Source organism: Epithele typhae (genome assembly GCF_022376455.1).
Source record: "Epithele typhae strain CBS 203.58 chromosome Unknown BXZ73scaffold_69, whole genome shotgun sequence".
NCBI lineage: Eukaryota > Fungi > Basidiomycota > Agaricomycetes > Polyporales > Epitheliaceae > Epithele > Epithele typhae.
Window position 1 is genome coordinate 1 of NW_025954260.1, and position 218,802 is coordinate 218,802.

Here is a 218,802-nt window from a genome sequence, read left to right on the forward strand (position 1 = left end):
GCAGAGGGAAGGGTTGGTGTCGCGCGAGCACGACCCTGCGCGGCCGCGCGTGGACGGGCGGAGACCTGGTGACTTGTGCGCGCGAGCTGGAGCCTGGACGCGCTCGGCGATCGGGGTCGATGGCACGGCCCTGGGAACTTGAAGGAGAGGCCGGGGCGCGGAGTCGCGGAGCGCTCGGTCGTCGGGACGTCCGCGGTGTAGCCGAGACCCTCGACGGATGTGGGGGAAGGCACCAGGAGGAGCTAGCGTCCTTCGTCCATCTGAGGGTCTGAAGCTTGTGGGAGCCTCTATTGTGCGTGCCCGATGCAGCGACCGTCGCGCGCGGATCGCAGACGGGTATCAGCATTGAACAAGGAGGGGAGAAAAGCAGGTGGCCCAGACACGGTCAGCAAAAGGATGCTCTGCGCTCGGGGCGGCGTCGTCCCCATTAGACCGGCGTCAATCACTCCAACCCGAAATGAGCGCGCCTGATTGGCGAGCCCAGAGCCGGTATTTGCTTCCCTAAGGGCTTATCCGCCGGATAACTCCCTATCCCGTCAGAGCCAAACACGCTCCTCCTCTCATCCGCGAGGCGTCTGCCGCGCCGTGGCGGCGTACATATACCCCCGCGACTCGTCCCCTCCCCCCGTCCTCCCCGCACACCTCGTGCTCGTCCCTCCCGCCTCCTCTGCGACCCCAGCGGCGCACGCTTCGGCACTCTGCATATAGCACACCTCGCCTCTCGCCTCCTCCACCACACCCCACTCGCCTCAATGACGGAATACGACTACTCTCCGGACGCGGTCGAGCGTTTCCAAGCAAAAATGGCTGGCATCGGCCGCTGGGCAACCGAGCAGAAGTACTACTCCTCATCGTATGCCAACCCATTCCTCCCAAGCGAGGCCTCGTCCTCTTCATCCTCCTCGTCCTCCCAACCTCCCCGCCCGCGGTCCTCCTCCCGCCCCGAACCACACCACCGTCCCCGGGAGCCGCCTACTCGTTCCCGTACCCTGCCCCCCGGAGCCAGTTATGGGCACGGTCAGCGCTCTCGCACTCTCAACTACAGCCCGCAGCCCGACTCATCTGCGCCTTCACGGGGCCACCACCGCTCCGGCTCTACACCCGCAGATCCGCGCCGCGCACACACCCTCCCCACCCCGGTCGTGTACGGGCACCCGCCGTACGGCCCCGGGCCCTCGCCCATGCGCGCCACGCCCGCGCCGAACGTCTACCAAGCGACGAACCCCGCGTACCAGCCGCCGCCGGGCTCGCGGACGATGGACGTCAAGTTCGTCCCCGGCCACCCCATCGTGCTCCCTCCGCCGCGCCGAGGTGAGCAGTACGTCATCATCCCGCCCAAGGGCGGCCGCGTGGACATCGTCACCGACGGCCGGCACGACCGCCACCACGGCGCGAGCGGGAGCGGCGGCGGGCGGAGCAAGGACAGCAGCCCGACGAAGAGGAGCGACCCGTTCTTCAAGCGCTTCATCCCCGGCTGGGGCGGCGACAGCTCGCGCTCGTCGTCGACCCGCCGGCGCTAGTCCTCCCGGTGAGCCGCGGGGCGGTGGACGCGTGTCCGCCGCCAGCCTCCCGAGCCCTGGCGCGCGTCCGTCCTCCGGGACGACGTCCGCGATCCGATCCGCTTCTTCCGACGGACAGCGGGCGCGTCTGCCCCGCGCTGCGACGGCGCCCGCGGCTCGCTGCGCCTCGTGCGCTCCCATGTCTATTTCCTCACCTTATTGGCCCCCGCGCTCGGCCCATGGAATCTAGGAACCTTCGCCGGTCCGTTCGTCTCTTCATCTCCGTCGGACCCCTGCGCTTTGTAGATACACACCCTCTCCTTCCCGCTGGTGCGCTGCGCCAGCTTCCCCAGTATCCGCTCCCGGACTCCGGTTATCGCGGCTACCTCGCCCGAACCCTTCCCGCTCGCTAGCGTAGATAATGATAATGCCTCGCCGTTCACGACCGTCCCACGATACCACCGACACTGTACCCGTCTAGTAGGCTATAGTTGTATCACCACCGCCACGTACTTAGACTCTTTTACATAGACGCAATTTTACGACCCCTTGATGTTTGACGCCCCCATCTTCTCTCTGTCCGAGCTTCACGATGCCGCGAACCTGCGAGACCATCCAGAACACACGGCGACCATCCGTCACCGACGTCCCATCCGCCCATCTGCCGTCCACGCCGCACACATCGCATCCGTCGATATCGGATGGGCGCACCGAGCCTGAAGGCCTGAGGAAGCCAAGCGTGCGCCACCACGAGGGCGGACGTCTGGCCACGCGCGGAGAGAGCACGGCTTCGTCGCCCGCGATCCGTTCATTTCCTCGCCACCCTCGGAGGCTCGGAGGGAGCGAACCCGCGCCTCTCCCTCCGGCAGCCTTTGTCTCGCGCGAAGCGACCCCGCCACCGCGTCCCTCCCACCGCACCCTCGCGCCGAGGGTTCCCCCGCGGGCCTATCGCGTGCGGAGTTCGGAGTCTCTGGCCCTTGGGAGACTGCGTGGCAAGAGAAGACGGGCCTGGCCAGCCCACGGATGCGTGCGTGCGCCCTGGAGAGGAAGCCGCGCGGTGTGACTCGTGAGTCTATACGGAAATCCCTGAGAGTCTGAGTGATCCGCGCGCCCTGGGCCTCGATGTCGATGTCCTTGTCGGTGGGAGCGCACTAGAAGTTTTGCGTCTGCGTTCTGTCTTCGTCGGGGGTGCGTGTCCGCATTGGGGCCGTTCCCATGGCAGGGCCCAGTGTCGCCGGCGCAGCCCGATCGCGCGAAGGCCACCTGAATCCACGACTGAGTGCTGAGTACTGAGTCCGCTTCGGCGGTGCGTGCCAGCGCTGTGTGGGAGTCGCCTGCAGCCGGCCTAGAGCGCCGCGCCGCGCCCGCTGCCCCTGTCCGTCGTTGCCCGCTGCCCCGACGGCGAACTCGTCCGAAGCTGAGTACTGACCTGAGTGAAGCCCGGGCTGTGTGGGTCTGTAGGTCCAGCCCGAGGACGACCTGCGATCGAAGGGAATGAATCTGGATCGTCACCATACTTGCCACGGCCTCTCGTCCGGAGAATGGAGGTGGCACTGCGTCCAGGACTCCATAGCAGCCCGCGACACAATAGCACCCTCATCTCCGTCGCACGCGCCAGCTGCGCGCCGCGCGCCTCGTCCGCTGCAGCCTCCAGCCTCCAGCCTCCAGCCTCCAGCCTCCAGCCTCCAGGGCTCGGCCGTCTCGGCGCGAGCACCCCGCTGGTCGGGGCAGTGACCCCGAGCGGCGAGGCGGATCCAGCGCGCGGCGAGCGGGCAATCTGGCACGGATCAGTGCGCGAGAGCGCGCGCAGCCCGAGCGGCGAGATCGCGCGCGCGATCTCGATCAGCCGGAGCGCAGCGGGGTGAAACTGTGGCTCGGGATCCCGATCAGGCACTTGTCGGGGCGCGGGATCAAAACCGCGATAGCCTCGTGTTCGCGCCTCCCGGCGGTTGTCCGCGGTGAGAACCGGCTGCGGCTCCTGTGAGCTGACTGCGCCGTGGTCTGGCAAAGGGTGGGCAATGGCGGGCCCGTGCTCCGGACGGAGACCGGTCGGGTCTGCCTGCCGAGTCTCGAACATTAACAGCGTGAAGGGACCAGAGAAGAACGAACCCGGAACTTCTTGGCATGGTTGGGAGTTCATGAATTACGGTACCATCGCCATCCTGTGCATGCTCATGAGAGGTCCAGATGGTCTTGATGAACCTTCGGCTCTTCGTGATGCGCAGTGTTGGAGCAGTGGGTCATTTCCCTCAAAAACTTATCCCAATTTCCGCGAGGGAAAATAATACCACCAATTTGCTCGCAGCCGTATGCAGGTGGGCCGCAGTCGGCCGTGTCTCTGATATGCTCCTGCCGTATGCCGAGATGTTCAGCCGAGCTGTGGACCCGGTGCGGCGGAAGTGCTGCAAGCGCAAGAAAGCAAGTCAGGAGGCGGCGCCGCGTGGCAAGGCAATGTGCCATCCGCTCCACGTGCGTCTGCCTAAAGGAGCAAGGCGGGATTTCCCACGGGCGCGTCGTCCTAGGGCGGCTACGCGTCGTCATCCTCTTTTGACTCTTGACCCCATCCTGCGTTGCCCCCCCGCTCCAGGCCCGAGCTCGCCTCAGTGTTCCAGTATATGCGCCCCAATAGTGTTTTAAACACATCTTCAGGTGAGTTTGTTCAGTCTGCCAGTGCTGTCTAAGTTCTGACATTACGCGCAACCCTTCAGGTACAGCCCCGCTAACAGCATGCATGTGCGCCACGAATCGCAGAAGATGGTTCGTTGATGCTGCCGAGCACACATGATACGTGCTGTCATGGGGCTCGTACAAATGTACGTCCTCCTACAATCCCAGGTTAGTAGTCTCGTCTTCACTTCATTTCGACTTCAACGATCTGACCGTATCAGCTCGTGACCAGGAAGTCGTCTCTAAGCAGCTCTGGATAAGTGGCCGAGATCCCCTGTAGCGCATTCTTGCTGCTACTTGCTCGTGGTAAGCTCCTCCGGTCACCGTACGTATTTGGCCGCAGTCTCACTTGCCTTTTACGACGTCGAAGCAATGGAAGAGGCGTGAGGTCTTTCGGACCTCTCATTAAGGCTCTGTGCGCGTGAACGTGCCCCTTCGTGACGCTTTGACTCGCCGTGGGTTGAAACGTCGACGGTTATAGACACCTTCTGGTGAGTTGGTCGCTACATACCGAATCCGGGTATGCACGTACTAACACCGTGCCCTTAGAGACGCCGCCGATTCCTCTGTTCACCACTACTATGGCAAGGCGCACATTCCGACAAGCGGTTCTCTGCAGCCCCGCTCCCAACTTGACTATCTAGTGCACGTCCATTCCGAGCGACATGACGGCATCCACGAGGGCGCTTTCGGTCACTTCGTCTCAAGGTCCGCCAGATATATAGGAACTCTGCCCACCCTCTGCAACATCACATCTCACTGGACCTCCTAATCATCGCCCCTGCTCACGCGATGTCAACGGCGCCCCATCTGGCAGAGGCATGATGTCTCAGACGTCGTCGCTGTCCCACCGTTCGCGAACCTTCCTGCCTCATGTTCGATCTCCTCGACCACAACTGGCGACCTCGTTGTGAGACCTTCACGCAATCAGACGCTCTAACGACACCTTGCTTTATACACCGCTGCTCGCGATCGCCAGCGATACTGTCCCTCCGCCAATCTGCCGTCGTTCACTCTCGCCTCGACCTCCCCCTCGCTCGTTCACCGACGCTTTCATCGGCGCTTTCATCGTCAACGACGGACGGCAGAAGATCGGTCACATCGCACGGGGAGCCTCAGGGCACCAGCATGCTTCGAAGACGCGTTTGCCGATGTGGGTCCACTCGCCTGCCCATCGTCGCTGCACGTGTTGCCGGTCGCCGCGACTCAAATCGGCGTGCCTTGTACTCTGCCGAGTGAATATCAAGTCTCACACCTTCTGCTCAACGGTGAGTCGGTCGTCTCCCCTGCCACTTTGCGTCTATAACATACGAGACTGACCCCTTAAATTGTCTGGACGTCCTCAGGAGCCCGTGCACAAGTGCTTTTCTCATGAAGTGTTAAGATGGAGGAGTGTCGCCGAACATCGAGGGCGTTGCGGAAAAAGACGCTCGGTGTATGCCTCGTGCATGTTTGAGGTGCGCCCACATTCCCTCGAAACTCGACACAATAGTCGCCTCGTTGCAAAAAATGTGTTTGCGCGTAAGGTCTAGAGTGATTGTGCCTCCGTGCGGTCCGCGCCTCGTGGCTCTGAGTAGTTCACCTTTAATCGTCGCTCTCCGATTTCACTCCAGGTTGTCCCTCCCGCCCCCTTCCTTCATGTGAACTCGCTTGCTACCCCCACCCTCGCCCTATCTCCACCACGTCCAGACAACCACGGGTCGGGAGAACAGTGTACGCTCCATTCCGTCCCTTCACTGAATTTTGCCACTTGGGTTGCCGCAAGCGTACAAGAAGCATGACCTTGTCATTCGACGACTTCTTAGAATGGCCTTCACAGTCGTCGACGCCATCGATGACGTCAACGTCGCTGCTATTGGACTCAACGCTTTTCCAAGCTCGTTGACTACGCCCTTGAAGATCCCCGATCGGCACGACTGATCATTGGGTCGACGATCGCGCCGACGGGGGACATGAGGGACACGTCATCGGCTGGTAGACGTTGAAGCGATGAGTAGCACTCCGGTGAGTACGCACCCGTCTGCGCTCGATGACGCCTAACCGAAGAGCGGCAGCCGTATGTTGTAATACGCACGCACCTGTTCTCTTTCGTCGTTCGTCCCCGCGCCGCGGAGCAATCGAGTTGTCATCTGCCCACCCTTCGCCATAACAGGGCCGCTGCAAGCCTTCCCGCGACGTCGACGCGCCCCCCTCCCGGCATCTATCCGATGTATGGAACACGGGGCACGCGTCCGCGGCACACCGTGGGTCGCGTCCCAGAGAAGGAAGGCCTCCCCAGACCCAGCCCCCGCTGCCTGCCTCCCTCCGCCGCCGCCAGTGCCCAGTCCGCCCGCCTCGCCCAAGCGTCCGTACGTCATCTGCCGATCAGAGCACAAGGGCGCGCGTGCACGACGCCCTCATCGATGCACAAGGGCGCGGCGCGGCGCGGCCCCCAAGTCCAAGTCCAAATCCAAATTCGCATCCGAGGTCCAAGTCCCAACCCCGCGCAAGCACACACCCAGGGCCCCTTCCCCTGCGCTCGCACGGGACTGGGCCTTGTATTCCCCCACCCCGCCGGCGCACGCCTGATGGAACGGCGCAGGAAAGCAGACTAAACAGAAAGGCGCGTCGACGCCCCCAGCCCCCACCCTGGCAGCAGCTTCCTCCTGCGCGCCCGCACTGCTGACGTAAATCCCAACCTTAGGACCGTCGACGGCGCAGGCGTGATGCACGCCCGGGCGTGCGGGCCTCCGGAGGGCTTCGCGGCCAATCGCGCGCGGGTACCGCGTGCTCGCGCTCCCAGGGCCCGCCTCACGGGGCCCCTCGGGCGTGAACGTTGGGCCGACGGAGGGGGCACGTGGGCCGGCGTGGGCGGACGGGGCGGGAGGAGAAGGACGAGAAGACCCGCGCGCGAGGGCCCGGACGGGAACAAGGCGGGCTCGGCAGGGAGGTGCGTGCGTGCGTTTATCAGTGCAGAGCTTGAGATCTTGAGGGCTTGCGTCCGTCCTGCGCGCGCGGGGGTTCGAGAGGCTTTTCGATAACGGGGATGCCATTGCTAGTGCAGACGGACATGGGACGAGGCCGAGGCCCGCGCTCCGCGGCGCGGGCGTGGACGATGCGTACTCGACAGGAAGGAGAAGAGACGTGGGTGGACAGATCCAGGGACCGGACACGTACGTGGGGACGCGGGCGACGAAATAACGTAGCGGGGCGAGTGCGCCCGGGCGCGGCGCGGCGGGACGAGGCGCACGCAGCCCGGGCCTGGCTCCCTTACTCGGGAGGGGTGTGTCGTGGGGACGGGCGGGGCGATCCCCCAGGGGCGCGCCCGCCCGCCCCCCGCCACGGCGCGGGTATTGATACAGTGCGGCGACGGGGCGCCGGGAGGATATGATACAGCGGTACAGGGTTCGCGAGGGGGGCGGAGCGGGGAGGACGGTAAGCAAGAAACACGAGGCGGGGCGGGGGAAAGAGGACGACGGGGAGATGGGCCTCACCTGCGGGGGAGTAGGCGCGGCGGCGATAACGGAGGAGAACAGGTGCAACGCAACGAGGAGCGAGGACGGAAGACGAGAGGGAGCGAGATAGCAATAAACAGAAGAAGGAGCGGAGGTGAGTGGCCACCAGAATGCTAAATCCCAAACTGGCCCGCGGACAGGGACGAGATGTAGTCCGCTTGCGCGAACACGTTCTGGCCGTGGTGTTGGTGCTGGTGGTGGCCCTGGTCGGCGTAGAAGGACGAGAAGTCGCCTTTCGGCGGGATGGCCCCGAACGTTTGCGCGGCGGACCCGTACGCGGCGACGAAGTCCGGGGCACAGTACGACCCATACAGCGCCGCGGCGTCCGCGTGTTGGGGTAGGAAGCCGCCGTCCGCGGAGGGATCGAAGACGTCTCCGAGGAAGTCCCCGAGCCCCGGCGCGTGGGCGTCGTGCAGCGCGGGGTACGTCTGTGGGGTGCCCGGCACGCTCGAGAGCGGGGACGAGGACGTCGTCCAGCAGTCCATGAAGGACGTGTCTATGGAAAGGTGCTGGCAGTCGAACTGGGGGACGCATGCGTCGGGCGACTGTTGTTGCTGGGCGTGGGCGTCCGGGGTGTAGGTTTCGAAGACGGGGCTGGCCCGATCGAGCGGATCACAGGCTGAGTAGGAGGGCATTGTGGGGGCCGCGCTGGTGTCCCAAGAGAATGTGCTGAATTCCTGCAGATCGCAGCACCACGGCGTTAGCGGGACCACCAATCCAGGGAAGGTCAAGACTCACAAAGGAGGGATTCGCTGATAACCCGTACGTGGGCGTGACGGGGAAGGGCGACGAAGGTGAGCTGTAGTAGTCGCTCTCGGTATCCGGCTCGGACGGTGGGGGCGAGGACGGCGCGGGGGTGGCGTACGAGTCGAAGGACTCGGTCGACGCGGAGCGCACGATCTCGGGCCGCGAGCTGGAGGAGCGCCCCGAGCTCTTGCGCTTCGCGGGCGACGCGGGCTCGACTTTGAAGAACGGCGCGTCCGAGTTGTGCTCGGTGTCGGGGGCGGGCGCGCTGGACGAGCGTCGGTAGTGGCGCGCGGTGATGGGCGCCTCGAAGCGGGTGACGACCTGGGGGACGTGGTGGCGGTCGAACTCTTGGATGGCGGCGTTGAGCGCGGCGCCCTTCTTGCCCTCGATGAGGAGCTCTGCGATCTTGGCGCAGCGCTTGAGGTCCTTGGGCTCGACCTCTCGCACCTTGCGCTTGGGCTCGGGCGCCTTGCCTTTGGTGTGCAGCGGGCGGAAGGCGTACTGGGGGAACTTGCGGCGGTGCTCCTCGAGGGCGGCCTTGGCCTTGGCGTGCCAGACCTGGCGCTCCTCGTTCGGGAGGTTCTGCCAGGTGAGGCCGATGATCTTGCTGAGCGTGGAGTGGTTCGTCTCGACCTCGGAGGAGACGTGCTGGCTCTTGATGAACGAGGAGCGGAAGAGGATGAACGCGTTCGGGGGGCGGGGGATGTGGTTCTCGGGCTTCTTCTTCGCGTGCGCGGCGCGGCGCTCCTTGGCCCCGCCGTCGGTGGGGTTGGCGGGGAAGAGGAGGGGCTCGGTGACGAACTCGAGCTTCGTCGGCGGGTCGAGGTACGTGCCCGGGGTGAGCGTCTGCGCGAACGCGAAGCCCTGGTCGGGCGTGGCGGCAGCGGCAGCGAGGACTGTGGGTGCGCGCGGGGAGGGGGGATCGCTATCAGCGGGCCGTGCGGGGGCGCGAGAGGACGATCGGCGGGCGTCACCTTTGGGCTGCGCGGCGCGCTTGGAGGGGCGGGCGCGGTCTGCGGGCATCGTGCTGGGCGGGGGTGCGGGACGGTGGGTGCGGGGGCAGGAGGCAGGAGGCAGGGAGGAAGACCGGAAGCAGGAGCGGGCAGACGGGCGTGCGGGCAGAGAGGGGGCGGGCGTGATGGTGGGAGGTGTCGCGGATCGAGCACGGGTGGGGGATTACATACGTCTTATACCGCCGCGCAGGACGAGGGGGCGCACGGGAAACAAGTCCGAATACTCCGGCGTCTGCCCCCGTCGAGACTTGAGCCCGGCCTTCGATAAGCGGTCCGAATCGGGCAGTGCGCGCCCAGAAGCCCGGCACGCTTGCGCTCGGCCTCCTCCCGTCCCTCCGCCTGCCGCCCGTCTCGCTGATTGAAATCTGCAATTACGTCCCGCGCTCGCACGACCCTCCCAGCCCACCCACCGACGGCCCTGTTCGCTGGCCATCGCGCGCCGCGCACCGTCTCTCGCAGAGTGGGCTCGCTGCACGCACCAACAGGCGACGGGCGACGGGCGACGGACGAGGATTACGGGTGGAGGGGAGGAGCTTGATCAAGCAGCTGTTGTTCTGTCGTCTTGCTTCTGAGCCGCCTTCTATTGGCCGGGCGCCCCCCTCTCCGCGCACGCACGCACGTCGCGAGGGCCCCCCCCCGCCGCCGAACGACATTGTACTCTCGCACTCCAGATGAATCCACCCCGTACCTACCAGGTGCGATCGTGCTGCACGGCACGTTTCGCCGTCGATCCCAGATGTGGCGTTAGTGAGCGAGATCGTGCAGCGGTCGGTGGCCTGTGAGACCTCGCTCACCCACCTCCACGCGCGCCTCGGTTATCTCCCTTTCGCAGTCGAGATCACGCCGGAGGCAAAATGGGGGCATTACTTAATTATCGCCCCTCGAATGCCCCGCCGCCCGCCGCCGCCGCCACCGCCGGCCCCCCAGACTCCCCTCAGTGGCGCGCGAGCAGGGGAAGAGGCGTCGTATGATATAGTTGTGGGCGTCGTCTAGAATCCGCCGCGCGAGACGTCAGCGTATGTCACGACCTTACGTCTCCCGCCTTCCTGCCGTACTAATGCGCTCGTATTAAAAAAAAAGTCGACAACCCCCGCATCCGTCCGAACCGGTCCGCACGCTTCCCCGATCCAGAAGCCCGGCGTGATCGCCGGGGGGGCCTTCGCTTCCCCGGCCGGAGTGACCCCGGGTTCCGCCTCCTTGGCGCCTGCCTGTACAGAATGCGTGCGCGCGGATGCTTTTCGGCGATCCCATCGCTGGACGGCCCGGAGGCGCCCGGAAGGCGCCGCGGAGGGACTTACCGCACTACTCGCAGCGTAAACGTAGAATGATGGGTTATAAAGAGACGGAGACGGACGAATTCAAGAGAGGAGCCGTGAAAGCCCACCGGTAAACGGAAGCCTCCGTTTTTCGCTCGATGCGCGCGAGGGACAAGCGAGAGAAGTGGGCTAAACATTCATTTACGCAGGAACAACACTCTGGGAGACACCACCTCGTCCCTTTAGCCAATCTTCAGAATGGAAGGCGTCCCTCGGTGAGCTAGGAGAACGGACGTAAGTGACGGTCCCTCCACATCCACCTCCGAGACCCATCGGCGCGCGTCGAGCTCCTCACGAGCGCAGCGGAACGGCGGCGGGTCTGGCGAGCTGATTGGCGCGACGGTGTGCGCGAGCCTGTGGCCGCTTGGCGCGTCGAAACGGCGCACTCCAGGCAACCACCCACGTTCTGCAGGCACACCCTCCATCAGCGCTGAGCGGACCGCTCCGCGTCCCATCGCGGTGTGGTCTGTGTGTCCACGATCGCCACCGCCGCCGCCACCGCCGTCGCTGAGAGGCCGTCGCCCGGGAGCCCAAGGAAGGTTCGGGCCTGGTGCCGTGGACGGTGGACGAAGACGTCCCTGGGAGAGTGCGCCCACAAAGCCTGAACTTACAACGCTCCGTGACGGACGCGTGATCGCGGCCGTCGCGGCCGCTTGTATACCCGAGAACAAACGGAGAGCGGGGGGATGTTCGGCGGGTGTGTTGTCGGTCGTAGATGCGGTCGCTGGGTCGAGTCGGGAGCCGTGGATATGTGCGGATTGAGGTAGGCTAGAGGTTTTGAAGGTTCACGGTTTACGATTTACGGTTCACGGTTATCGGTGCACGGTGCACGGTTCGCCTGTCCACCGTGCCAGCTTCAAACCTCGGCGGCCGATGACCCACCGTCCGCCGTCCTCGCCCGCACGGATAAACGTTTCTGGCGTGGACGACGACGCACGTCGTCGGTCTCCAGAGCCGTCCAGGCAACGCTTCGCGTTACGCCATCGTCGTCCGCGCGGTTGCCCATCAAGTCGCCGAAGCTTCCCGAGCCGTGCTGTGCTCGACTACGACGTCCGTCGCTGTCGCCGGCGACCTCAGGCCTGTCCGTTACCCTCCAGGCTCCAGGCTCCAGGGCCGGAGGACAAGGCCAGGGAAAGCTTCGGCGGACCTGTGGGCTGTGGCCAAACGCGCGCCACACGGTTCTCCCAGATCCCAGACCCGGTCCCCATTCCGTTCCTGGCGCCGCTGATCTCAGCGGAAGAAGGCCATCGACGGCGACGGCGACGGACCAGGAGGACGCTGGACAGCACTCAGTGGTAACTGCTGGGGAGGGAGGTCCCTGCCGCGCGCGCTTCGGCGTCCAGCTCGTTCGAGCCCGGATCGCCGTCCCCTTCTTCTCCAGAGCCCGGCCAGTGGGCGCGCAGATCGCGGGCTCGCGCGCGCGGCGGGCGCGAGTGCGCCCACGGAGGGCAACGTGCTACGATACGCCATCGTCAACGGGTCGGCGGCGCAAGGACCCTGGGCTCGTCCACCGTCCGCCGCCCGCCGCGCGAGTCCGTGGCGAGCGGATCTCGAAGACGGCGGACGGGCTGCTAGCTCTGGATGGCTGTTGATATTGTACAGTGGCGCTGGCGACGACGACGACAACGAGACGGCGCAGCGACGTCACGACGGCTGGGCGCCGAGGGCGCGGGAGGGCGCGCCGGGCGGGACGGGGCGGGACGGGCTGGAAGGAGGCATCGTTGTCCACGCGGGGGAGCTTCTGGCCGCGGACGGCGTTTGGAGAGGCCCGGAATGGGAGGGCGCCTGGCCTGGAAACCACCACCGGGGAATCGCTCGAGCGTGGCGGGGCTGCGGATGGAGACCTCGAGGCCACGCCCGGCCGTGACACCTCGGGCATAGACATGTGTTCTGGCCAGGTAAATCCGTGGGAATTTGAAGTAAAATGTGTCATTCTGCTAGCATGTCCAATCGCCGTTATATCCGTGTGACAGTTATACTATCTCGGGCATGCCGCATGCATTTCCCGTGCGGAGAAAGGCAACCTTCCCCTTTGCTGCCCGTTCAGGGACATGCCAGGGAAATGCTACCTTTCCCTTGCATTTCAATGGCATTTTTCTCAGCGTTGCACAGCTCACATGCGTATGTCGAGCACTGTGGGGCAGCAGGATGTGCACACCGTCGTTTTTGGTGTGCACCGTTGCTGTGTGCCCGTGTTAGCCTTGGCAACCACCACACCTGAATTTGACATGCAAGGGAAAGGTAGCATTTCCCTGGCATGTCCCTGAACGGGCAGCAAAGGGGAAGGTTGCCTTTCTCCGCACGGGAAATGCATGCGGCATGCCCGAGATAGTATAACTGTCACACGGATATAACGGCGATTGGACATGCTAGCAGAATGACACATTTTACTTCAAATTCCCACGGATTTACCTGGCCAGAACACATGTCTATGCCCGAGGTGTGAGCTGCTCAAGGACGGCCCGCGCGCACGTGTCGCCGACGGTCGGATTGAACGGCAGCTCGGCCGGCCAGATGGAAGACGAGGGGGAATTCGCGACCTTGAGCCGCAGAAGGAGTGGTACGGCGCCTGCGAATTAGAGCTCGTGCTGACCATCCTCGCCAACAGACGGTCTGCGGAAGCACGGCGCGACGGGCAGGCGCTCGTCGCCCGCCCGCCCGGGCACCACACAGTGCGGCCCACCGCATTTGTACCCTAAATGGCAGCACGACGGCGCGAACGGGCCCGCCGCGGCGCGCGCGGACGCAACCACCCGCCCCGACGCGTTCGCGCCCGGCCGAGAGCGCGCACGCGAGTGCCATCTCCGTCGCGCGCCCCGCCGGAGCTGGGAGCCGGGGGGCCTTGAGCCTGGGGCGGCGTGCCGGCATGGGCATTCGTGCGCGGCGCGCTCTTGTTCTTGGGACGCCGTGCGCCATGGGACCGCGGCGCTGGAGCGGGCGCGCGCACGGGGGCGGGCGTGGGTGCATTGCGTGCGCGCAGCTGGGCGTTTGAGCGCCGAGGCGCCGGGCGATTTTTCCGCAGGGAGTGGAGGCCCGAGGGGCTTCGCGGGTTCGCGAGTTCGCTCGCTTGCGGTATCTGTGCGCCGTGCGCGGCGCGTCCGGCCGACGTTGCGTAACGTCCGCGGTTGGCGTTGGGCACCCGCCCGCGCTTCGAGTGCGTAGGCAGCGCGGACGGTGGTCTGCAGAGCGTGCCATTCGGATGGATCGAGCGGCAGCTGGGCGCTCGAGGTCGGTGTGCTATGCATTGACGACTCCGGATAAAAGCGGGAGTACAACGGGCGACGCCGCGCGGAACGTGGCCTGCGCCCTGCACGTGTCCGGAAATGTTGATGCCCGTTAGGTGTCGAGCTGCCTCGAGGCGCGGCGCTGCACACGTACGTCGCCATTGCACGGCGGAGACGGAGACCGTGCACCGACAGGCCGCGTGCGAGCTCCAGAGTCAGGCGCAGTTGAGGAGTTCGAAGCCGGGTTTGCGGCTACGCTAGGAGGCCAAATGAACGGGCGAAGGCCACACCAGTGTACGAGCCTTTGGCATACGAAGTGACGGAGCGACCTAGAGCCTAGGGACGATAAGCACAGCATCATGCATGGGGCCACGGGCGGTGACGCTCACCAGCGAATAGCGGCCAGGCGAGGGCCCCCTCAGATTCAGAGACGCACGGGAGGGGCGTCAGTCCGATCCTTATTGTTTTTCCGACCGCCCAGTGACCTTGAAGTGATGCGACGACCTGCGACCAACAGCAGCAGACGAGGCAGGCATCAGTACTTCCGGCATCGTCCGACATGTCGACAAAACCCATACGTTGAATGGAACCCGATGGCAAGCACTGGGCCGAGCTGGTGAGTCCACCCTCGATCCTAGTGTTGTCGAAATGCAAATGAAGAGCTTCAAGTCACGTAGAAACGTGCGCAACCTTCACCCGGAGAGTACGCGTCCGAGTGAACGAGCTCATTCCGGAAGCGCATCCGAAAGGGATAGACTAGCCTCGCGGCAGGCCAAGGGTCGCAACCATGCGGTGCGAGCGTTGTATTAAATTGGCGACGGCTGCAAGGCCTAAGAATCTGCGACAATCACCTTCTCAGTACTGCCTCGACACGCCACGACTTGAGACTGCGCACCATGGTCGGTCGAATGACAGGTACGAACGGCTGCAACAATGTACCGTGCACCCCAAATGCTAGCGTTGCGGAAATGAACGCCGCCCTCTAGGTGGTGACGAAAAGTCAGCTTTGCGGTGGAAATGAACGGCTGCCGCGCCCGCGGTCTAGACACTGGCCTTGGGGACGCAGTCCTGGCGTCTAGAACAGATTGTCCGTGTGGGTAGCGGTTCCTTGACGGAGCCTTTCTGCCACGTCGGACAGGTGGCCCCGTGCGCCATCATTCGTCTCGGCCGCGGCCTTGAATTTGAAAGCCGTCCGGGCCGGCGTCTCGTCGCCCCTCGTCGCCCCTTCGACCGCGCGCGTCAACGAGCCTTCTCGTCGTCCAGGAGCTGCCGCCAGCGCAGTTTGACAGACAGCGTCTGCTGGACGGGGAGTCCGGGGCCGCAGTGGAGCCGCCCCCGCTCCATCGAGCTTCGAGCGCACGTCGATCTGGCGTTCCCGCCGACACGCCTCGGAGGCCGCGCTGCGACGCCATTCGACACCCCGAGCGGCATCGCCGCTGCGTCCACCACGGCCGCGCTTCGCTACCGCGTAAGCAGCGCGCTCTGCCCCCGCTGCGCCCTTGTGTTGCCGCGCGGGCGCATGCGTCGGCCAGGGTCCTCGGCGCGGGAGATGACTGTGGGAAGATGGCGTACGTGCCCCGCAACGGGGTCCACGCACGGAAGGAGGGGTGGACCAAGGACGGGGGCGATAAGGCGGGCGTGCCGGAGGGGGCGCAATTACGCGGGTGCACGGGAGTGGTTAGTGCTCGGGTGCGATCGAGGGGGCTCGGGCGAGGAGGGCGCAGGTTGGTCTTGATCACCTTGACGCGGTGCGGCAGGGTGGCACCGGGATCCTCCGTGGCGTTCGTGGGTGTCGGTGGCCCGCGTGGGGCGACCCTGCGCGACTACGCACGGGGCATCGCGCGCGCCGGGCGTTGTTCAGGCTTGAGAGGAGGCAACGGCGAACGCGCCTTGTTTGCTGGAAGGCATCGTGCGTTGGACTCTGCTCGAGTCATCACCCGGAAGGACTCTGATGGCTCTTGAGATCAGGGGACGACGCTGCAAGCGCTCTGCGCGCCAGACTTCCGGTCCCCATGTGGTCCACTTTGGGATTTGCCCTATGCTGTTGGACGACGAGGTGGAACTGGGGTGCGCGACCTAACCCCCAAGTGGGGGGCGTAAACGATTGGAAGTTTGGCGAGTCTGATGCAGCGCAGATGCTTCGGCGTTGAGGCACCCGGATGGCGCGATGCGGCGGGGCGGGATCGGATCCACCTGCAGAGCCTGGAAGACGCGCCCGGGCTTGGACAACTGAGCAGCCTTGAGCTCTGTAGGGTGTAGCGTACCACGAACAACGGCGGTGTCCGGCACAACTTCACGTGAGCTGTAGAGATGCTGTGTGATATCATCGACAGGCTGTCCGCCGAGTTGCCCTTTATGTTTCGGGTCCTTCCGGACGCTGGCTGCCGATAGAGACCTACGGAGTACGGTGGCTCCTGACGCGGGTGGAGTGCCACATATCGAGATCTCAGAGCTGGAAGCTGAAAGCGTCTGTCGCTAGAAACGTGCGTGTCGAGATCCGGACAAGGAGGTCCGATAGACCTTGTGCTTCGAAGGAATGACAATAGGCTGCGGAGGATTGTGGGTGTCTTGGTGGGAGTGCCCATATGCGCCCTCTGAGCGAAAGTCGACGGATCCGATTAGTGACATTCAGCGTAGCCTCGGCAGTGTCCTACCTTCGGCATGGCGACACCCCATCACGCACAACCTCAAGGGTAGGCGTTGTGTAAGGCTACAGGGGTATGGTGGCGCATTCATTGAGGTTTCCTAATCGGGCACGCACAGAGCAATTGGTGTTCGGTATGGAGTTGCTGGGTTGATGAGATCGTGAAGAGTTAGGAGCTACCATGTCCCCTGACGAATAGGCCATTGTGTCGAAACTATCAGGTCGAGTGGGCGTGGGTCTATACGGTTCACTGGTCAACAACGAGCAAGTGGCGGAGCGCGCGCATTTAGGCGACAGTTCACCTGCATTTGGAGCGATGAGACCTCAGTTGCATAGAAACAAGGCCTTGGGAACATGCGTCAGAGTTGGGAAGGTGTATGACGCTGAAGGAGTAGACCCTCTGAGAGCTGGTTGTCGCGATCATTGGAGAGGTCGCGGTCTGAATAACGAGGAAGTTCTTCTCCGTGGCTTGCCGCTCTAGAAAGACGACCGGTGTATACGCGCGTCTTAACACTTGCAACAGAAACTTGGGTTATCATAGAAACGAGACCTATGAATGTACAGGTATGGCTCTAAAATCAACGGGGACATGGCGCCCTCTGGTTCAAAATGCACAATGGCGTCGGCTATGGATCGGGGCAAACACATAGAGACAGAAACGCACCCAAAAGGTCATGCTTGTGCTCACTCATACTGGTAGGGGGTAGAGAGCGCGATCACTACGGCGCATTCGCGTTAAAAAGGAAATAGACCACAATAGACGTACCGAGACAACCGCGTCTGCCTCGATCTCCACCAGCATCTCGCAGGAGACAAAACGAGTCCCGACCAGCATCGTCGCGGCCGGCGCCACATCTCCCAAAGCCTCTTTGAAAGCCGTTCCAACCTGGTCTGCATCACCGCTGTTCGTGATAAACATGCGTACGCGGACGACGTTCGTTTTGTCTCCTCCTAAGGCTTTGATGGCTCGAAAAATCTCTTCGAAGATAGTCTGGGCTTGCTTGAAAGCCGAGCTGGGGTGGAGAATCTCGCCGGACTGAGGGTCGATGGAAGTGGTGCCAGATACGAAGATGAACGGTCCTTGTCGGACGGCTCTGGAGTAGCCGAACCGCTTTTCATAAGGGTTTCCTGTGGTATGTTTCTGCATGCTGAGGGCCTCGAGTTAACACCCGGAGAGATTGGGAAAGCAGAAGTGGATTCGCACCCAGGTTGTATACGTATCCATTGTGACTCGATCTTTCCGAGTCAGTCGCCGTCTTGTCGGCGCATGCTTGGCTGCGCTGGGTTTGAAGTGGACTTCAACTCTTGAAGACATTCATGGAGGCAGAAGAAAAGAAACGGGAGTCCGAACGAGGAAGAGATGGTGGGTGCCTCAAGCGAGGGGCATGGTGATCGTCGCGGAGGACGTGTATTGCTTGCTCCAGGCCAACCTCTGGCCGCCCATCTCAGCTGCCTCGCCACTCTCGCCTCCCGGGCCACCGCCTACAACGACAACCACACTCTGGACAAGAATGGCAGCGCTCCCCTTCCCAATTCGCGCGTCCCCAAATGGCCTGCGGTATCGAAGCCAACGCCATCCAGCGCCCGGCCGTGCCCCGCCTCGTGTTCCCTGGAATCGCTCCCTGCGAGCAGCCTGCTCTTGATCCCCGCCCATCTAATCTGCCCTCCTCGTCCGCCTCGTCCCACCCCACCCTAGGACACCTCCCATCCACCCCCACAGGCCACTCCGTGGAATGATGATGAACGGGGCCGGAATGTACGACGGTATGCCGCCACTCGTCCCACAGCCCGACGACAACAACTACCATGCCGGCCACCACCCGTCTTCCTTCGACGCCAGCCACTACTTCCCCATGGCCCCCGCTGGGGGCTACCTAGGTGGCAGCCCGATGCCGTATTACACCAACCCCAACTCGTGGCCCTCACCGGATGCGCAGAATATGGGCTTCCCCCAGCGGCCGGGATGGGCGGGGCACCGGTCTGGGGTACGCCTTCCGTCCCCATGTTCTCTCCGATGGCAGGGGTTGGCTTCGTGCCCATGTACCCCATGGCTGGTGTGGTCGGCTCCGAGGGCTGGCCACGCCCGCTAGCGACACCCGAGCCGCCACCACCAGCGGCGGTCGAGACAAGCCCACCCTGGAAGAACCGTGATGACCGCTCCGCGAACGCGACGAACGCCGCGCCGCCCTGGGCCACCAGGGGCACAGTCCCAACGGCGGCGGGTCCTCGCTCTCCCGCAGCCTGTCGCTCTCGTCCAGCCCAGCGTCGACGCTCGGCGGCGCGTCCCTCCGGCGACAGGTATCCCGACCACATCTCGACGGGCAGGAAGCGGAGGCGCGGAAGCGGGCCCCGCGCGAGTGGCGGACGGACTTCTCGCTCAACTCATCGGGGCTCTTGGGTGGCTGCTGGGCTCGCGCGCGAGATCAAGGTCGTTCGGGGGGATGGAGCCCGGTGCGTCTCGTCTCGTCTCGTCTCGTCCCACTGTCCCCATGCGTCTCCGACGCTGACTCCATGCCCGCTCGCAGTGCCGAAGGTGGAGCTGCACCGGTACCTGCAGTACTCAGCTCGCGGCCGCCGATGCACCTCGACTCCGGTACTCGCCCAACGCGCTCAAGTTCCGCGCGATGGGCGACCGGGTGCTGACGAACTTCGACCTCACCCGGTTCGTGTGCGAGCCGCCGCTGCCGCACATGCGCCTCTTCCACGCGCACTTCCCGTGGTACATCGACGTCGAGGCGCAGAACCCGTCCGGGGTGACGCTCTACGAGCTCTTCTACGCGATCTGCGAGTGCATGGCGCGCCAGATCGAGAACGCGGACTACTACAACGTCGAGATGAACACCGAGTCCCGCGGCCGGGTCTCCGAGTCGTGGGGTGCGCGGTGTCGGACGGAGGAGGAGCGGCAGCAGGGCATCCGGCGCGTCGACTTCCTCATGGGCCGGGTCATCATGGAGGGCATCCAGAAGGCGAAGGACGGCTTGTGGGAGATCAAGACGAAGAAACTCCCGGGGTAGCCAGAGATGATTGCGGACTGTCTTGTTTGCTTCATCGGGACCGTTTGTGCTAGAATGGTGTGTATCTCTGTCGTATTTATCATACCCTTGTGTAGCTGCTCGCGTTGTCTTATTCTGTATGGTTCTTGAAGTATCGCATTGTACCAACGTACTCTTGCATCTGTATTACCTTTACTCGCATGTACAATTCCAATCGCACTCAATCGCAACCCCGTCAACCTCGGACGATTGCCAAACCAACAAACACGCGACAACAAGACAAGACCAAGGATTCCAATCTCAGCACTTCGAACAGGTTATCCACCAGATGTCTGTTCCGCAGAGTCCACAACTTCAAGTATGTAAGGCATCATGCACTGGCAACCGCGGCGACACTGAGCTTGATCACCTCACCCGGACCCCCGGACATCGTCGATGTCTTGTTAGTCCGGAGGTCGTTCACGACCTCTGTGCCATGCGCGAGCACACCTCCGTGCAACAGTGACAACGCTGCCGGGTGGAAGGTGGGTGCCACTTCGTGCTTAACGGACGGACTTCGTCTGAGTTCACGAGGCATGCATATAAAATGCATCGGTATATCACCTGTACACAGCCGATGAATAGTGATGGGAAGCCTACCTTGCAAATCTGCCTCAGCAATCCAATGCCCCCGAGCGAGGTTTGACATTTTGTATTCCCAGTCCTTTACTATCTGTATGGTAGCGCAATGGATGGCGGACATGTCGTGTGACCAAAACTACTCCAATGCCTTCCGAAATCCATCTAGCACCCTCCCTGCTCCCACGAACATCCCTCCGACGAGCTTCCCCATCTTCTTCCCCATCGAATGCCGCGGATGTCCATTGCCCCCGGGCGCCACCCCCGCGCTCAGCCCGTACACCGCGACCGCTACACCGAGCACGATCACCGCACCCGCGACCATCGTGCGCCGCTGGAGCACGATGTCCGTGAGCCGCCGCGGCTTCCGCAGCTTCCGCCGCCTGCGCTCCTTCTCCTTCTCCCTTCCTTCTCCCTCTCCTCCTTGCGCTCATCGAGCACGTCCTCTTCGACGTACGGCAAGACGACGAGCTCCGGGCGCGCGCCCATCGCCTCCGCCTCGTCGTCGTCGGGCAGGTCCGCCGCGCGCTCGGACCACGTCCGCATCGCGCTCTGCGGGCCGAGGATCGTCGGGAGCCGAGTGCAGGCGCGTCGGGGGGAAGCGCGCGTAGAGGGCGTCGGCCTCGGTGAGGAGCGCGGTCAGCGAGACACGTGGGCGGCGCGGGCGCGGGTCGGGCCGTCGTCGTCGGAGACGGTCTTGATGACGGAGGTGTCCTCGGCGTCGGCGTCGGAGAGGGAAGGTGCTCGGGGGATGGGGAGCGTGAGATAAGGGCGGCCTTCTCACCTCCATCGTCCAGGTGGACGGGAGCGAAGATTGGGTCGTCCGGTTGAGGTTCTGCCTTAGGCTGGACGATGCACGCATCGATGATTGTCTCCGCATCAAGTTCGCGATGAGGTTCGCGTTCTGGACCGGTTGTATGCTCCAAATCAACCGGGGCTTCGACCAAAACTGGGGACGATGCTTCTAGCAGCACGACGTCGTCAGGGACCGGGATCGTCGCAGGGCCAGGTTCTTCCCCGGAGAGTCCAGTCTGTTCTGCGACGATGGCACCTTGTTCCTCCGCAAGTTCGGGGGTCGTCGTCTGTGTTGCACCCGAAGATTCGTCGGAAGTGGCGAGCACGTCTATAGGCTGGGAACTCGGAGGAAGATCGTCCGTTCTTCCGAGGCTTCCGCAGATCCTCCCGTCTCGGCCAATGGCAAGCAGTGTCGTCACAGGGAGCTTTTGCCTCTTCTCCCTCGACGGCGTGGATCGATGGGGCTTCGGGGGAGTGCTTCGGGGGAACAGGGTCCTGGTTGGGAAGCTCCGGGGCCTCTTCGCCTTCTTCATAGAGATCCGGAAGAACAGTGAGCAGCGAGTGCATCATCCCCTCTTCGCCCTCGTCTTCAAGAAGCTGCACCTCTTCTCGACGGGTGAGAATGAGCTGCAGTGGGGGTGGCGCTGTCAGACGGGCTGAGATATCGTTTCGGGGTGACGTACTGCGGCAGCCAGGTATACAACCGCTATTGGTGGTCTGGACAGGAGGTAATCGAATATATGCTGGATGAGAGGGAGAGTTGGCACATCATGTGAGAATAATGTTAACAGATTAGATAGGGCATAGTATGGTAATGGTGCAGTCCTGTCGTTTCCGTCAGTTGCTGGAAGCTATCTAGTCGGAAAGGAGACTTACCGTTCCAGAGTCGCAGCGAATTGTGAGTCCGCCAAACGCAACAGGTTCTTCAATATCCTGCGGCGAACGTCAGCCATCGCGTGCTTGTTCAGAGGGATATGGCAAAGAAACGAGACACATGGACGTCATTACTCGAAGTGCGCCCTGGTGAATATACGGGAGTTCCGAAGAGCACACGTCCATCAGGGTGCACAATAGTGCTCAGGCTCATGCTAATGCGGGAGCATGCTCATATCACACGCATATACACCCATCCTCGCCGCATACAGTATACACCATCAAGAATCGTGTGCTGTCCCCATGTGGTGGCTACGACAGGGTCTGCGCAAGGGCGCACAAGATGCTACCCATGTCCATACCCTGAAGTGCATTGACACTCAGACAGCACGGTACAGTGCGTGTACATGCACGAGAAGAGTGTGGTGAAACGCACCGGAGTAGTCCAACAACAGGGTCTAGATTGGGACCCATAGAGTCACGCACCCGGTGCAAGCTCAACTTCTCCACCACAGGAAGGTGCATTTCTTTCGGCAGCGTCAGGAAGACAACCGACACTATGTCGTGGTATCCCTGCGGAGTCGGGTAGGTGAGAGTGCGTTGAAAGCCAAAGAACAGTACGCACTTGGAAATAATGTAGTCGCGGTCGCTTGCGGAAGATGGATACAATAAGTCGGTTAAGGGCATTCTGCCGTCGTTCACGGTCATTGGACTGGTCTAGCACCATCTGGTGAACAAGGGCGCTGAGGACGAGGGACGAATGTATTCACCTACTGGATACAGGACGAAACTGCGGTCCGTGTCGAGCTCGATCTGGTGTTCGTCTGTGTGGGGCGTGCCATCCAACTCGCCCTCAATCTCGGGTATGTCCATACTAACTTCTGACCACGCAGAGGACAAGGACAACTCTCGCCGGTCTTCGTAGTAGTGGTCATTCAGATGGACGAGCTTTGGCCTGAGGTTAAGAATAGTTAGTGGTTGTATGCTTTATGCCATGCGCACATGAACTCACCATATCCTCACGCGTTCTTCGCCGAAGCCGTGAGGTTGAAGGCTCAACGTCCGGTAGACCTGCCACTCGAGTGCGTCGATGGGATGAGACTGAGAGGCGGGAGGAATGTCATCGTTCATTCGGAAAGCTTCCGGTCGATGAAAGGAGGTGTCAAAGGAGAGTGGTGGCTGGTCACAGCAGCGGACAAGGATGAGGACGCAGTGAGTGCGCCGGGTGCGGGGAATGTGGCAGCCCGCGCGTCAGGCCGTCGGGAGTCGACGCCAATAGATGGGCCTCCGCGTGAGATAAGATAACGTCAGAATTTCCGAGTCTCGCTGGTCTCACCGTCAGGCTGCCGAAGGCCAATGACTCCCGCCGTCTCTCACCACCCCCACTCGTCATCCCATCCACCGTCTGAATACCCCCCTCTTTCGCCCTGAGAATGAGCACAACAACTACCGTCCAGCAAGATCAGCAGGAGACGTTGGGCATGGCCGTCCCACCCTTCACCGCCCACGCCATCTCAGTATCCCTTCCCACATGGAGAGACAATGTGGGGTATGAAGAAGGAGAGAAGAGGGTGGTGAACGCCATGGTGAACGGCTATCCGCGGTTCTTCATCCATCTCAGCATCCAAAAAGTGAGTATTATGCGCCTGGCTCTGGACGGGATGTTATTTCGACGGGCATTGCCTTCTCTATCCACATCCCCATACTTCATGCGAGCCACAAACTTTGAAATAGGCGACGCAAGGCCATGCGGTTGCGCAGTCTCATAGAGCGCAGCTCCTTTCGCGCGTTTGCGGCTCCTTGGTCACAGGGCCTGTTCGTTCCGTTAATAGTGAACTGACGCCATCTGCAGTTAGCTGGAATCTGCGAGCAAAAGTTCGGGGTGCAGGAAGAGAAGTGCCTTCTTTGTCCCACTCACCGCACCGCCGAACAGTGCCGCACCTTCATCATCGACCGGACAACAAAAGATGGCTCCCCTGCACCAGTACGGCTGGTCCAATTTGCCATGCTTTCCGACGACGAACAGTCATCAACACCATCCATCGAGCTGCATATCGTCCTCTTCCCCGGAGATTTCTTCCCATACGCGAAACAGTTCTGGCAGCACACTGGTCTCGGCATTTCCTCCCGAGTCGCAGACCGCTGTCTGTCGCTCCTCCATGCAGACTCTTCCTCCCCCAGCTCTCCTGTTCTATCATCACCCACGGTCCGCGCACCAGTCAAGCCGGGGAACAGGCACTACGCTTCCAAAAGCTACGGGAGATCGCCCCCTGCCTCGCCGAGTGTCGCCCAGGCCTCTGTTCTTTCGATTACCGACGCTTCCTCTGAACTGTTCAGCAAAGACCACGACAACTACTTGGAGGAGCGCTATGGCCGCAACATGCCTCTCGAGTCCGCCGCCGCGGCCAAGCGCGCTATGCGTCGACGTATCGCCGGTGTATTGGTGCGCGACGCTCCAAACGACTGGCACACCGCAGGCGGAAACGACGCGGAGCTGGGTCCGAGTACCCGTGGAGTTGAAGGCGTGACGGAGGACGACGTTTTCCTGTACCCTACTGGCATGTCGGCGATCTGGAGTGCCCATCAGCTCGCATTGGCAGTGCGGCCCACGGCAAAGAGCATATGCTTCGGGTACGTGCGGCGATGTTTAACTCGTCTTCATATGCTCATCTCGACACAGCTTCCCGTATACGGACACTCTCAAGATCCTCGAGAAGTGGGGGCCCGGCTGCCACTTCTTTGGGAACGGCCTCGACGAAGACATCGATCCCCTTGAAGCAACGCTGCAGCGTGAGCTTGAGGCAAACCCGTCAAGTCCTCCTGCTCTCGCGCTCTTCACCGAGTTCCCTTCGAATCCGCTCCTGCGCTGTGCGGATCTGGCGCGACTACGCAGACTTGCAGACAAATATGACTTCCTGATCGTCGTGGACGAGACGATCGGAAACTTTGTCAACGTCGAGGTCCTCCCGTACGCCGACATGGTTGTCAGCAGCCTCAGCAAGATCTTCTCCGGGGACGCGAACGTCATGGGCGGCAGGTACGCTGTCCTTCTTTTTGTTACGACTCATCGCTGAACCGCTCCTCAGCTTGGTCCTGAACCCACAAGGACGGCACTACGCCGCGCTGAAGGCGCACATGGACTCCGCCTACGAAGACGCGTACTTCGCCGAGGACGCAATCTACATGGAGCGCAACTCGCGCGACTTCCGCCGGCGCGTCGCCGCGATCGACGCGAACACGCTCGCCGTCTGCGAGTTCCTCCGCGCGCGCTCGCTCGTCGCCCCGGTGCCCCCGCCGAACGCGGCCGTCAAGTTCGTGCACTATCCGAAGTGGGAGTCCGCGGCGAACTACGAGCGGCGGCGGCTCCCCGGCGGCGGCTACGGTGGCCTGTTCTCCCTCACGTTCGCGTCCACCGCGGCATCGCGCGCGTTCTTCGACGCGATGCCGTGCTTGAAGGGCCCGAGCCTGGGCACGAACTTCACGCTCGCGTGCCCGTACACGATCCTCGCGCACTACCTCGAGCTCGACTGGGCCGCGAGCTGGGGCGTCGACGAGGGGCTGGTGCGGGTGAGCGTGGGGCTGGAGGACCGGGGGAGGCTGCTGGAAGGAATGGAGGTAGCGCTGAAGGCGGCAGAAGCGGCGGTCGAGCAGGAGGCGCAATCGTAAAGTGGATGGCTAGACGGCCTGACGGAGAGCAGCAGCCCAACACTGTTGTTGCAAGACGCACACATATACCCCGTTCAACTCGGGGACAAAGGCCGGTCCAACCCGGGATGAAACAGTAGACTACTCCAAACATATTATGTATCATAAGCAAATAAAACTCCATCCAACTGGTATAGGTGAGCGCAACCCCCCTCGCAACCCGGACGATGTCAGGCGGTAGACGCCAATAGATTGGGCTCGGTGCAAGATAAGATAATGTCCCGGCCTGTTGCGCGAACACTTCTCAGCTACACATAACGTACACTAGAATCACTGCTCTGATACCTGCCACCCCACTCTCTTTCTCTTGTCCTAATGGCATCTGACGCCCCTCGGTTTCCTGAACTTGTGTCGCAGATCATTATCGTCTCGACTCTACTCCATCACGCCGTCCTTGTCACCAGCCCCCCCAGGCTCAAAGAGGCTCAAATCTATCTCTCCGACGTATGGAATGCTCTCGCGTTCCTCCTGGGCCTTGGGGGCACCGATGACCGGGCCGCTCACGAGGAGGAGGTGGCTGTCGCAGGAACCGTAGAAGCGGGGGCCATAACTGTGTTTATATCCCGCAACACCGGCTCGCGCGAAGATGGCGCCTCGCCACAAGTGTTCAGTTCTCGTGACCCCGAACGAGGTTGGACCCTTCTAAACCGGTCATACGTTTCGATAAAGAGGTGCGTTTCACTCTCCTCTTCAGACCATTCGCTTAATGCAACAGACAGAGGCGCTTTGAACTTTGAGGCCCACATTCAAGACGTTCTCCATGTCATCCGGTACTTTTCCGCCCCCCCGGAACGTCGCTATGAGGGCTTGGCCATTCGTTGTCTCTTTACGTTCATCGTCGTATTTTCCTACTCCGAGCTCCTTTCTCGCATTGAAGACGGCGACAAGTTGTGGATCCACAAGAGCACGGACGCGGAGAGCCGAGGCGAGGAGTCTACACAGATGGAGTTGGAGAAGAAGGGCAAGCAGCTGGAACGAGGCCAACCGGTTCAAGAGGTCGAGACGAGCAAGAAGGGCACGCCGAAGAAGGGCAAGTCGAAGAAGGGCAAGTCGAAGACGGGCAAGCAGGTTGAACGAGCCCAACCGGTTCAGGAGTGCGAAACGAGAAAGCACGGAACGCAGAGCAGGTCCATACGCAAGGTTGCCCCGGTCGGGCAGGGCAAGCTGGCCGAACAGGCTCAGGGCGAACAGGCTGAGCCGGCTGACCTCAATGCGAACCACCTCACGACCCACATCTACCACGTCCTCCGTTCCACCCCACAAACGCACATCCGACCTCCCGGGAGAAGCGTCTCGTTCCGCAGCTTCATGCGGTCCGACCTGGAGAGAGCGGGTCTCACGCCATCTGACTGCGACCCGTCGGACTCGGAACTCACATACTCTGGTACGAACCAGAACGCGAGCCAGTGGGCGAAGGTGGTGATGGACTCCGTGGGAGACATGAGGGGAACTCTGGACGACCTGCGCAAGGACACTTGGCTCTCTGGCTTCGCCCTGTCGGACAAGTACAACTTTTTGTTCGATGCGACGCACGTCTTGCACGAGATCCTGGCTTGCAGCCACGTCGTCGAGGCCCTCCTTAGTCCCCAAGTTCTGGTCGACCTCCGTACCATGCGCGAGCACGCCTTCTAGCAAGAGCGACAAAAATGCACGGTGGAACGTAAGTGCATATCTTGGAGGTTTCGTGAATGGATTTGTTTGATTTGCGGTCAGAGATCATGAAGGGTCTCACCGAAGACAAAATGAACAGCACGGGAGCCACACCAAACAGTACGTGCCTTCTGCACATTCTGCTTGACCTGTAGTTGACTTACTAAATGACCAGGCGCGGCCGACGCTAGAGCTACTGACGACAAGGGGCGTATGTGCTTTTCATAATTCACGTTCGCTGTCCGAGCTAACGATAGTAAGTTTAGTGCCAGATGCATTTGCCAACCCCGACGAGCCACCGGGGGACCGATTCGTCCGTTATCTTCCTTCCCCTCACCATCTTGGAAATCCTGTCTAGATTTTCCAAACAGAGGCCGCAGACCACGAACGACCCGGTCGAGGTGAACGCGGTCTACGTGAAGGACATCCCTTCGGAGTTCAAGCTGCCCCAGCACCCACACCTTCTCGGCAAACTCGAAGAGTTGTGGAAGAAGGCGTCCGCTACTCGCTCTCGCCTTCTCGGTCATCCTGCGGACCCTCGGGATTTTCTATTTATACTGGAACAGCCGTGGGACGAAGGGTCTATCAAGGCGAAAGTGCATGCAGAGGCCTTGCTTATAACTTCCGCCCTGTTGGTGCACAGGGGGGCCATTGAGGAGCGATGACAGGAAGCTCGTGATCTGATACATTCCGTGTTAACAGTAAGGCTACGACATCGCTCGTCTGTTGCGGTTGTTGACCGGTCTCGTCCATCCAGCACAACGAAATCACGTTCGGTGTCACCAAGAAGAGCTGCTTTTGCTGTTCCCTTCTCGCACAGGTAATCGCTGAAAAGGATTCGTCCTCTCCTTCAGCGGCGTCTGTCAAATTCGTTCTCCCCGGCACGCATTCCACGGTCCTCCCGTGGTACCCTCCATCGGGTCTTCCGGAGGACGTGTTGACGAAGATGGCGAGGCGTCTGATGGATGCACTGAAGGGGTTTTCGGAAGCCGCTGCGCAAGGCAGTGCATCTAATCAATGGACGCCTCTGAAAGCTACCGTTGGCATTGCAAGGGGAAGCTCTGAGGACATCCGAGCCAGGTGGAAGGTCCTCCGTGCCCGCCTCGACACTCCAGCGAGCCCGGAGGAGTCTTGAGAGTTATTATATCGGGTTCTTTGCTTTATGTATAGTAGTAGCACAATGGGATGGCAGCAGCCAACGACAAGTCGTGCGACCAAGATCTCATTAGTCTGTCCAAAACCCTCCCTGCACCCACGAACATCCCTCCGACGGGTTTCCTCATCTTCTTCCCCACCGAGTACCGCGGATGCCCACTGCCCCCTGTGCTCAGCCCGTACACTGCGACCGCAACGCCGGGCACGATCACCTCGTCCGCGATCATCGTGCGCCGCTGGAGCACGATGTCCGTGAGCCGCCGCCTGCACGCCTTGTCCTCCTCCCGCTCGTGCTCGTCGAGCACGTCCTCCTCCTCGACGTACGGCAGGAGAATTCGGAGCTCCACGCGCGCGACCACTGCCTCCGCCTCGTGGTCGTGGTCGTGGTCGGGTAGGCCCGCCGCGGGCTCGGACCACGTCCGCATCGCGTTCTACCGGCCGAGAATCGTCGGGAGCGGGCGCGCGGACGCGCTGCGTGTAGAGTGCATCGGCCCGGCCGAGGAGACCCGCGGTCGGCCAAACGCGCGGGCGGCGGGGGCCGGGCTGGGCCGGGGGAGGGCTCGTCGTCGACAGGGACGGTTTTGATGTCGGGCGTGTCCTCGGCGTCTCGTCGGAAAGGGGGAGGCGCCCGGGTGATGGGTAGCGCGCGGTGTGGACGGGCCTTCTCGTCGCCGTCGTCCAGGTGGACTGGGGCGAGGGCTGGTTCAGGTTCTGCTTTGGGATGGATGATGAACGCATCGACGTCAAGGCCGCGCGTTTAGGTTCGCGTTCTGCGCTGAATGTATAACTGGGAATGATGCTTCTGACGGCACGGTGGTGTGAGGGATCGAGTCTTCGGGACCGTCGCTGCGCCGTGTTGTTGCTCGGGGAGCCGCTGACGAGCTGGAGTTGGTCGGCAAGGAGGAACTCGCCCCAGCCCGTGACTGGTGGAATTCCTGGTGGGCCCGCGTACAAGGGTACACGTTGTTCGTTTTGAAGAAATGTCAAATGTATTCATGCCGATGTTCGACATTCTCGGACCTCGCGCTTCGTTGGAACAATGTGCGACGTGACCCTCATACCTCAAGAAGGTCGAGGCTGCCAACCGTCGGCGACTGCTGGAGCGATATATAATTTCGATTGGCGTAACGAACACTCGATAGGGCTTTGCCATATTAATACAGTTGCTCACCCTCCTCGCGTATCCACACTTGGTATCCGTGCGTAGCCCATTGCGTGTTCGAAGGAAGCACTGAAGAGAGTTGAATCAGTTCCATGCGAGAACAGAGTCACAACTTTCGACGCACCCAAAGTTGCCCGCTAGTCGTCCATCGGAAGACGACGAACGAGGGGCATGTCGCTGATGGCGCGCCAGGACAGCGACTTCCATTTCTCGGGGTTCGTCTTCGCGTCGTGAAAGTACGCGAACGCGAGCGCGGTCTGGCGCGCGCAGACCTTGGCGGAGATGCCGCCGACCCCAGTGCCAAAGCCGGTCATGCCGACCGACCGGATGGGGGCGAGGCTCGCGTCAGCGGCCGCTTGACGGTTGTGCCGGTCAATCTCGACAAGGAGGGACCAGACGCAGTTGTGCACGATCTCCTTGTGCCACGAGACGGAGGCCGGGAGGCGCATCGTCGGACAGAGCGCGACATAGCGGCATCCCACCCGATTCGCAGAGCACGGAGTATCGGCGAGCGGAACGAGGGTGCAAGTTCCTGGGGGTGCGAACCCGACCCAGCGCTCGTAGAGGACGGCCTGCGCGACGCGCGTCAGAGCGGATTGGTCCTCCAGGGGCGCGAGAGTCTCGGTGAGGATTTGGTCGAAGCTGCGGGGGAGTCAAGGCTCAGTGCTAGCCTGGACGGCGCTCGGTCACCTACCCTCCGTCGAACCTGCCAAAAGAGTTGGCCGGCGACACGAGACAGTCGAACGTTGTGGTCATCTCCTTGAAGCTGGCGTGGACGAACGAGGTGTGATCCAGGAGATCAGATGGGACAAGGGCCTGAAAAGAGCCCTTCCACTCATCGACGAGGTCCTCATCGATGGAAAAGAGAGTGAATTCCACGGCTTGCATGGCTCGAGGACAGGTCGCGGTCGGGGGCGGTTGGCGCCAATTCACGAGCAGTGGCGAGCAAGGCCACATTCCCACATTCCCGGCAATCGCCGGACGCACCCTCTTAGATGCCGTCATCCTTTCATTGTTGTCTGCGACCTTCGTTCTACTACAGTGTCCCACGGGTCCTTGAGACGCGAAAAACATTCCGGCCGATATCTCTGCGTTTTCGGGTCGGCTGCCACCACGTTTTGGCATTTACATAGCTCTACATAGTGGCTACCTCGATGAATATTTTAGGGCGGATACGATGTGCGAGAGACGAGTCCAACAGGATATGACATATGGTCCCGAAGTCCGCACCCACCCCTCCTTGAGACGGCCCATTTCGGGAAATAGATCATAGATCTCCCACGGCGCGCGTTGGCGCCTAGTCACTTGATCCACCTGAGTCGCGGTCGTGGTGCTCGATGCCGTCCTCCTCCTCGTCCCCATCACACAGGAGTCCGAGTCTGTGATGTATTTCGCTCATTCAGGGTGAGGTTTCTGTGCAGGACACGGAGAGACCAGTCGACACAGCACAACGCGACACCGTGTGAGAGTGTCACGTGGTAGGTGTATGTCGGCCCAACAGACGCCGTTGACCCCGGAATCCCGGGACATGCCCGGCATCACCAGCCCTGTGGTATAATCGCCTGAAATCTCGCAGAGAGAGGGCTAGAGTTAATGGAAGTCATGCCTCGCATTTCCGGAGCTCAGGATGTTTCCATACTCATGATTATATGCCATTTAAGTTTGCTCACACACTCGGAAATGCGAAAACATATTCTCATGATTTCAACTGGCTCTGGAATCAGCTGGGATCATTACTCTAACTACAAGGTGCATCATTGTGCACTGAAAGACCATTTTTTAAACAATTGTAAGCATGTACAAGAGGAGTCATCGTGGTCTGTCTCAAGGACCCGTGGTGTCTCAAGGACCCGTGGGACACTGTACCTACGTCTTGCTGGAGGTACTTCCTGGCGCCATGCACAAACACGGCTTCGAGACGAAGCGACAGGCGAGCGCTCTTTTTTGTGCTCCTGCGTTGAGGTTGTGTCTGAGGACTAGCGTCAAGGTTTGTGTTGAAGGATTGAACGGTCCGCTGGAGATACCGTACCTACTATGAGGTCGGCGGGGGCTGATCATAAACGAGAGTGAGTTTCCATCTGTGTTTTCTGCAAGTGTTGCAGCTGAGGAACGTAAAAGTATCATGCTCACGGCCTCCGACAAACATCGGCTGCAGCGCAGAACACCGTGGCGGGGCAATAAAGCGTCATCTCAAAACAAACTTGGCTCCCCGACCGCCGCTCGTGCGTCCGGCTGACCGCGCTACTCAGCCGGGCCAACGCCCTCTATGCGTAGCGCGCTCACGCTCGCTCTGCAGACGTGGCGACGACGATGAGGCGGAGGCAACAGTCGCGCGCCCGACTCCAAAGGGCCTCTGTGTGGGGTGATATGTGATTGGCCCGACGAAACGAGTGCCCTCACCTCTTTATTAATCTGTACGAGCAGAACAACACATACCAACCGGGCTCGGGGTCACGAGAACTAAACACATGCGGTGAGGCGCCATCTTCATGCGAGCCGGTGTTGCGGGATATGAACACAGTTATGACCCCCGCTTCCACGGCTCTCGCGACAACCACCTCCTCCTCGTGAGCGGCCCGGTCATCGGTGCCCCCAAGGCCCAGGAGGAACGCGAGAGCATTCCATACGTCGGAGACATAGATTTGAGCCTCTTTGAGCCGGGGGGACCTGGTGGCAAGGACGGCGTGATGCAGCAGAGTCGAGACGATAATGACCCGCGACATAAGTTCAGGAAACGGAGGGGCAGCCGATCCCATCGAGACCAGAGGAGAGCAGTGCTTGCAGTATGAGGAATGGCACGTTATGTCTCGTAAAGAGTCGAGAATGCGTCCGACTCGGAGTCGAGGCAGTGCGTGACGTTATTTTATCTTGCACGGAGACCAATCCATTGGCGTCTATCGCACCGCGTCCTGGCAACATTTATCGTCTGCAGTCACCCCGGCCCCCTCCTCTGAGTCCCTCAATTTGCTCCTCATCCAAACAAGAATTTATCCCGAGGTCCCGCTTCTTCCTCCCGGTCCAACTAGTCGTCGTGATTGAGTGGCAGGTCTACCACATGCTACATAAGTCATCGCACGGCTTTGACGCACATGAGGATATCGTATACTTGTATGTTCGTCACACGAGCTGACCTATACACTGACTTGTTTCTCACAGGTAGAGGCTCGCTTTATGGACAAAGGGGCACAAATATAGGCGGTTCTCGGGACTACTGAGGTACGTTCCGCCGGTCGCTTCTAGCTTTCCCAACCAGGACCCCGTTCCCCCGAAGCACTCCCCCGAAGCCTCGTCGATCCACAGCGTCGAGGGAGAAGAGCCAACAGCGCCCCTTGATGACACTGCCTTGCCATTGGCCGAGACGGGAGGATCTGCGGAAGCCTCGGACAGAGCGGACGATCTTCCTCCGGGTTCCCAGCCTACAGACGTGCTCGTCACTTCCGACGAATCTTCGGGTACAACACATACAACAACCCCCGAACTGGCGGAGGAAGAAGGTGTCATCGTCACAGAACAGACTGGGCTCTTCGGAGAGAGCCCTGGCCCTACGACGATCCCGATCCCTGATGACGTCGTACCGCCAGAAGGATCGTCCTCAGTCTTGGTCGACGCCCCGGTCGAACTGAAGCACGCAACCGGTCCAGACGCGAACCTCAACGCGGAATTGATACGGAGGGAACTGTCTATCGATGCGTGCATCGTCCAGTCTAAGGCCGAACCTCGACCGGACCACCCAATCCTCGCTCCCGTCCACCTGAACTCCGACGGAGGTGAGAAGGCCGCCCTAACCTCACGCTCCCCATCTCTCGTCCACCCCGACACCGAAGGTGAAGACACCTCCGTCGTCAAGACCGTCTCCGACGACGACGAGGCGGAGGCGATGGTCGCGCGCCCGGAGCTCATCGTCCTGCCGTACGTCGAGGTGGAAGCGCTCGACGGGCACGAGCGGAAGGAGAAGGAGAAGGAGAAGGAGAAGGAGAAGGAGAGCAGGCGGTGGTCCACGGACATCATGCTCCAGCGGCGCAGGATGGTCGTGGACGCTGTGTACGGGCTCAGCGCGGGGTGCTGGGGGGCAGCGAGCATGTGCGGTGCTCGGCGAGGAGGAAGATGGGGAAGCTTTGTCGGAGTGATGTTCGTGAATCGTGGGTGGGACGAACTGCGGAATGCATCGGAACCGTCTTGTCGCACGTCGCGGCGCGTGGTGGTGAGATTCGACGACGTACATAGTATACAAAATGGGAAGAACTAGAGACACAGGATTTCGTCTCGAGTATTGCACTGTAGCGGTCGTACACGAACTTAACGGCCGTGTTCAATCTCCGGAGTGCCATTCACTGTTCGATACGTCGTCAGCCAATTTCTCAATACTCTCCAGGCAGCGTCGTCCGCATGCGCGTCATCTGATCCCACTTCATGTCCTCCTCCTCCACGACTCTCTTGTCCTCCGTGAGCGCAAGGATCGTCTTGAGGCCCATGGGCTGACCCTCCTCCGCAGTCACGATGTGCTCGTCGACCGCGTCCAGGAACGCGCGCGCGACCGCCGTCTGCTCCGGTGTCATCCACTCCGTCTTGAGCGCCCAGAACGCGCGGTCCGTCGCGTGCGTCACATAACCTGCCCCCACGCGGCGTCAGCGACGATCCCGAAACGGTCAGAAAAGCCACTCACCGAGCGGGCGGAGCTGCTCTGGCGTCCACCGGATCTCGTAACGCACCACCGGGAACCCGGCCGCGAGCATGTCGCGCGCGAACAGCCGCACCGGGAGGTGCACCTGCCCCTCGCTCAGCACCTCGCCAAACGCCCGCGCGGCCTCTTCCGGGGTCGCGGGCTCGCCCTTCTCTGCGAGGTAGATCTTGAGCATCTTCTTGACGACGTCCGTGTGATAGTACCGCTCGAGGTTGCGCTCGACGTCGGCCAGGGTCGACACTGGGTGGGCGATCGAGTACAGGTACCATTCCTCAGAGAGGTCCCCGATGACGACGCTCCGCACGCCGTGGGCGCGCAGACCGCGCGCGAGTCCCCCGGAGCGCTGCCAGTCCATCGTGTCCTCGGGTCCGAGCCACACGGGCTCCCAGGCCCCGCGGTAGGTGCCGTACTCGGTTCCCACCGCGTCGGTCTCGATGAGGTGGGTGAGCTTGGCGAAGGGGACTGAGGTCGTGTCCCGGAGAGCGTCAAGGGAGGCAGGGGACGTCGGATCGAGGTCGAGCGCCCCGCACAACGCGGCGTACTGGGCACGCAACTCGGATGTGGTCTTCGGAGTCGTTCTACATAGATCGTCAGGGAGGACAGGAAGATCGTCTACAAAACGACATACGCGATTGCGTTCGATTGCAAGATTGCGCGATGGAATGGGGCCGACACGCCTTCTGGAAGACGCGATGTGTGATGCAAGATCTGATGGACGGAGTGTGCTCCTGGGACATGTTCAGTGCGAAGGCGAGCAAGTGACTATATGCGCTCATACCGGCAGACAATCCGGTCAATGTCACATTGTTAGGGTCTCCTACATGAAATCACTGTGAATAGGAAAGCCGGAGATGGTACTCGATACGTACCTCCGAAAGCCTGGATGTTTTTTTGAATCCACTGGAGGCCGAGCCATTGGTCCTTAAAGCCGAAGTTGCCTAGGACCTCGGGCTTGTCGCATGCAAGGAATCCGAAGGCGGAGAGTCTGTACCCAATGTTCACCCAGACTTCGTCGCGTTCCGCAGAGACAGATTGCGCTTGCGCGCTGAGCCCGTGTGGGGAACCGAACTGGAGAAAACTAGTAGCATACGCCGTCAGTCCCCGATTATTAGGACACGCCAAGATGGGTGCTTACCCGCCGTGAATGTATACTTTGACGGGGAAACCCGTCTTCTCAGGGAATGAGGATGGTGCGACGATATTTACGAACAGCCTGCATGTCCAGAGTGAGCGACAAGCGAGCACGAGGCAAGATCGGGACGATCTTACGGATCTTCGCTGGGTTCTCCCAAGCCTACTTTGTCCTCGTAAGGCACACCTGCATGTCGCTTGAAGCTCAGAAGCTTGAAGCTTAACAGGACATGAAGCGCTGCTCACTTGCCGCCTGGCCGTCGTTCTTCGGCTGTGCGCAATCTACGCGATCACCTCTCAGATAAGATGTCAGATGACGCCACAAGTACAAGGTGACCTACGTTTACTCTCAAGGATGTACTCCTTGTTTTCGTACTTGTAGTAGGTTGGCAGCGGAACGGGGTCGGCGAATCTCTTGGGTGGTAGCGCATATGGAACCTCTAGTGGAGCAGATCGCGGGCGTTATCAGGGTCAGATCGACCACGCCCCCTAGGAGAGATAGTGCGCACCAAGAAAGACGGCGGCTCCGTTTGCTGCTCTGCGTCCTCGGATCGTCCCGTGTTGGGTGTTCACACTGATCTTCTCCGATGACTGCGCCAACTCCTCCTGCAAATGTGTGTGCGATGCCATCGCAGAGACTTGAGGGCGTCTTGTTGGGAAGGAGCAACGGATGGCGACGTGAGATAAGGCGTGAGACGAGCCTGTTCCAACACCTGATGGTCATAGGGTATACCCGGTCTTGTGACCTGGTCATCTATATATGCTCTGCTAAATACGGACAGGGTATCAGAGCCCTGTATCATGTTCGGTGGAGATGTCCATACCGTTCGGCGAAAAACGCATATATACACCGGAAAAGCGAACATAAGTGCTTCCACGGGTGCTTCACCCTAGCGATAGAGTGATCGGAGTCCCTCTTTACGAAGACCTACTCAGGTCAGCTCGGAATGAACGAGTGACACTCGCACGCACCCTCTCCCTGATCGCGCTCCGCGGATATATACTCCTGCGCTCGCATCGTGACTCCGCTACCCTTCCCAAACCCCCCTATTACTGCTCAGCAATGACGCGGAAGAGGAACCATCGGTTGATGCGCTGTTTGACCGCGACCGTGGGGATTCGACTTGACGACTTTGAAAGGCCGAAACGTCGAGCGCTGAGCGTGTTAATTTGATTCGTGTCCAGGGTATTAGGAGTGATCACAACGGCCTCTGCGGGTTCTGATCTGCCATGGGAATCGTACCTTTGCTCGTAGCGTCTTCAGCAGGGCCAAACTTGACAACGACCCCGACGGCCAACCTGCGACACACAGAAGGTTCGCGCGTTCTGCGGGAGACGCTTGCGTCAGCCAATGAACGCCATCGAGGGAGCCTAGGCTCGATTGCTAACTGCGCACCTTCGCAGCAACGTGATAAAGGATCCTCTGGACTGGAGAACTACGACCCTTGCGCTCGCTTTGCACCTGGCTTTGTTTGACTCGGTCTCCCCTTCGCTAAGATGCGAAAGCCGATGGTGCGACAAGACGATGGGGGCACTGGTCAAAAACTTGATACCAGCGAGCCTCGGAATCTAGGGAGGGAGCAATCAGTCCACCGTGAAAACCAGCGCTGCAGAGGACTGAATGCCTGGGAGGATTGACACGAAGAGCCAGTAGGAACATTGCCGTACGGGCCCTTCCCGTGAGAGCAGGCTCACCACGAGGTGAGTATATGCTGCTCCGCAGGGTCGTGAGAAGGTTTTTGCAGCCTGCAGGGACGAAGAGCAGGAAGTAACGGGGAAAAGCTCTGCTCCAAGGAACGATCGACAGAGAAGAACGTACCTTCGGACCGCTCTAAACTCATAGTCTAACCCGATCCAACGTCTAGCTATCCCAGCGTGCTCCCAGCTGACTGGATCCTTCTGGGGCTGGCTTGGATACATTGACCTAGAGCGTGCGGCCCTTTGGTCTTGAATATTGTGCATACGCCACCTGGCCCGGGGAACGTTCGATGAGAAGTCGCATGAGGTCTGGTCCTTCGCAGACGGCCCAACAGGCACCTATATGCGGACCGCCAAGGATTAAGCTCGCAGGGCATGGAAAGAGACGCGTGGACGCACTGATTGCGCGGGCTCTGGACGCATTGGCCTTGGGCCTCGACGCCCGGGAAAACGACGGTATCAACTTGAAGGTGTCGGCGAGGCCTGTGATTATGCGGGCGGTGGGAACTCGTGAAAAGCGCAGGAGGAGGGAATGTTTACCCTGCAGCAAAACCATCGGGATCTCGGGTCGGAGAGCGGAGGAAGGCAAGGCGCGAGGCGCGCCAGGGCGGGGGGCAGCACCGCGACAGATCGAGCGCGCTCTCGGCCACGTGGGAGTGATACGAAGCTCGATTTTGGACAATCACATGTCAACGCCCACCTTCATATATGCGCTCCTGGACGCCTTCAGCTTATCACGCTTTCGAACCTTCCTCTCGCTCGACCCCCACCTCGTCGCGTTCTACAGAAATGGCCACGCAAACCCAGGAGGCCCCCGCTCAGACCCCTGAGCTCACCATTTTCACCCGCGTCGGCTCCATCCCCCTCGTCGCCGACTCTCTCAACACCATCAATTCCACCCTCACCAACAGCCCGTACACCCGCTCCCCTTACGCGGCCGTCACGACCATCTCGAAGAACGTCCTCACCTACACCGAGCCCCTTCAAAAGCGCCTTTCCCCCATCCTCACCCGCGCCGACGGGTTTGCCAATAAGGGGCTTGATGTCGTCGAGGCCCGCATCCCCTACCCCTTCCACGCCACCACCGAGGAGGTCATCAAAGATCTCAAGGCGAACAGCGACCACGCCAAGGACGTCGCAACGAAGACCATCGATGAGCGTGTCCGCACGCCCGCGATGAACCTCGCGCAGGGCATCGACCAGGTACGCACCCGCTTCAGCGTGCACATTTATATCGCTAACTTCAACGCATACAGCGCTTCGCGCCTATTGTGGACTACTTCGCCGTTGCCGTGAAGCAACTGCAACCGAACGGCACGGTTGATAAGCCTGCCGAGACGGCTCCGGAGACCAAGTACCAGTACCAGCGCGCCTACCACCTCTCGAAGGAGTTCAGCGACCAGCTCTTGACGTACTCGACGGAGCAGATCAACCAGATCCGCGCCCAGAGCGTCATCCTCCAGCGCGCGCAGGCCACCGCTCAGTCCCTGACTGACGTCGCGTCGTCGAGCTACGTCGCGGCACAAAACCGGGTACAGACGCTCAGCGACAACATGCTCCAGGAGTTGCACAAGGTTCAGGTGAGCATGACCCGTGCCGCGGCCGCGATGCGTTCTCACCCATACATTTAGGCTTCCACGTCGGCGCTTCCCGGAACTCTACAGAGCGCGTTCCAGGACGTCTCGGCCAGCCTCTCGTCGACAATCAACGAGCTCTCCGGGATCCTGACGTCACCCGACCCTCTCCCCGAGAAGGCGAACAAGGTCCGCGAGACGGTGCAGGACCGGGTGCAGCCCATTCTAGACACGGCCACGACGCGCGTTCAGGAGATCCTTGGTGCGTTGAAGGCGCGTGTTTCGGAGGAGAAGAAGGAGGTGTCGAACGGCGCAGCGCAGGCAGCGAACGGCAACGGGCACGCGTAGACGCGTCCTCCGTCTCCCCTTGGCATCCAGGCTAGATTACGATCCCCCTATGACTTGATCCCACGTCGCTTCTTTGTCACGGTTCCCTCAAAATTATAGACAGTCGGATGGTAGCGTAGAGCTTATGTATAAGTAGTCCATGTATTGTCGGCCCCCGAGCCTCGCGTCTGCCTGGCCTTGCGCTGTTTTGTCGTTGAGGACGTGTACGCGGGCCCGGTGGAGCGGGCATGTTAATTGAGCTAGTTGGTACGCGATGATGACCTCATAGTTGGCTCGATCTTATCTTATCTTGCCGGTTCGTTTACGTTGTGGGCAGGATCGTCGCCACCGTTCTGAGCGCGGCCTCGCGCGTCGCCCGCGTCCGTGCTCGCATGTAACCCGCTGCCGCGGACGCCTCTCCCCCAGCCTCCGACGCCCTCCTCTCACGCCCTCTCGGACACCGCGATCTGCACTCGACCCCCAATGTCCCTTCCCCGAAGAAGAGTCTCCGTCTCCAGCACGCGGAGCGACTCTCCGCTCGTGTTCGCCACAGCGCCGAACGCCGACTCCGAGGCCTGGCTCGCGGAGTGGAAAGCCGTGTTGGCCAAAGGTGCGCATATCTCGCTTCATAACCACGTCTTTGTGCTTAGGGGATTGCTGTGGTGCTGCTTGCAGACATTATCGACTCGCCCGTCGTGACTGTCGATGCAGACACCAGCGTGGAAGATGCGTGCGAGGTGCGCTGTTCTCTTCAGCTCATCACCCCCACACTGCCAACGATATTCCGTGCGTAGCTGCTGCTCTCCAAGGATCTGGGATGTCTTGCCGTCAAGATACCACCCAACCGTTCGCCAAAGGCCTCTCCCTTCTACGGCCTCTTCGACGTGCGTCTCCTCCCCCTGCTCATGCTCTCCCCGAGTCCTTCCCGCCGTACCCTATCCATGCGCTGACGCGTATGCCCATCTTATGCATATACCACCGCGATGGGACGCATATAGTTTGCGGACGTCAACGCGTTCCTCACCCTTGCTGCGACCCGACACAAGATATCCGTCGAGGCGTTACGCGAGAAGCCGCGAGTGCAGGAGATCCTAGATGCTGCAGGCACCGGGAAGGTACCCGCCTATCTTGTGTCAAGTGCGTTTCATTTACCGCAATTCTAACCCGGTTCTAACACTGGCATGTCTCGAAGACTTGTCTGAGAAGAATCCACTGGAAGTACTGCCTTCCGATGCGAACTTGGTGGATCTACTGGCCGTCTTCGCACGGGGCGCTCATAGAGGTGCGTCTCGATCTGCTCTGCCGCACTGTGCCGGAGTTCACCGGCACCTTTCGCTTCTCCCGTGCCCGCCCTCTGCAAACATCCCCACTGCTCAGCCATAATCCAAGCGGCACCCGCATCGCCATCCAGCTCCCAACCTTACTCCACCTCCGCATACCTCGGCCTCGTCTCCGACCGCGCCCTCCTCGCCTGGCTCACCTTGCACGCCGAGCGCACCCCTTCTCTCCTGCGCTTCCTCTCGGTGCCGCTCACGTCCCTCGCGCTCCCCTCACTGCACCTATATGCGGCCGTCATCGCGGCCAATGCCAGAGACAGCGTGTTGTCGGCTATGCGGCTCATGTGTGACGAGGGCGTGGGCAGCATCGCGGTCGTCGATGAGGAGAGCGGCGGGCTGCTCAGCGCGGTGAGTGTGACTGACATCGGGAGGGTCATCGTGCCGGCGCAGAGTAATGCCATCCTTGGGACGGCGCTGCGGGAATTGGTGGCCAAGATCAAGGTGAGCCTTTTCTTCGCGGAAATGCGCACATAGTGCTGACGAGGCGCATATAGGAACCGGACGGATCGACAGACGGTGCGGACAAGTTCCCGGTATACAGCGTTACGCCGAACAACACGCTCTTCTATACCATGCAGAAGCTCCTTGCCAGTGAGTAGTCTGCACACGCATATATGTCACCCGTGTGTTCACGTCCCTCCCCGCACAGCGAATGCCCACCGCGTCTTCGTCACCGACTCCGACTCGCCCCCTTCGAGCACCTCCAACTTCACCGCGCCCACGCCCAACAACCTCTGCGGCATAGTGTCTGTCGTCGACGGTGCGTCCTTCTGCTGTCATCTCCCGTCTCACGCCCCTGTTCCTGACCCTCCGACCTCCGCGCAGTGCTCTCCTTGTTCGCGCTCACCGCGAACATCCCCGACGTCGACCCGACGCGCATGCAGCGCCACCGTCGCGCGTCCTCGACCTCGTCCGGAGAGTCCCCGTTCGCGGGGCCTGGAGGCGGTTCTCCAGGCCCGTCCCCGCGGCGGTCGAACTCGCGGTCGAGCTCGAGCGGGCGCACCGCCGGTGCGCGCCACCAGCGGCGCGTCGGCAGCTTCGACGCCGCGGGCGTCCCCGCTGTGCTCAAGTGGGCGGAGCGGGTAACGGAGTGACATGAGGATGGAACAGGATGGATGGTGGACGTATCTACAGTATGTACTATACCGTCGTGTTATGCTGAATTGCTTTGTGAGCTCTCGAGGCTGTGTCCATGTATGACCACTGTTAGCTTTCTAATGTATTGTATGGTTCCCGACGCGCGTCGAGCACACTGGGCTTGTGCAACATGTCTTGTCATTTAGGCCGTGATTAGTACATTGTAGACCAGCTCGTGAAAAGTCGTGATACAGGCGTGTTACATCGCAACGCGAAAACATAAGGATCGTGAGGATCGAAGACGGCACCGCGGTGACCGCAGCGAAAAAGTGCGCGGCGCTCCGCTGACGATGGGAGTGCACACACAACACCCCAAAGTCAGCGCCGCACAGGCATTCGTGCGATCGAGGCGCGGCCCCCCGCACCAAGCCCCACCGGCTACTACAGCTGGCACAAGGACAGCTGCAGCACGCACTCGTCCGACGGGTCCGAGATCTGCAGCAGGCTGTTGAACGTGTGCGGCTCCGGGACGCAGTCGACGCGGCGCATCTCCTCCCAAGAGTGCCCCGAGCCCGCGCGGCGGCGCATCCGCATCGTCACCTCCCCGCGCTGCACGAGCCGGCGCTCGACGCCGTCGTACCGCTCGGCCTCGGTGAGGCGCACGTTCAGGTACCGGTAGAGCTGCTCGAAGACGTCCTTGAGCAGGACCGCGCCGCCCGCGCCGGTGCCGGTCACGACGCACGGCGGCCACGCGGCCGCGCCCGTCCGCCAGTACGCGTGGAGCATCGGGAGCTCGACGCGCACGCGCGGCACGGCGGGCGTCGTCGCGGGCTCGTGGAAGTGCTCCTGAGCGAAGAAGTGCATGCCGTGCGCCGGCTCCGGCGGGAAGCGGATGTCCCAGAGCGTCCGGGAGGCGTAGTCCCACGAGGCCGGGTCCGCCGGGAGGAGGTAGCGGTGGAGCACGTACCTGGCCCCGCGCCGGGACGGCGGCGGCGAGGGTGGTGCGGAGGGGGCGCGCGTCCACGGGGTGTGGCCCGCGCCCCCGGAGATCTGGGGGTACATTTGGAGGGGGAATCCGGGTGCCACCGGTGCCGGTTGCTGGGCTGGGTAGTGTACGGGCATTGGGAAAGCCACGGGTGCTTGCCCCTGGACGACATAGAGCGGTGCCGAAATGGCAGCCAGCCCGGGGTACATGTGCGCTGGAGCTTGTGGGTGGAGGTTTGCCGTCGGCCAGGACGGTGGCACGGGGGCATACGCGGGTGTGTAGACGCCATGTTGGGCGCTGGTGTTGCGAGAAATTGGTTCAGGAATGTGGGCCGGAGGGATGACTGGGACATCGATGACCGGGTCATCGTCTCGGAGGTTGCCCCTAGTCGGCGTGTAAAACGGGCTGCGGTGATCCTTGCACAGAATGATAAGACTTGTGCGTGGACGATCATGCAGCGTAGACACTCACCTGCAGACCATATTTCGGATTCAGCTCCAGATGCATCTGCGATGCGAATGTCAGGACCTGATGCATATTGTGACTAAGAGGTCATCTTACTCGGAGATTCCGTCGCCGCTGCATCTGCCGCTCCTCCTCTTCCTGTTCAGCGCGTCGTTTTTCTTCTTCAGTCTGGGAAGGTGGTTTCGCTCGTCGACGGCGTTCTTTCTCTCGCTCGCGCTCCTCTTCCTCCCGTCGCTCTTCCTCCCGTCGTTGCTCTTCTCGTTGGCGCCGCTGTTCTTCACGCTTTGCCTCGGCATCCCGCTGTGCCGCCGCTTCCTCCACGGCACGACGTTCCTTTTCTTCCCGCCGGATGCGACGTCTTTCCCGCGCCCGGTCTTCCTCTGCCCGGTGAAACTCTTCCTCGCGAAGGGGCGCCTCTTCTTCCTCGCGACGCGACCTTTCTTCCTCGCGACGCGACCTCTCTTCCTCGCGCCGACGCGTCTCCTCCTCGCGACGCGCTTCTCTCCTCTCCCGCCTTTCTCCTCGGCTCCTGTCACGTTGTATAGGCGGAGGAGGTGGCGCCGTCGGCCCGCTGTTCCTCGAGAACGTGGTGGCTGACCTGGTGAACGAGCTGGCAGAGGACAGCTCTCCCTGCGGTGGTGCGTGTCAGTCCTCCCGCGTGCCATCGGCTGCATCTATAGCCATGCCCGTGGCGCACCTGTCCGTAGAGCAGACGGTTTGTCCAGTTCGTGTGATCGTGGTGGGTCGCGCCTCTGATCCGGTCCTGCGGGCCGTTTCTCGACCTTGAAGTCTCGGTGGCGGCGGCCTTGGGTGCCTCGATGGCGGATGCCTGAGGCGCACGAGGGGGCGAAGGAGCCGGCTCTTGCGTCTTAGCGCTGAGATCTCGAGAGCTAGTCGAAAGTGCTTGAGGGGCGGCCCCCTTCGTTACCCGAACCTCGGCGAGACGTGTTGGGGCTCCGTCGTAAACAACCGAGACCTGTCGAGTACGTGGTGAGTGGACTGAAGGGTCGTTACACGGATTCTCGTCGCCAAAGAACAGTAGGATGCAGATAGGAAACATGGCAGACGAAAAACAAGAGAGTGGCGAGGGAGCGCCGTCTTACCTTCAGGTTGAATGGGCGCTTAACACGGTTTCTCTGGTCCTCGGGTGGCGGCGGTGTGTCCTCACGACGGCTCTAAACGGCATATTACTCATGAGACAGGAAATACGAATCGAGACGGGGAACACTCGCCACGCTTCGCGCCGACGGATCCGTGCGGGACCGCATCTCAGGCGTTGCGCTCACGGGCTCTCGGCGCGTACTGTGGACTGTAGGCGCGACGATGGTCAGCATCGGTCCACAACGAAACGGGAAGAGCGGCCCACACGTACGCTCACTGCGGTTCCGAATGTATCCCGCCGCGATCTGGCATTCGGGCCTGTGCACCGAGTCGACGACGCACCATGGGCAGCGCGTTGCCCGCCACTTGGAACTGGACGGCTGCGCCGAAGCCTGCGCCGGGTTCTGCGCGACGAGATCTCTCGTTACGGGGCATTGCGGCTTGTGATACACGGCTATCTCGCACGAGCCGCAGATCCCGCACGCGAGCTCTTCGCCGGGTGTCGTCGCGGTCGGAGGCTGCGGGGCGTCTCGGTGGCGAGCGCGGCGCGACGGCCCGGTGTCCGGCTGAGGGGACGGCGCGCCAGTGTGCGACGGAGGGGGTGTTGGTGGGGGCACGGGGTGAGGCACAGGTGCAGATGTGGGCGCGGGCGCGGGCGGATGGGGTGCAGTAGCTGGCGCGCGCGAGGGTGGCGGAACGTGCGAAGGAACGCGAGGGCGGGGAGACGGGGGGCGACGAGGTGGCGGGGGCCGGGACGGCGAAGGGGGACGTTTGAGTTCCTTGCTCAGTACCAGTGGCTTCTCTGGGGGAATCAAATTTTTTTCAGGTGGAAGGCCGGACAACACTGAGGAGCGCAGCTTGTAAGGGGGTGGAGGTTCTATCCCCGGAGATCCTACAGAGTCGCTAGGGGGTCTGAACCTGTGATGAATGAGTGTTACGCCTGGGGAGAGAGATGCAGGCCACCTACTGATTGACTGCGCGGAGAGGGCGGGGCGGAGGGCGTCTCCTCGGCCTCGCCTCAGGCGGAGGCGCCGTAGGTTCGTGCCCTGCACGAGGCGGCTCCGGTGGTGCCGCTGAGGGAGGCAGAGGGTTGGTAGGGGCAGAGGGAGGCGGTTTCTTTCTGAGAGGAGGCTTTGGTAGAGGATTGCCGTGGGGGAGGCGGACGCTGATGGGCGGCGAAAGGATGTATGGATCGGGCACCACCCGGGGAGGAGACTGTATGCCCTTCAAGACTTTCTCCTCTTCGCTGGACATGAACCGGCGGCGGGTACGACAGAAAAGCGCGCGCCCCAACCCTTCAGACACAGAGCGCAACATGCTCTTGGAGCGCACAGGCGGGGAATAACTGGGTGCGAGATTGATTGGCTCAGCCTATTGTGTGTGCGATGTTGACTACTCACTGATCAGGCGGGCCACCGAGACACTTGTACCCATCGTCGTCGTCGTCGTCGTCGTCGTCGGGCGAGTCGCTGCGACGAAGTTCTGGAGAAACGTTTGTGTAAAACAACGTCTGATGAGAAGGCGGAGAGTGACAACATACCCACACGTCGCTCGACGGCTTCCCTGGGGGGTGCTGCCCACATGTCTGACCCGTCCTGTCGACTGTGTGACGTCGGACCAGAGCAGACAGCGGAGGAATGGTGAGCAGACGCGAGAGAGGAGAGACGGAGGAGAGGCACCTGGTCGGATCGCGATGATACGTGCGTGCCCCCACGGGGATCGGATGGTGTGATGCATGGGGAACGCGTGTCGGATGCTCGGCCGCGTGTTGGGAAGGTTGCCTCGGACGCGGCCCGGAATCGGACTCGGAGGAGAGGGCATCGTCCCGCTCTAGGGCCGCAAACGCTGTCTGTTTGGCGTTCCGCCTTCTGGGAGCGCGGCCTCGGGTTCTGTCGTGTATGCAGCCAGAGTGAGCATGTGACATGATGCGCTTGATATGCACGATGAGAAGATAGGTACGTGACAACGTACCCGAAATGAAGGTGATCTGGATCTTGGCGTTGAGTATCAGGTTTGTTTTTGTGAGCTGTGTCGCCATGTGGGAGCCCCATGCTGTAGCTGGGCAATGGGCTCGGACACTGGTGGCTGGTGGCAGGGCAAACATTTTGTACGGTGATCGAGGCCTCGCGGTGAGCTTCGAGAAGATCACTAGCACGAAAAAAACAAAGGACTCCAGAAGAGAGAACAATAACACCAATCAGCGGAGGTCTTAGCGAGACACAAGACGTAGAAGTTCGGGTTCAAGAACAAATGAGCGCCAGCGGTCGCCAGGAGAAAAGTGGGTACGTAAGCAAAATTATAACATGGCGCCTATCATTACGCAAAGATCATCTACAGGCTAACACTAGTAGGCAGGTAGGTGAGTATCTCCATGAGATTAGGATGAACAGTGCAAAGTACTGCTCGGATGGATCATGAATGTCGTGAACACGAACGCAGAAGTTGCAGGAGGTGACAACTGGGAAGATGATGCGGGCATTCCTCCACCAGGTGGAATGTTGCTATTCCCATCCCATGCTCGTAAATTGTCCCGGAGGTAGGTCCGGCATGAGGCCAAGGTTGAGCCAGGGGGTTACGACGTTGCGCTCGCAGGTGTGCATGACCCACATTCCCCAAAAGGTGTGCCTCTCACCCAGGCAGTCGACGCGACGCATGCCTCCGCTGACCTCCACCTGTGTGATACCAGGGCTTTGGTCGCAGCGCTGATAGAAAGCTTTCTCAGCAGCTGCCCAAGCTTCTGGCACAGAGGACCTGAAGTCCAACATCTCTTCGTGCCTGACTTGTTGATGGAAGAAGTCGTAGATGGCGTCGAGGACATCGCCCATGGTCACCGCCTCCGCGGACGCGGGCTTCTCGACCAGGATGTCGCCCCAGCGGTTGCTGAAGGCGCTCACGATCGTCGCGTTGTACGAGATCTTGACCCACGACAGCCCGGGGACCGTCGCGGGCTGTTTCCGGTACTTCGAGCAAAGCCGCTTGGTCTGCGCGTAATGATTCCTCCGTTGAGCGAGGCGAGAGGGTAGGCGGATGTCCCACTGGAGCCAAGGTAGGTTACCGTTGGCTTCGTTGGGAGTGAGAAACATGTGGAGTGCTGGGCCTTGGCTTGACCACGGTGACACGGGAATATGGAGGACTGGAAACCATCCGTTGCGATCGCTCGGGGAGGGCACGAGGCGGTTGTCCTTCGTAACCCAAGACTCGAGTAACACCATATACGTTACGCCATGGTGAATCATGGTCAGCGGAAAATGTCCCGCGGTAGGATGCCACGGCGTGGGTGCCCAATCCTCGTCAGGGCATGGGAGACCACATCGCGGGAATAGTCGACCCCCCAAGAAACGCGTGGCCACGACCACGTCTAACCAGCTCACGTACACTGGCCCAACGTCCCAGCTGGGTACTTGAGGTGACGAGCCCCAGCTCGGAAAGAGTGCGTGAGGAGTGCTGGGCGGAAACGTCTGAGGTAGTGGCCAAGGCGCAGGGGGTAGTGTCGTCGGTTGCGGCTGTCCTTGCCATCCCTGATGAGGGGGAAAGGGGGGCTCCGGAGGTGGACCAGACGGCTGCCTGGTATCGTTGCGGGCGTTTGCCGGCTCTGGGATAACAGGGATTGAAAATACTGGCGCTGTCATACCCGGCTCCCTCGCCGTGGCAGCAGCCGAAGGAGGGAGTGGGGAACGACGGGGCGCTCGTCCTGTACACTGAATGTTAGATGGAGATGATAGCGGACTGGGGATCGAGAACGTACGTCTCTTCCACCGGGTTGTGGGACAGTGGCGTTTGCAGCTACAGCGGGCCCATGCTGCCTCGCCTCGCCTCGCGAACTCTTCTCGTGGCGGCGAGACCTGCGTCGCTGTACGCAAGATGAATTAAATTGTGGTTTCATGACGGCGCATATCGCATACCTCATATCACTTGGGGGCAACGACAAATTGGGCATATGTATGTGTATGACTTCTACACGAGACCCTTGAGCTGCGGGAAACAATCAGCATCATAACTCCCCCAATCCGACTGAGACACTCACACCACAAGAGTGACGCGAATGGCGCGAGGCATTGGTGTGCCGATGCGGCGTTGAGAGTTCAGGGCAAAAAGGGTAGTGTCGCACTAGCGCATTACATCCCTTGCACCGCGTATAGGTGAGATCCGGGGAAGGCGTTCGAGGACCATCACTGCTCGACTCTCGAGGGCCTGTTGAGCTGGAGCCGGATTCGGACGTCGAGGACCCGGGGGGCGAAAGGGGTGGGGTGGGCGGTGTCCTATCCTGGTACTGCACCGGAGGCGAACCGGCTCGTTGTGATGCTCTAGGTGGATGACCGTGGGGTGCAGGGGTCGGCTGGCGGGGTAAAGGGCGGCTTGCAGATGCAGGGGTCGGATGGTGTCGCCGGTTGCGGCGGCGTCGAGCATGCGCGGTTTCTCGCCTGTTTGACTCATCGTCGGAACTGCACATATGGTCAATGAGTGCTACTTCCTCCCAACAGCGCGGGACAAACTAACTTTTCCGCAGCGGGAGAGTTGTCGTGCGTGACAGGCGAGACCCTCGTCGAGGGTTCTATTTCGATGTTCCAGGCCGGCGGTGAAGGTCCAGAGCCGGGCTGCCAGGTTCCTGGGACGCGCCGCGAGGGCCCAGGAACGGGACCAGCAGCAGCGTAGCCATGCGTGCGGCGAGTATAAACCCCAGCAGGACTGTGTTGCGCTGCGTAAGCAGAAGTAGAAAGTAGTCCGTGGATAAACGTACCCTTGTGGGTGGTCCCGGACAGGATCTATGATGAACATGCGTTCAACAGGATTGAGGTGGACATCGCGAGGAGCGCCGGGATAACGGTTGTAGTCGTAATGAGGCCCATAGTTAGGCATGCCAAACGGGTGAGAATCCATTAGTGCGAGATTAATCGCTCAGGTAGGAGACGAGGAGACGAAACGGGGATGATGATGATAATGATGGTGGAGAGCGGTGGCGTCTTTTGTACTGGTACGACCCTATTCGTAGTTTCGGTGGTGTTCTTAGAGCCCGACGAGAGCCAAATTCCCTGCACCCAGATTCAGGCATCTTGAGGTGCGGCCTTAGCAGATGAACAACAACACCTGGAAGGAGTGGCCGTGGCGAGGGGAAAGACAACAGATGGGCGCCAGTGGAAGCGGCAACATGGCGCCCACAATGGTTACGTGAATGCAACGGATGTCGTCGAAGTTTGAGTGAACAAAGAATGCTAGGTACAGTGCAATAGCCGTGGTTCTCTGTTAAGATGGTCTATTATCAGCTTCTGGAGGTGGCAGAAGAGCGATGTACCCACGGCGAACAAGCGTCACGCGGGGATGGGTGTCCAACTTCTGGGGCGCTTTTACCCATGTACAAGAGCGTGTTCTGCCATCTCTCTCGTGAGCCCCCGGAAGTTGGGATATCCAGAAAGAAAGAAAAAACTTGCATTTGAAGCGTAGGTAAGTCAGGTACATGTCCGATCCGGGCTTCCTCCTACGATGGACGTGCTGATTTCCGCAAAAGCCGATGTGGTACCGTAAGAAGTTTCTCAGAGCGCTGAGTCGACGGTATGAGCAAACCGTTCATGCACAGCACTAGAGCCCTCCTATCAGAAGCAGACGGTGACAATTCTTCAGGTGGTGCTGAAATGACCTGGACAATGCCCTGGGTTTCGACGCTGTGGATCTCGATTGTGCCGTTGGTGAGTAGGGTGGTGATGTACGGGTAATCGAGGGCTACCAATTCCACGTCAGCACGGGGTACAGCAGCTTCTACAAGACCAAGTTCGAATATACGCACTGATAGAGACAGGATGGCTTGGCCATTCCAATGTCCCGCGAACAGGATCTCCATCGCCAGTGATGAATACGCCGAGGGTACTGGCGCCGGTCCAAGAGAGGATGAGAAATTCGTTCTCGCTTATGACGGTGATCGATGGTTTCATGACAACAGAAGGGTCTGGAGCCTGCGAAATTGGGAGGAGAGGAAGTTGTGAGGCCTGTTGAAGGTCGACCATGTTGTAATTTTCTCGGTCGGCGACACATAAGTATTTGCCTGTTCTTCGCGCGTGAACCCCGCCTGACGGAAATGGGATTTCCTAAAATCGGAGGAAATCAATGAAGGTAATTGCTGGGATTGAAACTGCTAGGGTTTACCTTCTGAAAGAAGAGACGTTCTCGAAGGCTGTAAAGGGAGATATTACCACGCTTCACGACGCAGAACTCGATCGGCTCGACGGGAAGGGGGATTTCGTTGGCGAACTGTGGTGGCCGTTTGAGATGCTGCTCATCAACTGCAAAAGCGATGACGTTGCGGACGGGCTTGATGGCAGTGTGGGGGACCATGTCGAGGGATGGAAGGGTATAGAAGTGTATTTGGCGGTCTTGCGCAGTTCTCAGTGAAAATTCTTCAAACCAGGTGAAGATCAAAATACCTGTCAAAACCAATGCCCTTGAAATGCTAGGCGCGAGCACGATGTCGTCAATCGGCTTGTCGTTAAGCACCGTCTGTCGAGACAATAGCGTGTATGAGTCTGGCTGATGCATTCGTAAGCACCACTTCGTCGCCATACGATCGAATTCATACCGCTCCTGCATTTGCTTGTAACGCAAATCTCAGTAGTTCGCCATTAGAACTTCCGACGTAAATCTCTGAACCTGAGAGGGCACGTCAAACACACTGAATGTACCCGAAGGCACCGTCTTACCAATCGCCTGAACGCATCGGATAACAACAGGACGTCCTGAATCTCCTGGAATGTCCGTCAGTGTTGTAGGAAATCTTGTCCCGGAAACCCACACTTACGCACTAGACTGTCAACGACTGCAGAAAGCAATGGTTGCAGCTGGTAGGGAGGAACGTCGATAGGATTTTGGGGGGCCAAAGTCATCGTGCTGGGGAGACACTTATGGCTTCACCTTAGTGTTCTCGAAGCCAGTTCTCTCGAGTTGGAGGCGGAAGTAGACACGTGTAGTGGTGGAAAGCAGTTGGAATAAGGGCGTCTGTGCCTTGCATTATGGCGCGCCTCCGATCAAGCGCGTATTGACACTCCTCCTCATCCTCCTCCACCCAGCTTCCCAGCCCCTCCTTCCGTGCAGTGCTCATGCACAGATAATGGCGACCCCCCAGTACCCAAGCTATCCGCGGGCGAATGTGCTCGTTCTTGGATCAAATGCCGTCCAAGCCCTCCTTCCTTCTACACTCATCTCGCAAGCGGACGCTCTCCTACTCGCTCACCGCCTCGAAGATGTTGCGGACCTCGCCGAGCAGCAGCGCAAGAAGCTTCAGAGTCTGCTGAATGCTGAGCTGCACGACGTAAGCAGCCCGCGCCTCCATTCTGCGTCTGCTGACATCGCTTTCAGGTAGATGAGCTTCGCTATGTCAATCAGAGACTCGGCCTCCAATACTTCATCGAGACCTTGTTTGATGACGCCGGGAAACGAATATACGAAGGCGAGCTCGACCCGCGGGTGCTTGTCAACTACTACCCCGAGCTCCGAGGCAACCTCTTCTCTAAGGACGATACCGTCGACGTCATGGGCGGCATCGCAGAGCACCTACCCACAGAGGACTCGGTCGACGACATCAGTGAGTCCGTCAGTTCCACCCGTTCCTCCTACGATAGCTTTGTATCATACGATTCGTGGTTCTTGCAAGTTTCGCCGACCCTCCCCGTATCCACAAGACTCTACGGAGCAGAGGCACTTGCCGGCGTCCAGCGCATGTTCCCCGCGAGAGCCCGACTCCGTGGCCCCCGTCAACCGCCTTTAGACAAGCACTGGCATGACAAGCCCGGTTCCGTGCCTCGCGTTGAACGAACGCTGTAACAGCCATCGTCGCGTCGAGGGGCGGAAGCCCTCGCGCACGATGGCGGCGCCGGCAAGCCTTTCTCTCTTCTGCGGTGCTACACCATTCCACCCCCTATTGACTTTCTTTCTGTCCCGCGCTACCGCCCCACCCCCACCCCCACGCCCCCGCCTCGCTCCCTGCTGCTTCCAACTACCCCACCCTGTGCCGTTCCCGTCTCTCGTCGGGACTGATGTAGTTGCTCAAAACCTAGTCGCGAACTACTCCCCGCACCTCGCGCCGAACACGCGCGAGGCCCCACCGACTGTTGAGCTCCGCAACATCCTCGGCATGGCCGCACGCGACATGCTTGAGTCGTACCTGCGCAAGTGGCGGAGGAAGCTCGTGGTAGACATCGACGTGCGACACGCGGAGGAGCTGCGCAGGGTGCGTGTCATGCGTCCCTTCTCGACCCCGCTAACGCGTGGCTGTATAGGTGGTGGACACTGTTCTAGCGAAGCTACACGTTGCCACAGGGAAACTGCCGGACTTGACGGCGCTCATCGACCAGCCGAACTCCATATCGCTGCCAGAACTCGAACCGGAGCTTATCAAGTCGCGACACATTGGCGCGCTGTGCAAGCTATACGAGCGGACTGGCGATATGGAGAAGTTGCTGCAGACGTGGTCAAGATTGGCGGATGGCGAGCTTCTGGACCCCAGCGTCGAAGACCCGCTCTCACGAATATTTGACCTCTTGGCGGAGAGGAAAGACAAGGCACTCATCCAGCAATGGACCCCATGGCTCGTGAAGAAGGACTCGGATCGGGCTTTGAAGGTATGTTTTCTCTGGTCGTATGCGCCTACTTCTGACTGAGGTCGTACAGCTTGTCACTGCGTCTATGCCGACCAAGCGGAAAACCGACGACGATAGGCAACTATTGCAACAACTGCGTGATGCTAATCCGGCGGCAGGCGCGCAGTTGCTCGAGCATCTGGTGGTGCAACGACGAAGCACGGTACGCGACCTTGCACCGGAACCCGTGGCTACGCTCAACGACTTCTCAGGACGCGGACTTACACTCTGAGCTCGCGGCTATTTATGCTGACCAGCTAATGTCGTTCTTGGAGGACGAGTCGATATCCAAGTTGTGGCGTGCAAAGGGTGCGGAGCATATATAATGATCCTGATGCCAATACTGACGATTTCGCAGTGTCTTCATACTCATCGAGCCGAAGCGATACTCCCTTCATCGGCTACTTTGTTTCCACCACACCCGATTCAGAGTCGAAACGCGCCCGGATAAAGACCGCACTGTTTCTGCAAGGTTCATCACATTATAACCCGCAAGAGATTCGAGATCGAATATCGGGCCGCGCGAAGATCCTGCAGTTGGAGATGTCCATCTTGGAGGGCAAGGCGCGTCACGTCTCCTACACTCTTTTCATGTCGTCTCATGACCCCCTATCCAGCTTGGGAACCATCGCGTAGCACTTTCAACTCTCGTGCACGACCTCAATGATTCGACCTCTGCGGAAGCGTATTGCACGTTGGGTGGAGAAGTCGTATCGGCGAAGACTGCGCTGCAGATTGGCGAGCGCATGGACCTTCAGCCGTGGGCCGCGCTCGTCACGCCGCTGGCAGCGCCCGGCAAGCAGCAAACAACTGGTCGCAAACAGAAGACGGTCAGTGACGACGTCAAGAAGGATCTCGTGATGGTTCTGCTCGAGGTCTACATGAGCGGCGGGTGAGCAGTTCGACAGGAGTGTCTATGGGCGTCGTCCTCATGCACATATAGCGAGGCAACTGCGGACCGCACCGCGCAGCTGCTTAACTCGCAAGCAATGAACCTTGACGTGCTTGACGTACGTGCTTACGTGCTTCTCGTGGCTTCTCCCTGACCCTCTTCTTGCACAGGTGACTGCGAGGATTCCACCCGAATGGCCATTGCGGTCCTCTCGACCTTCGTCACGCGCTCCCTTCGGCATACCCTCCACGCCCGGCACGAAGGTCAAATTGTGAAGGCGATAAACGGTGGGCAGAACCTTGCCGTCGCGGAGCGAACATGGGCCATCATCCGCGAGCAGGGGGCGATGGTCGAGGAGGCTGCCGACGATGACGACGATGACGGGGAGAAGCTCGGCCTGGAGCTTGGGGAGCCAGTGGAAGGCGAGCCAGCATCGTTCAACGAGAAGGCGGTGCTGCACCAAGTGCACTTTGCGGACGATGTGGAGGATCTCGGGGAGAGCACAGGAGAGAGCGATGACGAGGGGGGACCGTGGACTCGGAGGAGAAGGACATGCGGACACCGACACATACGCACGAGGGTTACGATGTAGTGACATGAGGCGTGGGGTTGTGCATCTACACCGTTATTACACGGATCACTTACTTGAGACTATGGAAGCCAAACTGAAGCTAAGCTGCAAACAATATTGGTTTGCGCATGGCGCACGTGACCGAGTCGCGCGTGCCAAAGAGTACCATCGCTGGCGCAGCGTGGCTGACCCAGGCTGACCTCACTTGTGCACTCCACACTCCCCCTTCTCTCAACACCCACCCCGTCGCTCGTTACCCTTGTACACTACGACCTCCTAGCAAACATTAACTTCAGCCTCGCTCCCTTTCCCTTCACTGCTTCGCCATGGGGCTACTGAGTCGATGGTTTAAAAAGGTAAACCGCCTCCCCTCCCGTCCCCCGCCCCCCGTATCATGCTGAACGCACCCGCAGAGCCCACCCGAAGACTACGAGGAGGCCCTCGCCGAGCTCGCCAAAGACATTAGCAAACGCCAGACGCGGTTGTCCGAGATCCGGCTGCGTGAGCGGCGCGCCACCCTGTTGGTGTCCGTGTATGCCCTGCTCGGATGGATCGCCTACACGAGTCTGTGGTACATGGACTTCCTCCCGAACTTTACCTCGCAGGGCCGCCGGAGCAGCGCGGAGAAGACGGCCAAGGCGGCGCCGGTGTTCATTGGACCCATCATGTACGTTTTTGTCTTTCGTCTTTCATTGTGGCGGTTGGTTTGGTCCTGTGCCCCGGGGAGGGGATTGTGCGCTTCGATGGAGGAGGACTTCCTGTATCCAGAGCGTTGAGGCTGTTTGGCGGAACAAGGCGGGTATGCTGCTGCTGCTGCTAGCATTTCAACCGTTCATATCCATGCGGCTCGAAGTCGGCCGATATACTCTTCCTGTTTTTGGAAGACGCTAATTGTGCTCGTGATTCGTGCAGCATCCTGTTTGTACGGAGGATTGTGCAAATCTGGTATACCCGAATTGGTGATGCCGAGGGTACGTCCAGGACCCACCGTTTCCCCGCTTTCGAGCTCATGATTATCCCTTGCGATCACAGAGAAGATCCTTGTCAGGCGGCGCACGCAACAGCGGGAGAAGATCGAGGAGGTTAAGAAGAAGACGAACTACTACTCCATGCGCAACCTCATTGAGCGGTATGACGAAGGCGAAAGCCCTCGCCCTCGTGGTCCACCCGGCCAGCCGCCCATGGTGGTCAAGAGCCCAGTGGTGGTCCCAATGCAACCCCAAACCCCGCAACGGAACCTGCAGGTGGACCCAAAGACACCTGCCACCGGCTCGTTGACACCGAGTCTGCAGCAACAGCTCTCCCGTAGGTCCTGTGCCGCACCCCTTGTTAATTTGTAACTCAAGTGCGTTCCCAATGCAGCCTCGCCGCAACGCCCCCTGCCACCACCGAGGAAGCAGTGGTACGACCGCGTCGCGGACATGATTCTGGGCGACGAAGATGCGTCCGGACCTGGCGCAGCAACGCGCTATGCCCTCATTTGCCAAAAGTGTTTCGCGCACAACGGACTGGTCAAGGAGAGCATGTGGGAGGATGCACGTACGTTGGATCCCCATCCTTGCTACCCCACCCATCGGATCCTCATTGTTGTTCGACGCTACAGAATATGTGTGCCCCAAGTGCGGCTCCTTCAACCCCTCCGCCCGCGCTCTCCGTGATATGCGGGAAGGGAAGACGCGCGCGCTCCCGCACCACCCGGTGCCGGGGTTGGTTCAAGCAACATCGCCCCACCAGTGCAAGCAATGCCGCGCAAGAGCTTTAGTCCACCGCGGCCCGCGCCTGACCAGGACGAAGGCACGAGCATGGATGTCGACTCGTGATTGACGGTCTTCCGATCGGCCCGACGATGTCGAGGCAGTGGTGTCGGGTCCGGATCCGTATATGGACACCTCTTCTCTCTCCTTCAGGCATCTACGTTCTCGGTCGAATTGTTTTGTATATGCATACGCGCACGCAACATCAGCAAGTAATGGTGTTTTTGTCTTTGTGTTGGACCGAGATACGCAAAAGTCGTGCGACGTGCAATGGCTCACAGCAAGCAGAGCATGAAGCACTGTTGTTCACGACGTCGGCATACGCTCGGTGACTGTCTTCTGGCGTATTGCGTTGCGTGATGATAGTGAGTCGTGACTACTGGTGACCAGTGACTCATGACGGTACCCATTTGATGGAAAACCTGTTGGATGTTCACCATTTCTACCAGTATAAAGGTGTGTTTGCCGAGCCCACGTATGTCGAGTCCGTCTCACTTGTCCTGCGTTCAACGTCTCCATCGTCTGACGGCCGTATGCTGACACAACGTACTAATACATCGCACGGCGCCGGAGGTAACGGCGACGTGACGATCACGCATACGTGACTGGGACTCCGGGGACAGGACGAACAGTTCTCCACGACCACATCACTTGATATCCATGCCACTCGAACCCCCGTCTGAGTTCACTTCCCCTCACACCGTGCGATGTCAAATCGCCTTTCTCACCACCTTTCTCAACTTCGCCCGCCCACCAACGACAAGTCATACAACAGGAAGTACGGCAGGAAAGCCGGCGTATGGCATGCACCTCCTTCATCCTGGCCACCGGAGATGGGAGAAACGATCGGGTGGGAACCGAGGTCGTTGCTGTGACTGGCCGTACAACTCGTCAAGAGATCAGTGCGCTTCTCTACCGTAACGTCTCCCAGCACGCAGATGCTTCCCGCACTTCTCTCGGTCCATTTTCGTCACCCTTTGAGGGCCGTTCGCGTGACGGCCTTGAATTATGCGTCGGATTATGAGCGGAACACAAAAGTACGTCCGTGTTTTGTATGTCACCACATTTCGACGACAACGGGATGAACGCTGTTCTCAGGGATTTCGCTGTCAAGTTCGAGCACACGTACAGGACGTTGTGAACGTGGCCGAGTTCTTCGTCAAGATCTCTCCCGATGCTGTTAAGCCAATATACCGCACGTATCTCTTGGCCTTCATCGCCCATCGCTGTTGCGTCAAGCTAGCCTTCCGTATCGAAACCGGCGAGCGGATGTGGCGCCTCGGACAGCATCCCACAGCTTTCATCCACAGCAAGCTCACCGATCCCGACACTAAGATGCACATCCCGCCTGGCACGGTGGTTCCCATGCCGCGCACCATGCAACCAGATCTCCATAACGGGGGCCTCTTCATGGATCCCTCTCATCCATCGGTCACGAGAGGCTACGACTCCTACCTGGTCACAAGAGAGAACGCTCCCAAGTGGGCCAAGCTACTTTGGCAGTCCGTCGACGCCATGGACGGCGTTCTGAAGAAAGTCAAGGAGGGAAACGCCACGCCACAGCTGTTTTTGGATTTCGATTGTGCAATTTCGCTGCTGAAATTTCTCGTGAGGAGTGGTGTCCTCAAGCATATCGTCGCAGGCGGCATCAAGGATGACTTGAACAAGGCGCGCAGCGTGAAGCGTTCTGACCTGGAGAGTACGTGCGTCGCGATTTCGTTTTGTTCGTGCTAAGTAATCTACTCCCTTTCAGCCATCATCCGCGAGAGTCGCAAAAGTGACAATCGGACATCTGGACAGGGTGTGTTCTCGTTCCATTGATTACTCGATGTATTCCTCATGACCCTTTCAGGCGACGATGCTCTTGCCTCAGGAGCCGAGCCGTCCCGGCTCGAGGAGGACGAGTCGTTCCTCGAATGGGATGAATATGGTGAGACCGTCCGCCAAATCGCACACTGACCGTCAACCTGTTCAGCTGCAGAGGTATCACTCGATGGCGGAGAGAAGGACGACGACCTCGTCCGATACCTCAAGACCCTCTACATCCCCGACGACATCGCAGACGTGTTCATGAAGTTGTCGTCGCCGACCGACCCTCCGCACGTGACGGTTGTACTCGTGGACGCGCTCGCGCCGTTGGATGATCGAGCGTGCGTGAAGGCGGACGACGGGCCCCCCACGGCGTTGGATGACGCATCGGGATCGGGGCCCTTCATTGACGGTCTTCGGAGGACATCGAAGCCGTCTTGAAGAAGAAATTTTCGAACTCGAACCGCACAAGATCCAGGAAGCTTTTGACAAGGCAGCCGAAGACGTCGAGAAGGCAAGTGTACATGCCGAGTCCGCGCTCATGGCGCATGCACTGTTCGTGCACAAGAACATGAGTTCCGTAACACCGTCGAAGGAACAGTCAACAGAGGCGTCGAATCTTGTGACGGAAATTCTCCAGGTGCGACTCGTTCACGCGTCCGTTGGTGGTCGATTCCGGACATTGACCCTCTTGCACTAGGACGACGAGATCGCCATAGGCGTCAGCAAGAGGAGCTGCTTCTGTTGCGACCTCCTCGCCAAACTCATCGCGGAGCGTGAATCCGCGGACCTCCAGTTCGTCCTCCCGGGCACGCATTCGACTATCTACCCTTGGTACCCTCCACCCGGGCTTCCGATCGACATGCTGCAGACTATCAAGGACCGCTTGATTGAGTCGATGAAGAAGGTGCTGGAAACTGCCATCGACATCGAAGCCAGCTCGACTCAAACGACACCGTTGCATTCTAACGTTTTATTGCCCGGGCGGCCTATGGTGATGGAAGATTATCTGTCTGAGATCAGCAGTTAGTCATTCGTTGGTACGATGACGAGACAATTGAGGTGTTTTGAGTTTTTACAGCAGATTAGGTGGTGCTACCAGTCACCTCGCAGGCGCCTAGCGCGTCCACCATGTACTTGTAGTCCCCGCTGTGTCGGCGACGTCCGCGGAGCTTCTATACAACAAAAACCCTCTTTTATATCGTCCGGCACTCTTCTGGCACACCCGTCGAGGCACACCCTATCATCGGCACATCGTGCGCTCTCACTCCCACCAACACCGACCACCGACCACGGAGACAAGATGGGCACACGCCTTCCCCCACGTCCACGGGCTGTCGCTGTCATGAGCCGTCACTCCATCGGGACTGGAAGCCTCACAATAGCTGCTGTGTAACCGCGAAGGTGTTCGACCAAAGTACCAGACATTTCACACCATCGTCCACGGATGTGTACCGGCAGAGCAGATACGTCCGAACGCGCTCGAGGCTCTGCTGCAGCTTCCGCCTGGTCGTATTGGGAGGGCGATGAGGAAGGTGGACCGCCGTGAAGAGATTCGCGGTGCGGGCGGGGATGCTAGGTGAACGGTCGGTCAGGATTCCGGATACGCTCCTTTCGGCAAGTTCGTTTCTCGCAGCCGGCACTGCCCGCCCGCCTACGCATACCCAAAGCCCTGCCACAGTGCCTATCGCGCGCCCTGCGTTCCGGCGAAGACGCGCGGGACTTTGCCGAACTTGAAGTCGCCAGGGGCGGGGTACTTGAATTCAACACCTGCTTGAATGCCCGCCGCTTTGCCCTTGGAAGGTGCAAGCTGGGTGGTGTTGGAGGTGTCACCGTGCCTGCAATTGCCAGGTGTACTAAGACGACGTGGCAAAGCGAGAGAGTGAACTTGGCAGTGAAAATAGCCAGATCAACAGATATAAGCCTCGTGAGAGCCACCGTTCCCTATCTGGACGCCCTTCCGAGGACAATCGCGACTCGGGCTCCGGGAGGCTGTGTCATACCTAGGTGTATGTGGATTTCCAGGGGAGAAAGCGCTTGGTCCCTGTAGTGCCTCGTCCGACAAGCGCGATGAACGACACAGGCTTCCACGATTCATCGCCGGCAGGGTCAGTTGACGGTCGAAGCGCGCGTCGAGGCGATGACGTTGACATGCACGAACCTATATAGACAGATTCGCCGCGCACAGACACTCTCAACACACCCACTCACACACCCCTATAGCCTCATCCCACATACCAGCGTCCCTCGATACCTTAGTCCTCCCTTCCTTATCGCTCGACTTTCTTCCCCTCGTCTCCCACTTTACCCCCTAACAACACCATGTCCAGTGTTGGTGATGCTACCACCATCGTGGAAGGCCCTGCCTCCCGCTCCCCTCACAGCCACCCCCGCAACGGCAAGGCCAAGGGCGCCGACGAATTCCTCAAGGTCCCCCAGGCGAGCCACCTCCCGTCGGTGAACTTCGCGACCAACGTGGACTACATGGAAGAGGAGCGGCCCTTTTTCGTCAAGATCGGCAAGGACGGCCTCATCGGCGCGCTCCAGAAGCTCGACCGCCAGCTGCGCAACGTGAGTGCCTTCCCACCCGCGCGCAGCCTCTTGTCACTGACCCCGCCTCGTGTGCACACAGGAGAGCCGCGTGCACGTTCTGTCGAGGAAGGTGCGCGTTCGAGCACCGTGCCGTGCGCGCTGTTGCGTTGAGCTGACGGTTTCGTGATGGGCAGCGGCCGACGGACTGGATCGGGAAGGAAGTGACCCCTGGCCAGATCGGCCTCATCAACCACGGTGGCTTGCCCAAGGTCATCACGCAGGCGGGGCGCTACCCCGGCTTCCCCCTCCGAAACTGGTGGGCTCGCTCATGGTGCGGGACGTGTGGATGTACGTCCTTGCATGCCACATGCTCTTCTCACATTCGATACTAACATTTTTGTTACCAATAGCTTCGGACTCGGTTATCGAGTTCAACGGTCTCACCGTCGTCCAAGTGTCCCAGAACCAGGCCGCCGTCGTCTCTGACCCGCAGAACCATGTGTTCGTGATTAAGAACTCCGGGTTCGTCGCGTACGCGATCGAGGGCACGTACAACGTGCTCTCCATCGTCGACCAGACGCACCTGCCGACGATGATCAAGGACCCGATCACGAAGGTCGTGCTTGGATGGAGCCACGAAGTAAGGATGAAGAGCAAGACCGGCAAGGGCAGGACGGACGAATATGTCGTTGCGCTCTTGTACGTGCGATTTCGACTACTGTTTGACAACCCGCCGCTGATCGTGCCGCTGCAGCTTGAACATCCCCGCGAACAACTGCGCGATCTTGCAGCAGGGTGACGACCTCGAGCTTTTGTCGGCAGGGCAGCACTTCATCACGTCGCCGAACGTGACCCTCCGCGGCCTCTTCACCCTAGGAGAGAACCAGATCGAGATGCCCACGAAAGACATGTGCGTCTGCCACGCAGTGAATGGGGCTCGTAGCGTTCTCGTGCTCATCCCACATGCAGCTTCACTCGCGATCAAGTGCCCGTCAGCTTGACCATCTACCTCAAGTGGTAAGAGACGCTGTTTGAAATGTTCTTGTTTCCTCTCTGAAACGATACCAGGCAACTGACCGAGCCGCTCAAGCTCACCACGCACGGCTACAACACCCCCTACGACGCCCTCCGGGACAAGACGCAGTCGATCCTGACCCAGATCGTCGCACACCTCGACTACAGCTCGATGGTCAAGCAGCGCTCGCTCGGCCCGGACAACTTGGACGACGGCAGCGACGCGTCCTCGGCGTTCCTCGACGCGCTCCGCACGCGCGCGATGGACGACCTGCACATGGCCGCGCTCGAGTACGGGATCGTCATGAAGGACCTCGGTGCGCCCCCCCCCCCTGCTCCCCTGCCGCGGCCACCCGATGCTGATCCCCCGCGCACGCCCGCAGCGGTGATCGACCGGCAGTTCAAGGGCGACATCGCCCAGACGATGGACAAGCTCACGACGCGCGCGCTGCAGGCGCAGGTCGAGGCCGCGGTGCGTCCCCGCGCTCGCTCGTGCCCGGCGAGCGTCCGAGTGCTGACCGGGGGGCCTAACAGAACGTCGACCGCGAGAACAGCAACAAGATCAAGCAGGAGGAGGGCGCGCTCGCCGTCGCGCGCATCAAGGCGCAGTCGCAGAACGTACGTCCCCGTCCCCGTCCCCGTCCCTCCCCCCCGCTGCCCCCCAACACTGACGCCCCGCCCGCCCGCAGACGTCGGCGGACGCGCAGGCGTACTCGGTCGTCGCCGCCGCCGAGGCCGCGGCGAAGCGCACGCAGATCGAGGCCGAGGCGCAGGCGAAGGCGACGCGGCTCGCGGCGGAGGCGGAGGCGGAGGCGGTGCGCATGCGCGCGGCGGCGGACGCGGCGATCGCGGACGCGTACGCGCGCGAGATGCAGGTGCGCCGGACGGAGGTCGCGCGCGTCGCCGCGTTCGGGAACCGCGCCGTCTTCGTCCCCACGGACGGGCTGCAGGGCGTCGGGGGCGCGCTCGTCACGGGCATGGCGGCGGGGATGGGCGCGGCGGAGGGGAGGAGGTGAGCTGGGAGCGGTCGGGGGTATTTGTCTGGCCTGGGTCGTTGGTGTGGCGATGGTGAAGCGGTGCCGGCTAGGCCCTAGGTGCTCGGCCGGGGAGTGTTTGAAGTTGTCGCCTGCGTTGTTGACTGAACTCTACTATACCTTGTGGGTGGACATGATATTCAGATTGCATGCTCCTACTTGGGTCCGAAAGCTCGGTCTCGTGCACAAGGCTCTCGGAAGGCGGTGGTGCAAGGACGTTTGAACAGACGCTACGTCCATGGGGAACCACCCAGTCGAACAAGCGAGGAGAAGGCCGAACCGCATCTTGAAGGATTGGCGGTGCTTCGAAGCGGTGGTCGCTTCGCTGACGATAGTGCCGCGGTGCGAAGCGTGGTGTGAAGGTCGGTATTAGGTTCATGAAGATGTCTACGGAAGTGTACGTACCACTTCACAATCCGGTGTTTTACTTGCCGGCGTTGTGATCCTCCTACAAAGTGTACAGCTTGCCGAAGAGACGCTCTTGCTACGCACAATGCTGATATCATTCCGGCTGCTGTGAACCAGGCACTTAAGTGGCACATGCGGTGGCGAACTCACAAGCTTGCATCCATACAACTCTCCCCCGTCGGTGACTGGCCAGCATCCATCCTTCATGCCCAACAACAACAGTGTCGATCCCGAAAAAATCTGCGTTGAAGTCCCGTGGAAGAATACCTCGGTAAGAACCTGCCCATCTAGAGTGCGCGCACTCGGTTCGTTCTAACCACTCACCTGCACAGAGCTACGCCGCAAAGCCGAGGCTTACATGGCCCTTGTCTCGTCAACTCCTAGGCGCGGGGAGGGCCAGCCGCCTGGTCCTCCCAAAATATCGGTGAGTCTCGTGTCTTCCCGTGCCTATCCATAAGTAACTCATCCGACCACCCTTTCTACCACCTCCTCAGTGCGAGGGCTGTCACCTCAGCCATAAGAAGTGCGACGGAAGGCGTCCCTGCATGCGCTGCGCTCACATGAACCCCCCGGCGGTATGTTTCGACCATGTACGCCGTGATGCCCACAAGGGGATATCGCAGCCTTGGAGCATGGGGAGCAGCATGGGCAACTGCAGCAGTGGGACGTCGTAGTCGCTGGTGGACAGGTTAACAGTCGGTGTGTGCCGAATGGACGCATCGTCGTTGAGAGCTCGGGGGCTGATCGGCTTTTTCCAACAGGCGGGATGGGAGGCTTCTCGGTGGATAAGTTGCGGTAAGATTCCTGTTACCTGAACGGACAAGTGCTGGACGTCGGACACTGCCAGTTGTGAAAGTATAATTGTTACCATCACACTCAGCGTCCAGCGTGCGGCCTGCCAAATTCTATCAGCACACTATACATCGCAAGAGGTAACGTACCGTGCTTCACTGCGACTCGCTAGATGGACGACCTTGTTCGCGGATCGTAGCGCGCCTTCACGTGATCGCGTTGAGCTCGGCGAACGGCCCGGGAGTGCAACTTTGAGTTTGCCGGGAACCATCGGCCTAGGGACCGGATGCCGTCAGCGGGAGGAACGCCAGCGCCGCGTGCGGTCACTCGTTCGTCCTAGCGCGAGACCGGCGCGTCTGGGCTGGCCTGCGACATCTGAGCCCAAGACACAACGCTCCTTCAACATTTTCAACGTCGCAAGATGACTGTGCCGAAAGCAGACGGGCGTTCTCGCATGAACCGCACACCCGAAGAAGCATCGACGATCCATCCGAGGTCGAACGCGGATCCCAACGTGAGCGAGCAGCGCGATCGACGAGCGACGAGCACCGAGCTCGCCTGTTTCGCTGTTTCTCCGACCTTTTTACGGGCGGAGACACGACACGGGGGGCATCTCGATGCCCATTCTGGCGAGGGCGGCGGGCGGCGCCGGAGGGCGGGTGGTGGATGCGGAAAGCGACGGGCGATGGCTCCGATGGGACACCGCGAGCACCGTGGACGGAGGAACCGGTCGGGAGAAGGGGCGAGTTTGCCCCAAGAGGAGATGCGGAGAACGAGCGCAGGTCAAGCGTACGTAACGGATCGCGCATGTCCTGGACTTCTCTCCGGAATTTGTAGTGGTCGCTATCATGGCGCCATGACTAGAGCCTGAAGAGCGGGGCTCTATATGGCAGTTAATATCTCGGCGTTGAGAGGGCGCGGGAAACGGGACCGTCTACTTTTTGGAGATGCGCCTGACGGCCATGCGTAAAGCTCTGACGCAGCGCATGTCGTCAAACATGGACCATGACGTCTGAACTGCGCAAACAGCTCCTTGGGAGACTCTTGCAAGAGGATTCGACGAGACTCGTCACTGAGCGGATAGTCTCCTGAGGGTCGAGAATATCGATGGTGGAGGAACGTGCGGAACGCGGGCGCGGCGGTGAGTACTAGGCCGCGGTCTAGACAGGAGCACATATTACCATTTCAGGGAGGTGACGCGAATCACGTGATGTATTTACGCGCCCGGATTGGGCAGAGAGCGCAAGAGATGCGGCGCGCGATACCACTCCCTCTGCGATACTTAAGCTTCTCTCCGCGACCCCAGTGCCTTGCCATCCCCCCATCCTCCCCCCAATCCGCCATGGACTCCTTTGCCGAACCGCGTAGGCTTGCCGACGGCGCCATCTCTCTCATCGACGTCCGCACCCAGGTCACGCAGCTCGAGAACGACCTCCGCTCAAAAGACGTCCCGCTTTCCGGACGCATCATCCAGGTCTGCCACTACCTCCCCGTCATCGCCTCCTTTGCCCGCCGCCCCACGCCCTCCGACATCCCAAGCCCTCCAGCGACACCCCCTGCGCATGCGTCCGACATCCCCCCTTCCCCCACCGCCGAGCAAGCGCCCGCCGTTGAGCAACCGGTCGAGCCCTCCTCCCGCTGGGCCTTCCGCTCTCGCTATGGCCACTCGGCCATGGTGAGCGGCATCGACTCGCTTTCCGAGACTCACGACCAAGTCTTCGTCGGCTGGACTGGCGACATCGAATGTGCGACGCCCTCCTCCGCCGACGGCGAGTCGTCGGACGCTCCGACGAACAAGATTCCGGCCTCGTCGGTCTCTGAAGAAGACCGAGCAGAGTTTGACAACGCCCTCCGTCAATACGCCTCGCGCGACGAGAACAAGAGCACCAAGGAGATGCAGCACGTGCCCGTCTGGCTCGACGATAAGGACGCGCACGGCCACTACGACGGCTACTGCAAGCAAAGTGAGTCAATCCGCTCCTTGTCCACTCCTCCGTCCTGTATGCGCCGCATATACCCCGATTCCGTCGCGCCTTGACTTCTGCCGTAACGCCTGGAGCACGATGGCGCGCTTGCATCGGCGCGCTCCTGAGTGGGGTCTCTGCGTCCCGCTTTCACTCCGCCCCCGTTCCGTTCCTTTTGCTTTTTCGCACTCGCGCCGCATGACCCCCGCTGGCGGAGAGGCACGGGCACGGGCACGGATCTTCGTCTCGCACGCGACGTTTTCTCAGCGAGCAACGAGGGTCCGTGTCTGCCTTATCCAAGCGTTGTCGCAAGGGCGCGCACCCTATCTAGCCCGCGGTGTCCATCTCTCTGTCATCTACGACATGAGGCGGGGCGCGTATCCCCCAGCCCGCGCTGAATCTTCGGTCCGGGTTCCACCCGTTCCGAAGTCTGGGTAACCTCGCGGACCGCCGGAGATCCCGCTCGCCGGATTAGACATGCCGTTACCTTCCGTCGGTACCTTTCCACTCAATTCGCCCCGTCTCCTTCGTTCCGGAGCGGTCCTGCTTCCTTTGCAGCAGTGATCCATACGGGTGTCCTGCGGTGATTCCTCGTCGCCAGCGGAACCGAAGGCAGACTCACCTACGTTTTGCGTCTCCCACTCGACTGCGGTGTCCAGCATTTTTTATGTTGTGTAACTATATCCATCACATGTGCTAATGCACGTCCCATGTAGCATTGTGGCCGCTCTTCCACTACCTCCTTTGGCAAGACGTTGCGACCGAGTACGCATCGGCTGACTCGCACTGGGCGCCTTACTCCGCCGTCAACGCCGTGTTTGCCCGTCGCGTAGCCGAGATCTACCAGCCCGGCGACTTGATCTGGATTCACGACTATCACCTGCTCCTCGTCCCGTCGCTCATCCGCCAAACCCTCCCGGATGCCTCTGTCGGTCTTTTTGTTCACACGCCCTTCCCGAGCTCCGAGGTCTTCCGTTGCCTCCCTCGCCGCAATGAGATCCTCGACGGAATGCTCGGTGCCAACCTCATCTGCTTCCAGACTTACTCCTACTCGCGTCACTTCACTTCGTCGTGCATCCGTGTCTGCGGATACGAGGTCACTTCAAGAGGAGGAATCGACGTCCAAGGTCACGTTGCCGCAATCAGCTACTCCCCTGTGGGCGTCGACGCAGACCGCGTCGCGAAGGATATGTACGTCCATGTTATGTGTCATTTTGTCTCTGTCTGACGGTGTATACTAGCCTCCGCCCGGGGATCCAGCCTAAACTTGAGGCTCTCCGTACCCTTTATGAGGGCAAGAAGATCATCGTCGGTCGTGACAAGCTCGACGTCGTCAAGGGCGTCGTTCAGAAGCTTCGTGCCTTCGAGAAGCTGCTCCAAGACTATCCGCAGTGGATCGGGAACGTCGTCCTCATCCAGGTCACCTCACCCGCGCTCTCGGATTCTCCCAAACTCGAGCGCCAGGTGTCCGAGCTGGTCGCGCACATCAACGGAGAGTACGGTTCGCTCGACTTCATTCCCGTCCATCACTAGTATGTACTTCGTCGCCTTCGCTGTCCGATCATCTATTGACGCACGTATAGCCACCAGACCATTAAGAAGGACGAGTTCTACGCTCTGCTCTCGGTAGCAGACCTGGGCGTCATCACCCCCCTCCGTGACGGCATGAACACTACGTCCATGGAGTTCGTCATCTCGCAGGAGCGCACGAAGAAGAGCCCACTCGTCCTCTCCGAGTTCATGGGTATCTCGAGCAACATGACGGATGCGATGCAGATCAACCCGTGGAACTTGAGCGAGGTCGCCGCGGCCATGCACCGTGGACTGTCGATGTCCGAAGAGGAGAAGCTCAGCCGGCACCAGAGCCTGTACAAGATCGTCACCACGCACACCTCGCACACCTGGGCGGCGATGCTCGCGAAGAAGCTCTGGAGCGCCTAGGCTCGTCGAACATGGCCCGTCAGACGCCGTTCATGCCCAAGGCCCACCTCGAGTCGCGCTACATGCAGGCCAAGAAGCGCCTCTTCCTCTTCGACTACGACGGCACGCTCACCCCGATCGTCAAGGTGCCGAGCGCGGCGGTTCCGTCGAAGGACACGCTACTCGCGCTCGAGACGCTCACCGCCGACCCCGCAACGTCGTGTACATCATCTCCGGCCGCGACGGCGCGTTCCTCGAGCAGCACCTCGGGCACATCCGAGGGCTCGGAATGTCAGCGGAACACGGCGGCTTCATCCGGGAGCCCGGGCAGGCGACGTGGAGCAACTTTACGGAGAGCCTCGACATGAGCTGGATGGCCGACGTGCTCGAGATCTTCAAGTACTACACGGAGCGCACGACCGGGTCGGCGATCGAGGTCAAGAAGAGCGCTATCACGTGGCATTACCGCTCGGCGGATCCTGAGTGGGGTCTGTTCCAGTGCCACCAGTGTCAGGACCTGCTGGAGAATAACCTGGCCCGCAAGCGTCCCATCGAAGGTGCGTTTCTCGCCTTGCTGTCGTTTCGGTGAATGTCGCTGACGCGCCTACAGTGCTCGTCGGGAAGAAGAACCTCGAGGTGCGCCCTCTCGCGATCAACAAGGGGGAGATCGTGAAGCGGATCTTGTACTCGCACCCCGACGCGGAGTTCATCTTCTGCGCCGGCGACGACAAGACGGACGAGGACATGTTCCGCTCGCTGCTCCTGTTCCCCGCGGCCCACAGACGCCCGCGAACACGCGCGTGACGCTCGAGCCCCCGCTGTCGGTGACGCTGCTCGCGAAGGACAAGGAGGCGTTCACGCCGGTCGAGCTCGCGATCGAGCGCGACGCGATCTTCACCACCGCCGTCGGACACTCTTCCAAGCGCACGCTCGCGGTTTGGCACGTCACCACGCCGGAGGAGGTCGTCGAGCACATGCTCCACCTCGTGCGCGACGTGATCCCCGAGGACGCGCGCCCGGCGCTCGCGGACGCGCCGGAGCCCGAGCCGTCGAGCAGCCACCTGTGAGCGCGCGGCGGAAGGACGCCGCCGCCGTTGTATTGTACCATAGCATCTCGGGGCTGGAGGCGAGGCCGGACCGCGTAGAGGTGTAGAGGTGTACTCGTAGTTACTAGCCTTATACCGGGGCGCGCTTCATCGATCGTCTCCTTTTCCTGCGCCGCCTACCGGCGCGGGGTGTACCATTAGACACGGATTTGTAGGTAGCTAGACGGTCGTTGTCCGCAGACGATGAATAGAATTGTATACTGAGCGGCGGTTGGACACGTACGGACGAGCAAGATGCGTACACGGTCGAGGCTCTCAGGCAACACGTCCTCTTTGATGTCGAAAATCAGTCGTATTCGATCTCTTGTTCGAGAAACGTCCTTCGTCACATAATGGAAGAAGCAATGCAAGACCCTCACTCGCGCCCAGCTCGAGGAGGAGGCGGGTCAAACATCCGGAGTCCGGACCACGTCGCCGTCTGCCGTGACATATTGCACTGTCCCACCGGCCTTCGTGGATCCGGGTGGACGGAGGGTGGATGTAGGCGGAGAATTCGGTGGTTAGACCACGCGAAACTTGAAATACGTGCCCCGGACGCCTACGCTTTCAGGCTGGTGGTACTCCCACCTGATCTTCTGTAAAACCTCAAAACACCCCAATTGTCTCGTCATCGTACCAACAAATGACTAGCTGAGGTCAGACAGATAGTCTTCCAACGTCGGCTCCAATTCGGACGCTTCAACGGCAGAATGCAACGGTGTCGTTGGGTCGAGCTGGCTTCGACGTCGATGGCAGTCTCCAGCACCTTTTCCATCGACTTGAGCAAGCGGACCTTGATAGCCTGCAGGATGTCGATCGGCAGCCCGGGCGGAGGGTACCAAGGGTATATAGTTGAATGCGTGCCCGGAAGGACAAACTTGAGGTTCGAGGATTCACGCCCCGCAATGAGTTCAGCGAGGAGGTCGCAGCAGAAGCAGCTCCTCTTGCTGACACCTATGGCGATCTCGTCGTCCTGGCGCAAGAGGGTCAATGTCCGGAATGGACCACCAACGGACGCGTGAACGAGTCGCACCTGGAGAATTTCCGTCACAAGATTCGACGCCTCTGTCGACTGTCCCTCCGACGGCGTTACGGAACTCGTGTTCTCATGCATGGACAGTGCATGCGCCATGAGCGCAGACTCGGCATGTACACTTGCCTTCTTGACGCCTTCAACTGCTTTGTTTAAAGCTTCCTGGATTCTGTTAGACTCAACTTTGAAATTCTTCTTCTTCAAGACGGCTTCGATGTCCTTCCGAAGACTGTCAATGAAGGCATCGTCCAACTCATGGAGGGCCCGTCGTCCGCAGGTACAGCCTTCACGCGCGCTCGGTCATCCAACGGCGCGAGGGCGTCCACAAGTACAGCCGTCACGTGTGGAGGGTCGGTCGGTGACGACAACTTCATGAACACGTCTGCAATGTCGTCGGGGATGTAGAGAGTCTTGAGGTATCGGACGAGATCGTCGTCCTTCTCCCCGTCATCGAGTGATACCTCTGCGGCTGAGCGGGTTGACGGTCAGCGTGGGATTTGGCGGACGGTCTCACCATATTCATCCCATTCGAGGAACGACTCGTCTTCCTTGAGCCGTGACGGCTCGACTCCTGAGGCAAGAGCATCGTCGTCTGGGACGGTCATAAGGAATTCGTCGAGTAAATCAATGGAACGAGAACACACCCTGTCCGGATGTCCGATTGTCACCTTTGCGACCTCGCGGATGATGGCTGAAAAGGGAGTAGATAAGTGCGGCTGTACAAAGGAACGAAACGGCAACGCACGTACTCTCCAGGTCAGAACCTTCACGCCAGTGCGCGCCTTTTCCAAGTCATCCTTGGTGCTGCCTGCGACGATATGCTTGAGGACACCACTCCTCACGAGAAACTTCAGCCGCCGCATGATTTTTGCATATCGAGAAACAGTTTGGTGTGGCGTTTGCTTCTTGACTTCCTTCAGAACGCTGTCCATGGTGTCGACGGACTGCTGAAGTAGCTTGGCCCAGCTTGAAGCGTTCTCCCTTGTGACCGGGTACAAGTCGTAGCCTCCGCGACGGCTGCGTGAGAGGGAACCATTCTACCTTTGCGAGTGCCTGCTGCAAAGTGCGTGGCATGGGAACCACCGTGCCAGGCGGGATGTGCAACTCAGTGTCGGGATCGGTAAGCTTACTGAGGATGGAAGCTGTCGGATGCTGTCGGAGGTGCCACATACGCTCGCCGGTTTCGATGCGGGAGGCTAGCTTGACGCAGCAGCGGTGGGCAATGAAGGCCAAGAGATACGTGCGGTATATTGGCTTAACAGCATCGGGAGAGAGCTTGACGAAGAACTCGGCCACGTTCACAACGTCCTGGATGTGGTCCTCGAACTTGACAGCGAAATCCCTGAGAACACGTTCAGCCCGATGTCGTCGAAATGCGGGGAATAAAAAACACGGACGTACTTTTGCGTTCCGCTCATAATCCGACGCATGACTTCAAGGCCGTCACGCGAACGGCGAGAAGAAAACGGACTGAGAGAGGTACGAGAGGCGTCTGGGTGCTGGGGGACATTGCGGTAGAGAAGCGCACTGATCTCTTCACGGGTTCTACGGCCAGTCACAGCAACGACCTTGGCCCCCACCCGATCGGTTTTCTCATGTCCGGTGGCCAGAATGAAGGAGGCACCATGCCATCCGCCGGCTTTCCTGCCAAACTTCTTGTTGTATGGCTTGTCGTTGGTGGGGCGGGCGAAGTTAAGGAAGGTGGTGATGAAGGCGATTTGAGATCGAAGGGTGTGAGGAGAGGGGAACTCGGACGGGGGTTCGGGTGGCATGGATATCAAGTGATGTGTTCGCGGACAACTGTTCGTCCTATGAGCGTTGAAACGACGAGCTCTCCCAGTCCTCGTCCGACGCAACAGTCAGGTATGTATGCGTGACCGTCACGCCGCCGTTACCTCCGGCGCTGTGCGGCCTACTACATAGGAGGTGTCTACCTTGTCCACCTATCCCGATGCCACGCACAGTCTCCGTTCACATCCTCCTTTACAACGGTTACGCTTTGAGCCTCCTCACCGCATGCGACACCCTCTTGCAAGACGATGAGAAGGAGCGCCTCCACGTTCTTTTTGATGAAGCCCCGGAAGCAGCTCAACTCCAGCTGGAGCAATGTCCATACAACCTCCAAGTCTCGGAGGACCATCTCGTGGTGGATATTTTCGAGGTGAGTTGCATCAGATGGCCTCCCGTAGACCCAGATCAACCCTTCTCTCCCACAGACGGTGAAGCCGCTCGTCGCCAATCCAGAGATGACCATCGTGAGCCAATGTAAGGAACTGTGCCAAACCCTCACTGTTGAACGATTGAAGGCCGAGGCACGCTCTCTCTATCCTGCCCAGCGGTCCGCAAGAATCAAAGCTCCGAACAATCTCATAGGTATCGTCAGTACGTGTATACTCTGCTCTCGAACGCACACCCCACCATGATGTACGGTACCAGATGTTGTATGCCCCCTTTCCTGGTGGCTTCGGTCAATCCACATGCGCTTCAGGCACTTCTTCCACCCCCACCACGGCGAAGTGTTCCTCGAGTACACCAAACGCTTGACCAGTGGCTCCCCAGATGAAGTTGTGTTCAGAGCCAACATCATCTCTGCGAAATCTCCAGAGCCCGTCGGCGATGTCGTGGTCAAGTTCGCGCCGGCCTACGGCATCGAAGGCCATAAGCTGCTCGCCGAGCGCGGGCTGGCGCCCGAGGTGTGGTACGGAGAGTGGGAGCCAGTCCTTGGCAACTTCGTTGTCGTCATGGACTTCGTCCCGGGAAACCCGTGCGTCGAGGAGCTCATGTCTAAACAAGCGGCGTCCGTGCACGACGCGGTGGCCCTCCTGCACGAGCACGATCTCGTGTTTGGCGACTTGCGGCCTGGCAACCTCATTGCCGTCGCGGGTGAGGACCGCGTCGTGCTCATCGAATTTGATTGGTGTGGCAAGGTCGGCGAGGCGCGCTACCCCCGCGACATCAACTTCAACGACAGGATCCCGTGGGACCACGGCGTCATCGGCGGGGGTCTCATAGCGAAGCAGCATGATATGCATCTTCTTGCGACCCTGCCGCCCAGGCGCAATGCGCCTACAGCAGGATATACGGCTCGGCCGATGTGAGTACTGCCCGCACTGGCTCTCGGCCACGCTCGGATGCCCCGTCCTGACGTCTCTGCCGTTCTGCAGGCCGGGCCGTTCCGAGCCCGCAGTCCCTGTCCTGCTCTGCTCGTTTGGCAGGCGGGCCCGTGCTTCCAGATCCTCGGGGCCGCTCTCGCCGACACGATCATCGTGGAGCCACTGATGCATCCCATCACGCTCCTTGCGTGCCACTCGGCCAGAGGGGAGTCCGCGCCGGACGGCAAACACGACCTCGCCACGGAGGGCGTCTATGGCACCGTCCTCCGCGTGTTCCGCGCGCTGGACAAGACCGTCGAACGCCTCAACGAGCACTACCAGAACATGGAAGCCGACGTGCTGCAAGAGGAGGCCGTCGCGCAAATCCCGGGCCGGGGGTCTCGAGAAGGATCCCGCACGGCTCCGCCCACGAACAAGTCCGGTCGCCATAGTCCTCGCCCCAGCTCTCGCTCGGACGCCAGCCTGCTGCCGGCGCCGGGCAGCCGCCTCGTGACGTCCTTCGTCCACCCCCATCTGACCACGGTCACCCACGACGGCCAGACGGTCCGGCTCGAGTACACGGAGCGCCTCGCCTACGGCTTCCCAGGCACGGCGGTCTTCAAGGCGAAAGCGAGCGCGCTCACCGCGAACGACGTCGTCGTCAAGTTCGCCCACGAGTACTGCAAGGCCGCGCACGAGGCGCTGCACGCGGGCGGGCATGCGCCCCGGCTGTGGCACTGTCGGTGGGAGGAGGGGGTGCAGATGATCGTCGTCGTCATGGACTTCGTCCCGGGAAAACCGATCCAAGGCGACCTCACGTCCAGGCAGGTCGCCTCCTTGACCGACGCAGTCGCGCTGTTGCACGAGCGCGACTTCGTGTTTGGCGACCTGCGCCGCGGCAACGTGATCGCCCGGGACGATGGGGAAGTCGTGCTCGTCGATTTTGACTGGTGCGGCAAGTGCGGGGACGCGAAGTATCCCCTCGACGTCAACTTGGACCCTCGCATCCCTTGGGCCTTGGCACACAGGGGTGCGGGCAGGCGCCTTGATAGAGAAAGACCACGATTTGTACTTGCTCCAGCGACTACATGAAGAGGTCGAGGTTCTTACTAGCACAAGGCAGCCTGCGTAACGGTCGCAGGGTGAGCACCAAAGTCTATACGCAGCTTTGAAATCCGTATACTAGTCCAACTATTGTGGCACGAGTACTTTTTTGGCCACCAAATGTTACTGTTCGCAGCAATCATATGACATATACGGTACGATACTGACACGACGGAGGAATCAGAAGGGAGATACAGTTACATGTGCGACGCACAATCACGCATAGTCCTAAGGGTAGGACGGGCGGAAGGGTGGAAGCGGAACAGGAGGTCGGGCGTTCACATGGCAACGTCGGTCTGTATGGGCATAGCCTGCCCGCCTTTCGCGGCGCTGGGCGTGAACGTGTGCCAGCGGTCGTTGAAGCGGACGTCTTCATAGATGATATGAGCGACTGCGACGCGAACGATAGGAATGCATGCACTCACCTAACGGCCGTCCACCGTACATGTACTGCTGGAATTTTGCTGCCGGGGAACACGTCAGAGCGCCCTGGATATGACGGGACACGAAAGAGGGACGAACCAATGGCGGTCTCCGCCTCGGGGATCTGGGCGAACTGGACGACGCCGCAGCCCTTCGAGCGGGCACCCTCAAACAGGATTTCGGCGAGTTCGACCGTGCCTGTTGTCTCGAAGAGCTCGACAAGGTCTTCGTTCGCGGTAGACCATGGGAGCTGCATATAAACGTCAGCGCGAGACCGGGGAAGGGGCTGACAGGGAACCCACGTTGCGGACCATGATCTGCTGGCTAGGCTCAGCGTCAAAGCCACCGTACGCTGCGCCACCACCGCCGTAGGCCGCGTCACCGAATCCGCCGCCTATGCCACGCATGTCGCCCTGGTCGGGGCCGGAGTAGTCGGCGTAGATGTCCTGACTAGAGAAGTCGCGCCCGCCGCCAGCCCCACCGGCGTACGCCCCGCCGCGGAAACCCCCTCGGAGACTCCCGCGGAAGCCACCACGCCCGCCGCCACGGACACCGCCGCGAAGGGCGCCACGGTACGAACCGGGGCCGGTGAGACCAGCGTAGCGGTCCTCGCGGACCTCGAGCGCGCGGCCATACCAGTCGAAGCCATTGTACATGCCTGTAGGAAGGACACTCATCAACAGGGGTTCGAGCTTGGAAACCGATGTACGCACTGATGGCCTGCTGAGCATCCTTGGAGGTCTCAAAAATGACGGTACCTGAACCCTTAGGCCGTCCGTCCATCCCGATATTGATGTCGGCGCGGATGATGTTGCCTGCAGACCGGAAGAGGTCCTTGAGGTCCTGCCAGCCCGCTTGATAGGGCAGCTACAAAACCAATACATGAGGTGGCGCATACAGGAGAGCATCAATGGTAACTCACGTTGCCAACGTAGAGCTGGTTGCCCGGGTTTGCGGACTGGTTGAAGTAGTTGTGGGACGGCGGGCGAGGGGGAGGGGCCGCGTTGAGCCCTTGACCGGCCATTGCCATGCCGATTTTACCGGGGACAGGCGTGGCTCCGAAACGCGATTCATGCTCGCGATCCTGACGGAGGTTGAGTAACTGAGATTATGTTGTATGGTACCAACGCTTACCTCACGAATGAATACGGGTCGACCAAGAAGCAATTGCTCCGACAGTTCCCGGATGGAGCGCTGTGCGTCCTCGGAAGAGGCAAACTCCACAATGCTAAAAAGAAAGCTTCATCAGTCATTTAGATGCGCACATAGAGTCGAGCAGACGTACCCGCAACCCTTAGATACCCCAGTCGGAGTCACGAGGACTTCGGCGAAAAGCACTTCCCCAGCTAACCAAACCCAAAAAGAAAGCTCCCATCAATAACCATCCTTGAGCTTGCAACTCCGTCAGCAAATCGAGAAACTCGGCGAACTCCTCGGGAGACGTCGGCGATGGTGATGGCGTTGAGGGACCCCTCTCCAAACTCCATGGTGGCCTTTTCTCTCCATGACCCGGCCCTTCTCGCCTCTGGCTCACAGCTCACCGCAGCTCCGCGCCGGCCTCCCGCGTATCCCAGACCCCCGACCTCGACCAAAATCTCGACCCTCTGCAACTCGGTCCTCTGCCTCAGCCAATTCTCCCATGCCCAGGCCTTTACCAGATCCGACGCCTCCCAGGACAACCTGAACGCGAACGCGGCGACGGCGGTGAAGGCTTCCCCAGCGACCCTCTCGCCCTCCCTCGCCTCTGCCTCTCCCATGAAACGCAACAAACAACCAAGAACCCCTAACCCACCTCCCCGCATAAACTCCATGAGGTCTCGGTACCTGACGTCGTAGCTGAGGTTGCCGACGTAGACGCGGTTCTCGCGCTTGCTCTGCTTCGCGAACTCAGCCGCCTCCTCGTGAGGCGCGTTCATCGGCCCACCGAGCGAGCGAGCGAACGCCTCTGAGGCTCCACCGCGACCACCACGGCTGCGCGAGCGACTGCGGCTACCTGACCGGCGCGAGCGCGAGCGCCGGGCCCGCCGCCGGGGCGAGCCCGAACGGCGACGGGAGCGAGAACGCGAACGCGGGGTGCGGCTAGGCGAGCGACGGGTGCGGCGCTAGAAGGATGTATCGTCAGCGAGGGATGGGGGTGACTGTGGACGTTACGCGAGAGCGTGGAGGGGCACTCACATCGCCGTTGCGCCTGTCGTCAGGCTCCCAGTGGTCGCTTCTTCGTCCGCCGCGTCCTGGAGAGCAGACATGAAAGTCAGCAGCTGCGATAGAAACGACGCCAGAAGAAGAGAAATCTAGGGACAACGGAAAAGTCGGGTGTTTTAAGGAGGCACATGTACGCAGTGTAAGTGGCAGCAACAACAAGATGCATGCCACGCTGTATCCAACACCTCGCGATACGCGCATATATCCCATGCAGACCCTGCAATCACAGAAACTCCAGAATGCTCACCAGAGTCGCGACGGTCGCGGTCCCTCTCGCGGTCGCGATCCCGGTCCTTGTCGCGGTCACGGCGGTCGCGGTCTCGGTCGCGGTCTTCCCTCTCGCGCTCCCTCTCACGTTCCTTCCTTTCTTCGGCTTCGTCTTTCACCTTGACGTCCACGTCCATGGCGGCGGGAAAGGGGGGTGGAAAGGGGGGAAGGAGGGCGTGAGGGCGTGAAACAAGCAGCTACGCGACAAATTCTCGCCTCTGCCCCTCGGCCCCGGCGCTTCCACGTCATCGGGGTTTTAAATCCGACGTCTTGTCTTCTTTTCTTGGCTAGTATGACGCTCTATGTGCAAGTACTGCCTTGCAGACCGGGTTGAAGGCGTACAGCGGTGCGGCATACAGGGTAAACTCAGTGTTTAATTAACGATTAGGCGAATCATGACAGTAATCGGCATGCATAACGGTACAGAGGGAGGCGTATGTGATACAATGGTGGTGATGTCCGCAGGTATGTGAGCAAGAAAGCGAGCGATAGCAATCATACAAGGGGTCCGCGAGATGAGAGAAGCCGCGACCGCACGAAGGGACAGACTGAACGTCACACTCGATACACCGCGTCCGAGTCCCTCGTCTCCTCCGAGACCATCGACAGCGCGGGCGACATCACGAGGATCGACGTGAACATCCCTGACGACTGCGTGAGCCCCGACGACTGCGTCTTCGAGCTTTGCGCAGACCGCGGCGCCGTCGGGCGGTATATCCTGCTGAGCGCGCGCAGCGGGCCTCTCCGCGCCGTTGGCGGCGACTTGGGCGGCACTGCAAGTGACAGACGACACGCATGAAGTCAGGCATGGACATCGGACGCGCGTCGTGGGACGAGAGGAACGCGACGTACCGTCCGGCAAGATCTCGATAGGCTTCTCGGGGCTTGGCCGCCTGTGGCGGACTCGCTGCCCTTTACGCCGGCGCCCCACCACTGGTAGAGATGAAGAGGAAGATGAGGATCGCGCTTGCGATGGCGATACCTGCGATGGCGCCTGGGGACATTTTTGTGCCCCTCGAGGTTACGGAAGAGTCGGCGACCTGGGGGCTTGCGCTCTTCGAGGGCGATGGTGAGGAGGAGCTCGAGACCGGCGACGTGCCGGGACTCGGGTCGCCCGTGCTGGTGTACTGCAGATAATCGAAGCTGAACGTCCCATTCACGACTTCGAATGAGAGGGTGTGCGTGCCGGCTGGGAAGTTGGTGGAGAAGAACGGGAAGTCGTAAAGCGGCGAAGGGGATGTTGCGGGACTGGAGATTTGAGACGCGTTACTGTCAATGGAGAAGGATACAGTAACGGGATCGTTGTCGAGGACACCGTAGACCGCAATGAACGTCCCTGAGGGATGAGAGATCTCAGCATGTGGGTCTTGTATTCCACAGACCCCAAAAGATGATGGTGGGAGAGGGAATCCTGGAAAGCGTGGAGGGTACAGAAAGTCGACGCACCGGCGAACGAGAAGGTGACCGCCGAGCCCTCGGTTGTCGATGTGTGCAGCGTCAGAGGCTTAGCACCATTCTCATCCGTGTGTGGATTCCACCCATCACTGTAGTGGAGACTGGAGTCCTCATCGTCCACGGTGAGAAGTTGCGTCGCGCGTCGTGTTATCATGATTAATCTATCAAAAGGCGATTTAAAGTCAGTGCTCGTGCCTGGACGCTCCGCGAGCCATATACACGCACCAAACTACCGGCACTCACCGAAAGTCCAAACCAGGCGGCGCGTCTTCACAAAAGATAGAACAAGAGGTTCATAGCCACGCTCTGCGTAGTGGAAGAAAAGGGGTGATCCAGGGAGGGCGGTCCCATTGTGGGGGGATGGAGATAAGTATCACCGGGTTCGTGAGTGACGCTCTGCCCGTATTTGTTATAAACTCCCATCGCCACAACGCTCAAGAATCTCGCTCGAGCGTCCCCGCAACCAGTGAAGTCTGCAGGGCGTCCCGGGCGCCCACCTCCTGATCAGTGAAATCAGGAAGTGGACGGCGGGCCGCTCGAGAGATGACCTCCGGCGGCTTGTCGAGCATAACGACTCTCCGCATGGGAGCGAGGAAACTTCGACAGCGCTGATGCGGATGTAGCGTGCTACCGGGTTGAGGCGTTGAGGGAGCGGGAAGGGCCACGCACGACGCGCGTGCGAGGGTGGGATTGGCTCTTGCAAGGGGCCGAGACGTCGACGCGTCGCAGGATGCAGGCTCGGACAGATCGCGTCAGTCATCGCCTCACCGCGCACTAATCACGGATCGCCACGAGGTGCTGTGCGTTTGCTCCAGATGGTGAGTGAAGAGGCCGGCCACGCGCAGACCACCAGGACGTTTCATGATGAGATGATGGCATCTTCGTATCGCCATCTTTGAAGCAGGGAACTGTGGGTCCACATAGATCTGTCGCTCGGGCGGACTTGTGGTCGGAAACCGGATCGGTTTCTTGGAGGCCACCGGAAAGCATCACATCTTCATGCATGCCCTTTCCACACTGCGATTTTCGTTCAGCCGCGGCCGCTGACCATGCAAGGCAGATGGCAGGATGTGAGTGGGAACCGCCGCGATTTCAATTATGGGCCAGAATTAAATATCAAGCATCAGTCACTCACCATTCACCAGCAATTGGTCCTACTGATGGCCATAGTCAGCAACCGATTAACTGCACAAAGCAGGCACGGAGACACGCCCGGGAGTCGTCGTAACGACCGGACACCTCATTCGAATTTCATGTCACTCGGAGCTCGATCGCGTGGCGAGCGCTGCGCCCGGAGACAGCGCCACAGGTCAAGAAGCCAATCTGTGAAAAAGGAATATCGTGTTTATCAGCAATACTGGGCGCGGCGATCTCATTGGGCGCAATACTCAGGACTAAGCGGTTACTGGATGGGTGCAAGTTGAGCGCACGTCTTAAGCCCTTCGATCAAAGCTAATTAACTATCTAGTATCGGTGAAGCCCTCATAGATAACAACTGAGAGCACCGTCAGTGAACGAACAACTCCATGGAGAGGAGACAGCAACGCACTTGAGCTACTGGTGCTACCGCTGCTTAGGATTGTGACACTTGATCCTACCATTTCCGTGAACTGAGCAAGCTCGAGCCGACGGGATCGGCAACACACGTAAAGATAGTGATACAGAATCATATCTCCTGTAGTGCGCAAGAACGCCATGAAACATCATAAATACAAAACATGGTCCAGGGCCTCCGTGTCCTTTTAATTCGTCTGCGCGCCCACAGCCTGACGAAAGAATGCAACACATCAGCAAGCTGCTCCAGAACAGGAGCCCACAGGTGGCAAGACGTACCAAACGCTTGAGGTGCTCCATGAAGACTTGCAAGCTGACGTCGTCCGTGAAGATGGCCTGGCCAGCGCTGGCGCCCGCCGCCGAGCCGTACATGCTCGCAGACATGTGCGTCGTCGACGGGTTCAGCTTCGAAAGCAGGAAACGGGCTTGACTGCCGCCCTGGTCGCAGACGATGTAGCGCGGGATCGGGAAGCGGTCGGCGAGGAGATCCTGTGCGTCCGCGACGGGCGACTCGAGCAGCTCCTTGAAGTTCTCGTACCCCTCCTGTTCCTGGTAACCGGCCTTGCGCCACTGTGCGATCGTCTCGCCGTGGAAGATAAGGATGTGGAAGAAGGTGTCGAGGAGGAGGATAACGTCAGGCTTGATGGAAACGCTGTCGAGCAGCACTGGTTGTGGAGGGACGTCGAAGGTGTAGGACATGAGGGTGGGCTGGATCATGATGAGGGAGTTGTTCACATCCTCCTCGTTGAGCACGTGCCTGCAGTGATCATGGGCATACATACTCAGTGGTGATATCATGATAAAACTCACCGATAGAAGGCGGTCTCGTCCGGACTGTTGTTGAACACTTGCAGGAACTGACTTCTCCGAAGGTGGAACATGAACTGCGGGTAGATGCTGAAGTTGTCCGATAGCCTGAAGCTAGTTGGGTCCTCCTTCCTGTAATCCGCGAACTTCTGACATAACCGGATGAGCATGCGGTCCAACCACCGAAGCACGTCGGGCGAGTCGTCGATCTCCGCCTTGAACACGGCGATACGCGCCATGAGCACTGCTGCGGCCTCCTGGTCGAATGAGGTAGCGATGCTGGGCGAACCCGCCTCCGCGAAGTTACGTGCGATAGTCGTGACGCGTAGACGGTTTTTGCCGCTTGCATGCTGGTAGTGCGTGACAAATTGGATGAGACCACGCGAGCCGGGTTGCAAAGGCTGTCCAGCAGGAGTGACAACCTCGAAGTACACCGCGGCGGCTGTGCGGGGAGCGATCGAGTTGACTTTCCACGCAGAGGTTTGGCCGATACCGATCTCAGTCTCGCCGACGCATGGTGACTTCTTCGCCGCGGAGATGCCGTGACCGATCATCCCGGACACCTTGAGCTCCTTCGTCGTCTATACGGAGGTCAGAACAAACGCAAAAGAAGCTTGATGGAGATACATACCTGAACGTCGAAGGTCGCGTTGAAGCCCATCTCCAGGAAACCAGAACCGTCCTTGTTGAACATGCGGAGGAAGCTTTGCTTGAAGATTGAAGTCGCGAAGGAATCGGAAAGCACGATCACGCCATTGGTCGAGTTAGGCATGGACTTCATCTCCAATAGGCCCACTTGATCCAAGCATCCCGCGAAGAGATCGATCACATGGCCGTTGTTCGAGGCTCGCTTGGCGAGACCTTCATAGAACTATGAAAGAGTTAGAAACAACGTCCAGGATACATTACGAAGTCACCCACCTTCGTCGCGCGTTTGAAATGCTTCGCGCTGTCACGGTCGATATCATGGTGTGAACGGATGGGCTCCTTAAGCTCGTTGCTGACAACCATACCCGGACCCTCAGTGGCAGGTCCTCCAGAGAAGAGCATGATGTGTGCACCGGTGTTGGGGAAGGTCGACTTCGCGCAATGAGGATACGTTTGCAGCCGCTGAATGATGCACTCACCTCGAGGAGGCCAACAGCCACGCTAACTGCAACACCCGTGCATCGCAGAGGGCGCTTGTCATTTGCAACCGGCCATGGGTCCCGCGCGAGGGCCTCGAGGATACCGGTGAGTTGGAATTCACACTGCTGGGCCGGCATGAGGAAGCGGGCAGCGCCAAACGATTGTGGGGGCATCGGCTGGCCGGGCGTGGAGCCGCGCGGTTTTGAGAGGTGAGGCCGAGCATGTCCTGAATCTGCTTGGGCGAGTACTCCTTGCCTCCGCGGAAGACATAAGACTTGCTGCACTCAGCGTAGCCAAGCTCGTGAATTTGGGTCTGGTCGCGCAGAGGTGGGTACACAGGGAAACAAAGCAAGATTGAAGACTCACCATAGTACCGAACGTGATCAGACCCACGAGCGCATACGGGGGATGAGACTCAAGCTGACGACCAGCGCATCCCTGAGAGCCTTCAGATCTTCTTCCTCCAGGCAAGTGTCGACGACTAATAGGAAGATGGGAGGGACGGCCGCACCGCGCGACAGCGTGTATTCGATAGTGGTGAACTTGGGGAGGAGCTCCGACGGAAGATTGGTGTTGGAGATATCCTTGTAATGAGGTGGGAAGGCGTTGCGCTGAAGGCAGAACGGGCATATCCAAAGCTTCTGGCGGATGTCGATTTGGCTGGAAAACGAGATCTCAGCCCTCGCCATTCCAATTTACAGACTACGGTAACACAGAGCGCGTTCAAGAGCCCTTCTGCAGGACACGAGTGCCAGGCGCACGTTCTGATCCTTCGCTGCCCCGAACACCCGCCCACATAGATGATATCACGGAACGCACCAGTAAGGATTCAATACGGCCCGACAGGGAGGCTTGCATGTCACAGGCTCATAAAGGATTTCGGGAAGGTCGTCTCGTTGCTTGAGGGGAGTGTAGAGGGCGGAGATGGGGACAACTGTGCGCGTGGCCTCTATTCTCGAGGACGGCCATACGTTCCACGACAGACGACGCCTATATGCGCTGCTTTAGCACTGTATAGTGTTTGAATATGACGGTAGCACTCACCATCGCGCTCCTCAACGTCCTCGAAGTTCATGGGGAGTATAAGATAGTGGTGAAGGAACGTGTTAAGATGTCCGAGGCGCTGCCAATGCGGACGTGTCGCGTGTCGGGCATCTCGCTAAGCGGAGCGTCAAACATCCACGATCTCCGTACTCGGAGTTGAATATTTCAAATCGCCGCTCGTACACTGCTTCACAAAGTTCACAATGCAAGCGTTTCAAAATCGGCCCAGCTGTTTACACCTTACCGTATACCCCGTGCACGGCCAGTGAGGCAAGTCGAGACTGTCCAGTGAATGCGAAAGCTCATGGTCTCTAATTAGGGACTAGGCATGGGCATTCTACGGCTCTCTCTCCCCTTCGACGTCCTCCACGAGATATTTGGCCGCATACAGAATTTGGAAGAATCCCGATCTGCCGACCTGGTGGCCTCCTCACTGGTCTCAAAGCTCTGGCGCGACGCGGTGTTCCCTCATTTGTTTTCTCACATTGCTATAATCCGAAATTGCGGGTCATTCCTCGACGTTGAGCGTTTCCTGGATGAACATCCCCGCATTGTCAAGTGTGCGAAAATGTTGACGGTGTCCTCTCGTCATTCGCCAAAAGAAACTCCGCAACAAGCCGCCCAGCACCTGAAAGCAGATCCAAATATTATCCTAGAGCGAGTCATTCGACATCTACCGAACATCATCTCCCTCAAGATGATAAACGTCACACTTTTTCGCGACAGATGCCCAGATCCGAGCCTCCATCCCTCCGATCCTCACTAATACAAACACCCTGGGCCAGGCTCAATGAAGTTGCGGAACGTTCTCCTCGACGATTGTGACTTATCCGTCGCGGCCGACATCGTTCTTTCCTTGCTTTCCCATACACTGAAATCGACACCTTCTGTGTGACCAGGTCAACACTCCCCTCCTTACTTCCGCGTGCCCCTCCACAAGCCCCCAGGCTACTCCGCATATCATCAGTACAGCTGGATGTCTCCGACTGGGTCATACTCCACGCCTCCACACGATGTTATACGACCAATTCATCACTTACCTCGAGCCTGGCTGCCTCCATACCTCAAAGTGACCTGTTTCGTTTGGGACTGGTCGAAAAGCTAGGCACCCTCATCTTCGTCCATCGCCACTCCCTCCGCCACCTGCGAATCACCCTCACCACGGGTACGTCCGATACTCGAATCGCTGCACACACCCGTGCGCTGACGCGTCCTTCGCTTTCCGCAGGTGGCGGCCGGCACGCGAGCGCAGGCTGGAGTGCACTCCACCTCTCCGCATGCGCTGCGCTGACAACGCTCGGCTTCACGCTCGAGCTTGGACGCCCGCCGCGCAGGACCATAGAGGACCTCGTATGGCGGCACGGGATGAGCCGCGCGTGCGCTGCGCTGCTGCGCGCACTACCGCCCGAGAGTGCGCTCCGCACCGTACGCGTGCTCGTCGCGTGCCACGCTGTCCTGCGTTCAATGACGAAGACGGACGTATCCGTGATAACGGGGGCAGATCACCTTCTCGAAGCAGCGTGGCGCACGAGGATTTGAGAGTCGTTGATGGGGCGGTATTTGGGGAGGACGGCGAGTGCAGGTTCCGGGAGCTGGAGGTGGTCGAGATCGCGTTTCTGGGCTGCAAGGACATGAAGGGTATGGAGGAGGCAGCCGAGGCACTGTTTCCGAAGCTGCACAGAGCGGGGCTGTTAAGGATTCTACCACAACCATGGAATGACTATTGAAAGTAGATACACATGGACATATTACATCTGGAGTCGTATCACCACATAGTACACATGTGTCCTATATTTGAGTTGCTTAGACGATGCGTGAATGCTTCTGAGAATAACATGGCGCTATGATCTCTACGATCCAGTTCTTTCAGAGTCAACAGCCAGCCGCTATCACCTTCTGTCCCGCTCTTTGTCGTGCAGAGCGCACAACCGCTGGCTCCATAACACAACGGGTATTTCCTTACGCGAACGGGGTGAGTTTTCGATGAACATATTCACGGCTTGACCATGGTCGAAGGCTCGGTTAAACAAGCAGAATTTGGAGGTACCTCCTGATCTAACAAGCGGATTTATCAGACAAGAAGATGCTCAGGGTAAAAAGTGCTTGCTTGGACGTCTGAAACTACCATCAAGGTCGCTACGTACTGTAGCCTGTAGCCAGGTACTGCAGCCACTTGAGTTGTGATCTTGCGGTACGGGGAGAGTCGGGACAGTGCATGTGTCAGGCATGAATAACAGTGCCGGATCAGACGGCGCTCTGTATGAAGCGACTCCGTATGTATCAAAGAAGTGGAGGCAAAGGCTGCGAATGCGTTCGGCAGCGCGCAGCCGAGACGACTTCAAGTTGCGCGGCCCTGAAGCTGAAGCGCTGAAGGCCTGAAGCCGCTGCACCGAGGCGCGAGGTAGCGATTGCGTAATGGCGGCACGGCAGGAACCCTGACAGTGACAGTCACTTCTGCCGAGAGCCCGTCTCTTCTCCTCCCTCTTATACCCTGCTGCTTGTCCTCCCTCATGCAACACCCCACGTACTTGTGGCAAACACACCCATTCACCATGGACTTCATGTTCCCACCTGCGCTCGGTCGACGCTCCGCCGCCCCCAAGGTTACCCTCGCGTCTCGAAGCCATGTCGAGAACATGGACGCGGGCCTGACTGCCGTCGCTGGTTTGTTTTCCCTCTTCTTCCTCCTTCCACACTGCTCTCACACCGGCACGACAGGCGCGAACACCGTCATAGACCAGATCCGCTCCCGGCGCTCCGGCGTTACCAAGCTCATCCTCGGCCACAACGACTGGGAGACTCCGGCTGTGAGGAGCTCTTCAAATGGCTCTCATCCGACGACGGTCGGAGGCATAAGATATCCCAAATCAGCCTCAACTCCAATAACATCGGCAATCGAGGCCTACTGGCCATTAGCCGATATTTGAGGGATAATGGTGCACTCAAGGAGCTCTTTCTCCAAAATGTGAGTGTGCATTGGGAGCGAGCTTCATATATGCATTAAGTGCGGGCTTTTTTTCGAGAACCATACCAGCCATCGTAGCGCACCTTGCGCTCAGGCGTTTTATCCCATAAGGTGTACAACAAAACCCGTCATCCTTCCCGTGTAGCCCTCTTCTCATTTGGAAGCGTTTGCTGATCCATACCGCTTACAGAACGCTTCGTAGGAGACGTTGACGTTGCCATTGTCTTCGCTCTCGCCATCAATGCGTCGCGGCTTGAAACCTCACCCTCACCACCAACCAGCAGTTAACGGATACCTTCGTTGCCCACTTCTTCCCCCTTCTCAACGCCCCTCACATCCGGGAAATCCATCTTTCGGTCACCGGGCTCACCCAAGCTTCCGCACCCCATATCATCGAGTATATCACATCAACCCGGTGTCAACTTCATACTCTCAAGCTCAATGGCAACCGACTTCGCATCCGCGCGGTCCGATCCATCATACGGGCTCTTAAACACGGAAACTATACCCTCCTCCGGCTAGAGATGGCCGCGAACGGTCTCACCGACATTGACAACAGCGACACGCCCCCAAGTGAGGACGACGGAGGCGCCAAGGGGAGCGTAGTCAGCTGGCAGGAATGTGAGAACGAGCTCAAACGTCTCATGGCGCGTAATTCCACCCTCAAGCATCACGTCGAGAAGGACGCCCTGTCCCTCCTTCGCCATGCCCGACCGCTTCTCGTCCGCCCCAAGAGTCGCTCGATGAAGGATTCCCTCACCCCCTGCTCCGATTCCTGTGCGTGCGCACAGAACGCCGACGTGCTCTTCTCCTCCATCGGGCAGCCCTACACCCTGTCCGCCTCACCCGAAGCACCACCACTTTCATCATTCCCCTTCACGCGACTCCCCACGGAGCTGCAGCTGCACGCCTTTCCTTCCTCGCCCCCGTCCTATCCGCGAAGCAACGCCTCCGCATCTTCCAATTCGCGTCCTCGCCCGCCACGCTCCCTACCCTCCTCCCTGCCTCTCCAGTGGCGGATGCATCCCCGACCCCGCAAGCCCGCAATTCGGTGGGCTCGGTGACAAACCCGTGTCGTCGCCCTCTGGGCTTCCCGGCTTGGATATGGATACCGGACCCCTCGCGATCGGGCAGGTGGCGGGGTTGTGCTGAGGAAACGCGCGGGTGGGGGCTCGGTGTCGGGGTGTGCGAGCGGGCGGTGCATGGGCGCGGGGAATAGCGTGCTCTGTCGGCGCGAGGGCGAGCGGACGGCGTGGCTCGCGCAGGTGGGCTGTACTGCATTTGAGCTCGACGACGGGTATGATGGTGAGTCGTTGGTGCCCCATGACTAGCTCTGAGCAGAACAGATGGATGGGGTGGTGCTTCATGGACCTGAGTTGTGTAGGATAAGGGATCCCTATGCCTGTATCTGCTAGACGCTATCGTGCAACTGTAATCTATATTCCTGACCCATGATCACGCTCTCAGATGATGTTCTGCTGCATCCGGATCACGAAGGCGACACCTCAAATGCCCTTCTTCAATAGACGCTAGCTGGTGACCTCTTCTCGCTCCTTGTTGTCCACTAGCAGCCGCTGACAAACATATATTCGTATTCACAGATGCCCTCTGGCGTGTACACAACCCTTTGGGTCCATCTTATCTCCAACACTCTCCTTCGAATGCTCTCTTGTCCCCGTCATTCCTCCATCGCACGAGCGATGCGGCAAGAGTAATGCATACAGAGTTCCAACTGGTTCTACTACATGCTATGAAATGTGCACAACTTGAACAAACAATTGTTGTACTTCAGAAGGTGAGTGGCCGTCCTGGGACCCAAGCATGGCGTATGTAGTCAGATGGACGGAGCCTCGCGCAGCGGCGGTGCGCGAAGTCACGCAGTATCGCTCCGCCGCAGCACGAAGGTGTCGTGCCTTGCATCTGCGCCGCGAAGTCGCCGCTCCCCCATCCGATACTGTCTCGTCGCACATGGGCCCTGGGCTCAGGACTGAAGCGGTGGACCGTGGTGCGCCGAACGCGCCGACAGGCGGCGCGTGCGGCGAATCGTGGAGGGCAAGGCTGTACTTAGGCGAGGGAATGTTAGGAAACCGAGGACGGTAATGAACCTTGTCGACGTTGGAGAGCTTCTTCGGCATACAGCACGCGTGGGCGGCGACGGGAGGCGCTGATCATGTCCAGCTGCAAGCATCCGATGGAGTCTTTCCTGGGCTCGGCAGAAAGTTCATACATAGCTCAGAGGACAGTATGTTGTCGGCTTGGGCTAAGGGAACGGATAGAAGACTGACAGTCTTTTTCGCAGTCACTGCGGAGGTGCGCGGGGCTGGCCTATTTGTGTTCTGTACGCTTTATCGCCGAGTCATGGTATGTGGTCTTCGGCTTCCTTCGTTGATCTCCACTCCTCCTCCGCCTGCTCTTGCCAGACCTCAAGGCCTCAACTTATGTCCATCCTTCTTCCCCCACCCAGCAGGCGGCGCCCACGACGCCGACAGCGTGCGCGGAAGTCCACCCGGACGTCAACACCCCCGGAGATCAGAATATCGGGGCTGCGGTGGTGCATCACGGCCTGTCTCGGTGAGTACTCTCTGCGCATTTTTGCGCTCCCCGCGCTCCCACCCCCTCCTTGGGCTATGACCGCAGCACCGAACCCGCCCCTGCAATGACCAATCCCAATGGACGTGCTCATGGCATTGTGCGCTCATTGCCGCGGTGTCACACGTCCCCGCCCACCTTGACCTCCACCCGCCGCGACGCCTTGCAAATGACATTCGAACCCTCTCTTCACTTTCCTCACCTGCTATCGACTTGCCGTCACCACGATGACACCGAACGCACGGCGTTTGCGCCAAACGCCCACGACTTGCTCCTGCCCACCGCCTCCGCCTCCTTCTGCACTCACCCCGCCGACCGCCCTCTCGTTACCACGAGTAGGCAGGAAACTCCTCTCAGAACTTTTCTCTCGGGCTGCAGTGAGGTACCGCGGCCCCGCTTTCGCTCGGTGAGTGTGCCCCAACCCGTCTCCTGCGCTCTCTTCCTCTTCAGGCTCCGGTTGCCTCATCGTCCCCGTCCCCGCCCTGCAATTAGGACATCCTAACGAACATTCTCGGGGCGTTCATTTGGTCCTACAGGGGCGCGGCATGCTATAGTTGTCATGCCGGCTCGTCATCCACTCGTCCCGACGTCTGGCGTAGGGGTCTTTTCCTCACCTTCTTTGCACTCTCCGTCACGCACCCCGACTTGGCTGGGCGCCGGCCGAACGACCTTCGCTCCGTCCGCCCATGGGCGCCAACGCCCTCCAACGTGCTCCCCTCCGAGGATCTTGGGGTCGCTGTGAGTTTCGGCGATCCCGTCCCAGCGTGGCTAGTACGTCCTGTCCCCAGCCCTCTCGTGATCTTCATCTCCAGATCCTGCTCTCGCGCACGTCGCGAGCACGTCCCAATGGGCGTGCCCCGCGCGCACCGCGGCGTCCCCTCCGCCCCGCCGCCCGTCTTGTCCCCACTCTCCACCTCCGCCTCGCCCTCCTCCACCCTCCACCCCCGCCTCGCCTTCGACGCCTGCCCTCAACCTTGACCTCCGTCCAGTTCTCCCACCCCGCTGGCCGATTTCCAGAAACCAAAAAGTGCTCTCATTATGGGGCCGGAGCCACCGCGACCCCACTCTTGCTTGAAGCTAGCACCATCTTGTAGTTGTGTACTAAGGAATATATTTTCATCACTAATCATACATTGTGCATCTATCTGTCATACAAGTAAGCGTGGTAAGAAACAATGGGGGGCGAGCAGAACTTGGCGGACAGTGTGCCCGCTGTTGGAGACGATGAGCACCGGCCGTATCCGACCATCTCTGTCCTTCCGACTCTGTCGCATGCGTGATGGCAAGCGGGCGCCCCGGCGGGGCGCCGTTGGCGTAGACGGCCCAGCAGGAGCCGGTGGGAGTGACGCGGTTTATGATATCCGCACCTCCCGCGCACCACTAGATCGAACCGGCGTTCGGGATCTGCACGGTCCTGGTACATCCCAGGGTCTGAGCTCAGCCCAAATATTCCCAGCCGTCGCGGGGTGAAGGTGGGGGTCGAGTTAGGGTCCCAGGCAGGGCATCTAGATGACGGAGCCCGGAACTCGACTCCATAGCACTGCTATCGGGGTCCGGAGGCCTTTGGGGCTCTCCTCCTCCTTCGGGGATCATCGATCAACGTTAACAAGTACTAGCAACGCGTCAACGTTTCAACGTTGCGCGTCTGTCGCGGGGTCCGGATCCGACTCACGCGCGGCGACCTCGCGAAGTTGCTGGACGCCTGTAGGCTGTCATCCGTATACGGTTGAGAAAGGCAGCTAGTGTTAGAAGTCGGACGGCTCGGACGAGGAAGAAGATGCAATCGATACGACGCGGTTGGTCCCTATGGGCACCGGGAGGCGAGTACAGACGGACGCGGGGGAGAACGAGGTGGTGGTGAAGGGCAAACGCGTGAGGCGAGTGCGGGACGAGGGACGGCGGCTATCTACGCGATGACTAAGCGCTGGTACCGTACGACCGAGCTTGCTATGCCATATGCGGGCAGATTCCAACAGCTAGACTGAGACCAAGAAGCGCGACATTAGTATGGCGTGTTTGCACGAACTGGGGGGCGGCAGTATTTGAGACGTGGATCTGGGATGCCGGGGCAGTTCGGGCAGAGTTTGATCACAGCACGTCTGCCGAGGGCCCGGCAGCTGCCTGCAATCCTGCGCAAACAGACACGGCTGTGTCACCCGAACGTTACTAGGGTCGTGATAGAGTATGGACCTAGCTGTAAGGAGAAATCGGCGCCGGGGCTTTCCCTCTCAGGCTCTCTCCTAGACGCTAAGATCGCTTGTATAACAATGACGTCCCTCAACCAAGCTGCATGGTCACGCACCCTCCCCATCTCGCTACTCACCACGTTCACACCAGCATGAAGCACCTCAATCATCAGTCATATCCTTCCCGATTGTGCGCCATCCGTGGTTTCGGACACAACCCCGAGTCTGTACATCTCTGCTTGGTGCGCCGCTTTCCTCTTCGTCGCTCTCTCCATGGCCATCTCCTGACTGGATGCACACATATTCAGACCAGGTTTTGACGAATCTGAATAGTCTGTCTCGTGTTACATAAGTCCAAGCTAGGTGACCTGTCATGATCTCCGGCGTCCCCTCACATCTCATATTGTCTCTCCAGCTGCTGTCCAGGCCGCCCTTGATTTGGATTATGGTGACCAGCAAGTCCAACAACCCTGCCCTTGCCCCACCGTCATTCGCCACCTGCCCCACCCTTGCGCAGCCGAGCCATCGCCGCTCGACTGCGGCGAAGGTAGCGGTACTGTATTTCCTCGATTTAGTTTGCGCATGGACATCACTGATTAATTTATGCGACAGTGCACGAATTGCCGGGCGGTTTCTAAGAAGTGCGGCGATGCTCGACCTTGTGCGCGCTGCGAGCGGGCTGGTCTCGCGGACAGCTGTGTTGACGCGCCGGTGCGCCCGCCGTCGTACTGCTGCTCGCGTGCCGCCCCCCAAGGCCGAGGGGAGGGTGGCATTCAACACATACCTCACAGCGAGCCGGGACCCAGTACATCTGCCACCTGTTTTTACGGGGGCGGCTTGGAGGGGGTTGACGGCGCCCAGATGGTCGCTCAAGACGTTTATAAGAATGGTATGTTCTCCCGTACTAGTACGGCTCAAATGGGCTCTCCGTATCATGACTGATCAAGTACTGGTGGGGTTCTCTTCCACAGCCGACGACAAGGAGGCCCAGATATATTCTTCAAGTCTCTGCCACCAGGGGGTGTGGTTTCCCCCTGCCATCCCATCGGATTGTACGCCTTCCTCCGCCGACCAGGGAAATTATCCGTCGAGCCCAGCTGGCCTTCTCCCTGTCACCGGCTCGTCGTATTCTTCGTCGACCCTCCACCTGAGCTTTATGCCACTCCATGATATTCGGTAACTACCAGGGCTCTTCGCGCAGCACGCTGAGCCATACTCCGGTACCAGCCTTCCGTACGGCTGCTAATGAGTGAGTTGCATCGAATACAGGTACAGGACGTCTGAGATACTAATGAGGTTTCAAATTAAATTTGAAGTGTATGAATTCAGATTCTACGTAGTCGTGCATACTGAGGAGAAGAAAGGTCACTCAAAGGGTCGTTGAAGGAGTTCAATTGGTTGCATATGTATTACTGGTAGACTGTTATGCTTCGCAGTGACGTTATTCATCGGCCGTATATGTAGACATCTACGACGCCATACACGCTTGTGCTCGAGGGCAACTTGGCAGTGTGAACGATGTGACAAATGACCGCTGACGTCACCCGCGCTGCCCGGAAGGGGACGGCCCGACTGCCGATGAGTCGCAGCTTTTCGGTGGCGGGCCTGTGGGCGTCAAAAGCCCACCTTGCTGGTGCCGTACCACCACCTCCCCGTCCGCTCCCACCAGCGCCACGGTCGTCCTCGTGCTCCGTTTACCTTCTTTTGCGACCTGCTCGGCCAGATGGCTCAAGGTATTTCCAAGGATGAGCAGGAGACGCTCCGGCTGCTGGTGCAGCATGTCTCCCGAGCGTTCTACGAAGCCAAGTACACGGTCATTATGGACCAGCTGATTCGCCATCCAGTGTAAGTCCCTTTGTACCGCGCTCGCGCATATCGGAGGCGGCGGTGATTGGAGTTCGCGGTGTGGGGATTGGGAAAGGCAAGGGATGGAGCGGGGGGCCAGCGTCGTAGCCTGCTTTGCTTACACACCCCAGCCTGAAGGACGATGACCTGGCGGGGCGGATGGGGCTGCAGCTCAAGGAGCTCAACAAAATCATGGCGACTTTGGAGACGCATAATTTGGTCCGAATGTACGTCTCACCCCCACTTCGCGCATGTATTAGGCTTAGTCGTCCGCTCGCACACCTCTTTCTCCCCGCTCCCGTCCCTGTATGCGTCCAAAATGCTTCCAATGCATCCCTTCCTTGCCCCACTCCCTTCGAACCACATGACTCCACTTCCTCCCCTGCACTGTGCCACTCGCAGATACCGGCAAAACGAGCTGAAGGAGGGCGCCCAGCGCTCCGTCGGCCGGCAGTACTTCTACATCGACTACCAGTCCTTCTGCAACGTCGTCAAGTGGCGCATGGCCGAGATGCGCCGCGTGATCGACAAGGGTCTCCGGAACGAGCTCGACACCAAGGGCTACGTCTGCCCGCAGTGCAAGAAGGCGTACCAGGCCCTCGAGGCCGACCGGCTCGTCAACTTCGAGACCGGGCTCTTCCACTGCGACGTCTGCGGCGCGGAGCTCGTCGACAACGAGAACGCGGAGAACGTCGTCGGCAGCCAGGACCGCATGCAGCGCTTCAATCGGCAGATGCGCTTCATCCTCGACGGCCTGCGGAAGACGGAGGACATGGTGTTGCCCAAGTGAGTTTTTTTTCCTTCTTCCCGTCCTCGTCCCTCTCTGCGCCTCGACCCCCCACATCCGTGCCCGGTGCTCACCGCAACGCCCGGGGTAGCTTCGACGTCGCGCACTGGATCCGACAACACCTCGAGGCCGAGCGCGCAAAGGCCGCCGCGCGCGACGGCGGCCTCAAGATCGCGGGCGGCTCCGGCGACGGGCGCGCGGGGGACACGATCGGCGTCGTGCTCTCGGTCGACAAGGACGAGGAGACGGCGCGGGCGGAGCGCGACCGCGAGGCGGAGGCGAAGCGCCAGCAGAACGCGCTCCCGCTCTGGCACCTGCAGAGCACGATCTCGGGGGACCTCACCGCGCTCGGCATCAAGGAGAGCGCGCGGGCGGAGGCCGCGGCGGTCGCGGACGGGAACCGGCTCCCGAGCTCGAACGACGCGATCCTGAAGGGGCTCGGGACGGCGAACGGGGGTGCGGCGGCGGTGGCGGCGGCGGCGGCGGCGAATGGCGCGGGGGGCATGGCGGTGGTGAATGGCGGAGAGGACGCGAAGCTGGGGGTCGGGCAGACGGCCGAGGCGGAGTGTGAGTGCTTGGTTCGCCTGCGCGCTCGGCTCTGGCGAGGCTGACGATTGCATTCCTATAGACTACGAGCGGTACTACGCCACGCTTGCGGCGTCGGCGGCACCCTCGGGGATGCCGACACCACGACTCAGCGATTTTGGGGAGGACGAAGAAGACGTGAAGCCAGACCTGGAGTATCTCGACTCGCTGAACGAATACCGGAAGCGGTCACGGTCCCGCGAGGACGTCGGCGACGAGGACCGCGGGACGACGCCAAAGTTGCCGCGCACAGAGGGGAGCATGTCCCCGCCTGCGCTGGACGCGCCCCCAGCAGGCGGGGCGGACGACCCGATCGTCTACGGTGCGTTACTTTTGCCCTTTGTCCGTACGGTGTGGGTAGTGCTGACGGTGGGACTCGTGCAGTGAACGGGGGGCCGGTTCCGTTCTCGCTTGTGACGGAGGAGCACCAAGAGGCGATGAGCCCGGAGGAGTACGCAGCGTACTACGAGGTTATGACCGCGCGGCTGTGATCCGCGCGGGAGGATCGTTGATTAACCCGCTCGGCGCGGCGCGGCTGTTTGGGGTTTTATGCTATGTATTTCTAGACCGGTACTGTATACCCCCGCCGCGCGGTGCACGCCCACGGACGGTATGTAATTGTTGTGGTGCTTTACTTTCTCGGGATGCGCTGCTCTCTCGTGCGGTCAATCGTGGTGCGTATCTGGAGTACGTGGAGGCTTATTTATACAGTCGATTGACCCCGCAGCAAAAGAAGGTTCACAACCCGCTGATCTCATCCGTCAACTTCTTCCTAGATATGTCAGAACCTTGGTGATATGGACCGGTAAGTGAACACGTCCTCGAGGCGAATGGAAGCGTACAACTCACATCAGAGTCTACCCTAGAGGCAGTACACACGCGCCGTTCATCGGTAGCCGTACTGTGTGCCAGTGCAGGCGTACGGGCCGCTGTCCGGAACGAAAGAACCGTGTGGTTGGCCGCTCATTGCAGGCTGGAAGCGAAAATCCAGCGGCGGCTCGGCGGGAGGGCAAAAAGAGCCAGCGGCGGGGTCGAGAGTCCTCGACGGGTAGGTTCCTTGGGCGGAGAGGAGAGGCGAGCCGTCCCACGGAACAGCAGGCGTTGAAGCCCACATACCAAAGGGGTGGCGGTAGTACGTTGAACTTGGATCCATCCGCGCCTCCTTATCGTCGGCTGTGCAGCGTGCCCACGCCGGTCCGTGATTAGTCATATGAAGATCCCCTTCAGGCGGGCACGAGGTATGGCGTTCGTGGGCGCCCCGCGTGGGCAGCTGACCGCGGTCATTGATCAAGCCGTCGAAGATGCTCCCACTGGATACCGCGGCCGGGGGTGTAGTTGGGTGATGAGCGGGCGTGTGGTCGCTGACCTGACCCGCCCCCGCCGCCTTGCGGGGTGCGGCGCGAGTGCGGCGGCCCCGGACGGCCGCGTCGATGCAGCTGTCCGCGTGCCCGGCGCGTTCACAGCGCGCGCACGGGCGGACGTCGCTGCACTTCTTGGCCACCGCGCGGCAGTTCGTGCACTGTGTGTGTCACGGAAACTCGGGTTGAACGTCGTCCTCGGCGAGCGCAAGAGAACGAGGATATCGCACCGCTACTTTGGCCGCAGTCGAGCGGCGACGGCTCGAGTCGTTCGAGGGGGGATGGTGCTGGGAGACTGGGGCGGGGGAGGAGAGGTGCTGGACGTGTTGGATGTCGGCTACCACTTCCACTTCTAGAGCGGCCTGGACAGTCGCTGAGGACCCCCAATATGAGAAGGCTGGGATAGTAGGGACGGACGCAGAGAGTGCCAACTGCAGGGACTCACCTAGTCTGGACCTGTGTAGCACAACACAGACGTACTCCGACTCCCCCGGCTTGTGGTCAGTGCCTGTGTGAACATTGCGGCGTCGTCAGCCTTCAAGGGACAGTGATGAGGATATCTGGCGTACCGGTGTGCCGCAACATTTGCGGGAGCTGACCGCCTGAGAAGTGTACGATTGGGAAGGATGTGACGTTGCTGCTAACTGGAACGACGAATGCATGCTAGTACGGTGAAGAGGATGAAGGGGGTTGGCATTGACTCGGTCCAGGCGACGGGTTATAAGCGTGTTCACAGCGCCTGTGAGAGAAGCTTCTTTGCCTGGCCACGTGTGTTGTGACATGGTTAGTTCGGTAGGTACGTACGCAACATCAAAAGCCCACGATGAGAGTATTGCATCCGAAACACGTACCCCATCTCCTACTACATTTTCACAAGATCATCGCGAAAGTGTCGTCCAACCACTGTCATGCCCCTTTATCGAGTCGGGGATGCACAAAATCGTTGCAACACCGTTCGCCTCGGAGGCTTGGGTGAAGCGCAAGGAGGCGAATCGTGAGACACGGGAGCTCGCCTGTCACATCTCTCTAATTTTTACCTCCCCAGCGATCGATGTAGCCCGTCCGCGTCCTACTCATCGGTGTAGCCGCTCTCACCGCACCAACAGCCACTGGCTTTCGACGTGCTCAACGCCTGCTCTCCGATGGCGAGCTGGGCCTGCATGAGCTTGTCAAGGTGGAGGAAACCGAGGATGGGCACTGACCTCGCTTTCAGACCCACATATTGTCAAAGCAAGTCCGGATGATGCCCAGCCTGAGCAGGTGTGGGCGTTGGTGAATGCATGACGTGCGCAGAGTCAGCAGCGGCCCAAGCACCGTGGCATCAAGCGCGCACGCCCCCGCAAACGGGTTGGGGAACAGCGACGAAAGGGCGGATCGGGAGGAAGTCATTTTGCGGATATGCGTGATTGCTCCAACTTCGTGCTTGCGCCCCGATTGGCAAGCGGAAAACGTCAATACGGATCTGTGTATGTGATACCACCAAGCTTCCACCGTGACCGAAGAGCTGGGCTACTTTGGAGGCCAGGAACAGGAAAAGGCGTGCGACCAGCGTTTAAATTCATCGTGCCATTCAAGTTGAGGCATGGTATGCGATACACAGCAGGCTGCAGAGACAGTGAACGTAGGGTCTTCCTGCGTCTACGCGCGCGCGCTCGCCGCCTTCGCAGCCGCAACCCTCTTGACAGCCACGTGCTTGAACACCTTCGTCATCGCCTCCTGAAAAAACATCAGCACGGCGCTCACCGGCGCACAGCGGCCACGCTCACCTCGTCCCACAACTTCGCGACGCTCTCGCGCCTCAAGTTGTCCTCCAAGTACCGCGCAATCAGTGGCGCCTCCAGCGCCCGCGCGACCTTCCCCGCCTCCGCGGCGTCCATCGTCTCCGCCTCCGCCCTGAACCCCGCGCGGAGGAACAGCAGCACCGGGACGACTGCCGCGTCCGCGACGCTCCACGCCTCGCCCGCGCCCGCGACCCACCCGCCGTCGGGGGGCAACGTCCCCTCGAGCGCCCCGAGCGCGGCGACGAGCGGCGCCGCGGGCTCCCCGACGATCGCGAACGTGAAGAGCAGGCAGAGCAGGTCCGCAAGGTGCGCGGCGATCGCGGTGGGACGGAGGCCCGCGGCGGGGAAGAGGTCGTCCGCGAGGAAGGCGAGGAAGAGCGCGGAGTCGGTGACTGCGAGCGCGGAGGGGGAGGGCGCTTCGTCTTCGCGCAGCGGGGGCCGCCGTAGATGAGGTGCGGGACCTGCGGTGCGTGCCGGAACCGGCGGGTTGGCGGATTCGGGAGGGGCTGTGATGAGAAGAGTGGGGAGACGCACGAGGCCGGCGGGGTTCACTTTCTCCATGTACCAGTCGGGCTTGCTGTATGGGATGTTGAGCTCGATGACGTCGTAGGAAACAACCAGTTCAGCCAAGACGAACTTGACTCGCAGAGTCAAAGGAGACGTCTGTGAACATGAACAAATCAGAATTGGCCCGAGCGCATCGAGTCGGCTATATATGAGAGACGAGTACAGTGTAATGCGCTTGCTTCCTTCAGCCATGGCGACTTTGCAGTGTCAAATAGAGCGGTGTGGCTTCTTCAGCTGTCGAGCCTCGCCGGGTGCTCATGCCCTTCTAGCGAGACGGCTTGAGTGTGTCGCAAACGATTACACACATAGATAAGCGGTGGCCGTGGATCTGTCAAGGAGAGTCATACCAGTGCGCCTACCGATACGATGTCGTGTATGCAGCCTCGCCTACTACGGCGACGCGTCAGTCTTTCGCCGAGGGCTAGCCGCTAGAGGAGTTCATCATTGCTTACCGCACATGAGTAAGTAGGATGACCGTGCGGGTGACATGATCTGGCGGGCGCGAGCACGCTCATGGAGTGGTCCAGTAAACGACTCACCCGTAGAGTGGATGGTGGAAGGAGAAGAATTGCGACTACAATGGTCGAGGGAATTGGTAATTATAAAGCTGACCACTGCTGTCTCAGCGTGCCGGCGCCGAGAAGGCCCGGCCGGTCCCGGGCGCCTATGCGCCTTCTTTCATCCCTACATCCAGCTTGTCCGACCCGCCTTACCATCCATTCTTCACCTCGACCTCGCCGTGGACTTTCAACGGAAATGAGACATAGCCAACTCTATTTTCAGGTTGGGCGCGAAGATTCGATACAGAATTCTGTGGTCCTTGGAACGAAGGAGGTATGTTCCCCACGACTCGACAGCACTCAACTCCCTCGACTCTCTTGAGTGGTGCTTTAGCATTGCCGGCTACCTCTCAAGAAGGACTTCCTGGGAGATTTTGAGTCATAACATGAGGCTACGTTCCACGACCTCTGCACGCTCGGCAGCGTATTCAGGTCCTCATCCCGCGAACCTCGGCTCTTGAAGCGTCTCGAGGTCAGTGCTTCCCACTCTCTCCCGCCCCGTACTTCCCCAGGTCGTTCTCCCAAGAACGGCCCGAAAACGACATCCGCGAGCGAGAACGGGCCTGCCGCGAACTCGGACGGGGGCGGCCGTCAATCAACGTATCAACGTCCCCCGGCAAGACGAAGAGGATGCCGAGGAACACGCGTCAAGTCCGCGCCACTCCTGGTCGACGAGAACGAGGCGCCGCGAGCAGGTCTGTGGGCACAAGAGTCACGGAGGGCCCCTGGTCGGAGGGAACGGGCGGGCCGCCATCGTGGCTCTTACATGAGGTTTGCTCGTCTTGCCATTCCTTCTTGATCTTGCCCCAAAGTTGATCCCCGCAGGTACCGACATGTCGTCTGTGGCCCGCAATGAAGATCAGATTTGCCGCATCCAGAGTCACATCGAACTCATGGCCTTCTCATCAATAGCTGACGTCGACTGCCATTGCGCAGACTGTCTTTTTGGTTTTTGTTTTACATAGGCAGCAATTGCATACATCGTGGCAAACGAAACAGGCATCACTATAACTTTATCTTGCGTTCATCCCGCCCACCATTCCTCGCCCCCCCGATGTCCTACTGCTCTCTTCCGGCTCCACACCTCAATGCACCATCCGCGGAAAGTTGAGCGTGACCAAGCAGTCAAAACCGACACTAACACGGCCACGATACCCGTTCTTGCACCTGTCAAGGCGAGCAGTGTCAGTGCTCCTGTCATGGGTGACTACTGTCCATGTGCGGTCTCGCGCTCACTGGCCGCCCTGGTCCTCGCAGAACCTCCACCGGCCCTCTCTTTCATCCGTCCTTGCATCCGTCCCTCGCCCGAGTCGCCTTGTCCTCGACGCCCTTTCTCTCGTGGGCTGCCTCCTGCCGCGGTGCCCTCCACATCTGGTGCCACCGCGTCCTCGGCCGGTTCTTCACCTGCCATGGTCCGTCGCACTCGTCGACGACCACGCACTCATCCCCTCCGGCCCGTGCGCCTACGTGCGCCACCGGGTACTCCATCGTCGCGCCCACGCGAGCCCGCGCTCGCTCTTCGCCGCGTCCGAGGAGCACGGTGTCCATGCTGGCAATCGCGACGATGCGCTGCGGAGGACGAGGTGCCGAGGAGGGGGTTCCAGACGCGAATGGGATTGGTGGGCGGAGCGGACGCCGTGGTCCGTGTTCCGGATCCTGTACGAAGCTTTAAGGACATGTTCGAGCCTGGTCACATTGTCTTGCGAAAGTCAAGAGAGAATGGAAATACAATTGGGGTCTAGACTCTACTTATGCTTACAGTAGTAGGCGGGCGTCAACAGAGAAACGGGAGACGGGTACTCACAGTCGGAGAGGATTTGTCGTGAGGGTTTGGTTAGCAGTTGGAAAATGCCAAGTGGTTTGCCCTGGCCCGGGAGGTAACGGCGGCGTGACTGTCACGCATACCTGACTGCTCGGACGGGAGTTGTCCGCAACCACATCACTCAATATCCATGCCGCCCGAACCCCCGTCTGAGTCAACTTCTCCTCAATCCCTGCGATCTCAAATCGCCTTCATCACCACCTTTCTCAACTTGGCCCGTCCCGCCGACGGCAAGTCATACTACAACAAGAAGTATGACAGGAAAGCGGGCGCATGGCATGTCGCCTCCTTCATCCTGGCCACCGGAGATGGGAAAACCGATCGGGTGGGATCCAAGGTCGTTGCTGTGACTGACCGTAGAAGTCGTGAAGAGATCAATGTGCTTCTCTCTCGTAACGTCTCCCAGAACGCCGACGCCTCCCGTACCTCTCCCAGCCCGTTTTCTCGTCCCTTTGAGGGCCATTCGGACGACGGCTATGGAATCTTGTATAACATCACACATGGGAAGAAGAAGTACGTCCGTGTTTTGTACATCCCGCATTTGATGCTACGGGCTGACCACTGTTCAGGGATTTTGCTGTCAAGTTCGAGGACCACATACAGGACGTTGTGAACGTGGCCCAGTACTTCTTCAAGCTCTCTCCCGCCGAAGTTCGGAGAGGACATCGCTCATTTCTCTTGGCGTTCATTGCCCTTCGCTGCTGCGTCAAGCTAGCCTTTCGTATCAGGACCGGCAAGCTTATGTGGCACTTCGAACCCAAGCAACACCCCACTGCTTTCATCCACAGCAAGCTTGCCGATCCCGACACTAAGTTGCATATCTCGCTGGCACGGTGGTTGCCATGCCGTTCACCTTCCAACCAGACCTCGAAGCCGTGGGCCTCTTCTTGACCCTCTCGCGCAGCCCTCGAGGAAGGCTACAACTTCTATCCGGTCACAAGAGAGAACGCTTCAGAGTGGGCTCAGCTACTTCAGCAGTCCGTCGACACCATGGACAGCGTCCTGAAGAAAATCAAGGAGGGAGACGCCACAACACAGCTGTTCTTGGATTTCGAGAATGCAGTTTCGCTGCTGAAGTTTCTCGTGAGGAGTGGTGTCCTCAAACATATCGTCGCGGGCGACATCAAGGGTGACTTGGATAAGGCGCGCAGAGTAAAGTGTTCTGACCTAGAGAGTACGTGCGTTGTGGTTTCGTTTCGTTGTACAACCGCACTAATCTGTCCCTTGCCAGCCATCATCCGCGAGAGTAACAAGAAACGAGCGAGCGCCGATCAGACATTCGGACAGGGTGTGTTCTCCGAGTTCCGGTGGGCTACTAGACGTATTCCTTACGACCCTCTCAGACGACGATGCGCCTGCCCAGGAGTCGAGCCGTCCCTCGAGAAGGATGAATCGTTCCTCGAAGCGGATGAATATGGTGAGACCTTCCGCCAAATCGCACACTGACCGTCAATCTGCTCAGCTGCAGAGGTATCGCTCGATGACAGGGAGAAGGACGATGATCTCGTCCACACCTCAAGACCCTCTACATCCCCGGCGACATCGCGGACGTTTTCATGAAGTTGCCGTCACCGACCGACCCTCCGCACGTGACGGCTGTCTTGTGGACGCCCTCGCGCCGTTGGATGACCGAGCGCGCGTGAAGGCTGTACCTACGGACGAGGGCCCTCCATGGCGTTGGATGGTGCCTTCATTGACAGTCTTCGGAAGGACATCGAAGCCGTCTTGAAGAGGAAGAAATTCAAATTGGAGTCTGAAAAGATCCAGGAAGCTTTAAACAAAGCAGTCGAAGGCTTCGAGAAGGCAAGTGTACATGCCGAGTCTGCGCTGATGGCGCATGCGCTGTCCGTGCACGAGAACACGGGTTCGGTGGCACCCTCCAAGGAACAGTCGACAGAGGCGTGAATTTTGTGACGGAAATTCTCCAGGTGCGACTCGTTCGCGCGCACGCTGGTGGTCGATTCGGGACATTGACCCGCTTGCACCAGGACGAGGGGATCGCCATAGGCGTCAGCAAGAGGAGCTGCTTCTGCTGCGACCTCCTCGCCGAACTCATCGCGGATCGTGAGTCAACGGACCTCCAGTTTGTCCTTCCGGGCACGCATTCGACTATCCACCCCTGGTACCCTCCGTCCGGACTGCCGATCGACATCCTGCAGACTATCAAGGTCCGCTTGCTCAAGTCGATGAGGACGGTGCTGGAGACTGCCATCGACATCGAAGCCAGCGCGGCCCAAACGACACCATTGCATTCTACCGTTGACCTGCCCCAATGGCAAGCGACGATGGCAGATGCTATGAGCTATCCCGACCCCTCGGCTAGATAGTCATTTGTAGTCATAACAAGACAATGCGAGTGATCCAAGCCGGTAGCGCAGACGGCGCGACACCGCACCGCAGCTCGCCATGATACTATCGCCGACCACCCGTGCGTCGTAGCAGGTCCGTCTCTTCGGCTGGGAGGAAGAGCTGGCATCGACTCGCCGCGCACACCGTCTCGTCTCGTCTCCTTCAAGACCAGGACCTCCTGCTCGGCCGATCCGAACGCCCGGACCCCGACGAAGCACGAGCCGGGCTGGCCAGCTTCCTGAGAGGCTGCTCCCTCGACGCGAACGTCGACCCCCACCCCCGTGCTCCCGGCGCGCATCCGCGAGCCCCTCCTACCCGACTCGCGGGTGCGCGCCGGACGCTCGCGGACGCCGCGGTGCTGGCGGAGGTGCGCCCCGTGGAGCTCGCCAAGGATATGAGCTTCTCTGTACCGGGGGCCACTGCAGCCGAGGACAGTGGGTCCGCGCTGAGTCCGAGGTTGGTCGCGGTCTCGCAGCCCGGCGCCGGCCACCTTGGACGTAGAGCGGCAGGGGAGGTGTGAGCGCGTTCGTGCATCTCGACCGTCACCTCGGAGAAGAAGCACGATGGGATCACAACCACCAGTGTCTTTCCTCAGCGTGATTGTGGACCGCCGAAGCCAGTCCGTTGTTCTGTCGAAGAAATCCATCAGTGCCGCCCGACGAGCTTGAGGAATAACGAACGCATACCTACAGGACTCAAATTGCCGATCTATCCGTGAGCACACACACACGCACACGCACAAGTCTAAAACCGCATATATGCACATGAGATTACAACAGGCGACATATCACACATCAAGAAGCCACAAAGCTAGGTACGGGACGGACGCGAGGGTAGTAAATACGGGCAGCGGGCAAACACAACACACACGAGCAGCATCATCCCCGTCCAACCCCCGACGTGCGAGTATGGTGCGGGAAACGCGGGCGTGACGGAGCGAGAAGCGCCAGACGCAGGAGCGGGAAAGGGGAAAGCGATGACAAAGTGAAGTATTGTACACACATACACAACACGGCCCTGAACGCAAAAAAGCAGCAGCATATATCCAGAAGGGGGAGTACGTAGGGAAGTGAGGATTGAGGGGAGCGCGGTGGGATCTGGGAAGGGTCCGGGGAAAGAATCGACGACACAGGCACGGGACGTTACGCGAGTCCGTAGCTTTTTGGCCAGCAATGGCATCCTGTCGTTCTACAATGCCGAGAGGTCACCCGTGGTGCGGCCCCAGACGCCCACTGCACCGGGGGAACGGTGGTGGAAGAGCGGCGGGGGCGGAGCACCGACGGGTGTGCCGCAAGAGTAGTGCAGGTGTGATCAGAGACATCATTGGTGGCCAAGATGCGTAACAGACATGTAAGGCGGCGGGGTGCCGGGACGTGAAGCATGGAGACACGGGACACAGATAGGACGATTTTGACGTAGGGAGGGACGCGCAAGGCGGGCGCGCTTGAAAGAGATCTGATGGAGAGCGAGAGCGACGTGAGGAATTCTTGATGGAGACGACGTGGACGGCGAGGTGGACGACGACCACACGGGGCTGGCGCCGAAGTGGGAGGGGGCGGAGGCGCGTCGACGGTCGGGCCAATAAACCTCAAGCTCACATGGCAGCCATGAGAGGGCGCGGTTCCGGCCCGTTGAACGCGGGCCCGGGCGTGATAGTTTCCGCGCTAGCGAATGTCGGAGGGGGAGGGGGCGCCGAGCTCGTGGCCGTCTGCATCTGCACCTGGGCCCGCACCTCGGGGGCCTTGTCGCTCGCGTTGGCGTCCGCGGTCGCAGGAGCGCCAGGCGGGGGCAGAGGTGCTTCTTCGCCTGGAGGGGGTGGGGCATCCTTGGTCTTCTTCGCCGTCCTGCTTGCGGCGTCCTCGCCAGCGCCGCTCTTGCCCCTTGCGCGCTTTTGCTCTTTCCGCCTTCCACGGCGGATGCGGAGTCTGGCTTGGAGGTAGATGCAGGGGTAGAGACGCTAGGCGAGGCGGCCATGGGGCGGGGACCAGGGGAGGGTAGCCCATAGGTGGGGCGCCAGGGTACGCGCCATACGGGTGAGGGTACATGGCATGGTATGGCGAGTAGAATGGATGGGGCATCGCGGGCGGCGCGCCGTTGGGCGCGCCCTCAGCGTGGGGTTGGCCGTCGGCGGGGGCCGGAACGTAGCTCATTGGAGGGTAGACGTACGGGAAGGGGTAGCCCTCCGAGGCATGGGATAGCCGGATGGAGGCGGAGGTACGGGGGCTGGGCCTCGGCGGGCTCGCCGTTGGTGAAGCCTTCGACAACGTCAATGCACGTCATATGGGGAAGGTTAACCGGGGTTACAGACCTGGGGACCCGTCACCGCTAGATGCTCTGTTCTTGCGCTTGTAAGGGCCGCGCTTGATACCCTTCTTGCGCTCCTTGCGAGTTCCGTCCACGCAAGTCTCCGCAAGCCCATACTTGACGCATCGCTCGCACGGCCGAGCCTCGTCACAGCGCTTGCACGCGCCCGCACAATTAGTGCACTGGGAAAACAAAAGAAGGACGATCAGCTCGAGGTACGAGGTGGGCGATAGAAGCACGAGAAGGACACGCGGAGTGCCATGCACACCACCGGGATATGCTCGTAGTGACAGAGGGACCGGAAAAGATAGTGGGGATCGTGCCTGTGCTGTCATGGGGTCTCCAAGAGGAAGCTAAAGCCCCTCATATGCGCCCAACATGCGAATGCCGTCCCTGTATGCGGTATCTCCGAGCCGTACGGCTCTCACCAGCCTCGACCCTTGCTCAGGGTCAATGAGGCGGAGACGGTCCGAGGGCGCTGCTCGCGGGCTTTGGCCGAAAGCCCGGTCGCGCATGTGCCGAGAGGTCCACGATAGCCCTCGCGGTCACATCCAACTGGCTCCGGGATTTGGAGAGGCGATCGCGCACGCGAGAAACACCGGTGCTACGCGCGGTGGGGGCGCGGATATGGGGTTTGGTGACACAGGGAGAATTACTCACCGCCATTTTCACTTGTTTGCGCTTCGACTTCGGAGGAGGCTGCTGGGGTGGCAGACTGGCAGCGAACGGATAGCCTGATCTCAGCGGAGATGCGACGCGGGAATCATGGTCAGGAACGCATGTTCGCGTTGGGGGAAGACAGGGTGCGTACCTGGGGCGGGTTGGGGCATGGGATATGCATAGACCATTCCGGGAGGCGGAGGCGGCATTGCCATGAAGTACGGGGCCATGGGCGGGGGAGCGCCGCCATTGGGAGGATTGGGGTCGTGGTGAGCGGGATCTGGAGGAACGGGGTAGGCGTAGAAAGATGGATACGACCCAGGAGGCGGGTAATGGCCGGCGTACGACGGGGGATAGTGGGCGACTAGGGGAGGCGGTTGTGGCGCTTCTTGGGGGCTCGATGAGGCCGAGGACGATGCCTTGGACTGGTCGGCCGACATGCTATGTTATTGGGTTAGGTGAAGGGATGATGGGGAGGGGTGATGTTGTAGCGATGAGGAGGCTCTGGGCGGCGACGGATGAGCTGGCAGGAGCGAAGACGGCAGTCAGTCATGGTTGGGCACAGAAGGAGGCGAGGGCGATGAACTGGACGGTGTGGAGAGGACGAGCAGCGAGGACGGGTGGGACGGGCCTGGGCGGAGCAGCCGGGGAGGAGGCAGCGTATCTCACTCCGACTCAAATCGCCCCTTCCGAATCGTCGCCGCCAGAACACCCCGCCGTCCGCATCTTGTCCCATACGTCCACTCTGTGCCCAAATGCGCCCTGGCTCGCGATGGAGAACACAGTCGCCCCGCGCTGCCGTCCAGAGGTATAAAGAGGGGAGCACTCACCTGCAGGTCGTTGGCACGGACGTCGGGGTGAGGAGGGATGTCAGGGGAGTTCGAAGGGAGCGCACGTGGGAGTTTACAAAGCGAACGCCGCTCGCCCGGCCGGCGCCTGTGATTTGTCGCCCTTTCTAGCGCTCCGCCGTCAGACACATCCAGTGTATCCGGCCTGTCTCTCCTCTTCCCCGGTCAGATCGAAGGTAAACCGGCCCTCGCGTAGCAGCACAGACACACTCACCGGTACTACAGATGCCCGCGCAGATCCCAGAGTCCAGACGGCGGCCCAGTCGTGTCGAGTCGGAGCCCAGAGAGCGCAGCCCAGAGCTGCAGTCGGAGTTCCGAGCCAAGGGCAAACCGTCCGCGCTCTCCCCGCGCTGCACATCCCTCTTCTGCAGCTCCGCTCGAAACTGCCGGCTTGCAAGCTTCCATATCTCTCGCAGGCTGTCAGATCCATCGCCCACCGTGGGCAACGCCCATCCATCGGGGCTACGGCCTGCCTGGTCGCAATGCCCCTCATGCCGATCTCCCTTCTCACGCACCCGTCGAGGCCCGCCTGGTGCTGCAGCCCAATTAATTTCCTCCAAGCCCGAGGACGACAGCGCATCGAGGCGCGCCCTGAGTCCCCTTGGAGATGACTGCGTTGTCGTGTGTCCCACGAGTTCACGGCCGGGAAGCCCCCTCCCGGCGGCACGCTTCTCGTTTTGCGCCGGAAAAACTGCGCGCTTCCGCGCATCCCCCGCGCACGCACGGGACATTAGCTAACTTCCAACCCTCCAGGATGTATACACATGATGTCATGTGTCGATGACGCAAATCCTCTATCGTCCAACACGGGGTGAGCACTGGTGAGCACCGTTCACTTCCTATCTCTGTCGGGCGAACCGCTCATTCTATTGACGTACAGACTCTGCCAGATCCATGCATCTGTCGACGTGACACGCCGTCGTTCACTCGAGCGGTGCGGCTGCAAATGGATTCCCTTCCTGTCCCGCTCGGACTTGGGCTGTACCGGCATCCGGCAACTGTACTAGTGCCCGGTGGATAGAAGCAAATACTCCGTTGACTCTCCCACGTCGCTTTCTCCGCAGCAATCACCTCTTCAGCCTTGCGCATCAACTGCCCCTTCCGTGCATCTGCCATAGCGCAACGCTGGCATGAAATACATCATCTGCACCCGTTCTTCTCCCAACATAGCGCTGCGCTTCATCTCCCGCGACGCGACGTTCCGTGCGGGTGACGGACTTCTGCTAACCATCCTCCTCCCCCGAATCCACTCCTGAACAGGAACAGGAAGCGTCACTGCAAAACGCGATTCGCGGTCAGCAAAGGCGGAACTCCGGAAGCGCGGGACAGCAGCGCATACCCGGCTCCTCGCTCGGATCGCTCCGGCACACCATCATCACCCACGGCTCCCCCGCAGCCACCATCCGCCGCACCCGCCCCTCGCTCAGCCGGAACACCACCTGGTCGTCGACCTGCACGTAGTCCTGCGCGGTGAGCACGAAGAGCGCCCCGGGCGCCGGCGCGCCCGCCCCGCCCTCGAACACGCGCCGGAGGAACCGGGGGCGCCGACCGCGTCCCCCCTGACGACGTCCGTGCGGAAGAAGACGAGCTGCGCGCACTGGTGGTCCCCGCTGAGCAACGCGCGGTGCCTTGGTGGAGGCGGAAGGCCAGCTCGGGGTCGACGGTGGGCCAGACTTCCCACGCGACGATGTCGGCGGCGTCGGGCGGTCGGGTTTCGCCCGGGAAGAGGATCGGGAAGGGGATAGAGGAGCGCGCGGTCGCGAGCACCGATTCGAGCTCGACGAGCCACGGGTCGGTGCGCACGCGCCTCAGGGGCACGCGCCGGAGCCGCTCGGAGACGGGGATGGGGAGCTCGCCGTCGTAGTGGGTGATGTCGGTGACCATCGAGCCGCTGAGTATGTGCGAGAAGAAGTCGGAGAGCCAGTGCGCGGGGTATCCGACGCGGTGGAGGTGCACGAGGAGGTCGACGAAGGCGACTAGGCTGTGCGGATAGTAGACCAGGTACGGGGGAGGTTTCGAGAGACCCGGGAGCAGTGTGCAGAAGAGGACACGGGTGAGCCAGGTAGTGAGTTCGGTGCGTGTAGCCAGCTCGGACATCGGCCGCGGGATGGGCTTCGGCGCGTATGTCTGAACTCCCAACGGATTTAACTCGAGCACCTCGCACGCTAAGTAGCGAGGGACCTCGTCCGGCAGGAGAAGGGTGTATCTAGGAGCAGTACCGTTGTCAATCGCGCGGTGTACTCAAGTGGAAAGGCAGACACATACGTATGTAAGAGCTCTGCGCCGTCGGACCACAGTCCTCGGTTCAGCAAGCAATTGCAGGAGGCCCCCGCTTGCGGGATGTCTTGGAGATTCGGGGTGACAAACATGATCGTGTTCAGCGGTCCATGCGTATAATCTCTGAAGCAATATCAGTGGAAATCAAGCTTTGGGAAAGAGTAGTTCTCACTGCACGTTGCTTAACCACATTCTGCTGTACCGTTTGGGGAAATGTTCAGGTCGCGGGGGAGCGCGCCAGCCTGCATCTTGAACATCTCCTCAGAAAGGTCGCCTAAGACGATCTCAAGTGTGATCTTTGAAGACAGAGTACGCAAAGCATCTGCCACCTGCCCGAATAACAAGGCGCATGCTCCTGTGACGAGGTTCAGTTGTCCATCCTCGACACTGAAGCGCCGTTGGCCTGTGTATTGACTACTGCAAATGAAGTCCTTGAGCTGTTCGATGTGGTTGAACATGTCCTGTTCGACTTCAGGATAATCGCAATGGCCGCTCCTGGAGTACTTCAAATCCTGTAGGAGGGATAATAGACTGAGCACATGATTGAAGTCGAACAAAGGCATGCACCCTCATACCATCATCGTCATGTTTGGCTTCCACTCCGTTTGAATGTGAGTCACAATCTGAGTGCAATGTCGGAGAATGATTCAACGATATTAAAAATAATCACACCTCGGCCCTGATGGAAGAAGACATGGAGCGGCTACCACCAGGCTGGGAAACCTCCCTTAATCCTTCCTCAAAGCCAGGGTGCCGCCCGAGCAACTCTTGCGGCGGTATGTACACCTTCGCCTCGGCGTACCATGCCATACATAGCAGTACATGATATGCATAAAACCCTGTTAGAGTGCCCCGGGTTTATGCATGCAGTATATTATGCATGAACAAATATATGCATATAATCCCTTCATGCATACATTTATTCTGGAGTTAATGCCTGACAGCAAAACAGCACAGCTAGGGAATTGAACCCAGGACCTCACCAAAGCCAAATGTTGTGACCTCATTGACCACTACACCAAACTGCCATGTCTTGCCTCTCACACTCATATATTATATCCACTCTTTTCTACCACACACAATCATAGGTGGCCTACCTCGCTAGTTCAACAGTGCCTCTATGCATACAACCTGTCTATGCATACATCCTGTTTATGCATTAACCTGTTTATGCATAAAACAGGTTTATGCATAAGATTGGTTTATGCATAAGATGTGTTTATGCATACAATGTGCTTATGCATAAAATGGGTTTATGCATACAATGAATTTATGCATATGATGAGTGTTGCGGTCGCACAGGCGAGGTCAAGTGGGTGTGGATGAGGGTAGGTGCATGCACGCGGGAGAGGGGTCAATTAGGCAGGTACAGATGTTGTAGATGGGTAAGGATGGTAGTGTAGAGCTGCGAGTGTCCTCGTTGGCTTGCAGAGCGGGAGAGGAGAAAGAGTGGTGTTGGAGTGTGTCGTCTTGAGTTGTGTGGTTGCCGAAAGTAGAGTGGTAGTGACAAGCGTGAAGTGAGAAATAAGAAGTGAGACAAAGCGTTGTCGTGAGTGGGCGGCTATCGGCTAAGTCGTTGGGTGGCAGCGAACGGGCGGGCAACAGGCGGACGGGCGGACGGGCGGACAGGCGGACAGGCGGACGGGCGAATGGCGAATGGGCGAACGGGCGAGCGATGAGTGAGAGTCGGGGGGAGGAAACTGGATTCAATGGCCCGCAGGCATGTACATATATAAGAGGACCAGTGGGGCTCCTCGTCACAGAGAATGCGAATAGGGGGCGAGAGAAGCTAGGACTAGACGTTCGAGAAAGAGTCCGTGGCCAAAGCCCCGTCTGCGTACCCTCCTTGCCTGTCTCTCCACCAATGGTTCCAGCATTGTTTGATGCGTGTTGAGGGATATCTCGGGCGGAGCCAGAGTGGTGCGGCGCGACTATTTACAGAGCACAGGCTGCCCCCGTTCAGCCACGGTCGCTCGCACTCGCTCCGGCCCGGCCCTACCATCCCAACAGTGTTCGAATGGGCTTGCCGCAGCTTCGAGATGGCGTGTCAGGTACGACAGACGCTACAGTAGATACAAGGCATGTGAGTCTGAGGCCGTACGAGTGAACAGGTGAGGATAGAAAGGTATATGACGTATGGATGTATGGTGACTTGAGTGCAGATTGCCGCGCTTCATGTGCGAGTTGTATGTGAGATGGTCTGTGAACGGTTAGGACAACGGGAAACCCGACATGTGGGGGGAACGAAAGATCTCGACCCCGAGATCCGGAAGCGCAGAAGGGACCAAGTTGAACCAACTACACCCAGGGCACGCACCCCGCCTGCACCCGCAACAGCTCGTCAATATTCGTCAACATGGTGATGGCCGAGAGCGTGCCGGGGTCGAGAACATTGAAGGAATAGTCGAGCATGGAGCCAGCGCTGGGCGTTGGGCTTGGGTACATGGCACCAGCGAGGTTTGGGAGCATACAGATGCAGCATGCACCAAGGGTGATGGGGTTGTCGAGGTTGTGAGGACACATGTTGAGCACGATGTGGTGGATGTTGATGTCAGGATACGGCAGGTGCACGAGTGGGACGGTTGCGAGGCGAAGCGGGTCGTAGTCGGCGTTGCAGCGCCCGGGTGTTGCCCATTGAAGAGCCACGTGGCGCAAACGTGGCAGAGGCGCAAGGGTAGATTGGTAGCCGGACCTAAAGAAGAACAACTTCAAGCAGGACACGGGTGCGGACGCGCACATCAGTGGCCCATAGAGCTCGCGCAGGCGGTAGGATCCGCTCAGGAGATGCTCCTCAACGACATATGGTCCAGCCCAGCGCAGAGCGGATTTCACCGCGACTTGTGTATTGAGCGACGACTCATGCAGAAGGACCCACTCACCTGGTTGGAAGCCGTTGGCGCGGATATGTGTAGCGTGCTTCTCGTTCCATGCGTCAACAGTGGCACGTCGCGTGCGGGTCAGAGTGTCGACAGCATTCCCAATCGCAGACTCATTCCGAGACAGTTGGAGGAGACGCGTCGCGAGTAGGGTGGTGTGATCAGTAGCCGACACCCAGTCCAAGACTTCCCAAGCACGGTCAGCAAGGTCGAATGGGAAGAGGCACTCTTGCCCGTAGACGAGGTAGTAGGGGGTGTAGCCTGTAGCACTGGAGACGGTGGCACGGACGGCGAGAAGGGCGGCGTGGAGGAAAGATTTCTAGTGCTTGGTGTTGGTGTACGACAGCTCGCAGGCATGAAAGATCGCCTTCTTGAGGGTCCCTCCAGATCATTCGGCGATGACGACAACATTATACTTGTCTAGGAGCAGCGCCGTAGCACCCTTGAACTCCGCGCCACCATCACAGACGACTGTGATGGCGCTACCGAATCGCGTGATGACGTGCTCATAGAGAAAGTGGGCCCATGCTTTTGCGGAGTTGGTCTTGGAAGCAACAGCTTCTTCCCATTTGCTCGTAGCGTCAACAGCATGGAAGAGGTATCGGTGAGAACCTGGCATGAAGATAGTGTCAATGTGGAAACGGCGAAGGGCGCACGGAGAGATGGTGACAGTGTTCAAGGGAGCGTGTGGCCTGTGTACAGAGCGGTATTGACAGGTGTTGCAAGAGCGCACGAACCAGATGACATTGTCGTACATCTTCGGCCAGTAGTAACGGTCTTGAAGTGCACGGAGTGCGGGCAGCGCCCCGCGGTGACCACAGTCATTGTGGGCAGAGGCGATGCGACGGATACGATTAGCCGGGTCTGTGAGGACCAGGACCGCAGTCTTGTCAGGTCGTAAGTGGTAGATGTGGGAGTTGGAGACCACAAAGCGCGCGCCCATCCTAGTGACAGTGCGAAGCAGCGTAGGGTCTTGCGGTGGAACGCCGGACATCCGGAAGCGCATGAATGCCTCCCAAGGGGGCTCGTCTGGGACGCAGTGGTCCACGCGAGGCTCAGCAGCAGGGCGGAGAGGTTCGATTGGATAGACCCCAACCACAGGCGACGCGTCGCGGCCAAGCCTGGGACCAAGGTACATGTTCCACGACTGGGATGACATAATTGGAGAAGTACTCACGACTGAACGTACCACGCTTGGCATCCATGAAGGCCAATGCCGTGTGCCGTATGGAGATGACATGGACAAGGAGGTCGAGTTCGCGGTTGTTGAGGAAGCCTTCAGGGACCTTCTCTAGGATGAGGTTGAGGCGGTCATCCATCAGTTGGTCGCATGGTGTGAAGTCGGATCTAGGTGCCGGTTCCTAGGGCAGCGGGGGCAGATCGATGTCAGGGAGAGGCTTGAAAACTTGCAAGGACATGTCGGGCATTGAGGCTGGAACTGGGTGGACCTTACGGGAGACTGGCTTGTAGTGTTGGCCAGGGAAGACGAAAGTTTCGAGGGCTGTGTGAGAAAGAGTGTGGTGTACATATGGTGAGCAGAGTGGAGTGGAAGGAACAGGCGAAGCGAACTCGGCCTGGCGCAGCAGGACCCAGGTAGTCAAAGGAACTGGGAGGAGCGAACGAGCGAGCATACTCGACTTCACTGGCGTCGTGAGTGTAGTCGGGATGCCCTAGGCGGACATTCAGGGTGTGCCCAAAACAGGGAGGAGGATGCGGACGGGCGCAATGCTTGTCTACATCCTCTGTCAAAAACCTGGCGTGTTGACCTCCGATGCAACCGAGAACGTTAGCACGAGGCGATCCACATTGTGTGGATGATCCTCATCGCACAGCGTAATTGTCATCGCCACACCTCTTACCGGATTACTGGACAGGTACACCGTCAGCGTCATCTTGCCTGAACGCGTGTGCTTGATCGTACCTGCAAAGTAAGATAGCCATGGTTGGCCCAGAATGCCATCGTACGGTGAGCGGTTAGTGGGGCTGACGAAGAAATGATGGTCGAAGTTATGCCCCACCTGTGGTTACCACTTTGTTAACAATATTCCCCAGGTTTGTTAAAAGCCCCGCCAGACGTTACAACGCATGCCCAGGCTTGTTAACAACCCCGTAAGCCACTAATAGCACTATTTACGTAGTGCTACGCAGCATTCAGGTGGATATATTGGGCTGGAATGAGTGGTCAATAGGTGGCTATGGATGGCTGTATATAGAGAAATGCATTTGGGTGGTTACGGGCTGCCCAAATAGGGGGAAATAGCTGGTATTTGCCCATAAATGGCCAGCTTGGGGTGCAGCACTGGGTGGGAAAACCATCAGGCACTAGTCATAAATCAACAGGGGTATCAAACAGCTTTCCAAAGAACCTAAGATTATGTTGATCAGAGCAGTATTGATGGAGATATGGGTGTACCCCCATTTTGGCCGATGGGGGCCACGGCTAGAATCAGAAATTGTGGATGGAATATCCTGGTTCTTGTTGCATTTCGTGTGGATTGCCGTCTACTGAGTGGGATTGAAATCCGATAGGAGAAACACCTACTTGTTACAGAATAGATTGCTGATTATGCTTCAGCCACAGCACTTTTGATGCCTCAATAGCTACCCCCCATACTCTCCGATAAGCATTCGACTTTTTGCATTCTCTTCTGCTAGCATATGGAAAAGGGCTCCAGATGTTATTTTGATCTGAAGATCCCTCAGACTGTCCCTGCGCAGCAGTGTACATTGACACTCTACCACTTCACCCTTCCATACCCACTTCATATATTCATCTGGTTCTTTTTGCACTATTTGAGCATTCACCCCATCTCCAGGATGTTGCACTCAAAAGTGTTATCAGTGCTTCTTTGGCCCTTATCAATTCTTATCTCTCTGGAACATACTACCCCGATCTGCTCGCAAATCATGTTTCGATAATCATGCACTAGACAGATCTGGAAAAGGCCAAGGTGCACCTATCCAACGCAACAAGAATCATGAAAATTGGTGGAGAACTGTCGTACCTGACACGCCATCTCGAAGCTGCGGCAAGCCCATTCGAACACTGTTGGGATGGTAGGGCCGGGCCGGAGCGAGTGCGAGCGACCGTGGCTGAACGGGGGCAGCCTGTGCTCTGTAAATAGTCGCGCCGCACCACTCTGGCTCCGCCCGAGATATCCCTCAACACGCATCAAACAATGCTGGAACCATTGGTGGAGAGACAGGCAAGGAGGGTACGCAGACGGGGCTTTGGCCACGGACTCTTTCTCGAACGTCTAGTCCTAGCTTCTCTCGCCCCCTATTCGCATTCTCTGTGACGAGGAGCCCCACTGGTCCTCTTATATATGTACATGCCTGCGGGCCATTGAATCCAGTTTCCTCCCCCCGACTCTCACTCATCGCTCGCCCGTTCGCCCATTCGCCCATTCGCCCGTCCGCCTGTCCGCCTGTCCGCCCGTCCGCCCGTCCGCCTGTTGCCCGCCCGTTCGCTGCCACCCAACGACTTAGCCGATAGCCGCCCACTCACGACAACGCTTTGTCTCACTTCTTATTTCTCACTTCACGCTTGTCACTACCACTCTACTTTCGGCAACCACACAACTCAAGACGACACACTCCAACACCACTCTTTCTCCTCTCCCGCTCTGCAAGCCAACGAGGACACTCGCAGCTCTACACTACCATCCTTACCCATCTACAACATCTGTACCTGCCTAATTGACCCCTCTCCCGCGTGCATGCACCTACCCTCATCCACACCCACTTGACCTCGCCTGTGCGACCGCAACACTCATCATATGCATAAATTCATTGTATGCATAAACCCATTTTATGCATAAGCACATTGTATGCATAAACACATCTTATGCATAAACCAATCTTATGCATAAACCTGTTTTATGCATAAACAGGTTAATGCATAAACAGGATGTATGCATAGACAGGTTGTATGCATAGAGGCACTGTTGAACTAGCGAGGTAGGCCACCTATGATTGTGTGTGGTAGAAAAGAGTGGATATAATATATGAGTGTGAGAGGCAAGACATGGCAGTTTGGTGTAGTGGTCAATGAGGTCACAACATTTGGCTTTGGTGAGGTCCTGGGTTCAATTCCCTAGCTGTGCTGTTTTGCTGTCAGGCATTAACTCCAGAATAAATGTATGCATGAAGGGATTATATGCATATATTTGTTCATGCATAATATACTGCATGCATAAACCTGGGGCACTCTCACAGGGATTTATGCATAACCTGTACTGAGGCGGCTCTACCATGCATGTTCGAGTGGAACAAGTTCCGGCGTCCTCTCCTTAAGTGCTTTGTCCACCATTTTATCGACCACGTTGTTCCATAACACGCGTGCGTGTGCGATTGGTTGTCCCGAACTCCCGAATGGCGTGGCCATGAGCTCTTCATCCGAGATGGCCAGATAGTGCTGCTTCAGGCGCTCGCGTCGTGTCGATATCTTCTCCTGCGTGTCGTTCGCGTCGTCTGCATGCGTTGCTAGAGATCCGACTTGTTGAAACAAGCGTCCTTGCAGAGTCATATGCGCATGTCTATCGAGGAGCTCCTTTGTCGACTTCTGTTCGTTTATCCAAAACTTAAGAACCTGTAACACCGCACCGATCGCTTCAGGTGCGACATGGAGCCACGTAGGGAGATCCGGGGGCGTGGCGGAAAGGCGCTTCTCCAAGTCCTTCCAGAGGACTTGCATTCTGTATGAAAGCGTGAGTGGCAAATACCTGCACTCGAACGGTACTACTAGCGTACCTGTCATAGCAGTATGACGGCATAACCACACCACAAAACGTGTACATCAGCGTCGCGTTTATCTCCGCACGTGCAGTTGCGCTCATGCTTCGGGTAAGTTGGTCTATGAGAAGAAGAATGGAGATATCGCGAGCCAACATGCCGCCGTGAATGTCGAGAAGAGTAAAGTGGGCGTGGAACTTCTTCCGCTTCTTCTTGTCAAGCTCTCTATACGCAACGTGCAGACCGCAAAGGGTGCTGAGGACGTGTCGACCTATACGAGGACACGTGTTTATAAGCTCGGAGCGTAACCGTTCGGACAGTGCAGAGACTGACCGTCTCCAACGCCCCCGAAAAGGAACGCAATTTCAGACAGCTGCCCGAGAGACAGTTGATCCAATTTGAATGGAGATTGAGGCGCAAAAGGGCCCCAGCCATCAACGAGGTCAATGAGGGCGTCATGGCCGATCTAAGAGACTCGGTTTCAATTTTTGTTGCTCGCATTACGTGGCCAAATGACGACACACCGGGTAAAATCCACTTTGTATCGTTCTGATTCATTTGAATGTGGTCAGCCCCTACAATGTGAACTCAGTTAACGAAGTATGGATCGCCTACAGTGCTTTACGGAACATAGGCCAACGTGTCAGTGCAGACCGAGATGACTTGTCCATGCGCAAAGTCGCCGTCCTCGTCTCGTCCCACTGGTCCCACGCGCGCACCATCTCCTCGTTGGAAGATACATCAGAGGCGTTACGGACTTGAACAATGTCGTCGCTGAGCTCTTGCAGCGTTTCCTGCGGGAGGGTTCCGGGGCCCACATAGCAGGATAACGCCCTGGCAAGTCGGCAAGAGAGTCTCGCGCAGAAAGTAGGAGTTGTTCCAGAACGTTTCCCAGCAGGCCCCAAGCATGTAGTATGGCTTCGACACAAGCCTTGTATTCGCCCATTTCAAACAACGCCGCGCTGCGATTAGAGGGATAGACAGGATCATCCGGATCTGCCCTCGAGGCCTCGAAAGCCACGTTTCAGCGGGCGTGAAGTGACAACCATAAGCAGCACAAGCATGCGTACCTGATCGTTGATGTGCATCCACCGCCGCTGGTACGTGCACGCGTCCGTCAGACGCCCGCGCGAGCCCCGCGCCCTCGCGCACTGTACATCCTCGTCCCGCGCATCCTCGTCCCTCATCCCTACGGTACGCCACACCGACCCTCGCGATCGCTCCGCTTCATAGTTAGCTACACACCCACACACGTTTCTTCCCCTTTTCGTCCCCCCGTATCCCTCATTACACGGCCGCCATGGTCAGCCACACTCGTTACCCCGTTCCGCCACTTGTTTCCCTTATTTCCGGACATCTTCAGCTGCTCGCCATGACACTCAGACTCGTAGATATGTTTGGGTGTTCGTTTCGGTCGTAGTCACGCTCTCGCGCAGGCCGCATTCGCATGTATTTAGACTCGACTCGCGCTGCATGTTATCCAGTTCATTTTCCCTCGCATCTACGTGCGTGTGCTGTGTGCTCACCCCTCACCTTCGTATCTATTCGACCTCGCCTCTACCGTATCGTCTTCGTCGCCTATCGCCCTTCGCCGTCGCCCATCGCCCGTCGCCCATCGCCTATCGTCTATCGCCGTCGTAGCGCCCGTGCGCGCCCTCTCGTCTCGCGTCTATCCGTCTCTCCGCTCGTCTTCCTCTCCTCTCCTCCGCGTTCGCGCACTCCGTCCCCTTCCTCCTCCGCGACACCCTCGGACGTCCTGTCCCACGGTGCTCGTCCCCTCTACCGACTTCCCGTGCTTCACGCCTACGCGGACTCGACCTCAGCCCTCTCCCCTTGTTGACTCTTACCGGAGTTAGCATCACATCATCTGGAGCCCACCGCGAGGGTTGGATTTAAAGTCCTTTCAGTAGGCCTCTGAGCCGGCAAGTACCTTCTTCTACACACCCCCCTCTCTTGCATTACGCCCTCAAACGGCGGTCCATACTCTCCACCACGGATCGCGAACCTTTCCGCCTTCGGCTCGTCGACTGGAACAACCCCCGAAACCTGCGCCGATCCGAGTCTACCGGATCATCCCCGACGTCTTCCCGCTTCGAGTCTCCAGACCCATCACCGCAACTATCCCCACTTCTATCACCTGTCTACCGATCTGTTACCCCCAACGCGCCCCCACCTTCAGAAGCATCTAGCTTTGCAAACCGCGACGAAGAACTCCTAGACCTCTTCCGCCTCGCCTTCTACCTTCCGCCTCCGTCCCCCGAGATCCCAACTGCTCCGACACCGCCACCCCCGCCTCCGCTAGTCCTTCCACGTCCTTTCATCATGGCTTATCGCATGCCCGCCCGCGGAGCCGCCGGAGCCCCATCATTTGATCCAGAGGGTGATCCGCGCACCATCCTTGGGTTCTTCGACGACCTGGAGTTCTGCCTCGACGAAGCTCGTGTCACGGACGACGAGTTACGGAAGAAACACGCGGTCCGATATGCCCCCGACTCGGAGAAGACCATATGGCGCTCTTTCCCCGAGTACACCGACGTGGCCCAGACATTCAACGAGTTCAAACAGGCAGTAACTAAAGAATACGTCGGCGAAAACGGGATCGGACTATTCAGTCGACGCGACCTGGAGATCCACGTCGACGCAGCCGCGAACAAAGCCATGGATGCCATCAGCACGTTCAACGCGTTCAGCCGTCGCTTCCGTGACATTGCGGACTTCCTCGTCGTGGGCAAGCAGCTCCAGGAACACGAACGCGACCGAATCTTCCTTCTCGGATTGCCTCCCGCCCTGCGCGCCACTGTCCTCGAACGTCTCCGCGTCGTCAAGCCTACCGTCCTCTACCCCCGAGATCCCTACTCCATTAGTGACATCACGGAAGCCACGCACCACGCTATAGAGGCGACCCTCGTCGGCACCATCACGGGCAGTTCACAGGCGCACGTGCAAACCGCCACCGTCATACCAGCCATCAAATCCGAGTTCACGATGGCGATGGAAACGTTGACTACTACGCTTGTAGCCGCGCTCAGCCGTACCACTCGCGACTTGCCACCACACATAGTCCCAGCCCCTGCTCAGCCTCGCGCCGCCGGTCCACGCACCTGCATCTACTGTGGCGACCCATCCCACCCCATCCGCTTGTGTCCGCTCGTCACCACAGATGCAACCGCCGGGTTGGTACGCCGCAATGAGGAGGGCAGCGTGGTCCTTCCATCCGGGTCATTCGTCCCGAATGCGTTCACGGGCAACACCCTTCGCGACCGCGTCAAGGCGTACCACCAAGCCTATCCGGACGCGCGCGCACCCGGGACAGCGCAACAGCTTCTTTTCGAGCCACGCGCCCTCACAGCCTCTGTTGTATCTACACCACCTGCTGCCTATTACGCCAACTTCTACGAGCTTGACCTGGAACAACAGATTCAGAGTCGCAAGCAGGAGCTGTATGCGCTCGAACGACAGCGAGCGGCAAGACAGAAAACCGCTGGGGCAGCCAACGCCGCGGAAGCTCGTGAGGAGCGCGCTCGCCGCCGTGCGGTCCGCTTTGACTCGCCTTCGCCTGAACCGAGCCCCGCAGTCCCACGTGCGACCATCGAAGAGGTACCGGACATGGACGCGCCGCCCCACGCACCAGTGGCCCCGAGCACCGAAGCAAGCAGAGCGGCCACTCCTGCAAGCACACGCGAGCCTGAGGTGGTCGGCAAGGCACTGGTTCCACGCATGGAGCACCCATATTCCATCGCGCGCGATGCTACTTACCAGCCACCGACCCAGCGCAACTTCGCGACGCCGCAGAAGCACGCACAGCCCGTCAGTAAGAAGCCCGACCCCGCTTATCGCGCACGCCCTCCCGTCTACAGCGCTCAGCACGTCGCCAACGTCTTCAAGCGATGCCTCGACCAACCGGTGATGGTCACGCGCGAAGAGCTCTTGTCTATGTCCCCGGAGTTCTGCGCCGCTACGCGCGAGCTCTGCACCGTGCGCCGTGCGCCCATCGAAGCCGTCCTCACTTCTGAGACTATAGATGACGTCTCGCCGACTGTGGTCGACACTGGCGATGTGCTGCTGGCATCCACCTGTGACCCGCTAGCTCACGCCGTGCCTAGGGCGTTCTCACAGCTCGCTCCGGAGGAAGATCCCCCCAGCGGCGCCCTCGTCATCCCGGACCCGGTGGAGATGTACCTCAAATCGCTCCCACCTGGCGAAGAACCAGAGCCTATTCGCGTCGCGCTCGAGTCGGCCTCGATCCGCGCCATCACGGGCACCTTCCTCAACAAGGTCGACATCTCGTGCATCCACGACAGCGGCTCCAGCATCGTCTCCATGTCGGAGGGAGTCTGTCACCACCTCGGCCTCGCATACGACCCCCGCGTCATCCTGCATATGCAGAGCGCAAACGGAGCTACCGACGCGTCACTCGGACTCGCTCGCAACGTTGCGGTACGCTTTGGTTCAATCACGGTCTACTTGCAGTTCCACATCATCCGTTCTCCCGCCTACGACGTCCTGCTCGGACGCCCTTTCGAGCTCCTTACCTCCAGCACCACACGCTCGAACACCGACGGTACCCAGACCATCACGCTCCGCGACCCGAACTCCGACCTCGTGTGTACAGTGCCTACTGCTCCGCGCTCGCCTCCATCGTTTCTCTCGCGCTCTCCGACCTCGGCTCCCGTCCTCACACATGTCTCTCGCAACTCCCCCTCTGCCCCCGACATCCCCGACTCCGAGCCCGACTTACTCAACGACTCCGGCACCGACGTCTTTGCTTTCCTAGTCACGCAAGGACCAGTCGAGAAGACGGCTTACCGGGAGATGCGCTCGCGATACCCCAACCCCAACATGGTCCTCTCGTGCAACCGCGGTGGTGCGTGCCCCGTTGCTGGACTCGTCTTCAACCGCCCTATCGCCGCCTTCCGATTCCTGCCTTGCATTGCCCGCGCCTCTGTCTCCACTCCGAGTCCGTGCCCCGACAACTCCGCCCTCGACGTCCGAGTCGCAACTGCACGCCTCCGCGAGATCAACACAGCCTCGAACTCACTCGGCGAGGACGACACCAGAAAAGACGACGAACTGGCGTCCGGAGACGTGATTGACGAGCTATTTGACGGAGATGAGATTGACGAGCTATTTGACGGAGATGAGATTAGGGAGGATTAGCAGGCACGGCCTGGTCAGGAGGGAGTTTGCCTCGGTACGCCCTCATCCCGGCACCGTCCTCTCGCGCTCTTCTCCCCGCGTACAAGACGCTCTCCCGTCCCGGACTTCATGCCCCGCAACCTCCAAATTTTTTCCGCTCCCATCGTGCCGTCGCAGTTTGCATCCGACGTTACATGTCCATTCATTCCCCACATCCGTTCACCCCGCCCTCTTCCTTTCATCGCCGCCGCGCCTCAGTCCTGCTGTCGCCTGACCCCTGGAGGGTTCAGATTTCAGTAGGGAGGGGGTGATGTGCATCCACCGCCGCTGGTACGTGCACGCGTCCGTCAGACGCCCGCGCGAGCCCCGCGCCCTCGCGCACTGTACATCCTCGTCCCGCGCATCCTCGTCCCTCATCCCTACGGTACGCCACACCGACCCTCGCGATCGCTCCGCTTCATAGTTAGCTACACACCCACACACGTTTCTTCCCCTTTTCGTCCCCCCGTATCCCTCATTACACGGCCGCCATGGTCAGCCACACTCGTTACCCCGTTCCGCCACTTGTTTCCCTTATTTCCGGACATCTTCAGCTGCTCGCCATGACACTCAGACTCGTAGATATGTTTGGGTGTTCGTTTCGGTCGTAGTCACGCTCTCGCGCAGGCCGCATTCGCATGTATTTAGACTCGACTCGCGCTGCATGTTATCCAGTTCATTTTCCCTCGCATCTACGTGCGTGTGCTGTGTGCTCACCCCTCACCTTCGTATCTATTCGACCTCGCCTCTACCGTATCGTCTTCGTCGCCTATCGCCCTTCGCCGTCGCCCATCGCCCGTCGCCCATCGCCTATCGTCTATCGCCGTCGTAGCGCCCGTGCGCGCCCTCTCGTCTCGCGTCTATCCGTCTCTCCGCTCGTCTTCCTCTCCTCTCCTCCGCGTTCGCGCACTCCGTCCCCTTCCTCCTCCGCGACACCCTCGGACGTCCTGTCCCACGGTGCTCGTCCCCTCTACCGACTTCCCGTGCTTCACGCCTACGCGGACTCGACCTCAGCCCTCTCCCCTTGTTGACTCTTACCGGAGTTAGCATCACATCATCGTACAGCTCGGACGCCCTGTGGCCACGCAACATGATTGGATCAATGGGTGACGCGCAAGGGTCAGGTGGAATAAACGTACTGTGCGAAGTTAGAAGCTTTGAAGGCTATGTTGCCCAGCTCCTTGAGCAATGCTGCATTACCATCCATCTTGTAGGGTTAGAGCCTAGGATGCAATGCCAGTATAGAGGGCCGCCCTGGCGAAAACTTAAACGCGTTCTTGGCGAGAGCTGAAACCAAGCGGCGCCTGATCTGACAAGCGTAAATAAAAGCGTAGAAAGAAGGGCGAAAGATTTGGATGTGTTTTCACTCACCAGCAGTAGTGCTCGACGCCGGGGTAAACCAAGTTGATGACCGGAGAGAGCAGCAGAGTCACGGTCTCCAGAGAGGAAGCGTCGACTAGGGGCCCAGGCACGGCTTGAGTCCGGCCAAAAGTTACGCCCAGGACCCGGGACCCCGAAAAGTGCGCCACCGCAGCGCCGTGCCGTTGAGATTGACAGTGGACACGGCTAAAGATTCTGAGCGATGTGTCAAGCTAACAGAAAGCGCACATACTTCGACGAGCGGATGCTGGCGACGCTCGGGGCGTCCCCGATGTGTGGAGCCAGCGAGTGGAAATTTAGTAGGGCCACGCCTCGCTGCCGAAGCGATAATGGTCGAGATCAAGGCTCAGGCGAACCTGCAGCTGCAAGTGGTGAAGCGGTGAAGTTCGGCGAGTTCAACTTCAAGTCGAAACCCAGGGATACGGTGTGCGTACGTAAGCGGTTCTCATGGGTGCGGCTGGCATCTTCCGGGCATACGTTGGTCAAGCTCAAGTTCACGCTGAGGGATTGATCATCTAACTTCCACTAGTGGGTATCATCTGCGCTCCTTCACGACGGCGATCCGCGGTCAGCGAAGGCTCGACGACGCCGCCGCGAAACATACCCGACTCTCCGGCACACCAATATTGCCATGATCATCCACGGCTCCTTCGCCGCCTTCATCCACCGGACGCGATCCCCGCTCATCCCAATGCGCACTGCGCGCTCGCCGACCTGCACATACTCCTGCGCGGTGAGCACGAAGGTCTTCCCGTCCCGGCCGGCCCCTCGAAGACGTGGTGGAGGAAGCCGGGTCGCGTGACCGCGTCCACGCGGAAGGAGACGAGCTGCGCGACTGATCAGTCGGAGACTCGGCGGGCGCGCCGAGCCGGAATAATTTCTGCTGATCCGGAAGACCATGTTCTTGAAGTCGCCTATGACGGAAGCCTGAGCTGGCCTCCCACACGATGACGGCGGCGGCAGCACCAGAAGTGAGCGTCGTGGCTGGAAGAAGGGGATCGGCGAGCGGGCGGTTGCGAGTGCACGGACTAGACCCCCATTGTGTGATATGTTGGGGACTCGGGGCTACATGCGTGAGAGCATTCAGTGGGCCATGAGTACGATCGCTCGAGCGGACCAAATCCAGTAACATTGACGCTTTCTGGAGAAGGTAATCCTCACGAAACATTGCTTACCCACGCTCCGGCATACAACACGGGGGGCGAGCTCGCCCGCATCTTCGGCATCTCCTCCAAAGACAACCTCGAGCGTGATCTTCGGAGGAAGGGGCCCAAATCAATGCCTCCGCTACCTCCCCGGAAAACGAGGTCCGCACCGCGATGTCCGTCGCCCATCCTCAGTCGTGGTGGGGATTCGCTTCTTTCCTATACCGCTTAGATGGTCATTGAACGAATTCCAGAGTTCAAGACATCCAGGACCGGAAGAGGTGTTCCGCCCCCCCCCCCCCCCCCGACACCTCGGATGTCCCTGATTCTGAGCACGCCACGTGGAGGCGGCTTTCCAAAATGCCTCACCGCCAGTCTCTGCCGAGTTCGCCGCTGCGCACTCCACGTGCGCTCGAGCCGCCGCTGTGCCAATTAATAATGAATACACAGCATCGTCGAAGCGGCCATTCAGTACTTGGCTTGAAATGAGACTTCGTACCACCCCTCGAGGCCTCAAGCATACGGGGACTTGCGCAGGTCACCCCACCCTCTCTACTACTCGGCGCACTCGACCCAGTCCTGAACAGGGACCGGAAGCGTCACTGGACGAGCGCAAAACAATAAGTCATTCCCTCAAGCCCCTCCCGCGCACGACGCGCACGACTCACCCTGCAGCCCCTCCTCGCCCCGGACGAGCACCGCGCACCACTTCTCCCCGGGCGCGCCCCGCATCCCCGCCACGCGCCCGCGGCTCATCCGGAACCGGACCCGCTTGGCGAAGTGCACGCGCTCGAGCGCGGTGAGCACGAGGAGCGCGCCGGGCGCGGGCGCGCCCGCGGCGCCCTCGAACACGCGGCGCATCGCGCCGGGCTCGACGAGCGCGCGGAGCCGGACGGCGTCGGCGCGGTACACGAGCAGGCGGGCGCACGGCTGGAAGGGCGAGTGCGGGCCGCGGTCCGCGAACGGGTCGTTGGTGACGAATTTGCGGAGGGCGGGCGTCGCCTGCACGGGGGCCTCCCAGAGCGCGATGTCCTCGGGGTCGCGCGGGCACGCGAAGTGAGGCGGGAGCGTGGAAAGGATCGGGAAGGGGAGAGCGTGTTGCGCGATCGCGATGATCGTCTCGAACTCGATGAGCCATGGGTCGGTGCGCACTCTCCGGGGATTGACGCGTTGGTGCCGTGCTGTGACGGGGATGGGATAGGCGGAGTCGTAGGGCACGATGTTGGTGGTCATTGATCCGCTGAGCACGCGTGAAATGAAGTCCGAGAGCCAGTGCGCGGGGTACCCGACTCGTTGAAGATGTGCAAGGAGACCAAAGAACGCGACGATGTTGTGCGGGAGGCGAACGTTCCGGGTCCTCGGCAGCTCTTGGGTGTGGCCAGGGATCAATGTGTGGAACAGTACGCGGGTGAGCCAAACGTTGATGTTATCGCGTGAGGCGAGGGCGGAGAGAGGGAGCGGGAGCTGCCTGTAACCGAGAACGCATTGATCCAAGATGAACTCTGCATCCATCATCCTACAGCCGAGGTAGCGAGGCATCTCTTCTGGAAATAAGTGTGTGTAGCTAGGGGAAGAATCAGTCTAAGGCCCTTAGGAAGGGGTAGGATGCAGTACACACGTGTGGAAGAACTCTTCGTTGCTCGACCAAACGCTTGTGTTCAACAGGCAGTTGCTAGCCAGCGAGGCTTGAGGGTCGTTTTGAAGGCTCGGCGTCGCATAGACAATCATGTTCAAGGGCCCATGCGTGTAATCCCTTCATTACATGTCAATCGACAGAGTCGAGCCTGAATAAACACCGCGGGGAACTCACGGCACGTTGCTCATCCACATCCTGGTGAATTGACTCGGGAATGATCCGGGTCGCTTAAGGGCGCCGACGCGCATCTGCGAGAGCGTTTCGGGAAGCCCGCCATGCACGAACTCCAGAGTGAGTCGCGATTGAAGTGCCTTGATGGCTGCCGCCGTTTCACTGAAGAACGCGCTGCATATATGAAACGTCCTCGTGCCGTCGTCGAAGCAGGGCATGGGTGTGGTCCTCCTGTTGGCGGCTTTTTGCTCATGACAGAACTCCTCGAGCACTTCTGGGGCTGAAAAGATATCCTCTTGTCGACCAGGGTATCCGTTGCCGAAGGGGTAAAGTTCCGGATCGCCGAACTTCGTGTCCTATCATGTGCATGTATAGTCAGAAGACGTGCGAATGAACAGGAAGAGGCACTCAAGCAAATAACGTCATGTTTGGCTGCCACTCCGACGCGATATTAGCAACGATCTAAAAGCATGTGGTGAGTTGCACGTTTTCTTGTGGAGTTAAGGGCATGTGCTACTCACCTTCTTCTTAGTAGCCGAAGAGAGCACACGCTTCTCGTCGAACTCCTTCCATGCGTCCGCGAGCACCGGAGTGCGATCGAAGAGTTCCAGCGGCGGAACGAACGACTTCGCGACGCTGTACCATCTCAACTCGAGCGTGTGGATCTCGTCCATCCGATGCTTGAGCTGCTCGTCGACGATCTGCTCGAGGTTCGCCTTCACCCACTGTCGCACGCGCGACTTCGGAACGTTCGAAGGCACAAATTCCATCGAGACGAGTTCGGAGTCCGGGAAGGCGAGTATGTTCCGCCTGAAGTCGTCTCGTTCACGCTTGAAACAGCTTTTGACGCGTACTTGCCAGTCTTCGGCTTCTCCCGGGAAGCCGTCGGTAGGCTCGCGTCCCGAGTTCCCGACGTGATCATGAATGGAGAGCAGGTGGGCCGTCGACCTTTTCGTGTTGATCCAGAAGTCGAGAGTACGCAAAACGGGAGGGATAGAGTCGGGCAACACCTGGAATATTGGGGGCAAATCGGGAGGGCTGGCAGAAAGTCGCCTCCGTAAATCGCGGAAAACCGCGTGCAGCCTATATCGAGCTATGAGTTCACGGACGACAAAGCTACAAGCGCTTGGAATACCTGTCGTGACAGTAGGGGGGCATGATGACGCCAGCGAAGGTGTACATGAGTGTCGCATTGATCTCGGCTCGCTCTGTCTTGTCGGACGTGTCGTTCAGCTGCAGGAGTAGCATGAGGACGGAAAGATTTCGCGCGAGAGGGACCTCGTGGATGTCCAGCAGCGTCAGGTGAGCGCGGAACTTGGCTTGACGGGCTTTCGAGATGCTTCGGTATGTAGCGTGCAGCCCACTCAGCGTACCATAGACGTGACGACCTGCACAGTAAGACCATAAGCCGAGCCGGGGCTAGTCGAAGAGAAAATGAGCTGACCGTCTCCGACGCCGCCATATAAGAAGGCCAAACGGTCTTCCTTTAGGTAGTCTATGTTGAGAGGACGTGGAGGACCAATGCGATCGGCACCCCAGCCTTGCATGAGGTCATACACGTGGTCGTGACCGAACTAATACGAATGCGGGGTCAGCAGGCAGAATACATGTCAACATGTAGAACATACGTCGTACAATTCCTGAGTCGGGTCACTGTCGGGAAATGGTGAACAGAGAAATATATAGACGCATATATCGACTTCAACATACATTGGTTTGGAAAGGATGGGCAATCGTGACAGAGCACGAGCCCCAGCCACTGCCTTCTCATCATAGTCGTCGAGGTGTGCGCTTAGGCTCGCCCACTCTTCCCAGACACGAGGGTGTTCAACACTGGTCGAAGCGTCGCTCGTACTCGTTCCAGCAGAAGCGGCAGATTCGATATGAGCAGCTTGCTCTTTGATCGCCCCGACAGCGGCGTTGTCGATCGTACCGCACTTGAATCCATGTGCCAGTGCCTTTGCCAGCCGCGTCGACAACCTGGCGATGACCTCTTGTTTCGTTCCCGGTCGGTCCTTCAAAACGTTCCAGGCGCGCAGGATTGCGTCAACAGCGCCAGAATAGTTGCCTTCTTCATACAATGAGGCGCTGAGGTTTGACGGATAGACGGGATCGTGGCGATCTGCACTTTCGGCCTGCATAATGTTTTAGCGCGATGATTGGGTGAGTGGGACAAGGGGAAGGCCAAGTTGACTAGAGGCCAACCAAAAATCATCCGGAAATAACAAACAAACTCGCCTTGGAGTAAAATTCCGAAGCTCTGATGCAGACGTTAGCTCGCGGGCCTTCAGTACAGTAAGAAAAAACACCCGCGCGTACTTGGCGAAGTTTCCGGCTTTAAAGTGCGTGTTGCCTTTTTCTTTGAGCGCGAGCGCCATTTTGCGCAAAATACACGGTATAAAAGCCTGGAGGCGGTTCCAAGGGAACGAGGCAGGCGTTCGGCCTATCGATGAATGGCAGAGGGGAGCAGCATCGGTCGCGCGTTGACGCTGGAGTCGCGTCGCGACTTGGTCGCAACGGCGGACGCGAAGTGAATTAGCCACGTGGGCGGTCTAGTTCATTCAGGGCCGGTTGCACAAACAGACGTTCGGCGCCTCTTCAGCATCATGCATATTTTGATCTCCTTGCAGCTGTGTACAATTGTGCCACACTGGCAACATACAATAATTTAAAGGATGACGAGGCTGGCGACTTGCTAGTAACAGCCTTCAAAGCTTCAAGTCCAGGTCGCTCCAATTCCTCCTCTGTCTCCGTCTACTGAACGCCGCTTATCGCGGCTGCGAGCAACATCCGTAACCAAGTGATATATAGTCTTGCTAGAGTAGCCTTTCAACACAAGTACGCAAACATGGTCGACCTGACATTGGTCCAGCCTCCGATTAAGCAACAGGCTATCATACAAATACACTAACTCGCACGGGAGAGCGGGGTGGGTTATCGTATCGTGGCACAAACGTCGCAACCAGCGTCCTCAGATCACAGAGCCTCAAGCTTCAATCTTCAAGCTCCTCAAGCCGACACCCCGACCACGACCGGCGCGTGCGCGCGCCAGCTGTCCGCCCCGTGCGCCGCGGGCGCGAACCCCCACCCCGCGCGGCGGCGCTGCTCCGCGGTGGTGACGACCGCGGGCGCGACGGGCGCCCGTACGTTCTTGCGGCCCGCGCGGCGGCGGCGCGGGGCGTCCGCGGGTTTCCTCTGCTGAGGAAGAGGCTGCGGCGCGACGGTGGCGGTGGTGACGACTGGCTGGGGTGCCAGAGCCTGAGTCGGCGCGGACGACGACGACGACGACGACGCGACGGATTCGGCGGTGGAAGGCGAGGGCGAGGGCGCGCGCTCGGAATGGGCGCGGGCGCTGCGTGAAGAGCGGGACCGAGAGGCGGAGGGACGGGTCATGAAGGGCAGGAGGGCCGCGACTTGGGCGTGCTGCTCGGGCGAGAGGCGCGCGGAGGGCATGAGGGCGAGGAGCGCGGCGGGCGAGTAGGAGCCAGCAGGTATCGGGGAGGGTGCGGGTATATGCGCGGCGCGAGCACGCAGCGAGGAATCTGCAGAGGGTGCCGTTAGGATCGCGGATGGGCGGTGGTTACGCGAGCACGGGGACTTACAGTGAGCGGGCGCGGGAGAGACGGAGCGCAGGCGGCGCTGCTTGGGCGAGCGCGCGGGGGAGGAGGAACCGTGGTCGAGGAGCGGCGAGGTGGAGGACGCGGACGCGCCGCGCCGGTGAACGGGAATGTACACGCCCGTCGCCTTGGGAGAGGTGGTTTGCGGCCCCTCGGCAGAGCGGAGGGCGGCGAAGTGGTTGTTGGAGACGAGGAGGCTCGACATGGCGATCACTGGATGGGCTGCGCGGGTGTGCTTCGGTGGGGTGCTCGACGATGGCGGGATGGGGAGCCCAGCTGCGCGGGGGTTGTGTTATATAACTGCGCGCCCTCGGACGTGTAAGCTCGGCGGATGCGCGACGTGGCCGGCGCCCGCAGCGGGAGCGGTGTCGAGGACACGGACGGACACGGCTCGTTTGCGCTCGTGTGTCGGCGAACGAGGGCGAACGTTCGAGAACGCCTCGCCCGATCCAGCCGGTGCACGTCAGCGGCGGTGCTCGGAAATGCCGCGGCGCTTACTCATCCGACTTGTCCGGATATTCTCCCGGACCCCTGCCGGGTAGACGCGGGACATGCCCGGGTGATGTAGGGGCCAGGCATCCGGCCAGATGAAGGCGATGACGGTCAGCGGCGATTATCAATGCATCGGCCTACGCATTTCGCGATGTCAGACTCGCACAGTGAGCACCCGATTTTGAGTTTGGGTGCGATGATAACGTCTTTGCAAGCCAAGCAAGGCTGAGTGAGCTCGGTGGCCACCGAGTTGAAAACGAGACTTGTGTGTGGTAATCTAACAGAACATGCTCTACACGCCAGCCGTTCCATACAACGTCTATGAGATACTCAAAGTGGATCAGATCACGAGTCCATCCTAGGTCAAGCAACACCCAACACTACAACTTAGACAAGACCAGCCCAATCACAACGAACGCGATCGTCGACGGCGGCGTCACCACGCAGTACGACCAGAAGATCGTCCGGCTGATGAGCCGCTCGAACGCGTCGCCCGACGCCGCCTGCGTGATCTGCGCAAGCGTCAGCGCCGGCGGCGACGCGATCAGCAGCACGTTCGACACCACGAAAACCGGGCTACGAGCGCGGAGGGAGAAGTCAGCAACGCGCGCTAACACCGCAAACACGATGGAAAAGGACGTACTCGTCGAACACCCGCTGCAGGTCGAACTTCGTGCACACCACCATGAGCGGGAGGAGCACGAGCGGGGTGATGATCATCCGCGACAGGATCGCGACCCACACCGTGCGCGTCTCGCCCGGGCGCGCCGCGCCGCTCGACGCAGACGGCGCACCGAGCGCGCCCTGCTCGCGATGCACGCTCTTCATCGAGAACATGTCCCGCACGCTGTCGAACAGCACGCTCGCCCTCGACGCGCTCCGCAGGCCTGCGCTCCGCTCTCGCGCGCGGCGGCCCCGCCGTTCGACCGCCACGGGATCCGGCGGGGAGTAGAAGTACGCGCCGAGGACCACGAGCGTGACGGGGATCGAGCAGTTGCCGAGGCTTGCGATCGCGCCCTTGACCGGGGGAAGGTGGATGTCCAGCGCGTGCTGCAGCGGCTGGACGCACGCGACGACGAGCGACGCCAGCGCGGCCCAGAGGGGGACGGTCATGAACTGGTGGAACGTGTGCCACATGCGTGCGGCTCGGCGGAATGCACGCCGGCGCAGCGAGTGCCAGCGCGTGCTTGTTGGTGCGGTGCGTTGGCGGTGGACTGGGGGGAGACCGTCTTCGTCATCTTCGTCTTCATCGCCTTGTGCGCTTTCTGCGCCGACGTCAAGGCCCGGATGGAGGAGATCGTCTGTTGAGGCGCCGACCAGCGCAGACGTTGAAGAGGAAGCCGATGCAGCGGGAGGGAGAGGTGACGCGAGGCGAGTGGGGGTGTTGGGGAAGGAGTAGAAGACCTTGTTCCCGTCAAGCTGTTCGACCGAGAGGCCAGGATTGGAGGGGCAGTGTCCAATAGTATGTGAACCATCCGAGGCAATGGAGTCGATGCGCGGAATGCTCTCTTGAACAATTGGTGGTGCCGACGACTCTGGCGTCTGTTCAGTTGAGGGCGCGTCATCAGACCCTTCCGGATCTGCTTGCGAGAGGAGTCGGACGCCATAACTCCACCGCAGCTGCGTACCGTGAGCACGATCCCGGGCGTCAGGTAGCGTGGTACTCACCACCATCCCCATCGTCGAGTACAAGACCAAGTAGGTGAGTGCACGACCGACCATTGAGTTCTTGTTATCCCCTTTGTCCCACTTCAGTCCCGGAACGGTGACGACCAAACTCTGCATGAGCGCGATCGGCAACGAGTTGGAGTTCATGAACATTGACGCGGCCATAGCGAATGACCTGCACGCGCGTTCAGCATGACCAACGGTAGTCACATGACCAGCACTCACCTTTGCGACTTCTTCAACCTCATGACAGTGCCGAGCACGTACGCCGCCGCCATTGACACCACCGTGGTCAGTACAAACACGATAGGGATAACCCATAGCTCCCTCAGTTTAGCTGCAACGCATCTCAGGACGGGCTTGCTGGACCCCACGCGAGGAATAACACACGTACCTGGTGACAAGAAGAACGCGACCTTGGAGAAGAGGAGCGACGGCGTGAATAGTGACACATTCAGGCGATTGAGTTTCTGCAGGGAAGTGACGTCAGGATGAGCGTGAAATAAGGTACGCGCATGCATATTTTCATGGGGCCGTTGGGCCGGTCATTGCCAAGACATCGGTCGACGTTGTGGAGACGCAGTCCTCTCGCGTGCTCGCGGAAGTACATGCCTTCCTCGCCGTAGCCCCCGCAGCGACCGCGTCCCCGATTGTGCGCGCCAGTCCTGCCCGTTACCGCGCCCGCTACACCGCGTCCTCCCGCTCCCCAGACCAGAGCGCGCCCCCGCCACGACCCTTTCTCCCGCGCACGAGTGGGAACAAACAAACATACCTTCTGGGTTGCCTTGTCCAGAATGCCCTTACGGGCGAGGATGTACCCTGAAATACATACGATGAAGACCTCAAGAATAGACTAGAAAGCGTTGCGGGTGTGAGCGAGGTCGCGCATGTGGGAGGCAAAAGCACATGTGGCACCCACCGAGAAGACAGTCTTGAGGAGCGGGACGTAGGTGCCCGTTGAGGCCATGCAACGCGGTGGCAAGTGCAGAAACGAGAGAGTGGTGGTGGTATCACGAAACGGGCTGTGTCGCGGAGGTAGAGGGGATGGTGGGGGTGAGTGGAAAAGAGCTCGGCGCAGACGCGTGGGGGACGTGTGCCATGGACATAATGACCAGGTCGGCGGAGTGGCGGAGGCGAGGCTGCCCAGATCTGGTCTTGGCGGTTGCCCAGATCCGATCAATTATGCGGCGATAAGATGGCGCGTTCAGGGGGGCGCACGTTTCTCTTTCATGTTGATTTCGTCGCTCGCCGTTACATAGTCGCCGTTGAAACTGCTCGAATCTCCGCGAGGACGCCGTGCACGAGAACTGAGGGGCTCGTCCTGGCTCGTCCCGCCAAGCGCGCACTGCCATCCGGCCGCAGTCGTTCCGCCCGACTTTCTGACAGCTCGAGCCATCGGTAAGTTATCTTGAACGTCGAGCAACACCGCATCTGTCTTCAATATGCTCGACGCCCCTATGTAAGCACTTGCAACCGCCGCTGAGCGCTGCCAGGTGCCAGCTTGGCCAACGCGCTATCGTCATGTGGATCGGCAGTGCGATGTGCGTGTGATTGGCGAAATATGACGTCAGATATGCGCATGCTGTGTCGGTGCGCATATGTCGCGACTTTTTTGTGTCGCCGCAGATATCGGCATGAAGATCGTGGGCGACACGCAGAGGCCAAGGTGCAGTCGGCGCTAGGGACATTCGTCGTCCTGGAGTGCAGGTACTGCCAAACTCTCGAGCATTCAAATGATATTCAACCTGAACAACTTACCCATCACTGGTAGATTTTCCGCACAGTCGATCGAGACGCACATGCGGTTCAGGCTGAGCAAGAAGCGAGTGGAGGGGATGCACAAGGAGAAGTGGAACATGCTGGCGTACCGCCACGACACTGGGCAGCAAGGTGAGTTGACGGCGTCAGGTCCTGCGCTGACATGGCGCCCCCGTGAGTCGGCGTCCCGATACCTCAGAGTGGTCGTTGTGCAACGAAACTGCCTCCCAACACGTTTAAGTATGCCGAAGTGCGTTTGTATGTGACACAACATGAGACCTGTGTGCGGGCTCTGCGTTATCAACCACTAGAGTCGCGTGCCTAATTGGCTTCATCTCGTCTTCTTCTAGCATTCCCACCAGCCGCTTGAAGGACAATTGCCACAAGGCTTTGTAAATTAGGCTAGCTAGTAGTCTATAAGTATAGTAACTCGCGTGCGCGATCGGCAGGGATGATCTCGAGCGAGGACAGCCGGCGTCGGAGCGTCGCGGTCTGGCCGTCCGGTGGTAAATCAGGGACTGTTCCGGGGGCTTTGGTAGCAATACTCTAGCACGAGAGTGCGTTGATGGAGCAAGCGTATAGTCCACATACCCAGAGGAGGGAGAACGAAGCTCTAGCTGAGGGCTTCAAGTGGCCCAACTTGTTGCTGACGGTCATCAACAAGTTGAATTGGCGCCAGAGAGCGAATTTGGAAAGCGATCAGCAGCTCCGGCTGTTCCCGAGCGAGCCCAGCGAAGCAGGCACACCCTCCTCCTCCTCACCATCCTCTATGCTCCGACTACTGGCGGTACGCTACTGTTTCTGGTTATCTGCACTCCCACTCACCCGGATTATCAGAGTAGGAGAGCTGCACTTCTTGCCACAGCGGCGGTCGGCGTGCATGAGGCACATGACAAGGTGTGTTTGTATCCCCCTGCTCAGGTCATACGTCGTGTTCACGTTTCGCCCGGCCTCACAGCTGCCCATCTATCCTGTTCCGGAGCCCGATGTCCTCCTCTTAGAGACACCCTCGGAGCTTGAAAAGCATATCGGCGTCGCCCGCCGCACACTCACCGGGACATACGAAGACGCACATGGACGGGTACAAGCCCTCGTCTCGCGGTGGATAGGTGTCGAGCAGGCGGTCGAAAGTACGCACCCTCTCCCTCCAACTCCCGTTCATCGTGTCCTCAAACCCTTCCCCTCCCTTCCTCCCCCCTCCCGAAAGCCCGGGTGAAGGCCCTGGTCGCCCCCGACGAGCCCCTCACACCCGGCATCCTCTACGTTGGCGTCGCGACCCTGACCGGCTCCGTGCTCGCCCGGAACCGCCTCCTCTGGCGGCTGACGCTGCCCCCCGCGCTCCTCGTGCTCTCCCTGCAGCACTTCCTGCCCAAGACGGCCGCGAACGTCTCCGCGTACCTCGGCGAGCTCGAGGACGCCCACCTGCCCGCGCTGGCGCAGAAGCACGCGGTCGCGAACGCGCACAGCGCGATGGCGTGGGAGCAGGCCAAGGACGCGGTGCGCGGCGGCCAGGAGTCGGTCACCGCGGCGCTCACGCGGGCGGCGGGGGGCGTGGAGGAGGCGACGGGCTTGAAGCTGCGCGAGGTGTTGGGGTGGCGGGAGCGCGCGGCGAAGGAAGTGCGGGTGGCGGCGGAGAAGGAGGCCGACGTGGTGAAGGTAGTGGTCGAGACGAAGGTGGAGGAGGTCAAGGAGGCGGTGGAGAAAAAGGTGGAGGAGGTGAAGCGGTTGGTATAGAGTATGTGGCGATTTATTTTTTCGTTCCGCATCCCACATCATCGCCAGTGTCCCCTGTTCCTCGCTAGTAGTCGGAGGGTGGCATGCACATGCATGACGTCTGCAAGTAGACCTCTGTTTTAGCGTCAGTACTGCTTGTGTCGAAGCCTGTGTTCGGAGAACACTTCACTATCATTTGGGGAGGATGGTAAGCTACGCGACCTCTCTTGATTTTCTCAGTTCTTTTAGAACCTTTACTTCATTCACTCAACGCTCTTTGAGTGCGGAGCTACTGTCTACATCCATAAGTCCGACTCCCTGAGGGGTAACTGAAGCTTCAGTAAATGCTCACGTAATCGAAAGGCACAGTCGGCGGCAGGCACCGGAGCTCGGCCTGTTCATGGCAATATCGGTCTCGCACTTGACTCTCAACCTCTTCTCCCATTCCTAGACACCTCCAGGTGTCAGGATTTCTTCCCGATATCAGTCTCTTGTCTCTGGAGCATGCGAGCCACTGGTCTAGTTATTTGTCATGCCAACGAGGAAGGGTCCGCACTAGTAGGAAATACACAACACTGGACTCCTTGGTTTCGATGCAAGTCACATCAGGTCAAGTGGGACCGTTCGAGAACGGCACCTACATGTTGGTACGTCCACCATGCACCGTCCATGCGGAGAATGAGGGAGTCGTTTTTTCGGTGACGTTCTCGGAGGGGCTCTCGGCATGCGGATTCTTCGCTATCCGCGACGAGTCCGCATCGACTTGCTGTATCTCGCCGGCTGCGGTAGCCTGTGATCATCTCCGAGCGGAACAACCCGTGGACTCCATCGGGCGTGTGGCCTTGCGAGTCTAGCGTGGTGGGGGGCTGGTGGGACGACAATAGTCGCGGGCCGAGGCTTCTTGAGGGTCGAATATTCATCGCGCCTAGAATGCAACTCAGGCGGTGGAGGTCTCCCATTTCTTGGGGTGCAAAAGGTCGAGTGGGCTGTTAGTCGCGTGTTCTACGCTTTCGACTGGCTCAGACCCTGAGATTGGAGAGTGCGTGGGATTGAGCCGTAACGTGCGTGCATCAGGCCCGGTCTCGGTGAGCCTTTGAGAGCTAACAGCAGGGAGGGTCTTCTCCACGCCCATGCGGGCCATGAGCAGCGCGCACGCCGAGCTGGCCCGAATGCGCTTCGGCGGGCTGTACCTAGAGCCGACTTATCTCATCCCCACCGTCTTTTGTGTCTTCCTGTCTCGCTTGTGCATAAACCGACCCTCTTCGGCCGGGCCGGGTCAACAATGTGCTGGCGCACCCTCACCAGTAGTTTGGGGGTGCTCACAGCTCATCATCGCATTCGGCGTTCATAACGCCTTGTCGGAACTGGGTCCGGGGCGAACCACGGCGACGTTCGCCACAGCCAAGGCCACGCGGTGACTCGGATGAGGTAGAAATAGTAGGCCGGTAAGCAGACGCCCTCTATCCCCATCTTTCTCCATCCTCACCTTGCCGTGTTGTCGTTCCTAGACTACCAACAGCACTACATCAGGGAGCCAACATCTCGTCCCTTGCAATCGACCTCGCAGCCTCGAAGAGGACCATCTCACGGCGGGGGTCTGCCGTGAGTCAATATCATCAGCACCTCGCGATCTCGCTAACAGGCTCTCAGTGCACAACTGCCGCGAAGCAAGCAAAAATGTGATCGCGGACGCCATGCGGTCGATGCAGCAAGAATGGTCTCGCGCACTCGTGCGCCTACGTGGCGCGGAAGTCTCCAGGAGACATCACGTCATAAAAGTTGCATAGACAACGTCAACTTGCACTGTGCCAGCTGCGGGAGTATGTCGCACCTTACCAGCCTACTTCTTTTCATGGCATGCGTGACTGACGATGTCCTGTAGGCAACAATATCATGTGCACATCCCGCTCGTCTTGGGTCCCGAAGGACCTGTGCAAGCAAGCTCTCCGTCGCTGTCCCCACCGGGCGCCATGGTACCTCTATTTCGAACCCTTCGTTTACTCCCAATTGAAGGCTCGATCCCACACAGTATCCCCCCACCAACGAACCTTTTGCCTCCTGGGAGAAGGCTCCGGAGAAGCGTCCATCACGCCCAATTACGTGCCATTTCCGCCCCCTCCCGCCGCTGGGAGGAGAGTATGCTTTGCGCACATCACAAGCACAATGCCTCCTTATGGACCCACGAACATCGCCCTGACACCTACTACAATTTTCCTGCCCCTGAGAGATCCTTTCCTCTGATGGGTCTGGCTTGCGAGCTCGTCCGGAGTCCGATTTAGCTTCCACCCTTCATGGTGACGCTTCTCACCGCTGAGTAAAGCTTCTGGGTCCCTTTTGATTGTTGACGAGTATCTATTGCGTGTATATGCCCTTGACAGACATACATTCAGTATCTATGGTATAACGTCCTGCCTATGTATTATTTTATTACGCCTCGTCACTGTTGCTATATAACCGTCTTTGTATTTGCAAGTATCTAAATATATGCATCTATTTAAAATGTTTAATTCACTCCACGGGCCTGTGGGAGTATCTCCGCTGCGCCTCGATCAGAGCGCATAGACGCCCGTGCTGAATCTGCAAAGCGGTTGTTTGGATCAAAGGCTGCAGCATAACAGAGACCCCGGTCACCCCATGCGCTTCTCTGGCCACCTCCTGAACTCAAAGCTCTCACTTCCCAGTCTGCTTTCAATCTTCCAACACGTCGGCTTCCCGCTCCACCCCGTCCGTCCCGCACGACGAACGCACAACGTCTGAATGCAAAGACCTGGACCAATATATCCAGGTCCTCTAGCGCCTGCCTCCTCCCTTTCGCTCGCCCGACCCCTGGGAAACCTCCTGCCTTGCCCTCGCCGACACTCCCTCATCTCACTGCCTTGAAGATGGAAGCTGCCCGACCCACCAAGTATGGAGCGTGCGTTTAGAGTCCAGCCTGATCAGTCCATGGGCCTCGGCAGTCCGTATTGTAGGTGCGTGATCAGGTGTCGCGGGAGAAGAATCAGGGGCGTCGGCGCGCGAAGAAGTACCGCGTCGGCTCTGCGCGGTATATACTTACTACAGGACGGGAAACCCTGCTTCGCACCATTGCGAATCGAGTGATGCGCAGCGCGTGGGTTGCATGGACAGTGCGGACATATGCTCTGGCAGAGAAGGTGCGCCGCAGTGCGCCACACGCGGCGACCGGGGCGGTGCAGGGCAGCATGTGGTGGAGGCCTATCGGATTGTTGTTCGGTCTCGTTCCGTGTGGGTGCGGTACAGAGCGAGGTCATGGCCTCTGGTAGCGCGACAATGGCGTGGCGCCTGTGGAAGGCGAGGCGCCCGTGGACTTGAGGCGAGGCGTCTGTGGAAAGGGAGTATCATGGAAGGCCAAGCGTCTGCCTCGGCGCTGGCCTAGATCTGGCAGGCGGATAAGTAAGGTCGCCCTGACTTTGGAGTGGAGCTGCCCATCGACGCTCGCGGAGACGATCTCCTAGTGGCTCACTTGCGTCAACCTCATGAACTCATCCCTCACACTTGCTCCCCGTACGTCGCTGATCAACTCCCGAAAAGTAACCACACGCTCATATTTCCTTCGGTTCTGCCGGCCGATCATACAGATGGTTTTCAGGGTGTTGGGTCCAATGTTGGGTCCAACGCTGTTTACCGCCCGAAAGGCCCAGTGCGTGCGTCATCTGGCGTCTACCAAGAGAACAGCTTTTTGCTCACCGTCGGCATTTCCCCACCAGTGTACCAACTGTCGCATCTCAAAACGAAAGTGCGACCATGGCACTCCTTGCCTCCATTGCGTCAAAGGGAACCGTGCAGAGTCGTGCTTCTACCCCCCGCCTGGTGTCAAGGCTATGAAATGCGAAAGCTGCAATGGTGAGCATCTTGGCCGCTTTTACCAGATCTGGGTTGACTGAAAAGGTTTCCCGCTAGGTCACGGGTCCATATGGCCGCAATGGGCGCAAGAGGTGTCCTCTGGACTTATTCCGGTGCAACAAATGGCGCACCCATCCTATGCCGGTCAAACCGACGGAGCGACGATACATCTTGGGGAATCCACTCATGAGCCGACCACTAGCTTTGTGAACAGTCCAGGCTGGAGTCAGACGTACACGGCCCCCTCGCAGATCTACGGCAACCAACAGTGGGTCTCCCAGGGATCCTCCGTGGACTCTGACGGTTACGCGGGCTATGGAGTATACGGCACTCAGGCTACCGGGGCTGGGTATATCGCCGAGTACCTCGGCGGGAACGCGATCGCCTCGACTGGATACTACACAGGTCAGGATGGAATAGAGGAGTCGAACCGCGACATCACGTCATGGGTGCTCGCGCCTGGCCAATCGTCACAGTGGGACGTGTACCAGCTTGACCCGTGCAAGAACGGTCAGGGAATGTAGCCCACGTGAGTTCCCAGCCCACGCGACAGAACGGAGGACTCATGTGCTTTCAGATACTCGACGTGCTGTTCGACGATCTCGCATTGCGCCTCGCGATACACTTCGAGAATACCGGCTTGTTTACTGCATATCCAACTGTGCATCTGTCTGGCTAGTTCCGTTTTGTTCTGTTGAACCTTCGTCACAAATAACCTTCTCGTTCCGCTGGATTTTAGTACTTGTATTACGTATACATTTCTCACCAATTGCGCTCACCCTTTCCATGTCTGTAGAGGACTATCCTTGAATGTATACTAATCAAATGTGTCCTTGAGGCTTGAAGGAATGATGGTTGAAGGTTGCTGCATTCCATAGCTCAACTTGCATTCGCTGTGCGTGAGGGCTCCTTCCCCTCAACCGCTCTGTGCAGCGGCGAAGTAAGTGAGACCAAGACAGTCCATTGGAAAGTCGGGATGGCAGAAAGGCTTTGAGCAGTGCGATGAACATGCGGAGACGGTGGAGGCGCTTGCTGGACTCTAGGCCGCCGCCCACCACGTGCAATTTGCCAGCGCGTTCTGGACGCGTCGGCGCGCGCGCGTTGTTTCCAGCTCACGCCTCTCCTCTTCCCTCCATCCCCCCTCCACCTCCGCTGTCTCTCTCCTCTCCCTCTCACTGCCATGTCTGCCTTCCGCGCCATCCGCCAGGTCTCTTCCCTCTCTGCCCGCACACTTGCGACGCGCGCAGCCCCGCGCACACTCGCCCGTGCCGCACTCGAGGCTGGCCGACTCGCGCCCGTCGCCGCGTCTGCCTCGCGGGCGTTCTCCGTCTCCGCGCGCCGGCTCGGTGAAGGCTCTAGTACGTGCATCTCGAGGCCCCTGTTGCCCTGCTGCGTTGCTAACGGTTGCCAACAGCGGACGTCGCGCTCACTCAACGTCTGGCTGAGGAGCTCAAGTACGAGAAGGAGGGAATCGCGGGTGAGCCCGACTTCCTCAAGGCGTTCAAGGAGCAGGGTATCTGGAAGGTGAGGGCTTCATGTGCTCCTATACCTCGGAGGTGTGCTGACGCAGACGTGTCAGATCGAGGACACTCCTGGCATGGACGAGGTCATTTTGACTCGCAAGTTCGGCAACGAGGAGTGCGTAGTTTCCCTCGCGCGCCGTGAGCATGTGCTGATGCTTTGATGTCAGCATCCGCTTGGTGTTCTCCGTCTCGGACGTCCAGTCTGCGGAGCAGGACTTCGAGGAGGGCGAGAGCCCCGCTGAGGAGTCTGAGGAGTCGGAATCCAGCATGGAGTCGTCCCCAATGCGCGTCTCGTTCTTGTTCACCAAGGTTGATTTCTCCCAAGCCTTGATCCCGTTGAGCTGTTTTTCACCCTCCTCGCACAGTCGAACACGCCTGGCTCGGTCTCCTTCGACGGCATGTGCCAGGACGGCGCGTTCACCATCGACAACGTCACCTACTATACTGACGCCAAGATGGCTACGGATCTCACTGCCGAGGCCGACTGGAAGCGCAGGGGGTACTACATTGGTCCTACGGTGAGTATCATGTTCCCTCCCCAGCTATCAAGCGGAGTGGACGCCGATGACGTCATTTTCCTTTTTTCTCGGCACTCGGAAAATGATATTGAACACTGACATGGCTTTTGCTGCAGTTCGAGACCCTTGACGCGACCCTCCAGGAGGAGTTCGATCACTTCTTGGAGGAGCGCGGCATCAACTCCGCTCTCGCCTACTTCATTCCCGAATACGCTGAGCACAAGGAGCAGAAGGTTCGTGGATATATGCGCCTTCCGCCCCTGTTGAATGCTTACCTTGTTGTGTGCGTGCAGGAGTACGTCAGCTGGCTCACCAGCATCAAGAGCTTCGTCGAGGCTTAAGGATGGTATGGAGAGTCTCGGTTTCGTCGCCACGTTTGCACATCTATTGTACACTTGCTCTGATGCTTCATGACCGCCTCCGGGTGCCCAAAAGTCGCAGCTCATAATGTTACTCACGTATCTACTCATGCTATAATACACCCACCTCCGCATTTATGCGTCACGTCTTCTTGTCCGCGAAGTCCAAACATCTCGAAGATCCCACAGAAGGTAACAGAGCATGTTCTAACTAATGTACATGAATCTACAGTACGATCCGAAGCAAAAAAAGCCGTCAAGTAGCGTCAAACTCATGATGTCCGCTTCTCCCCCACCGTCTCCAAGACCCTCCGCGGAGTCGCAGTCTCCATCCCGGCCTCGACCACCCCAAGCTCCATGTCCAATGCACCGGGGCGCACATCCTCATCCCCCTCGTCCTCCTCCCAGCGATGGGGACGACGTCCGCCTCCAGCCCCACTCGCAACGGGTCGCGCGCGACGAGCTCGGCCTCCCTCTCCCTCCCCTCCTCCCCTTCCGACACCCGCTCCTTCTCCCCCCCGGAGACGCTCCGCGCCGCCGGGCTCGCGGCGGGGACCTCCCACGGCCGCGCGCTCCCCGCCTCCGCGTCGCCGTCGGCGGGGCTGCGCGGGCTCGCGACGCTCGTCGCCGTCGCCGTCCGTCGACGGCCCCAGTCGCTCTCGTCCCCGCCCCCATCCGCGAAACGGAGGGGCGCGCCCATGTTGCCGACGACGGCGCCGGGGCCGGGGACGAAGCGCATCGCGGCCCAGGTCGCGCTCGAGGACGTGAGGGGGGCGGAGGCGGAGGCGGAGCGGTCCGAGGGGCCGGCGTCGGCGAGGTAGACACCGCGGAGGTTGAGCATGAAGCGGTAGAGGGAGAGGGCGGTGAAGACCTGCTCGAAGAAGGGCCAGACGTCGAAGAGGACGAAGGTCTGTGGGAGGGGGTGCGCGGTGAGTGCGTGCCACGGGGCGGGAGATGCGAGACGGGGGAGGAGGGGGACGAGACGAGACGTACGGAGCCGACGGAGAGGGAGATGATGCTGAAGATCTGGACGGCGAGGATGACAACGAAGTAGAGCGTCCCTGCGGATGTCGGTCAGTCCGGCCGTGTCGGAGAGCGGCGCGCGGACGGGAGGGGACGGGACGTACCGTCGCGGAGGAGGAGCGTCACGTAGGGCGCGCGGAGGCCGAGGCGGCGCGAGTCGCGCTTGATCCCGAACGTCTTGTACCAGGTGAGCGCGATGACGGTGATGTCGATCGCGATGCCCACCGCGCGGGAGACGTAGTTCACTGCGTGCTGCGGCGTGAGGAATCTGACTGCGTTAACGGCGGGGGATGGGGGCGTACGTCGGTAGTACGCATCCGAGTCGAGGTGGTACGCGGCACCGCACCCATAGAGCGGCGCGCCGAACGCTATGGGCGTGTAGTGGACTTGAGAGTACTGCGGGCGTTGTCAGTGGTTCGGGAGGTCATGGAAGTAATGGACACCCACGATGCTGATGATAGGTCTGATTGGAGTGAGGAGGGCCAGGAAGTATAAGGGTATCGAGTTGTCAAGCCAGATACCCCGGACGCGCAGCAAGGCGAACACTAATCAGCAGAGTGAGTGAATCCCATGAGGACGCCTGGCATGATTAGCCTGCAGTACGCACGTCCGAAAGATAGATAGCTTATGTTTGTCATGGTGTCATCAAGGCGTAAGACTGGGACGCATCTGGAAGGGAAGAAGAGGACTAATTCAATTGGGGGAGCCTGTCTGAGGAGAGCTAGACGCACGGCTAAGTCATCATACAAGAGGAAACTGGCGTCAGCACGCCGGCGTGGTTGATAAGCCCGCAAGTGCTCACTCACCTTGTCCTCCACGGTGGGCAGGAGCACGCTGACCAACAAGACGATCCTCTCGAGGACCGCGGCGTAGCGGGTGATGAAGAAGATAATGGTGGCGCCCGTGAAGCGTCGCCGCCATATCCTCTCGATCTCCTCGGGGAGCGTGAAGAAGTAGTCTGCGATGATGAGGGCTGTAACCGGGGAGGTTAACGAGCGAGGGACAGCGGTCGCAGGTGGCGATACACACCTGAGGAAGCGATGATGCAGTAGTTCTCCACCAGTCTGTACGGTGATCAAGCAAGTATGCCAGATGATTATCAGCAGCCGAGCCGGCACTCTGTATTCAGGGCACAGAGCACTCACAAGCGGTCGTAAGCCTCGAGGATGAGCTGCTGGAGGTCCACGTCTGAATCGCTGGACATCGCGCGCGTGGGGGAGCGAGGGAAGGGGAAGATCCCAAGGTCCCCCGCGGCCTGTTAAGCAAAATGAGTGCGGTGGCGGGGGCAGTTAACGCTTTCAGCAGCGCGAGTCCGCGCCTCCGGAGTCCGCGGACAGCGCAAGCGGGGGGACCGACAAGTCGGTCGAATCAAAGTTCTGAGCACGCCAGCGTCGGAGCTACCGTGGCCCGCGTGCAGGGGAGGGCGCGGCAGGCATGCACTGCACTGCAGAACTTCGACTGCCAACTGCCACCAGGCGGGGGCTTGTGCCTGGCGCGCGACAGTGATTGGAAATGACGTTCGTGGCGACTTTTCGCTGGAGGGTCGGCGGTCGGGCATCGTGGGCGCATGTAGACCGCAGCACCGTGTCGACCTCAACCTGCTCCAGTAACATAGGCGAAGAATGCGGTGATGATGATGAGATGACTGTGACGGTGCCAAGAAGCGTCGCGTGGCTGAAGCACGAGGTTGAATAACGGGAAACTGAATTCTGGAAGCAGCTGGAGAGTCGAGGCAATCTGGACATATGAGGAAGACGGATGACTGCAGATCGACGCGCCAAGACGTGCTTGTCGCCCGGGACTTGGCCTACGTAACGTCAGCCTGATCCTGTGATCCTGTTCACACACTTCCTCCGATCTCAACGGCGAGGAAAGGCGCTGCAGGGCACTGCCAGACAGGACAGAGGCTTCCTGAAAGGGTCCGAAATGAGCAGAGCTGTGCGCAAATCTCGTTCGGTGCACAGATCACGACTTACGATCAACAACTTTCGCAGCTTGCATGGGGGCATCATGACTCATATTCCAAACACTGTCTCGACGATTGTTGATCGCGCTTGAGCAACGCCAGCACCATCACCTCGGGACGTATAAAGACAGATCTTGTCAACAAAGGCGGCGGTCGCGGGGTGGTGGACGGGAAAGCCGCCGCGGGCGCTCAACATGACGCGTCCGGCTCGGCGCTTCAATTGCAAGGTTCGCAACATGCCACGGAAACATCTACGTTTGTCTATTTCAAGACATACATGCACTACATCGCAGATCACAACAACTACATCTCCATCTACAGTGCCTGCTATATCCCGGCCATCTTCCTCAGCACCGCAAACTCGTCCTTGCCCGTCGCCTTGCAGAGCGCGTAGAACTTGGACTGGGGGTTCGACAGCAGCGCCCCGGGCGTGTCGTACTCCGCGATGCGCCCCTGGTCGAGCAGCATGACCTACGCTCCGCGAAAGGAGGCGTCAGCGCGAGAGAAGCAGTGAGCTGCGAGATCACGTACCCGGTCGTAGTCGATGACCGTGCGGAGACGGTGCGCGATCGTGAGGATCGTGCTCGACGCGAACTCGCTAGAGGTAGAGAGCGATAATAAGTAGATAGCATCGACGATGCCTTTCGAGTATACTCACTGTCGAATGGTCTTGCTGATGAGCTCGTCGGTGGCGTAGTCGACGCTGGCAGTTGCCTATGAAACCGACATCAGCTCTGGTCCACAACAGCTCACAGGGGTGCTCACCTCGTCCATGAGAAGCACCTTTGACCTCTTCAGGATCGCACGGGCCATGCAAAGCAGCTGTTTCTCTCTGTGAGGCACGTGAAATCGTAAGTGGACAGCTGGACGTGATGCAACTCGCAGCTACTCACCCCGTCGAGAAGTTTTCACCGCCCTCGGACACAGGCGAGTCGAGGTTGCGGAACACGTTCACGTTCACGCTCTCCTCAACCTCCGTCATCTCTTCGCCCGAAGGAATGAGGTGTACCCGACGCAGTGCCTCGTACTGTAACCAAGGTTGGCTAGGGTGCTCGAGTAATGTGAACGATCTTCTCTTACAATCTCGACATCCTGGTATTCGTTGAACACGTCCAGCGTCGTCCGCAAGGTGCCACTCAGGATGATCGGATCCTCTGCGGGATACAGTGAGCCACACGCGAAAGACTGGCCGCAGGAATCACGTACGAGGAATGATGGTGAGGTTGCTCCTCAGGTCGGTCAGCCCGATCTTGGAGATGTCAACGCCGTCGATGAGGATGCGACCCTCCGTGGGCTCGACAAAGCGGAAGAACGAGAGCGCGAGCGTGCTCTTGCCCGATCCCGTGCGGCCCAAAACGCCGACCTTCTCTCCGGGGCGTACGTCGAACGTGAGCTGGTGGAGGACATTGGGGAGCTCGGGCTGCAAGACGACGAATCATTCGTCACGGACGCTAAGGGACACCGGACGAGGGAAGAACACGTACGGCGTATCTGATGACGAGGTTTTCGCACTTGACCTCACCGTGCTCGGGCCAGGAGGCCGCCGGGCGCGGCTCGATGAACTCCGGGGGCTCACGCGGAAGCTCAGAGAACTCTTTGATGCGCTCGACGGCGACCATGGACTGCTCCAGGCCGACAAAGCGACGAACCTGCAGTGAAGACAATAGGTCAGCTATCGAATGTTGTGTTTCACATCTAGCTGCTGACCAGGAAAAGAAGCTGTAAAGCCCCAGAGATCAGTCAAGGGAAAGTGCAAGAACAAGTCAGGTAAGCTCACGTCGCCGAGCAGAGAAGACGCGAAGGCAAGAGCAAAGCCGGCGAGCGAAGCGTCGATCCCGGGTGTTAGGACACAAACGAACGCTGTCGTTCCGATGACAGCACTGGAAAGGAGATTGAAGCGGGCCGAGAGCCAGCGGTTGACTAAGGAAAGGATGAGGAATGTCCATTTTGTAGGAAAGCGCGCAACTTACTACTCCACATCCAGTAGTATGGGTTCGCATTCTGCAAATATGAATCCTTGTTAGCGGACAGTAACCCACTTCGGATATTGGCTTACAGTGTCTGCAAAGCGAAGCATATCACGCAGGAACTTCGACGAGGCACCGAAAGCGCGCAAAACGGCGACGCCTGCGATCGTCTCTCCGTAGATGGAGTAGAGCGGCGAACGCGTCACCGAGTCTTGATTCGATCAGCACAATACCTATCACGACCTTCATTCTAACTCACCCAAGCGACGCATGTCTCGCGAGGTTTGCCCATAGACCTTGCCAACTGTGCCAGGGAGTGAGTATAGGGATGAAAGAAGACGGGCGGGTGAAACCTACCATTGTAGTACAGGAAGCCGAACACGAGGGCAGCAAAAACAAACACAGGCCCGCCAACGACAGTGATCGTGACGAACGTTGTGGTAACGGACAGACAGTACATCAAGCTGCGACCGAAGTGATCCGGGAGATTGCTGTCGACGCCTATTTGCGATGAGCACGGCACACGGATCAAGAGATGGGGTCTCTGCGTACCCTCAAGTCCTTTCCGAAGCGATTGAGGAGTCGACCGCGAGAGATGGTGTCATGGAACCGGATGTTGGCGAACAGCACACCCTCGAGCAGGTCTGTTAGGAAGTGTGAGCCGAGCCCCGTACCGCAGGAACAAAGGATGACATTCACTCTTATACAGGACGCCTGAGGCATGGATACCGCCATGGTCTGTCGCGATGATTCGGTCAAAGTCTCCCATTATGCTGGCAAACCACTCACAAAGGAAGAACCACCGCAGAGTGGTGAGAACAAGACCGATGAGAGCGATCTACAAGAAGAGTTCATATGTGACGTCTTGAGAAGGGAGAAGAGACCCACAATCGCGTAGACGGTGATGTAGAAGATTGGGGAACGGGGTTCCTGATCGCTCATATAAGCTCCCGACCACGTCCTATCAGAACATGTTAGCTCGCCCTGATCAGCGAATAGCCAGTATACTCACCTCAGCCAACCGTTCTCAAAGACGGGGCTCAAAGTTCCTAGGACCAACGAGAGCCCAAAGAGGGCCCAGAAGCCATAGCTACCGCAACCAGCGATATATGTCTTCCAGACATCCCGCCCAATCCGTCCCATCGCGCGCTTCTCTTCTTCGATGAGCCTGCGTGGCGCCTTCTTCTTCTTCTCGGTTTTCGCCTCGGTCTCGCCCGTAGCGGTCGTAGGGGCAATAGTTGAGCTTGTTTCGGACGCGCTCCCACCTGGGCTCGCCTCGTCAATGATTTCTTCAACATTAACAATAGTTGCTTCGTCCTTCTCGTCAGTGGGGTCGGCCGCGCCGGTTTGCACGAGCGTTTTAAGAACACCTGACTGCTGGAAGCCATCGTAGTCGCCCGAGTACTGGACGCGGCCATTGTCGAGGGAGACGATGTACTTGGCGCCGGCGGCGCACAGCTGAACATGATGCGAGACGAGAATGAGAGTGCGGCCCTTCATGAGATCGCCACGGAGGCACTCGTTGTACAGGTGGCGCGCGGTGTGAGCGTCGACGGCAGAGAGCACGTCGTCCAACAGCAGGACGGATGCTCTCGAGTATACCGCACGCGCGAGTGAGACTGGCGAAAGGAAGATCAGCATGACCAACGCGCATACAAGCAGGCAAAACGTACCTCGCGCCTTTTGTCCTCCGGAGAGGTTGACCTACATGTGCGTCAGCGATTGGATTCCGAAGAGACGTCATGTCAACTTACACCGCGTTCACCGATCTCGGACTGGTCACCATCTTCGAGAATTTCGAAGTCGCTCAAAAGGGCGCAAGCCTATACCAAACGTCAGCACTATACTGTGATGGAGCACATAGATCTTGTACCTCGAGAGTTTGTTGGTATCGTTTCTCCACATACGGGAGATTAAACAAGATGTTGTCTGGACGACGCAAACTTGTGTGAGTGGCTACCTCACAACGAACCAATGCTCGCTTACCTCTAATGGAAGCGTTGCGTAACCAAGCCGTCTGTGGCACGTATGCACAGACACCAGGCACAACCCACTCCTCCTCGGGCACCTCGACACCAGCAAACGACGCAATAATGTCCGGCGGAGACCGTGGACACACCACCTGTCCGGCAAGGATATCCGTCTCCCGAGCAGCGCAAGCAACAAGAGGGATTTGCCGCTGCCAAGCTTGCCGCAGACCAGCGAGAGCTCGCCGATGGGGAAGTCGAGGGTAAGGTCCATAAGCATAAACTTGTGCCTCGGGGTGCTGGCGGTTGACGGAGTCTGGCTGTGCGAGCGGACGACGAACGAGCGCGGTCTTCCGGCCAACTAACTGTCGCCGACTGGAGGGCGATTGGATGGTGCTGACCGTCAAGAGGAGCAACAGGAGCGACTTCCGCTCCGCCAAGGTACTTCTCAATCCGGCGGAGGGAGACGGTCGACTGTAACATGTTGATGAAAGTTTCCGGGAGGGCGTTAAGGGCAAACTTCATCTCGTTGAACACTGCGGGTGGCGCTTAAGTCAGCGAATGGGTACAACAATGAGACTAGAGGGACAAACCGCTGATGGAAGTGAAGGCGATAGACGGAGTGAGGGCCTCCCCGCGGACGACGGAGAAGTGCCAGAAGGAGACGAGGGTGACCAGGATGGGGGATGCACTGAAGATGGCCTGCCACAAGACCTCAATCGTAAAGTTAAGTTTTTGATACTTGAGTTCCTTCTGCCGGATCTTCATGATGCGGGCTTCGAAGCTGCGCTCCCACGCCATGAATTTGAGCATGCGAATACCGCCGAGCACCTGTAGCAAGGTATCAGTTTATGTGCGTCGTGACCGAGTCTTCCGGCAAGGCGCACCTCGTTCATAAGTGACACGCGCTCGTCACGAGCCTTCATGAGGTTGTCTTGGGCTCCGACGACAACCTTGCCCGCAAAATGGCTCAGAGGGAGGAAAAGGCATGTCACCGCCAGACCAAAGAAGCACGAGACGCCAAGCAGGTCGTACAGGAAGATCGTGCCAATGATGATCTCGATCGGGGCGTCAACAAGGGTGAAGAGGTGCCAAGAGAACTCGGACACGCGGTCCACGTCGGTGGTCATAAGCGTCATGATCTGCGCCTTGCTGGAGAAGTCGTCTTCGTCGTCCTTGTCTTTGTCCTTCTTGCCCTTGTCTGCGTCGTCGGTAGGCTTGTTTTCGGCGGCGGCCGAGGACGCAATGTCTTTCCTCACAAGTGTCTTTTGGAAAAGGATCGAGTTAAGTTGTATGCGCATCCGCACTTGCAGGGTGGTCGTGGAGACAGACCACAGCTGGCCCGTAGCTGCGCGACATCAGTGAACGGCTCACTGAAGGAGACCAGCCAAGACGTACTCGTGAGCATGATGGCGTTGGTCAAGAACAGTCCAACACAGTACACGAAGCCCCAAGCCCTGTTTTCCCGCTCCGGGTCGACCTCGAGGTAGTACACGACGCGCTTCAGGAAGAATGCCGGGGTGTAGAACAAGATCGCGGCGAGCGCAGCGAGGAAAATGATCAGCGACAGCGCCTTCCTGTTCAGGAGGACCAGGCGGTACCCCAGGTCGATGCCGGAACCGGGAGCAGGTCGCCACGACCCAACGCGCAGCCGCCAACGGCGCATCGCGTCGCGCATGCTGGCATAAATGGTGGTGGCACGCATATCCGCGGCTACGATTGGCAGGTCGCCAATCTCGAGGCTTTCTGCGATGTTGCCCAGCATGACAACTTTGGTGGTGTACGAGAAGAGGAGGATATCCCATACGGAGGCGCCTATCAAAGAAGGGTCAACATATCGTCCCAACTTGGTGCGTAGCTGGTATGCGTCTGTGGCTTTCCCGCATGCGCTTCCCTGGTGACTAGCACAGCAAGTACGCAGTGCATTCGCGGGAAGTGCAGGCGGAACAACAAGTCTCGTGCCAAGAAATTCAACTCACCAGTGATGCCGCATACGTTATCCTCGTACTTGGACGTGATTTGCATGAGAACCTTGTCCGAGTATATCGCGTCCGATGGGAAATGCAGAGGAGGTCCACGCGGGGTTGTCACAACGAGCACCAAGCACACCGCGTAGATTACGAACACAGCGTACCACAGTCCGAGTGGGAGTCCAGTTTCGTGCATCCACGCCGAGGTCGAGGGGAGGGGGGTCGAAGGGAGGATGGCGGTGACACCGGGGGGTATGGTCGCAAAGAAGGTGAGTATGGATAAGTGCACTGTTGACCGTGCGTGTTCGCCGTAAGTCTGGTTGATGGAGAGGCCGGCGAGGGAGAGCGCGTACAGCGCGAACGCAGTCTGGAGCGCGTACACCAAGATGCTCGCGCGGTCGCTCTCCGCGATCGACCAGCCGAGGCATACAGTTTGGACGACGAGGGTGATACCCAAAAGACACGCGACGAAGAGCTTGCGCAAGCGCATCTACCCGTGGGGTCAGGACGCGGATGGGGTGCAGGAGAAGAGTCGGGCGCACCTTGGTCCAGAATTCAGCCTCCCTCAGTGGGGTCCCATCCACCGTGTCCTCAGGACGCGTTACATCGAATGGGTCGCGCAGAAGCGCCTCTTCGCCCTCGAGAAACGTTGGGAGGGCATCCTGGCGCGACTTGCGTGCGCCGACTGTGAAAACCGCAAGACTTGCAACGGCTACGGCGACCTGGACGACCGCGACTTGAAGCTGATACTCCGGCATCGTGAACTTCGGCACGGAGTTGCAAGTTGGGGCGACAAATGCGTCCCACGGTGGGTATATGCGCGCTGACAGTGACTCGTGAGGATGGACGGGGCCGAGGACGCTGAGCGCTGAGGATAAGACGGCCGCTAGCGCTAGTAAGCTCTATTAATAATCCAATCAACTCGGGTGAAACCCCGATAACAAACGAGCGCTTTATTTACACACGCGGTGCGTTAGTTACGTAACTCCGCTTCAACCGGCTCGAGGTCCGGTCCGACTCGGAAGCATCTCTCTCTGTCTCCTGCTTCGACCTCCTGCTTTCTTCTGAAAGTTCGCTCCTCTCCACAACTCAGGGTTTGAATAGTGGGCCATTATAAATGCCATAACACCAATTGAAGGTAGTTCATGTCATACAGCAAGCAGTCACGATATACTTACGAAACACCGTTGTCACTACAGCTCACATATCCCTCAACGCAAAATGCCTACGCGATACTTATGACCACTCAGATGGCTCTCAGTCTCAGGGCTAATGGTTCGTATGAATACTTATTGCAATACATGAAGTCACCCATGGCCTCAGGGGAGCTTACTCACAGTCCCATGAGTCACCAACGTCGAACTGCGTACGCGCAGTCACTGTCATGAACTTTCCGGATGGCATCCCGGTCGTGGACATCATCATAAATAATCGGGGTATGTTATCCCTTGCGTAGTTAGGGCTTGGTTTTGCTTACTTGAAGTCCAAATCTCGAAGGCAGGCCGATCCGAGTGCTCGGGACGGTGCCACTACCAGCCTCCGTGAACCAGGTAAGCAGAGCTATCGCTTCGTTGGGTGCGGTGGATACAGACGGGAAAAACCCGCCGTGCGCGTACTGTACCAGCTCGATTTTGCACATGTACTCAATCTCGTAACGGGCGGCCCACCAAGGCCGCGCACACGTTCCATCAACGGAGCGCGCTCGCCGCCATGATTGGGTACAGATGCGTCCACAGAGCGTCTTGGGCATCGCCTGTTATGAAACTGCGAGCGTGCTGCGCACCTGCTACGCGCGCGCACATAAATTGGAATATTGCATCCGGCGACTCATAATCGACCCTCTCTGGTGGCCGCAACGTTTCGACCACCTCCCCTCCTCGATCCAGAGCACCCCTTGACCTCTCCTTGGCCTCTTCATCCATCCCTTCCCGCACCGGCCAAAATCTTGCACCATGCTCATCCTCTCCAGCTGGAGTCCTTCCCCGACATGGAGAGCCCACGTCAAGCCCACACATTGGAGTTGGACGATCCGAGCCATCATTCTATCCGCCGCCATGAACATCTTCGTCCTCGTCTGGACTCTAACACACCCGCCCTCGCCACATCGTGCATTTTCCCACTTTGACCCCGAGTGAGTGTATCTCGACCCTACCGCCACGAGCCTCTATCGCTCACAATTTCACCCCTCGCACCGCCATTTGCGCCTCCGAAACACACAACCTGGACACAGCCACCGATTCGGTCTCCCCTCCGACGCACCGACAATAACACCCGGCAGCCGCGCAGAGGGGGCTGCGGGCGGCGAGAACGTAATCGCGACGACGTTCTACACCGACGGCTTCGCATCCGCGGTCGCTGCGCTTGGCGGCTCGCTTGCGCGCGTGAACACGACTGCGCGGCTCGTAATGCTCTACATCCCAGAGCAGGTCTCGCACGGGGGCTGTGTCTCGCGTCCGCGACGGGCTTCAAGCCGCTGCCGGTCGAGCGCGTCGCACCGCCCGACGCACGGGACGTGTACTACCACTTCGTCGACCAGTACACCAAGCTGCGCCTGTGGGAGCTCGACGCGCGCCTCGGCGCCCGCGCCGTCGTCTACCTCGACGCGGACACGCTCGCGTTCCGCAACTTCGACGAGCTCTTCGCGCTCCCGTTCGAGCTCGCGGCGACCCCGGACGTCTTCACCACCGCCGCCGGCTTCTCGCTCCGCTTCAACGCCGGCGTGCTCTTCCTCCGGCCGTCGTCGGAGCGCTTCCGGCAGTTCATGCGCCTCGCCGCCGTCACGGACTACCCCCGGCACGAGGCGGAGCAGGGCCTGCTCAACGCGCTCTACGAGGAGAGCGTCGCGCGGCTGCCGTACGCGTACAATGCGAACCTCGCGATCAAGGCGCGCGCGCCGGCGATGTGGGCGGGCATGCGCGACGAGGTCCGCGTCGTACACTACACGCTCGTCAAGCCGTTCACCGTCGACAACAAGCGGTACTCGCTCGTCCCGATGGCCCAGCTCGAGGCGAACGCGCGCCGGCGCGGACGGGAGGATTCGGCGGGGTGCTCGAGCGCGAGATGGGCGAGTGGGCGGACAGCTGGGCGGAGACGTATCGCGCGTACGGGCACAAGCTGGATGCGTGCATGCACTTGTCGGACATTCCGGCGATCACAGTGCGCCGTTACCTGGGGCGAGGCATCCGTGAGGCGGACGTTTACAGCATGCTGGCTTCATGAGACTTTTGGTATATTATTATTGTCCCTTTGGATAGGTTTGCGTCTTGTATCATCAACCATACTGTACGACTGTCAAACATTACATAGACAACACGATCCATCACACACATCCAAAATTCATGTTCCGGCGAGCATGGTTCCCGCCTAATATCCTCTGGGGCACAGGACACCCATCTGAGTGGATAGTGCCTTTTCTGTACCACAATACTTATATCAGAGTTCCGAAGACCCTCCCGGAGCCCCGTAAGGTTATGTCCTCTGCGCGGCCGAGACGTCCAGTACGTTCTACATCGGCCTCGTCCACCTACTACTCTGTTAGCAAGCGGCCGGTTAGGGTTCGAAGCTCGCATGACAAGGGAGCGTCGGAATAGTCTCCGAGTCGACGCTCGCTCTTTCGGCGGAGCGAATCGATCGAAGGGCCGAGACGGAAAACCAGGCAGCTATGTCTCACGGGCGCGCCCGCCCGCGACAAATAAACCACATACTCGAACCACACTTGCCGAGCGTGCAGTGCAGCTTCGAGATAAGGACGGTGGGCTTCATAATAGACGATCCTCACGTGGAAGTAGTAGTGGTCACGTGGCGTATATACATCCCGAAAGCCTTCAGTTACAACTTGCCGGGTCCCCAGCATAGCATCGGGCTACTGGATGTGATGCATGACGACGCCAGCCCTGCGCACAGGGCTGGGAACAAGGAAGAAGCTCGGGCCCCGAAGCACCTCAGTTCTCCACGGGCATGACGACCAACCGATGCGCGCGGGAGCATGGCCGCCGAATGACAGCGTGCGAGCCGTCGTGCGCGCAGGGCGAGCAAAGCTGATGTCGTTCGTGGATCAGGCGCCCTACGGCGCGCGAGAGAAATACAGAGGTAGGTAACAGTATGCCGTGTGAAGGCGACAGAGCAATGCTCAAAGTATCCTGGGGCCCCAGTCCAATGAGTCCGGGCGAGAGCTGGGCGAGACAAGAATACAGCGGGCGGGGGACGCGCATGGCAGGACAACAGGCAGAGTTCGGGAGGCGGGGTATGAATGGACCTGGGGGAAAGTGGTATGCGGTGTGTATTCGGTACGTCAGCAGGTGAACGAAAGGGCGGTGCAGGAGATAAAGGAAATAAGACGCTTTCATCGACGGAGGATCGACGAGGAGCGCGACGCGTGGCTTGTCGACTGGAGCCCCGACCGGACTGCGGGCGGAGATGGCGCGACGGGGGTCGCGAGGGCCCTGCGTGTGATGCTTGGCTCTCCGGATCCGCAAAGAGACCGACACGCCGCCCATCGACATGACACGGCGCGCTCCTCTGACGAGTCGTCCGGGTCTGGGAACACGCTGCTCGTTTCGGTGGGGTTGTCGCGCATGATCGACTCCGTCGAGGTGAACATCGTTGTGCCGCTCCCTGGCGAAGGGTCGTGAAGATGAAACGCAAGATACGGCTCGACGTGGTACTTACTACTGCGGCTCCCGCGCACCCAGCTGGAGACTGGGCTTGCCATGATCTGGAGTCTCCGTAGGCGCTCTTTCCGCTGCCGCTTCCGTCGAAGAAGCCACCAGACGAGAACACCGAGCGCGACGAGGAGCGCGACGCCCCCGAGGACGGCACCGATGATAACCCCATCTATAGGAGCCAGACCCGCGGTTTTGTTGCTGCTCGCCGCGGTTGGTTTGTGGGGGCAGTCCAACAGATCCTTCGGCAGTAGTGGATGTAGTCTGAGGCGGCGGCGGAGACGATCCTTGCTGGCAAACGATCGCGTAATCGATGATGTATGGTGCTTTAGCGGAGGCGGACGTGACGTCGATTGTCAAGTGATGGAGATTAGGGGTGAGACCTGGTGATGACTGGAAGAAAGGCTGGTTCGGCGTGCATGTCTGTGCGCTCGGCAATTGAGGTCCACTGGCGAATATGCCGTCGACGGAGTAGTTCGCCGCAGGAATCGTTGGCCCCGGAAGGCTGCCAACCAGCGTGATCGATGTCCCTGCACACGGGACGTTCAGACAGAAAGTTGAGACGTGATAACTTGGTGAGGCTTACCGTTGAAAGAAATAGACACACTCGCCCCGCTTCTCATGGTCGAATGCGTCGTCAGAAAGAGCCCGTTGGGGTCCTTCGACGTCAGCATCCAGTTGCCTGTGTACTGGAAAGAGGGATCGTTCTCGTTGATGAACATGCAACCAGAAGACAGTGGAACGATGTGACCGTCTGCCCCGCAGATGCTTTCGTCGTCATCGTCACTGCTGTCGCTACTATCGCTGCTGTCGCCGTTATTGCCATTGCCATTGTTGTTGTTACTGCCGTTACTCCCCGGTTTCCCGTTGCTGTGACCGTCGCTGCCATTATTGCTGTTCTGACGGGGGACACGGAATCAGCCTATGACGTATGCCATGATCGAGGGGCGGACTCACCTTGCCATTGTCCCCACCAGGAATACCGCCGCCCCCGTTGAACTGTGTGCCTTTGTTTCCGTTAAAGTGGAACGGCGTAAATGTATTAGATGCCTCCACGCTCGACGTGGGGGCCGTGGTGGAATCTTGTGGGCATGAGGCCACGCTCGCATACACGAAAGGATTGAATCACGCACCCCGACGCCAAACGCCCTTCCTCCGCTTCTGAACCCTCCTGAGGACGTCCAGATGGCCAGCCATCGGAGACGCGAAAGTCCTACGGCCAGGGTGCCACTTTGCCACGTGCTGCGAGGCGCGGGCTAAGACTCGTGCGTCGCGAGAGAAGACGCAACGCACCTAGAAAAGTTGCGCGCGAATAATGGGGACGCGCAGCGCCGCCGACCGATGCTGCTGCAGGCTGCGAACGAAGGGAAGGGGAGCGAGGCGTGAGGCGGCGGACGTGCGGCGATACATGTACCTGTACGGGGCGGACCCAGCGGAGCGGCCACAACATGGTCCCCGACAGATGGATCTGTTCACGGGTCCCTGGCTCGGCTCCAAAACGAGACGCTGACAGGGAGCGGCATCGTGGTGATAACAGCGGTACAGGTTCCGGGAGGCTCGCTAGCTATGGCAACGCTCGCCCTGCGAAAGGGGATGACGAGCTGGCGCGGAGGGGCGCTGGAACCTGGCGTTGGGCTGACACGCTGGTACGAGGCGTCTCACGACAATGAAGTGTGAGTTTTTGCGTCTACTCGCGCCAGAAGGGGAGGTCTGGGTGGAGCATTGATCGCCATTTAAGCCAGTCGCGGGCGTAACACGCGAAGATGTGGTCCATGCGGCATGGGTGGCCCAGGTACGTACAGAGCGAGGTCAGACCGCCTTCCAGAACGCGGCTGCCATGTCGACCTCGCTTCGGGAAACCTGGGCGTGTGAGCGAGACCAGGTTGGTGGACTGTGTACTCACTTCCGGCGACTTGTCTGCTTGAAAACGACATATCTTGCACGCCAACTGACCGCAGTACCGAAAGAAGGTGATTTCCAACAGTCGCGCTGCGGGCAGCGTGCATGATGGTGGGATGGTTCAAGCTTCAAGATGGGAGACCATGCGCTGGCCACGCGAAACGCGTTGAGCAGATTAGATTAGATCGTCGCATGCGCGCTCCGAGATGACCATGAGGAAGACACCGGTGCCCGGCAGTGGGACCCACTCGACCACTCCCAGCCTGGTCCATCAAACCCGAGCGGAAGGAAGGGAATCTCATTCCCATGCATTACTTAATGGTCAGCGACAAGTACGGTACCGAGACATAACTCCGGATCTGAAGAATGGCGTGCGTCCGACCCACTCCCGTTGGACAGCTCATTCCTGCGGGGCATCGCGACGAAGACGACGACCCGAACAGGCTTGGCCGCTAGCGATCCCGACTGAAGCCGAACTGAACCCGCCGAGCAGTGAGAGGAAAGGCGGCCGCCGGCACGGTGGCGGTGTCGACCGCCGTGTTCCTGGGACGGACTGAGAGCAACTGCCGACGTTCCCTCCCGCTCCGAGGCACCGCGAAGCACCTCATCTTCCCCTCCCCACGAGCGACCCTTCGGCAAGGACGTAAAATCGACAGAGACGGGCTGCAACATCGGGACGTTGTCAGCAGAGCCAACACGGCGCGCGAGCCCGGCCGCCTGCCAGACCCGCATCCACTGCGCTGGCATGTCGTTCTCCCCCGGGTCGGAGATCGACGCCACGAGCAGCGATGCGCGTGGGTCCAGGTCCGTGCAGCAGAACAGCAAATAGGAAGACACTCACCAACATGTCCGCCCAGTGTGCGTGCAGCACAGGCCGCGCGCTCCGCTGCACTTCACACATGCGCGGCTTTTCTTCGTCGAGTCCGCCGACCCCCCATCTCCACGCCCCTCCGGGCCCCGACCTGCTTCGCTGCAGGCGCCGCAACATCCACCGACCGACCAACACCGAGAGAACGACGACGATGCCGACAAAAACGACCGAGACCAATGTGGAAATGCGCAGGCTAGGTTGGTGAGGGCCGCTTCCATCGGACGGTGAACCGGTTGTGCCAGTGCCGTCCGAGTGGCCTGCGGCCGAGCGTCCTATGATACGTGACCACATGTGACGTTTTCGTGAGAGAAACTGCCGCGACAGAGGTCAACTTCGGCGGCCCCAGCGGAGAGATGTACGGCGTACCTGCTACATTCTGTTCTGAATACAACTCAAACTTCTTCCAGCCGTGCTTGGTAACACATCTTCATGACATTATGAGAGCGATTTGGCAGAGCCCATTGTATCGATTTGACATCTTGCTTTCTTGGAGGTATGTGAATACCACGTCTGTGAGGAGGAGAATGGGCCATCTTCAACGACGAAGCTCATGCGCGACTGGCTTACAGGCTGGTAGGATGTGGGCTGATGATTGAGTTGAGGAGTAGGAAGGAGGATGTGTTGTCACCGCGGCTCACTCGAAGGTTAAAAGTGCCGCGTCGGCGTTTGTTGCGTGACTCACAGGCGTCTATTTGTTGACTCATGACCGGACATTACAGGCATTTGAAACCAATATTCAAACACTTTTGGCGTTCAATGAACTTTCAAATATCTCCTTCGTGATCACCGCCTCCGACTGACTCGAAAGTAAGTTCAGTTCCTCCCAAAGAAGCCCCGGCGATCGGTCGGCAAGTACTCGCGTATCGTACACATTCACAACATAAGCAGCGCATCCACATCATACCCACATCAGACCCACGGGCACCTCATCAACTCCCCCGATCCTCCGCTCCAGGTGGTGCTCGAGGACGTCGAGGCGCTCCCCACACACAGTCGAGGACGGGCTGCCCGGCGTCTCGCTCGTCTCGTCGATCTCGACTTCAGCCTCCTCGTCCCCGACGGACGTGATCGAGTCGACGTCCCGGCTCGTGCTGCGAGTGTGCGTGACGAGGATGCATATGCGGTCCTCCTCGGGAGGCGAGTCGTCGGCTTCCATCCCGACGCTGGCGGCCATCGAGGTGAGGAGGGTGGAAGAAAAGCGACCCGAGGGGTAGGTGGAGACGGCTTTGGAGGACCTGTTGGTGGAGCTCGCACGCCAAGCCGAGTTGAAGGTCATTGATGGCGTGGTGAAAGCGGTGGACGCGGGGCGAGAGTCGATCTGTGCGCCTTCGGAGCGGAGGTTCAAGAGGAAGCGCGTCATGAGGATAGAGCTGAATGAGACGATCATGTCGTTCAGAAGGTTCTCGTTCTGTAAGGTTACCCGATAAGGAGCTGGTTGCACATATACTACGGTGCCGATGACTTACGAATTCCATGAGGTACACAACCGCGAGTGCGTTGAGAGCGCAAACGGCAAGGAAGTAGAGGGTCCCTAGTAAACAGGGGGGGGTCAGGATCAAAGAGTGCCAACTCCGGAGTCAAGCAGAGACTTGCCATCTCGCAATATGAGACCGGATACATTGGAAGGCAATCGAGTCTTGTGTGTGAGTAGGTACACTCGGTATGTCTTGAGCCAGGTGAGGACAACGACCAATCCGTCAGAAAGAATGGAGATGATTCGAATCGCGAGGGACACTGTGTGGAGTGTGAGTTTGCATCATTACACAGCCGTATCATTAAACTCACGTCTCATGTAGACTGCTGCTGCGTCTTGATTGGGTAGTGAATGGCACGTATATAAGGTTGCCTCGATCAAGAAAGGGGTCGACGCGCTGCGGAAGTACTGCGATCCGCTTCAGCTCAGCGTTGGAGACAACGCACAAGAGCATTGGCACTTACAATGTTCATAAATGCTGGAAAAGATCCAGTGACCATCACAAGAATCAAGAGTAGAAGATGCTTATTCCACAGGGCATATAGTCTCACGGCACCAATGGCTGCGCGCGCGGGATGAGGGGAGATCGGAGCTGAGGACTGCTGCTGCTCACCAGACATGACCACGATCAGAACCGAAGTGGTTATGGCTTGAAGCCACAGTACCGAGCTGCAGCTGAGCATAGATATGCGCGTGTTAGCACTGCGCAAATTTGCCCACAGCAGTCCGACGAACCCCTGTGTGCGTCTGTCAGTATATGAGTAGCACATGAGAGGCACAATACTCGCATACATTGTAAGAGTGCAGCTGCCAAAGTCCAACCACGGAGAAGACACGGTTGAGAAGTGTGATGTATCGGGTTAGAAGGAAGAGAAGCGTGGCACCGGAGATGTCGCGCTTCCAGACTTGCTGCACTTCCGCGCCAAATGTTATCGCGTGCTCATACAACACGAGAGCTGGAAGAGCTCAAGCGATCAACTAGGGTTCTCTTGAGTGCAACGTTGGAAGCAAGAACGTACCCGTTGCAGCCACTGAGAGGAAGAACGCTCTAAAGGGATATGGCGACGCGCTTTTAATGCACAGAATCGCATGATTAAAAGGAAGAACCACTCACACATCCGCATTTTGCAAACTTGAAGCGACACGTTCGGCAGGAGCGGACAGGGACATGGACGGCGTCCCGGGAGTGTCGAGTCGCAGATTGGGTAGCGCAGGACGAGACTCGTGTTTTCCGCAGTGAACCTGACGGATATACGGTCGCTGGCCTTGGCTTAATGGGGATCTTATACGGGTGATGCGTTCGGGGCCATTCGGGGACGAGACACGACCAAGCAAACCACTCACCTCAGTCTCTGCGCAACGCGTAAGATGAACTATATGTCCGCGAGTAGGAATGGGACGATTTCTCGTGCTTGAAGTCTGTACGCGCGGAGATGGAGCTTGCAAAGTCGGGCGTGCCAGCACAGCGAAACGGGGACCAGCCAGGAAGAAGGGAAAGGACGACCAGCTCGTTGCGCAGATGCCAGCCGCAGGAAGAAGGCAAGATGGAGGGCGAGGCCGCTGGCTGCGCTCCAACGGACGAAGGGCGGCGACGGTGAAGGCTGTTCGACAGAACCTAGACGTCTCCCTGTTCAGTGATGAGCGTCATAGGGGATTCTTTTGATAGGCCTCCGGAGATGGGCCGGCGAGAGATGATCAGCATCTCGCATACGTCACCAGGGCTGTCCGAGAACTGCCATCTGGTGGGAGGTCAATTCGAGTGATCTTAAGTCTCGACGCGCTTCTCAGTTTCTCTGTCTTCGTATCCTCGGACACCTTTGGCCTGAAAACAAGGGGTGGGCGTGCTTGTCCAGACTACGCCATGAATGAATGGATACATGCTCTGGGAGGTCGGTGTTCAAGGCGGAGACGCCCAACCACATCGCATTCACGCATTCTCACCCACTTGACCAAATTCAAATTCAAATCGCCGACTGCTTGTCAAGATAGCAAAACATACAGGATGAATACAAGTACAACATAAACGATGATTTCCGTACGCATGAACTCGTCCGTGAGACACGGTTTCTTTGCTCCTACGTACCGTCCTAGCCCTTCCATTCCACATCTGCGATGCCCAACACGAAGGGAGGTATACGCGAGCTTGAATTGGACGGCAGTGTTATTGCAATCGCTACGCCGAGCTCGACGGACTCCGTAGTAGATGTCGAAGACACGTTGGAAGTCGTGGGATGGGTATCCACTGACGGTGGGTGCGGGGAAGCGTGCGGCGATCGGAGAGCATGAAAGGCCTGGGCTGTGTCTTGCAAGCCCACACGGAACGGGTGGAGAGCTGAAGACGACAGGTGAAGGGTGTACGGAGCGTAGGTGGATGACGAGGTGTGAGTGTCGGAGGTACTGGGTGGGGGAGGATGGCATTCGCCCGCGAGGAATGGCTTGAACGCAGATATGGGCTTCGTTCCAAGGTGTAATATGTCAACAAACAAATAGCATTGGATCGAGGTAGATGCGCACCATGAGGTCTTGCCACTGCACTCCCAGTGACTTCGCGACGTGAAGATCCCACAGCTCCGGCTTCTTCCCAAAGCCCCGCGGAGGGTGTCGTGCACTGTTGAGACCCATCGCGATGAGGAGACCAGGTTGGGGTGCCCATGCCGCGGTCTGCTCGTTCCACATCCACGGATGAGCAGCAATGTCCCTCTCCCACTGCGCCGTGGCTGTTCTTCTGCCCCTGAGATACCGCCGCATGGTGAACATAATCAACAACCCTCCAATGAAGAGCCCAAGCGCGAGGCACGCGAGGATGAGCGTGGTGCCTCCTGCGGCGAGGAGACTACCTCCGGACGCGCTGCTGGTGTCCGTGCTTGTGGCGGCGGATGTGGTTGTGGAAGGCATCGTTGTTGAAACAGAGGCTAAACGGTAGACACACCGAGGGCACCCCGCACGCTCGCTGGAGGGAGCATGGAAGTGTGCGCAGCCTGTATAGCGGTCGTGCGCGCCGTTTTATATGTAGGTGGGATGTGGTGGGATGTAGAAGAGGCTCGCCCGGAGACGCCTGTCTTCAACTGCTTTGAAGTCTGATCAGTGCATTTGTAAGGCGGTCAATACGGTCTTCAAAGGAGCGTCGTATTTTCAGTCCAGCATCCGGCTTTGCGTCATTCCTCCCTGTCCCTCTGCGCGTCCGTGCATCAACGTCAACCATGTCACGGCCAGGAGGCCGCCGCGACGACCAACTACGCAAGATTTCCATCACGTACGAGGGTCTTGACCGCGTCGACGGTTCTGCGCGATTCAGCTTCGGTGCGCGTGCATTCATCACCCTCGCTCGAGCGTCCCCTCACCCCTCCTCCGCAGGCCAGACCTCCGCGCTCGCCTCCGTGTCTGGCCCCATCGAAGTCCGGCCAGCACAGGAGAACCCGGCGCAGGCGACCCTCGACGTGCAGGTGCGGCCCGTCGCCGCGCTCCCGGGCACGGACGCGAAGGCTCTCGCGACGACGCTGAAGGGGATCCTCGCGCACTCGCTCTTCCTCGCGCGCAGCCCGCGCACCCTCGTGCAGATCGTCGGCCAGGCCCTGTCCGGCGCGGAGACTGGTAGCGGCAGCGGCAGCGCTGGGCGAGGGTGGCCGGCGAGCCTCACTGCCGCATTGGTGAACGCGGCCGCTGCGGCACTGATCAACGCGGGCTCGGTACCGATGAAAGGGGTCGTGTGCGCGGTCGCGGTGGGGAGGATGACGGGTGGGGCTGTCCTGGTGCTGGACCCGGAGGAGAGCGAGCTGCCTCGACTGGCCGGTGGTGGGTGCTTTGCGTTCCTCTTTTCGTCGACGCTCGGGGACGGGAAGGAGTCTCCGGCGGTGGACGTCCCTCCGTGCTCGATGCTATGGACCAACTTCACGACGTCGGCTCCATTCGATGTGGACGAGCTGTCCCGTGCACGTCAACTGGCGGCGAAGGGGGCGGTCGAAGTCTGGCTGGCGATGAAGGGGACTATGGGGTCGGGCGCGGGCACTTTGAATGATTCTACGAGTACACAAGTCAAGGAGGAGAATCTGTCCCAAAACGTACCCAGTGGTGCAATGGAAGTGGACGATGACGAGGTCGAGATATGATCTTTCCTCGTGAGTGCTTACCATGCCGCCCTGTTGACCCGAACTTAACGTGACTCAAGTGTTTGCAGTGTTCTTGTTCTCATAAACACGCTCGTGATCATCGAGGTGAGCGTTCTTCTTGTGCTACGCACCCTTTCAATCACCTCGTAGCCTAGCATTTTCGCACAAAATGCTGCCGATGTCTTCCCTCTGGTATCCTCTGGAGCCTGGGCTCTCGACATTCCGGTCGGCATACAATGGGTGCTTTGGTCGTCATTAACCCTGGATCAAGACGTGGTGGCGTGGCGCGAGGTGTATGTGCCTGTAAAGTACATGTTCGGTCGGATTTGACCCTTTCGTCCTAATATACTTAGTTCAGCGCACTAACACTGCACGATTGAGCCACCCTCAAATACTCACCAATCTCCAGAGACGCGGTAAGATGCAAAGCAAGCTGCTTCGATTGCAACCTCGTGAGTCCCTCAACTCTCCATGGGGATAGTCTTCGCTCACTGCGCCTGCCTCAAGCTCATAATCTGTATCGGAACCGGATTGAGCGAAAGAAATCTATCATCGATGGAGCAGCTAGCTTCAGGGTCCTCGCCTCCAGCATAGACAACGTCATCGCCACACGTTTCATACATCCGCACTGGTGACCGACACAGTGCTCCAGTCCCTCAGCGCGAGTACTATATACTCTCTTCTACATGACGGGGTACTTGCCATCACTCCATACCGAGCTTGTGAAGTAGGAGTCTCACGTCACCGTGCTTAATTTCAGCAATTCTGGATAACTCCATCCGTACCGCGCACCTAAACACAGGGTTTCAGACGGGCGCGTCGACAAGACCAACCTTACTATGGCAGACTCCTCCCGCAATGCCTACTCCAACGATGTCTCTGAGTATTCCATCAGCTGTGTCTACTACACGAAAGCGGTGGCCTCCTCCTGGCCCACGCGTGCGTTCCTCCCGCTCCTCCGGAAATGGAAGGGCGGCCGGGGAGGGGCAAAGTCCGCGCCCCAATTATCATCACCTCCAGCACGAACGACTGGACGAACGTGCATACACTGCCCTGTCTATCAAACCATCCGTACTCACTGTTGCCCTTCGTTCCGCAGGATCGGGGCGACCTGCTCAACTCGTTGTAACTTACTCTTGTTGTTGGAGTCTGCCGGTGTCCCGACCCGGCTCTGGTTCATGCTTCCATTTCAGTCTATTCAGTCCTTTGGTCTTCCACACTGTGAGTCGATTTGTTCACCCTATCCCTGCCTTGGAACAAAACATTGAAATCTGATCCGAGCACAACAGTCCGGTTGCCGGTCAGTCGACGCACGTGTCGTTTTTGATGCCGCCATGGGACTCCATCCGGTACTCTCAACTCGAAGTCATTGCCTTCTGCGAAGCCCTCAAGAAAGAAGCAGTATTTTTCTTTTCTGCGTCGGGAAATCCAAATCTGGCTCGCGAGGCTTTGCAAGAACCCCGCGTCATGCGATACGGCCACTCTGTCGGCCTGCCTCTCGCGTCGGTTTCCGATTATCCGCTTGCGCACTCCTCATCATCCATATAACCCATTACAACCATTCTGTTGTCTAGGATACATACAGTACAGCGTGGCCTCGCAAAGCCTCGCAAGGGCCTGCGGTCTATTTAAAATCCGCTTTCGAGATCTGCAACTCGCAAGGCTAATATGGATCTTCCGACCAAAAGCTGCCCATGCTCGACGCTGTCTAGATAAGCCCGCCTCCACTTGCGCTCTCCAGCAACAATGGCCGACGCCGCACTCCACAACCTCAGCTCAAGCACGCTGTTCGGGTCGTCGCCGTCGTCACCGGGGGCGGGACGGTAGGTTCGAGACCGGCCGTGTGCGTGCTGTCGCTCATCGGTTTCTGCATTCCACAGGGCATCGGACTGATGATCGTGGGAACGCTGGTGGCGAACGGGGCGAGGGTGTACATTATCGGCCTGGAACGAGCAGAGCTGGACAAGTGAGCACAGTCGGGCGTCGAGCTTCCGCCCGAGCTCACTGGTTTCCGCAGAATCACGTCGGTGTACAACGACGCTGCGGAGAGGAGCGGAAAGTCGGGTCGCATGTATGCGATCGAAGGAGACGTGAGCAAGAAGGTAAGCCGATGGTCGACGAGCACCGGCCGCAATCTACAGGCGGCACCTGACGGGTGCTGCTGCAGTCTGAAGCCAAGCGGCTGGCCGAGGAGCTCGCGAAGAGGGAGCCCCACATCACCGTGCTCTTCAGCAACGCCGGGTGAGTGCACACACAGCAGAATCGGTATCACAACCGTGCATCCGATCCGCCATCTCAGCATCACCGCCGGGCACGTCGACACGACCAACCTGACTACAGCCGACTCCTTCCGCAAGGCGTACTTCGACGACATCCCCGAAGAGTCCTTCGCCCGCGTCTTCAGCACGAACGCGGTCGCGACCTACTGGCTCACCTTCGCCTTCCTCCCCCTCCTCGAGAGATGGAAGGCGAGCCCGGGAGGCGCCGATTTCGCGCCGCAGATCATCGTCACCTCCAGCATGGTGGGCTGGGCGAAGGTCCGTAGGCGCTCTCCCAAACGCCCCCCAACTCTCGGTGCTCACCCCGCGCCGTGCAGGATCCGGCGACGTGCGCGACCTCGTTCCCGTACATGTTCTCCAAGTCCGCCGTCGGCCACGCGGTCGCGACGCTCGCGCACGCGCTCCTCCCGCTCGGCGTGCGCGTGAACGGGATCGCGCCCGGGCTGTTCGCGACCGCGCTCACCGCGCCCGGCGGCGGCCCCGGCGCACGCGACGCCGCGGGCAACGCGCACTTCGCGCCGGGCGCGCCGCTCGCGTTCGACGTGCCGCTCGCGTGGGGACGAACGTGGACCTCGGCGCGCTCGTGCTCTGCCTGGTCGCGAACTGGTTCGTCGACGGGGAGACGGTGCTCATCGACGGAGGGGTGCGTGACACGTGCGGTGCTTGCTCGATGCGAGATGTGGGCTGACGGCGCTCTTGCGCGCGCGCGACAGAGTCTCCTCAAGTACGCGTCGTCGTATTGATGCAATTCCAAGGGTGGCCGCAGAACCAAGTTGGTCCGCGGTAACCGGTCTCCGCTCGGAGGGTTGTTCCGGGACGAAGACGGCGTTTGGGAATGCAGGGCAGAGGGAAGGGCTGCGTTCAAGGGTTGTATTCGTAGATGTGCTCACCTTTATGCATGCGCTCGTCGTGTTTGACATGACGTCGAGGTGCGTTGCGTCACACGCTTCCACGCTGTGGCCAGGATTAACCTTCCCGCGAAGAGGTACGGCCGTCGTGCAGATTGGCTGCGTGCACGGACGATCTGTCCTTGATCCCGATCGTGAAGCAGCAAGCTCGTTCGCGAGCTCTCGTCGGTTGTCACTGCTTCTATCCACCTCTAACTAAGACAGACTTCACCGCGGCCCTGCTTGGCACCGAATTCGAAGCCCCGGTACCAGCCCGACCACCGCGCGACGCACTTGGCCCGCTATCTCCGTGTTCTTCGATCCACTTCGACCCTGCGCATCTTGTCTGCAGGGATCGGAAGCTGTGTCGTTGTTTAAGCATTACCGCTCTCGCCTCGAATGCCATATTGCTGTGCCGGCCCTGGCAGCGTCGACGCTTCGCTCGCTTCTCCCCTCCCCTGCCCTCGTCCGCTCCCAAGCCAGGTGAGCGCCGGATGCTATCTACGGGGATGTCTCTGACGAGAACCCCACCTCTTGCACCGCGTTGACCAGTAGCTTTTATACGTCCGGGGCTTGGCGCCCCACCCCTCGCCCACGAGCCAACCGGGCTCGTCCAACCCCCACCCTCGGGGGTCCAGCACCCCCTTTTTCCTTTGCCAGTGCTGATCCGGGCGGGGCCAGACCTCCGCGGACCACCCCAACGACTTCACCGACGTTCCACGACGGGCCTTCCAGCGCGCGCGAGATCCAGACGCGAATCTGGTCCCCCCGATGCGCGGTGCGCGCCCGTCCCCGATGTTCTCGAAGACGCGGACGCCGCACGCACAGCCAATCGGGCCCCGTCGCCTCCGTCGGTCCTCGCTCTCGCGTCAGGCCGGCAGGGGTGGGCAGGGGTGGGAGTGCCGCAGGGCGCGCGGCGAGATCGCGGGGCCCGGAGGGCGGAAGGAGAAGGACAGCCCAGCGCTCCGAACTTTGCCTTCCGTCCGCTGTGGAGCTCCGAGCGGCGTCGAGTCTCGACTCCGAGCCCTGTCCGCGCCATCCGCTGCCAATCAGAGCGGGATCTCGACGCGCCGCACCGCACGCCCTCGCGAGGCAGGTGCATGGGGCCCCGCTTTTCATTGGCTTTCGTGGACCCACATGACCGCCGCGCAGGACGGGGGCTCCACCCTACCGCCGTCCACTCAGACGACGCGGCGCGGTCGGGGCTCGGGGGACATCGCGAGCCGACGGCTTCTTGGAGGCCTCGACCCGTCATACCTGCTCTTCTTCTACTTACTTACTACCGAGAGGGGCGAGAAGTCTAACTTCTGAGACGCCGGGGTGGGGCCCGGGAGCTCAACCACACCCTGGTTCCTAGTAGTAGATCTGAGAAGTTAGAATCCAACGTGTTTTTTGCGTGGGACTGCCTACGCTTGCATCCGGGCGGACGCAGGACGGAGATGATTGCGGCTTCTCTAGCCAGTCACCGATGAGACAGACTCGAAATCGCAGACGTCTGCCAGGCCTTTGTTATCGAGGACAGTACCCGAGCTTGCGCCTTCTGAAGAGCCGTCATACAACAGCCAGACTGCGACCGAGTGCATGCAGGATGTCCAGCTTTTACGTGTGCGCCGGTCCACGCTTTCGCCCCGGATGGCTGCTGCTTCAGCCGCTGTGGCCAGTATTGCGCCCGCCTCGTTTTCCCGCGACCCCGGATGTAGCCATGTCAGACTCATTGTCAGGCGGCGCGCCACAGAGAGCTGACACTCAGACGGGTGATCTCCATGAATCCCCACCCCGCGCGCCCTCACCTGCGCAAACGGTGACCCAGCCTCTGCAAGTCGTCGTCGCACCACCATCATCTACCGCGCCCAGACGACGGGGAGGACGTCAGCAAGCCCAAAGGCCGTGCGAAGCCCCGTCGGGGCGCGCAGGCGCTCACAGGGGCGGTGAGCACCGACGTCTGTCCCGTCCTCCCCGCGCGCGGGATCCGGACCCGCCGAGCCTCGTCAGTCGTCCGACCCCTCTCAGCCCTCTCAGCGCGTTCTCATGCGCCCCACCACCACCACTCGCACCCTCTTCCCCGTCCCCGCCCTCTCCCCCTCCCCCACCCTCTCCCAAACGCAAGCACCCCTCCTCACCCCCCCTGATCCCACGCGCACGCCCGCACGATGCCGACCCCGACGACGAACCAGTCCGGGCTCATCTTCGGTTTCCTGGTCGCCTTCCTCGGCCTCTTCGCCGTCGGCGTCTCCGCCGGCGTCGTCTGGCCCGCCATCCGCCGCGTGCTCGCCACCTGGGGGCTCGTCCCGCCCGACCCGCGCGGCGTCGGCGGCGGCGCTGTGGGTGTGGACGCGGACGCGGGGGGCGCGGGAGGGGGGGTCCCGCCGGAGCCGCCAAGGATGGTCGACGTGCGGCTCGGGGGGTCGCACGGATGCGACGACGATGACGGAGGGGGGAGACAAGAAGACGGAGAGAAAGACAGTTCGGCGGGCGGCGGGAAGGGCAAGGAGCGGGCGGCGTGCTGCAGCGGCGGAGGCGGATGCGAATGCGAATGGAGACACCTGCGCGCAAGTACCCTCTTTCCCCCCTCTCGCGCTGAGGACGTCCGAAAATCACATCTGCTTGCTTTCTTTCTCTCTCTTCCCGCCCCGCCGGCGTGCGCGCGCAGCCGCTCGCCCTCACACTCACAAGTCCCCCGTCCCGGCCTCTGAGTCCTGCTGCGTCGGACGCGCCAGAGCGGCGGCCGGCGCTGCTGAGGCGGCCGTCCTCATGGCTCTGGCGACGCTGGAGGTGCGTCTGCGCGTCCTCTGCCGCCCTCGACGCCTGCTTACCCGCCTCGCACCCGGCTCTCCGTGCGCCCCCGATCGCGCACGCCCGCCACCTCCCACGCACGCTCACACGCTCACACTCCGCCCCTCCCCCCACCGCACCCTCGACGGAGAAGACGACGGCGCGGGTCGACGCACGCCGCGCCGGAGGACGACAAGAGCCGCAACCCGCCGAGTGCGGCGGACGACGCGGACGTGCTCGACGAGCGCGCGGGCCGCGTCGCGGTCATCGTGCTCATGCCGACCCCACGACCTTTTTCTTTTCATCTTCCTCCTCCTCCTCCTTTCCCCTCTTCCCCGGGCGACGAGGGGCGGCCGCTGCATGACTTTGCGCTGGGCGTCGTGGACGTCCGGTGCGCGCGAGACGCGCGGTGACGATGTTTCCCCCGTATATGCATCCGCTTGCGCTTTGCACGGTTCGCTGTACTATACTGTACTACCACCATTTCCTTCAACGGCTGTTAGATTCTCTGGACCAGGCTCGCGTGCGGCGTGCTCGTTTTCTCGCCGTCTTGACTCCTGCCAGTTCTCCCAAGCGTGTTTCGCCTCTCGAGTCTCCGGCTGCTAGACGTGGAGCTCCAAGCTGAGCCTGAACTCCCCCAATTCGACCTTGCGCAGCGACACGCGTACGTTCCTGACCTCCTCGCCGAGTCGTCTCTCTCACAGTGCGCCCCGAGGCATCTCCACCCACTCGACTTTCTGGGTATCGCTCGCGCACGCCAGCCACACGATCGTCCTCATCCGGGTACGCGTCTCCCTTCCTCGCATCTCAGACTCCGAGCCTCGTGGAACGGCTGACGCGAGGCCGCTCCCTCCCCGCGGCACATGTACAGAGAGCTCCGCTCTCGGTCGGACGTCTGGCATGCAGCGTGCGTGGCCATGGGGAGGTGTGGCCCAGCTGCCATTCGCCGATGCCGCGTTGCATCGCGCCAGACTGAATGCGTAATATTAATGTTCACGGCGCGCTGCGCAAGCTCAAGCTCAAGCTCTCGGGCTCGTGCGGCGTGCACGCCCCTGATGACGGGATCCCCGCGCACGGGCCACACGCTTCACGCCCCACACGCCCCCTCGTCGGCGGACCGTGGACGATCGCACGCGCATCGCCTCGGTATCGCCGCGCGCGCCTGCGTCGTGCGAAGTCGACAGGATGCGATCGCGCGCGAGGGGATCTTCTCTTCCCTTGTGGGGCTTAGACTCTTAGCGCAGCTTGGCCCTGTGGCCGGCGCGCGCGGCGTGGCGCACCTGCCTTGCGGGGCTAGGACGCGGAGTTTTTTGGACTGGAGGTGGAGCTCGAGCGCGGGCGTGGAGGATCGCAGGACGCGCGTCGTGGGCTCAGCGCTGAGCTGAAGCTCGTTTGCCCGCTGCTGCCTGCGTACGTCGTGGATCCGGCCGCGCAGACCTCCACCCCACTCCCCCGCATAGGGCCGCCTCGTCTCCAGAGCAGAGCGGTGGCACCTAGCGCAAGGGGGTCGTGAGGCTCGAGCTTGCGCTGTCCCCGCGCGCGGTATCGGATATCCGAGTCGACGGCCCAAGGCTCTGGGACGACCTAGCGACGCCGGCTTCTGTGGCCAGCAGCGGGGGGCTGCATCCGACTTCTCGCCGCGCACGCGACCTCGAGCTCACCCACCCGCCGTACGGCCGCTCGACGGGGCTCCTGATTCAGGACCCCGTTCGCGGTCGGCCGTGGCTCGGATCCTGAGCGACGCGAGAAGCACGGGCCGCATGATCAGACGGGCCCTCGCGCGCGGCCGGCCTGCGTCCACCATGTCGACGGACTTTTTGCCAGGACGGCGCAGAATCTGCCGGTCGTGCCCAACGTACGCTGGCTACGTACGTCCACACGAACTCCCGCACTCCGCACAGACTCGCCTCCGCCCGTCCCACAGGTCCCGCCGCCCGCCTCCCGCTCCCGGATGCCCTAGCACGGTACCAACCGTCGGGGCGCCCAACACCGCTGTGGCCGGCTGGCGTTGAGTAGAGCTCGGGGGGGGGATCGCCCTCGCGTTCTCCCGCACCGAGTCACGCACCAGAGTCTATAGACGAGCCTTTACGCTCGCGGTGCGCGACCTCCCCCCACCCGGGGCCTCGCTCCTCTCTCGGTCCTTTCTGCGCGACCGGGCGTGCGCAGGCTGCCCCCAGATCCCCCCGTTCGATCGCGCGCGGCGAGCGGCAGTCTGCAGCAGCTCGGGGACCCGAGCCTGGCCTCGTGCGCGTTCCACGCTTGTCCCCCAGCCACGGCTGCGCGCGCGGCCATTGGCTGGTACCGGCGAGCGAGACGGAAACAAAAACGGAAACGTTCGCTGGGCTGGAACATTCGGAGCGGGGACGTCCAGGCCCCGCGCGCGCGAGCGCAGTGTGGCCGACCTTCCCGATCCGCCGCGCGTTGCTCCCGATGGGTGGAAAGAGAATCGGAATCGCGCACTGCCCGCTTCCCCTGTGTTCGCTCGGGTGCACCGATTGGTCCCCGAGCGGGCGGCCAGAGCCCCGGGCGCCGCGTTCTCGCGAAGGGCGGGTCACGCGAGCCCCGCGGGCTCGACGCGCGCAGGGCCGGCGGGCGCACGTACGCCCCCAAATCTCCGCGCATCTGCCATTATGACGGCGTCGATCGCCAGATCCAATCCGATTCTTTTGGACGCGCGGGAGGCGGAGGGAGCTGCGGGGGACTCGAGGCGGTGCGGGGCGTGCGTCGGATTCGGACGGGCGAGGGGGCGAGTGTGGCCTGCCTGCCTGTTTAGGCAGCTGTGCTCGTTGCGGCTTGTTGGCCGTCCGGTCGGCCGCGTCGGCCTTTCTCAGCGACTCTCCGCGCGCGGCGGGCCTATGCACCGACTGATCGCGCGCGGTGATCGATCTTGATAGCGCGGATAGGTCGCTGCGCGCGCGGGGCACCGGTGTTTGAACGTTTGAACTCTGGCGAGCACTCGCGGGGTCTGCATTTCGAGCTCAAGCGCGAGTTCGGCCCCCGCAGGGCGATGTGGGCATCTGAATCGTCGGGAAATCCTCGCGCGCGCCCCGCGCCCTTTGGTCCTCCACCACCACTACCGCCACCAGCACCACGGTGCAGACGAGACGGCCGTTTCAGCTCCAGCACGGACTCCCGCTCTCCGGTAAATTCGACGGTCGCGCCAGCCTTACTCCACGCTACACCCGCCGGCCAGCCAGCGACGCACGTAGGCTCGCGGCGCCCGTCCTCTCCAGCCCATGCAGCCCTGCGCCCAGTAGGTCCCAGTGGTGCCCGACCCGACCGGTCGACCCCACCCCGCCGACCCTTGCGGTGCGCGGCGCTATAGCCCGGATATTGATCGCAGGTGACCGCGCCCCGCACGCCGCGCGCCGCTTCTTCGTCCGGGGTACGGGGCGGGTGAACGGTTGGCCAGAGACAGGCACACGCCGCGACTAGCGCGCGATCCGAACCACCCGGCGGGGATTTGTGCTGGCAACGCACAAGCGCACGCGCCGTTCGCGATCGAGCCTGGTGAGCTGCACGTCCGTAAGTACGTGTGCGTGTGTGCAGTACATGAGCGCTTGAGCCGTCGCGTCTCTTTCTCCGCACCCGTGCACGCTCGCCGCGCGCCACGCTCTTTCCGCGCGAGTACGGCAGGCTCGCCGCATCATGACATGTATCATCCTCCGAGGATCCCGCAGATTATCACCAAGTCCAGAGTGGGCCACTGGCCACAGGCCGAGCTAGGCAGGAAGAGGCGCGAGAGCAGCTTACCCGGCCTGTGTCGGGACTCGGGAGCCCGGCACGGGGCAACTGCGCCTGGACCGACGCCCCGCCGCCTCCCGACCTGTGGCCGCGGTCTACGAAACGCTGGCCCGGCTCTGGCGTCACGTCGCCGCGACAGCGAGGCCGGGAGGTAAGCCGACGCGCTCTCGCCCGCGCAAGACGACGTGTGCTAATGCGGCCGGCAGCCCGCGCGCCGCGCGATTCCCGAGGCGCGGCGCGCGCGGGGATCTACGCGCGCCATAAGCAAGTGGGCACGCAGCAGGTAACTCGGTCGACCGCGCTGCGCGGGCGCGGGCACGCTCTTCGCGCACTAGAGCCCAACGTAACGGCATTCGCCTCGAGCCCCCCCCCCTCGGCCGCCGCGCACGGCACCGCCGTCTTCGCGCAAGTCATCTGCTCGACTTCGACTCAGGAACGCCGCGCGCAACATATCCGTATGTTCTCCGCCCTGGCATCCACACGCTGAGGCCGCCAACGTTCCCGAGCCACCGGTCCCCCGGCGCGAACCTCCGAACTCGCGCGGCCCGCCCGCGCCGCGCTCTCCGGCCTCGGAGGCGAGTGCACTGTGTGGTGCGCCCCCTGTCCGGCGGGAGAGGGGTTGTTGCGTGTGCGCGCAGAGAGAAGGGGGGGCGCGCTCCTATTTTTTTTTGGTATGATGGCGGCGGGGATTCCGCGCTCGGAGGGCTCGGTCCGAAGCAGGTCGTCGCAATGCAGAGCGGCGCGGAGATCCACCGTTTCCTGCCTCGCCTGTGTAGGCGGGGCGCAGGTACGGGCTGGGTTGGTACTGCTCGCACGTACGAGTGAGCGCGGGCGGGAGTGGTGACGATCTGACTGAAGTACGCCTTTTCCCCCCGTTTGTCGCAGGAGAGATCCTCTGGAGTCTGGACGCGTCGGTGATCGTACGCGCCGTGCATGCGCGGCGGCAGCGCTCGTGCGTCTCAAATGCGTCGACCGACGTCCAAGCACGCACGTCGCGTTCGTTTCTCGAGGTGCGGGACGCTCGACGCTCGATCGCGCACCGACACCCCCCAAGACCACCGGCACATGTACAAGCGGTGAGCGAGTGATGCACATCGTCGGGGGACCGGACCGCACAGCCCGCACGACATCTGACACTAAGGTCGCCGCGCGATCGACGTCGCGCGTCGCGTCGCGGCCAGGGCTCGCAGCTACTAGTCGCTCTAATGAACGCGAGAGCGGGCCATCGACGTCGGGCCCACCGCCGCCGCCCTTGTGACACTCCTGCCCGAGCCCTCTCTCTCTCTCGACTGATTTACGTCTGAAATCCAACTCTGCGTGCAGCACCCGCGGGGACGTCATGACCAGCACCTTAAGCGGTTCACGCCTTCAGTTCAGGCCTTCACGCTGCCCCGCCCGACGGCCGTTCGTCATCACCGCAGTGGTTCTCGATTCTTGCACCGTCACGAACCGCCCGGACCCCGGGCCCGAGCTCCGGAGCCACACTGTACAGTACCGTGTACGCCCCGCCGGCACGAGGCGCGGGGCGGGCCTGAAGCTCTGTGTCGTCGAAGCTTGAGCGTGCCGAGGTGAAGAGAGCCAGGGGGCAGCCTAAGGAGGACGGTGAGAGGCGGACGGTGGAGCCCGCGCGGGCCATGTGGCCTGGCCGTGCTAAAGAGGACTACTGTCGCGGGCGGACGGGCACACGCAGGCACAGGGCGGATCCCCTGTGCTTCACATCATCGACAGGCCTCAGGCTCGCTCGGTGCTCAGCGCTCGCGCTCGGGGCGTGCCGCGCGCGCACGGACGAGGAGGATGGCACGGACGGTTCGGCGTGCGCGTGCGCGTGTGCGCGTATTATGTTCCGCGCGGCGGTGACATCTTCCTTACGTCGCGAAGCCCCGCGCAGCGCGCCACGCACGGGCACGCACCCCGCGGGCTTCTCAGGCCCCAGCGCACCGCGCTAGCGCGAGAGCGGCAGGAGGGGGGTGTTGACGCAGCGTCAGGACGGGGCGTTCTGGATTCGGGCAAATGCCCTGGGGGGTTGGATTGGGTTGTACAAACAAGCTGTTCACGTTCTTCCTTTTCGGCCGCCCGCCTTTCCGAGGCGGCCTTCTCGCCCTGGCCTTCCGACGCCGTTTCCGACGACGGTCTTGAGCTCCGACTTATCGCGCCCGCGCCCGCGCTAGAACGACGGACGCAGAGGCCAAGCCGACGTCGCTTACCGGCCCATCCACCCCTGAAGAAGCGAAGACGGTGTTCAGCGACGGTGCTCCTCATCAGGAAGGAGAAAGGCGAAGTGAAGGAAGAAGACGATGACGACGAAGCACGAAAATGGCGAGACGGCCACACCGCATGGAGACGCGCGCGAGCTCGGTCCGCCAGGGCGCGCCACTCCAAGTCCCCGCCCCACCGGCGCAGACACGACCCAGGGTCGGGCGCGGCGCAGAAACCGTGGGTGAGAAGAAGGTGCGGGGTGTGCGGACATACGGTGCGAGGTGTCGGGGGACAAGGTTGTTGGGGGAGTAGAAGGGAAGGTAGGCGAACCGGAGGGCCCTCGGACGCGGATACGCGAGAGGGGACGAGATAAGGATGGAGAGAAATGGACAGAAAGGACGCACCCCATCGACGACGAGGATCTCGCCGCACACGTACTGGCTGGCAGCGCTGGCGAGGAAGACGACGGGGCCGGCAAAGTCGCGTGGCTCGCCCCAGCGCCCGGCGGGGATGCGCTCTGAGATCTGGCGGAGGCGCGTGGGGTCTGCGAGCAGCTTCTCGTTCCTGCGAGGGCGAACCGTCGATCGCGAATGTCGCACGACGCGAGCGGGGGCGACGCGCGAGTGTGGGGAAGCGTCGGGTGAGTCGGTGCGGGGCGGGGCAGGTTGGAGGGAGTTGGGAGGGCAGGGAGTGGCGAGGTGAGGAGCGGCAGCGGCAGAGGAGGGGGCAAAGTTTGGTCAGCGTTCGTCCCTCGGTCGCGCGCGATCGAGACATCCTGGTGTGGGAAAACGCAGTCCACGAGAGGAAGGCCCCCCGCCGGAGCATCGAAAGCGCAGCGCACGCGGCAGAGTGGAGTGCTAGAGAACCACCATGCGCGCGGGGTGAGCGACCGAGCGGTATGGGGGAGGGCGTCCGACGGCCGTGCGTATCACACGTGTCGCAGTAAACTAGATGCGATAACAGGAATGATGGAACGACACGGAGCTTGCCCGTCCACACGACGGGGACGGAGAACCACCGCGTCACTTCGCAAACAAGGACGGAGCACGGAGAGCAGTGAACGGCTGGCGTTCTAGGTCCGCGGAGGGCGGTGCAGAAAAGGACGATCGACATCGACATCGCCCGCCGCCCGACAAAAAAGCTGATGGCTAGACCCGGCCTGGTCCGCACGGAGGTGGAGCTCCGCAGAATGCACAGAAATTCCTCAGGAGAGTGAGTCTTCTTGCTGTGACCGCACCTAGAACCCAACTGGGGATGCAGGTGCGGGGGCGCGGTGGGACCTAAAAGCGCTGCGCAGCCCGCGTTTCATGACATACGGCCCCAGCCCGGCAGTTCAAGGCTAAAGGCAACCGCCCATGCGGAGGTGCTGCGAAAAGGGCAAAAGGCAAAATCGAGCGCCGGTGGCGGCCCGCCATATCCGCCGCCACAGAAATACGAGAGGGAGACTCACATGTCGGTGGCAATGTACCCTGGAGCGATGCCGTTGACCTGGACGTTATCCTTGGACCATTCATTGCTGAGGGCCTTGGTCAACTGGCCCAGAGCGCCTTTGGCTGAAGCGTACGCCGGGACGGTGAAACCGCCCTAGACGTCGAGGATGCACATGACAGATACAAACAAAAGGATATAAGGGGGATGGAAGACCGGCGATGAACACAAAAATCATTGTGAGCGGTTGTGAGGTAGCGACGGTGGACAGAATAAGGTACGTACCTGGAAGGTGAGCAGCGAGCAGAAGTTGATGATCTTCCCGCGGCGGAGAGGAACCATATGGTTTCCAGCAGCTTGGGAGAGCAACCAGACCGATTTCAGGTTGACATTGAGAACCTGCCGGCGTCAATGCAGCAACGAACGCAGAAACATGAGGTGCGGGCATAGCGGGGACATGGGCAATGTGAAACAACGGTAAATGAAGGACGCGAGGCGCGAAGGCAAGTGTGGCAAATAGAGGACGCGCGAGGTACACGCCCGGCGAGATAGGAGTTGAAAGATGGGCATCGAGATGAATGCGGCCGCGACACGGATTTAATTCGGATGCGGGCGCGGTCGGCCACACATTGTCCGTAACGGCGAAAGTACGTACGAAGCGAGGGAGTACGGTAGCGACGATCCAGGACAACCGCCATGAAAGTAAAAGGGGTGTGAAGACAGGAGGGCAGGTGACCCAACGCGCGACCGAGAGCGAAGTGCGAGGGCCACGAAGAGTACACGGCGATCCGTGATCGGTGATCGGCGACATATGTGCGCGCACGACCGGGATGGGAACGTCGCGGTATGACGCACATGCCGAGCGCGAGGAAGATGTGCAGGACCGGAAAGGGAAGGTGCGTGGTAGCGCAGCGGCGCGAGGCAAAGACGCGTCGCGGGCGGCGAATGGGTTTGGAAAGAGCGCGAGATCCGAGCGCGTTCGCAGCGAGGAGATGTGTCGAGATAGGAAACGACGAGCATTGAATGGCGATTCGCGCGCAATGGGAGGACCGCAAGAGGGCCGTATGAATACCAGGCCGCCGTTGAGAGCCGCCCAGGGCGCGCGCAATTAGTGTCGGGAGCGAAAGATAAGACGAGGGCGAACGCAGACGGCGCGTAGGCGCAGAGGACGTGTGCAGGTGACGTACCGAACGAGGTTCACATGAACGCGTATGTTCCCAGCGAGGTGAGGTAGAAGGACACGTGAAGTGGCAATCACCATGGACAGCGGGTTCGCAGGAGCGGCGGGCGCAGGGGGGGAGAAGAGAGTAGCCGATAGGCCGGGGTGTACCAGAGTGTCGGGCAGAGAGGGGCGCAGATGTGGAGACGAGGGCGGGTGATGCGCGGTGTCGGAATAGGAAGGGGGAGGAATCGTGGAAAAACAGAAGTCAGCGCAGGGCGGGGGAAAAGGTGAGAAAAGGCGGGGGACGCTTGTGCGGGAAAGGCAGGCGGGGGAAAGGGACGAGACACGCACGTCGTCCCAGTCGGATTCAGAGAATTGGACGGCCGGGGATCTCCGCTGGATGCCCGCGCAGTTGACGAGGATGTGGATTTGGCCGCCCATGGCGTCGAGGGCAGCCTGGAAGACGCGCTTGACGCCTTCGAGGTCGGAGAGGTCGCACTCGACGGTCTTGACGGTGCGGCCGGTGGCGGCGATGGTGTCGACCGCGGCGCACTGGGTCGTTCCAGGGCGGACGACGAGGCAGATGTCGGCGCCAGCCTCGGCAAGGGCAATAGCACACGCGGCACCAATGCCTGGATAGGCGCATACAGGGAGGGTAGGACATGAGGCGTGCGCAGGCGGCAGAAGGAGGAGATGGGGACGCACCACGCGTGGCGCCGGTTATGAGTGCGGTTTGGCCGGCGAGGGAGAAGAGGCTGGGGGCGGCGACTGCGGGCGTAGGGTCCATGGCGAGAGCTGGGGCGGCGAGGACGGTGCCGGTGCTGGCTGTGGCCGGGCGCACATGGCGGGGAGGACTTTATGGTGCTTGGAGGGAGGAGGAGGAGGAGAACACCCCGATCGGGCAGGTGCGCTGGCCCCGGCTGTTTCCCCAGATCGGAGGCCGGGACGGTGGGCCGGGGACGAAACGAGGAGGTAAATTGCGGGTCCGGGGGGAAACGGAGCGTGCGGCGGACGGGCGGGCGGGCGCGGGGACGCAGCTGGGGGCTTCACCGGGGCGGAGGAGCGAGAGGGGGCAGAGGCGATAAGCTGCGAGGTGGTGAGTGCAGCGGGGGAAAGGGAGGGACTGGCGGGAAAGGGCAGGCAGGCAGGGTCCTGCTTAGTCAGCGGGGGATCAGCCGCTCCCCGCGTGCGGGCGGTCGGACCGGGGAGGAGGGAGAGGGCCACGGTCGAGTTGAGAACGCGGCGCTCACGAGACACTCTCCTCCTTCGCTATAAAGCTCCCCGCCCGTCGCTCCCAGCTTTTCCGTAAGCCGCCCTCCACCGCCCGCCTCCCCCGCCACACCGACATGTCTCCCTCTGCTCTCCCCACCCACCACGCAGCCGTCCTCCGTGGCGCCAAGGATCTCGTCTACGAGGAGCGCACCCTCTGGCCCCCACAACAGGGTCAGGCTCAAGTTGCCGTAATGGCCACCGGTCTTTGCGGCAGCGATTGTGAGCATCCCGCCCCCTTCTATCCGCTACTTCCCCCCTCACTCATTTCTTTCCCCCCATCCAGTGCACTACTACGCCCATGGCCGCAACGGCGACTTCGTCGTCCAGTCGCCCCTCGTCCTCGGTCATGAAGCCGCCGGTATCATCACCGCCGTTGGCCCCGGTGTCAAGAACCTCGTCATCGGCCAGCGCGTCGCCATCGAGGCCGGTATCATGTGCAACAACTGCTCATACTGCTCAAAGGGGCGCTACAACCTCTGCAAGAACATGCGCTTCTGCAGCTCGGCCAAGACCTTCCCCCACAACGACGGTACCCTCCAGGAGCGAATGAACCACCCCGCACACGTCCTTCACCCGTAAGTCATCCGCTGATCATCTTCCCTCCCACCCCCACAATCTCTCCCAACTTTTTCGCCCTATCACCCCTCTCGCCCCGCCCCGCCACGTGCCTGAACGTATCGCTCATCTCGGCCTCTCCCGCAGACTACCGGACAGCTGCTCCTTCGAGCAGGCCGCTCTCGCCGAGCCGCTCTCCGTCCTCCTCCACGCCGGCCGCCGCGCCGAGCTCACCCCCTCATCAAACTCGACCGTCCTCGTCTTCGGCGTCGGGTCGATCGGCCTCCTCGCCTGCGCGCTCGCCAAGTCGTACGGCGCGACCCGCGTCTGCGCGATCGACATCAACCAGACCCGCCTCAACTTCGCGCTCGAGCACGGTTTCGCGCAGCAGGTCCACTGCCTGCCGATGGGCGACAAGGCCAAGACGCCCGATGACGCGCTCCGGCGCGCCAAGGAGAACATCACCGACGCCCTCGCCGAGTTCAACATGCCCGACGGGTTCGACATCGTGTTCGAGTGCACCGGCGCAGAGCCGTGCATCCAGATGTCCATTCACGCCGCCGTCACCGGCGGCAAGGTCATGCTCGTCGGCATGGGCACGCGCAACATCACCCTCCCGCTCTCCGCCGCCGCGCTGCGCGAGGTCGACATCCACGGCTCCTTCCGCTACGCGCACACGTACCCGACCGCGCTCGCGCTCCTCGCCGAGGGCAAGCTGCCGAACGTCGAGAAGCTGATCTCGCACCGCTTCGGGCTCGAGGACACCGCGAAGGCGTTCGAGCTCCTCATGAAGGGCAAGGACGACGACGGCAACATGGTCCTCAAGGTCATGGTCGGCTCCTCCGAGTCGCTATGATCGTGATGCCCCGCCATAGACCTCCTCGCCGCGGACCGCGCCCTCCCTCCTCTCTTCGCCGGGTCTCCTTACCGTCACGCGCTTCCCAGTGCTTCCGTTCTCGGTGCCCCCTGCTCCTCCCGCGCATGCACGCCTCTCCTGCTCGCGCCCGCCCTGCGCTCCCATGCCCGCTACGAATCCCACCCGTGTACTAAGTATCCGTCCGTTCAACTGTATCTTTACCCCCGTTCGCGCACCTTACGCCTAGAGCCGCCCTACGGCGCTCGCTCCTCTATTGCCAGACACCCCCTCCCCTCCCCCTCCCCGCCCCGCCCCGCCTTCGCGCGCGCTCGCGCTCTGTCTAGCATGTCTTCGCCCGCCCCCTCCACACCCTCCCCGCCCCCCCACACCTATCTCCTCACCTTCGCGCTCCTGCCCCCTCGCTGTCTGTTTACATCGTATCTATCCCGCATCCGCATAGTAGCTACCACCTCCAATATACCGCCGACCGCTCTGGAAACCCCCGCTTCGTGCGCGTGTGACCCTAACGAACTTAAGAACTGCCCCTAAGCCCGAGATCATCACGAGTAGGCGGGCGGGCAGGCAGGCGACCTGAAGCAGGTCTTCCTCGCGCGCGCGCGCGCCGCTTCATCGCGATGCTTCAGGCTCTCAAGATCTAGCCTTTTGGCGTCGCGGTCGCGACAACAGGACGCGTCTGCTCTAACGTACGCGTGCATTTTTCTTCCGGTTTCTCAGAACACGCGCACTTGGCGAGAGCTCCCGGCTGCTGCGAATATTTTCCGCGCACGTACGAAGCAATTAATTAAGCACGCAGCACCCACAGGCGCATATGTACGTACGTACCTGCATCAGGCCTCAGTCTCACTGTTCACAGCTTGCTGATGCGCGTGCCCCGCGTCGCCGCCGGGCGCGCCGTGATCAGGGCTACCCCATGGCACAGGAACTACTTAGTGCACTTGCCGGCGGCCGCGCGCGCGCGACCCTGGCGTATTGTACAGAAATTGTACAGTCGTTCCGGTCTGTGCCCTCACGTGGGGCGAGAATTGCGACTTGGACAATCGAGATTCGATTCTACAAACGTCCGAGACTCCGAGGTGACTGAAGCGCGTAGGGATGTCCCGCGTGCACGCACTGAGCCGGGCTTCCGTCTCCTAGCTTGTAGCTGCAATTATTTGATCTGCTCAACACGTACTTATGTCCATTGTAAGTACTTAGTCCGACGTCTGACTCGAAAGTCCAAACATACAGCAACGGCGGCGACCACGTCAGCCTGGCCGTTCCAACCTCTAGATCTGATCCACGCGCCTTGCGTCATGCAGTGTGCACAGACCACCCCGCGCGACGCGCCCTGCAGACTCCCGAGCCTCAATCTTCCTCGTCTCCCGGTGTCTCCGCCTCTAGCGTATCCGAGCTGACAGAAACTCTCGGTGATTCGCGCGCAGCCGGAACCTCCGGAGCGCTCTCTGACGTACTCGTATCGGAGACGGAGGGCAGAGTCGGAGCCTCGGAGACGTGAGCGCGCCGCTCCAGCCGAGAACGTCTTCTACATACGTACCGCGACCGCTGTCGGCTTCGAGCCTCGCGGCGCACGCACGCGTCGACATCACCGCATCAAGAACGAGCAGCCCGCGGCTACCTGCGCGTCCTCCGGAATGCGCGACCGGTGACGCGAAGAGGGGAGTTTGCGTTTTTGTAAGCGCGTGTCACGAATTGCGTACTCGCCTCGTCCTCCTCCTCCCCGTCCTCCTCCGAACGCGACGCACGGCAGCGACGCACCGAGCCACGGCGACCCAACCCGCTCCGCACGCCCCGCCCGCCTTCTCGCGGGCTGCCTTCGCGCACGTCCATCGCGCGACAACCGCGACGCGCGAGTACGTAGCGTCCTGCCTTCCCCCTCCCGCGCCGCGCTATCGTCGCCCGCACCCCGGGCCTTCGCACGCACGCGGGCGCAGTCCGTCCCGAGTCCCGCGCGCGGCGAGCGATAGACGAAGAGGCGCGGCCCTGCCCTGCCCTGCCCTCGCCATCGCTCTCTCTGTAGGTCTGAGATCTGAGCAGTCCCGCACCGGAGTTCCGCACGACGGGTTGCAGGGGATGAGATGGGCCCCCTGGTTCGCGCCCTTCGCCAGACGCGTCCCCGCCCAGCCCCCGGGTCCGAGCCCTCGAGCTTGAGTCAAGCCTGCGACGGGCGAGCTCGAGAGTCTCGACAAGGCCGTGCGCAGACTCGGAAAACTTACCGCCCGGCGCTCCACTGGTGCCGGTCTGCGTCGTTCCCACGGGCCACGCGGCACGCGGCACGGGCCCGGCCCTGGGCTCCCGCGGCGCGCGCCGCCGGGACCGAGCCTCCTCCGCGGCGCGAGCGCATGTACGGGACTTGCTCGCGGTACCTGCGGTCGTCGTCGTTTGCACGCCTCTGGGTGCTCCTGGATGCACCAACGCGTCGCAGAACATCGGCCTGCAGGGGCTGCAGGCTGGACCCGTCTTCGTCCGCATTTCCACCACATTCACCTCCACCGTTCGTTGAACGTTCATGCCCGAAGACGGCCTCGCGCTCGAGATGATCGAGTCGCACAGGGGATGTCCACCTCGGGGCGCCCGACGCGGCACACTTACAGGCACGGACGCGGTGCGCGCGGTGGGGCTCCTGTGGGTCCCCGCGGCGTCGCGAACTTTGAAGGCTGCGCACGAGCGGGACTCGCACCGGAGGCCTGAAGCGCTATCGAGCGTGCTGTCTCCCGGCATGTACGCCTTCGTCGCCTCACAGCCGAGTGAAACCGCCAGGCACAGCTGGGCGCGGCTCGCATCGCCGACGACGGCTTCGCGGTGGGGCGGAAGCGGGCTCGGGGAGCACGGCAGGAGGGGTAGGAGGCTCGAGAGGCGGAAGGCGCGCAGGCGGCAGCGCGATGGGGCGAGGGGACGATGACGATCTCGGTCGGGAGATTCGCTGTGTTCGTCGGCGTGGGCCGGTCGTTCCGAGGTGCGCCCGGGGGCGCGCAACGGCACTCAATGACAACCAACGGCATGGGTTTCGTATCGCGAGCGCGGGCTTGAGAGGCGGCGGGTCGAAAGCGAGCGTCCGTGTCGCTTCGTTCGGCACAAAGAGCTCCACCGTCCGCCGTTCGACGTGGAGACGGAGAACGGTCTGTGTCCCCGGCGCGGCTGCGAACACGGACGGACGGCGCGCACAAGCCACTGGGTAAGCCGTGCGGGCGCACGTCCCGGGCGCGCTTCGCCGGGACGGAAAACGATCGAGAGATAGCACGGCGGGCTCGCGATACAGGCTAGGTTCAGGTGTGGTGCGCGCCCTCCGCACCCTCGTACCACCACAGCCGCGATTCGCTCGAAGGCGCGCTCTGCTTCCCGCTATGAGCACCCGCGGACACAGCCCCGCCCAATCCAGGTAGATCCCACCTCTCCGTCCGCCCTCCCGCGCCCGACTCCGAGCTCGCCGTAGGGCCGCCTGGGGAACCCCGCGGCACTGGAAGGCCTTCCATAAGAATTTAGCGACGCTCGGTGTCGCTAAACTTTATTGCGAGTTCAGAGTCCGCCCTGCCATTCATAAGCGCCCCATCCATAAGCCCAGTTGTGCACGTCGCCGGTCGCAGCGTCGCTAAGTTCCTGGCAGGCCTGTGAGATCCAATCGCTGAGACGCCCGTCCGGCCCGACCCGCGTCGAGCACATCTCGCCCACGATGAGCACTCCATGCCCGTGTTGAGCATGCCGTCGCCGTGTCCGCGCCCATCTCTTGCACACATCCATGCCAGTAAATGTAAAGCAATCTAATTTCTCGCTACTTGATGCAAACACTCGTGAGCAACCCCGTGGGGGGAAAATAAAATATATCGTGATCTAACTACACTATGAGCTCCTACGGCAAGCGTCCGCCGACACGGGCGATGCGGGTGACGCGGGAGATGCGAGCGACACAGACAGGGCTATGCAAGAGGGAGACGTGGTGACGCACGTGATGCAAACGATGTGGTCGTTGGTGACACAGACGCGGACGACGTGGGCGGCGCGGATGCGGGTGAGGAGGCGACGCCCACTCCTCACTCGTGGTCGTGGTCGTCATCGTCATCATCGAGTGCCGATCAGGGTCCACGACGAGCAGTGCGCTGAGCACGCCCGACCCTCGGCTCGGCCTCCGGAACGTCGATGGCGGTACGGCGGGCATGGGGATCACCGGAAGGGAGAGCGAAAGCCGCGTGAGGTCTTCAATCATCGGCGCCTGGAACGGGGGCGGGAACTGCTGTAGTTCTGACACGGGGAGCCAGAAGAGGTATGACAGCGGGAGGGTCGACATCGCGTCGTCGCAGCCCGTGTACACCGAGTCGGTGAGGGGACGCCGCGGGCGTCGGGCGCGCGCCGTACTGGCATGGGCATGCTGTTCCGAGTTCTTCGTCGACCGCGGCCACGCCGTCTTTGAGGCTGTCGCCCTCGTCGCCGAACTTGTGGAGCGGCGCCTTCCCGCGCGTCGGACTCGGGGATCCGTGCGCATCTGCGCTGCCGTCTCAGTCGAGCCCACAGCTAGACAAGTTCAGGCGGGAGCGCGTGAGCACCTGCGGCGGGATTCGCGGCGGGCGCGAGTTCGAGTCCAACGCGGGAGGCGCGGGAGTTAGGATGGTATGTGGCATGGATGGCTTGTCTCGAGTGGTAGATCTCAAGGCGGTGTTCAGCATCTACATGGTCATGCTGTATGAGGTCACAGTCATCAGCACCAGTAGTTGGGCATCAAGAGAAAGGCAACATACCAGGGAGAGGCAGGCAGCGTGTGTTGAGGTAAGTAGCGGAGGAGGGAGAGGCGCGAAAGCAACGTAAGAGGCGCGCACGAGGCAGCGGAGCTCAAAAAGGTTGCCTTTTTGGGCGGGATTGTGCAGCCAGCGCATCTACGGAGGGGGGTATACCCCCTCCGTAGATTCTTGATGTGCAGGGTATCTACGGTGACCCTCTCGACCGTCGGAGTTCAAAAATCGACATTTTTTGACAGGAGCGCCCAGGAAAGCTAAGGTTTAGCGACACCCAGCGTCGCTAAATTCTTATGGAAGGCCTTCCACTCTCAAATGCAGGACCTCTGAACTCTCGCCGCGCGGGCGCGGGCGCGGGGGCACCCGCTCGGTCAAGGTTCAAGCCACGTTAAAGTCGGCTCACTGGCCGCGTCGGGGACACGACCCGCAGGCTCCGCCCGCCTCGACACGTCGACGCGTCGGGCCCGCGCGCGTCCGAGGCGTACGTGCGGGTGCTCGGCCAGCGTCCGGGTCGACCTTGCTGCGCCCGCGCCCGCATACGGGCGTGCGCGGACATGCAGTGCGGTGGAGTCGCTGGATGCTTCCCTCTGCTTCGCGATCGTCACGTCGGGACGGACGCCCCAGCCCCGAGACCAGTTTGTCGGTGCGGCTTTCCGTCCCGCGTTCTCGTCTGGCAACCCTGGCGGGGGCGGGGCGCGGGTGGGGAGGACGCCCAGGACAGGCCTGGGGCCCTCCGCGAGGCGCGGAAATAGACTCGGGGTCGGTGCGCGATAGCGGACGCGCCGCGCTTTCCTTGGGGCTGAGGCGGTGGGAGGATCCTGGCCGTAGCGAGCTACGATCGCGACCACGGTCGCACGCCCCGCGCGGAGGCGAGTCTGCTTGAACCGTGGCGGCGCGCCCGGGCGCGAGGGCAGGGTGCGCGTCTGGACGCGCAGGGTTCTAGCCCGTGAGCGGTATTGGGTGCCTGTGAAGGTGTGCAGTCGATGAAGGAGCCGCGGCCACGGCAGCCGTGATAGCGTCCAGCTGCACGGGTCGTAAGACGTGTACGGGCTTTCAGCGAGGTGCCAGTCGACATACGAGACGCTCACCTCCTGCCACCGTACCCGCATCCCGATCCTAGGAAACCAAACTTCCAGCAAACGGTGTTCTCACAAACATGATGACCGACCCCGGAGGCCGAGGTCCACAGTGACGAAATGCGAACGCGCGTCTATCCCTTCTGATCGCTCGTCTCTCCCCTCTCCCGCTGCAGTACAGTACGTACCCCACATGGGAGTAGCAGGCTCCCACCCCCGCGACGCCCGCGCCCACCTCAGCGAGCGTTCAGAGCGGTCGAGAAGCACCACACGTGGTGGGACAGAAGCTGAAGATCCGGCACGCCTCCCCCCTCGCGCCAGCGGTCACGGCGCGCACTCACAAGCGCGTATGGAGCCCATGACGGACATAACGCGCGCAGAGTGGGGCCGCTCGCTCGCAGCCGCGCCGGGCGTTGAGTAGCGAGTGGAGCGGGAACGCCGGAGGGCAGTACTTGGAGGCCAGGCTCGCGCCGCGTCCCAGCCGAAACTGCTGAGAGTCGAACGTCTGAACTCTCGCGCGCCGAAGCGGCCCCGGCGCCCGGGGACGCGGGGGACGCGCAGCGTGAGCCTCGAGGCAGGCACTGGCGTACGCGAGCCACCCGCGCGCGCGCGCGCATGAACGAGAGATAAAGCAGAAGCAGGCTCGCCCCGCCGCGAGGGCCCGCTAACGTTAACGCTAATTCATTATGGGCCCCGCCACCGCGCCGGAGCTCCGCACCCCGCGCGGCGGCGCGCTCTGCTCTGATGATCGAACGCGTAGAGGGCGTGAAGACGGCCGTAGTCGTGGTCGTGGTCGTGGTCGTGGCGGCGACGGGGCGATGTCCGTGTCCAACCGTTCATGTCCGTGCGCGGGTGGCGAGGCGGGTCGTCCGGGTGCCTGTTGGACGAGTGGACGTACAGGTGGTCGGTGCTGGGGTCCGATGCGCGTCGGATGGAGGGGAGATGCGTTTGGCAGCGCGGTCCCCGTGGGGGGGAGGCGGCCGCGGGAACGAGTGGCCGCGTGCCGGATGGGTGTCATTCGACGCGCCCTCGGCTCGCGCGATGGACTTTGGAAGGCTAGAAGGCGCGAGTCAGCAGACCGGCGTGGTAGACTGCTATTCACAATCTCGGGATGTTTCGGCTTGGGGGTGCGAAAGCGAGCCTTCGTCCAGACGCATTTTGGGCGCAGATTGTCAGCCAGCGCCGCAACAGTAAGCAGATGATATGGCTTACCGAGGTCAGAGAGCACCTGGGGAGACCGGCACGGGTAGCGCCAAGTTCGCGTGTGGTCGGGAGCGGGCTGTCGTGATGACAGTACTTCTGGCCTCGCCGTTTGGCGGCGGTCTGCGAGGCGAGATCGACAGCGAATGCATTCGCCGGACCGGACAGTCGATCACGAACGCGCGCGAACGCTCTGCGAGACGGCAGGCGACATGGGTCGTCGGCCCTGGCGGAGTTTCGAGTTGCGTGATCCATGCTGGACGCGGGCTGCCGCCATCCGGACAAGCCCCGAGGTGAGGAGGTTTTGCCCAAACATGGACTCGATCACGAGCCTGCACGATCACTGGCACATGCAGCGCGGGGAAACGTTCACCACACGTTCTAGCACCCGGGCCTTGCAGACTGAAGTGTTGAATACACGAGTGACGTATCGGTATTACGGGGAGACGCACCGCTGTTGTCCGCGTCGGCGCGGAAATCGCGGGACGCGTGGGGCGTGCCCGAAGCCGTAGCCAGCCTTCCGGTTGGGGTTCCGTCGGGGATTGGGATCGTTGGAACGTCTATCGACCGTGTTTGAACGTTGAACCTTCGTGGAGTGTTCAACGACGCGATGAACTCAGCAAATCGTGATTGTACGATGACGTCTGAACAGCGCGGTCCGGAAGACGGTGGTAGTGAGATTATAGCATGTGGGAGAAAGACGACATTCCCGGGCTACCTTAGAGGGCACGACGATGCGGATACTTGCCCGCAAAGCCCCGTACGATAAGAAGGCGCCCGGTTTCTGGACGCCGGGGCACACGGTCAGTCAAGTCGCCGTCGCTGAAAGCAGACACTCGCCTTCTCAGCTTCTGCGGCAGCAGTAGGACCGGGTAGGGAACTCGGTGGGATTAGGGTTTACGGCCGGGACGTTGCGGGTAACGGGATGTCGAAGGTCCCAACGTCCCTGGAAACCGGAGCTCGGAGCGGGAAGTGTTCAGAACATCGGACCGACACTGCGAGTCGTGCCTTTAGAAGCACAAGGCGCTGTAGGAGTTTAGGTGTAGTGTAGACGGCAGGATGGCGCGGGTGAGGGGACGAATGTAGAAGGCCAGTCGTTAGGACCACACGCGAAAAGAGTATGAGGCTGCGCACGCATGGGAGAAGTACTCCATTTTCCCGAACGGCAAAAAACTGAAAAGTCGCTGTACATATGAGTGAAGGTCTGTGAAGGTCAAATGCGAGAGAGCCATATACCTGCGTGTTCACCAGACACCCTTGTCTTTGCTGCGCCAAGGAAGTATTTCCATGTGCCTCATCGTGACACGCTAGAGTTGCACAGTCTTCAAAAGGGGCATGAATTGAACGACGACATGGCCTTGGAAAGAGACCATAATCATCGCAGGCGGGAACAGTTGGATGGTGGTAAGAGATTAGAGTCAAGCTGAACTGATAGACGCCTGCGTGTCGTGTGCACGTCCACGTGGCTTACATTGTATGAGCCCTTCAAAGGGCCGTCCGTGAAATCACGACGGCGGAAAGTACAGAGTTATCAGATGGGGTGGTACATGCGAACTGATCTTCTCTCAAATGGTTACATCGGCAATATTTCGACTCGGGCCCCAAATGCTTCAAGCAACATCCAGTCCCGGCTTTCAGCTCCTCAGTATGAGCTCGGATGTTTCAACAGGGTCTGTTAAAACGTGAGCCGCTGGATTATATTTAACGTGAAAAGGAAACCTACCCCTCCGTCAATCAAGACGGTCTCCCCATCGACGAACCAGTTCGCGACCAGGAAGAGCACAAGCGCGCCCATGTCCTTCGTCGTCCCGTACGCGACCGGCCCATGGTCCCCACGCATCGTCACGGGCACGTCGAAGTCGTGCGCCTTGTCGGGCGGGAAGTAAGACGCCCCCGTCGCGTCCGTCGCGTCCGGGCCTGCGGTCATCCGGGTCGCGAACATGCCGGGCGCGATGCCGTTGACGCGGATGCCGAGCGGAAGGAGCTGGTGTGCGAGCGAGGACGTCGCGTGTCCGATCGCGGACTTGGACATGAGGTAGGGGAACGAGAAGCCTCCCGTGGCAGGGTCCTATCGAACATGAGGAAGTCGTTTAGAGGGTCTGGAAGACGGTGACGCGCACCTTAGTCCAGCCGTTCATGCTTGAAGTCATCACGATCTGAGGCGCGAATCGGCCTCCGAGAGGGCTGCCCTTCCACTTCTCGAGCAGTGGCAGGAACGCGAAAGTCATCCAGTACGGCCCGATGGCGTTCGTCTGCAGGTTGTAGTCGAACGCATCTTCTGTCACGGTGTCAAAGACTTTGTTGCGGTATTCTACCGCGCTTGCGATAGGAGGCATTGGGCAAGTGGCAGAGTGAACCCTAGGAGTGACAGTTAGCAGCTTCGACACCGAGTTATATGGAAAGACCATACATACCCGGCATTGTTGAAGAGCACTGTTACATGCTGTTCTTTTTTCGCGACCTCTCCCGCAAGGCGAACGGCTTCGGACTGAACGAACGGCGTGAGGACTCTGTTGTGGTGGCAATCAAGAGTTTCGGACCAACCTTCTGCCTGATGTCGCCTTCGATCCCGTACATCCGGCCTGGTTTGTTTAGTCTCTCGCATTGATCGTTGTAGATGTTGCAGATCCTAAGATGCGAATAGCACTGAAAAGACATCGAGATGTCTCCCCATACTCGTACTTACTTGTCAAGATCCTCCTGACCCGGTCCGATAATGTACACCGTAGCACCATTTGCAACAAGCGTAGAGCTCATCATGAGCCCAATCCCCTGTTCGGTACGCCTCTCAGTACCATATTTCGCACAGATGAGAAATCTGGATGCGCACCGTGCCTCCCCCTGTGACCACCGCTACCACCCCTGTGAGATCGAAGAGATTGCTCGCGGTGAGCTCTGTCAGTACCGTATCTGCCATGTGTGGACGCCTTTAGGTGTGAGAGCGAACGCCTGCTTCCAGGCAGGGGTACTTATAAGCTACTTGGATGACGTAACTTGCGCTCACATGATTGAACTGGATGGGAGGAGCACTGTTACAGAATGCTTGGCCGCGTGAGACTACAGACGGGATCGCGGAGTCGCGCCCTTCCGTTCCGTATATAGTATACATGGTGCGAGTGTACATGATGCGACTTGGCTGGTGCCCGACGAGATCAAGGTTAGCAGTGGACATCACCCAGAGGCATAGATATCTGGTTACTCACAGCTAGTTATACACGGCCATGGAAGACATCTTGACCTAGATGGAAGTGGCGTGAGTGGGCGAGAGCCACCACAGAATATTTCCAGACGACTATATGTTATGCTTATGTAAGTACGAGTCGTGTCTCCACCATCACGGAACCCAGGCGAACACAAGAAGTAGGGTTGGTTTACACCCGGATTTCTTGTAAGTGTGTCTGAAACAGAACGAATTAACATCAGCGTCGGCATCGAACCACAAGGCCAGAAAGAGCACGCTGGTGGCACCGTCTCCAATCCCGAAAACAACCACCGACAACACACACTATAGACCGAGATGTAAAAAGATCGTGACATTAGTGCTCGTGGGGACGATGGCTAGGGGCTACAGGGGTGGAGGAGGAGTGAACCAGAGAAACATCCGAAAACATCATATCCGTACTCCGCACCAAGGAAGCAGGGTTCGTCAAATGCACTGGGGCAGGACTTCTCCAGCTCCAATGTTGAGATGCACCCTCGACCGCGGGGCGTTACGCCGGCGCAGCGCCTACCAGAACTTGCCAAACACGCTTGCCCGCCCGGGATTTCCGAGGAGCATCCCCACCCCTTCTTGAATGGCGACGCTCACAGGACGCATCGGGGCCGAGTCGAAGACGTGGGGACATGGCTGGGGCAGGGGTGGTGGGCCCGGCCGAGGTTGTTCGAGCTCCCGTTCGTAGATCGAGGGTTGCCGCGGGCCTTTGCCGAGCTCGGTGTACTGTGGCTCGTCGAACGCTTTCCGTGCTGTGCGAAGGCGCGCAAGGATCTGCCATGATGTTGGCATGCGGTGGATTGAAAATAGGGTGGTGGGGCCGCACCTGCTCATACAAAGCGATCTCCCCGTCAAGGTGCTCTTTAGTCAGCTCTTGGAAGTCTTCCAGCTTCTGGGTGTGATAAGTATCCATCTCGGCCATGGTGGTGTTTAGCACAGTCTCGCAACGAGCTGCCATCTCTTCGTCTTCCTGTTAAAGCGAGTTAGCGTACCACATCACGAGTCGACATGAGTGGAAGACGCACTCGTCCTTGTTGTATGGAATCATGGTATCTAGATAGCGTTGATCTGTGGGTATCTACGACCGGCTATGCAACAAGGCGTCACGAGATAGTCGAATTGTGGATGGTGGTAGATCAACTCACCGCATACAGCGTGGCCGGGTGCGCGGCGTTCTTGAACGCTTCGTGTGTCATAAGCTGTGTCCTTCGAGCCTGTGATCGCGAACAGGCAGTGCTCAGCAGAGAAAAAGGGTAGGACAAGGACTGGCGCTTACGTGGTCGTCATACAGATCCGCAACAATTTGAAGTGTTTCCGAGGTCTTCTGCATCGCTTTTGTGAGCTTCAGACAGCCTACGCAATGCCGCGGAGGATTATGTCATTGAATGTTTTCGAACCAAGGAAAACCACATACTCTCGCATCCCTCCCTCCAACACCATGCGCCCTCTTCGTTCACATGGCCATGCGACGTGGTATTGTGGTCCGCTCCTTCCTCTTCCTCATCTTCGTCTTCGTTGATTCCGGTTGTTGGCGCTGACGCGAGGGACTTCGCCGTGATCATCGAGAGCACCGAGCATGAGAGCAGCCGCTCCGCCTTCGACATCTCTGTATGTCCGTCGGTACCCGCACATGTATCACAACAACTCAAAGACTCACCTATCCGCGCTTCTCGGACCTGCCCAAAGATGTTACGAAGCCCTTGTACACCCTTTCCAACCGCCTTGGTGTGACTGACGAAACGACTGATGGCTTCCTCGGCCTCGTCCGCATCGATGTTGAAAGCAGGGTGGTATACATTTGCAAAGAAGGTGGGGCCCTTCGTCGGCAAGGAGAGATAGAACGGCAACTGTTTCTTCCACTCCTGCGAACGTGTCTGGTTGGCGGAAATGCGTAGCGGAGGATGGCTCGGCACTTACCAGGTCGCTCTCGCAACTCAAGAAGAACGTCAAAATCTCGGCGTACCTGGCGACCGGATGCCGCGCGACCTTGTTGATGTACCGCTCGAGATCCCCCTCCGGGCTTCAACAAAGTCGTCGTGGAATCGCCCCGCGTACTGTTTCTCCGGAAGTGGCGGCAATGCAATGGCGGGGAGGTGCCTCGAGAGCGCAGTGTGTAGCGCGACGAAATGAGAGAAGCGTCGTTGTACGGTGATGCGCATGGGAGACGGCGGTTCGGCGTATGGGTCGTAGTTCGGATCTGAGTCGTCCGAGGTGGTCCGCGAGTGAGCCATGACGGCGAAGGCGGTAGTGACGGTGTACACGGTATACGCCCCGGAAAGTGTGGAGGCCCGCTTGGACGGGGAGTGGACAAGGACACGGAATGGAGGCACCTTGGTTTTCCATGATGGCCCTGCTTCGACGTAGTGCTGCTCCGCCTCCGCGATCGTGCCCAGCACGCTCTCCCGCCGGTGGTCGTCTTCATCGTAACTGGGGTCGCGAAGCTGGTGTCCTGGATTGGGTTCTTCAGCAGCACCCTTGAGAACGAAGTCCTCCGCTCCGCTGGTGACGAAGCTTGAAAACCTGTTCAGGCTCTTCCCGCCCAGCAAGCTGCGTCTGAAGCTGGGGAACCACTCTCCGGTGGTTTGGGGTATCACTGGACGTATTTCCGTCTCGCGCGGGGCGAACCTCGGGGTGTGATGGAACCACCAGAGGCTTCGCGACGGCTCCTCTGGCGGAAGTGGCCCGGCGGCACCTCGAGTCCCTCGGTGTGCTTGAAGTCCGCCGTGAACTGCGCACATAGTCAGCAAATCGCTCACAGAGGATTAGGTCGCGACGCACGATGTAGTAAGAGCGCGGTATCAGCCCAATCTCGCTACCGCCCTGCACCATATCCCGCGCCCCCTTCGCCAGCCGCGCCAGACTCCACCCTTCCCGACGTCCTCCCGCACGACTTCCAGCTCGTCCCCAGCATCTACCTGGGGAAGCTCGCGGAACTCTGCCTTGCCGTGGAAGGCGTACAGCGCGCGCGCGGGACGCAGCGGCTCGTCGTCGTCGAGGGAGTCGTGGTCCACGCTCTCCGTCGCATCCGCATCGGGTTCCTTTTCCGCCTTTTCCCCCGCGGGTTTGCCTGGGCTCCTGCTCCGCGACCGTTCGGTCAAGCTGGCGCGCGGATCGCCGTCGTTGAGCGAGACGGTCCACGCGGCGGAGGTGTTCACACCTGAGTCGAAGTCGAGATCGCCGGAGCGCGGGAGGGAGGCTGCGTTGGGCACCTGGAGGAGGCCTTTGCCCGGAGACCCAACGAAGTCGACCATGGTGAAGATGAAGGAGGGTGGGTATCGTGTAGAGTGTCGCACTTGTGTCAGGGCAGAGAGACCAGAATGGGGGCACCGGGCAGATCGGTCGAGATATAGGGGCTGCTTAGAGCATGCCCTCACGCGAACTGGCGTGGATGTGGGGGGAACGTTCAACAAGAAGGAGAGTGCATAGGCCAGAGAACAGGCTAGAAGCAGAAGTTTTCCAGAGCCTGCACGCAAGAAGAGGAGACAGAGGCGGGATCAAGGTGGAATAGCCGTCGTCGGCGCCCCGACTGCTGCATTCGACCGGTCCGGCGCCGTCGCTTGCGAAGGGCTCGACCCCATGCATACAGTCATGCTCTACTTACTACATACCCCCGTCGCCATCCACGTCTTTTGCCCTCCTCGTTTCATGTCTACAGTTTCACGGGTCTCCTTCGGTCTCTATGATACACGCATCCAGTCAACTTCGTGCAAACTCGTGCACTCCAGTGCTACGGCCGCTTACTCAAGGTCCGGGAAACCAATGTTACCCCAACCCGTCCAGTAAGGCTTGCATACGCGGAGGTGCTTCTCCTTCTCGATGGCCGTCAGCTCCTTCACATCCTCCTCAGACAAGTCCACAATCTTCATGTTCTCGTCGATGCGGCTCAGAGTCACCGACTTGGGGATGACTGGAAGAACGGACATGCGGTCAACGCGAGCATGCGGAAGAAAGGCGCGAGGCATCGTACCGACGACACCTGGACGGTTCGCTTGAAGTGAAACGAGGATGTTCGACTCCGCAACCCCGTACTGTGCGGCCAGCTTCTGCACGACCGGATCCTCTCGCAGCGGCGCACCATCCGACCCAAGCGGCGAGTACGCAGTGACCACAATCCCATGCTTCCGGCACTCCTCCACGATATCTTCCTGCATGCACGACCTATCCATCCCCGTCGGCCCACTTGCGTATGTAAAGGCGACTGAAGACTCACGGGTGGGCCTCGATCTGGTTCACCGCCGGGACGACGGTCGCGAACTTGAGGAGCTCCCGCAGGTACTGCACCGAAAAGTTCGACACCCCAATCGCCTTCACCTTCCCCTCGTTCGCCTTGAACGCAGCCTCCATGTCGCGCCAGGTGTCGCGCCAGTCGCGCGAGCGGTCCGGGCCGCCGTCCTTCATCGGCGCCGGCCAGTGCATGAGCCAGAGGTCGAGGTACGGGGTGTCGAGCTGGGCGAGCGAGTACTGGAGCGCGGCCGCGACGCGGGTGTGGTCCGGGTTATTCAGCTTCGTGGTGAGGAAGATCTCTTCGCGCGGGACCCCCGAAGCCTTAATGCCGAGCCCGACCTCCTTCTCATTCGCTGTTGGGAGGTCAGCATGGCGTGGCGGGCGAGGCGAGGCTACACGCACCGTATCCAGTCGCAGTGTCGATATGGCGGTACCCCCTCTTGAGCGCGTGCTCCACTGCCCTCTCGACCTCGCCTGGCTTTGACCTCCACGTACCTACACGCGTAGTTAGTACTAGCAATAAGCCATATAGATGTTGTAGGCACTTCACCCAATCCTAGAGTGGGCATCTCAGCCCCCGTGCTCAACTTCACGCTCTTGGATGCGGGCATGCTTGCAATACTCCTCGTGAACACGGATGGGGCGCGAGACGGACGTCTGGTTGCGCGCGTGCCCAGCTGTCTGGTATATATGCATGCGGGGTCGCCAGTGGAGACTAGGTCCGGCCGGTGTACCACATGCAGCAGCAGACCTGCTACCGGTGCGGCCGCTGTGCCACGATGATGGAGAGATACGGATGGGAGGCGCGATAACGAGCGAGCTGTGGGTTTGGTCGGGCTATGTAAGCGGTCGGGCTGTTCTGGATAGAGGTTCTATAGATTATACCTGCGCGAGAGAACAATGTCATTGCTGCGGCTGTTGTGAGCGTTGTGTAGAACTCTGAACGCAGATCGGCTTCACCGTGAACTCTTAAAACACCTCTTCGCGGAACTGAAGCCGGCCTGGGAGGTTCCAATGTACCTTACCCACCTCCTGGGAACTACCCACGACGGGCTTAGAAATAAAATGGATGGGAGTGTCCCATGATATAGTGACGTCAGGTTGCACAACAAGCGGGCCGAATGATAAGCAGACCGAGGAAGATGTCGTTCCCTCCGAAGAATAGCATTACTGTGATTACAGTGATGTACAAGTACCACTAGGCAGATGTCCAACAGGTTCACCAACTGTGAGCCTAAAAGCAAAAGAGCGACGACTGTTTGCGTCTAAAGGACAGACTTCGCGACCGCCTTCCAGATCGCGACGGGGTTGTTGACGCTGTGGAATCATCGCATCAGCGCGAGAACAAGGACTGGAGGCAGATACGCACATGTCCAGCGTGAGCGGGAGGACGACGTCCGCGGCGTGGTTCTGCCACTCCTCCGGCTGCTCGGTGTTGTCGATGCCAAAGCCGAGGCGCCAGGTGATGCCCTGGACGCTGTTCGTGAGGCTGCAAACACGTGAGCCGCCGGGGCAGGGGCGCATCATTACAGAGTCAGATTTCAATTAGCGAATGCAGAGATCAGAATTTAACAAGGCACGCACAAGTCGGGCGGGGCAAGCGAACTGTTCTTCAGGCTCGCAGTCTTGATCTCCGAGTCCATGGTCGAGAAGTCGGTCGATTGGCCGCCGACGGTGCCGCAGTACTGCTGCGTGAGGCCCTTGCGGCCGCCGTAGACGACGGTCTTGGAGCCCTCGAGCTTTGACATCGTGATCTGCAGCGTGCGCCGTGAGCCCCGTGCAATGCATCAACAACGGCGGAAGCAGTGGCACTCACGCTGAACAGGGAGCACGAGCTGGCGCAGCGGCCGTTGCTGACGATCGCGACGCTGGCGGGGTCGAAGAGCGCCTCGCTCGGCGGGTCCTGGTCGAACGGCTGGCACTCCTGCCCGAGACGCTGGCTGAACGCGTCAGGCACGCCGTTCACGGTGATCTGGACGGGGGGCTCAAGCCAGTCGTAGTTCACGGGCATCGCAGTGTTGTTCGCGAACTTCCAGCTCGCGGAGGAGTAGAGTGCGAGGTTGTCCGGGTCACCGCCAGAATTGAGCACCTTCGTAACCTGGCGCGCGAGAGGGCCGGCACGGGCCTTGGTGTCGAGCCCGGCTTGGGGAACCGAGGTTGACTTGGGACCAACAATCTGCAACGTGATCAAAATCATGGATTCGCTGTGCGGGAGTATGGTACTCACGATACGGTGAAGCCACTGTGGAACGTCTTCATATGTCAGCGAGTGAAAGGAGCGGACACAAACAACAAGTACGCACGTGAGCGATGCAAATGTACCCACCACCGTTGTTCGACACATCAACAACGAGCTGCGTCGCGCCCTGGCTCTTCAGGTTCTGCAGACCCGAGAGCAGGTTGGTCATCAGGTTCGAGAACGTGTCACCCGAGAAGCTGCCGAGCGCGAGCACGCCGGTCTTCCCGTCGTCGAGCATGAAGAACTGCACGACGGACCCGCTGCCTGGGAGGGGGTTCGTGGGCTGGAGCTTGGGCGGAAGCGTGACGTCGACCTGCGGCTGAACGTCGAGAGCGACGTTCATCGCGTGCGTGCGCTCCACGGCGGGGTCTGGCATCGGCGCCTGGCGGAATTTGTTGGCCGGGAGCGCAGATGGGTCGACGTCGTCGCGCTTGGTGGCCGCGGAAGTGTCATAGTACGAAGCGCCGTTCGTGCCGTCGACCGCGAGACAATTACCGGAAAGGAACGACGCTTTGTCCGTGAACGAGACGGAGGACGATCCGAAACGGGAGCGGTAAGGAAGCTGGGTCCAGCGGGATCAGCGGTGAACAAGATAGGCGTGGGGGAAAGACGCACAGTCACCGTCTCGATCTTCGTGCTGTTCACACGCTGGATTGTGAACTTGACGGAGTCCTTGAGCGGAAGCGACATCTGGGCAAATTGGCCCAGGCTGTAAACCCATCCCGAAGAACCCGACTGGTAGCTCGAGAAGAACCTGCCCATGAGGTAGTGTCAGCGAGCACATGGCTCAGAACTCAATGCTATGGTTCTTACGCATTCTGACGCGTGCCAAGACCCTGGAAGCTACCAGCAATCGCCGCGTTAGCATCGACGGCCTTCAAGGGGTCCTGTCCATCTATTGCAATGACTTTGGCACCGGACAGCTATCAAACGAGCACAAACATGAGCGTCTGAAAACACCGCAGAACTAACACAGGTCTCACCGAGTCAAGTTTGCCCTTGAGGGCTCCGGGGAGCGCGTTCTGCCAGACCGAGATTTCGTCGCTAAACTCCGCAGTGGCCACACTGAACGCCTCAGGGGCAATATGCACGCTTTGGCGGCCCTTGGCGTCGGTAATGAAGGTAAGGGGGGTCGGGAGATAGGACACGAAGAGCGCTGCGTCCTCCTGGTTCAGGATTTGTATGTAATAAGATGGCAGAAATGACTCACAGTCGTAGCAATAGTTGATGTATACACAGTGACCGTCATTGAGGCGCTTGAGGGTGTACGAGAGGTCCTTGTGCAGCTCGAAATCGTTGGGGTACTTCCGGCTGCTGATGCGGGCGAGATCCTGGAGGAGGTTCTCGTGGACGTCAGAGGCGAAGGGCGCGGGGGCCTGCTTCTGGTAGTTGACGGAAGTGTGGAACGCGAGGGTCTTGTTCACGACCTCGATGATCTACGCGCGGATATGCGTCTTATAACTCGGGCGTCCGCATACAAGAGGAGACACTCACGTTCGCCTTCTGTGTCGCGTTCACGGGGATTGAGGAAAAGCACGCACGCACGTCCGAGGGCGCGACCCACTTCTGGCCGCCGATCGCAGCGCAGGGGTCCCCGGCTTGAGAGAAGCGTACCGCCGCGAGGACGGTGGTGAGGAGAGGAAGGAAGTTACGCGAAACCATGGCGGGAGGGGAGTGACCAGGACAGAGGACCAAGGAAGGGGGGCGTCGAACGAGACGGCGCGCACTCAACTGGCTGTCGTCGGGTATAAGTACGGGGCTGGCTGAGGGGGAAAGTCGGAGATCCTTCAGAAGTTCAGAATGCAGATCCATCGGTAACGCCAGGGGACACGCACGTCGGGCTGATGGCTCGTCCCACGCGGTGCATCATCTTGGATCTTCCCAGAGCGGACAAGGGTCGTCGTCCGGACAGCGCGGTCGCCTTCTTCGTGCGTTTCTTTGTACATGCCGCGGGCACATGGCTAGTCATAGAAATGAGAGCTTGTGTGGGCGTCGGGACGCTGATGGGGTCGAGTCACGGATTGGGAGAGGCCGCGGAGCACTGCGGAACGTGAACATGGCCGTCAAGATGATGGGATGAGCGTCAGGCCCGCGCGCCTTGAAATTTGATGGAACAATCTCGCAGCGCTGATATGTGGCCCTTAAGTCCACCCGGAATGCTCGTCCGTGTAAGTAGATCGAACAAACGCCAGAGTTCGGATTTGAATCTGCCTTACGGTTTGAAATGCTTCATTGCTTGGCAGATGATGCCTAGTCGTAACTTGCGGGCAACGATAATCCTTTCGCCGACCTTGGACGCGGTCGAAGTCATACAACCACGTGAAGAACCGATGATTTACAGTGGGACATATAAAGAACCGATAGAAATACGCAACGAGGACATAAGTACAAAGCAGCTAGCAAACAAGTGACATCACCACGACATATCTAGCCACAACGGATCAGTCGCTGAGAAACATATTTGCCACGATTCAACTCACCCATCTGCTGTTTCACTTTTCTTGTCTCCTCCATGAGACCCAGCACATGCTGGTCGAGCATGTCCACATACTTCTTGAGCGACGTTCTCTCCCAATCCGAGTGGTGTTCTCCGCTGGAAGCTTCGCTCGCTTGAGGAACAACGTTCTGGTCGAGCTCGCGTAGAAGTTGATGCACGGTCGGTACGTCTTCTAGCCTGAATCTGTCCACTTTCCGCGGGTCGACCGGCACGCAAACGCGTCCTGTCTTCGGGTGTATACAAAACGGCGCCTTTAGCAAGTGGTTCCGATGTTTTGAGACCTCAGCGTCGAGTCGAGGATACGTGTATTGCAGCACGATGTCCTCCATCGCTGCTGTCATGATGCCCTATCGACGAGTATCTCAGTATGGCCGCACGCGCGAGTGGGACATGAGCACTGACCGCCATTCCCTTGGCGTTGTACTTCTTTGCCCGCGCGGGCGCCGCACTGTCCTTGACATCTTGCCATTTGTCTTCCGAGGATCGTGGTTCTTCGTCCGCCTCGTCCGGACCATCTGAGGGCGACTTCTGCCATACCATCTCAAGCTCCGCCGCAACCTCTGAAGGTAGCAAAGTCAGGAGGTCTTTCCAGCCCTTCTCCGAGTCGAATACTTTCTGATCCCTGAGAATCAACTCTTCGAACACCGGTGTGAGAACCTTGCAAGCTTGCCTGTGCTCGGCCACGACATCGTCAGCGCTTCGGTTCTCACCTCACCTCCGCAAAACTCATGGTGAGGAAAGAACGACACTTACGCGATCGATTGTGGTAGCGGCTTCCCCGGCGGGCGCACGTTCACCTTCTTGCTCATCATGTCTCCGCCCGCAATGACCGTCATCCACCCGACCAGCGCCTTCCGTTGGTCGTCCGTGAGCTCCATCGCCTCCCGATCACTGATCCACAGATGGATGCCGCGCCGACCGGAGTACACCCACAGCAGATGTTTGTACCCGAACTGGTCGCGGATGCCGCTGTCGAGCACGCGCACCGCGGCGGCGATGAAGCCCCAGCAACGTCGGCAGATGTCCGCGCCCTTGCAGCACGTCCGGATGGAGTCGTAGTCGGTCATATCGATGTCGACGACGAGCTCGCGGAGCTGGGGGAAGAAGAGGGCCGGGCGGACCGTCTTCTTGTCGCGCGGCTACCAAGGTGGTTCAATATGCGTACGCATGAGGGAGTTGCGCAGGCGGACATGGTGGGCGTGTGGCTTTACGCGGGGAGGGGGAACAGCAAATGGCACTCACCCTTGCGCTATACACTGGGCCAATCTCGAATCGCGCCGGGACTTGCGCGCACACCTGCTTCTTCATCTCCTCCGCGTTCGCAAACGACTGATACCTGAGATATGCCTCGTTATGGAGGGTGAACGCGAACTCGCGGTTTGTGAACATCTTCGTCGGCGCGTGCTCGTGATTGAGCCAGGCGAAGAGCGATTTGAATGGGTAAAGGCGTCGATAGAACGCCAGCATAATGTCTTCAGTCACTGAGTCGGCTTGAGGCTTTGACATATTGTCAGCAAGGACGAGGGGTGAAGGGGGCGAGCAGATCGGAGAGTGTAGCCGAGAGAGAAAGGGAGAGAGCGGGATTCCTGTCTTCCAGCGATGGGACTGTGGCACGGGCGTGATCACGCGTCAAACGCGCGCAGTCACGCTTATGTCAGATGTGACCACACGCGTTGATCACAGGTCTTGTTGGAACTTGGAACGTACCCATTTCCTTAGATTCTGCCTAATGACCGCTGTTTAGGACCATCTGCCGAAAACTTGTGGATGAGTCCCGGCAGTGTACCGATGAACCCTTGCAGGGAGATCTCTGGTTCTCGGCCCCTCTCACCAGTGCACGTGCCAGAACGGTAGGAGGCTCACATGGATCGCTCATATACCGCGTTTTAGCCGGCAGCGAAGGCGAGGTCCCTACCTGATTCCAGGCCGCGAAGCCATAAATACGATATGGCACAGATTCGGTGAGAACGGCTGGGGAAAATCCATACATCGTCGTTCACAGTCTATTCTAGAGGAGGATTGGGAAAGCATGAGATCACGGCACGGCTAACTGACAATGTTCGACAACTCGAAAGCAAAAAATCTATCGTGGTCCTTGGATCCCTCTCCGCAGATTAAGGTATCAACGATGCTTCTCCTGCCAGCTAGACGTGCGCTGAATACTATAGGCATAAGTCAGCATATGATGTCGAGTATTTATTGTATTCGTCCTCACCTAGTTCTGCTGACCTGAATGCATGCCGTAGGGATTGTACGCCGACGGATCATTGTAGAATACCCCGTCCGAATATCCGTTTGCGTACCCTCCGATGTTGCCACCCTGAAACCCGCGCTCCCAGCCACCTCCGTCATGGCTGCTGTACGCGATGGGCTGGTCGTGATAACCAGATCCGGGGATGTACGGCACGTAAGACTCGGTAGCGAGCATGTTGTTCGTCTCGCCGAAGCTGTATGTGGCCGAAGGAAAGCACTGGAACACGTCGACAGCAGAGCCGTAGTAAGTGACGGTTGTTCTTCGGACTGTCGACTAGCTGAACGTTCACCATAGATGAAGTTTGCATGTAGCAAGTGTTATTCATATTGCTGGTGGAGTGCTGACCGAAGGGGTGCAACGTATCGTCGACCTGCAGCTTCGGTGTGCCTGGCATCTGTCCGAGTTCTTCATGGTTGGTGTTAATCGTCTGGATGTATTCGGAGAAAGCGAGACCAGCGTTTGTAAAAGACGGATCGGCAGAGGGCCCCGAGGCGGTCTGGTGAGTGGCTATTCCATGGGTCACGGAGTTCGTCAGGGGTACAACACCATGTCCTAACACAGCTTTGATGAACATGCAACGCCAACATAGTTCGCAAAGGGAAACACACCGTAGCAGGTTGTGCACGGAATCGTCCTGGCGTAAAGCGGCCAGTAGTGGCAGTCGTCCGCCCGATCACCACGAACACAATTACCACAAGGAGAACCTCTATTACACTTGCGCTTTTGGAGACGGCAGTGGTTGCAAGGCTAATGAACGCAGTGAATGTCAGCTACATAGGGCGTCGAAGCCAAAATATATGCTGTACTGGACCGCCCAAACGCCACTGCGTATGTCCTCGGCTCGTATTGGTAAAACCGCCGTGACCATCGTTGGAGGACAATAGTGCTGCTAAGAATCGCTGATGTCAGCGTGTATATATGGGTTTCAGGAGAGCTAGAGCCAAACGTACGAGCGCCTGCGGCGGAATAACCCGCGTAGTTCATGTTTGCACGCAAGAGTTGAGACTGCTTATATTATGTACGGACAGGGTCGAGGCAGTGGAAGGGATATGCAAGGGAATAACAGACTTGGGTTGGGGAGGGGAACACTGCGTTTCAAGCCTTATATAGAGTGGGGATCCAGGGCAAGCGCCGTGCGGTGCAGGCAGCCTGAGCGAACGTCCATGCGCCGTAGGCCCGTAGTACGGCGTAGGCTGGCTAGGACTGGCTAGGATGGCTGCTCATGAGATGGCCATGTGGCATGGGCCGGCCGGGCTGTACATTCTGGCGCTCCGGGTTGTTTGCGTGAACTAGCGCTCATCTCGAGTCGGGACTGCCCCAGACGTCGGTATACGGCCGACAGTTGGCCCCCGCGGTCAGTACCGGGAATGGAAACCGCTGATTTTTTGTAGAGAGCTATACACTGAGCCATACTCGATATATCCAGTCATGTAGAAGGTTTGTATTGCAATCATGCCCCCTTACATGTGCATCTCCGCCTGGGCCGGATCTCGGGTGCAGGCCATACATGATTCCGTATGGACACCAACAGCGTTTTTTTGCGAGAGCATGGACAAGGCCAGCTTCCACGAGCCCGTACCCTTTTATTTCGCATTTCCTGCGGGGAGGTACACTACCGCCGCTGCGCGCACAGATACTCTAGTACCACACGCGAGGTGAGGCCACAAATTCATGTTCAACCTGCTTCGTCATTCATGAGCCCGCGCTCACTCACGCGGGTGTGGTGTATTGCACACGCATATATTGCGCATGGGTGTGCAATCCCAACGCCTTTCGCACGCAAAGGGGGAGGGCGGAACTTAAGCACCCCAAACTTGAGTGATCCGCAGCGGTATACAGGCCCTCTGAGCGCACAGCCGAGGGAGGTCACGAGCCACCACCCGTCTTGCTCACGATGTCGTGACATGAGCAAAGTATTTCACCAGCAGATGCAAACACTCGGGGATTTCGGATACTTTTCTGTCAAATGCGAGCAAAACATATCTACCTGATGCGTTCCCAGGGAGTGGGAATCGTATTAGATGAGTGTGCGAGCCAAGAGGTAGTTTATACGGGGTCGGTGAGATCAAGAAGGAGCAACAAAACGAAACATAGTTGGTGTTAGAGACCTGGTCGCTCCTGCAACAAATCATTGGAGAGTACAACGCCCAAAATGTGCCCGAGGACGATATATTGTTTACTCTCTACATTGTACGGGTGTACATCAACGCCGAAGAAAGGCCAATGCCTTCAAATTCACATGTAAATCACATAGCTACTACACACCGTGTAAAGCCTGCATTGAAAGAATCATCGTCTAGCGCACTCGTCGATGGTGCAACGAAGACGGCAGCAGCAGGTCATGTCGGACCGTGTGGCTGGCCCCATAAGTACTACGAATACCTCTAGGACCGCAGTCAGCATGTTGGCCAAGCGCGTGCCATTGCGCCGCTCGTCCGCGTACTGTGTGCCGAGCTGCACCCGGATACATAAGTGGGGATCTCGTTGCGCATTGGTTCATCACCAGCCACAAAATGACTCATATTGTGCGCCACACGTCACCTCCCGCGAGTTCTATGATTGTATCTGCCACACCGACAGCAAGCGCGGCATGAAAAACTCAGTGAGGGCGAGATGTTGTCGGGCTAATCGTTGCATATTCAAGGGAGTGGTCGGACAAAAGATTGCGCGGCGGGAAATGTGTGCAGTTTGGCATCTTGGCGTCCTGCGGCGGCGGCGACCACATCGCGGCGGGCGGCGCCGCAGTCTCGTGCGGCCCCGTGCGGCGCACTTCCCCGCTTCCCAGAATCTGTTTCCAGCTTACAGCGTTTGTCCCGAGCGCCGTGCGCCACGCACCTCGCACCGTCAAGGAACCCACAACCCCCATAGCCCGTGTAGCGATGAGGCCAGATGTCCCTCCGTATCGTAGCGGCGCGGTTTGCTTCCCTCTGCCGCCCCCACACAACAAAGATTCTTGCCTGCATTCAAAGAGCCATTCGCCTACGCCGGAACGATACAGCTCACAACGTGGCTATACAACGCGGTGAGCTGTCTCGTGTCGTCGTACAGGTCGTGTGGATAGGTGCTCGAGAGACGTCGGCGCGGGGAAACACCGATATCCTGATCGGATGTCCCTCCTTCCCCAGGCCTCTCCCCTCTCGATGCAAAGCATCCGAGGCCCGTCTGTCCTGTGCTGCGCCCATCTCAGGTTCATGCGGCGCATGTTCTGGCATCGCGTTCCACGGCTCGGCGACGGGAAGTCGGGCTCGACCGTACCGGCTGCATCACGGGCTCAAGGAGCACACGGCGATCTCGACGCCGTACGAAAGAAACACTCGGAAGAAACCCCAGATGAATACTGCGCTGGGCGCGCGGGTTCGATGAACACGGGCCTTCCTCATTACTGTACGTGCGCGCTGTCCGCTGCATGGACTACGACGTGGTCCGTGATGTGCGCAGCTTCGTGCGGCACACTCCCTCGCTGCGCGGCATCTCTGTGGAGCGGTAATGTCCTAGCGTTGAAGAGATGAGGTGACGGACCTGGAGAAAGATGACGCCGACCGTTATCGGGATCCACGAGAGGATGTGGAGGCGGTGGGATGCAGCGAGTACAAGGATGCCAACGTTGAACGCTTTGAAGGTCGAATTTATTGGTTCCGGCGAGCGCAAATGGGGTAGGGGGGCGCATGATCATGGAGAGACTTCGACGCACCTTCCCATCCGCGTCGAAGTCGTGTAGCTTGAGCGGACTCCCCGTCGTTCAACGCACATTTCTTGAGGATTAACAGAAAAAGGGCAGAGGGCGGAGCAAAAGCGGGGCGGCAGAAGCAAACGAAGCGACGCAAGCCGGAGCCGGTCCAACGCTGCCGTCGGGCCCGGCCGGAACATCCGATCCGGTCACGGCCGTTCAAGCTGGCAAGTGCTAGCGCTCATCGCTCCTTTCAACCGCTCCTCCCGCATGACCGAGTACCCACTTCCTCGATTATTCTGCACAGAATATAAACTCTGAAACCATGGGCGGTGATCGAATCGCGACCGCATGGCGGAGTCTTCACTTCACACGCAGTTCCCCAAGGCTCCGCTGGGTATTCCCTCTCGCGACGTCGAATACAGATATTGGGTCGAGGCGACGGCTCCGGCGCGCATGGCGATCGAAAAGTTGGGCGGAGAAATGCCATGTCGTGGTACAGTACAGTCCAACATACTTTGGAATTATCCGAACCAATCATGACAAGAGTACAACTGTACGTGTTCTCGCGGCCGGACCATCTGAGAGCGATATTCAAGGTGACGTGGGTATTAGAATGCCCCAATGGCTTCAAAGAAACTGGCGTGGGGAGGCAATGTGCGTTAGAGCCAACCCATAGTAGGCTTCGCGCTCGTACTCACCGCGCTAGAGAAAGAACGCCGACGGATCGGTATAGGCTTCCCCGCCGGGATACCGGGCCTCGTCGTGATCTCCGTCGCGGAGGCTGCCTCCCGGAATCCAACCGTCGTAGCCGCTACCGGGCTGGCTGGTGGCGACCGCGCTGTACGCGATGGGCTGGCAGTCGTACTCCTGCTGGGCGACCAATGGTATGTGAAAGGCGGTCGAGGCTGTTCTGCCCGTTCCGCCGAAGCCGTGCACGTCTGAAGCTGGGTACTGCCCCGCGTTGACGTCTTCAATCCTCACACTTCCCGAAGGCTGAATTGTTTCCAGGTTGGGGTTTGCATATAGACGGCCTGTCGCTCGCACTTGGCATGGTATGCCCGGAGACGAGTAAAGATCTTGCGGGAAGGGCGGCGATATTTGTTGGTGTCCTTCGGGGTTGGCGGTGCCGTCCGAGACGGAGTACTGAGTGTTATCCCCTTGTTGCACAGGAAAACACCATGGCCTAGCGGTATTTCTTCGTGAGCTTATTTCAAGACATGACAGAGATACATACCATGCACGTGCCACAAGCCATCATCTTGCCCTCGGACCGGTAGTGACAGGTTTCTTGATGATTTCCGCGGACGCAGTGGTCGCAGGGTAAGCGGCGATTGCACTTGCGGTGGGAACGGCGACAGTTGTTGCACTGTTAACTCACAGTGAGCTAAGCGTAACGCTGAATGTGAGCTCTCCTGGATTGACGCACCGCCCCCGGGCCGAGACGCACTTGCGCTACACCCTGGTGACCTCCCTATCAGTGTCTCCGGACCACGATCAGTGTGCAATAGAGCTGACAGAGTATATGCGAAGCTTACCAGTTGACGTCGCTCGGTGGTTCATGGTTGTGCGGTACGTGCGACTTGGTATGAAATGCTGAAGAGAAGGAACGGAAAGAGATGGGCGAAAGGAAGAGTCGCCTCAGAGCACACCGAATGGAGCAGACGGCCACTCATTATATAGTCCTTTCAAAACAGAATGATTGGGCGGCGGATGTATGATCTCCCAAGGTGGAAGCGAGGACGAGCGAAGGAGACAGGCACAGTCTACGCACGGCGGAAACGGAAACTAAGCGTCATGTAAGCCCTGCAGGCACAGATGGAAAGTTCATAATGCATAGCGTCGGTCATAGCCTCAGCTCATGCAGTATGAACATATATGCGGTATGAACTTATCATTATGAAATTTCCATGTAGTTTGCGTGAATGAAAGGAAGCGCCAGTCTGCCGTGTATGGTGGGAAAGAAGGCAACTGCCTCTACGTACGCTCCTCCGGGCGCGCCGTCCGCCTCACTCACGCCTCTCTCCGCCTTGTCGTTCCAACCTTTCTCCGATCCCGCACATCAGGCGTGCACGTCCAGAGCTAGACGCCGTAGACAGACTTGCTGCACACAGACCGAGTCCGGTTTTCAAGTTCGTATTCGGAAGTCCAGACCTGCCCCACATATTGTTGGCACAAGCCTATGAGCTGCGGCGCTGACGACCAGGCTGCATGAGTTCACGACGCGCGCGCGGGGTTTGCTCAAGTGGTTCCTACTTGGCGTTAGCACGTGTCGCCGAGTCTAGCCAGGCCCCAGGATCCTTTCGCCGCCCCTATCGGGATCGGGATCCTCTCACTCCACGACAGCACTGATCCACGTCCGCTTCCAGAGTCCGCCGCCCGCCGCCCATCTGCGCCCGCCTCGCGGACCTCGAGCGGATCGCACCAGCAGGCCAGCGGCCGTAAACGTATTGGAGCTGAGGCCCGAGGCCTCGAGGCTCGGCGATTGCACTCCGGTAAGCTTGTGGCTCTCCTGCCTGCGGGCCCTCATAGCAGGGGCCTGTGCCCCCCCTCCTCCCCGGAGCCGCGTCTTCCCAGCCACTCTGAAAACCCTGTTGATCATGAGACTGCGCCGCAAATCTCTGCGGAATGCCGCACCGGTGCTTTGTCCATTCTTGCAGGAGCGTCTGGACTCCGGCCGGGTGCCGCGTAGTACCACTAAGCGGTCGAGGAATCACGGTAGGGAAGTAGTAGCAAGCACGACCCAAGTATCGACATGCGGTCCGTGCGTACCGTCGTCGATTGCACCGTGCCGGAGGGTCGCCGTCACTGCCGCAAGCCCCGTGAACCCATCGCCGGAATTGTCGGCGTCGCTGTGGGTCGGAGTATTGGTGTAGTAGCACCGCCATGTACGTAGGTCGCCATCGGATGCAGCAGCCGTGGAGGCCGGGCGCGGGTGTTTGAAGCCCAATGCCCGTCGGTGATCCGATTCGGGCTCAGTTGGTCCCACTGACGCCGACACGCCTCGTGTCTCGAGCTGCGCGACGGCCTAGATCGTGTGTTTTTCATCGTCTGGGACATCATAAGTGCTTGACAGTTATGATATGACGTGGAGGTACGGGGCGCAATTGCGAACTCACGGTTCGTGAGAAGCCTCAGCGGGGCACCGTCGTCGAAGACTGTCTTGGCCATCTCGGGATGTCCGTCTTTGTGGGTAATGGATCCATGGAATCCACTGAATGTGTCGAGAGCTCCGGAGAAAAGGGGGTGGTCGTCGGCGTTCTGAACGCGCCAATTGTGGAACCACACCGCGTAAGTACTTGGCGCCAGGCGCGTACTAGAGTCGGACGGGAGGAGAAATAATGATTACTGCGTGCCTCACCATAGGTTCTCCATCGAGACAATCAAGTAAGCATGGTGGACGTACGGTTTGACAGTCGACTTACGGGTATCGATCGGTGGTGATTACGCAGCGCAAGTAGTAGATGGACTGTCCCGATGGTTGATGAGAAAATCAGTAAATGCGATGCGTCGAGTCGAAGGTGAAGCGGAGATGCACATGATAATTCTTGCGATGCACCCATGGGCGTCATCAGACGTGCTCCGTTCGCGCTGCACGCTTCAAATGCGACGAGCGAGAGGTGGCAAGCCGCAAGTCCGGCCAGGGTTGCGTCTGACGCGCTCACGTGTCGGACAATCTGCGACACCAAAGATGCAAAAGGCGGACACGCATCCGTTCGCGCGCACATCGGACGGTCCACCTAAAGGCGGACAGCGAGCTGCGGACAGAACTGGCGGGAGTGTAGTGCACATACATAGAACGGCGTCGCGAGCTACGCACACGCTGCGCGCCGCCAGGCCAGGCACATCTATGGTACAGAGTAGGGCAGTCGTGAAGTCGGGGCTCATGTGCTAGGCGCAGGGAGGGCGCGAACGGGACTGGGGGCGGAGGGGGGACGTCCACGTCGGCGGGGTCGAGGTGGTACGTGACGACGAGCGTGCCGATGCAGCAGTCCGGCATCGGGTCCTCGTCTGCCCCCGTCGTAGTAGAACGTGGGTCGTGGATCGGAGGCGCGGAGTCGGGGGAAGCGGGAGAGAGAGCGGGTCGTGTTTTGGGGATCGCGTGCGTGCCTAGAATCATCATCGTGTGCTCTGCCTCCGTCTCCGCCTCTGCTTGTCGACGGAGCCAGCGCCGCGCACGTCGGCGCGCGCGGCGACGGCATCGACACCGCGACCGCGAGCTGCACCTTGCGCACCGTCGGGTTCTCCGCCGCCGTCGCCGCCACCTCTGGGTCCCGCGGCGCACGCCCTATGCGGGGCAGTGCTTTGCGCAGCGAGAAACTGTTTGAGGACGCCGGCGGGGGCAGTACCGGCGCCGCGGCGCGCGCGCGCTCCTGGGCGTCCGCGTCGGTGGGGAGGAAGAGGCCCGCGAAGGGCTGGTTCCGGGCGGAGGGCGATCGGCGGAGGTGGATTCACATGGAAAGGAAGCGGACGCGCGGGGTAAGCGATCGGGTGGTCGCGGGGGGTGGAGAGGAGGGGGCCCTTTCCCCGTGGGGTGCGGGCCGTGGCGCAGGAACCGGGGCAAAGGGGGTGCACTCACCGAAAGGCTGGCCCAGGACGCGGGGCTGCTGCTGCTGGCCTTTCCTGACCGAACGTTCGGCGCGGCGGCGGGGAGGAGGTGCATGTCGAGCAGCTTGGGCTTGTCGCCGAAGCCGGGGCCGCGCTTGGAGTCGTTGGCGACGCGGTGGATGATGAGGTCGGGGCGGAAGCGGCGCATGATGACTGTGCCGCAGAACGCGCCGAGGAAGAGGCCGCCGGCGATGCAGACGAGGATGAGCGGGGGGCCGGCGGGGGACTGCAGGATGGAGGTGAAGCCAGTGACCTGGTCGGAGTCCGACATCTTGTGGAGGACTCGCGGAGGGGTAGGCGGGGGGAAGGTGTGCGTGGGTGCTCTGTACTGCGCGAAGCGGTTGGCGTCAGACGGAGTTGAGCCTGAGGGAGGGCGGGGGCTGGAAATACAAGACGTACCGGACAAGAACGGGGTGAAGAGGGGAGGCGGTCGTTTAGCAGGGCGAGAAGGCATGGTAGGACGAGAGACGGGAGTTGGCCGTCGTCGGGGAGGGAGAGAGAGATGTTACACAATTAGCGCACCGCTGACAGAGCACGGGGCGGGGGCGTGGGGGACGAACAGGCATGGACGGCCTGGGAGCACAGCTGGGGCCGTGCGAGGCGGGCGTGGGTGAGTGCGGGGACGAAGAGCGTGCGGTCGAAGCCAATCGAACAAGGACGATGAGGCTGCGCGAGTCCGAAAAGGCTGCCGACGGAACGAACGACAACATATCACTCGATCTCCGTGTTTCCTCGGGTCTAATGCCGACGATGCGTATTTAGCCTGATTGGGTGGTGCAGCCTGGTGGGGGGCCGTAGATGGAGCTTTAAGCACGTCGAGTGTCGCTCTGTGCCTGTACGGCACTCAAGACGGCGGGAGCAAGCGTCGTGGCTCAATCTCCGTCAGGCACGGCATCGGTACAGCGTCGCACAGGCTGCCCGTTCCGCCAGCCACAGCGGACTGATCTGCATCCGCATCTGACGGAGGCGTTCCTGCTTGTGCCACCTTGCGCCCTCTTGCGCCCTGCCACGCCCGGCCCGGACTGGATCCGGGATTGGCCTATCCGCTCCGGACCTCGGCGTCTTCTTCGAGTTCTCCTCCTCGTCCGTCGGCGGGCAGAACCCCATCCGCCTCCTTCGCCCGTGCTGAAACATATGTTGTCGCACCACCGCCCCTGTCGGCCCATGGTGGAGTCATGTTGGCGTGGATGTATATAGCGACCGCCCTCTTCTTCTCCCCTCCGCATTCACCCGACTCCCACTGCTCCTCGCCGGTCGCAACAGCCGTCGCCGTCCGCCGTCCCCGAATGAACGCGGTTAGGGCCCGAGGTGAGCGCGCCCACTACAAATTCCCTCCGCGCCTTCGATCGCGCCAACATACGCGGCGGTCACGAGCAGATCCTCCGCCCCCATCGCTTGTCACAGACGGGCGAAACTGATCTCGACTGCACTCCGCTGGCCCGGCCTCCCCGCCTTCGCGGTCCAGTGCCTGTCACGACCGCTTTTTTTGCCCTTCATCCACTGCGCGTTGCCGTCCCCGGCGCCGGGACACGGGCAGACCCTGGCGAGCCCGTTCGCCGTTCGCCTCGGTGATTCGCCCGTGCTCATCACTCTTCCGGTCGTCTGTCGTGATAGAGATCCATCTCGCCCAACTTCTTTCCCCGCCCGCTATAAGACGGCCTCCGCCCACCCTGCGCTCCCCCAAACTCCTCGTACCACCCCTTTTCCCTCTCATTTCTTCTTCTTCGTCTATTTGTACCCCATATAATACCCCTTCTCCCTATACCTTCTCCTCCCACCTCGTCTCTGACCCCACCCTCTCGCCAAAATGACCATAGTCCTCACCCCCGTCTGGCACAACGGTGTCCAGAAGCTCAAGGTCACCTCCCGCCGTCAGTCTCGTCCCGCCTTCCCCGGCCGCCCCATCCCTGCCGTACTTGTGCTCACCCGCTGTCTTTTTCTAGCGCCCCCCGCCCGCCCCGCCAAGGGCCTCCTTCCCGTCGCCTTCAACGAGGATGTTCACTATGCCCGCTGCATGGCCCAGCTCCGGTCCAAGGACAAGGACATCGAGAAGAACATCTACCTCACCCAGCTCAAGGATGCCGACCTCAACACGTTCTACCGCATCTGCCTCAACAACATGGCGGTGAGTAGCCTGCCTGCTTCTTTCGTCCGCTTCCTCCGCTGCGCCCGCCACCAGCCAAGACCCTTGGCGCGCACCTCCCGCTTCCCGATCCTCTCTTCCCGCGTCGCGCTCCACCCGCGGTTATCTGTCCGAGCTTCGCGGGAGGCGTGGCTCGTGTAGATCTCTATTTCCCGCACACCTCTCGGTCCCGAGATCATCGCCCGCGTACTGATCACTGTCGCCGTCCAGGAAATCACTCCCCTCATCTACACTCCCACCGTCGGCGACGCGTGTCTCCAGTTTCGCACAACTTCCGTCGCCCGAGGGCCTGGTATGTCACTCTCGCCATGATTTGTCGCGCTGTTCCCTGAACCCTCCGAGTTCATCTCGTTGAAGGACAAGGGCAACATCGGCAAGATCCTCCGCAACTGGCCCCGCGTCGACGAGGCTCGTATCTCGGTCGTCACCGATGGTGAGTTATTGCGCCTGGTCCACTGCTTGTCCGATGTTCATCGCTGCCTTCTAGGCTCTCGTATCCTCGGTCTTGGTGACCTGGGTGTCAACGGCATGCCCATTTCCATCGGCAAGCTCTCCCTTTACGTCGCCGGTGCTGGTATCCGTCCCGAGTCGACGGTTCCCATCTGCCTCGACATGGGCACCGACACCCAACGCTACCTCGACGACCCTCTCTACCTCGGCCTCCGCCAGCGTCGCCCGTCTCTCGATGAGGCTATCGAGTTCATGGATGAGTTCATGCACGAGATGTCTGTTGTCTTCCCCAAGCTTCTCATCCAGCACGAGGACTTCTCTAGCGCCAAGGCCTTCGCGTTCATCGATCGCTACCGCGATCAGTACCCGCTCTTCAACGATGACATTCAGGGCACGGGCGCCGTCGTCCTCTCTGGTTTCTTAAACGCCGCGAAGCTCTCCTCTGCCGCGTCTGGCCGCCCGCTCACGGACCACAAGATCCTTTTCCTCGGCGCCGGCTCTGCAGGTGTGGGTGTTGCGATGCAACTCATGAGTTTCTTCAAGCTCCAGGGCCTGTCGGACGAGGAGGCACGCAGCCGCATCTACCTTTGCGACTCGCAGGGTCTAATCTACGATGCACGTGGACCGATGGCGGAGCACAAGAAGTTCTTCTCGCGCAAGGACTACGAGGGCCCGCCGATGAAGGATCTGACCAACATCGTCAACTACGTCCAGCCGACGGCGCTCCTCGGGCTCTCGACCACGAAGGGCGCGTTCAGTGAGTCCGTCATCCGCGCGATGTCGGCGCTCAACGCGCGCCCGATCGTTTTCCCGCTCTCGAACCCGGTGCGCCTCTCCGAGTGCGAGTTCCACGAGGCGGTGGAGTGGTCGAACGGCAACGTCCTCTTCGCCTCCGGCTCGCCGTTCCCAGAGGAGGCGTTCGACGGCCACATGCTCTACCCCGGCCAGGGCAACAACATGTACATCTTCCCCGGCCTCGGTCTGGGCGCGATCATCGCGCGCGCCTGCAAGGTCACGGACTCGATGGTGGAGGCGTCGTCGCTCGGGCTCGCGAACTCGCTTACGGCGGCGGAGCGCGATGACGACCTGCTCTACCCGCGCGTTGAGCGGATCCGCGAGATCTCGGGCCAGATCGCGCTCGCGGTGATCCGCGCGGCGCAGAAGGCGGGCGTCGACCGCTCGTCCGAGCTCCGCTCGATGGGCGACCGGGAGCTGCTCGCGTTCGTGCAGGAGCGCATGTGGCACCCGTGAGGTGTAGGTTCGTGCTCTCTACTACTACTGTGCTGGAGGGGACCGGGATGGAGGGGCGTTGTTATGATCGGTCTATGACTTGCTGCTTGCTTTCGAATTATGGGCGCCCTACGCGGGGCGCGACGCACACATACATACGCACACTTACTGGATAGATAGATGGGTACCGGTGCCTGCCACGAGCAGATAGAAGACACTACGGAGAAGTTAATGACACCGACTCGGCTTGCTGTACACATCCTTGTCTGCGTCGCGTGTGCATCTTTCAGGGATGAAGTGCTTCAACCGCGCTGATTCGGATTGCCCGACTTGTCACCCTCCTCTCGTGCGCACTGCGCCTGGCCTCGGATCTCGAGCTGCAAACGCATGGCAGCGGCGCCCGCTTCCCCTCCCAGCCGTTGTTGTTGTTGTAGATATGGCGTTTAAGCACGGGGAGCGTCTGGCAGACTTTACCCGGTCAGTGTCCCGCGCGCAGTTGGATGGTTGCGCGCCCGGCTCGCAGCAGCGTCGAACTCGGGGAGCCGCCAGTTTGGTGGCGTCGGTTGCCGACCCCAGCGTCTCCGTGCGGCGCGCTGGCTGAGAACAGACGAAAACAAACGAACAGACCGAACCCACAAACCGGCACCGGGTCGCGTCTACTGCAGCTCGTTCCAGTCAAACTGATGCCCTCGGGGGCCCCGCCGGCCAATCTCCGCGGGGCCTTACACATCATTTCGTCGCCGCAAGTTTCGCAGGGAGGTGAGGACGTAGGGATTCGAGCCACAGACACACTAGACGCCTTCGATGCCAGGGTCCAGGTGCACTGATACATTAAGACATCAGAGGGCGAGTCTGTTCATATAATGGGTGACTTTCCGTAAGGAAATACGGAACTACGGACGCTCCGTAGTTCTAGACCGCTCGAAAAGGCAGTTCCGCCGAGATGCCGACGGGAAAGTCCCGAGGATCTCACTGTGGCTGCTGGCATAACAAGCGCCCAAAAGTCTGTGGAGGGGTCGGCACCCCCCTCGCAGAGCAAACAAGCCTCCCGAAAAGCTGTAGAGGTCTCCTGAAGGCCTATTTCGGACGGGAGGTAGTGATGTGGACCATTATTGGCGCTGACAAATCGACGACTGGGCCTCAACAGACCTCCATGGGGTCTGGCTAAGGTCTCCGCGCAGTGGAGGCATTCCGTTGACGCTGGCTTGACGCTGGCAGAGATCCCTCTCGTCGCTTAGCCTCGCTTACAGCAGATTGCAAAAATGATGAGAATCGGCGCTTTTTTTTGGGCTGTCGCGACGTCGAAAGTTCGCGCCCAAAGTTCCGACGCATCTTCCGAGGCTCAGGCGCCGGTGTCCGCCTATATCGGGAAGCTGGTTCCCGCGCCGCGCCGGCGCTGCTGCGACGCGAGGTCGAGCTGCCGCGACGCGTCTGCGCACAAGTTGTTCCTTCACTGCTGTAATTCAGTAATCATGTCTTACATCTGTCCTGCCGCACCCTTTCACCTATGTTCTACCACGAAATCAGCGAAGGTCTCAAACAAATCGTGCTCGATCTCTGGGATCCTGGCTGGACCACCGACGACCTCTGCAAAACCTGCGAGGCCGACTTGTACCGATGGCACGAACGGTGTTAATCCCGTTCCACGGGTGGCACTGGTACCTTGCACATCACCTATGCATAAAATCCTCAGCCTCTCGAGGGCTATACGTATGAGCAAAGTGAGAAACCCACGAGAGGCTGCCCCTTTTGCACGTGAAGACGATCGTGTAGCTCGCGCAGCGGCAGGTGAAGGCTGTTTGTTTGTTTGTTTGTTTATCTCCTGTTTAACGCCCTGGAGGGCCGAGCCCTATGGTAGGCGCTACGTACAGTAGTCTAACTAGCGGTAGAGGAAATGCGTATACGGGACGGATGACGTGTTGGCACGGGGGCCGGAGTAGCCAGAGGAATCTAGCCGTTGCACAATCGAAACGGGGTGAGTGGGTAACGAAGGGGGCAGTGAGTGCGGATGCTAGAGTGGGGTGAGTGCCGGAGGGTACCGTACATGACCTCCGCTCCGCCTGCCCGAGTTCGTCAACTTCCGCCGCGGCCTTTGAGCGCCGGGGGAGTGCCTACTCCGAGTCGTGTGTTCTGGCCTCTGGAGCGAGGTAGTCGCGGCCTCGCGGGTGAGAGTGGTGGGTGTGTGGGGAGGGGATGGGAGCGGGGTGAGAGGGGTGTCGACTTAGGCGGGTGCGGGAGTAGAGTGCGGGAAGGGGCGGGTGGGGGCGAGACGATCAGGACGGGTGCGCGGGACAGGCGGGATGAGTCTATCTAGTGTGGGGGTGTCAGGGTGGTATCGTACTATGTAGTCTGAGGTAGCGGGTGGGAGTAGTGCTCATTTCGTGCGCCACACAGCTTGCTGAGTGGGGGGTCCTTCGACTCCGGTCGCCGGACGGCTCGCCCGCCACCTATTTACTTTCGCGTGCGTTGCCCAGGCGCTGCGGGTGGTCGTGCAAGCCCGGACGGACTCCGTCACGGGATTCCCGCCTTCGTGCGGGTGTGCCTCTGTGTGTATGTCCTCCTCTGCTATATACTAATTAGCGTGGTCGATAGCAGAACGTGTGGGTCATGGGGGCGAGGGGGAGCTATGGGGGGTTCGAGGGAGAGGGTTGGGGCGGGGAAGCGGTCTGCCTAACGGGCTCGTACGTATGGCGTCTAGTGTGTTCCGTTGCGCGGTGGTTAGGTTGTGCGCGTGGCAGAGGTGGTGCGCGCGGCGGTGGTGGTGCGTACGGCGGAGGAGGTGCGCTGCTCTCGGCGTGTTGGCGCAGGGGGCTGTCGTGGTGGTGGTCTGGGTGGTGCTGCTCGCTGGCGCGCTTGAGAGCTTGCAGAGGCCGCTGGTCGCGGGGCGGAGGTGGTGCCCTCGGGTTTGGCGAGGGCTCCGAACGTCTGTCGGAGGCGTTCCGTCGCGTCGATGTAGGCGAAGAGCTGTGGGAGCGCATCTGCGAGGTGAAGGCTGAGTTTGCTTCAGGCCCGTCCTCTGAGCCTGATTCCAACTCGTCAACCTCAGGCGAGCTTCAGCCCTCTTGTAATATATCATCTTCATCGTCTTCAATCGTAGTGAAGAGGGTGTAATGAACACAGTGTACTAGAACAAAGACGTTGCATGCCAAAGGACGCGTCGCAGCAGCGCCGGCGCGGCGCGGGAACCAGCTTCCCGATATAGGCGGACACCGGCGCCTGAGCCTCGGAAGATGCGTCGGAACTTTGGGCGCGAACTTTCGACGTCGCGACAGCCCAAAAAAAAAGCGCCGATTCTCATCATTTTTGCAATCTGCTGTAAAGCTCCGGAATTGCATTTCCGGGTCTAATCTGCCAGCTGCCGGTACTCTGGATGGAGTGACGTGGCGTGGAGTGACAGCGTCTATCACTCTGGAGTACTCAAGTTCCCCGTGAGAATCGCGGCGACGCTGGTCCTGTCCGTTGAGAGGAGTCCGCCGCGCTCTTCCGTCATGTGTCTGGCGCGCAGGCGGGTGGACGCCAATATCGGTACTCTGCTCGAGCATAAATACCCCCAATCTTTCTGGGAGATCTCTACAGTTCTCTCCTCCATTCTTCGCACACCTTGGTCTTTCGGTCTCCCTCGGTCTCCCTTCACTTCCCCTTCTCCGATAGTGACGTCAGGACGCTCGCCAACCCGAGTCCACTATCCATGAACATCTCTCGCAGTAAGGCTCAGTGCTCATAGCTATTGGGCTCTTTGATCTCGGTCCATACTGGATTATCTGACTCTATTTTTACCTAGATGTATTGGCCTCAAGCGACAGTGCTTTTCGTGGGCCTACCGAGTCTAGTACTAACGGCAGGCGCCCCCGAGCGGCGGCGGACCGGTATGTACAACATGGACATCATACAGTGTCCACACGAACCCAAAATTCCTCTCCACATTTACACAGTGCAGCAACTGTCGCCGCTTCAAGCGGAAGTGCAATCGAGGCTCTCCTTGTGACCGGTGCATTCACGGAAACCGCAAAGGCTCCTGTCACTACTTGCCTCTCGACCGCAAGACGACGGTATGCACAGCCTGTGATGGTACGTTCCCATCACTCTCGACTTGCAAGGAACCCACCTTCGAACCTCGCCAGGCCACGGCGTCGTCCCCCTCGCACCCCAAGAGAGTACCCAGGGAGCCATCATGAACGGGGTCGCAGCGTCCGTGAACGCCGCTGTCATCGGAGACAGCAGCCTCGTGGCGCCCGTGGACGTCCAGGGTGCATCGCGATCCGTCTCTCAGAACACGACGACCGACACGATTTTCACTCGCTACGAGCCGGTTCCGGTCCTGGGAAACGGTCAGCAAGAGGTAAGCTTCCTGGCGGAACAGTCGTCATCGAACGCCTACAACATCGGAGCCGGGATGTATGTCCCGCACGGGTTCAATACACCCAGCTTCTCCCCGCTATTTGCCGATCCACGGTACAACCTCCAGCACATCGCTACTGGCAGCTACAGCAGCGGTTACAGCGGCGGCGGCTACGGCGAGGGCTTGGGGATAATTTCGGCAGGGATTGGTACACCAGGCAGACCTACGACAGTATGTCAGTGTACGGCAGGGAGCCGGACCACACGAACCAGGTGAGTGCGAGCAGCCTCTATCCACACCGAGTGAGAGACTGACGCATGTTCTCTCCGCTTGAAAGCGTCAGTGAACGGCAAACGCCACTTGAACCGGAGATGTCGCACGAGCCCTCATGTTGTCTTGGATTTTTCTGCTGTCGAGCTGTCATAATATGCTGTCAACGTGTTTCTCTGTTATCAGGATGTTTTGAGACGTACGATGAAATAGAAGCTATGTCGAAGTCTTACTCTCACTCTCGCGATCCCGGTGCGCCGCCAAGGTGCGTGTGTTAGCAGATTGAGTTCGACGAGCGGTATCGATGGTCACATGAGGGTCGAGTGACGGAGGCAACTTGTGGGAAGCAGGAGCGAATCTGGCGGCTTCGGTGAATCAGAAGCGCGCAGGATGATGGCGAGTGCAGAGATATGCTTCATCCTGCACGTCGCCGTCAGCTTGAGATAAGAGCCGGCATCCCGGCGGCCTAGCAGGGACAAGAACACACCGTCTGGGTGGAGTTGAGCACCGCCTCGGCCCACGCCGTGCTCTCCTGCTCGCGGCGCGGATGTCCTTCACGCGCACTCGGAACTGGTACTTGCGCGTCTGGCGCTCTCGTACACACGCCCTGCCGGTTGAATATCTTGTGGAATGTGAGCTACTTGTCGAGAGCTGCGCCTACGCATCTGGGACGACTTCCGCGTCTTGCCGTAGTCCTCGTAGCGGAGGGCCGCCGTGCTGGCATATGGCCGACAGAGTGTCGACCCGAACGTGAGCTCCGTGGGCTTCGCGAGTGGGGGACGCGGTCGCGGTAATGCGCGGTGTGTTGAGGTCGACCTTGGAATTCGTGGCGGAGGACGCGCGCGGGTTGGCACGCAGCTGACATCAACTCGAGCGCTCGTTAACGCGTACAGTCACACATTATTGCAGTGCGTGACCATAGTGTGACATGACGCGTTCAACCTTGCAAATATCGGTGCGCAGCCTTCTCGCACTCCCTCTTATTCTGCACCACTTCCATCTTCGGTGGCTTTTCATGCGCAGGGACGCCCAACGAGACGTTGCTTCAACGG

The 218,802-nt window shown here is 60.0% G+C and overlaps 58 protein-coding genes across 58 annotated transcripts; 26 read left to right on the forward strand and 32 right to left on the reverse strand.

Annotated features, from left to right (window-relative positions):
• Window positions 1-752: 752 nt before the first annotated feature.
• On the forward strand, window positions 753-1,520 carry BXZ73DRAFT_105635 (uncharacterized protein; the record flags this gene model as incomplete). Its single annotated transcript, XM_048016336.1, has 1 exon — window positions 753-1,520. One exon carries the CDS (start codon window positions 753-755, stop codon window positions 1,518-1,520), a length of 768 nt encoding a protein of 255 aa, XP_047873452.1.
• A 6,253-nt stretch (window positions 1,521-7,773) lies between these two features.
• BXZ73DRAFT_53509 (uncharacterized protein) lies at window positions 7,774-9,430 on the reverse strand (the record flags this gene model as incomplete). Its single annotated transcript, XM_048021014.1, has 2 exons — window positions 7,774-8,337; window positions 8,399-9,430. The coding sequence occupies 2 exons, from the start codon at window positions 9,428-9,430 to the stop codon at window positions 7,774-7,776; spliced, it is 1,596 nt and encodes a 531-aa protein (XP_047873453.1).
• Window positions 9,431-17,288: 7,858 nt separating this feature from the next.
• On the reverse strand, window positions 17,289-17,751 carry BXZ73DRAFT_105637 (YjgF-like protein; the record flags this gene model as incomplete). Its single annotated transcript, XM_048016337.1, has 2 exons — window positions 17,289-17,297; window positions 17,371-17,751. 2 exons carry the CDS (start codon window positions 17,749-17,751, stop codon window positions 17,289-17,291), a joined length of 390 nt encoding a protein of 129 aa, XP_047873454.1.
• An 816-nt stretch (window positions 17,752-18,567) lies between these two features.
• On the forward strand, window positions 18,568-19,618 carry BXZ73DRAFT_92408 (uncharacterized protein; the record flags this gene model as incomplete). Its single annotated transcript, XM_048026351.1, has 4 exons — window positions 18,568-18,826; window positions 18,868-19,055; window positions 19,138-19,197; window positions 19,220-19,618. The coding sequence occupies 4 exons, from the start codon at window positions 18,568-18,570 to the stop codon at window positions 19,616-19,618; spliced, it is 906 nt and encodes a 301-aa protein (XP_047873455.1).
• Window positions 19,619-20,354: 736 nt separating this feature from the next.
• Window positions 20,355-23,014, reverse strand: BXZ73DRAFT_92409 (rab-GTPase-TBC domain-containing protein; the record flags this gene model as incomplete). Its single annotated transcript, XM_048026352.1, has 10 exons — window positions 20,355-20,598; window positions 20,673-20,837; window positions 21,074-21,401; window positions 21,430-21,637; window positions 21,694-21,835; window positions 21,887-21,943; window positions 22,320-22,456; window positions 22,509-22,600; window positions 22,654-22,838; window positions 22,896-23,014. 10 exons carry the CDS (start codon window positions 23,012-23,014, stop codon window positions 20,355-20,357), a joined length of 1,677 nt encoding a protein of 558 aa, XP_047873456.1.
• Window positions 23,015-23,316: 302 nt separating this feature from the next.
• BXZ73DRAFT_53505 (PLP-dependent transferase) lies at window positions 23,317-25,549 on the forward strand (the record flags this gene model as incomplete). The annotated part of the gene is made up of 4 exons (XM_048021012.1): window positions 23,317-23,514; window positions 23,736-24,514; window positions 24,564-24,920; window positions 24,970-25,549. The coding sequence occupies 4 exons, from the start codon at window positions 23,317-23,319 to the stop codon at window positions 25,547-25,549; spliced, it is 1,914 nt and encodes a 637-aa protein (XP_047873457.1).
• Window positions 25,550-25,903: 354 nt separating this feature from the next.
• On the forward strand, window positions 25,904-27,903 carry BXZ73DRAFT_80921 (uncharacterized protein; the record flags this gene model as incomplete). Its single annotated transcript, XM_048023383.1, has 6 exons — window positions 25,904-26,259; window positions 26,308-27,194; window positions 27,302-27,358; window positions 27,414-27,449; window positions 27,496-27,551; window positions 27,610-27,903. 6 exons carry the CDS (start codon window positions 25,904-25,906, stop codon window positions 27,901-27,903), a joined length of 1,686 nt encoding a protein of 561 aa, XP_047873458.1.
• A 1,789-nt stretch (window positions 27,904-29,692) lies between these two features.
• On the reverse strand, window positions 29,693-30,443 carry BXZ73DRAFT_92411 (macro domain-like protein; the record flags this gene model as incomplete). Its single annotated transcript, XM_048026353.1, has 2 exons — window positions 29,693-30,197; window positions 30,250-30,443. 2 exons carry the CDS (start codon window positions 30,441-30,443, stop codon window positions 29,693-29,695), a joined length of 699 nt encoding a protein of 232 aa, XP_047873459.1.
• A 1,601-nt stretch (window positions 30,444-32,044) lies between these two features.
• Window positions 32,045-33,682, forward strand: BXZ73DRAFT_105643 (uncharacterized protein; the record flags this gene model as incomplete). The annotated part of the gene is made up of 3 exons (XM_048016338.1): window positions 32,045-32,239; window positions 32,809-33,594; window positions 33,653-33,682. The coding sequence occupies 3 exons, from the start codon at window positions 32,045-32,047 to the stop codon at window positions 33,680-33,682; spliced, it is 1,011 nt and encodes a 336-aa protein (XP_047873460.1).
• Window positions 33,683-33,913: 231 nt separating this feature from the next.
• On the reverse strand, window positions 33,914-35,997 carry BXZ73DRAFT_53515 (carboxylesterase; the record flags this gene model as incomplete). The annotated part of the gene is made up of 10 exons (XM_048021015.1): window positions 33,914-34,164; window positions 34,219-34,814; window positions 34,865-34,964; window positions 35,015-35,053; window positions 35,106-35,314; window positions 35,372-35,449; window positions 35,506-35,554; window positions 35,614-35,649; window positions 35,709-35,807; window positions 35,877-35,997. The coding sequence occupies 10 exons, from the start codon at window positions 35,995-35,997 to the stop codon at window positions 33,914-33,916; spliced, it is 1,578 nt and encodes a 525-aa protein (XP_047873461.1).
• A 1,857-nt stretch (window positions 35,998-37,854) lies between these two features.
• Window positions 37,855-38,987, forward strand: BXZ73DRAFT_53500 (uncharacterized protein; the record flags this gene model as incomplete). The annotated part of the gene is made up of 3 exons (XM_048021010.1): window positions 37,855-38,268; window positions 38,322-38,645; window positions 38,697-38,987. 3 exons carry the CDS (start codon window positions 37,855-37,857, stop codon window positions 38,985-38,987), a joined length of 1,029 nt encoding a protein of 342 aa, XP_047873462.1.
• Window positions 38,988-39,449: 462 nt separating this feature from the next.
• BXZ73DRAFT_53489 (uncharacterized protein) lies at window positions 39,450-41,397 on the forward strand (the record flags this gene model as incomplete). Its single annotated transcript, XM_048021009.1, has 9 exons — window positions 39,450-39,576; window positions 39,642-39,703; window positions 39,761-39,850; window positions 39,965-40,103; window positions 40,159-40,248; window positions 40,344-40,744; window positions 40,798-40,894; window positions 40,953-41,063; window positions 41,129-41,397. The coding sequence occupies 9 exons, from the start codon at window positions 39,450-39,452 to the stop codon at window positions 41,395-41,397; spliced, it is 1,386 nt and encodes a 461-aa protein (XP_047873463.1).
• Window positions 41,398-41,821: 424 nt separating this feature from the next.
• BXZ73DRAFT_105647 (uncharacterized protein) lies at window positions 41,822-44,366 on the reverse strand (the record flags this gene model as incomplete). Its single annotated transcript, XM_048016339.1, has 5 exons — window positions 41,822-42,781; window positions 42,837-42,872; window positions 42,927-42,968; window positions 43,528-43,806; window positions 44,274-44,366. The coding sequence occupies 5 exons, from the start codon at window positions 44,364-44,366 to the stop codon at window positions 41,822-41,824; spliced, it is 1,410 nt and encodes a 469-aa protein (XP_047873464.1).
• A 2,066-nt stretch (window positions 44,367-46,432) lies between these two features.
• BXZ73DRAFT_53544 (uncharacterized protein) lies at window positions 46,433-47,014 on the reverse strand (the record flags this gene model as incomplete). Its single annotated transcript, XM_048021018.1, has 1 exon — window positions 46,433-47,014. The coding sequence occupies one exon, from the start codon at window positions 47,012-47,014 to the stop codon at window positions 46,433-46,435; it is 582 nt and encodes a 193-aa protein (XP_047873465.1).
• Window positions 47,015-49,404: 2,390 nt separating this feature from the next.
• On the reverse strand, window positions 49,405-50,800 carry BXZ73DRAFT_53520 (uncharacterized protein; the record flags this gene model as incomplete). The annotated part of the gene is made up of 7 exons (XM_048021017.1): window positions 49,405-49,646; window positions 49,711-50,008; window positions 50,067-50,293; window positions 50,345-50,447; window positions 50,497-50,567; window positions 50,618-50,653; window positions 50,716-50,800. The coding sequence occupies 7 exons, from the start codon at window positions 50,798-50,800 to the stop codon at window positions 49,405-49,407; spliced, it is 1,062 nt and encodes a 353-aa protein (XP_047873466.1).
• Window positions 50,801-51,024: 224 nt separating this feature from the next.
• On the forward strand, window positions 51,025-54,791 carry BXZ73DRAFT_92415 (uncharacterized protein; the record flags this gene model as incomplete). Its single annotated transcript, XM_048026354.1, has 11 exons — window positions 51,025-51,225; window positions 51,273-51,498; window positions 51,956-52,143; window positions 52,193-52,534; window positions 52,584-52,715; window positions 52,765-52,861; window positions 52,911-53,116; window positions 53,170-53,444; window positions 53,496-53,562; window positions 53,626-53,907; window positions 54,429-54,791. The coding sequence occupies 11 exons, from the start codon at window positions 51,025-51,027 to the stop codon at window positions 54,789-54,791; spliced, it is 2,379 nt and encodes a 792-aa protein (XP_047873467.1).
• Window positions 54,792-58,293: 3,502 nt separating this feature from the next.
• BXZ73DRAFT_53519 (uncharacterized protein) lies at window positions 58,294-58,608 on the forward strand (the record flags this gene model as incomplete). Its single annotated transcript, XM_048021016.1, has 1 exon — window positions 58,294-58,608. A coding segment is annotated over one exon (315 nt), but the record flags the coding sequence as incomplete, so codon positions are not given.
• A 1,292-nt stretch (window positions 58,609-59,900) lies between these two features.
• Window positions 59,901-62,140, forward strand: BXZ73DRAFT_92417 (uncharacterized protein; the record flags this gene model as incomplete). Its single annotated transcript, XM_048026355.1, has 10 exons — window positions 59,901-60,149; window positions 60,211-60,240; window positions 60,305-60,458; window positions 60,521-60,809; window positions 60,865-61,020; window positions 61,080-61,127; window positions 61,179-61,441; window positions 61,508-61,596; window positions 61,659-61,742; window positions 61,814-62,140. The coding sequence occupies 10 exons, from the start codon at window positions 59,901-59,903 to the stop codon at window positions 62,138-62,140; spliced, it is 1,689 nt and encodes a 562-aa protein (XP_047873469.1).
• Window positions 62,141-64,700: 2,560 nt separating this feature from the next.
• Window positions 64,701-68,309, forward strand: BXZ73DRAFT_92418 (trehalose 6-phosphate phosphatase; the record flags this gene model as incomplete). Its single annotated transcript, XM_048026356.1, has 8 exons — window positions 64,701-65,322; window positions 66,039-66,513; window positions 66,564-66,854; window positions 66,906-67,200; window positions 67,257-67,464; window positions 67,524-67,799; window positions 67,853-67,911; window positions 68,025-68,309. 8 exons carry the CDS (start codon window positions 64,701-64,703, stop codon window positions 68,307-68,309), a joined length of 2,511 nt encoding a protein of 836 aa, XP_047873470.1.
• Window positions 68,310-68,933: 624 nt separating this feature from the next.
• On the reverse strand, window positions 68,934-71,132 carry BXZ73DRAFT_105654 (uncharacterized protein; the record flags this gene model as incomplete). Its single annotated transcript, XM_048016340.1, has 8 exons — window positions 68,934-68,974; window positions 69,024-69,300; window positions 69,361-69,579; window positions 69,642-69,829; window positions 69,875-70,051; window positions 70,106-70,304; window positions 70,357-70,702; window positions 70,762-71,132. 8 exons carry the CDS (start codon window positions 71,130-71,132, stop codon window positions 68,934-68,936), a joined length of 1,818 nt encoding a protein of 605 aa, XP_047873471.1.
• Window positions 71,133-71,837: 705 nt separating this feature from the next.
• On the forward strand, window positions 71,838-72,458 carry BXZ73DRAFT_53557 (uncharacterized protein; the record flags this gene model as incomplete). Its single annotated transcript, XM_048021020.1, has 1 exon — window positions 71,838-72,458. The coding sequence occupies one exon, from the start codon at window positions 71,838-71,840 to the stop codon at window positions 72,456-72,458; it is 621 nt and encodes a 206-aa protein (XP_047873472.1).
• Window positions 72,459-73,834: 1,376 nt separating this feature from the next.
• BXZ73DRAFT_53502 (RNA-binding domain-containing protein) lies at window positions 73,835-75,895 on the reverse strand (the record flags this gene model as incomplete). Its single annotated transcript, XM_048021011.1, has 9 exons — window positions 73,835-73,926; window positions 73,982-74,020; window positions 74,079-74,229; window positions 74,282-74,637; window positions 74,693-74,846; window positions 74,902-75,063; window positions 75,114-75,207; window positions 75,265-75,325; window positions 75,772-75,895. 9 exons carry the CDS (start codon window positions 75,893-75,895, stop codon window positions 73,835-73,837), a joined length of 1,233 nt encoding a protein of 410 aa, XP_047873473.1.
• A 1,108-nt stretch (window positions 75,896-77,003) lies between these two features.
• Window positions 77,004-78,057, reverse strand: BXZ73DRAFT_80932 (uncharacterized protein; the record flags this gene model as incomplete). Its single annotated transcript, XM_048023384.1, has 4 exons — window positions 77,004-77,221; window positions 77,301-77,381; window positions 77,431-77,784; window positions 77,895-78,057. 4 exons carry the CDS (start codon window positions 78,055-78,057, stop codon window positions 77,004-77,006), a joined length of 816 nt encoding a protein of 271 aa, XP_047873474.1.
• A 1,588-nt stretch (window positions 78,058-79,645) lies between these two features.
• BXZ73DRAFT_92420 (uncharacterized protein) lies at window positions 79,646-82,467 on the reverse strand (the record flags this gene model as incomplete). The annotated part of the gene is made up of 10 exons (XM_048026357.1): window positions 79,646-79,669; window positions 79,737-80,214; window positions 80,268-80,845; window positions 80,896-81,135; window positions 81,186-81,344; window positions 81,392-81,568; window positions 81,661-81,705; window positions 81,782-82,052; window positions 82,212-82,382; window positions 82,433-82,467. The coding sequence occupies 10 exons, from the start codon at window positions 82,465-82,467 to the stop codon at window positions 79,646-79,648; spliced, it is 2,178 nt and encodes a 725-aa protein (XP_047873475.1).
• A 2,521-nt stretch (window positions 82,468-84,988) lies between these two features.
• Window positions 84,989-86,927, forward strand: BXZ73DRAFT_80934 (uncharacterized protein; the record flags this gene model as incomplete). The annotated part of the gene is made up of 6 exons (XM_048023385.1): window positions 84,989-85,100; window positions 85,155-85,243; window positions 85,294-85,401; window positions 85,686-86,178; window positions 86,536-86,706; window positions 86,869-86,927. The coding sequence occupies 6 exons, from the start codon at window positions 84,989-84,991 to the stop codon at window positions 86,925-86,927; spliced, it is 1,032 nt and encodes a 343-aa protein (XP_047873476.1).
• Window positions 86,928-91,899: 4,972 nt separating this feature from the next.
• Window positions 91,900-93,884, forward strand: BXZ73DRAFT_53488 (TFIIE alpha subunit-domain-containing protein; the record flags this gene model as incomplete). Its single annotated transcript, XM_048021008.1, has 6 exons — window positions 91,900-92,021; window positions 92,153-92,248; window positions 92,424-92,807; window positions 92,900-93,375; window positions 93,437-93,715; window positions 93,778-93,884. 6 exons carry the CDS (start codon window positions 91,900-91,902, stop codon window positions 93,882-93,884), a joined length of 1,464 nt encoding a protein of 487 aa, XP_047873477.1.
• A 2,505-nt stretch (window positions 93,885-96,389) lies between these two features.
• BXZ73DRAFT_80937 (uncharacterized protein) lies at window positions 96,390-97,614 on the reverse strand (the record flags this gene model as incomplete). Its single annotated transcript, XM_048023386.1, has 3 exons — window positions 96,390-96,467; window positions 96,518-97,195; window positions 97,552-97,614. The coding sequence occupies 3 exons, from the start codon at window positions 97,612-97,614 to the stop codon at window positions 96,390-96,392; spliced, it is 819 nt and encodes a 272-aa protein (XP_047873478.1).
• A 1,997-nt stretch (window positions 97,615-99,611) lies between these two features.
• BXZ73DRAFT_105663 (uncharacterized protein) lies at window positions 99,612-101,124 on the forward strand (the record flags this gene model as incomplete). The annotated part of the gene is made up of 7 exons (XM_048016341.1): window positions 99,612-99,994; window positions 100,051-100,328; window positions 100,386-100,655; window positions 100,713-100,769; window positions 100,845-100,898; window positions 100,944-100,951; window positions 101,002-101,124. 7 exons carry the CDS (start codon window positions 99,612-99,614, stop codon window positions 101,122-101,124), a joined length of 1,173 nt encoding a protein of 390 aa, XP_047873479.1.
• Window positions 101,125-101,152: 28 nt separating this feature from the next.
• On the forward strand, window positions 101,153-101,808 carry BXZ73DRAFT_105664 (uncharacterized protein; the record flags this gene model as incomplete). The annotated part of the gene is made up of 3 exons (XM_048016342.1): window positions 101,153-101,325; window positions 101,379-101,409; window positions 101,470-101,808. The coding sequence occupies 3 exons, from the start codon at window positions 101,153-101,155 to the stop codon at window positions 101,806-101,808; spliced, it is 543 nt and encodes a 180-aa protein (XP_047873480.1).
• A 1,616-nt stretch (window positions 101,809-103,424) lies between these two features.
• On the reverse strand, window positions 103,425-105,234 carry BXZ73DRAFT_92422 (uncharacterized protein; the record flags this gene model as incomplete). The annotated part of the gene is made up of 6 exons (XM_048026358.1): window positions 103,425-103,755; window positions 103,787-103,975; window positions 103,997-104,068; window positions 104,135-104,316; window positions 104,795-104,868; window positions 104,946-105,234. 6 exons carry the CDS (start codon window positions 105,232-105,234, stop codon window positions 103,425-103,427), a joined length of 1,137 nt encoding a protein of 378 aa, XP_047873481.1.
• Window positions 105,235-115,044: 9,810 nt separating this feature from the next.
• Window positions 115,045-116,716, reverse strand: BXZ73DRAFT_80940 (uncharacterized protein; the record flags this gene model as incomplete). Its single annotated transcript, XM_048023387.1, has 6 exons — window positions 115,045-115,492; window positions 115,548-115,800; window positions 115,863-115,995; window positions 116,054-116,078; window positions 116,184-116,323; window positions 116,600-116,716. 6 exons carry the CDS (start codon window positions 116,714-116,716, stop codon window positions 115,045-115,047), a joined length of 1,116 nt encoding a protein of 371 aa, XP_047873482.1.
• Window positions 116,717-118,187: 1,471 nt separating this feature from the next.
• BXZ73DRAFT_53561 (uncharacterized protein) lies at window positions 118,188-118,862 on the forward strand (the record flags this gene model as incomplete). Its single annotated transcript, XM_048021021.1, has 1 exon — window positions 118,188-118,862. A coding segment is annotated over one exon (675 nt), but the record flags the coding sequence as incomplete, so codon positions are not given.
• A 4,922-nt stretch (window positions 118,863-123,784) lies between these two features.
• BXZ73DRAFT_105668 (uncharacterized protein) lies at window positions 123,785-127,414 on the reverse strand (the record flags this gene model as incomplete). The annotated part of the gene is made up of 11 exons (XM_048016343.1): window positions 123,785-123,831; window positions 123,898-124,793; window positions 124,848-124,982; window positions 125,040-125,392; window positions 125,558-126,119; window positions 126,172-126,424; window positions 126,481-126,610; window positions 126,665-126,689; window positions 126,747-127,171; window positions 127,267-127,296; window positions 127,346-127,414. The coding sequence occupies 11 exons, from the start codon at window positions 127,412-127,414 to the stop codon at window positions 123,785-123,787; spliced, it is 2,925 nt and encodes a 974-aa protein (XP_047873484.1).
• Window positions 127,415-128,045: 631 nt separating this feature from the next.
• BXZ73DRAFT_105669 (uncharacterized protein) lies at window positions 128,046-128,858 on the reverse strand (the record flags this gene model as incomplete). The annotated part of the gene is made up of 2 exons (XM_048016344.1): window positions 128,046-128,578; window positions 128,639-128,858. 2 exons carry the CDS (start codon window positions 128,856-128,858, stop codon window positions 128,046-128,048), a joined length of 753 nt encoding a protein of 250 aa, XP_047873485.1.
• A 667-nt stretch (window positions 128,859-129,525) lies between these two features.
• BXZ73DRAFT_92423 (membrane transport protein-domain-containing protein) lies at window positions 129,526-131,780 on the reverse strand (the record flags this gene model as incomplete). Its single annotated transcript, XM_048026359.1, has 8 exons — window positions 129,526-129,721; window positions 129,789-130,406; window positions 130,473-130,765; window positions 130,814-130,988; window positions 131,039-131,150; window positions 131,208-131,283; window positions 131,586-131,666; window positions 131,733-131,780. 8 exons carry the CDS (start codon window positions 131,778-131,780, stop codon window positions 129,526-129,528), a joined length of 1,599 nt encoding a protein of 532 aa, XP_047873486.1.
• Window positions 131,781-133,340: 1,560 nt separating this feature from the next.
• On the forward strand, window positions 133,341-134,305 carry BXZ73DRAFT_92424 (apolipo protein O-domain-containing protein; the record flags this gene model as incomplete). Its single annotated transcript, XM_048026360.1, has 4 exons — window positions 133,341-133,358; window positions 133,409-133,468; window positions 133,530-133,701; window positions 133,779-134,305. 4 exons carry the CDS (start codon window positions 133,341-133,343, stop codon window positions 134,303-134,305), a joined length of 777 nt encoding a protein of 258 aa, XP_047873487.1.
• Window positions 134,306-137,778: 3,473 nt separating this feature from the next.
• BXZ73DRAFT_80944 (uncharacterized protein) lies at window positions 137,779-138,669 on the forward strand (the record flags this gene model as incomplete). Its single annotated transcript, XM_048023388.1, has 4 exons — window positions 137,779-137,806; window positions 137,881-137,942; window positions 138,010-138,145; window positions 138,203-138,669. 4 exons carry the CDS (start codon window positions 137,779-137,781, stop codon window positions 138,667-138,669), a joined length of 693 nt encoding a protein of 230 aa, XP_047873488.1.
• Window positions 138,670-139,325: 656 nt separating this feature from the next.
• BXZ73DRAFT_92425 (mitochondrial glycoprotein) lies at window positions 139,326-140,527 on the forward strand (the record flags this gene model as incomplete). The annotated part of the gene is made up of 7 exons (XM_048026361.1): window positions 139,326-139,503; window positions 139,560-139,669; window positions 139,725-139,783; window positions 139,836-139,977; window positions 140,034-140,186; window positions 140,303-140,419; window positions 140,480-140,527. The coding sequence occupies 7 exons, from the start codon at window positions 139,326-139,328 to the stop codon at window positions 140,525-140,527; spliced, it is 807 nt and encodes a 268-aa protein (XP_047873489.1).
• Window positions 140,528-141,230: 703 nt separating this feature from the next.
• Window positions 141,231-142,769, reverse strand: BXZ73DRAFT_24368 (uncharacterized protein; the record flags this gene model as incomplete). The annotated part of the gene is made up of 9 exons (XM_048017691.1): window positions 141,231-141,455; window positions 141,539-141,606; window positions 141,673-141,813; window positions 141,871-141,964; window positions 142,016-142,113; window positions 142,176-142,256; window positions 142,371-142,541; window positions 142,598-142,632; window positions 142,714-142,769. Coding segments are annotated over 9 exons (969 nt in total), but the record flags the coding sequence as incomplete, so codon positions are not given.
• A 1,092-nt stretch (window positions 142,770-143,861) lies between these two features.
• On the reverse strand, window positions 143,862-150,196 carry BXZ73DRAFT_92426 (multidrug resistance-associated ABC transporter; the record flags this gene model as incomplete). Its single annotated transcript, XM_048026362.1, has 27 exons — window positions 143,862-144,005; window positions 144,066-144,132; window positions 144,262-144,366; window positions 144,428-144,561; window positions 144,615-144,688; window positions 144,741-144,954; window positions 145,019-145,183; window positions 145,312-145,454; window positions 145,505-145,535; window positions 145,591-145,712; window positions 145,761-145,805; window positions 145,859-146,002; window positions 146,089-146,199; window positions 146,291-146,339; window positions 146,390-146,462; window positions 146,514-147,120; window positions 147,175-147,205; window positions 147,256-147,324; window positions 147,375-147,430; window positions 147,488-147,644; window positions 147,701-147,784; window positions 147,835-148,004; window positions 148,062-148,299; window positions 148,356-148,816; window positions 148,867-149,283; window positions 149,448-149,928; window positions 149,981-150,196. The coding sequence occupies 27 exons, from the start codon at window positions 150,194-150,196 to the stop codon at window positions 143,862-143,864; spliced, it is 4,608 nt and encodes a 1,535-aa protein (XP_047873491.1).
• Window positions 150,197-151,390: 1,194 nt separating this feature from the next.
• Window positions 151,391-152,657, forward strand: BXZ73DRAFT_80948 (nucleotide-diphospho-sugar transferase; the record flags this gene model as incomplete). Its single annotated transcript, XM_048023389.1, has 4 exons — window positions 151,391-151,569; window positions 151,717-151,864; window positions 151,909-152,483; window positions 152,519-152,657. The coding sequence occupies 4 exons, from the start codon at window positions 151,391-151,393 to the stop codon at window positions 152,655-152,657; spliced, it is 1,041 nt and encodes a 346-aa protein (XP_047873492.1).
• A 1,123-nt stretch (window positions 152,658-153,780) lies between these two features.
• BXZ73DRAFT_105676 (uncharacterized protein) lies at window positions 153,781-155,296 on the reverse strand (the record flags this gene model as incomplete). The annotated part of the gene is made up of 6 exons (XM_048016345.1): window positions 153,781-154,052; window positions 154,107-154,341; window positions 154,400-154,629; window positions 154,686-154,998; window positions 155,057-155,181; window positions 155,233-155,296. 6 exons carry the CDS (start codon window positions 155,294-155,296, stop codon window positions 153,781-153,783), a joined length of 1,239 nt encoding a protein of 412 aa, XP_047873493.1.
• Window positions 155,297-158,115: 2,819 nt separating this feature from the next.
• Window positions 158,116-159,309, reverse strand: BXZ73DRAFT_25635 (uncharacterized protein; the record flags this gene model as incomplete). The annotated part of the gene is made up of 7 exons (XM_048017714.1): window positions 158,116-158,277; window positions 158,336-158,438; window positions 158,459-158,603; window positions 158,655-158,751; window positions 158,808-158,905; window positions 158,957-159,012; window positions 159,128-159,309. Coding segments are annotated over 7 exons (843 nt in total), but the record flags the coding sequence as incomplete, so codon positions are not given.
• Window positions 159,310-160,430: 1,121 nt separating this feature from the next.
• Window positions 160,431-161,238, reverse strand: BXZ73DRAFT_80951 (uncharacterized protein; the record flags this gene model as incomplete). Its single annotated transcript, XM_048023390.1, has 2 exons — window positions 160,431-160,796; window positions 160,858-161,238. 2 exons carry the CDS (start codon window positions 161,236-161,238, stop codon window positions 160,431-160,433), a joined length of 747 nt encoding a protein of 248 aa, XP_047873495.1.
• Window positions 161,239-161,543: 305 nt separating this feature from the next.
• BXZ73DRAFT_92427 (3' exoribonuclease family, domain 1-domain-containing protein) lies at window positions 161,544-162,449 on the forward strand (the record flags this gene model as incomplete). Its single annotated transcript, XM_048026363.1, has 2 exons — window positions 161,544-161,643; window positions 161,698-162,449. The coding sequence occupies 2 exons, from the start codon at window positions 161,544-161,546 to the stop codon at window positions 162,447-162,449; spliced, it is 852 nt and encodes a 283-aa protein (XP_047873496.1).
• Window positions 162,450-163,775: 1,326 nt separating this feature from the next.
• On the forward strand, window positions 163,776-165,515 carry BXZ73DRAFT_105679 (uncharacterized protein; the record flags this gene model as incomplete). The annotated part of the gene is made up of 8 exons (XM_048016346.1): window positions 163,776-163,951; window positions 164,191-164,272; window positions 164,330-164,415; window positions 164,467-164,551; window positions 164,617-164,690; window positions 164,749-164,986; window positions 165,046-165,334; window positions 165,484-165,515. The coding sequence occupies 8 exons, from the start codon at window positions 163,776-163,778 to the stop codon at window positions 165,513-165,515; spliced, it is 1,062 nt and encodes a 353-aa protein (XP_047873497.1).
• A 2,250-nt stretch (window positions 165,516-167,765) lies between these two features.
• BXZ73DRAFT_105680 (uncharacterized protein) lies at window positions 167,766-168,800 on the forward strand (the record flags this gene model as incomplete). Its single annotated transcript, XM_048016347.1, has 3 exons — window positions 167,766-167,936; window positions 168,289-168,387; window positions 168,576-168,800. The coding sequence occupies 3 exons, from the start codon at window positions 167,766-167,768 to the stop codon at window positions 168,798-168,800; spliced, it is 495 nt and encodes a 164-aa protein (XP_047873498.1).
• A 5,531-nt stretch (window positions 168,801-174,331) lies between these two features.
• BXZ73DRAFT_53507 (NAD(P)-binding protein) lies at window positions 174,332-177,704 on the reverse strand (the record flags this gene model as incomplete). The annotated part of the gene is made up of 6 exons (XM_048021013.1): window positions 174,332-174,349; window positions 174,732-174,891; window positions 175,778-175,911; window positions 176,041-176,154; window positions 177,269-177,549; window positions 177,623-177,704. 6 exons carry the CDS (start codon window positions 177,702-177,704, stop codon window positions 174,332-174,334), a joined length of 789 nt encoding a protein of 262 aa, XP_047873499.1.
• Window positions 177,705-178,263: 559 nt separating this feature from the next.
• Window positions 178,264-179,600, forward strand: BXZ73DRAFT_53545 (GroES-like protein; the record flags this gene model as incomplete). The annotated part of the gene is made up of 3 exons (XM_048021019.1): window positions 178,264-178,408; window positions 178,473-178,764; window positions 178,892-179,600. The coding sequence occupies 3 exons, from the start codon at window positions 178,264-178,266 to the stop codon at window positions 179,598-179,600; spliced, it is 1,146 nt and encodes a 381-aa protein (XP_047873500.1).
• Window positions 179,601-183,455: 3,855 nt separating this feature from the next.
• BXZ73DRAFT_80956 (uncharacterized protein) lies at window positions 183,456-186,035 on the reverse strand (the record flags this gene model as incomplete). Its single annotated transcript, XM_048023391.1, has 6 exons — window positions 183,456-183,532; window positions 183,651-184,124; window positions 184,157-184,276; window positions 184,746-185,458; window positions 185,607-185,653; window positions 185,760-186,035. 6 exons carry the CDS (start codon window positions 186,033-186,035, stop codon window positions 183,456-183,458), a joined length of 1,707 nt encoding a protein of 568 aa, XP_047873501.1.
• A 2,225-nt stretch (window positions 186,036-188,260) lies between these two features.
• BXZ73DRAFT_92430 (NAD-P-binding protein) lies at window positions 188,261-189,535 on the reverse strand (the record flags this gene model as incomplete). The annotated part of the gene is made up of 7 exons (XM_048026364.1): window positions 188,261-188,290; window positions 188,342-188,686; window positions 188,739-188,976; window positions 189,033-189,106; window positions 189,163-189,247; window positions 189,305-189,390; window positions 189,449-189,535. 7 exons carry the CDS (start codon window positions 189,533-189,535, stop codon window positions 188,261-188,263), a joined length of 945 nt encoding a protein of 314 aa, XP_047873502.1.
• Window positions 189,536-190,345: 810 nt separating this feature from the next.
• On the reverse strand, window positions 190,346-193,080 carry BXZ73DRAFT_92431 (uncharacterized protein; the record flags this gene model as incomplete). Its single annotated transcript, XM_048026365.1, has 12 exons — window positions 190,346-190,603; window positions 190,656-190,799; window positions 190,855-190,917; window positions 190,975-191,043; window positions 191,106-191,182; window positions 191,244-191,435; window positions 191,487-191,691; window positions 191,747-191,849; window positions 191,885-192,422; window positions 192,455-192,557; window positions 192,608-192,670; window positions 192,691-193,080. 12 exons carry the CDS (start codon window positions 193,078-193,080, stop codon window positions 190,346-190,348), a joined length of 2,205 nt encoding a protein of 734 aa, XP_047873503.1.
• A 486-nt stretch (window positions 193,081-193,566) lies between these two features.
• BXZ73DRAFT_105686 (Aldo/keto reductase) lies at window positions 193,567-194,664 on the reverse strand (the record flags this gene model as incomplete). The annotated part of the gene is made up of 5 exons (XM_048016348.1): window positions 193,567-193,736; window positions 193,797-193,987; window positions 194,040-194,406; window positions 194,456-194,548; window positions 194,604-194,664. The coding sequence occupies 5 exons, from the start codon at window positions 194,662-194,664 to the stop codon at window positions 193,567-193,569; spliced, it is 882 nt and encodes a 293-aa protein (XP_047873504.1).
• Window positions 194,665-195,318: 654 nt separating this feature from the next.
• BXZ73DRAFT_105687 (uncharacterized protein) lies at window positions 195,319-197,954 on the reverse strand (the record flags this gene model as incomplete). Its single annotated transcript, XM_048016349.1, has 11 exons — window positions 195,319-195,370; window positions 195,423-195,542; window positions 195,638-195,807; window positions 195,870-196,229; window positions 196,281-196,295; window positions 196,357-196,854; window positions 196,908-197,046; window positions 197,106-197,215; window positions 197,276-197,448; window positions 197,503-197,728; window positions 197,787-197,954. The coding sequence occupies 11 exons, from the start codon at window positions 197,952-197,954 to the stop codon at window positions 195,319-195,321; spliced, it is 2,031 nt and encodes a 676-aa protein (XP_047873505.1).
• A 751-nt stretch (window positions 197,955-198,705) lies between these two features.
• On the reverse strand, window positions 198,706-200,295 carry BXZ73DRAFT_80960 (prim-pol domain-containing protein; the record flags this gene model as incomplete). The annotated part of the gene is made up of 5 exons (XM_048023392.1): window positions 198,706-198,719; window positions 198,773-199,136; window positions 199,192-199,459; window positions 199,543-199,928; window positions 200,032-200,295. 5 exons carry the CDS (start codon window positions 200,293-200,295, stop codon window positions 198,706-198,708), a joined length of 1,296 nt encoding a protein of 431 aa, XP_047873506.1.
• A 709-nt stretch (window positions 200,296-201,004) lies between these two features.
• BXZ73DRAFT_80961 (uncharacterized protein) lies at window positions 201,005-202,027 on the reverse strand (the record flags this gene model as incomplete). Its single annotated transcript, XM_048023393.1, has 5 exons — window positions 201,005-201,309; window positions 201,389-201,539; window positions 201,652-201,790; window positions 201,855-201,942; window positions 201,994-202,027. 5 exons carry the CDS (start codon window positions 202,025-202,027, stop codon window positions 201,005-201,007), a joined length of 717 nt encoding a protein of 238 aa, XP_047873507.1.
• Window positions 202,028-208,371: 6,344 nt separating this feature from the next.
• Window positions 208,372-209,589, reverse strand: BXZ73DRAFT_92435 (uncharacterized protein; the record flags this gene model as incomplete). Its single annotated transcript, XM_048026366.1, has 4 exons — window positions 208,372-208,387; window positions 208,625-208,839; window positions 208,919-209,030; window positions 209,183-209,589. 4 exons carry the CDS (start codon window positions 209,587-209,589, stop codon window positions 208,372-208,374), a joined length of 750 nt encoding a protein of 249 aa, XP_047873508.1.
• A 1,536-nt stretch (window positions 209,590-211,125) lies between these two features.
• Window positions 211,126-213,162, forward strand: BXZ73DRAFT_92436 (malic enzyme; the record flags this gene model as incomplete). Its single annotated transcript, XM_048026367.1, has 5 exons — window positions 211,126-211,189; window positions 211,262-211,443; window positions 211,672-211,737; window positions 211,804-211,894; window positions 211,949-213,162. The coding sequence occupies 5 exons, from the start codon at window positions 211,126-211,128 to the stop codon at window positions 213,160-213,162; spliced, it is 1,617 nt and encodes a 538-aa protein (XP_047873509.1).
• Between the last annotated feature and the right edge of the window lie 5,640 nt (window positions 213,163-218,802).